The following is a 234,804-nucleotide window of genomic DNA, read 5'->3' as shown; positions in this document are numbered from 1 at the left end:
AGAGTGGAAGGGAATAGGGAACATAAAAAGACACCTTTTATGATTGTGGATGGACTTTCTAGTTTCACTAAGTTATGTCTGAACTTGTTCATTCATTCATCAATTATTTGAATGCCTAATATATATCAGCTACTAAGCTAGTTAAGAGTGTAAGAGTGTTACATTTTCAGGTGGAAATAAATTCCCAGGAAACAATCCTCTGCCATCTCAGTGTCTCACCAGTTATCTAAAATAGTAGTGTTTTTCCATAATCTCTAGGTTGTAAACCCTCAAATTGGCATTCATAAAGCAATTGTGAAGACCTATTTAGAATGTAATTAGTTAACATCTAAAAAAGAAAGGTTAAATTATAAGAAAGAAACTCATATTCAGAGAGTTCCAATCTCCTTTTGTCGTAGTCAATGTCTAAAGGAAACAAACATAACTTAGGGTTGTGGGTATCTACCTAGAAAAGCGTCTAACCTCTTAAACATACAAGTAACAACATGTCTCTTCCCTCTTCTCCTTTAATAACAAAGTTGGCTAAATATAATCCCAGGGTAAACAAAAGATTTTTTCATTTGAGATAGCCTATAAAAGCCAGATGAAAGTTTCAGTTCTTTAGATAGATGTTTTGAAATATGATGGCTCATTTAAGTCAGGTGAGAGTTAAAGTGTCAAGATTTCATGTTATGTGCTTACCAATGTCTGGGGAACCTTTTCCTGGTGGGGTTTCTGTAGTTTCAGTTATCCTTCCTAGCACATCTCAGTGGTATGTGATTCTTTGATAAATGATGTGCATACATTCATACTAATTTCTATCTCCCTCACTATAGACTTTACAAGGGCAGGCCCTTCCTTTTTTTTTTTTTTTTTGAGACAGAGTCTTGCCCTGTCACCCTGCTAGAGTGCAATGGCACTATCTTAGCTCACTGCAACCTCCACCTCCCAGGTTCAAGCGATTCTCCTGCCTCAGCCTCCCGAGTAGCTGGAATTACAGGCACATGCCACCATGCCCAGCTAATTTTTTGTATCTTTAGTAGAGACGGGGTTTAACCATGTTGGCCAGGCTGGTCTTGAACTCCTGACCTTGTGATGCGCCCGCCTCGGTCTCCCAAAGTGCTGAGATTACAAGCATGAGCCACCACACCCGGCCAGGCCCTTCCCTTTTTTAAAAAAAGTACCACTTTGCCCCAAGTCTAGCACTGAGTACCAGACTTTAGTTCTAGACTAAATTTACCAGAATATTTGCAGAAATTTTTCTCTTAGAGCAAGTGTCAAAACTTGGCATTTTCAGTGAGTTTTTTATATGATTTGTATTTGATCCTAGTATTTTTTTAGGTAGGCTAATATTAGTAATTTTTAAAATAAACTGTAGATACAAAGCTGAACAGATTGAATAGCAATAATTAAGTGATAAAATTAGAATCCAGTTTTTGGGGTTACAATTATGGCAGTAAGTTGATGCTTGGATTCCTCTACTACACACAGTTAAAAATAAAAAAGGAGACAAAAGATAGCTTGCTTGATTCAAAACCATGAGAGGAACATCTCAGCAGATCAAAGAGTCAGAAACACAAGGAAGTGTAGAGTTGAAATCAGATGCCTGGTGGGCTGCAGGTCCAGAAGCAGGAGAAAGAGAACATTTTATGGGGTGACAGGCATTATTCATGCTCTATATGAGACAAGGAAGACCAGACCAAACTGTTTAAAGCCTGTCCTCGCTCCAAAATGTTCAAATCATAACTCGCTATTGACCTACACAGCCTCGGATTTCCGCTTTAAAAGAAAGAAGGCAGAAGGGAGGGCAACAATTACACTTCCCACTATAGGTGACTGCAATGATGATATCCCCAAATCATTACAGAATAGGAGCCCAGAAGCACCACTAAGAGCCCTAGTTCTGGAAAAGGGGTCAGGAAAAGGCAATTATAAAACCCTTAGATAAGAGGTAGGCATAAACAAAGAGAGATGAACTAAAACAAAAATAAAAATACTTCCCCTCAAATATGCCTGAAAACCCATATTCCAACGAACATGAAGAAATACAACACTTAAATTCTTCCAGCCGAGTTAAAAGTTGGAATAGAAATTTATTCCAGAAAGAATTAATTTTATAGAACAGTTTTCAAATATTTGAAAAGGAAATGGCTGGGAGTTTTTCAGAATTGTAGACAAGGATCTTTAAAGTGTGCTCTGAATAACAAGCAGGATAAAAAAATAAACAACAGGCTGGGCGCGGTGGCTTATGCCTATAATCCCAGCATTTTGGGAGGCCGAGGCGGGCGGATCACCTGAGGTTGGGAGTTCGAGACCAGCCTGACCAACATAGAGAAACCCAGTCTCTACTAAAAATACAAAATTAGCCAGGTGTGGTGCTGCATGCCTGTAATCCCAGCTACTTGGGAGGCTGAGGCAGGAGAATTGCTTGAACCCAGGAGGTGGAGGTTGCAGTGAGCCGAGATCATGCCATTGCACTCCAGCCTGGGCAACAAGAGTGAAACTCTGTCTCAAAAAAATAAACAACAACAACAACAACAAACCAACAGTGATAAAACTATAGAACATTAAGGATAAAAGCCAAGACAGGTGGATCACTTGAGGCTAGGAGCTCGAGACCAGCCTCGTCAACATGGTGAAACTCTGTCTCTATTAAAAATACAAAAATTACAGGCATGCGCCACCACGCCCGGCTAATTTTGTATTTTTAGTAGAGATGGGGTTTCTCCATGTTGGTCAGGCTGGTCTTGAACTCCCAACCTCAGGTGATCCACCTGCCTCAGCCTCCCAAAGTGCTGGGATTACAGGCATGAGCCACCGCGCCTGGCCAGTTATCTTTTTATGACACAAGGGTACAGAAGACAATGGAGTAATACCTTAACATTATCAATGGAAAAATAACCTTTGATATAGAATTTCAAACCCAGCTATCCTTGAGAAGCAAGCATCAAGAATTCAGTTTATGACCTCCCAGACATCTACATAGGCTATTTAAAGCATCTTCAGCAATAATTTTTTCATTGACATAATTTGGATGCACAACATAGCACTACTTAGTAATTGGCAAGTTGTTTGTGTCACTTTTTACTTAAAGAGACAGGGTCTTGCTTTCTTGCCCTGGGTGGAATGCAGTGGCACAATCTTGGTTCATTGCAGCTTCACACTCCTAAGGTTAAGGGATCCCCCTGCCTCAGCCTCCTGAGTAGCTGGGACTACAAGCGTGAGTCACCATGCCCCGCCACTTTTGTGTGTGTGTGTGTGACTGAGTCTCACACTGTCACCCAGGCTGGAGTACAGTGGCGCGATCTCGGCTCACTGCAACCTCTGCTTCCCAGGTTCAAACGATTCTCCTGCCTCAGCCTCCCAAGTAGCTGGGATTACAGGTGCCCATCACCACGCCCAGATAATTTTTTGTATTTTTAGTAGAGATAGGGTTTCACTATGTCGGCCAGGCTGGTCTCAAAACTCCTGACCTTGTGATCCTCCCACCTCGGCCTCCCAAAGTGCTGGGATTACAGCACTTTTTTCTACTGGGATTACACTTTTTTTTTTTGAGATGGAGTCTCGCTCTGTTGCCCAGGCTGGAATACAGTGGCGCGATCTCAGCTCCCTGCAACCTCTGCCTCTCGAGTTCAAGCAAATCTCATGCCTCAGCTTCCCAAGTAGCTGGGATTACAGGCACCCGCCACCATGCCCAGCTAATTTTTGTATTTTTAGTAGAAACGGGGTTTCACCATATTGGCCAGGGTGGTCTCAAACTCCTGACCTCAGGTGATCTGCCCGCCTCGGCCTCCCAAAGTTTTGGGATTACAGGCATGAGCCACCACACCTGGCCTTTTTTTTTTTTTTTTTTTTTTTTTTTTTAGATGGAGTTTTGCTCTTGTTCCCCAAGCTGGAGTGCAATGGCACGATCTGGGATCACTGCAACCTTGGCCAGGGTTCAAGCGATTCTCCTGCCTCAGCCTCCCAAGTAGCTGGGATTACAGGCATGCGCCACCATGCCTGGCTAAGTTTTTGTACTTTTAGTAGAAATGGGGTTTCACCATATTGGCCAGGCTGGTCTCGAACTCCTGACCTCAGGTGATCCACCTGCCTTGGCCTCCCAAAGTGCTAGGATTACAGGCGTGAGCCACCACGCCCAGCCTGCCCAGCCTACTTTTAAAAACTATTTTGTAGAGACAAGTTTTCGCCATCTGGCCCAGACAGGTCTTCAACTCCAGGCCTCAAGTGATCCTTACACCTGGGCCTCCCAAACTGCTGGGATTACAGGTGTGGGCCACTGTACCAGGCTCATATCACTTTAAATAACTAGTCACTACATATAAGCTCTTTTCAATTAACTTTATTGAATAGCCAAGTTGATAAGTTAGCATAGATCAAACAATGGTTTGCATGGGTTACAAATGACTTTTTTTTTTTAACAGGAATAAAACAGTGAAAATTACAAACTGTAAAAAGGAAGACAAATCTTGTCTCCAACTTTTCAGAGAAGCAAGATTTAACACAGCACATTGAAGATCAATACATATTTGAATTTAAGAACAAGAATTTAATATTACAATATTATACACTACTTTACAAAATTAAAATTTCTATATAAGGATTACATTTGTAATAGTTAACAAAATTTTGAAATCACATTTGGTGGTCCCCTAGATAATAGCTGTTGTGCATCTTTGATTAGAAGAAATAAATCTTTATTCTAATTATTGCAAAACAGTCTATTAGACTCAATACATTAAATTAAAAACAGTGAAAATATATGCAACTAAAATAAATGGTACTGCTTGAGTGACTATTAGTATGTCAGACTTACAGAAATGTTATTTTAAAAATCCTAGAAATTAGAAAAATAGAGTACTTTTTATGGTAGAACTGCCATGCTCAGATTTAAATACCAAGATTGCCCTTGTCTGTTACATTAGTAGTTGTAGATCTGTAGAAAATTCAAGGATCTTTCATAATTTACAACTATGATTAAAAAAAATATGGCATAGTGTAAATATTAGTTGCTTTACATCAAAAAGTAATACAAGATGATATGGCAGGTAGTGCCCTATTGGGGGAAAAAAAAAGAATCAAACTAAAAAACACATTCAACATTGCAAAAAATAATTGCTTTATATCAGTATCTCCAAAGGCTCATTCATTCTCTCATTATGTGGAGAACAAATATTGTGAATCCTAACTAAAGTTATGTTTTTCATGACCTGTTATAAAATTATTCTGAATTGCACATGTTACACCATATCTAAAATAATATTTAAAAGTAAATTTGTGAAATATACTAATAAAGCATGTGGTAATAACAAGAGTCATACCCACTTAGGGATGTAGTGAGGCACAAGGAAGATTATCCCTAAAAGCACAAATGTTTCCCTCTAGAAGATTCTTTACTACTAAGAAAGGACCTACAAATAACTCCATTTAAAATCACATTAAGAGGAACATTTTAGTTATTTTAAGGAACATCAGCATATAACGACTGTTTCTTTAAAAGAGGGGATAATATAATTCGCTACAACTTGAAAATTGCTTCTTAATAGATGAAGCAGCTTTCAAGAAAACTTCCAGTTCAATGTGCCACTTACACACTGCAAACCAACCTTAACACTGCTTAAGGGAGATATTTTCATAAAACATGATTATTTTGATCCAGCTGGCAAGCAGTAGTTGTATACTGTAGAGGGACTGCTTCTTCCCTATCCCAAACAACTCAGTTAAAGTCAGCTCATATTGATATAAACCTGGAAGTTACTATTCCATTGGTGATCATATAAGACCAAGATTGTAAACATTTTCTAACCCATTAAAACAAAACAAAAAACCCAAAAATATTTTGATCAAGTATTATACATGAACATATTTAAGAAATTCTTAAGACAAAATGAATCTGTGAAAACTGAGCCAAACTCTTAAAGATACTATGTCACAGCACTTTAAATATACAAATGTATAATTTACCTATTTGTAAACAAAATTCACTCAATAGTTTTGACTATAATATTTCTCTAGCTGAATCAAGAAAGCAGTCTCTTAAGGATTTTCAGAAATCAAGTTTCTTTCATAACTTTAATATGTTGGATGTGTATAATCTTAATATCCACCAAATCAAACAGCAGCATTTATGCTTTAATAGATTTTCATATTCAAGCATAAATATTTCTTATGAATGACTTCCAATTTAACAATTAAACTCCTTAGAAAAATGTTACTGATGTATTTGGATAGCACTTTAGAAACCTTTCATTTCTTCACTCATTTCACCAAAAACCCCCACTTTTATTATATACCCAGAGCAGAAATGCACCAAATAAAATCCACTTAAAGGATCAAGATAATTAAAGTTTCTTATCTCCCTATTATCATTGCTAGTCCCAGTGTTTATGAAGACAGCTCAAATTCTTTTCACTATAGATTAAGACAGTATGTCCAACTCTTCATCAGGAAATCAGAAAACCACCTAATGATAGTTCTCACTTCAAATCAAAGTGACTTTGTTCTTCAAGTATAAAGAATACTGACAGATTTTAAAGCTTGAATGTGTTTCTTCATATTTTTCTCAAGCTATACTAGAATTAGTTTACTCTAGTTTTAGTCAACATGATCCTTTCCCTTCCTTAACAAAGAAAAAAAAAAAAAGACACGTGTGGGGAATGAATTCTAGTTTTCCTACATTATATTTACTTTCCATTGTTTTTATTTTAAAAACATCACTACCAATCAATTTGTAACTTCCCTGCAACACTTAGGTTTGTGAGGTTTTAAATGTAGCAGCCAAAGATTCAGAAAAATTAAAAATGAGAAATATACATGTAGAACACAGAAATCTTTATTTTACAAAATGTACTTTGCCTCTGCAATATTCTTATTTTAATCCATAACAACTCAAACATAATTGGCAAGAAAAAAGTATCCAATCATATGTAGCTATATTCTGATTTGAAAAATACAGTATTTCAGAGTTGCATGTTTGATTCTCTGCTGTGGTCTTTTATTTGCTATAGGTTGTTGAAATCACAGTGAGAACATCTCAATCATCACATTAGTCCACAAACATAATAGAAAAAGAAGGTATTACACATTTCCAGGTATTCTGCACTATCGTGACATTCCTTAGAAATAAGTCAAATTTCTTCATTCATTCATTTATTCACTTGTTGCTGTATATGCAACAGGAATTCATAATATGATAATGCAGATTCTGTTCTGTCTTCTATCATGTTTTGAAGGAAGTTTGCTTTCATTGGACTCTCATCCCTTAGGAATAAAAGGCAAAAAAATTTAGATAAAATGTAGCAGTAAAATAGACTTGTCAGAAGGCTTTTGATTTCCTCATAACCATAATAACATTTACTATATAAACAGTTACTTCTAGAGGCTTTCTCTGAGAATACTTGGTTGATTATGTAAATTTCAAGTTGTTTAAGGGAAAAGCTTATGGTGGAATTAAGAGAAATAGTTGATCCAGAAATTCCATTTCTGAATATATATCCAAAGGAATTGAAATCAGTATATCAAAGAGATGTCTGCACTTCCATGATCACTGCAGCATTAATCACAATAGCCACGATATGGAAATAACTGAATGGATTTTTCAAATGTGGTATATATATACAATGGAATTCTACTGAGCCTTTTTTTTTTTTTTGAGATGGAGTTTTACTCTTGTTGCCCAGGCTGGAGTGCAATGGCACGATCCTGGCTCACCACAACCTCCACCTCCTGGGTTCAAGCTATTCTCCTGCCTCAGCCTCCCGAGTAGCTGGGATTACAGGCATGTGCCACCATGCCAGGCTAATTTTGTATTTTTAGTAGAGACGGGGTTTCTCCATGTTGGTCAGGCTGGTCTCGAACTCCCAACCTCAGGTGATCTGCCCGCCTCGACCTCTCAAAGTGCTGGGATTACAGGCATGAGCCACCGCGCCCGGCGACTTCAGCCTTTAAAAAACAGGAAATTCTGTCATTTGTGACATTATGCTGAGTGAAATAAACCAGGCACAGAGAGACAAACACCACACGATCTTACTTATGTGTGGAACCTAAAAAAGTTGAACTCATATAAGTAGAAAGTAGAATTATGGTTATTAGAGGCTAGGAGGCAGGAAGTGGCTATGGAGAAGGAAAGAAGAAATGTTAGTCAAAGGGTACAAAATTTCAATTAGGATGAATAGATTCTGGTGATCTATTACACAGTATGATGACTAGGGTTAATAATGATGTATTGTATATTTTAAAATAGGCAAAATAATGGATTTTAAATGTTCTCACCACAAGGAAACAATAATTGGCTGAGAAGATGAATATGTTAATTAGCCGAATTTGATCATTCCACAATGTATACATGTATCAATAAATCAGTGTACCCCATAAATATATACACTTATTATTAGTCAATTAAAAATGAAAAAAGTTCTGTATTTCCAATAATTGGATATAAGGCATGATTTACTGCTATTTATTGAGAAGAACTCTTTTTCTTTCTTCTTTTTTTTTTGCTATACTCTTGTCAGGTCCTGGCAAGGCCAAACAAATTGTTTTACTACTAGCAAATGGAAAATTCAACTTACCTTATTACATAAAGTATTGGGAAAAATGGTCTCTGCTCTCTAAGCCAAGAGATGAAAGCTATTATTCTGGCAGATTCTGGTGTATCAAGTTCTGGAAGGTCTGTCTGTTAACCAAAACCAACAATATCCAATTACTTTAATTACATATCTAATGTATGGTCTATGGTACTTTTCAAATTTTTATTTTTTTAATTACATTTTTTTTCTTTTTTGAGACAAGGCCTCTGTTGACAGGCTGGAGTGCAGTGGCATAATCATGGCTCACTGCAGTCTCAACCTCCAGGCTCCGGTGATCCTCCCACCATAGCCTTCTGAATAGTTGGGACTACAGGTGCGTGCCACCATGCCTGGCTAATTTTTATATTTCTTGTAGAGATGGGTTTTGCCATGTTGCCCAGGCTGATTTCGAACTCCTAGGCTCAGGCGATACACCTGCCTCGGCCTCCCGAAGTGCTGGGATTACAGGAGTGAGCCACAGTGCCCGGTCTACTTCTCAAATTTAACTTATTTTTTGAGACAAGGTCTTGCTGTGTTGCCCAGGCTGAAGTGTACTGGTGTGATCATGGCTCACTGTAACCTCCACTGCCTCCTGAGGCTCAAGTGATTCTCTCACCTCAGCCCCACCAAGTAGCTGGAATAAGAGGCGTGTGCCACCTGCCAGGTAATTTTTGTATTTTTAGTAGAGACGAGTATCTCACCATGTTGCTCAGGCTGGTCTTGAACTCCTGGGCTTAAGCAATCTGCCCACCTCGGCCTCCCAAAGTGCTGGGATAACAGGTGTGAGCCACCGTGCCTGGTCTTGAATTTTAACATGTATATGAATCACCTGATCATCTTCTTGAACTACAGATAATGATTTAGGAGGTCTGGGGCAGGGTTGTGGTCCTGAGATTTTGCTTTCCTAAAGAATTCCTGCAGTGATGCCAGTGCAACTTGACTTGGGAACACAATTTTCTACGAATATTCTAGAACAGGAGTAGGCAAACTTCTTAAAGGCCCATATAGTAAATACTTTAGGCTTGCAGATCATTTGGTCTCTGCTGCAACTACTTAACTTTGCCATTGTTTTTTATTTTTTGAGACAGAGTTTCGCTCTTGTTGCCCAGGCTGGAGTGCAATGGCATGATATTGGCTCACTGCAACCTCTGCCTCCCAGATTCAAGCGATTCGCCTGCCAGAGATTCTCCTGCCTCAGCCTCCAGAGTAGCTGGGAGAGCAGTTGGGATTACAGGTGTGCGCCACCACACCCAGCTAATTTTGTATTTTTAGTAGAGATGGGGGTTTCTCCATGTTGGCCAGGCTGGTCTCGAACTCCTGACCTCAGGTCATTCGCCCACCTCGCCTTGAGACGGGGGTTTCTCCATGTTGGCCAGGCTGGTTTTGAACTCCCGACCTCAGGTGATTCGCCAGCCTCAGCCTCCCAAAGCACTGAGATTACAGGTGTGAGCCACCACGCCCGGGCAACCTTGCCATTGTTACACCAAAGTAGCCATAAACAATACATAAGTGAACAGGCATGGATGTTCCAATAAAACCTTATTTACAAAAACAAGTAGCAGGTACCCCTTGGGCATAGTTTCTAAGCCCTCATCTAAAAAAACCTCTTAGTTCTTCCCTTCATTTTAGCATGACGTCAAGAATTAATTGATTCGTTCAGTTATTATTAAAAATATAACAATTTCTTACTCATTACTTAAAACGCTTAGTCATCCAGCCCAGTAGTTCTGTTTAAGGCCTGAAAGCCAGTGCTTATCCTAGCTATAATCCTGACACAGCAGTCTTTTATTTATTTATTTTTTGAGACAGGTTCTTGCTCTGTTGCCCAGGCGGGAGTGCAGCAGCACAATCACTGCTCACTTCAGCCTTAACCTCCCAGGTCCTAGCACTCCTCCCATTTCAGCCTCGTAAGTAGCTAAGACCACAGTTGTGTGCCACCATGCCCAGCTATTTTAAAAATGTTCTGTAGTTATGGGGTCTCACTATGTTGCTTAGGGTGGTCTCAAACTCCAGGGCTCAAGTGATCCTCCCACCTCAGCCTCCCAAGGTGCTGGGACTACCAGTGTGAGCCACCATGCCTGGCATATCTATCTTTTTTTTTTTTTTTTTTGAGATGGAGTCTCACTCTGTTGCCAGGCTGGAGTGCAGTGGTACAATCTTGGCTCACTGCAATGTCCACCTCCTGGGTTCAAGCGATTCTCCTGCCTCAATCTCCTGAGTAGCTGGGACTACAGGTGTGCGCCACCACGCCCAACTAATTTTTGTATTTTTAGTAGAGAAGGGGTTTCACCATGTTGGCCAGGATGGTCTCGATCTCTTGACCTCGTGATCAGCCCGCCTTGGCCTCCCAAAGTGCTGGGATTACAGTGTGAGCCGCTGCGGCTGGCATATCTGCCTTTTAAATATATAAATTCCCTAATGATTCTATGAGTGGAGTCATAGAATCCATCAACATGAAAACCCATCAATAAAAATTTTTGGTATGATTTTGTTATTATTTTCTGATATCAAAATAGGGGATATTCATGTTTTTGCCAACTTTGAAATGCCCTTTATAATCACTATAATAAAAGAGTCTTACCATAGGCTGTGGAATTGATGCATAGTTTTGAACTCCTAGAACTTGGCTGAGAAAATTCTGTGTACAATTTTTTCCAACCCAAAGCATCAGTACCTAGGGACAGGAATAAAATTATTTTGAGATGCAGCATACATAAAGGTGAGTCTGTTGAGTGAGTACATTTTATTTTTATTTTATATATATATTTGTGAGATAGGGTCTCACTCTGTCACCCAGGCTGGAGTGCAGTGGTGTAATCTCGGCTCACTGCAACCTCCGCCTCCTGGGTTCAAGCGATTTCCCACCTCAGCCTCCAGAGTAGCTGGGACTACAGGCGTGTGCCACCATGCCCAGCTAATTTTTGTATTTTTAGTAGAGATGGGGTTTCACCATATTGGCCAGGCTAGTCTTGAACTCCTGACCTCAAGAGATCTGCCTGCCTCAGCCTCCCAAAGTGCTGGGATTACAGGTGTGAGCCACCACACCCAGCTTGAGTATATTTTAAAAGGTCAAAAAGGTAAGTATATTTAGTGAGATTGTACAGCCTTTAACTGAATTAATAATAATTAGTATTTACCTGATGAGACATTTTATGCTTGGCATGAAACAAGGAGGATATGGAGGGGAAAGGTGGCAGACAAATGTACTGCCATGAATCCACTGAACAATGTGGATACATGCTGAGAAACGTGTTGTTAAGTGATTTCTCTGTGTGAACATCATAGAGTGGATTTACACAAGCCTTAATGGTATAGCCTACTGTACCTAGGCTACAAACGTCTATAGCATGTTACTGTACTGAATACTGTAGGCAACTGTAACACAATGCTAAGTATTTGTGTATCTAAACATAGGAAAGGTATAGTAAAAATATGGCAGAAGGGATAAACAGTACACCTGTATAGGGCACTTAACCACAAATGGAGTGCACAAGACTGAAAGTTGCTCTGGGTGAGTCAGTGAGTGATGAGTGAATGTAAAGGCCTAGGACATTACTGGACACTGCTATAAACTTTACAAACACTGTACATTTAGGCTACACTAGATATATATAAAAAATTTCTTTCTTCAATAATTAATCTTAGTTTACTATAACTTTATAAACTTCTTTTAATTTTTTTTTTTTGAGACGTAGTTTTGCTCTTGTTGCCCAGGCTGGAGTGCAATGGCACGATCTTGGCTCACCACAACCTCCACCTCCCAGGTTCAAGTGATTCTCCTGCCTCAGCCTCCCAAGTAGCTGGGATTACAGGCATGTGCCACCACGCCTGGCTAATTTTGTATTTTTAGTAGAGACGTGGTTTCTCCACGTTGGTCAGGCTGGTCTTGAACTCCCGACCTAAGGTGATCCGCCCGCCTTGGCATCTCTAAGTGCTGGGATTACAGGTGTGGGCTACTGCGCCCAGTCTCTTAATTTTGTTTTTGAGACAGGGCCTTGTTCTGCTGCCCAGGCTGGAGTGCAGTGGTATGATCTCAGCTCACTGCAGCCTCAACCTCCTGGGTTCAGGTGATCTTCCCACATCAGCCTCCCAAGTAGCTGGTATTACAGGTGCACGTGACCACGCCTGGATTTGGTATTTTGAGTAGAGACAGGGTTTTGCTATATTGCCCAGGCTGTTCTCGAATTCCTGGGCTAAAGGAATCTGCCATCCTCGGCCTCCCAAAAGGTTGGGATTACAGATGTGAGTTACTGGGCCCAGCCAACTTCTTCTTCTTTTTTTTTTTTTTTTTGAGACTAGGTCTCAGTTTGTTGCCCAGGCTGGAGTGCAGTGGTGTGATCTCAGCTTACTGAAGCCTCAGCCTCCCCAGCTCAGATAATTCTCACACCTCAGCCTTCTGAGTTGCTGGGACTACAGCCTGGAGCCACTATGTCTGGCTAATATTTGCATTTTGAGTAGAGACAGGGTTTCACCATGTTGCCCCGGCTGGTCTCGAATTCCTGACCTCAAGCAATCCGCCTGCCTTGGCATCCTAAAGCGCTGCAATTACAGGCATAAGCCACCATGCCCGGCCAAATTATTTTAATTTTTTGACTCTTTTGTAATAACACTTAGCTTAAAACACACATTGTACAGTTGTACAAAAATATTCTTTATATCATTATTCTATAAGCATTTTTCTATTTAAAAATTTTTTTTTTTTTTTGAGACAGTCTTGCTCTGTTGCCCAGGCTAGAGTGCAGTGGTGCAATATTTTTTTTTTTTTTTTTTTTTTTTTTTTTTGAGACGGAGTCTTGCTCTGTCTCCCAGGTTGGAGTGCAGTGGCGCGATCTCGGCTCACTGCAAGCTCCGCCTCCCGGGTTCACGCCATTCTCCTGCCTCAGCCTCCCAAGTAGCTGGGACTACAGGCGCCCGCCAACACGCCCGGCTAATTTTTTGTATTTTTAGTAGAAACGGGGTTTCACCGTGTTAGCCAAGATGGTCTCGATCTCCTGACCTCGTGATCCGCCCGTCTCGGCCTCCCAAAGTGCTAGGATTACAGGCGTGAGCCACCGCGCCCGGCCAAGTGGTGCAATCTTGGCTCACTGCAACCTCTGCCTCCTGGGTTCAAGCGATTCTCCTGCCTCGGCTTCCCAAGTAGTTAGGATTACAGGCATGCCCCACCACGCTCGGTTAATTTCTTTGTATTTTTAGTAGAGATTTTCACCATGTTGGTCAGGCTGGTCTTGAACTCCTGACCTCAAATGATCTACCTGCCTCGGCCTCCCAAAGTGCTGGGATTATAGGCATGAGCCACCGTGCCCGGCCCTATTTTTAAAATTTTTTATCTTTTACTTTTTAAATTGTTTTGTTAAATACTGAAACACAAACACACATTAGCCCAGGCCTATACAGCGTCAAGATCATCAATCTCACTGTCTTCCACCTCCACATCTTGTCTCATTAGAAGGTCTCCAGGGGCAGTAACATGCATAGAGATGTCATCTCCTATGATAATAAGATCTTCTTTTAGAATACCTCCTCAAGGACCCGCCTAAGGTTAACTTTTTAAAAAATTAAGTAGGAGTACATTCCAAAGCAATAATAAAAAAAAATAGCATAGTAAATACTAAATGATACGAATTCTTCAGCTCCATTATAAATCTTATGGGATCACCATCATATAAGCCATGACTTACACATCATTAATCAGTGTACGACTGTATATAGGTTAAAATATGAAATCTGTTCAGGAAGAGAGATATTAAAGGGAATGAAACCAAATGCTAAATTAAAACAGTATAGTAGTTTGCAGTGAGGGTCAGGATAAGTCAAATTACTTACAGAGCCTGCATCCATGAGGAAAGCTCCATCTCTGCTCAGCTTCTCCACTGAAAGCTGAAGAATGGGGGGCTGAGGTATGGTTCTATCACTGATGTTGAGTGCTCCCTGAGGAATTAAGTAAAAGAGTAAAGGTTTTAAATATAGGAAATATGGAGTCACAGTTAAACAACAACAAAAAATTAAATGAATGTTACCTCTACAAGTCTGGGCCTTGCTTAGGTAAATCACAATTATTCTTATTTATTTATTTATTTATTTGAGACGGAGTTTCACTCTTGTTGCCCAAGCTGAAATGTAATGGCACAATCTCAGCTCACCACAACCTCTACCTCCTGGGTTCAAGCGATTCTCCTGCCTCAGCCTCCCGAGTAGCTGGGATTACAGGCATGCACCACAACACCCAGCTAATTTTGTATTTTTAGTAGAGATGGAGTTTCTCCATGTTGGTCAGGCTGGTCACGAACTCCCAACCTCAGTTGATCCACCCGCCTCGGCCTCCCAAAGTGCTGTTACAGGCGTGAGCTACCGCACCCGGCCAATTATTCATATTTACATATAAAGAAGATGACGAAATAGTTATCACTTATCTAACTAAGCTACTGTGACTCCCAATAAAGCCAAATTAACTTCTGATCTTGTTTCCTTTTTCTTTTTCTTTTTTTTTTTTGAGACAGAGTTTCACTCTTGTTGCCAAGGCTGGAGTGCAATGGCACCATCTTGGCTCACCGCAACCTCTGCCTCCCAGGTTCAAGTGATTCTCCTGCCTCAGCCTCCCGAGTAGCTGGGATTACAGGCATGTGCCACCATGCCCGGCTAATTTTTTGTATTTTTAGTAGAGAAGGGGTTTCACCATGTTGGCCAGGCTGGTCTCAAACTCCTGACTTCAGGTGATCCACCTCCCTCGGCCTCCCAAAGTGCTGGGATTACAGGTGTGATTTACCGTGCCTGGCCATTAACTTCTGATCTTAACCTTTGCTTCAAAAAAGAATGCAATAGGCCACCACAGTGGCTCACGCCTGTAATTCCAGCACTTTGGGAGGCTGAGGCGGGTGGATCACTTGAGGTTAGGAATTTGAAACCAGCCTTAAGAACATGGTGAAACACCGTCTTTACTAAAAATACAAAATTAGCAAGATGTGGTGGTGCATGCCTGTAATCCCAGCTACTCGGGAGGCTGAGGCAGGAGAATTCTTTGAACCTGGGAGGCGGAGGCTGCGGTGAGCCGAGATCACTCCATTGCACTCCAGCCTGGGCAAGAAGTGCAAAACTCTGTCTCAAAAAAAAAAAAAAAAAGTAAAAAAGTTACCTCAAATTTCATAGGCAATTTTCTTTTACATATGTAAAGTATCTTAAATTCTTTTTTTGTTTTTTGAGATGGAATCTTGCTCTATTGTCACTCAGGCTGGAGTGCAATGGCATGATCTCAGCTCACTGCGACCTTTGCCTCCTGGGTTCAAGTGATTCTCCTGCCTCAGCCTCCCGAGTACCCAGGATTACAGGCGTGCATCACCACGCCCAGCTAATTTTTGTATTTTTAGTAGAGATGGGGTTTCGCCATGTTGGCCAGGCTGGTCTCGAACTCCTGACCTCAGGTGATCCACTTGCCTTGGCCTCCACAGTGCTGGATTACAGGCATGAGCCACTGCGCCTGGCCCACATATTAAATTCTTTAAATTTTCAAAGGTTTTTTTTTTTTTTTTTTAGACAAAGTCTCGCTTTGTCACCCAGGCTGGAGTGTAGTGGCATAATCTTGGCTCACTGCAACCTCCGCCTCCCGGGTTCAAGCAATTCTCTGCCTCAGCCTCCCGAGTAGCTGGGATTACAGGCACCCGCCACCAGAGCTGGCTAATTTTTTTGTTTTTCGTATTTTTATTAGAGGCAGGGTATCACCATCTTGGCCAGGCTAGTCTTGAACTCTGGACCTCCTGATCCACCCGCCTCAGCCTCCCAAAGTGCTGGGATTACAGGTGTGAGCCACCATACCTGGCCTGAAAAGTTTTTAACCAAAACATCACTTCCAAAATATATATCTTAACTTGATCACAATTTTAGAAAGATTATGATTTGACATTTTCATTCTTGTGACTTTAATTCTGGTAAATTTCTACCAAAGGAAAACAATGTTACAACTTAGAGAAGTATTTTTTCTTTAATTCAAGGACACTGTTACATTGAACTGGTTGTTCAGATGTAATTTCACTCTCAGATCTAGACGTGCACTTGTTCCATTCTGGAATGATTTCTGTAACAAAAAACCCCCATTCCCCAGAAAAAATATATTTTAAAAATACACCCAGAACTTTTTTTTTTTTTTTAATACTTTAAGTTCTGGGACACATGTGCAGAACGTGCAGGTTTGATATATAGGCATACATGTGCCATGGTGTTTTGCTGCACCCATCAACCTGTCATCTGGGTTTTAAGCCCCACATGCATTAGGTATTTGTGCTAATGATCTCCGTCTCCTTGTCCCCACCCCCTGACAGGCCCCAGTGTGTGATATTTCCCTCCCTGTGCCCATGTGTTCTCATTGTTCAACTCCCACTTATGAGTGAGAACATGCAGTGTTCGGTTTTCTGTTCCTAAAAATGCTTCACGAATTTGTGTGTCATCCTTGTACAAGGGGCATGCTAATCTTCTCTGTATCATTCCAATTTTAGTATATTTGCTGCTGAAGTGAGCAAAAATGCACCCAGAACTTTTAAAATGTCAGTTGTTAAAAGATCGATTTGTTTGAATAAATTAGTAAGTTGCTCTGGTCAATTTGACAATCTTTCCATTTCTTAGATCTGCTCTACAGATGGTATTTTAGGAAACTTAAAGGCACTATTTTTAAGAGCTTCCCTATACTAAAATTTATTTACTCAGACTTAGCCAAAATAAATAAATAAATAAAATAAAAGCTAAAGCCTTAAATAATAAACAAACCCTTCCTCATTTCTGTACTGGACTATGATTAGGCTTACTAATCTTCAAGTAAAAGCCACAAAAAAGCAATCCATCTTACCTCATCTGAGAGATTGTCAACTCTATACAAACTGGGATGAGTTGTGAGCATAAGGTAAACCAAGGGCTGGTTTTTCACTTGACACATAGCAAAAATGCGTTCATCTAGACGTGCATTTGTCCCAGTCTGGAATGATTTCTGTAACAGAAAACCCCCATTCCCCACAAAAGAATATATTTTAAAAATACATCCAGAACTTTAAAAATGCCAGTTGTTAAAAGAATATTTTCAGAGAGAATTCACAAATTTACTGTTAATTTTTTTAAAGTATCTTTTTTAAGAAGTCACACACATCTATTAAACTGTAGCTATAGCCCCACCTAAAAGTCTTTTGAAATTAACTAACAGACCATGGCAAAGTTATCTGATCTCCATGGTGTCTGTTTCCCAGTTGATAAAATAGATCTAAACACTCTATCTACCATATAATGATAGTGATAATGATGTAACAATCCAAGCAACACCATAGGAAGGATGAAATTATATTGCAGATGACAAAGTAAAGGCATTCATGAAGGACCAAAAAGATATCCATTACGTCAGTGGTCCTTCTTCGTACCAGGGACTGGTTTCGCAGAAGATAATTTTTCCACAGACTGGTGGGGACACGGTGGAGGATGATTTTGGGATGAAACTGTTCCACCTCATATCATCAGACATTAGATTCTCATAAGGAGTATGCAACCTAGATCTCTCGCATGCGCAGTTCACAATATGGTTGGCGCTCCTATGAGAATCTGATGCTGCCACTTATCTGACAGGAGGCAGAGCTCAGGCAGTAATGCTCCCTCGCCCACTGGTCACCTCCTGCTATGTGGCTCAGTTCCTAACAGGCCACCCACTGGTACCGGTATGTGGCTGGGGGGTAGTGCACTTAGAATACTGCACTAAGTGGCCCATGAGTGCTGGGTGATGACTAATGGCAGCTGTCATTGATTCTCCCACCATACAAACAATGTAACAAAGAATACTAATAAACAAGAAAAAATAATACTACTACAAATGAGGAAAGCTTCTTAGTAAAATGAGTTAATAAGTAACTATGATATTTAACTGTTATTATTTTCTTTACACAGATAAAAATGGAGAAGAAAAAAGTTATGGGTAAGGTTTTTTGTTTTTTGTTTTTTTTTTTTTGTGATGGAGCCTCCCTCTGTCGCCAAGGCTGGAGTGTAGTGGTTCGATCTCTGCTCACTGCAACCTCTGCCTCCCAGGTTCAAGCGATTCTCCTGCCTCAGCCTCCTCAGTAGGTGGGATTACAGGTGCGCGCCACCACACCCGGCTAATTTTTTTTTTTTTTTTTTTTTGTATTTTTAGTAGAGACCGGGTTTCAGCATGTTGGTCAGGCTGGTCTTGAACTCCTGACCTCATGATCCGCCCGCCTCGGCCTCCCAAAGTGCTGGGATTACAGGCATGAGCCACCATGGCCGGCCAACACAAGCTTTTAAATAAAATTTTATAAGGGAAGTTTATCCTGAGGCAATAAGTTTGGACATTCAATTTTGGACACTGGATAAATAAGCCTACTCCACCAGACCAGAGTTTTCCTTCTTTTCTGGGAGGAAGGCAAAGAGCAGGCAGGGGAGACATATAAATAATAAGTAGCAAATGAAAAACCCTACAAACAAAACGAAACAAAGAAAAACCCTACAAACATTTAAACTCAAAGACAAGGATATGGAAGTCCAATCCAGATCATGGAAACAGGTATGCAAGTATACAGGTATAAGAAAGTGTATCTAAAGAAGATTAAGGACCAGGCATGGTGGCTCACGGCTATAATCCCTGCACTTTAGGAGGATGAGGTGGGAGGATCACCTGAGGTTGGGCGTTAGAAACCAGCCTAACCAATATGGTGAAACCCTGTCTCTACTAAAAATACAAAAATTAGCTGGGGTGTGGTGGTGCATGCCTATAATCGCAGCTACTCAGGAGGCTGAGGCGAGAGAATTGCCTGAACGCAGGAGGAGGAGGTTGAACCCAGGAGGCGGAGGTTGTGGTGAGCCGAGATCGTGCCACTGCGCTCCAGCCTGGGCAACAGAGGGAGACCCTGTCTCAGACAAAAAAAAAAAAAAAAGAAGAAGATTAAGAAGTGTAATGTGGTAGCTCATGCCTGTAATCCTAGCACTTTGGGAGGCCAAGGAGGGTGAATCACCCGAGATCAGGAGTTTGAGACGAGCCTGACCAACATGGTGAAACCTTGTCTCTACTAAAAATACAAAATTAGTCAGACATAGTGGCACACACTTGTAATCCCAGCTACTCAGGAGGCTGAGGCAGGAGAATCGCTTGAACCCGGTAGGCGGAGGTTGCAGTGAGCCAAGATCGTGCTACTGCACTCCAGCCTGGGTGACAGAGCAAGACTCTGTCTCAAAAAAGAAAAGAGAAGTGTAATGTTGCTGAAATTCTGTAGGGACAGGAAAGAGCCAATAAAATAAAATAAAATAACATGTATGGTCTCTTCTTTTTTAAAAAAAGTTAAATTTTTTGTTGGTGAAAAATTCTAATTATATATATTTATGAGGTATAAAGGGATGCTATGATATAGTATACAATGTGGAATGATTTAATGAAGCTAGGTAACATATCCATAACCTCAAATAGTTATCACTTATTCCTCCTAACTAAAACACTGTACCTTTTGTTCAATATCTCCCCATTCCTGCCCCACCACCCAGCCTCTAGTAACCACCATTCTGCTTTCTGCTTCCGTGTGTTTGATTTTTTAGCTTTCACATATAAGTGAGAACACACAGTGCATGTGTGCCTTCTTGCATCAGCAATATAATATACAATTCTTGTTCTGGAAAACTGATTATCAGTTGAATTTTTTATAATGTCACTGAATACTTTGCTTAGAGAAGCATCTTATGAACAAGGAACTTGCTCTGAATCAGTTTTCTGTAAGTTTCTTTGGTTATTAAACTTTTCAAAGTTCAAATAAGAGGTAAGGTCCCTGTTGTCAAAAATTTAACCAGCATAAAGTTACATATACAATGTTTAGGGATTCATAGGATAAAAATTTTGTCTTTTGATGTTTCCATCGTGTTCATTTCTTTCTTTTTGTTTATTTTGAGACAGAGTCTGGCTCTGTCACCCAAGCTGGAGTACAGTGGCACGATATGGGCTCACTACAACCTCCGCCTCCTGGACTCAACCATCCTCCCACCTCAGCATCCCAAGTAGCTGGGACTACAGGTGTGCACCACCACACCTGGCTAGTTTTTTTGTATTTTTTGCAGAGACCAGGTTTCACCATATTGCCCAGGCTGGTCTCAAATGCCTGGACTCAAGCAATCCACCCATGTCAGCCACACAAAGTGCTGGGATTGCAGGTGTAGGCCACAGTGCCTGGCCATCATTGTGTTAGTTTCTATATCTGTTTTTCTTACCTGTTTAAGGAGAGCCAACACAAAAAGTGGGAAAAGTCGCAAAGAAAAAGGAACCATGAGTCCAGGCTGCTGGTTACTTAAGACTGAAGAACGGTAAGCTGAAAGGGAGTCAATGACTGCATTCACTAGAGCATCCCGAGCGTCACTCAGACTGGCAGTCATAGATCTGTCAACAGCTAAGCAAGGTGAGGGTAAGGACAAAAAAGAAATATGATAGAAGTTTAGCTAGTCCACTGTTAAGGATAGAAGAGATAATTTTTAAAAACATATCAAGTATCTCTCCAATTTACTACATACACAAATGAGACAAAACACAGCAGCTAAAAGCATGGTCTGGAGAACTGAGCCAACCTCTGTTGAAATGCTGCTCTGCTATTTCCTAGCTGTATAATGATTTGGCAAGTAACTTAACCTTCCTGAGCCTCAGTTATGCTACTGATTGTAATCCAACACTTTATATACCATTGAGAAAGAAAAACATTGCAATTAAACACACAATGCTTTCCTGTGTTTCCTGAAATGCACAATGTTTCGAAACAGAGTTCTTTTGAAATTTTAATTTTAATTAATTAAAACAATTTTTTTGTACCAAGTCTCCCTATGTTGCCCAGGCTGATCTCAAACTCCTGGCCTCAAGCAGTCCTCCTGCCTCAGCCTCCCAAAGTGTTGGGATTATAGGCACAAACCACCATGCCCAGCCCAGAGTTTTTATTTTACATTTACAGAAAGAGCTCTTAGAGTTATTTATTAATTTATTTAGAGACAGAGTTTCGCTCTGTCACCCAGGCTGGAGTGCGGTGGTGTGGTCTTGGCTCACTGCATCCTCCGCCTCCCAGGTTCAAGCAATTATCCTGCCTCAGCCTCCTGAGTAGCTGGGACTATAGCTGGGACTACAGACATGTGCCACCACACCCGACTAATTTTTTTTTTTTTTGTATTTTTAGTAGAAATAGGGTTTCACCATGTTGGCCTCTTATTTAGACAGATTTTCATCATTTGCCATGACACTCTGTTTATACGCATTTCTGCATAAAAACATTTTTTCAATACTTAAAAAAAAGCATAATTGAAGACTTCTCAAATAACTAAACTCCGTCCATGTGGTACTAAAAATACATTCAATATGGTAGCAGAACCAATACTTACAAAGTTGTGACAGTTTATCAAAAATCCACAAAACCCATCTAATAGTTACTGCTGTCAATAATAATAATAATCATAGTTACAAAAAAAAGTAACTTAAACAAAAAAATAGGCCAGGCGCGGTGGCTCACGCCTGTAATCCCAGCACTTTGGCAGGCCGAGGCGGGTGGATCACGAGGTCAGGAGATCGAGACCACCCTGGCTAACATGGTGAAACCCCGTCTCTACTAAAAATACAAAAAATTAGCCGGGTGTGATGGCGGGCGCCTGTAGTCCCAGCTACTGGGGAGGCTGAGGCAGGCGAATGGCGTGAACCCTGGAGGTGGAGGTTGCAGTGAGCCGAGATCACGCCAATGCACTCCACCCTGGGCGACAGAGTGAGACTCCATCTCAAAATAAAAAATAAAAATAAAAAAAATAAAGGCAGTGATCTTCAAATTTCATAGGTCACAATCTTGAACATCTAACAACATAAAAGACTAAAGTGTGGGTAAATCCTTTACCAGGCTCCATGTAAAACATTTTTCCCAATAGGAAATTCAAGAAAGTGGGTAACTATTCCTGATACAGACAGAATTAAGTTTGAAGCAAATGGACCTACTGAGGCCAGGTGTGGTGACTCACAGCTGTAATCTCAACAGTTTGGTAGGCCAAAGCAGGAGGATTGCTTGAGCCCAGGATTCAAGATCAGCCTGGGCAACATGGTGAGACTCTGTCTCTAAAAAAATTTTTTTTAAAGTTAGCTGGTTGAGGGCCGGGCGTGGTGGCTCACGCCTGTAATCCCAGCACTTTGGGAGACCGAGGTGGGTGGATCACGAGGTCAAGAGATTGAGACCATCCTGGCCAACATGGTGAAACCCCGTCTCTACTAAAAATACAAAAATTAGCTGGGTGTGGTGTCGTGCGCCTGTAGTCCCAGCTACTTGGGAGGCTGAGGCAGGAGAATCGCTTGAACTTTGGGGTCAGAGGGTGCAGTGAGCTGAGACTGTGCCACTGCACTCCATCCTGGGAGGGTGAATGAGACTCCATCTCTAAATAACTAAATAAATGAATGAGTGAATGAATGAATGTTAGTTAGCTGGGTGTGGTGGTGTGGGCCTGTAATCCCAGCTATTCAGGAGGCTGAGGTGGGAGGATCCCTTGAGCCCAGGAGGTAAAGGCTGCAGTGAGCTAGAACCACACCATTGCACTCCACCCTGGGTGACAGAGCAAGACTCTGTTTTCAAAAACAAAAGAAAGGAAATGAACCGACTGAAGTCCTCCCTCAAGTAGAAAGACCACAAGAATCAAAATGATGTTATTAAGCTGTATGTATTTGAAAAGGGACCAAAAAAATCAAGAGGACAATTGTATCTGAGATGGAAATAAATACGTGAAGATATCAGTAAGTTTCCTATTGGCTCACATGATTTGGCTGCAAACAAATGTATGGTGGTAAACTGGTTTTCAATCCCAAATTCCATGCCTCTAAGTCTAATGATCTTTATGGTACACTGCTTCTCATAAAAAGAGTATTAAACAGCACTAATATTAACCATTACATAAGATATAGTTGGCCAGGCACGGTGGCTCACGCCTGTAATCCCAACACTTTGGGAGGCCAAAGCGGGTGGATTACATGAGGTCGGGAGTTCAAGACCAGCCCGACCAACATGAAGAAACCCTGTCTCTACTAAAAATACAAAAATTAGCTGGGCATGGTGGCGCATGCCTGTAATCCCAGCTACTCGGGACGCTGAGGCAGGAGAATCGCTTGAACCCAGGAGATAGAGGTTGTGGTAAGCCAAGATTGTGCCATTACACTCCAGCCTGGGCAATAAGAGCGAGACTCCATCTCAAAAAAAAAAAAAAAAAAAGATATAGCTAAGTTCAGTGTAGACAAATATATAAATATATAGAGACAGAAAGTAGTTTAGTGGTTACTTAAGGCCAGTAAGGGAGGGAGGAAGAAGTGGGCAGTAACTGCTAATGAGCATGAGGTTCCTCTTGAGACAATAGAAATGTTATAAAATTAGATTGTGGTGATAGCTGTACAACTCTGTAAAAACACTAAAAACAAATGAATTATCAATTAAACTGGGTGAAGTGGTATGGTATGTAATTATATCTCAATAAATTTGTTTAAATAAACAAAAAAGATAAGATTATCTGCAGCAGATCTTTTCATTCAAATAGTTACTTAGCAGGCACCCAGGGGATCTAAAACATTCAAACTATAAAGCTAACTATTTAAAGGAAAACAAAACTGTTTGGATGTGCCTAATGTTATTACTTGTAAGATACTTATAACAGATAACAACTCTTACCCATATTGGCCAATAACCCTGAAATTGCTTGAACATCAGCTCCAAGAAAGACATCATTCAGAGTCGAAACTACTGGCAAACACAAAGTATGAACACGAATTCTTCTTTCGCCTTTGGGGAAAATACACAAACAACAGTGAGGGGCAACTATATAAAACAAAAGATTATGTTAAAGTCACTTGGAAAAATCACTTCTTAGCTGGGTGCAGTGGTGCATCCCTGTAGTCTCAGCTACTCCAGAGGCAGAGACAGGAGGATCCCTTGAGCTCAGGAGTTTAAGTGCAGCCTGGGCAATACAGTGAGACTCCATCTCTTAAAAAAAAAAAAAAAAAAAAAATATATATATATATATATATATATATATATATATATGAATAACTTCTTTTCGATTTAGAACCAGGTAGTATAGTTACATAGTAAGCAGAGACAGTATCAAACGTTTTATACTGGCCAGACACAGTGGCTCACACCTGTAATCCCAGCACCCAGCACTTTGGGAGGCTAAGGTAGGAGGATTACCTAAGGCCAGGAGTTCAAGACAGGGCTGAACAACATAGTAAGACCCTATCTCTATTAAAAATAAATAAGTACATAAATATTAAAAATTTCATCCTTTTTTTTTTTTTTTTTTAGAAACAAGGTCTCATTCTGTTGCCCAGGCAGGACTGCAGTGGCACAATCATAACTCACTGCAGCCTCAAACTCCTGGGCTCAAACAATCCTCCCTACTCAGCCTCCCAAGTAGGTAGGACTACCAGTGTGTGCCACTATACCTGGCTAATTAAAAAAATTTTTTTTAGAGACAGTGTCTCACTATGTTGTCCAGGCTAGTCTTGAACTCCTGGCCTCAAGTGATCCTCCCCAGTCAGCCTTCCAAAGTGCTAGGTTTACAGACCACCACACCTGACCCTACTTCTTTTAATTTTTTTTAACTATAAAATTCTTTTCATTCAGGTTATTACTAAATGGACAGGGATCGCATTCAAATGACAATAGCTAAATTTTTAAAAATCTCTTTTTTGAACTTTTTAGTTGGTTTACTGCTTTTGGTAATGAAAATTTTGAGGGCTGGGCCCAGTGGCTCATGCCTGTAATCCCAGCACGTTGGGAGGCAGAGGCGGGCAGATCACGAGGTCAAGAGATTCACACCATCCTGGCCAGCATGGCAAAACTCCATCTCTACTAAAATTACAAAAATTAGCTGGATGTGGTGGCGCACACCTGTACTCCCAACTACTCGGGTGGCTGAGGCAGGAGAATCACTTGAACCCAGGAGGCAGAGGTTGCAGTGAGCAGAGACTGCGCCACTGCACTCCAGCCTGGTGACAGAGTGAGACTCTGTCTCTAAATAAAAAAATAAATAAATAAATAAATAAAAATAGCAATTTTAAGTTAGCACACATAAGATATGCTACATGTATTTTATAGCCCGTTTTGACTTTGAAATCCAGACAATATTTGAACATTTGAAATCCAAAAAAAAAAAAAAAACAATTTACCTTTGCTGGATGTATACAAGAGTGCTGACTGAAAAGAAACCAACTGAGTGTCAGTAAGACTCTCTTCCACTGACATCTGTACTGCATACCCAGCGTCTGGGTTGACGTTAGGCAAAGACAGTAAGTCGGTTGACCTAACAAAGAAGTTTCCATGGAAAGTATGAATGGAAAGACCTAGAAGAGAAAAAGGTAACAAAATTATTTTTATATACCTACATACTGATATTTACATTTTATCCTAGTTACTTATCAGATTGGAAAAAAGTAAAGAAATCTAGATAATACACAGTACTTAGTGAGGTTAAGGAATAACAGATGGCTTTTGAAATGAAGGTGGGGATACTAATTTTCAAAAAACATTTTTGGGTCAGGTGCGGTAGCTCACGCCTGTAATCCCAGCACTGTGGGAGGCCAAGGTGGGTGGATCACCTGAGGTCAGTTTGAGATCAGCCTGGCCAATAACATGGTGAAACCCTGTCTCTACCAAAAACACAAAAATTAGCCAAACATGGTGGCAGGCGCCTGCAATCCCAGCTACTCAGGAGGTTGAGGCAGGAGAATTGCTTGAACCCGGGAGGCAGAGGTTGCAGTGAGCTAAGATTGCGCCACTGCACTCCAGCCTGGGCGACAGAGCAAGACTCTGTCTCAAAAAGAAACACAAAAAACATTTTTGGACGATAATTTGGCAGTATCTATCAAAATTCTAGATACTTATTTTGACTTTAGCAATCCCATATCAAAGAATGTGTCCTACAGATATACTCATTTAAGTGCCAAATTCACACATGCAGAAAAATTTCAAGTAGACTGGTGTGTCACAGCAAAAAAATTTAGAAATACCTTCAATGGGTATCAGTAGAAAAACTAGGCCAGGCACAATGGCTCATGCCTGTAATCCCAACACTTTCGGAGGCTGGGGCAGGCAGATCACTTGAGGTCAGGAGTTCGAGACCAGCCTTGGCAACATGGTGAAATCCTGTCTCTACTAAAAATACAAAAATTAGCCGGGCATGGTGGCACACGCCTGTAGTCCCAGCTACTCGGGAGGTTGAGGCAGGAGAATCGCTTGAACCCGAGAGGCAGAGGTTGCAGTGAGCCAAGATCGCGCCACTGCACTCTAGCCTAGGTGACAGAGTGAGACTCTGTCTCAAAAAACAACAACAACAACAACAAACAAACAAAAAACTAAACTGTGATTTGTCCAGTCTGCTGAATACTAGGTAGAATAGGCAGAAGTTTAAATTAATGTGATGGATTTATATGATCTAAAATTAATGAATCTTCAAGGTTTATTGAATAAAAATACATACAATATGTCACTTATGTAAATCGACCATAAGATACATTTTCCATGGAGATGTACCTAAGTATGCAAATGTATAGGAAATTCGGTATATACCAAGTGATATATACCATTTTTAATAAGAAATTCTGATATATACCATTTTTAACTACATAAAAATGAAGTGAAAGTGTATGTGTCACATACACATGCAAGCTGATACAGGAAGACTTTAGCTTTATCAATAATGTTTTTATTTTTTACAAGAAAAACAGATGCACATGTTGCTTGTGAAATAGAAACCAACTTAAAAACAGTAATCAGGATGAAAAAGAATGCTGGGCATGGTGGCACGTGCCTGTAATCCCAGGTATTCAGGAGGCTGAAGCAGGAAGATTGCTTAAGCCCAAGAGTTGAAAGCAAGCCTGGGCAACATAGTGAGACCCTGTCTCTTAAAAAGAAATATACAACATTAATAAAGAAAGAAAGAAAAAGGAGAATGTGGGTCTGTACATATAAAAATAGAAAGGTTTTCAAGATATTGTGATAAAAATAAAAAAGCCAGGTATAATTCCTCACTGCTTTTATTTGAAGTTAAGGCCAAAATATATGTTTATAAATGCCATGGGAAAGTTTCTGAAGGGTATATGATTAACTGTAGAGTGGAACAGACGTTATGCTTGAGTTCTCATTTTATATCTTTTTGTACATTATCTTTTCTGTGTTAACTTTTCTAGAGTATGTATTTGATCTGTAGTGAATTTATCATAATAAAATAAAAAGAGAAACCTAAGCAAGCTAACCACAAAGCTTTATTAAATTAAGCACTCTAGAAAGAGGGTGGCGGGCTGCACTGGCTCACACCTGTAATCCCAGCACTTTGGGAGGACAAGGCAGGCAGATCACGAGGTCAGGAGTTCGAGACCAGCCTCACCGACATGGTGAAACTCCATCTCTACTAAAAATACAAAAATTAGCTGGGCATGGTAGCACGTGCCTGTAATCCCAGCTACTCGGAAGGCTGAGCCAGGAGAATCACTTGACTCCGGGAGGCGAAGGTTGCAGTGAGCCGAGACTGCGCCATTGCACTCCAGCCTGGACGACAGACCGAGACTCCGTCTCAAAAAAAAAAAGAGGGCAAAGGAGTTGCCTGGCATATCCCAAAGCTGTTTATGCAAAATAAGGTACATATAAAAATAGCCTCTGTCTTGACAAGTAGAAAAGGTCTTAAAAGCACATTAGGATGTACACTTCCCTTAATTTATAACAGGTATCTGCAGAAATAAACATTTTTGAGGTCTGTCAGTCTCCAATGAATGGGATCCAACAAATATACCCTTTAAAACATAAACACTAAAAAACTATTAGGTACTCACTTCGACAGCATGTATACTAAAATTAGAACCATACAGAGAAGATTAGCGTGGCCCCAGTGCAAGGATGACACGTAAATTCGTGAAGTGTTCCATATTTTAATTAAAAATTATAAAATAAAAACTAGGCCAGGCATGGTAGCTCATGCCTGTAATCCCAGCACTTTGGGAGGCCGAGGCGGGTGGATCACTTGACATCAGGAGTTCAAGACCAGCCTGGCCAACATGGCGAAACACCACCTCTACTAAAAATACAGTCCGGGCGCAGTGGCTCACGCCTGTAATCCCAGCACTTTGGGAGGCCGAGGCAGATGGATCACGAGGTCAGGAGATCAAGACCATCCTGGCTAACATGGTGAAACCCTGTCTCTACCAAAAATACAAAAAATTAGCTAGGCGTGGTAGCAGGCGCCTGTAGTCCCAGCTACTTGGGAGGGTGAGGCAGGAGAATGGCGTGAACCCAGGAGGCGGAGCTTGCAGTGAGCGGAGATCGCGCCACTGAACTCCAGCCTGGGCAAAAGAGCAAGATGTGGTCTCAGGAAAAAAAAAAAAAAAGTAAAATAAATAAATAAATAAAAACTATTAGAATTAATAAATTCTAATTATAGTGAAGGATAGATAAGAGAGACCTTCATCTTGCTCATGGTTTGACCAATAGATTTCAATGTGTAATGGAACAGGTTAGTGGATCTTTATCTTTTTTTTTGTTATAGATTTCATATAAATAATTTTTCCATTGAAAAGAATATTATTATACTGGGCGTGGTGATTCACACCTGTAATCCCAGCACTTTGGGAGGCTGAGGTGTAGGATTGCTTAAGTCCAGGAGTTTGAAACCAGCCTGTGTAACAGAGTAAGACCCTGTCTCTACAAAAAAATTAAAAATTAGCAAGGCATGGTGGCATGCGCCTGTGGTCCCAGTTATTCGGGAGGCTGAGCTAAGAGGATTGCTTGAGCCCAGGAGTTGAGGCTGCAGTGAGCTATGATCATGCCACTGCACTCCAGCCAGGGGGACAGAGCAACACTCTGTCTCCAAAAAAAGAAAAAAGAGAGAGAAGAAAGAAAATTACCGCTCTACACCCCATTACAGAGCAATATTTATTTAAATAAAAACTCAATCTGTGCTCCACACCCCCTTACAGAGCAATAATATTTATTTAAATAAAAACTCAATTTGTGCAGCAGCAATGGAAAAAAAAAAAAACCCACCTTAAAAAAAAAAACCCACCAGGTTGATAATGTGGAGAAATGAAAAACTAAAAATAAGAGTACAGGCCGGGTGCGGTGGCTCATACCTGTAATCCCAGCACTTAGGGAGGCCAAGGCAGGCGAATCACCTGAGGTCAGGAGTTTGAGACCAGCCTGGCCAACATGGCAAAACCCCGTTTCTACTAAAAATACAAAAATTAGTCAGGCGTAGTGTCAGGCACCTGTAATCCCAGTTACTCAGGAGGCTGAGGCAGGCAGAATTGCTTGAACCTGGGAGATGGAGGTTGCAGTGAGCCTAGATCACACCATTATACTCCAGCCTGGGCGAGAGAGTGAAACTCTGGCTCAAAAAAAAAAAAAAAAAAAAAGAAAGAGAGTACAAACTAAGAGATCCCCCACTTTTGGAAATAAAAAGTTGCACAGTGAAAACATACTTGATGCCACTGTACAATTAAAAAATGGATAAAATGGGCCAGGTGCGGTAGCTCATGCCTGTAATCCCAGCACTTTGGGAGGCCGAGGCGGACGGATCACCAGATCAGGAGATCGAGACCATCCTGGCTAACACGGTGAAACCCCGTCTCTACTAAAAAATACAAAAAATTAGCTGGGCATGGTGGCAGGCGCCTGTAGTCCCAGCTACTTGGGAGGCTGAGGCAGGAGAATGGCATGAACCCAGGAGGCGGAGCTTGCAGTGAGCTGAGATCGTGCCACTGCACTCCAGCCTGGACGACAGAGCGAGACAGTCCGTCCCAAAAAAAAAAAAAAAAAAAAAAAAAAAAAGGATAAAATGGTAAAGCTTATGTTATATATATTTTACAAGTAAAAAAAAAAAGTTTAAAAGCAAGATCTGTGGCTGGGTGTGGTGGCTCATGCCTGTAATCCTAACACTTTGGGAGGCTAAGGCAGGAAGATCACGTGAGCCCATGAGCTTGCAACCAGCCTGGGCAACATAGGGAGACCCAGTCTCTACAAAATAAAAAATAAAAAATTAGCCAGGTGTGGTGGCTCACACCTGCAGTCTCAGCTACTAGGAAAGCTGAGGTGGGAGGATCACTTGAGTCAGGGAGGTGGAGACTCCAGTGAGCTGTGATTGCACCACTGCACTCCAGCCTGGGCGACAGAATGAGACTCTCTCAAAAAAGGGTCTAGGCTGTGTGCGGTCACTCACACCTGTAATCCCAGTGCTTTGGGAGGCTGAGGTGGGCAGATCATCTGAGGTCAGGAGTTTGAGACCAGCCTGGCCAACATGGTGTAACCCTGTCTCTACTAAAAATACAAAAATTAGCCGGGCATGGTGGCACGCACCTATAATCCCAGCTACTCGGGAGGCTGAAGCAGGGAGAATCACTTGAACTCGAGAGGTGGAGGTTGCAGTTAGCCAAGATTGTGCCGCTGCACACCAGCCTGGGCAACAGAGCAATATACCATCTCAAAAAAAAAAAACAGGACTCTATCTTCTTCTTTTTTTTTTTTTGGAGACAGTGTTGCCCAGGCTGGAGTGCAGTGGTGTGATCTCTGCTCACTGCAACCTGACTCCCAGGCCAGGCCCCAACAATCCTCCCACCTCAGCCTCCTAAGAAGCTGGGACTACAGACGTGCACCACCACGCTCAGCTAAGTTTTTGTATTTTTCGTAGAGACATCATTTTGCAATGTTGTCCAGGCTCGTCTCTAATTCCTGGGCTCAAGCGATCCACCAGCCTTGGCCTCCCAAAGTGCTGGAATTACAGGCATGAGCCACTGTGCCCAGCCAGAGATAAGGTCTTTTTTAAAAAACTGAGATAATTCACACACCATAAAATTCTCTATTTAAAAATATATAAGTCAGTGCTTTTGAGTATATTCTCAATAGGCCCCCCTTTTTTTGGTTACAGTGTTTCTTCTCTCCTCTTAATTGCATATTCCAGAGTAGGCAAAGTATCTCAGAAGGGCAATCTTATAAGACCAGATAAAAACATGTATATTTACTGAAACCAAAAATATTATTTAGTCCTACGCAAAAAAAAAATATTCCTACCTTTGGTGCACCGAATCCTCATGACTGCCTCAAAGCCAATCTTCCGAGTAAGGTATCTCTGTAGTTCCTTCTGTAATTTCTGTACTTGGACTGGGTTGTGCTGATGATGGTAAGAGGGATAGTAATAGACACTACCTGCTGAATACCGAGAAATACAACCTGGAAGAGAACACACACTGTTTTAAACTGTGCCGTTAACTATTTCTACTACACCAAAGTAACTAAAGACATTGGAATCAATCTTTCTTTAACTTTCCAAGGTAAACTACTGTCAGAAAGGAGATTTTATTCCCTTTTTTTGAGACAGAGTCCCATTCTGTCACCCAGGCTGGAGTGCAGTAGTGATACCATGGGGCTCACTGCAGCCTTGACCTCTCCACCTCAAGCACTCTTCCCACCTCAGCCTTCCAGGCAGCTGGGACCGCAGGTGTGCGCCACCATGCCTGGCTAGTTTTTTATTTAAAAAATATACATATTATTTGCAAATACAGGGTCTTCCTATGTTGCCCAGGTTGGTCTCAAACTCCTGGGCTCAAGCAATCCTCCTGCACAGGCCTCACAAATTGTTAGGATTACAGGCATGAGCCATCATACCTGGCCTGCATTCCTTTAAATAGTAGAATAGAAATTTCTCTATTACTAAATGTTTAGAGTAGAAGACTATAAGGTTTTTAATAGACTAAACTGACTGATTAACTTTCCCAAGGGCATATATATGCTTTAACTTTGTTCTATATTTAGAACACTATCATATAAGGACCATTTTGATATTCATTTAACGGAAAAAAAAATCATTACGAAGAACTTACCCAGAGAAGCCAAATCAGAATACTGTCCACTGAGAAGGAATAAGTCAACAGCAACTTGCTGACCAGAACAGTCCAAGGCTAATTTCTTATAGAAGTCAGTGGATGGTGTCATGTGTATATCCTATTTATAATAAATTATAAAGAGACATTTTAAAAAATCATTACATTGTCATAAAATCTAAATACACATCTACATACATCATGATGTTAACAACAATTGCAATTATTTCTGGGCATTCTACAAAGTCCTTTTCCTTTGTGGTACTACTTGATTTTTCATTAAGAAGCAAGTACTGCTTAGGAATTTTCTGTAAGTTCCAGCCAGGTGTGGTGGCTCACACCTGTAATCCTAGCACTTTGGGAAGCCAAGGCGGGTGGACTGCTTGAGCCCAGGAGTTTGAGACCATCCTGGGCAACATGACTTTATTTATTTAAAAAAAAAAAAAAAAAATGGCCGGGCGCGGTGGCTCACGCCTGTAATCCCAGCACTTTGGGAGGCCAAGGTGGGTGGATCACGAGGGCTGGAGATCGAGACCATCCTGGCTAACATGCTGAAACCCCGTCTCTACTAAAAATACAAAAAATTAGCCAGGCATGGTTGCAGGTGCCTGTAGTCCCAGCTACTCGGGAGGCTGAGGCAGGAGAATGGCATGAACCCAGGAGGCGGAGCTTGCAGTGAGCTGAGATCGCACCACTGCACTCCAGCCTGGGCGACAGAGCGAGACTCCGTCTGAAAAAACATATATATGTTTTTTAAAAATTTTCTGTACGTTTTTTTCCCTTTATTTTTAAAAAGAAATACATCTACTATAATAATTTCATAGTTGGTAAAGATTTTTTTATTGTAACTAAAATATATTAAATGTTCAGTATGCTGGAAACTGTTCTAAACAATTCATATGTAATACTTACTTAGTCCTTTCAATTACCCTAAGAGGTAAGTGCTATCATTTTCTTTTTTTCTTTTTCTTTTTTTTTGAGATGGGAGTTTTGCTGTAGTTGCCCAGGCTGGTGTGCAATGGCACGATCTCAGCTCACCGCAACCTCTGCCTCCCGGGTTCTAGCGATTCTCCTGCCTCAGCCTCCCAAGTAGCTGGGATTACAGGCATGTGCCACCATGCCCAGCTAATGTTTTTTGTATTTTTAGTAGAGACGGGATTTCATCATGTTGTTCAGGCTGGTCTCGAATTCCCGAAGTTAGATGATCCGCCTGCCTCGGACTCCCAAAGTGCTGGGATTACAGGTGTGAGCCACCACACCTGGCCACTATCATTATTTTCTTTCTTTTTTTTTTTTTTGAGACAGAGTCTCACTCTGTCACCCAGGCTGGAGTGCAGTGGCGTGATCTCAGCTCACTGCCTCCCGGGTTCAAGCAATTCTCACGCCTCAGCCTCCCAAGTAGCTGGGACTACAGGTGCACACCGCCACCCCCAGCTAATTTTTGTTTTTTGTTGTTGTTGTTTTGAGACGGAGTCTCACTCTGTCGCTCAGGCTGGAGTGCAGTGGCACAATCTCAGCTCACTGCAACCTCCCAGGTTCAAGCAATTCTCCTGCCTCAGCCTCCTGAGTAGCTGGGATTACAGGTGTGTGCCACCAAGCCCGGTTAATTTTTGTATTTTTAGTAGAGACAGGGTTTCACCATGTTGGTCAGGCTAGTCTCGAACACCTGAACTCGTGATCCACCCACCTTGGCCTCCCAAAGTGCTGGAATTACAGGCCTGAGCCACCATGTCCGGCCAATTTTTGTATTTTTAATAGAGATGGGGTTTCGTCGTGTTGGCCAGGCTGATCTCGAACTCCTGACCTCAGGTTATCCGCCTGCCTCACCCTCCCAAAGCACTGGTCTTACAGGCATGAACCACCACACCCAGCCATCTTTTTTGTTGTTGTTGTTGTTTCCCAAATTGGAGTGTAGTGGCACGATCTCACTGCAGCCTCCTGGGCTCAAGTGATCCTCTCACCTCAGCCTCCAGAGTAGCTAGGACTATAGGCTCTCAGCATCACACCTGGCTAATTTTTTTGTATTTTTGTAGGGACAGGGTCTCACTGTGTTGCCCAGATTGGTCTCAAACTCCTGAGCTCAACCAATCCTTCCATCTCAGCCTCCCAAAGGGCTGGGACTATAGGCACAAGCCACCACACTTGACCCTTTATTTTCACCTTATATATAAAGAAACAAAGGGGCAAAGAAATTAATTTTTCAAGTTCTCAAGTGTAATAAACAGTGAGACTAGGCAGTCTGACTCCAGGAATGATACCATACCCAGTATAGTACACAGGTCTCTCTTTCATAATCTTTTGGGAAATACGGGTCTCAAAAACCTTAAAGTTTATGCACACAAGGTGCACACAAGCACCTTGGCCATCAATGTACCAAATACAACTATTCTTTTTCTTTTCTTTTTTTTTTTTTTTTTGAGACGGAGTTTTGCTCTTGTTGCACAGGCTGGAGTGCAATGGTGCGATCTTGGCTCACTGCAACCTCCGCCTCCCAGGTTCAAGCAATTCTCTTGCCTCAGCCTCCTGAGTAGCTGGGATTACAAGCATGTGCCACCACACCCAGCTAATTTTTTTTTTTTTTTTGAGACGGAGTCTCGCTCTGTCACCCAGGCTGGAGTGCTGGAGTGCAGTGCCGCAATCTCAGCTCACTGCAAGCTCCGCCTCCCGGGTTCACGCCATTCTCCTGCCTCAGCCTCTCCAAGTAGCTGGGATTACAGCGCCCGCCACCACGCCCGGCTAATTTTTTATATTTTTAGTAGAGATGGGGTTTCACCGTGGTCTCGATCTCCTGACCTCGTGATCCGCCCGCCTCAGCCTCCCAAAGTGCTGGGATTACAAGCGTGAGCCACCGCGCCCAGCCAATTTTGTATTTTTAGTAGAGATGGGGTTTCTCCATGTTGGTCAGGCTGGTCTCAAACTCCCAACCTCAGATGAACTGCCCAACTCGGCCTCCCAAGATGTTGGGATTACAGGCGTGAGCTACCACGCCCAGCCAAATAAGACTATTCTTAACTGGTCAATCAGGTTCTCTTTGTCCCTATCAAGCATATTCTGTTAGTCTCCCAGACTATCTCTCTGAAGGCAGGCTGAATTGCTAGTGGCCTGCTAAAGATACTAAAAATTAAGGAAGGGTGAATCAGGTAGAGAAAAATGTAACAAAATAAAAATGTCTACATAAAAGTTAACTTCCTTATAGTCCCTCCTCCCAACAATTGACAAATAAATTTAAAGAAAAAACAAGTTCTATGGTCACAGGGATGGAACACCAGCATAAACCTTATCAGACATTTCATGACTCTCTAACCTTAGCAGATGACCTGTGGTTTGGTTCCTCTCGTGGTTTCAGGGCTCCCACTCCAAGAGTTGGGAGTTGTGTTTGAAAGACAGACATTCGACCACCAGTTGGAGACATCAGCTTAAAGGCAGCCTGCAGTGCAGGACCCAAGGCACTCTGGGTCTCCAGAGTCTTGGTAAACATTTGTGGCAAAGTTTTCAGTAAATCTTGCACGAGCTTGTAAAACAAAGCAAGAAAACTCAAGAGTGTCATAATTAAAAATTTATTTCACATTAAGTCAGTATCTCATACAATAGACAAGACATTGAGTCATGATGATGGTCAGAGAATCTACAGACACTAAACAATGAAGTTGGTCAAATGACAAGAAAGCCATTTTAAGTCAACATTATAAATTGGCAAGCAAGACAAATCAAAGTTGGGCCTTACAGTTCTTGCACATGCAGTAGTCCAGCAAGACTATAAGTCCAAAATGTATCCAAAAGAACCATCACAGTTTAGAGATTTGATGTATTTTAATGCCATGAAATATGGCCTTCTCCATCACCTCTACATACTTTATTCTTGTAAGTTCCAAAGTGAGTTTAGCTCTTCCCTGTTGCAAATCTAAGATATCCAGTAACTTTGCCAACTAGTAATATCACTACAAAAGAAAAACAACTACCTTTACAGGTTAGGTTGTACAAATAGAGTTAATGGGGAAAAAAATACTTCGCACTATGGCACAGTCACCATTGCCAACAGCAGAGACCATAGACTTGCTAGTTAAAATGTTACCCCTACGGCATATATGCATGTACAGGGTAGACAACATCCCCCCTTCAGACACATTCTGTTCACCTCTCACTGTATTATCTCATGGCAATTTCCAGGCAGGTAATAAGAGTTTCTTCTGAACTGACCCCAATGACACTCTGTGAATCAGAAAAGCAAAGGGCACTGAAAGCAGCCTACCTAATGTGCTTCTATGTAGTGACCAGAAGCTTTATCTCAGCAACCCTCCCAACTTCCCAAATGGCTGGCAAGACAGATTTCCTTCAAGTGTTCCTCCTTTATGGAATATGCTTATTTTCTACCCTACTACAAATAACTTGCTTCATTAGACTTAAAAATGATCAGCTCAAGGTTGAACTCAAGAGCTGTTCATCTAATTATAAGAGCAAATATAAAATGCTACATATCTTAGAAATGTCACAGAAATAATCAAAATTTTACTTAAAGTTCATTTCAAAAACATATTCCTTCAATATTTCAATTAAACATGTCAGGTAGGAAAATGTGCCTTACCTCTTTACTTTCATTTAAGTTTACTAATAAGTTCTCTGGCATAGGTATAAAAACATCTGAAAGAAGAAATACATATTTATTTTAAACAAAATGTAATAATTAAAAGTGTGCCAAATATATAACACTAATGCAATTAACCACCCCCTTCCTTAAAAATAAGCCACCTCCTCCACTATTATAGCACTGTTTACATGTGTCCAAAGAGCCACCAAAAAACCACAATGATACAGGTATCTACTGCAAATTTTCTGCTTCTTGTCTGCTACCTTGTAAAAGGTACAGCCTCCCAATTAGAAAATATTTATCTGGGCCAGGTGCAGTAGTACACGCTTGTAATCCCAGCACTTTGAGAGGCCGAGGTAAGTGAATGACTTGAACTCAGGAGTTTGAGACCAGCCTGGGCAACACAGTAAAACCCTGTCTTTACAAAAAGTACAAAAATGAGCCAGGCATGGTGGTACATGCCTATAGTCCCAGCTATGTGGGAGGATTCCTTGAGCCCGGGAGGCTGAGGCTGCAGTGAGCCAAGACTGCACCACTGCACTCCCAGGCTAGTGGGGAGGTTGAGACCCTGTCTCCAAAAAAAAAAAAAAGGAAAGAAAAAAAATAAAATATTGATCTGTACTCACTGAATTTGTGTAAGTGCTATGCTTCTTAGGCTAAAGATAATAATTTACAATTCTGCTTTGACCTTTTTTTTTTTTTTAAATGGCTGGCCCTGGAAGCCAGCCAAAGATACACTCTTGGCATTAAGAAATTTTTTTGACTAACATGACACACAAGAATGCTGTCTTCATAAGGAAGCAATACAGCTCACCAATAGCTCTGTCATTCACAAAGCAGATGCTTTCTCATAAAGAAGGTCGGCCGGGCACGGTGGCTCGTGCCTGTAATCCCAGTACTTTGGGAGGCCGACGTGGGCGGATCACAAGGTCAGGAGCAATGTGGTGAAACCCTGTCTCTAGTAAAAATACAAAAAGTTAGCCAGGCGTGGTGGTGGGCACCTGTAGTCCCAGCTACTCGGGAGGCTGAGGCAGGAGAATCACTTGAACCCGGGAGGCGGAGGTTGCAGTGAGCTGAGATAGTGCCACTGCACTCCAGCCTGGGTGACAGATCAATCAAGACTCGTCTCAAAAAAAAAAAAAAAAGAAGGCCCACACCAGTGCCTTTAAAAAGGGACTATGGGCTGGGTGCGGTGGCTCGTGCCTGTAATCCCAGCACTTTGGGAGGCTGAGGCAGGTGGATCATGAGGTCAGGAGTTCAAGACCGGCCTGGCCAAGATGGTGAAACCCTGTCTCTACTAAAAATATAAAAAGTAGCCAGGCGTGGTGGGCACCTGTAAGCCCAACTACTCGGGAGGCTGAGGCAGAGAATTGCTTGAACCCAGGAGGCAGAGTTTGCAGTGAGCCACCAAGATCGCGCCACTGCACTCCAGCCTGGGTGACAGAGCAAGACTCCTTCTCAAAAAAAAAAAAAAAAAGAATGGGACTATGGAGGCCGGGCATGGTGGTTCATGCCTGCTGTAATCCCAGCACTTTGGGAGGCCGAGGTGGGCAGTTCACTTGAGGCCAGGAGTTTGAGACCAGACTGGCCAACATAGTGAAACCCCATTATTTACTAAAAACCACAAAAATTAGCTAGGCATAATGGCACACGCCTGTAATCCCAGCTACTCGGAAGGCTGAGGCATGAGAATCGCTTGAACCTGGGAGGCAGAGACTGCAGTGAGCCAGTGAGCCAGTGAGCTGAGATCATGCCACTGCATTGCAGCCTGGGCAACAAAGCAAGACTCTGTCTCCAAAAACACAAAACAAAACAAACAAACAAAATTAATGGGACTGCAAAATCAAGTGAATCAGAAGGTATGCTACCTGACCACTTCAGATGAGCCTCTCAGGATTCACATTTATTCTTGCTTAGGAATTCTTCCTTAGAAAGGGAGCAAACTGGGAAGAGAGTGGTGGAGGATTACAAGGATAATCACTTTCTAGATTTCTATATTTTGTTTCTGATTACAAAAAAATAAGGCCTGGCCAGGTGTGGTGGCCCATGCCTATACTCCCAACACTTTGGGAGGATGAGGCGAAAGGACTGCCTAAGGCCAGGAGTTTGAGACCAGCCTGTGCAACTTAGCAAGACCTTGCCTCTACAAGAAATTTTAAAAATTAGCTGGGCGTGGTAGCGTGTGCCTGTATTTCTAGCTACTTGAAAAGCCGAGGTGGAAGGATCGCTTGAGCCCAGGGCTTCAAGGCTGCAGCAAGCTATGATTGCACCACTGCACTGCAACATGGGCAACAAGAGTCTCTGTCTTTAAAAAAATAGTAATAGCCAGGCACAGTGACTCACACCTGTAATCCCAGCACTTTGGGAGGCAGAGGTGGGCAGATCACCTGAGGTCAGGAGTTCAAGACCAGCCTGGCTAACACGGTAAGACCTTGTTTCTACTAAAAATACAAAAAATTAGCTGGGCGTGGTGGCACGCACCTATAATCCCAGCTACTCAGGAGGCTGAGGTAGGAAAATCGCTTGAACCCGGGAGGTGGAGGTTGCAGCGAGCCGAGATGGCGCCATTGCACTCCAGCTTGGGCAACAAAAGTGAAACTCCATCTCAAAAAAAAAAAATGTAATAATTATGATAACTCCCTATTAATCGCCCTTCCCCCCCAGCCCCTGGTAACCTCTATCCCATTTTCTGTCTCTATGAATTTGCCTATTCTAGGTACTATATATAAGTGGAACCATACAATATTTGTCGGTTTGTGTCTTGCTTATTTCACTTAGCATGTTTTTCAGGTTCATCCACATTGTAGCACGTGTGAGAATTTCATTGTTTTTTTAAGGCTGAATAATAAATATTCCATTATACGTTTTTTTTTTTTCTTCAGATGGAGTCTCACTCTGTCGTCCAGGCTGGAGTGCGGTGGCACGATCTCGGCTTGCTGCAAGCTCCGCCTCCTCCCGAGTTCACGCCATTCTCCTGCCTCAGCCTCCCGAGTAGCTGGGACTACAGGTACGCACCACCACGCCCAACTAATGTTTGTATTTTTAGTAGAGACGGGGTTTCACCATGTTGGCCAGGATGGTCTCGATCTCTTGACCTTGTGATCCACCCGCCTCGGCCTCCTGAAGTGCTGGGATTACAGGCGTGAGCCACCGCACTCGGCCCCATTATACGTTTATACCACATTTTGTTTATCTATTCATCTGTTGATGGCTACTTGGGGTGTTTCCACCTTTTGGCTATTGTGAATGATTGCTATTGCTATAAACAATGATGTACAAGCATCCACTTGAGTCTCTGCTTTCGATTTTTTGGAGTATATATTGAACGGTGGAATTGCTACATAATGTGATAATTCACCATTAACTTTGAGCAATTGCCAAGGTATTTTCTACAGCAGTTATGCCATTTTACAATCTGACCAGCAGTGCACCAGGGTTCTAATGTTTCCACATCTAGTGGCATAAATATTTGCCCCTGTTTTATACTTATAGCTCTTAAGTTTAGGTCTTTAGTCCATTTCAAGTTAATTTTCTTTACATGGTATAAAGTAAAGGTCCAACCTCATTCTCTTACATAGGCAGTATTGCCACAACTATTTGTTGAAAAAACTGTCTCTTCTCCCACTGATTGTTCTAGGCACCTTTGTCAAAAATCACTTAACTGGCTGTGGGTGGTGGCTCATGCCTGTAATCCCAGTACTTTGTGGGGCCAAGAGAGGCAGACCACTTGAGGTCAGGAGTTTGAGACCAGCCTGGCCAACATGGTGAAACCTCATCTCTACTAAAAATACAAAAATTAGCTGGGCATGGTGTTGCATGCCTGTTGTACCAGCTACTCGGGAGGCTGAGGCAGGAGAATTGCTTGAAACCGGGAGGCGTAGGCTGCAGTAAGCCAAGATTGTGCCACTGCACTACAGCCTGGGTGACAGAGTAAGACTCCATCTCAAAAAATAAATAAATAAATAAATAAATAAATAAATAAATAAATAAATAAAATCAATTGACTATATATGCTAGGCTTTATTCTGAGCTCTCAATTCTATTTCCTTGCTCTATATGTCTATCCTCAAATACTTTTTGAATGAATAAATGGGAAGAAGGGGGAAAAAAAGCCTAAATTTGATCTGAGTTCTAACATTAACTTGTTTTTGTTAACTTGTTCAGTGGGTTGTCTCCATAACCCCCATTTCCTCCTCCATAAAATGAGAGATTGAACTGAAAGACTCTTACAACTCCAACAATCATGATTTTATACTCAAGATTTTCCTTGACATACTACAAACAACACACATCCAATTTGTCAAGTAATCAAGAAATATTTCTAAAACTGAAAAATTATGAAAGTAGTTCAATAAATCTATACCTTCAATATCTGAAACTATTAGCATCTGAGGTTGAGAGAGACTTTCCTGAAGACCGTAGAAATGGATTGTACTGTCAAATGTTATGAAGCCAATTTTTGTTCTAGTGTTGCCAGGAAGCCTAAAAACAAATTCAGAAGAGTATTTTATCAAGTTTTAACCACATACAGATACACATAAAATATGTCCTAAGAGTTACATGAAAATATCTAATTCAATATTATAGAAATTGGCCCAACACAAACAAATGTTTAAACCACCCAACGTTTACCATGAAAACATATCTGACTCAAAGGGAAAACACTACATGTAAGCCAAACAATAAACAAAAAACAGCAATAATACAACAATCCAAAACCAAGTATAGCTATGTAAAGCTACATATAATCACTTAGGAAACAGTATGTTAAAAATACTGAAAAGTATTAATGAAATTTTGCAGATGATTTTAAGTTATAAAGCATGCTTCAAAATATTATGATACAGAAACTCTAATATTTAAGAACAAAGAAAAGTGAAAGCATCTATTTTAAAGAACTACAAATATGTGGAACTACAATTATATAAGGGGAAGAACAAACTGTTTTTCACTCTTGTTCATGCATGGGTGAGTCAGTGACAATCTCATCAATTCACAATCCCCATTCACAATCTACAACATTAAAAATACAAATGCTGGCAGGAACAAGAATGAGCTTTTCACCAAAGTGAAGGAGTTACTCCACTCGTGATGAAATTTGGCCTTCTATATGCCTCCACACCACACACAAGCACTATACTTCATTACATAGAAAGGTCACATTAGCTTTGATGGGTTACACTAGGTCTCTAAGCACCACTGGAAATAGTTATTTTAAGAGACTTAAGACACTTGATAACCAAATGCAATGTGTCTATACTGTTTAAATTCTTACTCCAATAAACTGACAGTAAAAAGGCATTTTTGAGACAACTAGGAACAAAAAATAAACTAGGTATTAGATCATATGTGGAATTACTGCTAATTTTCCTTAATACTTTAGTATTATAGTTAGGTATAAAAGTTAGTCTTGAAGTACGTATAGGTAAAATAGTATGCTGGCTGAAATTTGCTTTCAAATACTCAAGGTGGGAAAAGGTATGTGCATGAAAGGGGAAGGATGAGATTAAGCAAAAAGAGCAAAATGCTGAAGATGATGAATCTGGGTGACAGGTGACTGGAAGTTCATTACATTATTCTTCCTACCAACTATAGATTTAAAAATAATGTTTCGAAGAGAAAGTGAGGCCTAAATTAACAACTGATTTGGGTGGAGTTTTAGAACATAATTATACAGCTTTTATTTTTTAATTTCAAAAACTACTTATTCATTTAGAAAATATTATTAGTTTCATATTTAAGCTGAATTGAGAAACTTACAAATCCAGATTGTCTAACAAACTCTGGCAAACTGAATTCAAGTATCCAGTTTCGACTGCATTGTGAGACACATCAAATACAAAGAGATACACTGGAGGCTGAGGTGGTCGTAACTGAAGAAAAAAAGATCTTGTTAAGTACATTTAACAGGATTAAGTTTAAACTTATTTGCTGGGTACACATACAGCAAAACAATTTAAAAAGCATTATTTACAGATTGAGTAGAGATTATAATAAACAGGCAAAGCTATACTATATTGTTTACAGATGTACACTTAAAGGAAAAATGAGTCTGTCATTGCCATAATTCAGAAGAGTGTTTTCTCTAGAACAGGAAGGGGAAGAGATGTAATCAGAAGGGCTTGTGGCTGGGCGTGGTGGCTCATGCCTGTAATCCCAGCACTTTGGGAGGCCAAGGCGGGCAGATCACCTGAGGTCAGGAGTTCGAGACCAGCCTGACCAACATGGCGAAACCCCGTCTCTACTAAAAATACAAAAATTAGTCAGATGTGGTGGCGGGCGCTTGTAGTCCCAGCTACTCGGGAGGCTGAGGCAGGAGGATCACTTGAACCTGAGAGATGGAGGTTGCAGTGAGCCGAGATTATGCCACTGCACTTTAGCCTGGGCGACAAAGTGAGACTCCATCTCAAAAAAAAAAAAGAAGGGATTCTGGGAGTATTAGCAAGGTTCAACTGCTTGGCTTGGGTTATACTAACAAAAGTGTTTAGTTTATAATGATTTGGTAATCTGAATATTTTATGTTTTATTGATTTTTCAATATGTTTGTTGGATTTCACAATTTAGGGATATTATAGCTCTGAAAGTTACAAGTTAGCTTCAGCTGGTTATTTAAACAACAAATTACAGCCAAATCTCATAAAAACATAAGACTGTATTTTTTTTTTTCTTTTGAGATGGAGTCTCGCTGTGTCCCCCATGCTGGAGAGCAGTGGTGTGATCTCAGCTCACTGCAACCTCTGCCTCCTGGGTTCAAGAGATTCTCCTGCCTCAGCCTCCTGAGTAGCTGGGATTACAGGCACGCGCCACCACGCCCGGCTAATTTTTGTATTTTTTTAGTAGAGACAGGGTTTCACCATTTTGGCCAGGCTGGTCTTGAACTCCTGACCTCATGTGATCCGCCCGCCTTTGCTGCCTCCCAAAGTGCTGGGATTACAGGTGTGAGCCACTGCACCTGGCCAAGACTGTATTTTAAACTTCCAAATCCAAAGATTTGTTCTCAATTCAGTAAAAAGCATCAAATAGCCACAGTCAGAACTGGGTATGCAGTATACAATCTTCCTTGGTATCTGCAAGAGATTAGTTCCATGATCTCCCACCTCGAATACCAAAATCTAAGGATGCTCAATTCCCTTACATACAATGGTGTATTATTTGCATATAACCTATGCACATCCTTCTGTATACTTTAAATCATCTCTAGATTTTTAAAATAATACCTAATACAACATAAATGCTATGTAAATAGTTGCTATACTGTATATTAAAATTTGTATTATAATTTTTTTTTTAGAGAGAAGGTGTTGCTCTGTCACTCAGGCTGGAGTGCAGTGATGCAATGCAATCACAGCTCACTGCAGCCTTGAACTCCTGGGCTCAAGCGATCCTTCCACCTCAGCCTCCCAAGTACCTGGGACTATAAGCACACACCACAATTCCTGAAATTTTTTGCAGAGACTTGGGTCTCGCTACATTGCCCAGGCTGGTCTCGAACTGTTGGCTTCAAGCAATCCTCCTGCATCGGCTTCCCAAAGTGCTGGGATTATAGGTGTGAGCCACCATGTCTGTCCTATAATATTTTTTACTGTGTTTTTCTGAACATTTTCGATCCATGGGTAGTTGAATCCACGGATGCAGAACTCATGGATACAGAGTCAACTGTACTTTTATATATTTTTGCATGTATCACTTGCCAAATCCACACAACCTGCCCCTCAAGAGATAGAAAGGAGCAAACACCTTCTGCTATAGGAAAGTTTCTAAATTTAAAGGAAGCAATTTTTTGCAAAGTGTGGGTGATAAAGGGAAACTAGGAAGGTAAATTTAAAAGAACAAGTGCTTCTGGTTTTTTTTGTTTTAATCCAATAAAGGAACATCTACTCTGTAGATGGCTATTACCAACCACTTAAGTGCAACAAAATGTTTTCTTTTTTTTTTTTTTTTTTGAGACGGAGTCTCGCACGGTTGCCCAGGCTGGAGTGCAGTGGCGCAATCTCGGCTCACTGCAACCTCTGCCTCCCTAGTTCAAGCAATTCTCCTGCCTCAGTCTCCCAAGTAGCTGGGATTACAGGCGTATGTCACCACGTCTGGCTAACTTTTGTATTTTTAATAGAGACGGGGTTTCACCATGTTGGTAAGGCTGGTGTCGAACTCCTGACCTCCAGTCATCCGCCCACCTCGACCTCCCAAATTGCTGGGATTACAGGTGTGAGCCACTGCACCTGGCCAACAAAATGTTTTCTATATAGAAGCTTTTCTGTGGTAAGGAGACTGGTTCCTCACAAGTTTACAGAAAAATGGACCCAACTGCCCAGATAAAGACACAAAAATATATTATTATTATTATTTTTTTTTTTGAGATGGAGTTTCGCTCTTTTGCCCAGGCTGGGGTGTGGTGGCGCAACCTTGGCTCACTGCAACCTCTGACTTTCGGTTTCAAGCATTTTTCCTGCCTAAGCCTCCCAAGTAGCTGGGATTACAGGCACTCACGACGAGGCCTGGCTAATTTTTGTATCTTTAGTAGAGACGGGGTTTTACCATGTTGGCCAGGTTGGTCTCGAACTCCTGACCTCATAATCCGTCTGGCTTGGCATCCCAAAGTGCTGGGATTACAGGCAGGAGGCACTGTGCCCAGCCAAAATACACTAAAATATTAAAAGGTAGTGTTGAGAGTTATCTTCATATTCCCTTTTCCCAAGAGATAATTATGGCATGGTGAAAGAGTAACCAAATCAAAAGGCCTAAATTATTATGCAAGTTCTACTACTAAGTGAAATTTGGCATGTCACTTAACCTAAGTCTGCTTTCATATCTGTAAAAGAGGATTAACAGCATTTTTCTAGCTTGCTTCAGAATACTGTTTGTGCTGATCAAAAGTGTACGTGCTTTATAAAATGTAAAGTGCTAATTAAACATTAGGCATTCACAACCAGCCTAAGCAACATAGTGAGACTCTGTCTCTAAAAAACTTTTAAAAAATTAGCAGGGCATGGTGGTGCATGTCTGTAGTCCCAGCTACTTGGGAGGCTGAGGCAGGAGAATTGCTTGAGCCCGTGAAGTTGAGGCCACAGTGAGCTATGATAGTGCCACTGCACTTTAGCTTCAGCAACAAAGACCCTCCTCTCTAAAAGAAATAAACGTTAAACAAAAAAATTAGGCATAGTAATTAGTTTTAAAATGCAAGACCTCAGATATTCTCACGGGTGTAGAAAAGAACAATATTTGCAAGAGGATGTTCATCATAGCTTTTCTATTATTTCTAATAGAAAAAAAATTTGTATGAAGGAAAAATGAAGCAATAGGGAAAAAAAAAATGACTGTAACTTATAAGTAAATATGAGCTGGCCGGGCGCGGTGGCTCATGCCTGTAATCCCAGCACTCTGGGAGGCCGAGGTGGGAGGATCACAAGGTCAGGAGTTTGAGACCAGCCTGACCAACATGGTGAAACCCCGTCTCTATTAAAAACTCAAAAATTAGCCAGGTTTTGGCTCACGCCTATAATCCCAGCTACTCAGGAGGCTGAGGCAGGAGAATTGCTTGAACCCAGGAAGCGGAGGTTGCAGTGAGCCAAGATCACAGCACTGCACTCCAGCCTGGGTGACAGAGTGAGACTCCGTCTCAAAAAAAAAAGTAAATACGAGCCCAATATTATATTGGAAATTTCTGAATGTTACATAAGACACTTAAATGGGACTTTACATAAACTTTTACCTTTCAAATATACCCTTCTATATTAATTACTTTAGTAATAAACAAGTATTACACTTTTACACATTTAAAAACATAAAATTTTGGCTGGGCACAGCGGCTCACACCTGTAATCCCAGCACTTTGGGAGGCCAAGGTGGGCAGATCACTCGAGCCCAGGAATTCGAGACTAGCCTGGGCAACATAGCAAAACTCTGTCTCTAATAAAAATAAGCCAGGTGTGGTGGTGCGTGCCTATAGCCCCAGCTACTCAGGAGGCTGAGGTGGGAGGATCACTTGGGCACAGGAGGTCGAGGCTGCAGTGAGCCTTGAACCTGCCACTGCACCACTGCACTCCAGCATGGGCAATGAGAGTGAAACTCTGTCTCAAAATAAAATAAAATAAAATTTTGTTACAGGATGCTGTATTGTTTTACTTAAAACCTGGTAATAAAAAATGGGTATACTGTATCAAAAAATAAAAGTTTACCATGTATTCTGAAGGAGCCATAAACTCAATAGTAGCATTTTGAACTTCTGGTCTTCTGTGAGGTTCTCCATAAACTCTGGTCAAAGGGTTGTACAAGAATTCTTCAGGAACTATATAAAGTTAACAATACACATATTGAAAAAACTGAAAAGAATTTAATGTATTTTGCATTTGGCCACTTTCTTCCTTGAAAAGATGACAAACATTCATTAAATGTCAATTATTTTCTTTTTTTTTTTTTGAGACAGAGTTTCACTCTGTTGCCCAGGCTGGAGTGCAGTGGTGCAATCTCAGCTCACCGCAACCTCCACCTCCTAGGTTCAAGCGATTCTCCTGCCTCAGCCTCCCGAGTAGCTAGGATTACAGGCATGCACCACCACGCCCGGCTAATTTTTTGTATTTTTAGTACAGACGGGGTTTCTCCATGTTGGTCAGGCTGGTCTCGAACTCCCGACCTCAGGTGATCCGCCCGCCTTGGCCTCCCAAAGTGCTGGGATTACAGATGTGAGCTACCACACCCGGCCTATTTTCTTAAATTTCCCAATTATACAAGGATATTAACATTTCACATATGAAATGTACAGACACTAGCTGGCACTAGAAGCTATGGTAAGACAATTTCAGAGGTCAAGGTCATAAGGTTTAGTAAGTTTCATTAATTAATGAGAACTTTATGGAACATCACTTAACCTAACATCATACCTACCACTTATAATACACTAGTGGTCAAAGAGTATTTTCTAAATTAATTATCATTGTATCTGTCTTCCTACTAATTGTTTAGAAATTCAAATCCCTATGCACTCTAAAGGGTAAGCTATAGTTCAGGAAATAGCCTGGTTTGCAGATGAAAGGGGCTTCAACTTTTATTACAATTTCATTTTGTATATTAAAGCACCTACACATAAAAATTTTAAAGGTAACTAAATACTTCATGTACATTTTCAGAATTGTTACAGTGCAAGAGAAAGTTCTTAGCCTATCCTTACTTTTCTATACTCAAAAAAAAACCACACACACACAAACAATAAAACTGTTTTTTTTGTTTTGTTTTATTTGTTTGTTTGAGATGGAGTTTTGCTCTTGTTGCCAAGGCTGGAGTGCAATGGTGCAATCTCGGTTCACTGCAACCTCTGCCTCCCGGGTTCAAGCGATTCTCCTGCCTCAGCCTCCCGAGTAGCTGGGATTACAGGCGCCTGCCACCACACCCAGCTAATTTTTTTATATTTTTAGTAAAGATGGGGTTTCACTACATTGGCCAGGCTGGTCTCAAACTCCTGACCTTAGGTGATCCACCCACCTCAGCCTCCCAAAGTGTTGGGATTACAGGCGTGAGCCACTGCACCTGGCTCTGTTTTGTTTGTTTTTGAGACAGAGTCTCGCTCTGTCACCCAGGCTGGAGTGCAATGGCTCGATTTCAGCTCACTGAAACCTCTGCTTCCTGGGTTCAAGCGATTCTCCTGCCTCAGCCTCCTGAGTAGCTGGGATTATAGGCGCCCGCCACCACACCCGGTTAATTATTGTATTTTTAGTAAAGATGGGGTTTCACTGTGTTGGCCACACTGATCTCGAACTCCTGACCTCAGGTGATCCACCGCCTCGGCCTCCCAAAGTGCTGAGATTAGAGGCGTAAGCCACCGTGCCCATCCAATAAAACTGGTTTTTAAAAACTCTTGGCCAAGGCTGGGTGTGTTCTCGGGAGGCTGAGGCAGGAGAATTGCTTGAACCTGGGAGGCAGAGAGGTTTCAGTGAGCTGAGATCATGCCACTACACTCCAGCCTGGTGACAGAGCCAGACTCCGTCTCAAAAACAAACAAACAAAAACAAACTCTTGGCCGGGTGCAGTGGCCCATGCCTGTTAATCCCAGCACTTTGGGAGCCTGAGGTGGGCAGATCACTTGAGGTCAGGAGTTCTAGACCAGCCTGGCCAAAACGGTGAAACTCCACCCCTACTAAAGATATAAAAATTAGCCGGCCGTGGTGGTGGATGCCTGTAATTCCAGCTACTCAGGAGGCTGAGGCAGGAGAATTGCTTGAACCTGGGAGGCGGAGGTTGCAGTGAGCCAAGATCACGCCACTGCACTCAAGCCTGGGCAACAGAGTGAGACTCCATCTCAAAAACAAAAACAAAAACAAAACTCTTATATTCCTCTATTTCTCAAATCTTTCAAATAGACACTGTGGATACTGGCATACCCACTTCCTTCTCTAATCCTAACAGAACCCTGTTGATTACATTATAGTCCTCAAATAAAAACTGTGACATAGTTATTGAGAGAAATCTCCTCCTCCTCAATTACTGAGAAAACTACATTCAACTAACCTTCTAGCACTGCCTACCTCCCTTCATTCAGCAGTGAATGAATTGGGCAGCTATTCTGTGGACTTATTTTCTTTCACCCTAGAGAAAAGGCATGGGATAATTTCTAAATAAAAATGTTTCTTAAATTCCTGGCTTAAGTAATACCACGAAATATACCACTTATTATATACCCAATACAATGTAAAAATGGGATATCCATGTAATACTATCATTATTTTTTGCTTAAAAAATAAATAATTAAATTTATTTATAAATATAAATGCACAGAAAAAAGTTACCTGTAGTTTTCTCTGAGTGGAAGGATTGACTACAGGTAAATAAAAGGGTTTTTTTTTTAACTGTGCATTTGTATCATCTGATTTCCCTACAATGCAAGTAGAAATGTTTAAATGTTTCAAAAAAGCATCCCATACCATCATTGACTCGATAACATAAGTTACACTTCCATCTCCTTTGATCAAGAAAGCTGACAAAAGGATTGATGTACGTCCTGCATGAACGGCATCTCACAATTGTACTGGAGGTAACCACAGGCAATTGCTGAAAAAAAAAAACAGAATTAAATTTTTAAAGGCAAAAATCATCATGTTGAAAACATAAGCATGAATCCATCCTGTCTAAATAACTGTTGGGATATTATCATTTTAGAGAAAACCTAGAGTACAAGATGTATCTAAACTGCCATACACAAAAACCATGTAGTTGAAATGTATTAAATTTAAACCCTAATATTTTGCTCCAAGACCATTCTCATTAAAAGTTGTCTTTAAAAAAAAAAAAATTATTGGCTGGGGACAGTGGCTCACATGTGTAACTCCAGCACTTTGGGAGCCAAGGCGGAAGGATTGCTTGAGGCCAGGAGTTTGAGACCGGCCTGGGCAACATAGTGAAACATGACCCTCTCAAAAGATTTAAAAAATTAGCCCAGTGTGGTGAGCTGGGTTGAAGTGGGAGCATCACTTGAGCCTGGGAGGTCAAGGCTGCAGTGAGCCATGACTGAGCCACTGCACTCCAACATGGGCAACAGAGCAAGACCCAGTCTCAAAAAATAAAATAAAATAAAAATGTAAAAAACATTTTTTTCCTCATTAAACACTCATATTGCAAAACCAAAATAGCAGGCCAGGCACAGTGGCTAACACCTATGTCTAAAATCCCAGCACTCTGGTGGGAGGCCGAGGCAGGAAGATTACTTGAGGCCAGGAGTTTGAGACCAACCTGGGCAAGAAAGTAAGACCCTGTCTCTATTTTAAAAATAAAAATAGGCTGGGCGTGGTGGCTCATGCCTGTAATCCCAGCACTTTGGGAGGCCAAGGCGGGTGGAACGCGAGGTCAGGAGTTCAAGACCAGCCTGGCCAACGTGGTGAAACCTCGTCTCTACTAAAAATACAAAAATTAGCTAGGCGTAGTGGCAGGTGCCTATAATCCCAGCTACTCGGGAGGCTGAGGCAGGAGAATTGCTTCAACCCTGGGAGGCGGAGGTTGCAGTGAGCCAAGATTACACCACTGTACTCCAGCCTGGGCAACAGAGCAAGAATCCATCTTGGAAATAAATTAAAAATATATATATATATATATATCCCAGTGCTTTGGAAGGCCAAAGCAGGAGGATCACTTGAGGCTGGGAGCTAGAGACCAACCTGAGCAACACAGCAACAGCCCATCTCTACCAAAAAAAAAGAGTTTTTAAATAAATAAATAATAAGTTAAAAAAATAAAACCAAGATGGTAAATTTACAATGTACTTTTGGCATAAATGGCAAAGAAAAAAAAATCAACATTCTAAAATATATGACCAATGAAACTATTACAAAGTTTGTTGATGTTACATTAAGAAGCTTACTTAGTTCTCAACTGTAGTAAAGTAAGGTGAGGTTAATTTAAATAACCAATTAAACTTTGGAATTACACTCCTAGTTAAAGTTTATCCTACATATTAAAAGTTCTAAAGTCTTAGCTGGGTATAGTGGCCAATGCCTACAGTACCACTTACTCTGTCTGGAGGCTGAGGCAGGAGGACTGCTTGAGCCCAAGAGTTCAAGGCTGCAGTGAGCTATGATCATGGAACTGCACTCTAACCTGGGTGACAACGAGAGACCCGGTCTCTAATAAATAAATAAATAAATAAATAAATAACAGTAAATACATGGGAAGGGTCTTTGTAAGACTATCAGATTTGGGGAGATTTGTTTTGATTTACTAGAAACCCTGAGACAGGTGAACACTGATCAACTTAACTGAGAGCCAGTGCCTTGGACAACAAAGTGACATAGCATCTCATCTTTAAAGAAAGGTTTTATTTATTTATCTTTTTTTTTTTTTTTTTTTGAGACAGTCTCACTCTATTGCCCAGACTGGAGTACAGTGTGGGATCTTGGCTCACTGCAACCTCCACCTCCCGGGTTCAAGCGATTCCCTTGCCTCAGCCTCCCCAGTAGCTGGGATTATAGGTGTGCATCACCATGCTTGGCTAAATTTTCTATTTCTGGTAGAGACGAGTTTCACCACATTGGCCAAGCTGGTCTTGAACTCCTGACCTCAGGTGATCAGCCCGCCTCAGCCTCCCAAAGTGCTAGGATTACAGGTGTGAGCAACTGCACCTGGCCTTTATCTTTTTTTTTTTTTTTAAGATAAGGATCTCATACCCAATCCTGGGCAACGCAGTTAAGACTCTGCTTCTTAAAAAAAAAAAAAAAATCAATACAGGCAATAAAATTATATCACCGCCAAAAAAATCCTATCACCAAAAGTAGTGTGTTTTGGGAAAGTCAGCAATCCTCAAGAGTATGTGGCCACAGAGCTTTAGGACAAAGGTAGATCAGTTTCTTTTTTCTTTTGAAATAACTTTTCTTTTTGGATACAGGGTCTCACTCTGTCACCCAGGCTGGAGTGCAGTAGTACAATCATGTCTCACTGCAGCCTCAACCTCCTGGGCTCAAGTGATCCTCCCACCTTAGCCTCCCGAGTAGCCAGGACTAGGCTGGTCTTGAACTCATAGACCCAAGCAATTCTCCCACCTTGGCCTCCAAAAGTGCTGGGATTACAGGCCATGAGCCACCATGTCTGGCTTAAAACAACTTTTAAAAATAACAAATTTTACTGCAAGGATGGCAGAACGGGGAGACTAGGGTAAAGTACTTTAATGGGTAAATAATTCACAACCTGTTAAAATAGTATGATGCATTTATTTAGTTTCTCTCAGTGCCTCTATTCTATTCAGTACTTTTTGAATTTTCCAGCAATATACTTACTTTACCTAGTATTTGAAAGTGTTTAGTAATAAAATTTTTGGTTGAATTGTAAGTAATCTGTCAATCATCGACTTCCTAAAGATAGATCAAACAAATTCTATATGTAATTCTTGCATCATTGCAGAAAATTTTCACCACCAAGATAATTTTGCACAAAAGACATTTACCTTCACTAAAGAGGCTGGGTGTAGTGGCTCAGGCCTATAAATCCCAGCACTTTGGGAGGTGGGCAGATCACTTGAGGTCAGTTCGAGACCAGTCTGGCCAACATGGTGAAACACCATCTCTACTAAAAATAAAAAAATTAGCTGGGTGTGGTGGCAGATGCCTATAATGCCAGCTACTTAGGAAGCTGAGGCAAGAGAATCGCCTGAACCTGGGAGGCAGAGATCGCGGTGAGCCGAGATCTCGCCACTACACTCCAGCCTGGGCGACAGTGAGACCCAGTCTCAGAAAAAAAAAAAAAAAAAAAAAAAGCCAGGCGCAGCGGCTCACGCCTGTAATCCCAGCACTTTGGGAGGCCAAGGCAGGTGGATCACGAGGTCAGGAGTTCAAGACCAGCCTGGCCAAGATGGTGAAACCCCCTCTCTACTAAAAATACAAAAATTAGCCAGGCGCGGTGGCAGGCACCTGTAATCCCAGCTACTAGGGAGGCTGAGGCAGGAAAATCGCTTGAACATGGAGGGCAGAGGTTGCAATAAGCTGAGATTGCGTCACTGCACTCCAGCCTGGGCGACAGAGGGAGACTCCGTCTCAAAAAAAAAAAAAAGAAAAGAAAAGAAACATACCACTAAGTCTTTGAAAGGATGAAGCAGCAGCCCCAAAGGAAGTTTGGCTTTATTCAATAAGGCCTGCGTCTGAGGAATGCTAGTCAGCGTGCATCGAAATAACCTATATCAAAGTAAAAAGTATGTATCAGTTGCTGCTATGATTATTTTTGAACAAAAGAACAACAAAGATTTAAAAGGTATACATTTTAATACTGGATCAGATTACAGATGAAATATTTCAATAGAGTCTCAAAATTTTATCCCATTTAAATATTTAAATCTAAGTCCTATGCAGAAATAGAGTGGATGGTTATCCTATAACTAAAATGTAGTCTCTTTTTGGCTTGTGTGTAAAACAGTCTAAACTATCAAATGACTTCTTTTTTGTTTTGTAAGTCTAGTTGACACTGGAATTAAATTAAACTTAGGTGATGGCCCAAATTGCAAAGTCTATTATTTAAAAGTTCAGTTTTGCTGAAGATTCTAAATACAATTTAAAGGTACCAAATTTAATTTATCAGAAATTATTGATGATATACATCTAAGCTTATGGTAAGTTTTTAGGAAGAAAAGGTATTATGTTTGTTATGAAATTAATTTTAAATGAGAGCAAATAAAGGATTATGTAGAATCAAATCCCTGTACTTTGGATTTTGAAGAAAGAAAGTAAACACCATAATGATAATGAATATCATAATCTCATTAGAGCTGATAAGAACAAAATCACTTCAGGAGTTACATCCCTATTTCTTGATGTAGGACTTTTCAAATCTCTATTAAGTAAACAAGTAAAAGAGTTCTATCATCTGTATCCAGAACTTTCATAAATTAATAATTTGTACAGCTTATTCATAACACCTGATGTGCCCCCTGCAAAAAGCTAGGAAACTTTTCGGACATGCATAATGTCACATCTGAAGCCTTACTCTGGGTTACAGTTGAGTTTCTGGATGTCTTCATGCAAATTTGGAACTGGAGGCTTCAAAGGTGTTGACGGAAGCATGTTTCTTTCTTGAAGAAGATTGACAACTCTTAGACCCTCTGGTTGTAGACTTAATCCACTCATGCTTGTGGTTAAATGATTAGCACCTAAGGGAGTCTACAGATACATAATTTTAAAGTAAGTAACTTTTATTAAGTGTGTAGGGAAGTGGTTAATTTCTCTGTAAATAACAAAAGTGTAATCTAGATCTCTTGGCCAATCTTTTGGTTCTGGAAAAATGTATAAAGACAAAGGCTTTATGAAATATCCATTATTATTCTAAATGGTTATAAAAATGTATAATATATCTTCCTAAAACTTTCTTCATGTGTATACAGTTTAAACCAAATGGAGAAATAGGTTAAAGAAAATCCCAAAAAGTTTACCTGAGTAAAGGCTTGTGGCCCACTTGGGTAATTCAAGGAAGAGGGTGGTACTCCAGTTGCACCAGGTGGTGTTGTGGTCTGATAACCAGGTGGTAAGGAGGGATATGAATATCCAACACTTCGGCTCATCTTGGGATTCTTGTTAGTAAGCTGTGGTGTTGCTAGAAACAAGGTAACTTTTAAGTTCTATTTTATACTCCAGAATACTTGATTTATTTATTTAAAAAAAACATTTTTTTTGGAGAAAGGGTCTCACTATTGCCCAGGCTGCAGTGCAGTGGTGCAATCACACCTCACTGCAGCCTTAACCTCCTAGGTTCAAGTGATCCTCCTGTGTCAGCCTCCCAAGTAGCTGGAATGACTGGTGTGTGCCATCATGCCTGGCTAATGTTTTTGTATGTTTTGTAGAGACGGGACTTCACCATGTTGTCCAGGCTGGGATTACAGGCGTAAGCCACCATGACTGGCCCAGAATGCTTTAAATCAACACATAAATCTAATAAGTTATAGGTATTATAACTCCAAAATTCTTTGGATAATTTAATACTTTCATTTATCAAATTTTTAAAATAAGACAAACACCAGTAACAAATAGCAATGATTAAAATCTATTTATTTTATTTTATTTATCATTTTATTTTTCGAGATGGAGTCTCACTCTGTCGCCCAGGCTGGAATGCAGTGACACAACCTTGGCTCACTGCAACCTCTACCTCCCGGGTTCAAGCGATTTTCCTGCTTCAGCCTCTCGAGTAGCTGGGACTACAGGTGTGTGCCACCACACCACCTAATTTTTGTATTTTTAGTAGAGATGGGGTTTTACTACGTTGGTCAGACTGGTCTCAAACTCCTGACCTCAGGTGATCTGCCTGCCTTGGCCTCCCGAAGGCAGGATTACAGGCATAAGCCACCGTGCCCGGCCAAAAATCTTGTTAATGGATTTACACTAGTTAATATTTTATACTATAGTAGTAGACACAAAAACTAGTTTGCACAGTTAATTTACTTTCATATCGGCTGGGTGTGGTGACTCATGCCTGTAATCCCAGCACTTTGGGAGGCTGAGGTGGGTGGATCACTTTGAGGTCAGGAGTTGGAGACCAGCCTGGCCAACACAGTGAAATCCCATCACTACTAAAAAGTACAAAAATTACCCAGGTGTGGTGGCATGCGCCTGTAGTTCCAGCTACTTGAGAGGTTGAGGTGGTAGAACTGCTTGAATCCAGGAGGTGGAGGTGAGCCGAGATTGTGCCCACTGCACTCCAGCCGGGACGACAGAGGGAAACTGTCTCAAAAACAAAAACAAAAACAAAAACAAAACTAACAAAACAAAAGAACAGTTAATTTACTTTCATATCATGTACTAAATTTTGTATTCAGACTAAAATTTTAATTCAAAACAACTTTAATTAAAACATCCTGGCAGGGCGAGGTGGCTCATACCTGTAATCCCAGCACTTTGGGAGGCCGAGGTAGGTGGATCACAAGGTCAGGAGATCGAGACTATCCTGCCCAACGTGGTTAAACCCCATCTCTACTAAAAATACAAAAATTAACTGGGCGTGGTGGCACATGCCTGTAATCCCAGCTACTCGGGAGGCTGAGGCAGGAGAATCGCTTGAACCAGGGAGTTGGAGGTTGCAGTGAGCCAAGATCACACAACTGCACTCCAATCTGGGCGACACAGCAAGAATCCATCTCAGAAAAAAAAAAAAAAAAAAAAAATCCTAAATGGGCCGTGTGAGGTGGTTCACACCTGTAATCCCAGCAAATCGGGGAACCAAGGCAGGAGGGATCTCTTCAAGCCAAGGGTTCGAGACCAGCCCAGGCAATATATTGAGACCCACCCCCCCATCTCTACAAAAATAAAAAAACTAGCCTGGCATGGTACCATATGCCTATAGTCCCTGCTACTCAGGGAGGGTGAGGTAGAAGATCACACGAGCCCAGGAGTTTGAGGCTACAGTGAGCTATAACAGTGCTACTGCACTTGAGCCTGGGTGACAGAGACCCTGTCTCAAAAAAAAAAAAAAAATCCTAAAAGTACTCTATAGTCAAAACATAATAATAATAAATCCATGATCCCAATTCTGACAGAAGAAAAACTTAACAAAAAATCTAATGCATAGAAATAAAAAATGTTAAATAATAGAGCCAGATGTTATGGCACATGCCTATTATCCCAGCACTTTGGGAGGCAAAATGGGCAGATCGCTTGAGCCCAGGAATTCAAGACCAGCCTGGGTAACATGGTGAAACCCTGCCTCTACAAAAAATACAAAAATTAGCCAGGGCCTGGGCATGGTGGCTCATGCCTATAATCCCAGCACTTTGGGAGGCTGAGGCGGGCAGATCACTTGAGGTCAGGAGTTAGAGGACAGCCTGGCCAACATGGTGAAACGCTGTCTCTACTAAAAATACAAAAATCAGCAGGGTGTGGTGGCGGGTGCCTCTAATACCAGCTAACTGGGAGGCTTAAGTGGGAGAATCACTTGAACCTGGGAGGCAGAGGCTGCAGTGAACCGAGATCCTGCCACTGCACTCCAGCCTAAGCAACAGAGTGAGACTCAGTCTCAAAAAACAAAAACAAAAACAAAAAGCTGGGCATGGTGACACGTGGCTATGGTCCCAGCTACTCAGGAGGCTGAGGTGGGAGGACTGCTTGAGCCCAGGAGACTGAGGCTGCAGTGAGCCATGATCGCACCACTGCACTCCAGCCTGAGCGACAGAGTGAGACCCTGTGTCCAAATAAATAAATAAATAAGTTAATAGTATGTATGGCTACATGATTATGAAGTTTCCCTCTTAGTTTCCTATATATTTGTACAATTACCACATATTATTTCTATAATCAGAAAAAAGAGATTAAAAAAAAAACTTTCATAGCATCTCACCCAATAAGCCACCTCCTTCAATCTCATCGTAACTACTGTGGACCACCATAGATCCGTTATTGGTATTTGATGTAATACCTAAGAAGGAAGTTCATCAACAAGATTTTAATTAGAATGATTATTACAATCTCTGTATGATTTTAACTAATATCCAAAATTTTAAATAATTTTCTAAACAACAAATAATTTAAAACCACAGCCTATTAAAAACATAAAAAATCCAAGTTTTTACATATATGATAGTTTCAAGTAATTTAGCTGCAACTTCAGGGAAAGGAAACATGAGTCTTTGGAAAGAGTCTTTTTTCACCTTACATTGTACCTAAGCCAAAGGCCCAAATAACAAGGCTTTTTCAAAACCTACTCCAGCAAAATAACTTCTAGCAAAAGATGGTTCTTTATGAAGTTTATAAAATTATATACCATCTGAAAGATTTCAGCAGTTGTGAGAGCTGCATTAAAAACCTCTAAGGAGCAGTACACAATGAAAAAAAATTATCAAAATCAAAACTACCTAAAGAAAAAGAGGCCAGGTGCGGTGGCTCACGCCTGTAATCCCAGCACTTTGGGAGGTCAAGGCGGGCGGATCACGAGGTCAGGAGTCAGAGATCAGCCTGGCCAACATGGGGAAACCCCGTCTCTACTAAAAATACAAAAAAAATTAGCTGGGTGTGGTGGCGCGTGCCTGTAATCAGCACGTGCCTGTAATCAGCTACTCAGGAGGCTGAGACAGGAAATTCCTTGAACCTGAGAGGCAGAGGTTGCTGTGAACCAAAATCGTGCCACTGCACTCCAGCCTGGGCGACAGAGCGAAACTCCATCTCAAAAAAACAAACCAAAAAAGAAAGTAAAATTATGAGGAGCAAAGACCTTACTTTCTTTTCTTTTCTTTTTTTTTGAGATGGAGTCTCACTCTGTTGCCCAGGCTGGAGTGAAGTGGTGCGATTTCAGCTCACAGCAACCTCCACCTCCTGGGTTCAAGGGATTCTCCTGCCTCAGCCTCCCATGTAGCTGGGACTACATGCGCCCGTCACCACGCCTGGCTAATGTTTTTGTATTTTAGTAGAGATGGGTTCACCATGTTGGCCAGGATGGTCTCAAACTCCTGGCCTCGTGATCCGCGTGCCTTGGCCTCCCAAAGTGCTGGGATTACAGGCATGAGCCACCGTGCCCAGCCCTTATTTTCAAAATATCTAACAATGAGAGTGGAATCCAAATTAATTTGAAGATGACATAAATGAATTAGAACAACTGCTTTAAGTCCAGAGGACAACCACTAAAATAGAATTAAAATCTTAACATCTCTTCTCCCAAAATTATACAGGATTAAAGACAAATGCCAGGGACATCTGTTTATGAGAACTAAATATTTATTTCTAGTTACCTCTACTAAGTATGAGCTCTAATTCAGGAATAGAAGACACTTAATTCAGTGAATAGCATTAACCTCTAGCACCTAAGTACAAAACTGCTAACTTCAATAGCTGTATTAACACGAAGTAGATACATTTAATGGTTTAAAGTCAGTAACTTCTTTCCAGTTCTCAAGACCAACATGATTTTAGCCAAGAATTTGTAACAGAAAACCACAGTAAAACTTTTAGGAGAAACAAAAACACTGGGCATATTGTGAATTATTTTTAGTTGTTAAAAAATGTAGGCAAGGCGTGGACGCTTACACCTGTAATCCCAGCACTTTGGGAGCCAGGGCAGGCAGATCACTTGAGCTCAGGAGTTCACACCAGCCTGGGCAACATGGGAAAACCCTGTATCTACTGAAAATACAAAAATTAGCTGGTTGTGGTGGCACATGCCTGTAATCTCAGCTACTCAGGAGACTGAGGCACAAGAATCGCTTGAACCTGGGAGGCGGAAGCTGCAGTGGGCCAAGATCCTTCCACTGCACTCCAGCCTGGAAAACAGAACTCCAGCCTCAGCAAGAGTGAGACTTACGTCTCAAAAATAAATAAAATAAAATATTAGCCAGGTGTGGTGGTACACACCTGTAGTTCCAGACTAGGAGGCTGCAGCTGTAGCCTCCTGCACCTCTGCATTCCAGCCTGTGTGACAGAGTAAACTCTATCTCTTAAAAGTTTTTTTTTCTGGGGCCGGGCGCAGTGGCTCATGCCTGTAATCCTAGCACTTTGGGAGGCTGAGGCAGGCGGATCACAAGGTCAGGAGATCTAGACCATCCTGGCTAACACAGTGAAACCCCGTCTCTACTAAAAATACAAAAAAAATTAGCCGGGCGTGGTGGCAGGCGCCTGTAGTCCCAGCTACTCGGGAGGCTGAGGCAGGAGAATGGCGTGAACCCGGGAGTGGAGGTTGCAGTGAGCCAAGATCGCGCCACTGCACTCCAGCCTGGGAGACAGAGTGAGACTCCATCTCAAAAAAATAAATAAATAAAAATTTTTTTCTGCCGGGCACAGTGGCTCACGCCTGTAATGCCAGCACTTTGGGAGGGTGAGGTGGGAGGATCACCTGAGGTCAGGAGTTTGAGACCAGCCTGATCAACATGGAGAAACCCCATCTCTACTAAAAATACAAAATTAGCTGGGTGGGGTGGCGCATGCCTGTAATCCCAGCTACTCGGGAAGCTGAGGCAGGAGAATCACTTGAACCCAGGAGGCGGAGGTTGCGGTGAGCCGAGATCGCACCACTGCACTCCAGCCTGGGCAACAAGAATGAAACTCCCTCTCAAAAAAAAAAAAATTTTTTTTTCTTATTTAAATATTTAATGTAACTTGATTTTCAAAGTAATACTGTGGCAACCAATGAGACAATGCCTCATCATTTTGATACTCTTTTTTTTTGAGACTGAGTCTTACTCTGTCACCCAGGCTGGAGTACTGTGGTGTGATCTCGGCTCACTGCAACCTCCACCTCTCGGGTTCAAGCGATTCTCCTGCCTCAGTCTCCCAAGTAGCTGGGATTACAGGCACATGCCACCACGCCCGGCTAATTTTTGTATTTTTATTTTTTATTATTTTTATTTTTTTTTGAGACAGAGTCTTGCTCTGTTGCCCAGGCTAGAGTGCAGTGGGCAACACTGGAGTGCCTTACGGGTTCAAGCAATTCTCCTGTCTCAGCCTCCTGAGTAGCTGGGATTACAGGCGCCCACCACCACTCCTGGCTAATTGGGTTTTTTTGTGTGTGTGTGATGGAGTTTTGCTCTTGTCACCCAGGCTGGAGTGCGATCATGCCATCTTGGCTCACTGCAACCTCTGCCTCCCAGGTTCAAGCAATTCTCCTGCCTCAGCCTCCTGAGTAGCTGGGATTACAGGTGCCCGCCACTATGCCCGGCTAATTTTTATATTTTTAGTAGAGACAGGGTTTTGCCATGCTGGCCAGGCTGGTCTGGAACTCCTGACCTCAGGTGATCCACCCACCTCGGCCTCCCAAATTGCTGGGATTATAGGCGTGAGCCACCGCACCTGGCCTTAATTTCTGTATTTTTAGTAGAGATGGGGTTTCACCACCTTGGTCAGACTGGTCTCAAACTCCTGACCTAAGGTGACCTGCCCACCTCGGCCTCCCAAAGTGTCAGGATTGAAGGCATGAGCCACCACGCCCGGCCTTGTTACTCGTTGCTAACATTATTCTTTTCCCGACTTATAATACTTAATGTAATGCTAGAAGAAAACACAAAAATGATAATATTGATTGTATTCAGTAGTAGAATATGGGCAATGGTTTTACCCCCTCATCTGTTTTCTACATCTTGCTGCAACGATTATATTACTGCTAAAATCAAAAGCTCTCCTGCCTCAGCCTCCCAAGTAGCTGGGATTACAGGCACATGCCAGCACACCAGGCTAATTTTTGTATTTTTAGTAGAGACAGGGTTTCACCATGTTGGCCAGGCTGGTCTCAAACTCCTGACCTCAAGTGATCCGCCTGCCTCAGCCTCCCAAAGTGCTGAGATTACAGGGGTAAGACACTGTGCCCAGCCTAAAATCAAATTTCTTACTTTATAAAATATCTTATTTAAATGAACACTCTTATTTCCATTACATCCCAAGATGATGCTTTAAAATATTTTACTTACATAAAACTGCATGTAGCTAACATTGATTCCAGGGAGGGGAAAATCAAATTTCAAAAGCTTGTATTTTTCCACTGCTTGTATAAATGACTTTTATTTAGTTTCATAAGTATGTGTTAACAATTACGATAATAGTGGCAATCAAAATATATCTTGTTTTTTTTTTTTTTTTTTTGAGACGGAGTCTGGTTCTGTCGCCCAGGCTGGAGTGCAGTGGCGCAATCTCGGCTCACTGCAAGCTCCGCCTCCCGGGTTCACGCCATTCTTCTGCCTCAGCCTCCAGAGTAGCTGTGACTACTACAGTCGCTTGCCACCACGCCTGGCTAATTTTTTTGTATTTTTAGTAGAGATGGGGTTTCACCATGTTAGCCAGGATGGTCTCGATCTCCTGACCTCGTGATCCGCCCGCCTCAGCCTCCCAAAGTGCTGGGATTACAGGCGTGAGCCACCGCGCCTGGCTCAAAATACATCTTGAATGAAAAGGGTCAATATTTTAAAAGGATATTCCTAACATCTAACATCATGTCAAGAAAAGTAGTAATTCTCCTCTTGCATGCACCCCCAAAAGCCACCTGACTTTATAGCCATGATTTTTTAAAAATCTGCATAGCAACAAAAAAAGTAACAAAACGCTAAGAGCTTTTTTCCCAATGGTAGTCACAGCCCAGCGGATGGCAATGGAATTCCTGAGGAACTTTAAACTGTAAATTCCTGTAGCCTATCCCTAACCAAAACTAGATTTTCTGGAAAAAATGTGATTTTAATGCACAGAATTCAGCTAATATTCATCTTTCTACCCTAAGTCAAAACTTGAGGATTTGACTTTGTTTCTTGGTTCACTTACCTTCTTGGTTGACAGCTGAATTAAATAAGGGCTGGGGTACATCTCTATATGATGATGTCAGGGGCGTGAGGGCCCTCACTGGGGGTGGGCCTCCAGCTGGAGGGGGCCCATGAGGAGCTCCTGGTTGAAAAGTTGTAGGCAGAGGTGGATTCACTAAGGGAGGTACAGAAGGACCTATGGAAACATTGGTTTTTCACACGTCACTTGAGAACTCAAGACTATGGCCAAAATCAGCCTTTTACCAAAGCTGAGTAACTTCCAAACTTACATTTAAATTATAATAACCAAAGAGTTACCAGAAACATGTTAACTTCCTAAATTTACAATTTTTCAATCTACATGCATATTTTACAAATTTCTCTCTCTTCCTTCTCTCCCTCCCTCCCTTCCTTCCTTTTTTCTTTCTTTCTTTCTTTCTTTTCTCCTGCCTGCCTTCCTGCTTTCCTGCTTTCTTTCTTGTCGCCCAGGCTGGAGTGCGATAGCGCTATCTCAGTTCACTGCAACCTCCACCTCCGGGGTTCAAGAGATTCCCCTGCCTCAGCCTCCTGAGTAGCAGGGACTATAGGCATGTGAAACCATGCCCGGTGAATTTTTTGTATTTTTAGTACAGCCAGGGTTTCACCATGTTGGCCAGGCTGGTCTCGAACTCCTGACCTCAGGTGATTCGCCTGCCTTGGCCTCCCAAAGTGCTGAGATTATAGGCGTGAGCCACTGTGCCCGGACCATATTTTACAAATTTCTAACTCTCCCCTACCAGGCCTCTTACCTGTCAATTATTAAAGCAGAGTAAATATAAAATTTGGATTAAATCACTTTTAGAGTAGATACATTGCCCTGTTTGTTTTTATTATCAATATTTTAAATCTTAATAAAATAGAGACGGGGTCTCATTTTGTTGCCCAGGCTGATCTTGAATTCTGGGGCTCCAGTGATCCACCTGTCTTGGCCTCCCAAAGTGCTGGGATTACAGGCGTGAGCCACTGTACCTGGCCAGCCCTGTTTATTAATTTTTCATTAACTGATCATTAGATTCAATAGGCCATGTGTCATATTCTAGTCCAAATTAACATGAATAAAATTTCAATGTTATTAATTTTGTAATATTTTGTTAATTTTGTTTACCAACATAGTCTGTTCCATTAACATCAACTAAGTTTAGAGTGAGCCTAAAAATAGAGGGCTGGGCCAGGCACAGTGGATCACCTGTGGTCAGGAGTTCAAGACAAGCCTGCCAACATGGTGAAACCCCATCTCTACTAAAAATACAAAAAATTAGCCAGGTGTGGTGGTGGGCACCTGTAATCCCAGCTACTTGGGAAGCTGAGGCAGGAGAATCACTTGAACCTGCGAGGCAGAGGTTGCAATGAGCTGAGATCTCGTCACTGCACTCCAGCCTGGGCAACAAGAGTGAGACTCTGTCTCAAAATAAATAAATAAATAAATAAATAAAAATAAAAATAGGGGGCCAGGAGCAGTGGTTCATGTCTATAATCCCAGGACTTTGGGAGACCGAGGCAGAAGGAACACTTTTTTTTTTTTTCTGAGACGAAGTCTCACTCTTGTCCCCCAGGCTGGAGTGCAATGGCGCAATCTCGGCTCACTGCAACCTCCGCCTCCTGGGTTCAAGCGATTCTCCTGCCTCAGCCTCCGGCAGCAGCTGGGTCCACAAGTGCGTGCCACCACGCCCGGCTAATTTTTGTATTTTTAGTAGAGATGGGGTTTCACCATATTGGCCAGGCTGGAGGCTGATCTCAAACTCCTGACCTCGTAATCCACCCGCCTCAGCCTCTCAAAGTGCTGGAATTACAGTCGTGAGCCACCACGCTCAGCCTGAAATTTTTCAAAATGTTTCACCAATACTGTTAAATACTCCAGTATCAAGTTGAAAAATTGCCTATTAGGCTGGGTGCAGTGGCTCACGCCTGTAATCCCAGCACTTTGGGAGGCTGAGACAGGTGGATCACAAGGTCAGGAGTTTGGGACCAGCCTGGCCTATATGGTGAAACCCCGTTTCTACTAAAAATACAAAAAATTAGCTGGGCGTGGTGGCGCATGCCTGTAATCCCAGCTACTAGGGAGGCTGAGGCAGAAGAATTGCTTGAACCTGGGAGGCGGAGGTTGCAGTGAGCCGAGATTGAGCCACTGCACTCTAGCCTGGGCGACAGAGTAAGGCTCCGTGTCAAAAAAAAAAAAAAAGAAAGAAAAATTGCCTATTACTGAATCTTACAACTGCTAACAAGACTATCAGTGCCTTCTTGACAAAAGTGAAGACAAAGATTATTGCCATGTAACTCCCTTATCAAAGAAGTGGTCACACATATCTATGGCAGTATAGACAAGTCAAAGGAACAAAGGGGCAAGGTACATTGCCAACTCAGCATGAACAAGAATGTAAAATACATCTGGCCACAAAGATGTAACAACCTACAACCTAATGTTTAACGAATAAAAGTAAACTTACAGAGATTTTCACAGCTTTTAGAAGACTATTTTTGAACAGATAATCATATATTTCATAAAATGAACATTTTTTCAAGTTGAAGAATTCTTATTTACGACACTGATAGCTAGAGTTTCAGAGTCTGCCCTCTCAGCCCCTAAATGAGTATAATGATGCTTAAAGGTGGCCTATTAAAAAAATTCAGGAAAATTTAATATATGAACTAAAAACTTAGTATAACTTAGATACTCACAGCTTTGATATCAGACTATCAGGTACTAACTCTCAGTTATGAGTTGGAAAAAAGAAAAAAAATGAGGAATTTGAAGGTTCTTTGAAGGTTCAAATGAGAAAAAAGAAGGTTACTTTTTAGGTTCATTTTATTAGTTTATATGTTTTTATTTCCCCTTCTTTCATAAGTTTCAGCACTTTTTTTTTTTTTGAGATGGAGTCTTGCTCTGTCGCCCAGACTGAAGGTAGTGGTGCAATCTCAGCTCACTGCAACCTCCGCCTCCCAGCTTCAAGCGCTTCTCCTGCCTCAGCCTCCTGAGTAGCTGGGATTACAGGCACGTGCCACCATACTTGGCTAATTTTTGTATTTTTAGTAGACACGAGGTTTTCACCATGTAGGCCAGGCTGGTCTCGAACTCCTGCCCTCAGGTGATCCGCCCGACTCAGCCTCCCAAAGTGCTGGGCTTACAGGCGTGAGCCACCATGCCCAGCCTCAGCACTTATTTATGTCTCTCTCACCAAATCTGTAGTGGAGACAAGGTACTCTGAGGGTTTCTATTATAGCTAAAGAAATTTCAGATTATTGATAATGTACCTTTTTAAGAGAAGCTACACCTACTCTTAGTATTTATTTATTTTTAAATAAAATTATTTTAAAAAATAGAGATGGGGTCTTGCTATTTTGCTCAGGCTAGTGAACTCCTGGCCTCCTGGCCTCAAGTGGATCCTCCTGCCTTGGACTCCCAAAGTGCTAAGGATTATAGGCGTGAGCCACCACGCCTGGCCCTTAAATAGTTTTTAAATAAATGTTTTCCCAAACTATTTTATTGTGGCTTTGGGCAAATTATTCAAGTCTTATACTTTAGATCTGTAAGAGATTGTTACGAAGATTAAACAAGATAATGCAGGCCTGGCTAGGTGGCTCACACCTGTAATCCCAGAACTTTAGGAAATCCAGGCAGCAGGATGGCTTGAGGTCAGCAGTTACAGCGAGCTATGTTGCAGTTAAGTGAGCTATGATCGTGTTACCCTACTCTACCCTGGGCGACAGGGTAAGACCCTGTCTATACAAAAAAATAAAGAACAAAAGATTAGCCAGGAACTGTGGTACGCCTACTCAGGGAGGTGAGGCGGGAGGATAGCTTGAGCCCAGGAGTTTGATGACACTAGGATTGCACCACTGCACTCCAGCTTGGGAAACAGAGAGACAGCCTATCTCTAAAAAATAAAAAGCAAAACAGAAAAACAGATAATGATATAAAAGTTTGATAGAGCCTGGAAAATAATATAGATAACATTTTTTTTAACACTTAAATTTTTTTTTTAGACCAAGTCTCACTCTGTCACCTAGGCCGGAGTGCAGTGGCACAATCAGAGCTCACTGCAGCCTCAACTGCTGGAGCTCAAGCAATTCTCCCACCTCAGCCCCCCGAGTAGCTGGGACCACACATTCATTCATTCAAGTGATTGATGTGTGCCACCATATTCATTCATTTCAAGTGATTGATGCTCACTCATGGTATCAAATGAATTAGAACAAAAGTAACATGAAGGATTTTAGCTTTACTAATTACAGGTCAGAAGATTTCCACAAAGAAACTTAAGTTTCTAGAAGAAGCTTTAATCTTTACAAGGCCAAAATGCATTCACCAGGGCCAATGTCTGATCAAAGGCTTGGAAAAATAAAGTTTCAGCCATTAACAATTTACAAGCCTGATGGAGTATATGCCATATAAACATACATGAGGTTAAAAAGGTAACTATTGATATTACTATTTCACTTGGAAGCCTACACTATTTCATAAACTTGAGGCTGTCTGCTGAGAAGTATCAACCTGCAGATCCCAATACAGAATTTTAAATGCTTTTCAAAGAAATACTGGCTCACACCTGTAATCACAGCACTTTTGGAGGTCAAGGCGGGCGGATCACGAGGTCAGGAGATCGAGACCATCCTGGCTAACACGGTGAAACCCCGTCTCTACTAAAAATACAAAAAATTAGCCGGGCATGGTGGCGGGCACCTGTAGTCCCAGCTACTCGGGAGGCTGAGGCAGGAGAATGGCGTGAACCCGGGAGGCAGAGCTTGCAGTGAGCCAAGATCACGCCACTGCACTCCAGCCTGGGCAACAGAGTGAGACTCCGTCTCAAAAAAATAAATAAATAAAATAAATAAATGTGGCCAGGTGTGGTGGCTCACGCCTGTAATCCTCGCACTTTGGGAGGCTGAGGTGGGCGGATTACCTGAGGTCGGGAGTTCAAGACCAGCCTGGCCAATATGGTGAAACCCCATCTCTACTAAAAATACAAAAAGTTAGCTGGGTGCAGTGGCACGTGCCTGTAATCCCATAATCCCAGCTACTCTGGAGGCTGAGGCAGGAAAATTGCTTGAACCCGGGAGGCAGAGGTTGCAGTGAGCTGAGATTGTGCCACTGCTTTCCAGCCTGGGTGACAGAGCAAGACCCCATCTCAAAAAAAAAAAAAGAGAAAAAAGAATGAAAAAAAAAACTACTAATGAGTGTTATAGCTTACTTAATTTGTCTAGCAGGCTTTCTGGTTTTTGCTGGAAAGCCAAAAAACAAAAAACAACAAAAAACTACTAATAATTTTAAAAGTCACATTTTCCATATGGTTTTCAGGTTTCAAGTATTATTTCAAACATCTAAATAAGCAAAAGTTTCACATTTCTACATTTTAAGCACTTCTATAAGAATACTACCTGACTTTATGAAGCTATTTTGAAGTGAAGGATATCCAGAAGAAACATATTGATGATTTGTGGTTAAACTTGTATTTCCAGATACAGTTGGTTGGGATGATGCACGAGGACAATGGTTTGTTTGTGAGGCTGTGGATGGATAGTTATATTGCCAATTCAAAGGTGGTGGCAGGTTGGCTTCAGGAAGAAAGCTACTAGAAGGCATTGGTGTAGTAGATGGGTTCTGAGAAGCAGGTAATGGCATTCGGGGAGCAGGACCACTATGAAGCAAAGGTGTCACTGGATTAGAGGCCACAGGTGGTCTATTAAGAGTCTGCCCAGATCCCTGAGAACCACCATAGTTAGACTGTCCAGAGACTGGATTCAAAGTCTTTGCTGGTATTGGATGAGGGTAGGATCCTGGAAGCTGGAAATTGTATCCTTGGCTCGCTGACTCTTGTGAAGACAGCAATGCATTTTGGACAGGACCTTCCAATAAAAGGAGGAAAAATTAGTCTTACCAACGAATATAGCAATACTTTAAGAAATAAAGTAAAACATATATTCTTACAGTCAGCAATAAAAACACATAACTCAATTAAAAAATAAGCAAAGGACTAAAATAGACATTCAAATATACTTCCAAAGAAGATAGCTAATAAGCACATGCCAAAACATTCAACATCATCAGTCATTAGAGAAATACAAACATCATTAGTCATAACAGAAATGTAAATCAAAACCACAATAAAGGCCAGCGCAGTGGCTCACATCTGTAATCCCAGCACTTTGGGAGGCCAAGGCAGGTGGATAGCTTGAGCCCAGGAGTTCAAGACCAGTCTGGGCAACATGGTGAAACCCCATGCCTATAAAAAAAACAAAAAGTAGCCAGCCTTGATGGTATGTGCCTGTAGTCTTAGCTACTTGGGGGGCTGAGGCAGGAGGATTACTTGAACCCAGGAGGTCAAGGCTGCAGTGAGCCAAGGTCACACCATTGCACTCCAGCCTGGGTGACAAAAAAAAAAAAAAAAGATGGACTAAACAGTAGCAAGTAACAGAGGGAATACAGAGATGTCTCAATAAATGAAAACATTTGTAAAAAAAAAAATATATAAGCATATGTTGGGTCACTTGGATAAAAATAGGCCATCTCACAGCCCAATGTTGCCACAAGATGTCCTGGCCTAGTTTCATATTTGTATTACAATTTTATTTACTTATTTATGGATTGATTGATTGATTGAGACAGCACTTTACTCTGTCATCCAAGCTGGAGTACAGTGGCACAATCATGGCTCACTGTAGCTCTGACCTCCTGAGCTCAAGTGATCCTCCCATCTAAGCCTCCTGAGAAGCTGGGACTACAGGCATGCGCCACCACGCCGGCCTAATTTTTTTTTTTTTTTTTTGTAGAGACAGAGACTCACTATGTTGCCCAGGCTGGTCTCAAATTCCTGAGCTCAAGTAATCCTCCTGCCTCAGCCTCTATAAGCGCTAGGATTACAGGCGTGAGCAAACAGGTTGTATTTACAATCTTATCACAAGCTAATACGCTAAAGAGGTGCCTTCAAGCCAGGTGCAGCCAAGTGAAAGCCAAATACCATCAAAATGTACAAAATAAGCAAAAATTTGACAGGTCAATAAAGATGAAAACATGCTGGGCATGGTGCCTCACACATATAATCCCAACACTTTGGGAGGGCAAGGTGGGCAGATAGCTTGAGCTCAGGAGTTCGAGACCAGCCTGGACATAATAGTAAGACCTCGTCTCTATAAAAAATATAAGAATTAGTTGGGCGTGGTGGCGCCTGCCTGTAAGTCCCAGCTACTTGGGGCTGAGGCAGGAGGATCACTGAGCACAGGAGGTTAAGGCTGCAGGGAGCTGCGTTCATGCCACTGCACTCCAGCCTCTGTGACAAAGTGAGACCCTGTATCCTGTCTCAAAAAAAAAAAAAAAAAAAAAAGAATATGAGGTCATAAGGCCAACTGGCAGGAAGACAGATACAAAAGAACTTGTTTTGTGGTAGTCACCATCATAGACCTATTGTGAGTAACTATTACATGAAAATTTTTTTTTCTGACGTCCCTCCCCACTATGTGAAAATCATATATGGATCAATTACAAGTAGTTCACAAAAAGTGTAGTAATAAATATATAATGACACCTTCACTAAATGGATAATTTTTTTTAAATTCTGAAGTCATTACTAAGTAGCCATCAAAATAATGGGTCAGTGAGGCCGGGCGCGGTGGCTCACGCCTGTAATCCCAGCACTTTGGGAGGCCAAGGCAGGCGGATCACGAGGTCAGGAGATCAAGACCATCCTGGCTAACATGGTGAAACCCCATCTCTACTAAAAATACAAAAAAATTAGTGGAGCGTGGTGGCGGGTGCCTGTAGTCCCAGCTACTCGGCAGGCTGAGGCAGGAGAATGGCGTGAACCCAGGAGGCAGAGCTTGCAGTGAGCCGACATCGCGCCACTGCACTCCAGCCTGGGTGACAGAGCAAGATTCCATCTCAATAAATAAATAAATAAATAAATAAATAAATAAATAAATAAATAAATAAAAATGGGTCAGTGATTGTGAAGGGGTCCAGAATACGCTACTACGGCATAAAAATTATTTTAAGCAGAAGGCATTTGAGTTCCTAAAATCTCTTATCTGCCTAAAACAGAGCCTTCCAAAAGAACTCAATTGTCATAATCTACTTCCCAGGGGCAACCAGGAAAGATGTCAATCTGACTCATGACCTGAGATGAGAAATTTCCACACCACACCTAAACAGATATCATCACAAAACTATCATATCTATTCTAAAAGCCCATTTATCCTTCCTATAAGTCGTCTGTTTTCCAGTAAATGTCCTCTCCCCCACCCCATTCTTCCCCTATTAAAATCGTGTAGAGGTTGGGCATGGTGGCTCATGCCTGTAATCCCATCACACTGGGAGGCCAAAGCAGAACGACTTGAGCTCAGGAGTAGGAGACCAGCCTGGGCAACATAGCGAGACTCCATTTCCACACAAAAAAATTAAAAATTAAAAAATTAGCCAGGAGTTGTGGCACATGCCTGTAGATCTAGCTTCTCAGGAGGCTGAGGCAAGAGGACTGCTTGAGCCCAGGAGTTTGACTTCAGTGAGCTATAATCAAGCATTCCACCCTGGGCTACAGAGTGAGAACGTGTCTCAAAAACAAAAAGGAAAAAGTGAGCATGATAGTCACCCAAGTAATGTTCCAACATATTCAAAATTAAAACAATCAAATCAACTGTGGTTTCAAACAAAATGTAGCATATTGTTTAATGTTTTAAAATTGAATTATATTGCTTTTGATTTTTTTTTGAGACAGAGTCTTGCTCTGTTGCCCAAGCTAAAGTGCAGTGGTGCGATCTCGGCTCACTGCAACCTCCGCCTCCTGGGTTCAGGCGATTCTCCTGCCTCATTCAGCCTCTCGAGTAGCTGGGATTACAGGTGTGCACCACCACGCCTGGCTAATTTTGTATTTTTAGTAGAGACGGGATTTCACCATGTTGGCCAGGCTGTTCTTGAACTTCTGACCTCAAGTGATCTGGCCACCTCAGCCTCCCAAAGTGCTGGGATTACAGGCGTGAGCCACCACGCCCAGCCATATGTTGATATTTTTAATGTTTGGTTTTACAATAGTACAACAGCTATAAGCCTATGAAGTTTACATCTAGTTTTGTGTTTGCATATACACATTTAATAAAATAATTTTTGCCAGGCATGTTGGCTTGATCTTGTAATCCGAGCACTTTGAAAAGCCAAGGTGGGAGCACGGCTTGACCTCAGGAGTTCAAGAACAACCTGGGTAATATAGTGAGACCTCGTCTCTACAAAAAAATAAATAATTAGCCAGTTGTGGTGGCACGTGCCTATATTCCCAGCTACTTGGGAGGCTGAGGCGGGAGGATCACTTGAACCCAAGAGACCAAGCCTGCAGTGGGCTGTGATCATGCCCCTGCACTCTAGCCTGGGCAACAGAGTGAGAACCTGTGTCAGAAGTAAAATAAATAAATAAATAATTTAACATTGGGATGGCAGAGAAATATTTAGTATCTATACATTACTCAAATTTTTAAAAACTGATTTGAGGAAACAGCATTCATGGGATTTTATGTGGAATTGAATATGGGTGATGAAGAGAGGAAAAAATCTAGGATGACTCCTAGGTTTCTGACCTGAGCAACCTGGTGGATGGCCGTGTTTATTCATTTGAACAGAAAGAGAAAAGAATAGAAATGTAGGCCAGGCACGGTGGCTCATGCCTGCAATCCCAGCACTTTAGAAAGTCAAGGTGGGAGGATCACTTGAGGCCAGGAGTTTGAGACCAGCCTGGGCAATAGCAAGTCCCTATCTCTACAAAATATAAGTTTTGGTTGTGTGTGTGTGTGTGTGTGTGTGTGTGTGTGTGTGTTTCAGAAATGAGGTCTCGCTCTGCCACCCAGGCTGAAGTGTCACAGCTCACTGCAGCCTCGACCTCCCAAGCTCAAGCGATCCTCCCACCTCCCCTCTTGAGTAGCTGGGCCTACAGGCGTGCACCATTATGCCTGGCTAATTTTTAAATTTTTTTGTAGAGATGGGGTCTCCCTAAGTTGTCCAGGCTGGTCTCGAACTCCTGGGCTCAAGGGATCTTCTTGACTCGGCCTCCCAAAGTACTAAGATTACAAGCATGAGCCACTCCACCCACTTGATCAAGGATCAAGGATTACTTGAGCCCAGGAGTTCAAGGCTGCAGTGAGCTATCATTGCATCATTGCATTCCGGCCAGGGCGACAGAATGAGAGCTGTCTTTAAAAAAAAAAAAAAAAAAAAGTCGGGTGCAGTGGCTCATGCCTGTAATCCCAACACTTTGGGAGGCCGAGGTGGGTGGATCACCTGAAGTCAGAAGTTCGAGACCAGCCTGACCAACACGGTGAAACCCCGTCTCTACTAAAAATACAAAAATTAGCCGGGCAAGGTGGCACACGCCTATAGTCCCAGCTACTCAGAGGCTGAGGCAGGAGAATTGCTTGAACCTGGGAGGTGGAGGTTGCAATGAGCGGATATTGTGCCACTGCACTCCAGCCTGGTTGACAGAGCAAGACTCTGTCTCAAAAAAACAAAGGTAGGGAATGGCAAAGGGAAGAGAGACCGAAGAGTTATTTTAAACACACTAATTTTCAGGTGCCACCAAGAAATCTAAGTGGAGATGTCCAGTATAAAGATATTTATCTGCGCTGGGCGCGGTGGCTCAGGCCTGTAATCCCAGCACTTTGGGAGGTCAAGGCGGGCAGATCATGAGGTCAGGAGAGCAACCCCATCTCTTCTAAAAATACAAAAAATTTGCCGGGTGTGGTGGCACGTGCCGGTGGTCCCAGCTACTCCGGAGGCTGAGAAAGGAGAATCGCTTGAACCCAGGAGGCAAAGGTTGCAGTGAGCCAAGATCGTGCCACCTCACTCCAGCCTGGGCAACAGAGCAAGACTCTGTCTTAAAAAAAAAAAAAAAGATATTTATCTGCAGCCAAAGTGACAGATTTCACCTTAAGATATAATTATGGGAGTCACTGATCTATGCATAAGATTTAAAACCATGGGAATTAAAGACACCCAGGGAGTATATAAGAGTAAGAAAAATAGGTCACCTTGAAGAACACCAATATTTAAGGAGGAGAGAGAAAAAAACAATCAGAAATGGAAGAAATATTGAGAATACTGCTGTTGAGAAATAGCAACCAAAAAAAAAGAAAGAAAACCATAACTACCCTTCTGGTGATATCCTAGAAACCAAAGAAAGCAATTGTTGTAAAAACAAAATAACAGCCAAAGGTATCAAATGCAGCTCGGAAAATGAGAACTGAAAAATATTTTTCTATTTAATAACCAGGAAGCCATTTGTGGCCTTATTTATTTATTTATTTATTTTGAGATGAATTCTTGCTCTGTCGCCCAGGCTGCAGTGCAATGTCATGATCTCGGCTCACTGCAACCTCCACCTCTCGGGTTCAAGTGATTCTCCTGCTGAGAATCACTCAGGAGGCTGAGGCCTCCTGAGTAGCTGGGATTACAGGCGCACACCGCCACACCCGGCTAATTTTTGTATTTTTAGTAGAGACAAGGTTTCACCATGTTGGCCAGGCTGGTCTTGAACTCCGGACCTTGTGATCCACCCACCTTGGCCTCCCAAAGTGCTGGGATTACAGGCATGAGCCACCACGCCCAGCCTTGTGGCCTTATTAAGGACAATTTTGGGATGTATGGGTAAAGAAGCTAAATTAGAAAGTTAGAGGCAAGAATGAATGCAGATGAGTGCTTCCCACCCAACCAGCAGCTTCAGAATCAGAGGAACCTGCTATAATAATGGTACAAATTGAGATCCCAGGTCCCACCTTTGTAAAATCCTATTTCATAGGATTCAAAAGGATCCCAGAATCTGCATTAGTAAAAAATCTCATGTGGCCGGGTGCGGTGGCTCACACCTGTAATCTCAGCACTTTGGCTCAGGCGGGCAGATCACCTGAGGTCAGGATTTTGAGACCAGCCTGGCCAAAAAGCTGTAAGTTTCTTTAGGAAAGCCTGGGCCAGGCGCAGTGGTTCACACCTGTAATCCCAGCACTTTGGGAGGCCAAGGTGGGAGGATCACGAGGTCAGGAGTTCAAGACCAGCCTGGCCAAATGGTGAAACCCATCTCTACTAAAGACACAAAAAAATTAGACAAGCATGGTGACGCACACCTGTAATCCCAGCTACTTCAGGGACTGAAGCAGGAGGATTGCTTGAACCATGGAGGTTAAGGCTGCAGTGAGCCAAGACTGCACCACTGTACTCTAGCCTGGGGAACAAAGTGAGACCATTTCTGAAAAAACAAAACAAAACAAAACAAAACTGCAGTTTCTAACTGGCTTTGCAAGTTGATTCAGTCAATAAAGGCACTAATTAATGGTGGGAGCCATTATTTGCCTTTAGCGTTAATACATGATAATCAGATTAAGATCCATTAGTTTAAGGTCTTGTAGTCTGCTATCAATTTTTGCAAAGGAAATATGTATACACAAAGACTTAGAAAAACCTCTCAGCTGGGCGCAGTGGCTCACGCCTGTAATCCCAGCACTTTGGGAGGCCAAGGCAGGCAGATCACGAGGTCAGGAAATTGAGACCACCCTGTCCAACATGGTGAAACCCCGTCTCTACTAAATATACAAAAATTAGCTGAGCATGGTGGTGCACGCCTGTAGTCCCAGCTACTCGGGAGGCTGAGGCAGGAGAATCACTTGAACCCGGGAGGCAGAGGCTGCAGTGAGCCAAGATCTGCACCGCTGCACTCCAGCCTGGGTGACAGAGTGAGACTCCGTCTCAAAAAATATATATATATATATATTTTTTGAAAAAGGCTACTGTTAGATCTTTTGTTTTTTATTAATGTATTTATTTTTGTGACAGGTTCTCACTCTGTTGCCCAGGCTAGAGGGTAGTGGCATGATCATGGCTCATTGCAGCCTTAACCTCCTGGACACAGGTGATCCTCCTACCTCAGCCTCCTGAGTAGCTGGGACCACAGGCTGGCACCACTATACTGGACTAATTTTTCTTACTTTTTTATAGATATAGGGTCTTCCTATGTTGCCTACCCTGGTCTGAACTCCTGGGCTCAAGCAGCCCTCCTGCCTTGGCCTCCCAAAGTGCTGGGATTACAGGTGTGAGCCACTGCACCCGGCCTATTTATTTATTTTTGAGACAAGATACTGCCGTGTCACCCAGGTTGCAGTGCAGTTGTGCAATTGTAGCTCACTGCAGTCTTGACCTCCTGGGGTCAAGTGATCTTCCTGTCTCAGCCTCCCCAGTAGCTGGGACTACTGGGCCCACACCATGCCTATTTTTTTTAAAATCTTTGTAGAGACAGAGTCTCACTATGTTGCCGAGGGTGGTCTTGAATTCTTGGGCTAAAACAATCCTAGCGCCTTGGCCTCCCAAAGTGCTGACATTACAGGTGTGAGCCACCACACCTGGTGAGGTCTTTTGACTATAATATAAAAAATATCTGTGCTAGATGTTGTGGCTCATGCCTGTAAGCCTAGCTCTTTGGGAGGCCAAGGCAGGAGGATTACTTGAGTCCAGGAGTTCAAGACCATCCTGGGCAACAGAGTGCAGCTCTGTTTTCTAAAAAAAACTGTTTAGTTAGCCAGGTTTCAGGGCATGTGCCTGTAGTCCTAGCTTCACAGGAGGCTGAGGTGGGAGGATCACTTCAGCCAGGAGGTTCGAGGCTGCAGTGAGCCATGATCAAGTGACTACACTTCAACCTGGGTGACAGAGCAAGACCCAGGCTCTTTAAAAAACAAACAAACAAACGAAACTGGAACGGGTATGGTGGCTCACACCTGTAATCCCAGCACTTTGGGAGGCTGAGGCAGGAGGATCATGAGGTCAGCAGATAGAGGCCATCCTGGCCAACATGGTGAAACCCTGTCTCCACTAAAAATACAAAAATTAGGCCGAGCGCGGTGGCTCATAACTGTAATCCCAGCACTTTGGGAGGCAGAGGCGGGTAGATCACAAGGTCAGGAGATCGAGATCATCCTAGCTAACATGGTGAAACGCTGTCTCTACTAACAAAAAAAAAATACAAAAAATTAGCCAGGTGTGGTGGCGGGCACCTATTGTCCCAGCTACTCGGGAGGCTGAGGCAAGAGAATGGCATGAACCCGGGAGGCGGAGCTTGCAGTGAGCCGAGATTGCACCACTGCACTCCAGCATGGGTGACAGAGTGAGACTCCGTCTCAAAAAAACAAAAACAAAAACAAAACAAACAAACAAAATACAAAATCAGCCAGGCATGGTGGCATGTGCTACAGGTGCCTGTAACCCCAGCTACTCGGGAAGCTGAGGCAGGAGAATCGCTTGAACCTGGGAGGTGGAGGTTGCAGTGAGTTGAGATCGCACCACTGCACTCCAGCCTGGCGACACAGCAAGACTCCGTCTCAAAAACAAAAAACACCAAACTGGCCAGGCACAGTGGCTCACGCCTGTAATCCCAGCACTTTAGTAGGCCGAGGTGGGTGGATCACCTGAGCTCGGGAGTTCGAGACCAGCCTGGGCAACGTGGCGAAACCCCGTCTCTACTAAATATACAAAAATTAGCTGGACATAGTGGCGCATGCCTGTAGTCCCAGTTGCTCAGGAGGCTGAGGCAGAATTGCTTGAACCCAGGAGACGGAGGTTGCAGTGAGCCAAGATCACGCCACTGCACTCCAGCCTGGGCAATAGAGCAAGACTATCTCAAAAACAAAAAACAAAAGCAAACTGAAGATCTAATTATACTGTAACATGTAATTTAAGCAAACTTCATTAAATACTTAAGACTTTTCAGCCGGGCGCGGTGGCTCACGCCTGTAATCCCAGCACTTTGGGAGGCCGAGGCAAGCGGATCACCTGAGGTCAGGAGTTTGAGACCAGCCTGACCAATGTGATGAAACCCTGTCTCTACTAAAAATACAAAAATTAGCCGGGTGTGGTGGCATGCACCTGTAATCCCAGTTGCTCAGGAGGCTGAGGCAGGAGAACTGCTTGAACCTGGGAGGCAGAGGTTGCAATGAGCCATTGCACTCTGCCTGGGCAACAAAAGTGAAACTCCATCAAAAAAAAAAAAAAAGAGTTTTCAACAGAATATGCAAGCATCAACTACTGCTTTGGAATAGTTAAGCAAAACTAGATCCCAGCATTGAAACGTTTTCTCACCTTCTTGAAAAATATCCTGTTCTCCAACTTGATACCATATCCCTACTCTCTGTATTATTAGCAGGAGGAACAATAAAACAACCCAGGCTAGGCTTGATAGCTCATGCCTCTAATCCCAGCACTTTGGAAGGCTGAGTCAGGAGGATCACTTGAGGCCAGGAATTTCAGACCAGCCTAGGCAACATAGAGAGACTCATCTCTACAAAATATATATAAAACATTATATATATAATATACATATATCTTTACATTAGGCCGGGCGTGGTGGCTCATGCCTGTAATCCCAGCACTTTGGGATGCCAGGGTGGGCGGATCATTATGAGGTTTGGAGTTCAAGACCAGCCTGGCCAACATGGTGAAACCCCATCTCTACTAAAAATACAAAAATTAGCCGGTTGTGGTGGCACATGCCTGTAATCCCAGCTACTCGGGAGGCTGAGGCACGAGAATCACTTGAACCTGAGACGTGGAGGTTGCAGTGAGCTGAGATCGAGCTATTGTACTCCAGCCTGGGCAACAGAGTGAAACTCTGACTCAAAAAATAATAATAAAATATATACATTATATATATATATTATATACTTATATAAAAAATGGGGCCTGGTGGTATGCACCTGTAGTTCTAGCTACTGGGGAGGCTGAGGCGTGAGGATTGCTTGAGCCCAGGAGTGACAGTGAGTTGTGATCCTGCCACTGCACTCCAGCTTGAGGAACAGTTTAAGTAAGATCCTGTCTCAAAAAAAAAAAAAAAAAGGCAAAATACAAAAAACCTGTAGAGGCCAGGCACAGTGGCTCATGCCTGTAATCCCAGCACTTTGGGAGACCAAGGTGGGTGGATCACTAGAGGTCAGGAGTTTGACATCAGCCTGACCAGCATGGTGAAACCCTGTCTCTACTAAAAATATAAAAATTAGCTGGGTGTGGTGACACGTGCCTGTAATCCCAGCTACTTCAGAGGCTGAGGCAGGAGAATTGCTTGAACCTGGGAGGAGGAGGTTGCAGTGAGCCAAGATAGCGCCATTGCACTCCAGCCTGGGAGACAAAAGCAAAACTCCGTCTCAAAAAACAAACAAACAAACAAACAAACAAAAAACCCTGTAGAAATGGAACTTATAAAAAGACTATGAAAATTATATTTTAAAAAAGAGGTCTGGGTACCGTGGCTCAGGCCTGTAATTACAGCACTTTGGAAGGTTAAGGAGGCAGGAGAATTGCTTGAACCCAGGAAACAGAGGTTGCAGTGAGCCAAGATCACCACCACTGCACTCCAGCCTGGGCAACAGAACAAGACTCCATCTCAAAAAAAAAAAAAAAAGATGTGGAACAAATGTCTGTTGGACTGTATCAAATCAACATAGTGACAGTATCTCTAATACAGCATACCACAGTGGTCAAATCCCTTTAACATTTCAATATTATGACAACTACACTCATATATAAATGTTGAAGCACATTTGAGGATTTGTCATTTAAAGTTAATGTAAAACTGCAATTTATAGATTATAAGAAAAATCCATAGCCATGTAACATTTTTTCTCATCCTCAGTGTAAATGTTACTAAATATTCTAGAATAAAATGTAGTGTACATAATCTGTTACCATAATTTTGAGAAAGAATGGTTAACTCAGTACCCTTTCAGTGGCTTTCCTCCACTTATTCTTTCTTCTGCCCACATAGTTGCCTACTCACAGACATTTTTAAAAGTCTTTTAGAGCCATCTTTGTAAAGAAAACAGCGGTCTTCTCTAAAAACAATGTAAATTAGAGATTTTAGTCACTGTCTGTATTCTCCAACTTCACAGAACTCTTAGACTCTAATGGGCAACTTAAGTTCTTTAGCATTATTCTACTAGTCTTATTTCTGTAAACTAAAGATTTGTAAGTAAATTGGTAAGTAGGCAATCTGTCGGCAGAAAGTCTTTGTCTATTGTAACAACTGAAATAATCTTAGCAAATCACAATGTAGGACGATTTAAGGAATCCTAGAAGAGGTATAAAATTATAAGACATTCTCACATCAAATGACAAACTATAATGTACATGTAGACTCTTGTCAGAGATTCAGAGAGTTGTGTCCACCCACTTTCCAAATGCTGTCCAGACATCTAGAAGTCAACCAGGAGATCCTCCCTTCTATTTGGTTTTTCCACAGCTGAAACATTGAACAGCTGTTGTAGGTACAATTCTGGGAAGGTTCTGGGAGAGATGAGTAGGCCCTAAAGGGGTGTCCCAAAAGCATGCATTCATCTCCAGAAACTCAGACTGAGTACGACCCCCACCCCACTTCAGGGCCTGCGGAACCCAGAAGAATCAGACCCCAAATCCTGCTCTCTAGGAAACTGGGGTGAGGTGGCAAGGAAGGCGAAGGCACACAAACACTATGATCCTTATATTCGAGTTTTGAGGCATTTTCTCACCCGTGTTTCACCCAGGGCGTTGCATACAGCAGGTGCTCATTTACTGTTTTGGTGACCGACTAAATAAATAAATGTGAAAGACTGAGACGAGCCTGGGGCTACAGGTGCACAACTGCCGTGGTCCCCTGGCCCAGCCGCCCACCACCATCTGCGCCAGAACCCGGTAAGGAGATCACTCTCTCTATCTATGTCGCCTCAAGCAGCAGTGGCACGCAAAGGTCAGTCAGCCCTGGCCAGGCTGCGCCCTCCCCCCGGACAGCACTCACCGTTGGTGTAGGGAGACCCCGAGGCCAAGGCGGCTCCGTTCTGGGCCTGGAGGCTGGCTGGGGCGCCGCCGGAGGCCGGTATTCCCGGCTGGGACATGATGACTGGGTTGGAAGGGGCTGGTCGGGGTCGACAACAGCGCACAAGAAGAGAGCTGAAAGACCACTGCTGAAAGCGGAGGGAGGAGGCTAACGACTTAAGACTGAAGACTGGGAGAAGAGGGGGGGCGCATTAAGCCCGAGGCATGGCGCCGCACTCTCCCCAGGCCACCGGCGGCCACAGCCTGGCCTGGGAGCTGAGGCCTGAGAGTCGGGCCGGCGGGGCCGCGAACGCCCGGCTAGAAGGCAGCAGCCAAACCTAGAGAGAAGGAGGGAGGCCCTGGCCGGAAGTGCCTGTCAGCCGCCGGCCGCGCAGCCGCAATCAGGACACGTGGCACTTCCGGCTCCGGGCTCGCAGCCGCCGCCGCGCCGGCGAACTCTTCTCTGCCAGCCGGGCTGCCCCGAGGCCACCTGACAGCTCCTGGTGCCCCGACCCCGACGACCGTGCCCGGCCTCGCCGCCACGTCACCGACTCTCACGGCCGGCCGGAAGTGCCGTGTGTCACCGCTACGGAAATTCCCGCCGTTGTGAACGTGACCTGGCTCGCAGAGCCAGGATCGTGGAGCAATCTGAGATTCAGTAGCCGCTTTCGTGGGGTGGGACTGACAGTTCCTCTCCTCGGGTTTTGTGAAGATTACCTGAGACCATAGAAGTCATCGTCCTCTGTTGAGACCGTACCACCACTGGGAGCTGGGGCGGTTAATGTTCATCGCAGTATTTCATTCACATTTCGTCTTCATGTTTCAGATGTAAATTATAAGGGGTTTTAAAAAGAGGTGGTTAAATATGTGTACATGTTAATAGTGTGATCAAGCCAAGAAGGAGGCCTTTGTCTTTGACTGGAGGACTCAGAGGAATTTTAATTTTGAAACTCGCTGATTCACAGCATAGTCACGCTCAAGTTCATTAGCACATTTAAATGGCAGTTTTGTTTCCTCTTCTAAGAGTTTACAGTAAGGTAAAGAACTCAAACTTCCTTTCAGAGCAAGTAGACTTTTTTTTTTTTTTTGCAAGTTGACTTTTTTGACTTTTGAAGCCAAAGGGAGGTCGAAACTGCGGTGATTAGACAACATAGTTAATTAATGATTGAGTCATCATCTTAGCTGCCTTCATTCTATTTAGGTTTTTCCTGCTCTGTGCTGACGATAAAGCCCTCCTTTACAGATTTGTACTGTGGATTAAAATGTCATGCCACGCGGTTTCGAAACCTCAGTGTGAAGTACATCTTACCTAATTCATTTAATACCAAATGCCCGCTATGAAGTGTTATATTACATACAAAAAAAAGCCAGATCTAAACCACTGTGTCGGGCTGGGCAAGGTGGCTCACTCCTGTAATCCAAGCACTTTGGGAGGCTGAGACAGAAGGATTACTTGAGGCCAGGAGTTTGAGACCAGTCTGGACAACAGGGAGAGTCCCCTTATCTCTATTTAAAATATATATATATATATTTTTTTTTTTTTGAGACGGAGTCTTGGTCTGTTGCCCAGGCTGGAGTGCAGTGGCGCCATCTCCGCTCACTGCAACCTCCGCCTCCTGGGTTCAAGCAATTCTCCTGCCTCAGTCTCCCGAGTAGCTGGGATTACAGGCTCCTGCCACCATGCCTGGCTAATTTTTGTATTTTTAGTAGAGACAGGGTTTCACCATGTTGGCCAGGCTGGTCTTGAACACCTGACCTCAGTTGATCCACCCGCCTCAGCCTCCCAAAGTGCTGGGATTACAGGTGTAAGCCACCATGCCCAGCCAATGTTTCTAATTAAATAAAATTTTAAAAAGTGGCCAGTGTGGTGGCATATCCCTGTAGTCCCAGCTACTCAGGAGGCTGATGTGGGAGGATCACCTGAGCCCAGGAGTTCGAGGCTACAGTGAGCTGTGATCTCACCACTGCACTCCAGCCTGCATGACAGAGTGAGATCTTGTCTCTAAGAAAAGAAAAAGAATAAACCACTGTATCAGGCCTAAAAAAGGTCAGTAAAAATTCAAATAACTAAATATTAAATTTTATACTAACCCTGTTTTCATCATTTGCCTCAGAACTTTACTAAAAATGTATTTGCTCGGGCGTGGTAGCTTACGACTGTAATCCCAGCACTTTGGGAGGCCAAGGCCGGCGGATTACCTGAGGTCAGGAGTTCAAAACCAGCCTGGCCAACATAGTGAAACTCTGTCTCTACTGAAAATACAAAAATTAGCCAGGTGTGGTGGCACATGCCTGTAATCCCAGCTACTCAGGAGGATGAGGCAGGAGAATTGCTTGAACCCAGGAGACGGAGGTTGCTGTGAGCCAAGATTGTGCCACTGCACTCCAGCCTGGCTGACACAGCAAGACTGTCTCAAAAAATAAAAAATAAAAATAAATAAATAAATAAATATTTGCTGTAAGTAGCATTTAACAATTCAATTCCTTTGTACAAGATCCAAGTACAATAACTTTTTTTTTTTTTTTTTTGAGACAGTCTGTTGCCCAGGCTGGAGTGCAGTGGTGCAGTCACAGCTCATTGCTGCCTCAACCTCCTGGGCTCAAGCAGTCCTCCAGCCTCAGCCTCCTGAGTAGCTGGAACTACAGGTGTGTGCCATTATGCCTGGCTAGGTTTTTATTTGTTTGTTTGTTTGTTTGTTTGTTTTTGTAAAGAGAAGGTCTTGCAAGAGATCCTCCTGCCTCATCCTTCCAAAATGAGATTACAGGTTTGAGCCACCACGCCCAGTTAAAATCTTAAGATGAAGATGATACTTTTGGTCAAATTGTTTACAGTTTGGAGCCACTATAACAAAATCCCAAGTTATAGATCCAAAAACACTTTAAAATTGCACAGACACAAGCCTCTCAATGTTTTGAAGAGGAAATAGAGCTCAGAGAGAAACAACCTTTCTGAGGTCAGACAAAATCAGGGTCACTCTTCAAAGAGGCAAATACCTGATCTCAAACCTGCATTAGTTTAATTATCTCTTTTTATTCAGCTCCTTTTGAATGATCTTGATTTGTTTTGACCTTGGCACAGTGGTTTGATTAGGTTAAATCAAGGTTTCTTTGAACTTTGTGCTATTTAAGCAGTATCTGCGTGTTCAGAGATTTTTTTTTTTTTTTTTTTTTTTTTTTGAGACGGAATCTCGCTCTGTCGTCAGGCTGGAGTGCAGTGGTGCGACCTTGGCTCACTGCAACCTCTGCCTCCCGGGTTCAAGCTATTTAAGCAATATCTGTGTGTTCAGAGATTTATTTATTTATTTATTTATTTTGAGACAGAATGTCGCTGTGTTGCCAGGCTGGAGTGCAGTGGTGCGATCTCAGCTCACTGCAACCTCTGCCTCCCGGGTTCAAGTGATTCTCCTGCCTCAGCCTCCCGAGTAGCTGGGACTACAGACGCATGTCACCATGCCCAGCTAATTTTTGTATTTTTACTAGGGACAGAGTTTCACCATGTTGACCAGGCTGGTCTTGAACTCATGACTTCAGGTGATCAACCTGCCTTGGCCTCCCAAAGTGCTGGGATTACAGGCCTGAGCCACCGTGCCTGGCCCCAGAGATTTTAAAAAGTAGTCTAGTTGGTTAAATCAGGTTAAATCAACATAAATAATTTTCTAATAAGTAAACAATGCTTTCTCTAAAATTTGTTCCACCCCTAAGTTGCTATGTTACTGTTCGTGTCCTCAAAGCAATGATTAAGTATTTCAAATGGTTTTTACACTCTCGGTGTAATCAGCACTACAGTATTGAGGAGAGCTGGGCATGGTGGCTCACGCCTATAATCCCAGGACTTTGGGAGGCCAAGGCAAGTGGATCTCCTAAGCCCAGGAGTTGGAGAACAGCCTGAGGAATATGGCAAAACTCCATCTCTACAAAAACATACAAAAAATTAGCTGTGCATGGTGACGTATGCCTGTAGTCCCAGCTGCTCAGAAGACTAAGATGGGAGGATCGCTTGAGCCTGGGAGGTTGAGGCTGCAGTAAGCCATGATTGTGCTACTGGACTCCAGCCTAGGCAACAGAGTAAGACCCTGTCTCAGAATACATATATACATAGAGAGAGAGAGAGAGAGACAGAAGAAAAACAGCATTTGTCATCTGCCTAACCTTTGGGATAGTAGGAAGGTAAGTTTAAGTAACTGAGATGGGACAACATATTTTAAAAGTTTTCATATTAAGTATTATCCACACAATATCAAATCATTTGATGACTCATTTAAGTGTGGCCACAGAAATATGAAAAAATTATTGGTGATAGCAATTATAACAATTGCTCTTGGCCAGGCGCTGTCGCTCACGCCTGTATTCCCAACACTTTGGTAGGCCAAGGTGGGTGGATCACTTGAGGTCAGGCATTCGAGAGCAGCCTGGCCAACATGATGAAACTCTGTCTCTACTAAAAATACAAAAATTAGCCAGGCATGGTGGCGGGCGCCTGTAATCCCAGTTATTTGGGAGGCTGAGGCAGGGAAAATCGCTGAACCTGGGAGGCAGAGGTTGCAGTGAGCTGAGATCTTGCCACTGCACTCCAGCCTGGGCGACAGAGGGAGACTCTGTCTCAAAAAAAAAAAAAAAAATGCTCTTACCAATTGTTATTGATATTTCTTTGTTCAATTACCTGTATGTACGCTACACTACTATACATTTTTCTAAACTGATGTCAGTAATATATTCTACTTTTTTATCTTTATTGTCCAGAAAAACAGAATCCTTCTGCCACATATACAACCTTCATAAGGCCATTATATGATTTTCTGCATATTTTCAGAGCCTTCAACCCTACTTAAGAAAATTGTAGGCCCAGGGCAGTGGCTCACGCCTGTAATCCCAGCGCTTTCGGAGGCCGTGGCGAGCAGATTACAAGGTCAGGAGTTTAAGACCAGCCAGTCCAACATGGTGAAACACCTGTCTCTACTAAAAATACAAAAAATTAGCTGGGCGTGATGGCAGGTGCCTGTAATCCCAGTTACTGGGGAAGCTGAGGCAGAAGAATCATTTGAACCCAGGAGGCAGAGGTTGCAGTGAACCGAGACCACACCAGTGCACTCCAGCCTGGGCAACAGAGTACAATCCCGTCTGAAAAAAAAAAAGAAAATTGTAAACAACAAAATAAGTGACAAGAAACTGTTTCAGTAAGGATATAAGCATTATACTAAGAATATTCCATTACATTTGATTATTTAGACTCAAAACTGGGAGACAGGCATTTCTAATAAAATTTGCTGATATGCAGAAGTGGACTTAGGCTTACACCAGAGCTCCTTTGCCTGCCTGCTCATGACTGTTGCATTTTCAGGTGATAAATAGGATCAATTTGCTTTACTTTTCAGGAAGGGGTAAATTATTTTGGGTTCTTTAATTATTAAAAATACTGTTCGGCCGGACACAATGGCTCACACCTGTAATCCCAGCACTTTAGGAGGCCAAGGTGGGTGGATCAAGAGATCAGGAGTTTGAGACCAGTCTGGCCAAGATGGTAAAACCCCATCTCTACTATAAATACAAATATTAGCTGGGCATGTTGGCAGTTCCCTGTAATCCCAGCTACTTGGGAGGCTGAGGCAGGAGAATTGCTTGAACCCGGGATGTGGAGGTTGCAGTGAGCTGGAATCGTGCCACTGCACTCCAGCCTGGGGGACAGAGCAAAACTCCGTTAAAAAAAAAAAAAGACCGTTCCATTTCTATTTCAAACAAAGAACAGTTTCAGTTACAAACAGGTTTATAAGAACAACAGTTTTGTTTACTGAAACTCTTTTGGTTCCATTTTAAGAACAGTTCCTTTGGCCTCATTTGCTTCTGACAGGACAGCTGTTTGTATCTGAAGTCAGCAGCCCTGAAGCTACATCACAAGTACATTCATCCCCACCAAGCCTGAAAATCCCATTGCTTTCTTTGAAAACTTCTCATTTTTATGTAGCTCTTACCATTCTTCCTGCCCATTCTAGTTACTTTTCATCATCTTGCACTTGAACTGTTGGGAATGAATCGCCTTCTGGATTGCCTCTAATCCATCCCACATGTTGAATTGAGTTCCTTAACCACTGATTCCATTTTTACTTTCCTATACTCCCAGATCTGTGATTACTCCCTCTGCTTGCTCCATCAAGTTAAAATTTTTCTGCATGACTTTTCTCATCTCAAGCTAAGTAAAATCCAGAGTGCTACCCCGGCCCCACGTGACCTGGCCTTGCTACCTCTTTGACTTCCACACTCCTTCCCACTCACTCCACTCCAGACACATTTGCTATTTCTCTAGCTATTCAAGCACAAGCCTGCCATTACACTTATTTCTGTTACTTGGGATACTCTTCCCCAAGACATCTAGGGAACTCAAACTCTCACTCCTTCAGGCCCTTGTTCAAATGTTACTTTAATTGAAGAGGGCTTCTCTAAATATCCTACCTGACACAGCTCACTCTGTGTTCCTCTTACTCGGCTTATGTTTCTTCATAACACTTATTATTGTTATATATTTGTGTCTTTTTTATTATCTTATTTGATAGAGATGAGGTCTCACCATGTTGCCCAGGCTGCTCCCAAACTCCTGGCCTCAAGTGATCCTCCCGCCTCAGCCTCCCAAAGTGCTGGGGTTATAGGCGTGAGCCACTGACCCTGGGCCTATTCGTGTCTATGTGTCTATGTTTATCTTTTATCTTTTTTTTTTTTTTTGAGATGGAGTCTCGCTCTGTCGCCCAGGCTGGAGTGCAGTGGCGCAATCTTGGCTCACTGCAAGCTCCACCTCCCAGGTTCACACCATTCTCCTGCCTCAGCCTCCCAAGTAGCTGGGACTACAGGCGCCTGCCACCACGCCTGGCTAATTTTTTGTGTTTTTAGTAGAGATGGGTTTCACCGTGTTAGCCAGGGTGGTCTTGATCTCCTGACCTTGTGATCCGCCTGCCTCGGCCTCCCAAAGTGCTGGGATTACAGGTGTGAGCCACCGTGCCCAGCCTGTTTATCTTTTTTCAATGGACCATAAGTCTATACATAGCCTGTGAATTCCAAGGTAACCATGTCTGTTTCCCTGTTAGACCGTCAGTGAGTAGAGACCAAGGACTGTGTCTTATTCACACAAGTGTGGGTATTCTCAACACTTGGCTTGGGGCCTCACACTTAACAGGTACGATATTCAGTAAACATTTTTGAAGGAATAAATTTAAAGTGTCTTTATCTTCCAGACTGCTGACAATTTTAATTTTTTTTTCTTTTTTTTTCCTTTTTAGAAACAGGGTCTCACTCTGTCACCCAGACTGGAGTGCAATGGCGTGATCATAGCTCACTGTAGCCTTAACTTCCGGGGCTCAATTATCCTCCCACCTCAGCCTCCTGAGTAGCTGGTACTACAGGTGCACACCACCACACCCACTAATTTGTGTATTTTTTGTAGAGACGGGGTTTCACCATGTTACCCAGGCTGGTCTCAAACTCCTGGACTCAAGCAATCAGCCTGCCTCGGCCTCCCAAAGTCCTGGGATTACAGGCATGAACCACCGCCCTAGGCCTATTCTGACTATTTTGACCCTCATTAATTCATTACTATAAGTTACTATTGCATTTATAGCCTAAACCACATCACTAGCACTTGTTTCTAAACTATGTTGGTCTAAGTTCTTTTTTTTTTTCACTTGAGTGCTTAGTAATGAGAAGTCTCAAGTTCTTTCAGGTTCTCGACTGTTATGTTATATCGTGATAAGGCCTAATACTGTAGTTGAAGTAGTGCCAGCCCCTGTTCAGGCCCAGCTCACCTGGGAAGGGCTAGAGGTACAGTATCAAATGCCAATTCTTTTTCCTTTTTTCTTTTTGAGACAGAATCTCACTCTGTTACCCAGACTGGAGTGCAATGGCGCGATCTCGGCTCAATGCAACCTCCGCCTTCCAGGTTCAAGCGATTCTCCTGCCTCAGCCTCCAGAGTAGCTGGGACTACAGGCGTGTGCCACTGTGCCCGGTTATTTTTTTTTTTTTTGAGACAGAGTCTCGCTCTGTCACCCATGCTGGAGTGCAGTGGCATAATCGTGGCTCACTGCAACTTCTGTCTCCTGGGTTCAAGCAATTCTCCTACCTCAGCCTCCCGAGTAGCTGGGATTACAGGTGCCCGCCAACACACCCAGCTAATTTTTGCTTTTTTTTTTTTTGACGGAGTCTCACTCTGTCGCCTGGGCTGGAGTGCAGTGGTGCTATCTCAGCTCACTGCAACCTCTGCCTCCTGGGTTCAAGCGATTCTTCTGCCTCAGCCTCCCAAGTAGCTGGGATTACAGGCGCCTGTCACTACTCCCACCTAATGTTTTGTATTTTTAGTAGAGACCGGGTTTCACCATGTTGGCCAGGCTGGTCTCAAACTCCTGACCTCGTGATTTACCCGCCTCAGCCTCCCAAAGTGCTGGGATTACAGGCATGAGTGGCTGCCCCCAGCTAATTTTTGTATTTTTAGAAGAGATGGGGTTTCACCATGTTGGCCAGGCTGATCTCAAACTCTTGACCTCAGGCCATCCACTCGCCTTGGCCTCCCAAAGTGTCTTTTTCCATTTCTAAACCCAACTATTTATCTACAGATACCCTGACACCACAGTATTAAAGATGTATACCTTCCCCTCTAAACCTACCTTTTCTCATGACACTTTCTCATGAATAACTTCACCAGCTCCTTTGTTCATTCATTTAAAAAAAAAATTTTTTTTGAAACAGAAGTCTCACTCTGTCGCCCAGACTGGAGTGCAATGGTGTGATCATAGCTCACTGCATCCTCAACCTCCCAAGTTCAAGCAATCCTGCTACCATAGCCTCCCGAGTGACCGGGACTACAGGCATGTGCCACCACACCTAGCTAATTTTTAAAATTTTGTGTACAGGCATAGTCTCACTATATTGCCCGAGCTGGAAAAAGTATTTATTTGTTTTTTGTTTTTTTTTTCTTTTTGAGATGGAGTTTCACTCTTGTTGCCCAGGCTGAAGTGCAATGGCACCGTCTCATCTCACTGCAATGTCTGCCTCCAGGGTTCAAGTGATTCTCCTGCCTCAGCCTCTCAAGTAGCTGGGATTACAGGCACCCGCTACTATGCCTGGCTAAGTTTTGTATTTTTAGTAGAGACGGGGTTTCACCTTGTTGGCCAAGCTAGTCTCGAATTCCTGACCTCAGGTGGTCCACCTGCCCTAGCCTCCCAAAGTGCTGGGATTACAGGCATGAGCCACCGTGCCTGGCCGGAAAAAATACTTACTAAATACGTTTCATGTGCCAGGCACCAAGTAAAAAGGAACAGGACAGAGAAGATCTCTTCCTTCTGTGGATCTGTGGAGTTTATAGTTGAAAGAAACAATAATGTAGATAAATATATATTTTAAACTTTTAAATTGGTAAGTGCTATTGAGGAATCAGTGCTGAGGCAGAAAATAGCAAGGAAGGACCCAGTTTGGATAGGATGGTTAGGACAGGAGATGACATTTGAGCTGTGATCCAAAGGATGAGGAAATTATGCGAAAAGAGGAGCTGGGTTGGGGAAAGGGCTCCAGGCAGGAAGAGCATCTAGAAAGGCCCAGTGCCAGGAATCAGCTTGCTGTGGTTGGCAAGGCAGAATGGTGTGAGATGAGATTGGAATAGTAGAGGGGGACAGAGCCATGAGAAACTTATAAGCCATTTTCAGGAGTTTAGAGGTTTGGAGAAGCAATTGAAGATTTATAAATAGAAGAATAACTTGGTCCAAGTTTAAGATGAATCCATTAACAAAAACTCAGGCCATGCAAGTTGGCTCATGCCTGTAATCCCAGCACTTTGGGAGGCCAAGGCAGGAGGATCACTTGAGCCCAGGACCTCGAGACCAGCCTGGGCAACATAGGGAGACTCCATCTCTACAAAAATTTTAACAAATTAGCTGGGCATGGTGGTGCATACCTGTGGTCCCAGCTGCTTGGGGGGCTACAGTGGGAGGATCACTTGAGAGGTTGAGGCTGCAGTGAACCATGATCGTACCACTGCACTCCAGTCTGGGCAACAGAGCAAGACCCCATCTCAAAAAAAAAAAAAATCTAGCCAACCACTGTGAGGATAAGTTATTGGAGGGGAAATAATGGAGTTGTTGCTGTAACTGGAGCCAGAGCTGATGGTGGCCTGCAGTAAGGTCTTTGCACTAGAGATAGAGAGAAGTAGACTTACTAATTCAAGTAAAACTTTGGACTTTGCTACCTCTTTGCTTTTGCTAGCCACATGCAATCAATCATGAATTGTTTCTTTTTGTTTGTTTGTTTTGAGATAGAGTCTTGCTCAGTCACCCTGGCTGGAGTGCGGTGGCACGATCTTGGCTCACTGTAAACTCTGCCTCCTAGATTCAAGCGATTCTCCTGCCTCAGCCTCCCTAGTAGCTGTCACTACAGGCGTGCACCACTATGCCCAGCTAATTTTTGTATTTTTGTAGAGACAGGGTTTCTCCATGTTCGCCAGGCTGGTCTTAAACTCTGCCCGCCTCACCCTCCCAAAGTGCTGGGATTACAGGTGTGAGCCACTGTGCCAGGTCAATTATGAAATCTTTTTTTTTTTCTTGAGATGGATTCTGGCTCTGTCACCCAGGCTGGAGTGCAGTGGCGCAATCTTGGCTCACTTCAACCTCTGCCTCCCAGGTTCAAGTGATTCTCCTGCCTCAGCCTCCCAAGTAGCTGAGATTACAGGTGCGTGCCACCATGCCCGGCTAATTTTTGTATTTTTAGTAGAGATGGGGTTTCACCATACTGGCCAGGCTGGTCTCCAACTCCTGACCTCGTGATCTGCCTGCCTGGGCCTCCCAAAGTGCTAGGATTACAGGTGTGAGCCACCGCGCCCAGCCATGAAATCTTACAGATTCCAACCTTTACAGTTTCTCATAGGATTCCCTCTTTCTCTGTTCCCACTGACTCAACCCGGGCCCTTGTTTCCTCTCACCTGTGTAATTGCAGCAGCCTCATTACTTATCTCAGCTTTCAGTCTTGACTTATTCCAATAAAATCTGCACACTGCTGCCAGAGGAAACATTTAAAAACACAATTCTGACCATGTTTCTGTTCTGCTCAAAACCCCCAAAAGGTTCTGCAGTTTGGGAGTCAAGGCCCCCAGTGAGCTAGGCCAAATCGATTCAGTTAAACTATAATACTTGCCTGGTGCTTTTCCTATATCTATTCCTTTTTGTATGTTATTTTCTCATGATATCATTCCTTCGGGATATTAGTCCCCATTTTACAGATGCAGGAACTGAAACTTTGAGTGGCTAATGTTGGAACCAGTCTTTAACCTGTAGTCTGTAGCTAGATTAAGTTTTTCATTTTAAGTGTTTTATAAAAGTGTATAGAATGTTAATCTTTTTTTTTTTTTTTTTAAGAGACAGGGAGGGTCTCGCTCTGTCACCCAGGCTGGAGTGCAGTGGCACAATCATATCTTACTGCATCTTTGAACTCCTGGGCTCGTGCAATCCTCCTGCCTTAGCCTCCCAAGTAGCTGGGACTTCACATGCACACTACCACACCTCGCTAATTAAAAAAATTTTTTTTCAGAGATAGGGTCTCACTTTGTTGTCCAGGCTGGTCTCCAACTCCTAGTCTCAAGCAATTCTCCCACATCAGCCTTCCAAAGTGCTGAGATGACAAATGTGAGTCAGGGAGCTAGCTCTACCTCAAATTTTTAAAAGGCTGACCAAAATGCCAGGGATATCAGGAAAGAAAGCCTATCTAGGACAATAGCTGTAATCTTGAGGAGTTGAGGAGCCTTGTGAATTGCCTCAGGCCACATTAGTGTTTATTAAACCAAACAATTCAAGACTAGGTGAGTAGAGAGACTGTAGAGGGAAACCCAGACTGGAACAACAGGCTCTTCCACCGCAGATTAATGAACTCTAAAGAAACCCTCTGGCCCGCTGCAGTGGCTCACGCCTCTAATCCCAGCACTTGGGGAAGCCGAGATGGGTGGATCACTAGAGGTCAGGCGTTCGAGACCAGCCTGACCAACATGGTGAAACCCTGTCTCTACTAAAAATACAAAAAAAATTAGCCAGGCGTGGTGGCAGGCACCTGTAGTCCCAGCTACTTAGGAGGCTGAGGCACGAGAATTGCTTGAACCAGACAGGCGGAGGTTGCAGTGAGGAGAGATCGTGCCACTGCACTCCAGCCTGGGCAACAGAGTGAGACTGTGCCTCAAAAAAAAAAAAAAAAAAAAGGAAACCCTTCAACGCCCAGAGGACAAAAATGTTCCTAGGACCCCTTCATGTTACAAATCATATTTATTAAGTACCTATTTTGTGCCAGGCCCTGAAAATAGGTTCAGGAGGGAAAAAAGTATATAGGGGCCATAACCTCAGGAAGCTTATGAAATGTCTGCTGGTGGTGTGATTATTTAAACAAATAATCACACATATACAATTATATAACTTCAGTGATTAAATTGTAAACCGGGCGCCGTGGCTTATGCCTGTAATCCCAGCACTTTGGGAGGCTAAGGCGGATGGATCACCTCAGGTCAGGAGTTCGAGACCAGCCTGGCCAACACTGTGAAACCCCCGTCTCTACTAAAACTACAAAATTAGCCAGGCATGGTGGGGCACAACTGTAATCCCAGCTACTCTGGAGGCTGAGGCAGGAGAATCGCTTGAACCCAGGAGGTGGCGGTTGTAGTGAGCCAAGATCGCCCCATTGCACTCCAGCCTGGGCAACAAGAGTAAAACTCGGTCTCAAAAAAAAAAAAAAAAAAAAGTAAATCGTAAAGTTGCTGAGGAAGCTTGTTACCCAACCAAACTGGAGTCTGCTTCCCAATGCAGTAAGGCCTGACATCTATATGGAGGCTTTACATGAGGGTGTTTATTTGCAGGGCACCAAACAAGGAGAATCTGTCAGCTCACACTTAAGACCTGACCTCCCCAATGGCTTACAAGCCAGAATGTTTTTTTTTTGTTTTTGTTTTTGTCAGTCTTACTCTCTAGCCCTGACTGGAGTGCAATGGTGCGACCTGGGCTCACTGCAACCTCCGCCTCCCAGGTTCAAGTGATTCTCTGCCTCAGCCTCCCAAGTAGCTGGGATTACAGGCGTGCACCACCACACTCAGCTAATTTTTGTGTTTTAAAGAGAGATGGGGTTTCACCATGTTGGCCAGTCTGGTCTTGAACTCCCGACCTCAGGTGATGCGCCCACTTCGGCCTCCCAAAGTGCTGGGATTACAGGTGTGAGCCACTGTGCCTGGCTCAAGCAAGAGTTTTTAAAGGGAGGGGTAAATTTCAGAAAAGCAGAAGTTACAGGCAAAATTGTATATCAGTAAATGAGGTTATACATTGGTTTGGCCTAAAAAGATGGAATATCTTTTTTTTTTTTGGTGGGGGAGATAAGGTCTCACTCTGTTGCTCAGGCTGGAGTGCAGTGGTGGGATCATAGCTCACTGCAGCCTGGATCTCCCAGGCTCAAATCAAGCAATCCTGCCACCTCAGCCTCCCAAGTTGCTGGGACTACAGGCATACAACCATGCCCAGCTAATTTTTTTTATTTTTTATGGAGATGAGGTCTCACTATATCGCCTAGGCTGGTCTTAAACTCCTGGGCTCAAGCAATCCTCCTGCCTCAGCCTCCCAAAGTGTTGGGATTACAGGCATGAGCCACCACACCCGGCTCCAGTGGATCCATTTGATGTGGGTCTGGGTTTCTGAAAAACAACTCAGGAACATATGTTAAGATGTTATCTTTAGTTTTTATAAAGAACCAAACATCTTATGACTCAAACTTCTTAGGCTGTTGTTTTGAGCTACTATTACTTTCTTGCTTATCAAGTTGCTCAGGGCTAGCTAGGTGTGGGGAATTTCCCTTAAAGGAACTCGAGATTTTCCCTTATTTCCATACTTGGTTGGGAGAGTCAGGCAGGCCCCTAAGAGGGGTCCCTGCTCCATCTCAAAATCTGTAACAGAGGACTTAACCAAATCTGGGAGGAAGGCCTTGATGAGAGGAAGACCTGAAGAGTTGAGACCTGAAAAGTGTGTAGGAGTTAGCCGGGTGAAATGCAGAGGTGGGTAGAAGCTTTTCTGGCGGAGGGAAACCCTAGTGTCAAGGGAGAGCGCGTGGAGTGAAGCACTTCCCGAGGCTGGAGCAGAAAGAGGAGATCCAGCAGAGCCAATGATAGGCTTTACTGAGAATCCCTAAACAGCTCTTGATGCATTTAAAGAAGGCAACGCCAATCCATTAGAAAAGAACATTGGTGTCAAAACAGTCTTGTTTAAAGCTGAATACCTGTGTGCTCTCTTTGGCAGCACATATACTAAAACTGAAATGATACAGAGAAGATTAGCATGGCCCCTGCACAAGGATGATAGGCAAATTCATGAACTGTTCCATAGTAAAACAAACATACAAAAAGGCTGACTATGGCCAGGTGCAGTGGCTCACACCTGTAATCCTAGCACTTTGGGAGGCCAAGGCAGGTGGATTGCCTGAGCTCAGGCATTCGAGACCAGGCTGGGCAACACGGTGAAACCCCACCTCTAATAAAATACAAAAAATTAGTCGGGCGTGACCAGCCTGGGCAACACCATGAAACCCTGTCTCTACTAAAACACAAAAAATTGGCCAGGCATGGTGGACTGCGCCTGTAATCCCAGCTACTTGGGAGGTTGAGGCAGGAGAATTGCTTGAACCTGAGAGGCGGGGGTGCAGTGAGCAGAGCTCAAGCTCGCACCATTGCACTCCAGCCTGGGCGACAGAGCGAGACTCCGCCTCCAAAAAAAAAAAAAAAAAGCTGACTATCTGACTACACTCCTGTAATCTCAGCACTTTGGGAGGCAGAGGCCAGAGGATCGCTTAAGCCCAGGAGTTCAAGATCAGCGTGGGCAACATAATGAGACCCCTATCTCTACAAAACAATTCAAATATTAGCTGGGCCTGGTGGCACACGCCTGTGGTCCCAGCTACATGGGAGGATTCCTTGAGCCCAAGAGATTGAGGCTGCAGTGAGCTATGATAGCACCACTGGACTCCAGCCTGGGAGAAAGAGCAAGACCATATATATATATATATATATATATATATATATTTTTTTTTTTTTTTTAAATTTATTTTTAATTTAATTTATTTATTTTTTGAGACGGAGACAGAGTCTCGCTCTGTCGCCCAGGCTAGAGTGCAATGGTGCAATCTCGGCTCACTGCAACCTCCACCTCCCAGGTTCAAGCAATTCTCCTGCCTCGGCCTCCCGAGTAGCTGGCATTACAGGCACCTGCCATCATGCCTGGCTAATTTTCGTATTTTTGTAGAGATGGGGTTTCACCATGTTGACCAGGCTGGTCTTGAACTCTAACCTCAGGTGATTCACCCACCTTGACCTCCCAAAGTGCTGAGATTACAGGTGTGAGCCACCGCGCCTGGCCAAGACCGTCTATAAAACAACTGAATAACCAGCTGAATAAAAGCTGAATAACCAGCATCCAACACATTATCTGGTACATAGCTACATTGTGTAAATCACTGGTGAATTCAATAAGCACAAATAACAAAAAAAGAAAAAAAATGAATTCAATAAACACGTGTACTTTGAAAATGTATTTTAGGCAGGGCGCGGTGGTGATCCCAGCACTTTGGGAGGCTGAGGCAAGTGGATCACTTACGCTAGGGAGTTTGAGACCAGCCTGGCCAACATGATGAAACCCGGTCTCTACTAAAAATACAAAAATTAGCCGGGCGCAGTGGCTCACGCCTGTAATCCTAGCACTTTGGGAGGCCGAGGCAGGCGGTTCACTTTAGGTCAGGAGTTCGAGACCAGCCTGGCCAACATGGTGAAACCCCGTCTCTACTAAAAATACAAAAATTAGCCGGGCATGGTGTTGCGCGCCTGTGCTCCCAGCTACTCAGGAGGCTGAGGTAGAAGAATCGCTTGAACCCGGGAGGCGGAGGTTACAGTGAGCTGAGATCGCGCCATTGCACTCCAGCCTGGGCGACAAAATCGAGGCTCCGTTTCAAAAAAAAAAAAAAAATTAGCCAGACAGTGGTGACGGGTGCCTGTAGTCCCCGCTACTGGGGAGGCTGAGGTAGGAGAATCTCTTGAATCCAGGGGGTGGAGGCTGCAGTGAGCCGAGATCGTGCCACTGCACCCCAGCCTGGGAGACAGAGCGAGACAACGTCTCAAAAAAAAAAATGCCAAAAGTAATTTCCCCTAGGGAGGCATGGGGTGTTCCTTTCTCGGCACGCAGGCCCCTAAAATCCCTTCGGGCGGGCGGGTGTGGGGAGACCAGGCGGCTGGGAGACCCAGGCGGTGTTAGGGGTTGCGAGCAGCCTCGCTCAACTGGGGAATTGGCGGCAAGACTGCCAGGAGGCGGAACCTAGGGCGCTCGGCGACGCGGTCCTGCGGACTGTCGCTAGTGAGGCACCCGCCGGCCCGGAAGGGGCTGATGCGAACTGGGGCCACGGCAGCCATCGCGCTTTGCAGTTCGGTCTCCTGGTGTACGGCCAACGCCAAGTAGGGGATTGCGTTCTCTCCAGTCGCAGGTGAGTGACAGCCCCTCCTTCTGGGAGGACCGGTGGGCAGCAGCTATGGATCCCCTAGAAGGCGCACTTTTAGGGCCAAGACCTACTCTGGGTTCCTGCCTGTGGCACTGCGTGAAGGGGCGCCTGTTTTTCACCCCGGGGTTAGGCGGCGCGAGGGAGGACAGGTCTCATCCATGCTCCGCGGGGCCGTCTGATAGCCCTCGAGACAGAACACTGCTGCTGTCAGACGCTTGGTCTTTTCAGGAAAGAACGAGGTGGCTGCTGGCAAGCCCCTTCCTTCCCCTGGGCCTCAGTTTCCTTACCTGGTAAGGTGAAGGTGGCGGGTCTCACTGACAGCTGAAGAGGCTGTGACACGGCCTGGTGTTTTCAGCGCTCCCAATTAGTGTAGAGGCAAATTGAGCTTCCTTACTAGTAGTGGTTAACGTTTTCCGTAGCCCAAAGTCCCAGTTAAGTGGAAAAAAGATACACTGTTGAGAAAACTGTACTGATTTTTGTTTTAATTTTTAAAATTTTTGTTGTTGTTTTGAGACAGAGTTTCCCTCTTGTCGCCCAGGCTGAAGTGCAGTGGCACGATCTCGGCTCACTGCAATCTCCGCCTCCTGGGTTCAAGCGATTCTCCTGTCTCAGCCTCCTGAGTAGCTGGGATTACAGGCGCGTGCCACCACGCCCGGCTAATTTTTGTGTGCGTGTTTTTTTTTTTTTTTTTTTTTTTTTTTTTTTTTTTTTGAGACGGAGTCTTCGCTCTGTCGCTCAGGCTGGAGTGAAGTGGCACGATCTCGGCTTACTGCAAGCTCCGCCTCCCGGGTTCACGCCATTCTCCTGCCTCAGCCTCCCGAGTAGCTGGGACTACAGGTGCCCGCCACCACGCACGGCTAATTTTTTTGTATTTTTTAGTAGAGATGGGGTTTCACCGTGTTAGCCAGGATGGTCTCTTATCTCCTGACCTCGTGATCCGCCTGCCTCGGCCTCCCAAAGTGCTGGGATTATAGGCGTGAGCCACCGCATCCGGTCTAACTTTTCTATTTTTAGTAGAGATGGGATTTCTCTATGTTGGCCAGTCTGGTCTCCACTCCTGACCTCAGGTGATCTGCTCGCCTCGGCCTCCCAAAGTGCTGGGATTAAAGGCATGAGCCACCTCAGTGGGCCACTGTACTGATTTTTAAGGTGTTGAAGCTTTTCCAAGAAGATTTGTTTTAAAACAGCTAAAACTTTGACATTGTTAACTGAAAGAACCAAATTCGTCAGCAATTTAAGGTGTTTGGTACAGTGGACAAAATGAGGTGAAGAAGTCCTTTTAACTTGAAAAATTAAACATAGTATTATTTATTTGTGTGTTCTTACATCAGCGTCTATATTACTAAGTGTCTTTGAAGACGTCCTATATTCCGTGTTAAAGTATCAGTGAAGAGTAGGTCACATTGAAACAATGAAAGAAGGAAAGAAAAGGAACATTTATTGACTACTATGAGTAAGGCACTAGCTGTCATTTTACAGATGACAAATAAATGGTGGTGCCAGTATAGCAAAGCAACATGAATATCTACTATTATACCTTTCAGTAGACTTGTGTCTGTCACCAAAATGTTTTGAACTTAAAAAATGTTAAGATAGTTCATTGGCATTTTCTGAGTTTGTAGAAAAGGAAGGTGTCTTCATTTTAGAAATATTAGAGATGCACTGTCAGTAATTACAAAGATTAGCAGTTTAAATAAGGTATATTTTAACCTTCCTTTGACTTGCATTATTGTACTGGAATAGAAATTCAAGCAAGAGTTAAGAAAAAAGATGAGTCTAACAGAAATGAAAATCAGCCTGGGCAACATAGCAAGACCCAGTCTCTACATTAAAAAAAAAAAAAAAATTTGCTGGGTGCAGGGCCCTGGCTAGCAGGCCAGTAGTCCCAGCTACTCGCTGCTGAGATGGGGGGTTTGCTTGAAGCCAGGTCAAGACTACAGTGACCTGTGATCATGCCACTGCACTCCAGCCTGGGTGAAAGAAAAAGACACTGTTGCTAAAAAAAAAAAAAAAAAAAAAAGAATGAAAAAAAAAGAAATAGAAAAAGAAATGAAAATCATTGCCACATCATTTGAAGCTTACAAGTTGGAATGCTATATTAGTATTTCTTTTCTTTTTTCTTTTTTTTTTTTTGAGACGGAGTCTCGCTCTATCGCCCAGGCTGGAGTGCAGTGGCTCCAGGCTGACTGCAACCTCCACCTCCAGGGTTCAAGTGATTCTCCTGCCTCAGCCTCTCAAGTAGCTAGGATTACAGGCATGCACCACCACATCCTGCTGATTTTTGTATTTTTAGTAGAGATGGGGTTTCACCATGTTGGCCAGGCTGGTCTTGAACTCCTGAACTCAAGTGATCTGTCCGGCTTGGCCTCCTAAAGTGCTTGGATTACAGGCGTGAGCCACTGTGTCCTGCTATAGGTGTATTTCTACACTTACTTTTTTTTTTTTTTTTTTTTGAGATAGAGTTTCGCTCTTGTTGCCCAGGCTGGAGTGCAATGGCGTGATCTCCAGCTCACTGCAACCTCTGCCTCCTGGGTTCAAGCGATTCTCCTGCCTCAGCCTCCCGAGTAGCTGGGATTACAGGCATACACCACCACACTCAGCTAATCTTGTATTTTTAGTAGAAACAAGATTTCTCCATGTTGGTCAGGCTGGTCTCGAACTCCCAACCTCAGGTGATCCGCCCCCCTCAGCCTCCCAAAGTGCTGGGATTACAGGTGTGAGCCACCTCCCCCAGCCTTCTACACTCATTTCGTTAAGTACTCACTTGGCTGAGCATAGTATTTCTACGCTCACTCACTTTAAATACACATCCCAACTCGGGGTTTCACTATGTTGGCCAGGCTGGTCTCGAACTCCTGACCTCAAGTGATCTGCCTGCCTTGGCCTCCTAAAGTGCTGGGATTACAGATATGAGCCACTGTGCCCAGCCCTCACCTTGGCCACTCTTAAAATTTTTCTACTATTTATATTTGTCATGGTTTTATCCTTCGTTTTCTTTTTCTTTTTTTTTTTTTTTGAGACAGAATGTTGCCCTGTTGCCTAGGCTGGAGTGCAGTGCCACAATCTTGGCTCACTGCAACCTCCGTCTCCCGGGTTCAAGCAATTCTCATACCTCAGCTTCCCGAGTAGATGGAACTACAGGTGCCTACCACCACACCCAGCTAATTGTTTTTTTTTGTTTGTTTGTTTTTGTTTTTTTTTTGAGATGGAGTCTTGCTCTGTCGCCCAGGCTGGAGTGCAGTGGCGCAATCTTGGCTCACTGCAACCTCTGCCTCCCGGGTTCAAGCGATTCTCCTGCCTCAGCCTCCTGAGTAGCTGGGATTACAGGTGCACGCCACCATGCCCAGCTAATTTTTGTATTTTTAGTAGAGAAGGTGTTTTACCATGTTAGTCAGGCTGGTCTTGAACTCCTGACCTCGTGATCTGCCCGCCTCGGCCTCCCAAAGTGCTGGGATTACAGGGGTGAGCCACTGTGCCTGGCCTATTTTTGTATTTTTTATTTTGTAGAGACGGGGTCTTCCCATGTTGCCCAGTCTGGTCTCAAACTCCTGGGTTCAAGTGATCCCCCCACCTCGGCCTCCCAAAGTGCTGGGATTACAGTCATGAGCCACTTGCACCTGGCCTATTTTTGTATTTTTTTTTGTAGAGATGGGGACTTCCCATGTTGCCCAGGTTGGTCTGAAACTCCTGGGTTCAAGTGATCCCCCCACCTTGGCCTCCCAAAGTGCTGGGATTACAGGTATGAGCCATCATGCCCAGTTCATCCTTCTTTTTTTTTTTTTTTTAAAGACAGGGTCTCACTTTGTTGCCCAGGTTGGAATGCAGTGGTGTGATCATAGCTCACTGCTTGAATTCTTGGGCTCAAGCAATCCTCCAGCCTCAGCCTCCTGAGTAGCTGGGACTACAGTTTCTTGCTACCATACCCAGGTAATTTAAAAAATTTTTTGTACCGGGCATGGTGGCTCACATCTGTAATCCCAGCACTTTGGGACACCGAGGCGAGTGGATCTCGAGGTCAGGAGTTCAAGACCAGCCTGGCTAAGATGGTGAAACCCTGTCCCTACTAGAAATACAAAAAAATTAGCTGGGCATGGTGGTGGGTGCCTGTAATCCCTGCTACTTGGGAGGCTGAGGCAGAGAATTGCTTGAACCCAGGAGGTGGAGGTTGCAGTGAGCCAAGATTGTGCCACTGCACTCCAGCCTGGGCGACAGAGTGAGACTTAGTCTCAAAAAAAAAAAAAAATTTTTTTTAGAGATGGGATCTTGTTATGTTGCTCAGGCTGGTCTTTAACTCCTGGTCTCAGGTGATCCTCCTGCCTTCGCCTCCCAAAGTGCAGGGATTACAGACATGAGCCACTGTGCTCAGCCTGGATATTTGTATTCTAGGACAGTTACTACACCCATTTCACCATAGCATTACCATGCTTTGCATCCCAAAGTTATTAGTGCATTGATTCTACAATCATACTCTGATGTCATATTTGCCTCTTTAGACTATTATGTCCCTTATTTTCTCCCAACAGTACTTTTTGGGTATTTGTATTTTGTCATCTTATGTGTATTTTTTTTTTTACAGGACCCCTGAGAACTAATGTGTATTTTTTATTTTAATTTTATTTTTTTGAGGCAGGGTCTCACTGTCACCAAGTGCATGCTATCACATCTGGCTAATTTTTGTATTTTTTATAGAAATGGGGTTTTTTCCACGTTGCCAAGGCTGGTCACAAACTAAATATGTATTTTTTTTTCTTTTTTTTTTGAGACGGAGTCTTGCTTTGTCACCCTGGCTGGAGTGCAGTGCAGTGGCACGATCTCAGCTCACTGCAACCTCTGCCTCCCAGGTTTGAGCGATTCTCCTGCCTCAGCTTCCTGAGTAGCTGGGATTATAGGCATGAACCACCACGCCCGGCTAATTTTGTATTTTTAGTAGAGATGGGGTTTCTCCATGTTGGTCAGGCTGGTCTCGAACTCCCGAACTCAGGTGATCTGCCCGCCTCGGCCTCCCAAAGTGCTGGGATTACAGGCGTGAGCCACTGCTCCCGGCCCTTAATGTGTGGTATTTATTTATTTATTTATTTATTTATTTATTTATTTTGGGGGGGGGGATGGAGTCTCGCTCTGTCGCCCAGGCTGGAGTGCAGTGGCGCAATCTTGGCTCACTGCAAGCTCTGCCTCCTGGTTTCACGCCATTCTCCTGCCTCAGCCTCCCGAGCAGCTGGGACTACAGGCGCCCACTACCACGCCCGGCTAATTTTTTTGTATTTTTGGTAGAGACGGGGTTTCACCGTGTTAGTCAGGATGGTCTCGATCTCCTGACCTCGTGATCCGCCCGCCTCGGCCTCCCAAAGTGCTGGGATTACAGGCGTGAGCCACCACGCCCGGCCGGTTTTAAAAAGTAAATGAGCCGGGCATAGTGGCCTATGCCTGTAGCCCCCAGGTACTCAGGAGGTTGAGGTGGGAGGATTGCTTGAGTCCCCGAGATTGAGGTTGCAGTGAGCAGAGACGGCGCTCCCTGGGTGAGAGGGAGACTCTGTGTCAAAAAAATAAAAAGTGGTGGGGCGCGGTGGCTCACGCCTGTAATCCCAACACTTTGGGAGGCCACGGAGGGCGGATTACGAGGTCAGGAGATCGAGACCATCCTGGCTAACATGGTGAAACCCCGTCGCTACTAAAAATATAAAAAATTAGCCAGGCGTGGTGGCAGGCTCCTGTAGTCCCAGCTACTCGGGAGGCTGAGGCAGGAGAATGGCGTGAACCTGGGAGGTGGAGCTTACAGTGAGAGGAGATCGCGCCAGTGCACTCCATCCTGGGCGACAGGCGAGACTCTGTCTCAAAAAAAGAAGTAAATGTTTTTGTGTAATTACTCATGTAAATCAGTTTTAAATATTAAATGCCATATAAGCTTTTTAAAATTTGCTTTTAAAATTTTTCTATAATAGCTTTTTTGAGATATAGTTGATATACCATAAAATCGACCTTTTAAAATTGTACATTAAGTGTTTTTAGTATAGTCACATTGTTGTGTAAACATCGCCACTATCTAATTCCAGAACATGTGATCATCCCAAGAAGAAACCCAGTACCCATTAGCAATCATTCCCCATTTTTCCTTCCTTCAGTCTGACAACCACTAATATACTTACTCTATGGATTTATCTATCCAGGATATTTCATTTAAATGAGCCATCCATGTAGTTTAATGGAACAAGGCTTTAAGAAGTTACTTGTAATCTGAGATTCTGTTCCATTACATCCTTTGCACTGGTTTTCATGTTACTTGAGTAGATCACTTTTCTAATCTGCAGAGAGACTTTTCCTGTTTGGTATTGGTGCAATAAATAAATCTGCTGACGTGTGTATGTTTCCTTGTTCTTGACCTTTGCTCTTCACATGTCTTAATAGTGTATTCATGGTGTTGTGTAACCTGTTTTCTGGGCTCAGGTATCTGTTTGCAGCTAAGTAACTTTTATTCTTAGTTGGGCATTTTTACTTCTACTTAAAATAACAATTAAAAAAACAGTTAATTCTGTTTCTAATTACTCCTAGTTTGTTTTAAGGTTCCTAGAAACCACAATTTTTTTTTTTTTTTTTTTTTTTTGAGGCAGAGTCTTGCTCTGTGGCCCAGGCTGTGGTGCAATGGCTCGATCTCGGCTCACTGCAACCTCTGCCTCCTGGGTTCAAGTGATTCCCCTGCCTCAGCCTCCTGGGTAGCTGGGATTACAGGTGTGCACCACCACACCCAGCTAATTTTTGTATTTTTAGTAGAGATGGGGTTTTGCCATGTTGGCCAGGCTGATCTTGAACTCCTGACCTCAGGTGATCCACCCGCCTCAGCCTCCCAAAGTCCTGGGATTACAGGTGTGAGCCATTGTGCCTGGCTGAAACCACAATTTAAAAGAAATATATATATTATTATCTTCCAAAGCAGAGTTTGTGTCTTCTTAGATTATCTCTCTTGGGACAAATTTTACAACAGCAAATTGGTACCATCCTTATGCAAAAAATCCTTTTTCTGTCAAGGCTTTTCACCATTCTTTAGCTCTCACCTACCAACAATCATCTTCAGTGAGGACTTTGCCACTTGATTCACAGTCTGTATCAGTGCCCTCCAGTCTTCCAGGTGATTACACTGCCTGTCAATGTGGACAGTGTACCCTCTAGCCTAGCTTCCAGTATCTGTCACCTCCATTTTTCTTTATCGTCCATGCCAGAGCCAGGCCTTGGAGTTTGCCACCACCCAACCCTGAACTTCTCTTGAATTCTTGAACCCCCTATATTCTCTTCCACTTTGCTGGCACAATTCTGGCACACCTTTCACCTCTCTCACCCTTTTCTGTTTTTGGCTTAGAGACTTTTTCTACCCTATTTTCCCAATTCTGTTCTGTGAGAAGCCTGCCTTTGATCACCGCTCCATCTCTGTATACTACCTTTCTTTACCTTTGTCCACTCAACTTGAACTTCTGATCAGATCCCTACAGCCCTCTCACTAGTACTCTCAAAATCCTGTTCCCCTTGTCCTTTTTCATTTCTATTCTGGATGTTCCTAATCTCTAGTCACTCCATGTTGAGCACTGCTGGTGGAGGGTGGAAGGTTGGAAATCAGCACAGATTGGCACTGCTGTGAATGTTTGAGTTTCAATTCCAGCTGAGTCCTTGGCTTTTTTTGGCAGTCTTTTAACTTGATTCATTCCCCATAGTAGCTATTGTAATGCTTGCTCTGCTCCTCAAAAATTCTCTATACCCCTTCACTTTTGGAGTCAGATTCCCACCACCTCCACAAATTTTCTGGCCATCTTTCCTCCTAATCTTAGACAAGAGAGATATGCTGTCAGTCCAAGCTCCTCTTGGGACTTTGTCCCTTTTGGTTAATTCCTTTCTTCCCTATTACTTCTTCCATCCCACTATCTCCTTCTCTTCAGTTTATCATCATACTCAAGCCTCACCCTTTTTGAGAAGGAAATTTCACTTCCAGGCCTGGGGTGGCTCACGCCTGTAATCCCAGCACTTTTGGAGGCTGAGGCAGGCAAATCACTTGAGGTCAGGAGTTGGAGACCAGCCTGGCCAATACGGTGAAGCCCAGTCTCTACTAAAAATATAAAAATTAGTCAGGCATGGCAGTGCCTGCCTGTAATCCCAGCTACTCGAGAGGCTGAGGCAGAAGGATCGCTTGAACCTGGGAGGAGAAGCTTTCAGTGAGCTGAGATCGAGCCATTGCACTCTAGCCTGGGTGACAGAGCAAGACTCTGTCTCAAAAAAAAAAAAAAAACAAAACTCACTTCCCTTATCCCATTTCCAACATTTTTTTAAACGATTTTAGTTTTTTACCATTTGAAATTTTTTGAAATAGGAATCTCTCCTCACTGCCTTACCTATTAACCTCTTATCCCATTTACTGTCACCCTGGCTGGAGTGCAGTGGTGCGATCTCGGCTCATTACAATCTCTACCTCCGAGGCTCAAGCAATCGTCCCACCTCAGCCTCCTGAGTAGCTGGTACTGCAGGTGTGCACCACCATGCCTGGCTAATTTTTTTTTTTTTTTTTTTGATATGGAGTCTCACTCTGTCACCCAGGCTGGAGTACAGTGGCACAATCTCCACTCACTGCAACCTCCACCTCTTGGGTTCAAGTAATTCTCCTGCCTCAGCCTCCTGAGTAGCTGGGATTACAGGGGCCCATGACCACACCCGGTTAATTTTTGTATTTTTAGTAGAGTTGGGGTTTCACCATGTTGGCCAGGCTGGTCTCAAACTTCTGACCTCAGATGATCCACCCGCCTCAGCTTCCCAAAGTGTGTAACTCTTTGTAGTAAAGTTGCTGTAGGATTATCTACTCAGAGTTGGTGTTTAACAGTATTGGAGTTTAATGTATATTGGTGTTTAATGTTGACTACTAAATTCAAACTCTTTTTTTTCAGACCCTATCAGATTTGGATATGTCCTTCATATTTGATTGGATTTACAGTGGTTTCAGCAGTGTGCTACAGTTTTTAGGTAATGTTGGTCCTTTGTTCTCTACAGTTATCCCCTTTGGTCTTATTTATTTAATAGTGCTTATCTGTGTCAAGTCTCTTTATAGATAAGCCAGTAGTTAAGAATAGTTAAGAATATGGGCTTTGAAATCATACATAGATGTTCAATTACTCATTGTATCCCTTTTAAATTAAGTAATCTTTGGCAAATTACTTTTTTCACCTTAGCCTGAGTTTTCTTATCTGTAAAATGGCAGTAATAATTCCTACCTCTTAAGGTGTTGGGAATATTACTAACAGAACTATCTACCATTTATTAGCTAGTTTACCTATGTGCTTTAATGCTTTATGTCATTTAATCCTTACAGGATTATTATTAAAATGCATGTTCCATAAAGTAGCTTGTACACCATAAATAGGAGTTTTTAATAAGCCAAATGAGACTTCTTTACCCAGCAGTTCTTTTTTTTTTTTTTTTTAATTTTATAGAGATGGAGTCTTGCTATGTTGCCCAGGCTGGTGTTTTGTTTGTTTGTTTGTTTCTGAGATGGAGTCTCGCTCTGTCGCCCAGGCTGGAGTGCAGTGGCGTGATCTCAGCTCACTGCAACCTCCACCTCCCAGGTTCAAGCGATTCTCCTGCCTCAACCTCCCGAGTAGCTGGTACTACAGGTGTGTGCCACCACACCAGCTAATTTTTGTATTTTTTGTAAAGATGGGGCTTTGCCATGTTGGCCAGGCTGGTCTTAAACTCCTGAGCTCAAGTGATCTGCCCACCTCAGCCTCCCAAAGTGCTAGGATTACAGGCATGAGCCACTGTGCCCAGCCTTGCTACAGTTTTTTTTTTTTCTTTTTTTTTTTTTGAGACAGAGTCTCACTCTGTTGCCCAGGTTGGAGCGCAGTGGCGCAATCTCAGCTCACTGCAACCTTCGCCTCCTGGTTCAAGCAATTCTCCTGCCTCAGCCTCCCGAGTATCTGGGATTACAGGCATATACTATCATGCCTGGCTAATTTTTTGTATTTTTAGTAGAGATGGGGTTTCACCGTGTTGGCCAATCTGGTCTCGAACTCCTGACCTCAAATGATCCACCCGCCTTGGACTCCCAAAGTGCTAGGATTACAGGCGTGAGCCACTGTGCCCGGCCTCCTTGCTACAGTTTCTAGGTAATATTGGTCCTTTGTTCTCTATAGTTATCTCCTTTAATTTTATTTATATAATAGTGCTTATTTGTGTTGAGCCTCTTTATATATGAAGCAATAGTTAAGAATAGTTAAGGCCGGGCGCGGTGGCTCACGCCTGTAATCCCAGCACTTTTGGAGACTGAGGCAGGCAGATCATGAGGTCAGGAGATCAAGAGCATCCTGGCTAACACGGTGAAACCCCGTCTCTACTAAAAATACAAAAAATTAGCCGGGCATGGTGGCACGCGCCTGTAGTCCCAGGTACTTGGGAGGCTGAGGCAGGAGAATCGCTTGAACCCAGGAGGCGGAGGTTGCAGTGAGCCGAGATCATGCCATTGCACTCCATCCTGGGTGACAGAGCGAGACTCCGTCTCAAAAAAAAAAAGAATATGGGCTTTGTAATTATACAAATATGTTCAATTACTCAATTGAACAAATATGTTCAATTACTTTTAAATTATGTAATCTTGGGCAAATTACTTTTTCGTGACACTCATAGTAGTGACAGTCATAGAAGTAGATTCCTTAATGATAAAATATATATATAGTTCTGCCCCCAAAACTAAAAGATTAGGACATCAAACAATTTACTTCTTAGACTTAAGCATGGACAAAGGAGTAAGTGTTATTTTAGTATGAATTTATTCGAAAACGGATGGCCTGAAACTATAATTGCCTAATGTCTTTAAAAGTTTGTTTATTTCAGTCAGGTGTGGTGGCTCACATGTAATTTTGTGGAGGTTAGACAATTAAACATGTAAAAAATAAAGTTTGGCTGGGCGTGTGGCTCACGCCGATAATCCCAGCACTTTGGGAGGGCAAGGTGGGCAGATCACTTGAGGCCAGCCTGGCCAACATGGTGAAACCCCATCTCTACCAAAAAATACAAAAATTAGTCAGGCGTGGTGGTGCACACCAGTAGTCTCAGCTACTCAGGAGGCTGAGGTGGGAGGATCACTTGAGCCCAGGAAGTTGAGGCTGCAGCAAGCTGTAGTCATGCCACTGCACTCCAGCCTGGGCAACAGAGTAAGACACTGTCTCTAAATAAATCAATTAATTAAGTTCAATATGAAATTTAGCAGTTCAATTCCAGTCTATTATAAATTGGTCAATGCTGCCTTTTTTCTATTTATCAATTTATCTATCAATCAATACCTGATTGATACTTCTAAAATTAATCAGCATTTTGGCATTGTAGATATGTTAAGGCAACACACATATTCTATTGACTGGGTTGAAGTTTGGTTTTATAATTATCTGAAGTCCCAAATCATGAATAGATTTATTTATTTATTTATTTATTTTTTGAGACAGAGTCTCACTTTGTCGCCCAGGCTGGAGTACAATGGCATGATCTCAGCCCACCGCAACTTCTGCTTCCTGGGTTCCAGTGATTCTCCTGCCTCAGCTTCCCAAGTAGCTGGGATTACAGGCATGCACCACCACACCTGGCTAATTTTTGTATTTTCAGTAGAGACGGGGTTTCACCGTGTTGGCCAGGCTGGTGTCAAACTCCTTACCTCAGGTGATCCGCCCACCCCGGCCTCCCAAAGTGCTGGGACTACAGGTGTGAGCCACTGTGCCCGGCCATGAATAGATTTAAAATAGCTTTTTTAAAACTGAAAATAGGTTTAGAACTTCAAGCTTAATTGGGCCAAATTTAAATTCATTTTGATAATTAGTATCAGATATCACTTTGACCAATCATAGCTCTTGCTTTGCAGGATTATATAAGAAAACTGGTAAACTGGTATTTCTTGGATTGGATAATGCAGGAAAAACAACATTGCTACACATGCTAAAAGATGACAGACTTGGACAACATGTCCCAACATTACATCCCAGTAAGTATATTCCTACATACAATGTGATACTTGATCAAATGATGCTGAGTCATATGCACTAACCAAAAGTGTTTTGTTTCAGACAGGGTCTTTCTCTGTTGCCCAGGCTGCAATGCAGTGGTATGATCACAGTTCACTGCAACCTCTGTCTCCTGGGCTTAAGCCATCCTCCCGTCTCCCAAGTAGCTGGGACCACAGGCATGTGCCACCATGCCCAGTTAATTTTTATATTTTTTCAGAGACCAGGTTTCGATATGTTTCCCAGGGTGGTCTCGAACTCCTGAGCTCAAGTAATCAGCCTCTCTCAGCCTCCGAAAGTATTGGGATTACAGGCGTGAGCCACTGCACCTGGCCAAGTTTTTTGTTTGGGGGGCATTTTCTGGTAAATAAATTATGATCAGGTGATTTGACCTGTTCCTAAAATAATAAATTATAGGTGACCTCGCTCCCAGGGAGAATATTTAGATCTTGAATTAGTACTCATACCTTTTTATCAGCTAGTACACCCTTCTCTAGCTTGAGGAATTAAAAAGTTTTTGTCTGAGGGATTGTGACATGATTGGTAAATAGTCCACCATTGCCTTGTTTACATAACCTGAATTTTTTCTTTCAGATTTTTTTTTTTTTGAGGCGGAGTCTCACTCTGTCGCCCAGGCTGGAGTGCAGTGGCACGACCTCCGCTCACTGTAAGCTCCACCTCCCGGGTTCACGCCATTCTCCTGCCTCAGCCTCCCGAGTAGCTGGGACTACAGGCACCCACTACCACGCCCGGCTAATTTTTTGTATATTCGGTAGAGACGGGGTTTCACCGTGTTAGCCAGGATGGTCTTGATCTCCTGACCTTGTGATCCGCCTTCCTCGGCCTCCCAAAGTGCTGGGATTACAGGTGTGAGCCACCGCGCCCAGCCTTCTTTCAGATTTTAAAGCCATATTACTTTATTTTATTTGTGTAGAGACAGGGTCTTGCTCTGTCATGTAGGTTGGAGTGCAGTGGTATGATCATAGCGCACCATTTAAACTCCCAGGTGCAAGTGATCCTCCTGCCTCTGCCTCCCAAAGTGTTGGGATTAAAGATAGGAGCCATTGCACCATGTACTATTTTAAGCACTAATTCAGTAGATACATTACAATTTTATACATGGCTGGTAACTCAATTTGTTAACCAGTTATTTTTCTAGTCTTAATAACCTCAACAATATCTAATGTACACCACAGAATTAATCTAAAGAAAACAAGGCATACATTGACACACAGGAAGTTTTAAAACAAGGGTGGGTGTGGTGGCTCATGTCTGTAATCCCAGCACTTTGGGAGGCTGAGGCAGGAGAATCACTTGAGCCCAGGAGTTTAAGACCAGCCTGGGCAACATACTGAGACTCCATCTCTACAAAAACAAAAACAAAAAATTAGTCTGGCATGGTGGCATACACCTGTAGTCCTAGGTACTTGGGAGGCTGAGGCAGGAGGATCACTTGAGCCTAGGTGTTCAAGGCTTCACTGAGCTATGATTGCACCACTGCACTCCTAACCTGGGCAACAGAGTGAGACCCTGTCTCTAAAGAAAAAAAAATACCAAAAAAATTGAAAGTTTTTTTTTTTGAGATGGAGTCTTGCTCTGTTGCCCACGCTGGAGTGCAATGGCACGATCTCGGCTCACTGCAACCTCTGCCTTCTGAGTTCAAGCAATTCTCCTGCCTCAGCCTCCCAAGTAGCTCGGATTACAGGCATGTGCTATCACACCCAGCTAATGTTTTGTATTTTTAGTAGAGACGGGGTTTCAACATGTTGGCCAGGCTGGTCTCAAACTCCCGACCTCAGATGATCCGCCCACCTCAGTCTCCCAAAGTGCTGGGATTACAGGCATGAGCCACCACACTTGGCCAAAAATAATGTTTTTTAATAATGACTCTGTAATTTTTTTTTTTTCCTTTTTTGAGACAGAGTCTCACTCTGTTGCCTAGGCTGAAGTGCAGTGGCACCATCTCGGCTCCCTGCAACCTCTGCCTCCTGGGCTCAAGCAATTCTCCTGCCTCAGCCACTGGAATAGCTGGGATTACAAGCATGTGCTACCAAGCCCAGCTAATTTTTGTATTTTTAGTAGAGACCAGGTTTCGCCATGTTGGCCAGGCTGGTCTCGAACTCCTGGCCACAAGTGATCCACCTGCCTTGGCCTCCCAAAGTGTTGGGATTACAGGCGTGAGCCACCACACTTGGCTGACTCTGTAAATTATTTAATAAATTTTATTTTGCATTTAAGGTTATGTAACGAATTTGAGAATAAAGTTAATGTTAAAGTGAGAAAATTATTAGAAACAGAAACCTAATTTAACCTGTGACCTTACTTTTACAGGTGAAAATTTTATGAATCAGATAGACACAGAGTTTAAAGACAAGTTAATCTATAGATTAATTATGAAATAGTAAGTGTAGCCTTAATAATGAATATAAAATTGAGAACTGGACCAAAAAGTAGATAATACTGTAATTATTTAGTCCAGTAAATGTTCAAAGAACAAAGAATGAGGATAGAACAAAACAAAGTATTTTATCTATAAAACAATTAGTGAGGTTGGAAAAGGAAATTGACAAATCTTTTTTTTTTTTTTTTTTTTTTTGAGATGGAGTCTCGCTCTGTCACCCAGGCTGGAGTGCAGTGGCACGATCTCGACTCACTGCAACCTTCGCCTCCCAAGTTCACACCATTCTCCTGCCTCAGCTTCCCGAGTAGCTGGAACTACAGGTGCCCGCCACCACGCCTGGCTAATTTTTTGTATTTTTAGTAGAGACAGGGTTTCACTGTGTTAGCCAGGATGGTCTCGATCTCCTGACCTCGTGATCTGCCCGCTTCGGCCTCCCAACGTGCTGGGATTACAGGCGTCAGCCACTGCGCCCGGCCAACAAATCTTTTTTTTATATTAGGAGAAAAAAGTGGGGCTTGGCAAGTAAGATTCTGATATAAGAACAATTCTGTTAAAGAAAAAATGATCATGGTGAAATTGAGTAGATAAAATTGTCTGCAAAAACAGCATAATTTCCAGCCTGGCCAACATCGTGAAACCCGTTCTGTACTAAAAATACAAAAATTAGCCAGACACGGTGGCACGTGCCTGTAATTCCACCTACTCGGGAGGCAGAGACAGGAGAATTGCTTGAACCCGGGAGGCGGAGGTTGCAGTGAGCCAAGATGGCGCCACTGCATTCCAGCCTGGGCGATAGAGGGAGACTCTGTCTCGAAAAAAACAAAAAACACAGAAAAAAAACCCAACAAAAACCAGCATAACTGGAAGAGACTACAGAGTGGTCTTAAATATTAGGTGTAAGTCATTTTTTAATTTTTTGACGTTGCTCTCTTTCATTTATTCAAATATTTATTGAGCACCTACTTTATGTCAGACATTGTTCTGGATACTAGGGGAAAACAGATGCTATCTCAACCTTTCCTGCAGCTCACATTCATTTCAACTCATATTTTTTAATTAATCAAAAGCATATGTGATCTATTCTGGTGTGGAAAAGAAAACATTTTTGAAAAGGAAAAAAAAGCATATGTGAAAACCTACATATATCCTATGATCTGGCAGTTCTACTCCTAGTTACTTCCCGAGAGAAATGAGAAAATACATTTACCAAAAACCTTGTACAAAAATGTTTATACTAGCTTTATTTGTTGGTGGTGAGTTATTATTATTTTTTTTTTTGAGTCAGTGTCTCACTCTGTGGCCCAGGCTGGAGTGCAATGGCACAATCGCGGCTCACTGCAGCCTCAACCTCCCAGGTTCAAGTGTTCCTCCCACCTCAGTCTCCCAAGTAGCTCGAACTACAGGCACATGCTACCACATCTGGCTAATTTTTAAATTTATTTGTAGAGATAGGGTTTCACCATGTTGCTTAGGCTGGTCTTGAACTCCTGGGCTCAGGCGATCCTCCCATCCAGCCTCCCAAAGTGCTGGGATTACAAGTGTGAGCCACCATACCCAGCCTATACTAATTTTATTTGTAATAGCCAAAAACTGGAAACACCTCAAATGTCCATCAAAAAAGAAATTGATAAATAATGGAATGCTACTTAGCAAGAAAGATGAATAAACCACTGATACATTCAGTCATATTATGCTACATGGCAGAAGCTGGTCATAAAAAGTTATCTACTGTATGATGCCATTTATATGAAATTCTGGAACAGACAAAACTAACCTGTGGTGATAGAATTCAGATCAGTGGTTGCTTCCGGAGATGAAAATGGGGATTGACTGGGAAGGGGCTAGAGGAGACTTTCTGGGATGTTAACAGTGTTCTGTATCTTAAATAGCCAAATTCAGACTTCTTTTATAAAGCAGAAAGTATACTGGGGATTATTACCATAGAGGTGGTTTGCTAACTAAGCATTATCTTTTCCTTATGAACAGTGACTTTGAATATAGATTGTATTAAATATTTTATTCATTTGGCAATCTACACATAGAATTTCTTTCTTTCTTTTTTTTTTTTTGAGACAAAGTCTCGCTCTTGTCTCCCAGGCTGGAGTGCAATGGCGTGATCTCAGCTCACTGCAACCTCCACCTCCCGGGTTCAAGCGATTCTCCTGCCTCAGCCTCCCGAGTAGCTGGGATTACAGGAGCCTACCACCACTCCCGGCTAATTTTTCTATTTTTAGTAGAGACGGGATTTCACCATGTTTGCCAGGATGGTCTCGAACTCCTCACCTCAGGTGATCCGCCCCCCTCGGCCTTCCAAAGTGCTGGGATTACAGGCATGAGCCACCGTGCCCTGCCCTTTTTTTTTTTGGAGATGGAGTCTCGCTTTGTTGCCCAGGCTGGAGTGCAGTGGCCAGTCTCGGCTCACTGCAACCTCCGCCTGCCACATTCTCCTGTCTCAGCTTCCCTAGTAGCTGGGATTACAGGCATCTGCCACCACGCCTGGCTAATTTTTGTATTTTTAGTAGAGACGGGGTTTCACCACATTGGCCAGGCTGGTCTCAGAACTCCTGATGTCTCAAGTGATCCACCCGCCTCGGCCTCCCGCAGTGCTGGGATTAGAGGCATGAGCCACTGCACCTGGCCTACATACAGAATTTATTTATTTATTATTGTTATTTTTTGAGACGGAGTCTTGCTCTGTCGCCCAGGCTGGAGTGCAGTGGTGCAATCTCGGCTCACTGCAAGCTCCGCCTCCCGGGTTCATGCCATTCTCCTGCCTCAGCCTCCTGAGTAGCTGGGACTACAGGCGCCTGCCACCACGCCCAGCTAATTTTTTGTATTTTTTTAGTAGAGACGGGGTTTCACCGTGTTAGCCAGGATGGTCTCGATCTCTTGACCTCGTGATCCACCCGCCTCAGCCTCCCAAAGTGCTGGGATTACAAGGCGTGAGCCACCGCCCCCGGCCCCCAGAATTTAAGAAGATAAAATACTCTGGGCTAAAGTAGCTACACTAAAACTTATGTTGTCATTATGGGGCACTTGTGCTTTTGGCCATAAGTGAGTACTGGTTCTGGAATTACCCTCCCACTGTACACAACTAGAAAACCGGACAAAAAAGATGCTACAACTGTTTTCAGACATTGGGCAACAGCTACCACAGGACTGTGATTCCTGAGAGAAAGGAAACAACTCTATTTTGGTTTTATGCCAAGAGGTAATTTTCAGACCATGGTGCAAAGAGAGGACACCCAAACATAGTCCAATAGTCTTGCTGAGTTGAGGAGATGTAGACCAGAATTTGGAAAGGCCAACAGGACTAGAATTTTTTTGCTAGGACAGAGAGGAGGGAGTACCGGAGAGGAGGGACCTCTGGAGAGAAAGGACTCTAGAAATTTACATAGCTGAATACCAATCTGTGCATGCAATGGGTAAAGCTCCAAAAGGCTAGTCAAAGAACAATTGTAAGAATGCTGTTAGCCAAATAATTACTAGAGCTCTCATGGGGCCAGGAATTGTTGTTTAATCCCATTTAGCCTTCTAACAAATCTTAAAAACTGATCTGTAAGCAAGTGAACTGTCAGAACAAAATTCAACCTTCTTCAAAAGACTACAACAAAATCCAGCACTCAATATGAAATTACTAGACATGCAAAGAAACAGGAAAGTGATTCAGTCAGTAGAAACAGACACAAGTGTGACAAAGATGATGGAATTAGCAGATGAAGACATAAGACAATCGTTATGAATGTGCTCAGGGATTTAAAGGAAAACACAAACATGAGGAAAGAAATGGAAGATATAAAACAGAATCAAATGAAACTTCTAGAAATGAAAAATACAGTATTTGAAATGAAAATTTCTTTTTTTCTTTCTTTCTTTTTTTTAATAGAGACAGGGTCTCCCTGTGTTGCCCAGGCTGGTCTCGAACTCCTGGGCTCAAGTGATTCTCCCACCTTGGCCTCCCAAAATCTGGGCTTACAGGTGTGAGCTACCATGCCCAGCCTGAAATGGAAATTTCACTGGATAGGATTAATAGTAAATTAGATAGTGCCAGTACTGCAGAAAGAAAGACCACTAAACTTAACTCAATGCAATAGAAACTATCCAAAATGAAGCACAGAGAGAAAAGTGACTGAAAGCAAAATAAACAGAGCCTCAATGACTGGTGAGACAACATCAGGCAGTCTAACAAACCTGCAACTGAAGTCCCAGAAGTGGAAGGGAGGAGAAAGAAAGATAGTTATGGAAATAATGGCCACAATTTTTTATGGTAATTGTTTTTGTAATTAAAGACTGTCTTATGTCAGCCATAAGAGAAAATTATTTCACCTGTATCATTTAAGATGAATTATATGAACAATTATTAGATTGGAGCAGTTATTTGAATTCATAGCAAATAATTGTCTGAAGAGATTAACATTTTCAGCAGGAAGAATAGAGAAGGAAAAATAAATGTTGGATTTGTGGTGAGTAGAATACTAGAACTGAATATTACAATTATTTGTTATATTGTCAGTATGAATTGGTGTATATCTAATTACAAAAAAGTATTATTGTACCAGTTTGTAAATGTTTGATTTGACCTTATTTGCAATAAAAGTAAATCAAACATTAAGTAGTAAATATAAGCTATTGTTAGAAATGCTTGTTCCCTGGTGCTGTAAAGGATAGCACTTGAACGTAAATTTAATTTCCTCAGCAAGGCCATTTTTACTTTCTGCAGAAAGGGTACACTTGCCAGCAGTTTTGCCACAAGAGTACACCGAACAAAGGAGACAGGGTCATTTATAATCTGATGCGTCCACCCTACTGCTGTGTCCGGTTTCCATTGGCTGGAATGGGACCTCACATTCTGTATTTGTCCTGATTGGCTAGCAACTTAGAACTTTTTAAAAGAGGCAAAGGCAAAGGAGAACAAAGGAAGGAGGAAGTAACTTGTGGAATGCTGAGAAAGGTAAAAACACCTTCAAATAAGGAAGAGGAACAGGCTATGACCTAATGCTTGCTTGGACCAGTGTAAGTATGCCAGGGCAAATATTTAGGCTAAATTGTAGAAGCTAAGAACATAAAGTACATTGATTTCTTTATTACGGCTGGCAGATATTTAAGAATGTTAGCACGGGTCTTTGAATCAATTTTGCTTCTAAGAGAAGTTACTATTTATTCTTAATTAGATGGGGAGGAAAGTCTTTGAAAAGGAACCTCTACTTTACTTTTTACACGATTAATGGGTTTCTGATTTTCATGTAAAAATATTTTAAAATCTTATTTAGCTTCAGAAGAACTGACCATTGCTGGCATGACGTTTACAACTTTTGATCTGGGTGGACATGTTCAAGGTAAGATTCTTCTTCTTCTTCTTTTTTTTTTTTTTTTTGAGACAGGCTCCCTCTGTCTCCCAGGCTGGAGTGCAGTGGTGCAATCTCAGCTCACTGCAACCTCTGCCTCCTGGGTTCAAGCAATCCTCATGCCTCAGCCTCCCCAATAGCTGGGATTACAGGCATGTGCCACCGCGCCCAGCTGATTTTTGTATTCTTAGTAGAGATGGGGTTTCGCCACGTTCAAGGTAAGATTCTCTTACTCTTACAGTCACTTTGTTTTATTTTAACTTAACAAAAATGTGGCCATTAGTTCTAGCGCATGAAATCTCATTCTAGTCATGCAAGGCCAGAGTAGATTTACAATTTAGGGATTATTACTCCCCGATAAATACTTTAAAAGCAAAGGGTGATTTTCATGATACTTCTGGCCAATTCAAATGAGAATTGCTTTTGGTGGTAAAGTGTATGAGTAAAATTAACTTCCATTCTCTCTACTTCAATCTACCTCTCACTGTCATAATCATGTTTTGAACATGTTACTGCTCTGTAAAACAAAAACAAAACAAAACAAAAAAACCTTCAGTGGCTAACTCATTACTTACAAAATAAAGGCCAAACTCATTAACCTGGCATTCAGGATCTCTATGATCTGGTCCCAGTTTACTTTTCTGGGCTTTTAAAAGTTATCTTATAGAGACAGGGTCTCACTCACTATGTTGCCCAGGCTTGTCTCCAACTCCTGGGCTCAAGCAATCCTCTCATCTCAGCCTCCCAAAAGTTGGGATTATAGGTGTGAGCCACCACATCTGGCCTACTTTTCTTTTATTTCCCTCTATTCCCCTTCCCGTTCTTTTTACTTCAACCAAATCAGACCTTCTTGGTGTTTTCCTCTGTGCTTTTGTTCATGCCATCCCCATCCGCACATGAGTAACCCCTTTAGGCCCCAGCGTATGCCCTGCTACCTCCCTTGGGAAGCCATTCTCAGTTGCAGTGTTCTCAGCTGTACTTCATAGCACTTAGTATATTTGTGTACATGTCTACAACAAGTTTGGAAAGACTGCCTTATCTCTTATATTAAACTTGCGGGGACTAAAATCCTGTTTTTTGTTTTGTTTTGTTTTAATTAAAAAAATTTTTTTTTGTAGAGATGGGGTCTCACAATCTTGCCCAGGCTGATTTTGAAGTCCTGGTCTCAAGCAATCCTCCTACCTCAATTTCCCAAAGTGCTGGGATTACAGGTGTGAGCCACCATACCTGGCCTGTTCATTTTTTATATCCCCAAAAGTACGTGGCAACATCTACCTCATAGTAAGTCATAACTAACCAATATTACCGAATTGGTGGGCATTCTAAAGACCTGATGCGACATATAGTTGAAAAGATTGTAAATGGTTCTGGCTAGTGAAAGCACATTTGAGACATGTAATTGTCTGGCATATACACAAAATAATTTCTGGAATACGATGATTAGAATTGGAATCTAATGGAATTTGTCTGAGACTTCATTTCTATGTTGTTTTCAAGATATGTCATAATGGCTGGGTGTGGGGTCTCAGGCCTATAATCCCAGTGCTTTGAGAGGCTGAGGTTGGGAGGATCACTTGAAGCCAGGAGTTCAAGACCAGCCTTGCAACATAGCAAGACCCTGTCTCTACACAGAATTTAACAATTAATGGGGCATAGTGATAGACACTGATAGTCCTACCTACTCAGGAGGCTGAGATGGGACTATGACTTGAGCTCAAGAGTCTGAGGTTGCAGTGAACTAGCCTGGATGACAGAGCAAGACCCTGTCTCTTTAAAAAAAAAAAAAAAGGTATGTCATAAAACTCAAGTCAGTGAAGAAAGTTATGTTATGGAAAAAATTACTCTTATGATTTCATAGACTTCAGTTAATTATTAACATTTGAGCTTCTTTTCTGAGTAAAACAGTTTTGTTTTGGGTTTTTTTAAATTATTTTTTTTGAAACAGAGTCTGGTTCTGTCTCCCAGGCTGGAGTGCAGTGGCATGATCTTGGCTTACTGCAGCCTCTGCCTCCTGGGCTCCATCCTCCCACCTCAGCCTCCCAAGTAGCTGGGCAGGCACACACCACCACACTTTCTAATTTTTTTTTTTTTTTTTTTTTTTTTGAGACGGAGTCTCTCTCTGTCACCCAGGCTGGAGTGCAGTGGCATGATCTCAGCTCACTGCCACCTCCACCTCCCGGGTTCAGGTGATTCTCCAAGCCTGGCTAATTTTTGTATTTTTAGTAGAGACACAGGGTTTCACCATGTTGGCCAGGTTGGTCTCCAACTCCTGACCTCAGGTGATCCACCTGCCTCAGCCTCCCAAAGTGCTGGGATTACAGGCATGAGCCACTGTGTCTGGCTTGGCTAATTTTTTGTGTTTTTTTGTAGAGATGAGGTTTCACTATGTTGTCCAGGCTGGTCTTGAACTCCTGAGCTCAAGCAATCCACCTGCCTTGGCCTTCCAAAGTGCTGGGATTACAAGTGTGAGCCACCACACCCGGCCTTATTATTTTAACAAGCTTGTACCTGATATTAATTTCCTTCTGTCACTCATTCCAAATTTATCACTGGCAAAAAAAATCTGATAACTAGAAATGTCAAAAAATGAACACTGCATATATATGTAATATAAATACACACATTTTATGTATATATAATCACATATATGTAGTTTTTTTACTGCTTATATTTTAGATCTAGTAGCAGTCCTCCAATGAACTTAACGTGTATTATTTTTTTATTTTTATTTTTATTTTAAATATTCTACTCCTTACATATGATAATTGGAAGAGACTAAAGTATTTGACTTGCCCACAGTCAAGGAGAGCCTGAAATTCCCTCTTAGTTATTCTCAGAAGAATTTGGCACCACTGGGTAAAAGATTAACTTGAATATATTGTGAAGTACCAGCAGCTAAGGGATTACCACACTTGATATCTGGTTGGACTCTTTGCTTAAACCATCTGCTGGGTTTGACCAACAAGTAAACTCTAACCCTTGATTGTTTTTGTTAGCTCGAAGAGTGTGGAAAAACTACCTTCCTGCTATCAATGGCATTGTATTTCTGGTGGATTGTGCAGACCACGAAAGGCTGTTAGAGTCAAAAGAAGAACTTGATGTAAGTTAAATAACTGAAACTAAATATAGTCAAATCACTCTGGTAAGCCTGCAGAAGTAGGTCAGAGATACAGGTATCAGAGTGCAGCTTTTCTGCAGTCTCTGATGAAACTCTTGGCAATTTGTTGAGCTCAGTGATTGCTTTAAGTAGTGATTACTTAGAATGCAGAGGGAGTAACTGAGTAATTGTAGCTATTGAGGAAGTACTAACACAGACATCTTTTATGAAGACTTAAGAAGCTCACCCTGTACAGAATGTACCCTTTTAGTATATTTCATGTCTGTTATATTCCTGGAGTGGGTTGATCTTGAGTCCCTGGTCATGCTAAGATGCTATATCTTAAGCCACAACCTGGAAATGATAGGACATGCCATCTTTGACACTACTCCCGGGAGTGAGCGGAGGCATATGTAGCTACCTCCCCTCCAGTATCCCAGGTCAGATACTTTGTAAAGGGGCCCAACAGCAGCAGGCAAGGTCAGCACCAGATCTGGGGCCACAGAGTAAGCAGGTCCATGATTTGATTGAAGGTTGATCATACCATGGCTCTGCCCAGAGCAGGCAAACAAATACTTGTACGTGTGGAAAAGTCCAGGTAGGTTCTATGGTTACAAAACAAGGACAGAGAATGCCTGAGTTCCTACTTTGTTCCAGATAGTGTGCGTATTACTTGATTTAATTCTCAATTTCATAGGGTGGATGCTACTGTTCCTAATTCTCTCTAGAGCTTCAGTCAGGCTAACTTGCCCAAAGTCACATCTCAAAAGCAGTAGAGCCAGAAGTGAAACCACATCTGTTCACTTCTAAGGTGCTGGCTCTATACATTCTATGTCACTGCTTTAAAGCATGAGCAGAGTAAACATTTACAGGAAGAGCCTTAGGAAGACAGAAGAATTTAGCTTATGGTTTCACTGAGGTCACTTTAAAATATGGGGAAAGTTTGACAAAGAACGTTGGTATGACATGATGTGGTAGAAAATGAGTCCTTTATTGTTTTATCATATCAAAATAAGCTCTTTGGATGGTTTCATATCAACTCTTGTTTTGTATTGTTTTGTTTTTTTCAGTCACTAATGACAGATGAAACCATTGCTAATGTGCCTATACTGATTCTTGGGAATAAGATCGACAGACCTGAAGCCATCAGTGAAGAGAGGTTGCGAGAGATGTTTGGTTTATATGGTCAGACAACAGGAAAGGTAAAAAAAAAAAAAAAATTATGATGGGTGTGTTTAATTCTACAGTACAAATGTCTTCTTAAATTACTATTGTCCAACTATACAAGCCCATTATCATTTTTCTTAAAGAAAACTGTCATTTATACATGTGGGTCTTTTTAATGTCCTCATTTCTTTCTACCATGGAATGAAACCTTTTCTTGGTGACAACAAAAATGTCGAGGATCAGTTATGCCTAAGGCTTGTGCTTATAGGAAACTAAATTAAAGCTTTCAAAGTTATTTATCATACATTTTCAGAATTAGCCACCAAACAATATATTTGAGTGTTTAAGTATACCAGTAGTGTGTTTAGGCCCTGAGTTTACCAGAGATAAATAAGACATAAACTTGGAATATTTTATGGTTTTCTGAACATATACTTTATAATAAGCTTTAAGACGGATTGTTTTGGTATTCACTTTTCCTAAGATTTATTTTGGGGGAAACATCAGCATTGAAAAAATCCAGATAAACAGTGGAAGAACCCGAGATTTACAAAATTTTTTTAGTTTACATATACTATTTCAGGGTGGAGAAATACTGCAGCATATAGCAGGAGGCTCTTTTTTTTTTTTTTTGAGATGGAGTTTTGCCCTTGTTGCCCAGGCTGGAGTACAATGGTGCAATCTCGGCTCATTGCAACCTCTGCCTCCCAGGTTCAAGCGATTCTCCTGCCTCAGCCTCCCTAGTAGCTGGGATTACAGGCGTGTGCCAGCACGCCCAGCTAATTTTGTATTTTTGGTAGAGACGGGGTTTCTCCATGTTGGTCAGTCTGGTCTCGAACTCCTGACCTCAGGTGATCCGCCCGCCTTGGCCTCCCAGAGTGCTGAGATTACAGGCATGAGCCACCACGCCCGGTCCGCAGGAGGCTCTTAAGTCAGACAAAGTAGACTTTGGTCTGTTTTCTGTCTTCTTTTTTATAAATTAGCTTGATATTAATTTTAGGAAATGCTTTGTTTTGGTCATAAACCTTCTCAGGGAATGTTTGTCTTTAATATTAGTGAAGCCAGTTTGGATTTTTTTCTAAGTCAGATTATTTTTATTCTTGGGTATCTTGCAAGCTAACCTCTTTCCCACTGAGTGGCCATCCTGTCCTAAGGTAGAGTGAGAGAAGGAGGCTTGTGTGTTCATGGGGCTTGGATGCCAAGCAGCCACGACTTTATCACAGTCATGGATTTATCACAGCCATTCTTTGTTCTAAAATAGAACCTATAATTCTGCTGGGATGTGGGGCTTTATTAATTTCATAAAATTCCAACAAAATGTCTCTCTTCTATTCTAGGGGAGTGTATCTCTGAAAGAACTGAATGCCCGACCCTTAGAAGTTTTCATGTGTAGTGTGCTCAAAAGACAAGGTTACGGAGAAGGCTTCCGCTGGATGGCACAGTACATTGATTAACACAAACTCACATTGGTTCCAGGTCTCAACGTTCAGGCTTACTCAGAGATTTGATTGCTCAACATGCATAACTTGAATTCAATAGACTTTTGCTGGTTATAAAACAGATGTTTTTTAGATTATTAATATTAAATCAACTTAATTTGAGTGAGAATTGAAAACTGATTCAAGTAAGTTTGAGTATCACAATGTTAGCTTTCTAATTCCATAAAAGTAATTGGTTTTTACAGTTTATAATCTGACATCACCCCAGCGCCATTTGTAAAGAGCAACTTTCCAGCAGTACATTTGAAGCACTTTTTAACAACATGAAACTATAAACCATATTTAAAAGCTCATCATGTTAAATTTTTTATGTACTTTTCTGGAACTAGTTTTTAAATTTTAGATTATATGTCCACCTATCTTAAGTGTACAGTTAATAATTAGCTTATTCAATGATTGCATGATGCCTTACGGTTTTCAGTAACATTTTTTCTTATGCAAATGTCATGCAATAAAACAAACTCTAATGTTTGGCATCCTTGTTGGGCAAGTGTTTCATTTAAATGTGTCTTATCTAGCTAGTATACTCTGAAAATTTGAGTATTTAATATTAGGCATATGAAGTGGTTGTTGGGAAAGGAGATTCCTTCAGAATATTTAGAATAGCGTTTAAGGCTCTCAAGGCTTAGGTATTTACCATGAGATGGTTGTGGTCAGTTGCACCTGATACCATGTATCCCTGAATCATGTGTATTTTTATTAGTAATGCTGCCACTACCATTGCTGATGGGGTCTGTGTCCTAGTCCCTGTGGGATTGGCCTTCTGAAGAAAAGCACATTTATGGTACACAAGGTTGATTCTCAGTTTGGTAGGCTCTATAGTTCCATCCCAGCTGTCTAATTCTGAAGTGCTCCAGTCTTATTGGTGCCCAGTGGGGTAATCTGTGCCTCTTCCCCAAAAGCAATGACAGGCACCAGTGTCTCCACATTTAGATATATTCCCAGTCTCTTTACATTTAACAGTACTCTCTGGGGCAAGCAATAAGTAGGACCTTGTGTGCAGTTTCATTGTAGAGACATGTATATCTGAGGAATAAAACAGCTTGTTCTGTGTCAGTCTGAGATATGTGGAGATTTTGTTCCTATCCTATAGCTCTTTTGTATTCTTTGGCATATTTTATATCCTGGTAGAAGAAAACAAGTGCTTGTTTCCAATTTTCTTTTTTCTTATTTGCTCTCAGGTAGTTCTTACTCCATACAACAAAGACGACTTTTTGTTTGTTGGGCTTTTTTTTTTTTGCTCTGTTTCATTTTGTTTTAGAGACGGAGTTTCACCATGTTGGCCAGGCTGGTCTCAAACTCCTGACCTCAAGTGATCTGCCTGCCTTGGCCTCCCAAAGTTCTGGGATTATAGGCGTGAGCTACCATGCCTGAACTGACTTTTGTTTTTAGATATTATGCTTGCCATGTGATAGGGCCTGCAAGCCTCATTGCTAGGCTTACTAAGAAAATTTTAGTTTTTCAAAAGCGTTATAATTTCCTAAGAAACTGAATTCTTTTTTTATATGTTTGAGATTCCCATCATTAGTAATATAAGATGAAAGGTAAGTGCCAAAAATGTATTTTTAAAGACCCTCAAGTTTAAGATTTATCCTGATTATAAGCCAAGTTTTATAGTATATTTAACCAATTCCATCAAGAATAATTTTAATATCAAAAATTAGTGTTTTCTGTAGCCATTGTCCATGTCAGAGTTACAGTCCTTTTTGTCATTGATAATATAACCTATGAAGCAGATAAGGATTGAGGAATATGACTGGAAGGAATTACTATTTAGCTAAGCTGACAAGGTCGCTTCTTAAAATGACATTTGGTTTCAGTAATCTGACTATTCTGTTTTCGCTTTCATCTTCTTTCTAAATGAAAACAAAAGTGCTCCCTCCCTTCCTGGAAACCTCAGTAACACTACGGGAAAAGTAGAACATGACATTGCAGCCTATTGATTTCTTCTTCCAGATAGGTTTAAAGTACTCCTTAAGTTCTGACTAAATAGAACTAAGCCTTATTAAAAATAACTGCCTCTTGTTCATGTTATCTGTCTTCAGTACCTTCAGGGACCTGCCTTTCTTCAAGTATTTCCTAGAGTATCTATTATGATACTGAAGAAGCTAATTATTTGTGTTGTAAATGGGTATAAAGGAAAAAAAACATACTGGTTTCTCTAGCCAGGAAAAATGCTTTCTGGTGTAATATATCTCGCTCCAGAACCCTCATTCTAATTGTAACACTAGGATCAAAGAAACAAAGTCACTTTGTGGACCACAGCTAAACTGTGGATATTTTCCCAAAGACATAAGATTTTTATGGCCCGAGCCTCTAGAAAGGAAGCCATGTTTAGGAGCAACCAGCTTTCCTCCCAGCTTTAGGGGGCAGAGTTCCTGAGCCAGAGGACTTACTGTCCAGCTTTGAGAACCTCTCCAGAGTATATGCACTGGGTACTGCTCTTTTTCAAGAGAACCAAATTAAGAGGATGGCAAGAAACAGTAGAAGCACAGAGGAAAGACAACTCTGCATGTGCCTGTGTGAATGTGTGCATCCATGGAGTATTTCCCAGGTAAATACTAGTACTGGGGACATAGGCTAATTGTGTGTCCCACACTGCAAGATGCTAGGGCGTAGTTAACACTGTGGTATACATACAAATCAGGCACTGTCCAAAAGATTTTTTAAAATCTAAAGTCTGAAATGTAAAAATATAAGGTCTCAACCCACTTTTACACTTTTAAAGAGATCCCATACCTGTTTCACCGACTGCCGTTAATTACACTTTTGGATCACAGCTGGTTAAATTGATAGATTTCAGTTTATCTCAGTGAATTTTTAGAATGGAGATTATAGCATTTTTTAATTGGAGAACAGACATTTCCTAAAGTATATGAAAAAAAATTATTCACTGTTGGTTTAAACCAGTATCTTTGTATGAGTGCCAAAGATATATGAACACAGATACTGCCTGTGCAGACCTAAATTTTAGTTTTGTGTACCTGGATCCATATACAAATTTTTTGTGGTTTATAGCATAAAAGCAGAACGTTGTTTCTTTCTTAGTTTTCAACCGGCTCATCTTTTGTTTTTGTTTTTTGTTTTTTTGTTTTTTGTTTTTTTTTTTGAGATGGAGTCTTGCTTTGTTGCCCAGGCTAGAGTGCAGTGGCACAATCTCTGCTTACTGCAACCTCCACCTCCGGGGTTCAAGTGATTCTCCTGCCTCAGCCTCCTGAGTAGCTGGGACTACAGGCGCACGCCACCATGCCCGGCTAATTTTTGTATTTTTAGTAGAGATGGGGTTTCACTATGTTGGCCAGGCTGGTCTCGAACTCCTGACCTCGTGATCTGCCCGCCTCAGCCTCCCAAAGTGCTGGGATTACAGGCGTGAGCCGCCGTGCCCGGCCAATTTTCAACTGGCCCATACTTTATAGTGATGGAAAGCACATAAACTACTTATAAATCATTAAAATAGGGTGATAACTGTGATAATAGTGTTTCTTGCATTCTAGAAAATTATTTTATTAACTACATTCAAAACCCAGCATTTCACAGGTTCCATCATTAGAAACAGTATAGTTCTAGTTAACATGATTGGAGAGTTTCAGGGGAAAGGTTTACATTTTCTGAAACTGTATTTGGTATGTGACTCAATGTGGTATTTCAGTCTTGTTAGTCACTTACATGACTGACGTTTGCAAGGATTTATTGCCAAGTAAAATTTGACCAGAGTGCACTGAGAATAGCTACATAAAGGGAAATCTCTCAAAATTCCTTCTGTTCATTTAATTTGGAGCATATTGTTTAAATCATTTTAAACATATGTAAAAAGTTGAAGCATTAAAAAATCTTCAAGAAACAATGAAAAAATAGAAATTAGCAAACATAAGTTTCTTAATGCAAAATTAATAGTGAATAAAAGATAGCCTACATTAAAAGCCAGAGGCTTTGCTATAAATATAAGAGTTTAGAAAAACAGTGTGCTTCAATTAAGGACTAAATTATCAAAACTGCATGTTTGTTTTTTCTTTTCTTTTTCTTTTTTTTTTTTTTTTTTTTTGAGATGAAGTCTCACTCTGTTGCCCAGGCTGGAGTGCAGTGGTGCAATCTTGGCTCACTGCAACCTCTGCTTCCCAGGTTCAAGCAATTCTCGTGCCTCACCATCCTGAGTAGCTGGGATTACAGGTGCACCACACCATGCCCAGTTAATTTTTGTATTTTTAGTAGAGACAGGGTTTCATCATTTGGCCAGGCTGGTCTCGAGCTCCTGATCTTAAGTGATCCACTCGCCTCGGCCTCGCAAAGTGCTGGGATTATACACATGAGCCACTGTGCCCAGCCTAAAACTACATGTTGATGCTTCTGGTCATTTCCATTATTATCCTTCTTTTGAAATTCAAGTTAGTGCTTTTTAACCAAATAAAAGAAGAACCAGCTCTTGGGATATGTGACTCTGCCTCTGTATAAAGTGACTGGAATTTTGTTAAAACCGTGTTTCCACTTCTGAACCCTGTTACCATTCCCCCTCACAAATCCCCACCCAACACCTGGATTTTAAAGATCCTCCAGTGTCAAGGGAAGCCACAGAGTCTATTAAAGATGCAGTTCTGAACCAATTAATTTTTGTCCTTATAATTTAGAGCATTAAATAGCTAATATATTTAATGGCACTAATTGTTGTTCATGGCTTTCATCATACTTTTAAACAGAATCCAAAGTATTCAAAGGAAAGTAAGCGAAGTTATCCAAAGCCAACTTTGTTTCAGGTGTGTCCCCTGCCCCAAATAGATTTTAGGGCAGAAATAGAAAACTGAGTTTACACAGAACTATTTTTGGAAAAGCTGCACTGGAGTAGATGGATTCTTCTTCAGCATACTTTTTTGTTTGTTTGTTTGAGATGGAGTCTTGCTTTGTCACCCAGGCTGGAGTGCAGTGGTGTGATCTCCACTCACTGCAACCTCCACCTCCCAGCTTCAAGTGATTCTCCTGCCTCAGCCTTCCAAGTAGCTGGGATTACAGGCGTGCGCCACCACAGCTGGCTAATATTTGTATTGTTAGTAGAGACAGGGTTTCACCATGTGTCCAGGCTTGTCGAACTTCTGACCTCACGTGATCCACCTGCCTCAGCCTCCCAAAGTGCTAGATTATAGGCGTGAACCACTGCGCCCGGCCAGCATGCATTTTAAATAGTGGCTTAGATTTAGTTTTAAATATTTTGGGGTGAAAGGCAGGAACAGTTCTGTTTTTGACATACAGGTTTTCTTTGGGATTGTTTTCATTTTCAAGTATAGATTCATGTCAGAATGGCCAACTTAATGTGGGTTTCTGTATTCCCTGGTGTTGCTCCTAACCTGAACTCATAATCAGTTGCCATACTGAGGCAAGAGCACTCAGGGTGAACATAGTCAAGTTACTTTAAAAGTGATAAAAGTGTTTTTCCATGGTGAAACCTTCAGTATTTGGCTGAATGTAAAGTATGTTGAAGTGGTATATTGATGGTAAGTTGTTAATCACTAACCTTGTTTGCACTTTTGTACACCACTGCTTGCACTAGGATCTTGGTGTGAATTTTCAATTGTTTTACAGTGTATACAGATTATTAAGGATAATTTATATAAAGATGTTTCTGTTTAACTTTGTGTGTTTTACAACAAAGAGCTATAATAGATGGTTAAACGTTTTTGAATTGTGTTTATATGTTAGTTTGATTATGTTCTATTATCTTTTCACCTGCCATGAATTTGAGTGTTAGGAAGGGAAAAATAAAATACTAATCTGGTCTTGAAGAACTCTAGTGTCAAGTTCCATTTTTATTATTCAACCATAATTTTCATTTTGTTCGTTAGAAATTTCTTGGACTTTGAAAATTGCAAAGATTGTAGAACTTTTTCTTAGTGCAAGGATTCTAAGGTACCTTTGCTCAAGTACCAAGGCCTAATTTGCATGGTAAAACTGAAAACAACTTACGGACAAACTGAAGTAGTACACAATGTCGACTCAGTTGAAATGTGAAAAATAAGACAACCATTTTATCTATATTAAGTTTCTCTAGTATGCACAGAATCTCCTGGAGAGCTTTAAAACACACACACACACACACACACACACGCTTAAAAAAATTCCTACCAGAGATTGTGATTCACTAGATCTGGGGGTGGAAGTGGGAGGCAGGAATCTGACTCTTTAACAAGCCTCTCAGTTTTTTTCTTTTCTTTTTTACATACTCTCTCTCTTTTTTTTTCTTTCTTCTCTCTCTCTCCCTCCCTCTTTCTCTCTTTTCTTTTGTTTTGAGATGAAGCTTCGCTCTTGTTGCCCAGGCTGGAGTGCAGTGGCACGATCTTGGCTCACTGCAACGTCCGCCTCCCAGGTTCAAGTGATTCTCCTGCCTCAGCTTCCCGAGTAGCTGGGACTACAGGCACGTGCCACCACGCCCAGCTAATTTTTATATTTTTAGTAGAGATGGGGTTTCACCATGTTGGCCAGGATGGTCTCGATCTCTTGACCTCGTGATCCACCCACCTCGGCCTCCCAAAGTCCAAAGTGCTAGGATTACAGGCGTGAGCCATCACATCCGGCTTTTTTTTTTTTTTTTTTTTTTTTTTGAGATGGAGTTTTGCTCTTGTTGCCCAGGCTGGAGTGTAGTGGCGCCATCTCTGCTCACTGCAACCTCTGCCTCCCAGCTTCAAGTGGTTCTCCTATCTCAGCCTCCTGAGTAGCTGGGATTATAAGCACATGCCACCATGCTCGGCTAATTTTTTGTATTTTTAGTAGAGACAGGGTTTCACCATGTTGGCCAGGCTGGTCTTGAACTCCTGACTTCAGGTGATCTGCCCTCCTCGGCCTCCCAAAGTGCTGAGATTACAGGCATGAGCCACTGCACCCAGCCTTCTTTTTCTTTTTTTTTTTTTTTTTCCTTTCCTTCCCTTTCCCCTTCTTTTCCCTTTCTTCCCTTTCTTTTTTTTTTTGTGGGGACAGTGTCTCCTTATGTTGCCCAGGCTGGTCTTGAACTCCTGGCTGAAGGTATCCTCCCACTTTAGCCTCCCAAAGTGCTGGGATTACAGGCATCAGCCACCACGCCTGACCTCTCAGCTTTTTCTGATGCTGAAGTCTAAATTTTTCATTTGGGAGAAATATTGATATAACAATACTGCTAATAATAAATGATCCTTAGCCAATCAGTGAAACAAAAAAGAAGTAATGATTTTGGTAAGGATTATTAAGTTAGAGATTTAAATCTAAATATAAAACCTTTCTATAGCCATCCCTTTAACCTTCCCACTAACAATGTACAGCAATGACAACAAGCTTTGTGCTAGCTCTTCAGTATAATCCATCACAACTCTATTACAGTTGGGCCTATCAGAATATTTACCTATGGAGCCGGGCACGGTGGCTCACGCCTTGTAATCCCAGCACTTTGGGAAGCTGAGGTGGGTGGATCAGCTGAGGTCGGGAGTTCGAGACCAGCCTGACCAACATGGAGAAACCCCGTCTCTACTACAAATTCAAAATTAGCCAGGCATGGTGGCACATGCCTGTAATCCCAGCTACTCAGGAGGCTGAGGCAGGAGAATTGCTTGAACCCGGGAGGTGGAGGTTGCAGTGAACCGAGATCGCGCCATTGCACTCCACCCTGGGCAACAAGAGTGAAACTCCATCTCCAAAAATATATATATATATATTTGAGTTGAAACTAACAAGTAGAGGCTGGGAGCAATGGCTCATACCTGCAATCCCAGCACTTTGGGAGGCCGAGGCAGGAGGACTGCTTGAGGCCAGGAGTTGGAGATCAGCCTTGGCAACATAGCAAGACCCTGCTTCTATAAAAAAAATTAGCTGGGCATAGTGACACATACCTGTAGTCCTATTCAGAAGCTGAGGTGGGAGGACTGCTTGAGCCCAGGAGTTCGAGGCTGCAGTAAGCCGTGATTGTGCCACTGCACTCCAGCCTGGGCAACACAGTGAGACCCTGTCTCAAAAAAAAAGAAAAAAGAAACTAACAAGTAGATAGAAATAGTGAATGCACTGAAGGGACCAATGCTTAAAAAAAATTTGTGGGTCCAGGCACAGCGGCTCACACCTGTAATCCCAGCACTTTGGGAGGCTAAGGCAGGTGGATCACCTGAAGTCAGGAGTTTGAGACCAGCCTGACCAACATGGTGAAACCCCATCTCTACTAAAAATACAAAAATTAGCCAGGTGTGGTGGCACGCGCCTGTAATCTCAGCTACTTGGGAGGCTGAGGCAGGAGAATCACTTGAACCCCGGGGGCAGAGGTTGCAGTGAGCCAAGATCACGCCACTGCACTCCAGCCTGGGTGACAGAGAGAAACTCTGTCTCAAAAAAGAAAAAAGAAAAAAGATCTCTGGGCATAGTGGCTCACACCTGTGATCCCAGCACTTTTGGGAAGCCAAGGCAGGTGGATCCTTGCTTGAGCCCAAGAGTTTGAGACCAGCCTGGGCAACATAGCAAGATCTCGTCTCTACAAAGAACACAAAAATTAGCTGGGCATGGTAACATGTACCTGTAGTCTTAGCTACTCCAGAGGCTGAGTTGGGAGGATCACTTGAACCCAGGGAGGTCAAGGCCACAATGAATGGTGATTGTGCCATTGCACTCCAGCCTGGGAGACAGAGTGAGACCCTCTCTCAAAAAAAAAAAAAAAAAAAAAAAAAGAATAAAGAAAATAAGGTCCAGTTAATTTAGCTCATTTTATTGAATTTAGATACACACATAATTTCAACTAGACTATCTGATGTTTGTATCAACTAGACTATCCAACATTTGTAACTAATAGTGTACAAGTAATGTAGGTGTCACAGCTCCCAGCAGAGTTGAAAGGCACTTTGTTGGGAATAGGGAAAATTCCTAGGAAACAATGGAAATGAAGCCCTCTGGGTGGTGACCACCATCCTCCTAATTGAAAGGTGGGGACAAAAGTTTAGTAGCCTGTTGATTAAAAACAAAGATTCTAAAACAAAACAAAGATCCTAAAATAGGCTCTATTTCTGCAGAGTCCCTTATACAGGGTTCAACTGGGGGTTTAGTTAATTGACAAAAGTCAAGACCTATGTTTATAAAGCCTCTTAATTTATTTAAAATTAGACATTAAGGCTCAACACTTTTCTTGCTACTACTTAGTAAACAAATTAAGCCTTGCCTTGGAATGTGGATTTTTATTCTGGGGGCAATATGGAGAACAATTTGAGATTTTTTTTTTTTTTTTCCAAGACAGACTCTGTCACCCAGGCTGGACTGCAGCTGCAATCATAGCTGCAATCATAGCTAACTGTGGCCTCAACCTCCTGGAGTAAAGGGATCAGCCCACCTCAACTTCCTAAATAGCTGGGACTGCAGGCACACACACCACATCTGGTTAATATTTTTATTTTTTTTTTGTTGAGACAGGGTCTCGCTATGTCGCCCAGGCTGGTTTCAAACTCCTAGCCCCAAGCAGTCCTCCTGCCTTGGCCTCCCAAAGTGCTAGAATTACAGCATGAGCCATGGCACCTGGCCTAAGATGTGTATTAAAGTCACTGTGACTTCAGTGATGGCAATATACTACTACAAACAAGCTGATAATGTTATAAAAAGAAACTGAATAGTTTTTTTGCTTGATTGTATTGAAGAGGTTTGGGATAATGGGTAACAGATTCCTTTAGTCAAAAAACTTTGCATGAAGCATGTCGTATGGATGTCATGGGGAAAGATCACTGGAGGTTAGGTAAGGATGAAAGAGAGAGAAGCACTTGCTGGGGGATTGGGGGAGGGGGCATAAAACGGAGATTTTTGTTCCCTGGTTTGTGTGTGTGTGTGTACGTTGTTTTTGTTTTTTTGATACAGAGTCTCACTCTGTCGCCCAGGCTGTGGTGTAGTGGTGGGATCTTGACTCCCCGCACCTCTGCTTCCCAGGCTCAAGTGATCTTCCTGCCTCAACCTCCTGAGTAGCTGAGACTATAGGTGTACACCACCATGCCTGGCTAATTTTTATATTTTTAGTAGAGACGGGGTTTTGCCCTGTTGGCCAGGCTGGTCTTGAACTCCTGACTTAAGTGATCTACCTGCCTTGGCCTCCCAGAGTGCTGGGATTACAGGTGTGAGCCACTGTGACCTACCTATTCCCTGGTTTCTTGAGCTAAAAGGAACTTATTTATTCATTTTTTGAGACAGTCTTGCTCTGTCACCTAGGCTGGAGTGCAGTGGTGCAACCTTGGCTTGCTGCATCCTGGGCCCAAGCAATTCTTGTGCCTCAGCCTCCCAAGTAGCTGGGACTACAGGTGTGCACCACCACAACCAGCTAATTTTTGAATTTTTTTTTTTTTTTTTTTAAGTAGAGTTGGGGTTTCACTATGTTGGCCAAGCTGGTCTCGAACTTCTGACCTCAAGCGATCCACCTGCCTCAGCCTCCCAGAGTGCTGGGATTACAGGCGTGAGCCACCATGCCCAGCCTGTTCCCTGGTTTTTTGAATTAAAAGGAATTTAGGCTGGGCGCGGTGGCTCACGCCTGTAATCCCAGCACTTTGGGAGGCCGAGGCGGGCGGATCACGAGGTCAGGAGATCAAGACCATCCTGGCTAACACGGTGAAACCCCGTCTCTACTAAAACTACAAAAAAATTAACCGGGCATAGTGGCAGGCGCCTGTAGTCCCAGCTACTCGGGAGGCTGAGACAGGAGAATGGCGTGAACCCGGGAGGCGGAGCTTGCAGTGAGCCGAGATCGCGCCACTGCACTCCAGCCTGGGTGACAGAGTGAGACTCTGTCTCAAAAAAAAAAAAAAAGGAATTTAATGCGAAAGTTGATGGTATTGTAGTCTTGTTTCATATGCGATTAGTAACATCTCAGAAGCTGGAGAGATGGTAAACATTACAAACTAACAGCACCATTCTTGGGGTTCTCTCCAAGCCCCTGGGTTTGAGTTGAAGTCACTAGGTCCACCTCCTGATTTACTAATCAGAAACCAAACCAGATTGATTGCAGTCTGGAGAGAAGCAAGTTGACTTTCTTCCATTCCAGGGACTTCAGTTTTGAGAACTGAGAGTCCAGGAGCCCCTCTTTGGGTGATGGACAGAACAGGTGAGTTCTAGCCCCGTTCTGGGTCCCAGAGAGGAAAAGTAGGTGGGAGCTTGTTTGTGACTGGGGGCTCCATTGTATGAGAACACAACTCTTACAGTTACTGAAGGAAACCATGTAATGATTTCTTTCCTGACTGCCTGGCAGCAGATGGCAAGGGCATGAAGCTATTTAGAGAACACGCTGAGTTTTTTTCCCACCCCAACTTCTATTTAGGGCCAGGCTCAGAATCATGAGTCCCTTGAATCCTCCGGCAGTCGGGTGGCAGTGGAGCCCCTCTTGGATTTACTCAATCTGCCTTCCTCCTTGGAAAAGTGATATCTTGACCCTTCTGATGACCTGGGACTGGGTGGCCTTTTTGCCCACTCCTTATGACAGTGCTGGGCTGGACAAAATAAGGGGCAAGGTCCCTACTCACAAGATTGTCTCTTTTCTCTCTTTCTCTCACACACAAAACCTTACATAAGGGAAATGATTGGTTATCACCAGGGACTTAACCAATTGTGCTGAAGTGTTAGATTCTGGCTTGGGTGCTTGGTCTCACTTTCTGTCTGCCTGCCTTTTAGTCAGCCACTCAGCAGGCACTTCCTGAACACCTGCCTGCTGGTGGCTGGCATGGCATAAAGAAAATGTGCAGAGATCTGCCCAAGACAGAATGGAAGGCAAAAGGAGAAGGCTTCCACACATTATGGAGGAGGTTTATAGAAAGGGGGCACCAGAGCTGAATCTCGGAGTACAAACTGGTTTAGTGGAGAAGGGGCAAGAAGGGATATTCCAAGCAGAGAGACCAGCAAAGACAAAGGTGTGGAGGCAGGAAAGAGCACACAATGACTTGGGAGCTGGTAGAGCTCAGTGCCTGAAGAGGTGTCATGTGGAGAGTGTCCTAGAAGGAGGCGAGAGTGGAGGGTAAGACCACAGAGCATGAGGCCTGAACTATCTAACACCAATTCCAACACCAACAATTTTATGACATATGGCCATGTTTTCCAAGCCAAGGTAGAAGCCAGTGATCCCCCAGGATAGTCTGCTTATGGGGCCATCAGATCAGGACAGACTATTTGAAGTTGAGACCATCTGGACAGACATGTGTCCTCAAAATGCCAAAATGACTGTTGAGCATGTGTACCAAAATGTGTGGTACTGATGATGGGGAAGATTAAACACAAGATGAAGCTGTTGAAACAGCAGGCACTGCTGCCTACGCACAAAAAGCCTGGCTGGGCCCTGGGGGTGGAGATGGGGACTCACTGTAGAGACAGCTAGGAGCGGGGAGCCGAGACAGCACCCCTCCCCTCTCTGACACTTCTCTGACACTCTGACCTCCGCCAGGTGCAGTGGTTCATGCCTGTATTCCCAGCACTTTGGGAGGCTGAGGCAGCAGGATCGCTCGAGTCCATGAGGTCAAGGCTGTGGTGAGTTATGATTGCACCACTGCACTCCAGCCTGGACAACAGAGTGAGATCAGTCTCAAAAAAAAAAAAAAAAAAAAAAAAGAAGGCGGCCAGGCACAGTGGCTCACGCCTGTAATCCCAGCACTCTGGGAGGCTGAGGTGGGTGGATCACTTGAGGTGAGGAGTTCAACACCAGCCTGGCCAACATGGTGAGACCCCGTCTCTATTAAAATACAAAAATTAGCTGGGCATGGTGTCACATGCCTGTAGTCCCAGCTACTTGGGAGGCTGAGGCAGGAGAATGGCTTGAACCTGGGAAGTGGAAGTTGCAGTGAGCTGAGATCATGCCATTGCTCTCCAGCCTGGGTGACAGAGCAAGACTCCGTCTTAAAAAAAAAAAAAAGAAAGAAAAAGAAGAAGGCTGGGTGCAGTGGCTCACACATGTAACCCCAGCACTTTGGGAGGCCAAATTTGGGGGAGCACTTGAAGCCAGAAGTTCAAGACCAGCCTGGGCAACATAGCAAGACTTCATCTCTACCAAAAAAAAAAAAAAAAAAAAAAAAAAAAAGCTGGGCATAGTGATGCATACCTGTGGTCCCAGCTACTGAGAAGGCTAAGGCAGGAGGATTACTTGAGCCTGAGAGGTAGAGGCTGCAGTGAGCCATGGTCATGCCAGTTTACTCCAGCCTGGGCAACAAAGCAAGACCCTGTCTCAAAAAAACATAAAGCAAAACAAAAAAACCTCTGACCTGGGACTGTCTTTGCCTGAAGAGTGGAGCAGTATGGTGGTTTCATCCATTAAGCAGAAGTGTAATGGATGGAGAAGGGAGAATACCCTGTGTTTTAATCCCCTAGGAAAGTACTGAACTTGAAAAATCAAGTGGGCAGAGTAGCTTAACTGTCATGATATAGTCCAAAGACTGCCCAGTGAAAGTGAATTGGACTTCATCTATGACTCCAGGACTCAAGAGGACCTGTGAATAGAAATGTCAGGTGTCAAAGAGACATTACAATTGAATTTAAGAGAGACCTTTTTAACACAGCTGTGGGTTGCCTTTCAAATGATGGGCTGTTGTTGGAATTCAAACAGTCTCTCCTAGAGAGGGGAACTCCATGGGATAGTGATTGGATGAAATGAGCTCTCACACTCTCCCCAAACTCAGAGGTCCTACAAACCACATGAGGCTTTTCAGATGAGGGCCATGAAGGAGTTAAAATTGACGGGGGAAGTTAGTGCCAATCCCATGCCCTTTCTTGACTGGATGGAAGTATTCCTGGAGGGGAGAGGAATCCCTAAGATTTACTCTCTTCTTGAGAGTCCCCTCTGATCCCCGATGCCTCTACGGGGGCATGTCTACTTCTCCTGTGACATTGGCTCACTTGAGACTCTTTTTTTTTTTGGGACAGGGTCTCACTCTGCCACCCAGGCTGGGGTACAGTGGTATGATCACAGCTCACTGCAGCCTTCTGGACTCAGGTTATCCTCCCACCTCAGCTTCCTGAGTAGCTGGGACTACAGATGCCCACCACCACACCCAGCTAATTTTGTATCTTTTTGTGGAGATGGGGTTTCGCCAGGTTGCCCAGGCTTCACTTGTGACTCTTACCTGGATGTGGCAGAGATAAGGCCCATCCATCAGACCTCCCTCCCAAGCCTCCTAGGATGCTACTTCAGTAAGGAATGGGCATGAATATTCCAGCTGGCATTTAGGGAGCAATGCTTTGATACCAAGCAACAGACACTAGAACCAGGCAGGCTCCCAGAGTCCCAAAATAGCAGTTCAGAGTATCCACAGGTGAAAGTTTATTTTGCTGAGTCACTTTTCCTCCTTGGCTTCTGCAAACCCTTGGCTGTTCTTCTGAGTTTCATATTAATCACAACATTCAATCCCTAGCAATGGAATGTTCCTTTTTTGCAAAAGGGGTGAGGTGAGGGCACAGGAGGGATGTCCTATTCAACTACCTCTAGCCTCTCGGGTTACAAGCTTTCAGGTGTGAAGGATGATCACAGAGCTGACAAGGGGCCTGAGTAACCCACAAGGCTGGGGAGCTGCGTGGTTTTTTGGCCCAGGCAGCTGACTGTCAGATATGTGACTGAAGCGGCTTCTCTGACCATCAGCTGTTTGCAACCAGCTCCCATCTAGGGGCTGCACCGGGCCAGTCCCTAGAGTGGAACTGACCCCAGACCAACGTTGGGCTTAGGGAGGCCCGTGAAAACTTGTAAACAAACAGGGTTTACCAGCTCAGAATCCGGGAAGTGAGAGTTGGTAAACAAATCCCTCTGGCCTCCTTGCCTCTGGTCAGTCAGCAAGTCTGTGAGTGCTCTCCTGTACCACTGTGTCCTGCCCTCCTCTAACACCTTTTGTGGCTCCTCATTTTGTCCACTTCATACCCATGTCCTCTTTGAGCCTCTCAGCCACCCTGCATGGTGGGCCCAGCAGGAGCTCTCATCCTTATTAACAAATGAGGAAACTAAGGGCCAGAACGCAGGTCAATAATTTTCCATTACCCCAAGGACAACAAAATTCCATTTCCAGCAGCTTCCTCTTTCGTGGTGGATTCATGGATAAATTCTCTAGACTTGAATGGCCACATGTTGCTTAATGTTCATTGAGAATGGAGGGAAGTGGCCGGGAGCGGTGGCTCATGCCTGTAATCCCAGCACTTTGGGAGGCTGAGGTGGGCGGATCACCTGAGGTCAGGAGTTCGAGAATGGAGGGAAGAATAAGGGGGACCACCCACTAAATACAAACCTCTAGACCCGAGGCAACACACTTGAGCATTATCCCAAAGACAGAGGCCTCCATCCCTATCAGGGAGGCCTAGGCCCCCTTCCAAGCCTGAGGAGGGATGCCTCCTCTTCTCTTCCAGTGCCTCTAGGCCCTGCTCCATGCTTTACCCTGTCACTATCCCAGCCCGACCTGGCATCTCACCCCATGACCACGCCCATGACTAATCCTGTGCTCCTAATGGCACACTCACCTGGTGACAGATGAGTCAGCCGCCACAATGGTGTTCTGATGGTGCAAAGGTGACAAGCTGAGTGGATAAAGCTTCTTCCTTCTCTCCTCTGCCCAAGTCGTGTATGGAGGCTCACCCAGCCCCATCTGCCAGCTAGCCCCACCTCACCCAGCTGGCCTCAAGTTAAAGGGCCCTGGTGAGATAGGAGAATAGGGAATTAGGGTCACCAAGGGTCAAGGCATAAGCAAAAGAACAGCAGGTGCAGCCACTTCTAGGCAAGATTAGGCAGCATACAGGCCTCATCCTCACTCCTGTGATAACAAGACAGAAATTTCCACTTCAGCCTCTGATTGACCACGGGCCAAGTATCCACTTCAGCCTCTGATTAATTGCTGGCCAATCTGTCATAGGGTGTAACCAACTGGAGGCCTCTAAAGGGTACCTAGGAGTGTTACCAAATTCTTTTTTTGTTTTTGAGACAGAATCTTGTCCTATCACCCAGGCTGGATTGCAGTGGCTTGATCTCCACTCACTGCAAACTCTGCCTCCTGGGTTCAAGCAATCCTCCCATCTCAGCCTCCAGAGTAGCTGGGACCACAGGCACACCACCATGCTCAACTAATTTTTTCTTTCTTTCTTTCTCTCTTTTTTTTTTTTTTAGTAGAGACTGGGTTTCACCATGTTGGCCAGGCTGGTCTCGAACTCCTGGCCTCAAGTGATCCACCCGCCTGGGCCTCCCAAAGTGCTGGGATTACAGGCGTGAGCTCTAATCCACCAGCCACCAAATTCTTTTAGCTTAATAAAAACCCTAAAGAACATTGCAATGGGGCTCTGGAGCTGCTTGCTCGAGCCTGCTCCCACTCTGTGGAGTGTACTTCCACTTCAGTAAATCACCTTCATTGCTTCTTTCGTTGCTTTGTTCTTTTGTTTCTTTGTGTGTTTTGTTCAATTCTTCGTTCAGTGCGTAAGAACTTGGACAACTCACAGTCAAGACCTTCCATCTCGTAACACTGGAAAGCTTTCCCTTGCCCTCTGACCACAGCCCCTCCCCACAGGAGATGGACTTCAGAGGTCACAGATATCCCCCAACCTCTTCTCCCATTGTACAGATGCAGAAGTATCTCCCAAGTAGCTGGGTCCATCAAGTCAGTGGCAGAGAGAAGACTTCTCACTCCTGGGTCAGCCGTAATTTCCTAGAGCAGTGTGCAAAATGCCTTTTAGGGAAGGGAGGTGATTATAATTTCAAAAGAGCTTTGAGTTTGAGTTTGAGTTGGGGGACTTAGGGGAGTCACGGATGGTGCTCTAGGAAAAGCAGAGGCCCAACATGAACTCTTTTTAAAAAAAACTGTTTTAAAATGGTTTCTTTTGATGGCTGGGCACGGTGGCTCATGCCTGTAATCCCAGCACTTTGGGAGGCTGAGGCAGGCAGATCACTTGAGGCCAGAGTTTGAGACTAGCCTGGCCAATGTGGCGAAACCCCGTCTCTACTAAAAATATAAAAATTAGCTCGTTGTGAGTGCCATAATGCCAGCTACTTGAGGGGCTGAGGCATAAGAATTGCTTGAACCCAGGAGGTGGAGGTTACAGTGAGCCAAGATCGTGCCACTGCACTCTAGCCTGGGTGACAGAGTGAAACTATCTTAAAAAAAAAATTCCCCAGAAGTAAAATAAAATGGTTTCTTTTGCTTTACATTATGTTTGTTGCAACAAAGAAGTTGGGTGGTATTACATGTAGCAGGTTTTTTTTTTTTCCTACAGTATCATTTTTTTCTTAAACTGCAGCAAAACAAACAAACAAAAACCCCCCAAAACACAAAATTCACTCTCCCAGGCTAGGTACGTGTAATCCAGCACTTTGAGATTCCTCGAGCTCAGAGGTTTGAGACCAGCTTGAGCAACATGGCGAGACCCTGGCTCTACTAGACAAAACAAAACAAAACAAAACACAACAAAAACAGCTGGTCATGATAGTGTGTGCCTGTGGTCCTAGCTATTCGGGAGGCTGAGGTGGGAGGAACACTTGAGCCTGGGGGCATGCAGAGGTTGCAGCAAACCAAGATCATGCCACTGTACTCCAGCCTGGGTGACAGAGTGAGACCCTGTCTCAAAAATAAAAAAATAAATTCACCCTCCCAACAATTTCCAAGTGTAAAGTACAATATTGTCAACCACATGCCATTGATGGGCAGCAGAGCCCTGGAACCACCCTCCCGTCCTGACTCTGTGCCTCCTAATCAATTCTCTTCCTCCTCCCCCCAGCCCCTGGCAACTACCTTTCTACTTTCTGCTCTATGATTTTGACTACTCTAAGTACCTCCTATAAGTGGAATCATACAGCATTTGACTTTTTTTGACTGGCTTATTTTGCTTAGCATAATTTCCTGCAGGTTCATCCATGCTGTAGCACAGGACAGGATTTCCTTCTTTTTTAAGGCTGAATAATATTCCATTGTATGTGTATACATTTTCTTTATCCATTCATCTGTCAATGGATATTTAGGTTGCTCCTACGTCTTGGCTATTGTGAACAGTGCTCCCACCAATCTGAACTCTTTAGATGTTGAGCTGAGACAGCAAATAAATGGGCTTGTGAGCTCTGGGGAGCAGAGGTCCTTCAAGGACACTATGGAGCTTCTGTTCAGCACTGGATTGGAATGTCAGGTATAAGGGAGGCTGTGGCTGAGTTAAGACAGGCCCAGCTGTGTCCTGGGTCACTGGCTGCAGCCCATTTTCCATTGCTCTCAAACTGTAGGTGTCACCATGTTGGGGTTGTTGGGATAGTTTAGGATTTGCCACAGTGTATAAAACATGGAAAACCATGCCCCTGCCTCAGCCCCCTGCCTGGAACACAGTGGAAATAGGGACCTGAGGCTTCCCACTAGGAATGCCAGGGAAAATACAGGACGCAATATTTGGAAAATGTACTGAGGAACTACTCTCTGAAATTTGAATGTAACTACATGCCCTATATTTTTATTTGCTAAATCTGACAGCCTCCCTCCTACCCACTGAAAATCTCTCCAGCCAGCAAATGGGGACCCTGTATCCCTACCCACGTTTCCTCAGAATGGGCTGGTGCGGATGCTTCTGAGCTCAGGCCTGGCTTGGAGTACTGGGGGCCAAGCAATACTCTGCTACAGTGAGCTTGCCCTTAAGCCACCTGCTTGACTGAAACCCCATCCTTTCTTCCCTCCCTTTGACTCTTGGCAGGGAGTCCATCTGAACTCAAAAGGCTGCCCTGAAGTCCATATTTTATTATCTCTTTAAAGAAATTTTCTTCAGACAGGTATGGTGGTTCATGCCTGTAATCCCAGAGCTTTGAGAGACTGAGGGCTGAGGTGGGAGGATCACTTGAGCCCAGGAGTTGAAGGCTACAGTGAGCTGTGATTGCACCACTGTGCTCTAGCCTAGGCAGCAGAGTGAGACCCTATCTCAAAGAGTGAGACCCTGTCTCTCTTTCTCTTTTTTTTTTTTTTTTTAGTAGAGATGAGGTCTCACTATGTTGCTCAGGCTGGGCCTGAACTCATGGGCTCAAGCGATCTTCCCGATTCAGCTTCCTAAAGCACTGGTATTACAGACCACCACTCCTGGCCAATCTCCTTTTTTTTTCAGATGGAGTCTTGCTCTATCACCCAGGCTGGAGTGTGATGGCACCATCTCGGCTCACTGCAACCTCTGCTTCCTGGGTTCAAGGGATTCTCCTGCCTCAGCCTCCTGAGTAGCTGGGATTACAGGTGCCCGCCACCATGCCTGGCTGATTTTTGTATTTTTAGTGGAGATGGGGTTTCACCATGTTGGCCAGGCTGGTCTCAAACTCTTGACCTTGTGATCCGCTTGCCTCGGCCTCCCAAAGTGCTGGGATTACAGGTGTGAGCCGCGCCCGGCCCTCCTCTTTTTTTATTCATTATTTTTATTTTAATTTTCTTTTCTTTTCTTTTCTTTTCTTTTTTTTTTGAGACAGGGTAGTTGCGAGGCCACTTGGAGCTACCTGCATTTCCAGCATGGGCCAGAGGTGCCTATGTGAGTCCTGAAGCTTTCATCGCCAAGAAAAGATGCCTTTGCTGCCTCCTCTGGCCGCTCTGAACACAGTCGGAGGCTGCAAGGAGGACTGAGGCCAGCTCTAGAAGGACCAAGTGCTCTCTCTCTCCACTCTGCTGTGAACTTCCTTCCTTTCTTTGGCAGGGTCTGGGTCTCCTTAGCCACCCATCCAACCCGGGACTGGGCACCCAGAGGACCTCAGCCAATGGTTTATTCTCCCAAGAGGCGCCTCGTCCCTTAACAACCACCCTGTCACTGAAGCCTGATAGAGAAGACTCTTCTCTGCCCTGGCTGGCAAGGGGGCATGCAGCAGGAGGTGCTGGGGTGCAGGAGCCTCAGCAGGGACAGAGGAGGGGGAGGCTGGAGCTCTGCAACCTGGAAATGAGGGGTTGGCCCTGGCCCTGTGGGCCTTGCCACCCGCGGTGGGAGTTGCCAGGGCTAGGGCCTAGCGGGCAGCAGGGGGCGCCCCAGACCCTATCTTGCAGGAGTTTGGAGCGACTAAGGGAATTCAGAGAGGGCAATGGAGACTTTCCTCACCCCACAGATTAATACTCTCTCACTAGCAGCACAGTCTCAGTGTGTCACTGCACACTGATTTGTGATTATCTACTTGAAGTCTGTCTCCCACTTTGGCCTGGTCTCTGGAAGGGGCGTGTTGTCCCCACAGTGTCCTCAGGGCCCTGCAGCAGATTCTCAGTGAGTGCTGAATCAATATCTCAATATCTGCATGAATGAAAGGTGGTCCCCTAGGCTGGGCACAGTGGTTCACACCTGTAATCCCAGCACTTCGGGAGGCCGAGTCAGACAGATCACAAGGTCAGGAGATCGAGACCAGCCTGGGCAGCCTGGTGAAACCCCGTTTCTACTAAAAATACAAAAAATGAGCCAGACGTGGTGGCGAGTGCCTGTAGTCCCAGCTACTTGGGAGGCTGAGGCAGGAGAATCGCTTGATCCCGAGAGGCAGAGGTTGTAGTGAGGAGGGATCGCGCCACTGCACTCCAGGCTGGCCAACAGAGTGAGACTCCGTCTCAAAAAAACAAAAACAAAAACAAAGGTAGTCCCCAAGACCACCCCCAGCCTCCCATCAGATCCCTATGCCATCAGCTGTGAGTCCTGGTGGCAAGAGGACTGGCCCACCATGAGGGAGCTGCGACCAGGTCAGTGCCATCCTCCTCCAGTCCCGTGCTCAGGGGCTCTCAGCGGGCAGGGACAGCCAACTCCAGGGGAGAAGCCTAGGAGTGCTAATCAAATGTGAGACTCCCACCCTCAAGCAGCCATGTAGGCTGGTGCAGAGAGGGTCCCAGAGGGACCAGGGCTGGGAATGCAGGGCCAGGCCTGGTGGTCCTCAACCTCCTGCCTTCCCTTGGGGAAGGGGGTCAGGGGTTCCTCATGGCTATCTGTCTCTCACTCCATAGGAGCCTGGATGACTCTTGGGCAACTCAAGGGAAGGCTGAGGGTCTCTAGGGCTCTGCTGCCCAATAGGGTAGCTACTAGCCACATGTGGCTTTGAGCACTTGAAATGTGGCTAGTCTGAATTGAGATGTGCTGTAAGTGTAAAATACACCCTGGATTGTGAAAAGAATGCAAAATCTCTCATTAATAGTTATTTTACATTGATTACATGTTTAAAGACATTTGGATGTAATGGGTTAAATAAAATATATTATTAAAATTCCCTATATCTGTTTTTGTTTGTTTGTTTTTTGAAACAGAGTCTCACTCTGTCGCCCAGGCTATAGTGTAGTGGTGCTATCATGGCTCACTGCAGCCTCGACCTCCCAAGCTCAAGCAATCCTCCCACCTCAGCCACCTGAGTACCTAGGACTAAAAGTGTGCGCCACCATGCCCAGCCAATTAAAAATTTTTTTTTTGTAGAGATGGGGTCTTGCCATGTTGTCCAGGCTGGTCTCGAACTCCTGGGTTCAAGCAATCCTCCTGCCTCGGCCTTCCAAAGTGCTGGGATTACAGGCATTAGCCACCATACCTGGCCCTGTTTTTCACTTTTTAAAAATGGGGCTACTAGAATTACAAATGTGACTTGCACTATATTTCTAAAGAACAGACCAACATGTACCCTGAATCCCCCTGCCCTACATTTATCAGCTGGGTTAGGTTCACAGGTGAGGTTTTATTTATTTGTTTGTTTTTATTTTTGTTCTTTTTTAAAGACAGACTCTTGCGCTGTCTCCCAGGCTGGAGGGCAGTGGCATGATCTTGGCTCACTGCAACCTCTGCCTCCTGGGTTCAAGTGATTCTCCTGCCTCAACCTCCCTTTAGTCCCTGTAGCTGGGATTACAGGTGTGCATCCCCACACCCGGCTAATTTTTTGAGTTTTTAATAGAGATGAGGTTTCACCAGGTTGGCCAGGATGGTCTCAAACTCCTGACCTCAAATGATCCACCTGCCTTGGCCTCCCAAAGTGCTGGGATTACAGGTATAAGCCACCTCGCCCAGCCGACACAGGTGTGGTTTTAGAGTGAGGGGCAAGCCTGAGTCATTCTTCTGGATCACTGTGGTCCTGCTTTGGGCTGGCTGCAGGAGGAGGGAGAAGCTGTGGTGCCAAGTCCACGGCAGCTGGGCCATGGGGCTGACAGTTTCTTACCATGGCCAGGTGGGCTGGCCACCCAGATACCCCCTCAGCCCCAGGGCTGATTTCCTGTCAGCATCCCATGCTGATTCCACAGTTGAGGACGCTGAGCCCTTCCCATTCACAGCTGAGCTGCTGGAGCTGGGGCTGAGAGAACATCCACAGCCTGTTTGTCCAGGTTCCCAGGTGCCCTAACAGGGAGACCTCCCTCCACGGGCATTTTGGGTACACACACACTCCACCCCAAATTTACTTCCAATACCTTGTGCATTGTGGACTCAGAACATTGGATCTGGAGGCACCCTTGGGAACCTACCGTCTACTGCTCTGGAGAGGAAATGGGTCAATTCTCTGTGGCAAACAACTAAGTCAGTGGCCCCAGAAGCTAAGATGCTTTGAGTCTTAATGTAACCTCTGTCCCTCACAGCCTTGTTCTGAGCCCTCAGAGGAGGTTCAAGACCCTCCCGATATAGCTTGATCCATCTTTGCATAGGCCAAACCCTCTATGAGGAATGCCCGTCATCCCTTTCTCCAATGCAGCTTCCTTTGGGCTAGCAACTATTTTTTCATTAGGTCTCCAATGTCTGGAGGTTCTAGGGGGACAGGGGCCTGGTGACATGCACAGTATACAACCCAGCACACTGGCAGTGAGGTGTCCGGTCAAGACTACTTGTTGAACGAATCAATGAATCAATGAATTAATGGTGTCACTTCCTCAGAGAAACCCTTCCTGAACCCCTTCACCCCTAGACCAGCCCAGGCCTCCATGAAAACTCCCAGTTCCCTCACTGCCTGTGTGAGCCAACCCAAGCAAGGACAGCAGCTATATTCCCCACACTCTTTTCAGAGCCTGGCTCAGGGTAGGTGCTCAGAAAATCATGAATGAAAAACAAACTCAAGCAAAAATCTTCACTGACCTAGGGACACTCCCTGGAGGCTCCTCCCAAACTTTCCTACGGTCCCAGACAGGTGGTTGTAGCGGGTGGGGAGCGCAGCAGTCCTGCCTTGGATGCAGAGCTTTACCTCTTAGCACATCTTCGACTTTAGGTGCATCCCTCATCCTCTCAGTTCCAGGGGAACATATTGAAGATCAAATGAAATACTGCCCTGAGGCTAGGGGCGGCTTACGCCTGTAGTCCCAGGACTTCAGGAGGCCGAGGAAGACGGATCACTTGGGCCCAGGAGTTTGAGACCAGCCTGGGCAACATGGGAAAACCCTGTCTCTACAAAAATTACCAAAATCAGCCGGGCATGGTGGCATGCACCTGTAGTCACAGCTACACGGGAGGCTGAGGTGGGAAGATAGCTTGAGCCCGGGATGTCAAGGCTGCAGTGAATCAAGATTGCAGCCTGGGTGACAGAGTGAAATCCTGTCTCAAATAATAATAATAATAATGAAAAATATAAATACTGCTCTGAAATTATAGCCCTTGGTGTGCACTGAACGTCTTTATTATGATTTCTTAGGAGGTGGCAGCAGATCCCTTGGAAAACTCAGCGACCCCGTGGTTTTGCTGAGCCCATTGTCGGGTGTGTGTGTGGGACTCCCAGGGTTCCCTACCCCATCCAATGCAATGGAGCCTCACACCAGCCAGCACAGAAAACATTGCTTTATTAACTGCGTTTGCCAACACACGAGGAGTGCAAAGGGCTCCCTATGACACAAGCCCTGGTGGGGCCGGGGTCTGGAAGCCCCCATGAGTGAGCAGGACAGGATGGGGCTGGGAACTATGCAGCAGCGGCAACACAGAATCATGCAGGGCACAGCGGGCACTGGCCACACCCAGGTGACCATACATTCTATTGCTCGTTAAGGGTTGCGCACATGGACAATGTACAAAAAGGAGAAATAGGTCTTTGCGTTAATGAAAAATACATTTTTTCTCTACAAAGGAATCTTTTCTAATACAAGAAAATAAATATTGCAACATAAGCCAAAAATAATTTAAAATTGCTCTTTTCAATATATTTTCAATATTTCTCTTGTATATTAACAAATGGCACATCACTTTCTTTGAAACAAAGACAGAAGGTGTCTCCTCCTGTGACATTCATATCATCCCCCCACCGTCCCCTCAAACTGACGTGGAACACAAAGTGTTTGTGACTCTGAGGGAGAAAGTGGCAGGAGGTGCCTTAAAGAACAACCAAAGGTCTCAGACTCCAGCCCTGGCTCATTGGCCAATGTGGCCAGCGAGGCCAAGGGCATGGGAGAGTGCCCTCCCCAAGGGCCTTGCTATAGAAATCCAGATCATTTTTCAGTGGTTTGCGTATGGACAGAGGTTGGCCACATCTGGCAGTTAGCAAGGAAATGCCAAGTTCAGCCGCTGCCAATGTTGGTTAGAATCGGGCAGTTGAATCTCTAGGAATTGTCCCAGCTAGTCCCACAGTGTGCCCATACACAGTACACACAGGCATGCCTGCATACGGACACACGAGACGTGGCCTGGCACACCCCCCACAAACAATTCAACATCTATGTCTGGAAACCTGGGGTGGCTTCTCCAAGGAAGCTGAGGCCCTTACATTGCAAATGCTCACACACTGTCACTAAGTCAGGCTCATTTAATAAAATAAACCCTTCTACCTTTCTTCTTCTCATTTGTTTCAAAATACATTTATGATACATAAAAATACTTTTCTTGCACATTATCCTTTGTCATGTGATGAGGGGGAAGGAGGTGGTGGGCGGTCAGGTCAGTGAGAAGGGGGACGACAGCCAGAATGAGTTACAGAGCAGCTTCTCCTTCCCTGCGGAGGAGCAGTGTGTGTAGGCAGATGTGGTTGAGAGAAAGATCTACCTCCACCTCTGGCCTGGAAAAGGAACCTGCCTCAGTCTCAGGGACAGCAAAGCCCTCTACACTGGGGACAGTAGACCGGAAAAAGACAGAAGCGGCTGTGACCAACAGGGGAAAGGCTGGGAACTGGGGGAGGATGGGTGGCTGGCATCCTTCTCCTTGCAGCCTGCTGGACATCCTGGAGGTGGAGACAGCTGCCTGAAGAAGATTGCTCCAGGGCTTGGCCTGGGAGTGAAAGGGCACCCCAAATGAAAGGCCACCCCCCTCCCCTCGCAGCAGCCAGCCAGCCTAACAGACATCTGAGTTCTGCAGGACACAGGCTCAGCAACAGTCCAGTCCAAAGCAATAGCCAATGAAGAAGGGCCAGAATCCAGAGGCCAACAATGTGAGCAGAGGCTCTTGGAAGAACACCAGCCAGCCCGAGGCAAGGGGCCAGACTCGTTGCACCCTCTCCCTAATTCTCCACCCACCCCTGCCACCAGGGAGGCCCAGCCCCTGCCCCAGGATGGTGTGAAGGGGCAAGGGGCCAAGTGCTGAGACTGCTGGACCCTGGGCTTTCTGGGACCCCTGGCAGAGTTTGGTTGTTCTTTAAGCTCACCTCTTTGCTTCCTGCAGGGTCAGACCGGGCAATCTGGCACAGACAGGGTTGCAGCCCGAGGTGACCCAAAGCATGGGGAAGGAAGAAGTTCTGTTCAAAGGCAGTAAACAGACTGGGGTTGGGACACTGATGCTGACACTGACTGGTCACTACTACCAAGGCGGGCAGGCAGACTAAACTCTACAGGGTAGCTCATGCCATCCCAACGCCCAGAATCCTTGAAGCCCACCCCACTCCCTCCAAGTCCACCCGGACTAGACACATTTGTCCGATCCTCTGAACTGAGTCATTATCTTTGTTTCCTGTTTTGCTAAAATTCACATGAAATTGAGTGTCGATGACAATGCCACTGTCGTACCTTGATAGTTTTGGAGTTAGGGGTGGATGAAGGTCAAGCTGTTCCCCATCCTGCTTATTTGCTTTATGTATTTGGGGAGGAGGGAACCACATGGTAAAGACGTTTTCCATGCTGGTTTCACTGTCAGTATCTTTCCCCTCTGTGAGTCTCAGAGTTTAGGAAAGCTCACAGTGGGCTCAGCCCAGGATCTGAAATCTAACACCCAGGTACACTTCAGCAGCAGCAAAGCATCCTCTTCCAAGCGCTTGAGCTCTTTTCCTTGGGTGTGTGCAATGAACATGTTTCTATACTTTGTTGCTAAAGAACTCCATTTAAAAAAAAAGTCCAAGTGACAAGTTGTCAGGTCCAGGCTGTGCTGTATTATGGTCAAAATATTCTTTGGCATCCACAGAATGATTCGACTGATTCACTGGACTTTTTGCAAGGTTCTTTTTGGAGAAGTTCTGGCTTTACCAGTGGTGGAAGTGACCCAGGAGTAATTCATCAAAGAAAAAAAAAATGTTTTCACGGAATTCCTTTTTTGTTGTTCCCTGAGCTATCACCCTGGGGCCACTCTACTGAAACTCTTCAGAGCAACTACCTGGGACCTAAGGGTGGGGTGGGGAAGGCAGGACGGGTGGGGGGGGGGAGGTGGGGATGGCTGGGCGAGGGGTTAAGGCTCAGGAACAGGGGAACATCCAGCAAGACTTACAACAGCCCCAGCGGCCAACACCGGCCCGCCCTGGGCCCCGGGATCCCACTGCTTGTTGGAAGGAGTTGTTTCCAAAAGGAAACCACGGAAGAAGCTCATCTTGTAGCAGGACTAGGAAACTTGAAAAGGCAAACGGTCTGGTCTGGTCAGCTCTGTCAGCATGACCAGACTTCGGCCGAGACTGGCCTCGAAGGAAGGAAGGAAGTTGGAGCCCCAGAGTGATTCTCTACAGTGGGCTGGTCTGAGCCCCATGACCCTGTCTGGGCACTGGCCCTCCCCTACAGCCCTCCACCTGCACTGGCAGCTGGCTGTTTGGGAGTCCCCTGAGTAAATGGCACAGCTCAGGAGGGATTCTGGGAACCCCTTCCCAGAGCCGCTGGGCTGGGCACTGGCAGGGGCAGAGCAGCAAGGGAGGGGAGGGTGGCAGGGTGGGCAGGCAGGCCTCAGATGATACGGGCTGATCAGGAACAGCTTTCAGTTCCCCTGGAACTAGCGGGCCGGGCCCTCTGCACCCCCTCAGTGCTTTCTCATATAAACTCGTTGTGCTTGTGACAGTGAGTAGACTCTGGCTGGGTATCGTTTATTATACTTCCTTGGGGATTGGTGGAGTGTAGCAGGACCCCCCAAATGGACCCCAGTGGGATCTGGGGGCAAGGCGGGGTAGGCCCTGGACTGGCCCATCTGCCATGAAATAATGCCCAAACGACAGTCTGTGTCACCCAGTGGCAGTGGGCTGGAGTCCTGAGCTCTTCTCCACCTTGCTTGCATCTAGCCAGGAGCCCAGCAATACCACGTGGGCAGGGCAGGGATGGTGCGCGGGACCTGGCAGGGTCCTAGCGGCCGGAGCCATGGAAGGAATCCTAATGTCCTAGGCCAGCACAGAGGAAAGACAACAGTGTAGAATTCAAAACTCTCTCTATATTAAAAATAAAACCACGACGGAGTGGCAGCCTCGAGGGTCTGGGACACTCAGCAGAGACTGGAAATGGCAGTTGTGACTGGGCTGAGGCCTTGTGGGGGGACCAGGGCAGGGCCTGGGACAGGGAAGGGGGTGAGTTAGGAGGCCAGTACGCCCATGCGGACCACCTCCTCTGCCCCTGCCTCCCGGGGACCCCGCTGCACCCCACCGTCCTCGGCCTCTACATCTGAGTCGCTCATCTCCCCATCAGAGAAGTAGCCATCAGTCTCAGTGTCAAAATGCAGGCTGACCTTGGGCCTCTCAGCCACAGCTGAAGGTGGTCCCATCCCAGCATCAGGCCTGGCACCCGGCAATCTCCGGGTTACCTTGCTCTCGCGGGGTGGCCGGAGCCGGCCCAAAGGCTTAGGGCTTGCTGCAGGGCCAGGCACTTGGACATCTGAGTCAGCAGCTACTGAGGCTGCCTCGTCCGGGGTCTCAGGGGCCAGTGGTGGGGGGCTTTCAGGGGCAGCTAGGATAGGACAGTCCCCGGCTGCAGGGCTGGACGGCAAGTGAGAAGATGTCCGACGTGGTGGCTTCCTGGTAGGTGGCCCTTGACCCCCCTTGCCACTGCCTGCATCCTGGCCCCAGGTCTTCTTGGGGGCTTTGTCTGGAGTCGTCCGTGAACCAGGCCCGTCCTGCGGTGGTGGTGGTGGTGGTTTCTTCTTGGCAGGCAGGCGGGTGCGGCCTCGGGCCTTCCTAGCAGGGTCACCAGGTCGCAGCGAGGGGTCCCGCATGAAGCTAAGCAGTGTCTCCTCGTCCTGCAGCAGTTCCTCTGACAGCAGCCCTGGAGCAGGGTCCTCGCGGTGCCCATTGTTCAGTGGCCACTCGCTCATGGCCATGTTCTCTGCTGTGATCTGCACCGACTGTGCCAGCCAGCTGTTGAAGAAGGTGCCATCGATGGGGAATGAGGTGGACAGGCCTGCTGAGGGGAGAGAGGAGGCAAGTGAGACGCCAGCAGACGTGTGTCCCACTCTTTCAGGAAGCCCGCTGACGCTCCCAGCACACCACCATGCATCGTCTTCTCTCTGTCCCCCTGTGCCAGACCCAGGTGAGCTATCTTGTTTTGTGCATCCCTCCTGCCAACACCACCAAAGAGTAGGGACTACTTATACCCTTCTCTCCAGAAGGACGTGCTGCCCTCAAGATGGGCTTCATAATTTGTGGGCTGGAGTGTAAAATGAAAATATAGGCTCCTTGTTCAAATATTATCAAGAATTTCAAGGTGGAGTGTTATAGCTCTTTTAGTTTGTCTAGCAGGTTTTTTGGATTTTACCAGAAAGCCTGCCATGGGAAAGAAAATTCAAGGTGGCAGCAGCAGAGCATTAACCAAGAACAAGGACCCCGTGGAACTGCACAGGTTGCTACCCACGAAGTTGGACCTGCCCACTACCCCCATTCTGGTGGGGTTGGGGAAGGAGGAATCTGGAGGAAAATGCCCTCAGGCCGCCAGAGGGCGCTCAGTCTTTATAAGCGTTGCCTCCCAGTGCTTGCAGCAAAGAGCATGGATAAAGGGATCAGGTACGAATAGGGGTAGCAAGCAGTATCCAGTCCCTCCTGGATGTCAGGGAGAGGGGAGGCAAGTGAGACGCCAGCAGATGTGAGGGCAGCAGAGCCTTCCTTCCTTACCGAGGTCTTGGGAGGGGGCAGCTGGCGAGACGTGAGACTGGGTTTCCCGTTAGACACCCAAGTTATCCCCTTCTTTTTGCGGGAGGGGTGTGAAATGAAGGAACAGGGTCTTGCTCTGTCACCCAGGCTGGAGTGCAGTGGCATGATCATGGTGCACTGCAGCCTCAACCTCCTGGGCTCAAGCGATCCTCCCAACTCAGCCTCCTGAGCAGCTAGGAATACAGGCATGCACCACCACGCCTGGGTTGTCCCCTTCTTGAGACAGAGGGACAGAAAGGATGACCTGGGGCTTCCATCCCTGAGGCAAGGTCTGGAAGGGGACTCCATGATGCTCCCTGAGATCTCTGGAGGAAGCACGTGAGGTCCATGAGTCACACTGCTCCCATTAGGCTGCTCTGCCTAACAGGAGGCCTGGGACAGTGGAGGTGGTGGGCAGGGCCAGAGCCTGCAGCCACTCCTCTGGGCAGCTCCAGGAAAGTCTGCTGCTGTTGTGGGAAGGGCCCACTTAGAGGATTCTGGGAGAGTAGGACAAGGATGGGGCTTTCTGGCAGATCCTCCCCTCCCAGCATGGGGCTGTCCCAGGGGCCTCTGGGAAAATCCAGCACCCAGGACCCCCCACCCAGGGGAATGACTGGACAGTTCCTGAGTGGGCGTGGCCCAGCCTCCATCCAGGTCTACAGAAGGGGCATTTCCCAGGATGTCACACGGGGCTCTGAGATCTGTCTCCTTTGTGGGTGGAAGGTGTGTGCACCTGGGCAAGCAAGGGCCTGGTTACCGCTCTTGAGCCTCAGTCTCCTACTCTGTGCAGCTGGCCTTCCGCAGGGCAGACAGAGCTGCAAGCGTGGTGATGGTCAAGCCTGCCGTGTCTGCAGGCCAGCATGGCCCTCACTCACCCAGCTGCCCCAGGACTGAGTCAGGCCCCGCCTTCACTTTCTCTTTCTTCTCAGTGCTGCCCTTGGAGCCCTCGCAGCCCTTCCTCTTCGAGTCACTCTTCTTGCCCTTTGCTCTCCTCCCAGACCGCTCTGTGTCAGGGAAAGTGAGAGGAGGAGGGAGATGGTTACCCTGAGTGGCCTCAGTCAGCACCAAGATCCCTGCATGGCAGCCCAGGAGTCCTCCATCAGCCAGTGCTCACCCTCCACAGCAAAAAGGTTGGAGTTAGGGGATGGCTGGCATGGTGGGGTGGGCCAACTGTCCACTGTGGCCTGTGGGGGACTTGGGGTGGCCACAGGGCCACGAGGAGAGGCCCTCGCAGGACCTGGACTCCAGTATGACCTGCACAACCTGTAGCCTTGGGAGAGAGTGTGGGTGGTGGGAAGAATGGCTGGAAGGGAGTCTGGACAGGGCAGGGCCTTGAATGCCAGGCTGAGGAGCTAGACATGTAGGTGGAAGGAACACTATCTGAGGGGTCAAGAGGCTTGGGTTCCATTCCTAACCCCAGGGTCAGCAACCCTGAACCAGTCTCCTGCCATGGTCTCTTGGCTGGCTTTCAAAGTCAGGCAGCAAACTAGATGGGAGATTCAGGGTGCACCCCTGGCCCTTGTATCCTTTCAGTTCAGGCCAGGCCTCAGTCTCATCTGTTTTGGTTTGTTTTGAGAGAGTCTTGCTCTGTTGCCCATGATGGAGCGCAGTAGTACAATCATAGTTTACTGCAGCCTTGACCTCCCAGGCTCAAGTGATCCTCCAGCCTCAGCCTCCTGAGTAGCTGGGACCACAGGTGCATGCCACCACACCCGGCTAATTTTCAAATTTTGTAGAGACAGGGTCTTGCTATTTTGCCCAGACTGGTCTTGAACTCTTGGGCTCCAGTAATCCACCTTGGCCTCCCAAAGTGCTGGGATTACAGGTGCAAGCCACTGTGCCTGGCCACATCTGTTTATTTATTTATTTTTTAGAGACAGAGCCTGGCTCTGTTACCCAGGCTGGAGTACAGTGGTGTAATCATAGCTCGCTTGCAGCCTCAAACTACTGGGCTCAAGCAATCCTACTTCTGCTCCCCAAGCAGCTAGGAATACAGGCATGTGTCACCATGCTCAGCTAATTTTTGTATTTTTTTTTTTTTGTAGAGACAGGCTGGTCTGGAAGTCCTGGCTTCAAGCGATCTTCCCACTGTGGTCTCCCAAAGTGCTGGGATTTTAGGCATGAGCCACTGTGCCTGGGCAATCTCATCTGTAACATGGCATGTAACTAATGCCTAGATACTCTAGAGGCAGGCTCCTGAGGCTTCCCACTGCTCTTAGGACCGTGTAAGCTCCTCCCCCAGGCTACAGGAAGATCTCGCACATGTGACCCAGGTTACCCGTCATCCCCACTTTAGGAGTCTTCCTTCTGCCTGGTGCAGCCATTCCAGCCTCCTTCCAGTTTCTCTGCCAAGACATGCTCTGGCCACTAAGTCTCCAAATATGCTGTTTTCTTGTCCTATCCTTCACCTGATTCAGTTCACAGGCCAAATATCATCTCCACTAGGAGGCTTTGTCCAGCCGCCAGGCCAGACAGCCTCGCCGATATGCACACAGCCCATGTCCCACCCCAGGCGTCAAGCCTCTCAACAGTGTGAGCAGCAGCTTTGGACAGGGCAAACCAGTCGTCTCCAAATACCCTGCCCTGCCCTGAACAAAGAGCTGCCTGTTGTTGACACTCAAGACAAGGAGTTGCAAATGTCCCCAGAACCAATGTGGGGATGTGGACCCTCCAGGCTCTTGCCCATGCTTCTGGAATCCTGTGCCTGAGGGCACTGCTCGTGGTTTGCCACCCTCTGCTTCCTCAACTGTGGGTGCCTTGCATGGGCTTCTCCTTCTGCAGCCGATATGTGGCCACAGCCAAGTGCCTGAGATGTTGTTGGAGCATCACTGCTTCTGGGAAGACATCCCTGATACTTCTATCCCTAAACTGGCAGCAACTGTAGCCTCTGCGATACCACATTCCTCTCTCTCTCCAGATGGTGCATTCCACAAGGGCAGCAACCCTATCCAGTCCATGCTCAGTTAATGCTGGCTGAGTGAATAAACAGAAGACAGGGGGCCTGGAAAGCTCCAGCAGCCAGGAAGCTGCCACAGTCTTTGGGTACACGGTGGGCTCTACATGGTCATGACTAGCACCTGAACTTGGCAAGGCTAGATGTTGGGGCCAGAGTGGGTGGTGATGCCAAAGCACAATCAGGTCAGCTCAGCTCTCGGGCAGAAGTAGGGGCAGCAGAGGTCCTCAGTCATTTGCTCCAATGGTGGCTCAGCAGCTTTCCTCTCCAGGCCCAGCTCAGCCCTGAGGCTGAAGTGGCATTGGCAGACCCTGGCTCAAAATCTCTCTCCATCCAGCTATTTCTGCTGCATGTAAACGCAACACTGGGGTACCGTTTTGGGGGCTAAGTGTTGCCCTTCTTAACATGTATACGCTCCAAGAAGGGCCCTGTGTCTGGCAATATCCACAATTAACAGATACGATCAATGTCAGCGCTTCCTTCAGCCTTTGATTTCCAGATCCATTAAACGCATGTGACGCCAAGAGAATAAGAATAATAAGAATAAAACAGTGAAAAACACCGCGGATGCAGGGCATAAATCCTGTTAGGGTCAGAGAGAAACAACAGCCAGGTCCTGTCACATCTCTGGGGCAGCTGCCTTCTTCGGAACTGACTCCCAGGCACACCAGGGTTCAGGGAAGCTCACCAGCTTCTGGCCCTTCCTGCCTCAGCACCAGCAGAGAGCCACTAGGACTTCTTCTCTGTACCTGTTCACATGCAATCAGCTCCTGAACTGCTGTGGCCTAGTCAACCAGAAAGCTCCCTGAGGGCAGGCCTGATGCCCACATTCAAACCTCTGGCTCTCTGCCTAGTGACGCACAACTCAGGACCCTTGCAGGCCCCCGTCTGGGCCTACTAATTGGATGGTGAAGGGTAGGAGTGGGGGCCAGTGGCCCTTGGCTCCACGCACATACCCCCACCAGGATCCAAAGACACACCCTCCTTGGGACCCAGCCCCGCAAGAGAGGGCACACGGAGGTGGCGGCGGCAGGTGGGGAAGGCGCCTACCTCGACACAGATCCTGTTCAATAAGTTTCATCTGCAGGTGGAATATCTGCTCCTGGAGTTTGCAGATGGCGTGTTTCGTTCTCTCGCGCCTTGTCACCATGTAGCACAGATTTCTAACCTGAGAAAACAAGAGAGATTTTCCACCTTACTCACAGGCAACCACCCCAGACCTCCCAGCTCTGGGGACCTTGCTATGGGTGGAGGCAGTGCCAGGGGCACAGGCTACCGCCACAGCCTATCCTGCCCAGAACATCTGCAAACCAATTCCCAGACCCTGAGCGCATCCTCAGCCCTGTGCTGCATGTCTCGGATCCAAGACCTAAGGCCAAACACAGCCTCAGCCCTGTGGTCCCCGGCTGAGCCAGAGCAGCCAGGGAAAAGCATCTGGTTAGATCAACCCGGCATGCCCACCTTCCTCCTCTGAGTCTTACCTTCCTGGTAAGGTCAGCCAGGCTGCCTCCCAAGGCCCTGCCAACATGGTTGCTGTCCTTTATAACCACAGTGCCCGCAGACTCATCAGGGTCTCACCAGGTCACCAACTTCATCCCTCTGCCTCCTGTCCAAGGCCTTTCTTTCCCAGCAAAGAAATTCTTCAGACATAAATGGCATGGCAAAAACTAACACTTGTCCTGAGCCACAAATGGCCCCGGTACTTGCAGCCAGAGAGAACGCCATCGGAAGAGCTTTGAGCAGAAAGTCCTAACCCACCTGTGCCCAGCCTGCAGCCAACCCATGTCTCTCCGCTGCACTGGGACCTGAGCCAGGCTCACGCCATGCTGGCCAAGGCTTCCACATCTACACAGCCACCTTCACTCTGCCACAGTGACAGAACTCCTCAGCAGAGAGGGCAGAGGCCTCTCTGACTGCCTCAAGGCCAGCCAGGAAGAGCCCCTTGGGGCCTTAGACACCAGCTTGCTAAGCTCATGGGACATGGACCCTTCTTATAGGTGGTCCCACAGGAAGCACCTGCAGGATGGACCATGCTACTGCCTGCCCACCTGGCACCTTACCCCAGTGGGCCATCCCTCCCTGGCTGCTCTCAGGGCAGGCCACACTTCTGAAGCCAAGACCAAGCCCCCTCCCTTGAGACACTTCCTTGGTCTTCAGCACAGGATGGAGACTCCATTATCAGGGACAGTTGGCCAAAGCTGCTCAGCTTGAATCCTGGGTCCCACCAGGGTCTTTCCAGCTGGGACCAGGCTGTTTCCCGTTGGGTTCCATCTTCAAGGCTGAGTTCAGCCTTCAGGTCCTTAAGCTGGGGTGACCTCTGGTTCCAGACCCCCTGCCTGTTGGCATAACCATTTCTCCCAGTCCGAGGGCAGCCAAGATCAGACCTCTCTTCTGGGTACGGGTATCCTCTGTTCTTTCCTGAGCCCAGCCGTGAAGGATGTACCACAAAGGTGGCTCCAGCCTCAGGCCTCCACACGATGCGCTCTGCATGGACTCTCCGTGGCCTTCCACGCTGGTGTGTGCACCCTCAGCTCAAAGACCGTGAGCACCAGGCCACCCACCTCTGAGCCTCAGCTCCACCTATCCCTATGGCCAGTACCACTCCGGGGGGCCACCCTGGGCTGCAACCAACTGGTCCCACCCTACTGGGATGAACCACCTTCCTGTCAAAACTTGGACCTCCTGAAAACCACCTTCCAACCAGCCTCCTTCCCCCACACCCTTAAGCACTGGCTACAGCTCTGTGGACTTGCACTGTGTGGGGCCCTGGACTCAAGTGAGCAACGCCACTGGGGCCCCTTTCTTCTCAGGGGAGGTAGGTGCTGACCAACTACTGACAGGACCAGGTGGCTCCGACCCACACTTGGGGGTGCTGAGCAAGGCGTCTTGGACACACAAGCAGCCAGTGGGAGTGGGAGTTGATCACACAGCAGGGCAGAGCCTGGGAACGAGGAATCCAAGCCAGGCCAGGCTGGGGGAGGCAGAGCAGAGCCTCGTGGCAGGAATCTGAAGGGAGCAGTGAGGAGTGTCGGGGCTGGCAAGGGAGGAGGCCAGGTGCTGAAGCTTGACTGAGCCAGGCCAAGGGAAGTCAGGACTGGATTTTCTTTTTTTTCTTTCGAGACGGGGTCTCGGTCTGTCGCCTAGGCTGGAGTGCAGTGGCACAGTCTTGGCTCACTGCAACCTCGGCCTCCCAGGTTGAAGCCATTCTCCTGCCTCAGCCTCCCATGTAGCTGGGATTACAGGTGCCTGCCACCACACCTGGCTAATTTTTGTATTTTTAGTAGAGATGGGGTTTCACCACGTTGGCCAGGCTAGTCTTGAACTCCTGACCTCCTGATCCGCCCACCTTGGCCTCCCAAAGTTCTGGGATTACAGGCGTGAGCCACCGCGCCCGGCCCAGGGCTGGATTTTCACAGAGTAGTGAGACACTTCCCTTCTCCCCTTAAAACCTCCAGTGGCTTCTGTATGGGATTGAATAGTGTTCCCCCAAATTCATTTTTACTGGGACCCTTGCAATGTGACCTTATTTGGAAATAGGGTCTCTGTAGATATAAATAGTTAAGATGAGGTCATACTACATTAGGGTAGGCCCTTGATCTACTATGAGTGGAGTCCTGACACAGGTGCCTACAGGGAGAAGGCCATGTGACCTGGCAGAGGCAGAGGCTAGACAGATGTCCGCAGGCCAAGAAACAGCAAAGATTCCTGGCAACCACCAGAAGCTGGGAGGCACGGAGAGACTCCCCCGCAGAGCCTCCGGCAGGAACTAATCCTGCGGACACCTCAACCTTGGGCTTCCAGCCTCCAAAACCGTGAGGATGAATCTCACCATCCAGCTGGTGGCACACGGGCAGGCCTAGGAAACTAACAGGGATGCTGGGCATGAGATGCTGGCGGCCTTTAAAAGGGACTTGGTGTGGAGCTCAAGAGGGAGGGGCAGCCAGCACCCCCACGTGGGGCAAAACTGTGGGCAGCCGTGAAAGACAGTGGAGCCTGAGGCCTCCAGCCCTGGGAGTGAGCAGTCAGGGGAGAGCAATGGATGACCATTGAGGCCAAGGAGCAGCCAGAGCAGGAGGGGGGTAAACCAGGACCTCAGGGGGGACCTGGTCAGAGCATCACAGGAAAAGGACTCCAAGACTAAGGGCAGGTCTGATTGTGGCAGCCGCTGCTGAGAGGATCGGGGGATGGAGAGGTGGGCAGGGAGGCTGCAGGCAGCCCAGGTGGCAGGCTCTGGGATGTGGCGGAAACCCGGCCAGAGTGGGCAGCAAGGATGCAAATACCATGAGGGATGACAGGAAAGGAGAGATGGGGGTGGGAGCGGAGGAACCCACGACTAGAGGGAAATAGGGAGGGAGGATTCGCTTTTGAAGATGAGAGAGGGTTGAACAGATTCAAATATTGGTGGAAAAGGACCCGCAGAGGGGATAAAGAAAAGACAGACTCGTCAGCTGCAGGTGTGGGCAGGAAAAGAGCCCCTGTGGGGGAAGGAAGACAGGAGGGAAGGGAAGAGAATGGACCGAGAGGCTCGGCTGGCAGGAAGTTAGAGGCCCTGGTATGAGGACAGAGGGGACGCTGTCCTGAGGGAGGCAGGGCTCAGCATGTGGGCAGCAGGTATGAGGTGGGGTGTGCGGCAGGGACTGCCCTGCTCAGCGCTGTGGGATTTCTCCTGGTGGAGGGAGTGGCTCTTACTGGGTGAGGCTCTGCCAGGGGTCTGGCCTCAGTGAGGGACAAGGGCTGGGGCATAGTAGGCCAGTGCCATACAGGGAGCGAGTGAAGAAAGCAGGACAAAGAAGGGTGGAGGGCCTGGGAGACAAGTGAGCAGGGAGAGTAGTAGACTGCAGGCAGGGAGCAGGATGTGGCAATTTCTGGGCTACTGACCTGGGAGCAGCTGGAGGTGGTGACTGGGCTTGGGTGAGGCAAGGGCACTAATGGGTTGGGGGAGCCCTAGAGATGGAAGGCACAGGGGCAGAAGAGCCAGAGGTCTGCAGGCTGGAGCTGCCCAGGACAAGGTTGGCTTTGGTGGGAGGCCAAAGGGACCACCATCCAGGCACTGAGGCCAGGACCCACTTCCTTCTGAGCCTTTCCCTCCTTGGGAAGTTGTCCCATATCATCCTCTGGGCAGGTGTGTGTCTCAGAGCCGCCTCCACCCTCTTGGCCTCCTCCTCAGGCCAGGTCAGGCTCCCAAATAAACTCCTGGTGACCAGAGCCAGAGCCACAAGCAGCAAGTCCCTGCACAGCCTGCTTGTCAGCACAGTTGCTAGGGGACACCAGCCGGCACTTGTCGGGCTGATCAACAGTGCTGCAATTTTTGTCAGCCGTAAATAACTCTGGGAGGCTGCAGTGGCCATGCCTTCCGAGCGTCCGCTGGGGCCGAGGCCCAAGGCTGAAATTTTAGGAAAGCACATCTGGTTGACCATAAAATGGGATTTCATGCCGGCAGCAGCCCCGGCTCCTGTTTCTCTCAGCAAAACCCCTGCCTGGCTGAGGAGGAACGAATCAATCTGGGAGGATGCTGGGTTCCCAGGCCCTAGCACTGGGCCTGCCCTTTTGGTCCTCTGTGGAGCCCACCCTCAGAGCACACGGGCTGGCCTCCCTTCTTCTAAGAGCCAAATGCTGAGGGGCCAAGACAGTAACAACAATCACGGCCAACAATGGAGGGCACTGTGCTAAGCTTTGTCCCCCACATGCACTGTGACCCCAAGGTCAGTCTGATCCTTATTCCCATTTTACAGACAAAGAAACTGAAACTCAGAGAAGTAGAAACTGAAACAAAGAAGGTACAGAGCTGGGAGTGCAGGAACTGGATGCAAAGTCAGGCTACCAAGGCCTCGACCTCAAGCCCTGCCCCATCTTCCGATGATTCCTGCCCAGGCTGGCTTAGTGCCCAGTTACAGGCTGGATACTCCCGGCTGCTGGCACTGGGCCACGGTCCGAGACTGGGCCCGCTGGCCAGGCCACCAACCACCATGGGCCTTTGCAGAAAGCCTGCCCCGTGGCAGGGTTCTTGTCGCTGTTCATTCACCCAAGTTGCAAATGTGTGACCTGGAAAGGCCTTGAGGCTGGGCCGCTGATGGGGGTCAGCTTGGCTCATGGTTGTCCCTCCTCGGCCCTGCCAGGGCTGTGCATGCCCCTGCCCTCATTGAAGCTGGTGCCCGCCAGCCCAGCTTGGTGGCTGCTCAGAAAGCAGCATTTGACAGGGCCCCCTGAGCCGTAAGAGGCTGCACATACTTCAAAATTGGCCCTGCTTCCTCTTCCCAGAGGAGGAGTGGGACGGTTCACACCTGACTCCGGAGTGTTCTGGCTCCCACTGCAGGGGTCTCTGCAGCAGCTCTCATTCCCCGGAACCCCAGAGCCCGCCAACCTCAGCCCCAGGCTCCACCTGAACCAGCCAACACTGGGGTGGGAAGATTAGGGGACTGAAAAAGGGATGCTTTTGCCCAGGAAATTTACAGAATAGAGAATAAGCCAACAACTCCTTTTCTGCCCCCGACTGAGGTCCAAATTCAAGCTCAAAACCCTTGGAATGGAGTTCCTCTAAGACTTCCTGTTATTCGTCTCTCCGAGCCCCAGTTTCCTCATCTGCTCAGCAGGGCTGGGAGGATCTTCCTCAAGTCTCTTTTTCCAGGATGATGACTACATAAGTGAGTCAAGCCCTTGACCTCCCTGGACAACCCAGCCAGGGACAGACACGTGGGCTGACCAGCACAGAACAGAGAGGTCAGTTCTGAGGGGTTGTTTGGGAAACAGTAGGAGTAAAAGCAGGTGTTTCCACTGGAGATCCAGCGGGTGGAGACATGGTGGCCTAAAGAAGACTCTGGAAGCAGCTTCGGTCCCAGAAGGTCTTACACCTGATGCCCCTGCCACATGTGACAGGAGGCTGGGCTGGCCAGGAGGTGGTGGCTGCAATGTAGGTAGCCTTGCCCTCTGTCCTGGCTGGAGCCAGGGACATCTGGTTCCTCCCACCTCCACCTCTTCCTTCTGGCCTGGTGGCAAGCTGGCTGCCAGGCAGTGAGGGCTCTCTGGGGGCAATAGGTCATTTCCCTCTTGAGCAGGCTCCAGCGCAGATGAGTGGGAAGGAGGGGATTGGGGAAGCTGGGTCCAGTGCCCCTTCCCTGACAGTACAACACCCTCGGAGATGTTCTACCCATTTTACAGCCTTGCCCACTGCGATGCAGATAAGAAAAGCAGGCGCCTTGGGTCACACAACGTTCCCTGCATGCTCCTGCCCAGGGCTATTTCCTGACAGGACCCAGGGAGAGGGTGAGCATGTATGTCTGAACCCAGGGGAGACACTGTGACACAGTCCCATATGCTCTGGAACCCTAGAAATGTCCCAGAGAGGAGAGACCAGAACAGCCTGTGGGGTTCAGAGGACTGGAAAAGGATCCAGAAATCCTGCTTCATTTCACTCAGCCCCCTGGACCAAGCCATCGTCACCTGTTTCCCAGCACACAGCTGGGTGTGGTTTTCAGCCAGCCCACCCATTCCAGACTCTGGGACTTCTCCTCCAGGGAGTGTTGGGTGCAAGTCCCAGCCACAGTATGTCAGTCCCTCCTTAGCACTTCTGCAGCTTCCAGACACACTGTGATCCACCAGCCCAGTCTCGTGCGATCCACCAGCCCCTTTCACCTCTTCCTTCCACTCCACCGTTCCTTGAGTCCACCCTGTCTCCTTCGTGCCTCTGTTCTGTTTGCCCAGCACCCCACGGAGCCGCGTTTACCCATCGACCCTGCCCTGGCCCGGCACGTGCCTGTTTGGCTGCTCCTGGCTCTTGATGCCCCTGGCTTTCAGCATGGGTTACGGGGACAGCTTGGGAAGCCCCAGTTCCTCCTCTGCCTCAGATTCTCAATGCAAGCTCATGTGTTAGGACCAGGCGGGGCCCACAGAGGCAAGCAAGTGCCAGAAGCCTAGGTCCTCGCCCTAGCTCTGGTGCTCTCAGCCTCATGACCTTGGCAGGGCCCCCACCATTCACCAGGCCTGTGACAGGGCTAGGACAAGAGGGACTCGGAGACTCAAGAACTGGACTCTTCTCTGTTCTGTAAAGTGTCAGTCACCCCCATACTCTTTGGGACCTGAAAGCCCTCAGCCCCTTGGCAGGCTCCTGCAGCAGGGCCGGTCCACCAGAGCTCACAGTTTGAGTCCTGGTGAGTCCTGGCTGCTCCAGGGCAGTGAGTGTGGCATGGAAAGGACTCCTGGACCCACCAGGCAGGGGGCGGGCAGGCGGCATGGGGACTCACCCTCTCTAGGTCCTGCCGCAGATGGGTGAAGAGCTTCAGGCGGCGGTAGAGGACGTCCTGCTCCTGCTGGGCCAGGTTGTCCACCTCGTCGGTCTTGGGGGTCAGCAGCGGCTGGTTGGCATTGGCTTTCCTCTTCAGCTTCCAGTACTGGTAGATGAAGTCGACCAGCGCCTCAGCCAGGTCCAGCCGCTCAGCCACCTCAGCCGGCTCCACCAGCTCGTAGAAGTCCTCCTCTAGCTGCTGCAGCCGCTGCTTGCGCAGGGTCACCTTTTCCAGGTCCTCGCCAGCCTGGCTGGGTTCCGTGGGCTCAGATGTGGGCTCATTACGTGGGCCCCCGTCACTGTGCTCCTGGCAGAATGACTTGAACTTGACCTCATCGTTGTCTGCTAATATAGTCCGCATTTCCAGGCCGTGGTCAAAGGCGCACGTGACATGGAACGCTGTGACGCAGGAAGGCATGGAACACTGAGGGGAAAGGAGGGGCAGGATCAGACATGGAGGGAGCCTGGTGGGAGGGGAGAAGACAGAGGGGCTTCCCCCAGGGCTCTACTGAGAATGCGCAATGCTGGAGAGAACCTAAACAGAATGGCATGGGCTCCCAACCTCCTGTGCAGGATGGGAGTTACGGCAGGGGAGGAGGAGGAGCTCTGGGGTGCCTGGAAAGGTAACCCATTCAACACCACATGCTTTGGGGAAGTCAATCAGAAGACGGTTGAGAAACACCTCTGGGGACAAGCTGCATTTTTTTTTTTTTTTGAGACAGAGTCTCACTCTGTTGCTCAGGCTGGAGTGCAGTGGTTCCATCTCACTGCAACCTCCGCTTCCCAGGTTCAAGCGATTCTCCTGCCTCAGCCTCCCAAGTAGCTAGGGCTACAGGCATGCACCACCTAGTTTTTGTATTTTTAGAGATGAGGTTTCGCCATGTTGGCCAGGCTGGTCTCGAACTCCTGACCTCAGGTGATCCACCTGCCTCGGCCTCCCAAAGTGCTGGGATTACAGGCGTGAGCCACCGTGCCCGGCCTCAAGCTGCATTTTTGTGTGGGCAAAATGACTTTGGCATCACAGAGCATCAAGAGAAAGGCTGATGATGGGTCACTGGCTCATCTAAGATGGGGACTGTGGTCCCCTTTTTGTCCTCTGGGAAGAGGGGCTGGACTTAGACCCCTTCCCTCTCCTTTCGTCCAGACAGCTTGAGGCCTGACCCTCTCTCTCAGCCTTGGATGATGATAACTGTGTCAGCAATCACGCACCCAACTATTATGACTGCTGATGCTGCACTCACAAATCCTTTTGAAGGTCCGTGGATGGGTGAAGGCACAACTAACGTTTACAATGACAACTCTGTTCCTAAAAGATGAGGGGGACAAAGGATGACTCCCACCTGCACTCCCAAACTATAGACCCGAGGCATCAACATCCCTTGGGAGCTTGTTAGAAATGCAAGTTCTCAGCTTCACTCCAGACCTACTGAGTCAGAGCCTCTCAGGAGTAGGCCCAGCAGTCTATGTTTACCAAGCCCTCCAGGTAATTCTGACGCATGCTAGACTTTGGGAATAGGCTTTGCTAAAGACAGACTGGTACAGCCCTTCCAGTGTCAGGACAGTCTATTAGCTTAGCTAGATGAGAAGTTTGATTCCTAACCCCTAACGTGTCAAATTCAATGTCAGAAGTGAGGCTAATGTATTCATCAAGCCCCAAGACACTTGCTTTCAGGGAAAGCCAGAGTTCTCAGCACTCCAATGGGGTGGTGAGCCTTGGTTCCCCGGGTCTGTTCCCACTCCCTAGAAGACCAGGGGATGGAGAAATGCTCCCCAACAGGTGTGATTCTGACTCTGGCCCCAGTCCCACACCCCTCTGGGGCCCATCAGTCTGCAGCCCCATGGAGGGGAGAAGGTGGTGGCAGCTGCTGTCTGAGGCCCCAAGCATGCCTCTCAGCCAGCTCCTGGCAGCAGGAGGTGAAGTAGGCCACATACCTGGATGCAGGTGCCTGTGCATTCCTTGCAGAGGCTGCAGGACAGAGCCCAGCGGCTGGCTGGGATATGCGAGATCTTGGTGATGGGCTCCATCTTCTCTGGGCAGCCGATGCTGACCTGGGCAGGACACACAGGGGGCTGCATCATTCCTCTCATCCCCAGCCTGCCTCCAGGGATCTCCAAAATGGGGGGTTGTCTGCTGAAACTAGGTGGTGGGCAGACAGGGCAGTGGCTGAGCCCCTGAATCCCAAGTCCCTCCTGACACCAAACAAGCATGGCTCAAAGGCCGGAATTCCTCCTCACTCTCCCAAACTCACCACTGGATGAGTGTGTTAGTGTGTGCTCATCTGAGACTAATCTTAAATTGTCTGTGAATGTGTGAGTGTGCCGTCAGTGTGTGTAGTTGACTGTGTGTATGTGCTTAAGACTGCGTGGGCCTTGACAGACAGGTGCTTTGGTGTGTGCATAGGTACATGCAAGATCCTCCTTCTTTCTGCACTCAGGCCTTTGTTAATAACATCTTCAGAGTTCTTGTTACAATTTGTATTTGTATTACTTATTTTTCTAGGCACCAAGAAAAGCCTCATTGTGGGATCTCCTCTTGAAGGTCTTTAGGGCTCTCCTGGGGATATGCCTTTGCTGAGCCCTTCCTATGGGGACAGCCCTACAACTATGCCCAAGTCTACTGGGCAGAGACCACCCCGCAGCCCAGAGGCAGGGCACATTTGTCTCCCCATTGCTAATGCCTGAGGATGGAAAAAGCAATTCTCTCCAAAGGTCCTGAGCCAAAGGGTCTTCATGATGGAGTCCCTGTTGGTTCTGTCTCTGCCATGCCCAGCCCAGGGTACACTCAGAGGTGGTCCCAGTCTTCAACATGCTGATCTGCAAGCAAGTGCCTACTGCTGACACAAACAACTGTTATCACAGAAGCCTGCATTGTGGGCTTCAGACTGTGAGCCCAGGAAGGAGAGTGCCACTTATGGACAGGGCCACCTGGCTTGCTTCTGGGCATAGGCAACACTGGAGTGGGGCCTCAATCTGAGTCAGTCCACACAGCAGGGCTTGGGCTGAAACTCTGGTGCATTTCAACATTTCACATTTCAAATAAAATGGCTGGCCTTCCAGGCACCCAGGACCTCTGCTAACTCACTGACTCTGGACCCAGCCTGTTGCCCGTGGCACTCCCACATGGACTCAGAAACACACCCACCCCACCATCCTAGCCGCAGCCATAGCAGCAGGCCCACTAGCCAACTTCCCATTAGGCTTACCACCTGATTCTCTCTCTTTTTTTTTTTTTTGAAACAGTCTCATTCTGTTACCCAGGCAGGAGTGCAGCGGCGCAATCTCGGCTCACTGCAATCTCTGTCTCTCGGGTTCAAGTGATTCTCGTGCCTCAGCCACCCAAATAACTGGGATTACAGGCATGTGCTAAGCCCAGCTAATTTTTTTTTTTGTATTTTTAGTAGAGACGGGGTTACCATGTTGGCCAGGCTGGTCTTGAACTCCTCACCTCAAGTGATTCACCCACCTCGGCCTCCCACCCGATTCTCTTTGAAGGTCAGCTGGCTTATCTTTGTTTTGAACATGTGGCTTGACTTTGGTTGGAACAACTGCTAAGGTTTAGATGGACCCCACAACCTGCTTTCCCCTCTAGTCAGCTGCCTGACTTCTGTCCAGACCTCATCCCTATCTCCTGAATCTCCTAGCGGTCCATAACCCCATTTTCTCATAGAAGTCACCACCTGAGCTCTGTCCAAGTCCACAAGCAAAGCTCCCTATAGCTGTGGCCTGGATTCTTTGCTGGCCCATCACCTGAGATCCCAGTGTGTGCTTTGTTTTGTTTTGTTTTGTTTTGTTTTGTTTTTGAGACGGAGTCTTGCTCTGTCACCCAGGCTGGAGTGCAGTGGTGCGATCTCGGTTCACTGCAACCTCCACCTCCCAGGTTCAAGTGATTCTCCTGCCTCTGCCTCCTGAGTAGCTGGGACTACAGGTGCCTGCCACCATGCACTCCTAATTTTTGTAGAGAGGGGGTTTTGCTATGTTGGCCAGGCTGGTCTTGAACGCCTGAACTCAGGTGATCCACCCGCCTTGGCCTCCCAAAATGCTGGGATTACAGGCGTGAGCCACCGCGCCCGGCCGATCTCAGTGTTTTAGTGCGAGTCCATCACCTTCTTTTCCCAGTGCTCTGCTACCTGAGTCCCATGCAGACCCACTTCCCCACGGGCTGTTCCTTGGGCTGCCTCACCTCCACGCTCACCCACCTCAGGAATCCATAGGGCACAGCTGACATGCACCCACTTGGTCCCACTTCTAGTGGGTTTCAAGGCTCCTCCTCGCTTGGGGCAGAGCAGGCACTTTGGCTGGACACCCAGGGCACAGGTCCGGCACAGCCAGCTGCCCGTGGGCACCTTGAGGATCCCGTAGCATGCCTAGGAGAGAGCAGGGTGGTCATGAGTCAGCGGAACTGGCCAATCTGTGTCTGGTCAGCAGTCAGCTGCATTTGGTCCAGTGCCAGCCCCATGCTACACTGCTACACAGCCTCCAGTCTCTGGCACGTACAACTTCTGAAGAGTTACAATGCAAGGAAGGAAGGAAGGGCTCCTGGAAAGCCCGCCTTGGCCTGCTTGTATGCCTGAAATGCCACCATTTCAGTCCTCTGTGAACGGGTTCAGGTCTGCCCTCTGCTGGGAGGAGAGTCAGTTTAGCCGGAGGTTCCTAACCAGCAATAGACTTAAGGAGAGTCCAAGAATCCCTTTAAGTTGAATACAAAATTGGGTGTGTACTTCCTGGAAACAAGTCCCAGAGCCCTCATATTTCTTACACAGGGACCCATGAAGAAGGTTGCACCCCTCTATGGCTTGGGTGAGACACATGAACCTAAGAGCTGCTGGGTATAAGGGATGTGTTTGTTTATATGAGACTTGCACTGCCCACCTACCTGCCAGCCTGGCAAAGTCCCTACCTCTGAGCTCCCCAGGGTCAATTCCAGCGATGGTGCATAAGGGCAGCCTCAAAATCAGGGCCAGAGTGGGTCCACTAGGTCCCAGTCAGGTCTGCAGTCAAGGCCCAGAGATACTCAAGACCTAGAGCCTTGGGCCCCAAACCAAGGGGAGCCTGGCCAGGCTGCACTGGCACATAAAGCCAGTAATGGTGACAAATACATATAGCCCTTACTAGACTGTTCTAAGCAAAGACCCACAGTAAACAATTTAATCCGTGCAACAATCCACTCTTATTTATGCATAACTGAGAAAACACAGGCCCAGAGAGGTTACAAAACTTGACTAAAGTTACATAGCTTGTGAAGGGCAGAGCCACGATTTGAAATCTGGCAGCTTTGCTCTCAGTCACAGCAGTGGGCTGCCTTTTAGTAAATTCAGGACATGAGGAGCAGAGGAGGAGGGGCAGGGACAGGGCACAAGGTGGAGAGGGTCTGAGGGAGGCTGATGGGACAGTGCAGAAAGCCAATGGGCTCTGGCTTGAGTCTGGCCAGCAGGTCTAAGCCAAGGGGCCCTGGGTGCACATGGTACCATGAAGCATCCTCACCATTCCCTTCCTCCTCCTTCTTAAGGGCTTCTGTCCACAATGCCCCTGGAGAGCCAAGTGGGGGTCTGCCAGGCAGCGTGTGTATACATGGCACAGGTGAGGGTGACTGGGGGGTCTGCCCACCTGATGCACACAGACGTTGCACTTGTCACAGAAGACCATCTCGTTGCCATCCTCGCCCTCAGGAGAGCGACACACGTCGCAGACAACATCCTCGTCATACTCGATGCCCAGTCCCTCCTGCGTCTCAATGGCCCTGGCCATATTCTGGTGGCACAGGGTCTCCAGCTCCTCCAGCACACGCTCTAATGTCAGCTCGTCCAGCTCCGGCCTCTCTGTGAGGAGGACAGCAGGGCATGGTGGTGTTAGGAGCCCAGCCTCCTTTGAGCTTTGAAGAGGACTTGGCTCCTGGAGTTGCAGGAATTCAGGGCAGATGTCTGGGAGGGTTTCTGCCCACCCACTGTTGGACCTGGGAGAAGCAGCTCCATCCTCTGAAAACTGAATGGTCTGGACCATCCCATCTCAAAGGCCCCTGACCTGTCCTGGAGTTCTGACTTTAGACAGCCTGCCTGTGACCACAGGGACACATGTGTACAATTAACATGGAAGTGTCTCTGGGATGCGGCCAGCTCCACGGAGAAGGCACTGCTTGTGCTGTGTGTATGAGGGGACCTCTGAGTGTGGCTGAATAGGGTCGAGTTAACCCTTCCTGGGACACATTACTGGGCTCCAGCCAGGTGGCCCACACCTACTGACTCCAGCCCCATTTGCCATCCTGACCCCAGCCCCATGTGCCATCCTAGCCTCCCCTGCATGCTCACTAACTCTTCATGTAACATTCATGCTTACCACTATAGTCCCAAGAGCCCTGTAACTGATGTGCTATTATTGCCCCCACCTGATAGCTGCAGAAACTTCAGGTGGCACAGAGACACTAACCAGTGAGGTCCCCATTCAGTAATGCAGTATGGACACTCCCTCCAGATCCATGCCATACCATAGCCCTGCCTGGGCCACTGTCCCTCTCGGGATGGGGAGAAAACCCTCCCTGCCCAGCCGTGATCCCATTCTTAATGCAGTGATCACCTACCCATCTCCTTAAGCTCCGAGTTGATGAGCTCCAGCCAGTAGGCATCAATCTCGTCCAAGTCATAGCGGCTGCCCCCTGGCCAATCAGGCTGGGAGCCCTCACCAAGCGTGGTGCTGCTCGGGGATGCCTGGGCAGGGGGGCCTTCCAGTGGTGGGAGGATCCTAGAAAATCAAGACAGGATGTCATGAAGGGAGGGGCCCTCAGCCTGCCGCCATAGGGGCTCCAGGGAGCTGACCAGTCCAGCTCAGGAGCTGATGGACAAGTGTGCTTTGACACCACACAGGGCCCACCTCCTTCCACCCCCTCCTTCACTTCCTCCTCTACCATCTGCCCACCCTGCAGAGACTCAGATGACTGTGGGTGAACAGGCAGTACACAGAAGACCCAAAGGGCAGTAGGGCACAGTGGGGGATGGGAGTCAGGGCTGATCCGCAGCCTTGCTCACCCTATAAACATCCACCTGCCCAGAGCTCATCCCACTTCCTGCCATCAGGGTAGCTGGGCCTTAGCTAAAGCCCGGCAGTTTGGATCTAACCCTGCTAGGGCCTGTAAGAGGTATCCTATGTGCCATCATGGGCAATGCCCTGTGCCAGCAACAAGTGAGGTAGTGCCAGCTGGATTCTAGGTCCTTCAGCATACCCCTCAAGGCTGCGGACAAGGCAGGGGTTGTCTACGTACTCTCAGAAGCCCAAGCCCCCTTCTTACCAAAGCCTGAAAACTCCATTGACTTGAGTAGAACTGAGGCCACGTCTCCTCTGATGTCAGGAGGAGCCCTACCTGGTTACACGGCTGCGGCCCAGGGTGACCCTTTCCAGACAAAAAGTCCACATGCCACCCTGCCCTTCTCCCAGATACAATGTCCTGTGAGCAGTGAGTGTCCTGCTACACAGTGTTACCTGGCCCCAGGACCAAGACAGAGGCCAAATCCCTTGGATACAAAGATGTGCCTGCTGCAGTCCCAGGATCCCTCCCCAGCTCAGCCTTCCTTTGTGGCCACAGCTCTGCCACTGAGGCAGCTTGGAGAGGCCTGGCCGCAGGGTGTGGACTCAAAGCCCAGCTTCACCACTTATTGTGTGACTCTGGGGAAGCCACTCAACTTCTCTGGGCCCCAGTGTTCCCATCCCCCAAAATGGGTTAATAATAATAGTACCAGGCTGGGCGTGGTGGCTCATGCCTGTAATCCCAGCATTTTGGGAGGCCAAGGTGGGTGAATCACCTGAGATCAGGAGTTCGAGACCAGCCTGACCAACATGAGGAAACCCCATCTCTACTAAAAATACAAAATTACCCAGGCGTGGTGGTGTATGCCTGTAATCCCAGCTACTTAGGAGGCTGAGGCAGAAGAATTGCTTGAACCCGGGAGGCGGAGGCTGTGGTGAGCAGAGATCGTGCCACTGCACTCCAGCCTGGGCAACAAGAGCGAAGCTCCGTCTCAATAATCATCATCATCATCATCATCATCATAATAACAACAATAATAATACCTACTTTATGTGGTTGGTGAGAGGATTAAATGGATTAATGTTTGCAAAACTCTTAGGAAAATGCCTGACACACAGTAATCACTGTGTGTGTGTGTTTGTGAGATGTGTGTGGTGTGTGTGTGTTTTATGTGATGTGTGTGTATGTGCTGTGTGATGTGTGTGTGCATGTGGTATGTGTGGGGTGTGTTTTGTGTGATGTGTGAGGTGTGTGTGGTGTGTGTGTATGTGTTGTGTGATGTGTGTGTGTGTGCATGTGGTATGTGTGGGGTGTGTTTTGTGTGATGTGTGAGGTGTGTGTGTGGTGTGTGTGTATGTGTTGTGTGATGTGTGTGTGTGTGTTGAGACCTTGGGATGTTACCCCTCTCCTGAAATGGAATATAGGGGGCACTTTGCCTCAGGAGGGCACGGTTTCCCCTTGGCTCAGCTGTGTGCTGCCCCTCCGTTCCTGATGCCAGTTCAAAAAGCCAGCTCTTCCCACCCCCCGCTGGTTGCCATGGTTATTGCTTCGGAGCCTGGCCTCCATCTGGCCAGCTCTGCCAGGGCGGGGAGGCCCCTTACTTGAGAGGCATCCTGGGGTCGGGGGCAAGGCTGCCAGAAGCTGTGACTCAGCGCTGACAGGGAGGGAGGGGCAGGGCTTTAGATGGCACAGAGACATGGCAGAGCTGTGGCGAGGGCTCCTGGGCTTCCCCATCACCACACCCAATGTCAGCAAAAAGAGCAGGAAGGGTGAAGGAGACGGGGAGGCAGGGGCCCAACCCGGCAGAGAGAATGGCCTCCGAGCCAGGAGGAAGGCCTATATAAGGTCGAGGGGGCACGGAGAAGGGGAAGGGGCTTGGCACCACCTTTTCCCACACAAGAGGCCCACATGAAGGAAGATCCTAGGTCATGATCAGGGTATGACCACACCCCACACTAACAGGTGATTCCATATGGAAGCAATACTAATACCCTCGGTCCAACACAATTCTGCCTTTCCCCATGAAACTGTTACTTAACAAACACATTCTTTTAAAAATGCAGCCTGTAATTTGGTTGTGAACCAGCTTTGATTGTGCCCTAGGCACATGCTGAGTGGGGGTGTCCGGATGCCCACCACTTCCTGGCATAACTACCCACATCTGCTTGCCTGGTCAGCGGCCACCTGGCCAAGCCTCTTGGGATCAAGATCACTGTGCTCCTTCTGAAGAGCCAAGGTGAAGGGACTCACAATCAGAAGGTATCTGCTGTCCTTCCTGGGTCTCTCCTCTTCATCTGTTTGCCCCCTTCTGGCTCTGGCTCTGAAGGAAGCTCTCCTACCAGGCATGGACTGACCTGACCCTAGGCCAAGGCCTCACCCTCAGCTGTAGCCAGGAGGACGGAGGTCAGCTGGGAGGAGGGCGTCAGCTGGCTGGGATCTATGGGAGGGGAGGGGGTCTTTACCCCAGAAGACCAGACACACACCAGAGGTGGGTTCTGCCCTGGCTGAGACTTCTGGCCCCAGTGAGGGGCAGGACAGGCCCTCACTCAATTCAGTCTGGAGAGGGGCGAGACAAGTGCTCATTGTTCAGACAGATTTCAGACCATGAGGTGGGCAGACCCACCCAAAGACCAGGGAGGGAGGGACAGAGGGGGCCTGGGGTGGCAGCTGGGGGAGGGCAGCCAGAACCAGCATGCTGGGATGACGGGGGCACAGGGCTCTGTCTCTGGGCCTCACAGGGGCAGCCCAGGGCTTGTTCCCGGGGCCTTTGATTTCCTGGCCCAGCCCACTAGGCCCCAGTGGCCATGCAGGGAATTCCCCAGAATTTTCCGACTTCCTCATCTATAAAATGGGGACAGTTACATGCAGTTTGTAAAGCTAATATGATTGTTAAATGAGAAGATGAACACAGGCTCAGCATAGCAAGTCCTCAAGAACAGGGTTTGTCTAACAATTCTGACCCGGGCAGCTACCAGGCAGCCTTCCAGATGAGGGCTGTGCAGTGGGAGATGCCAGGAGGATGCAGTGGCTGGGCCGGAGGGAGATAGCAGCAGAAGAGGCGTGGAGATGTCTCTAAGGGAGCACTTCCCCACCCCCAGTCCATCCTCTCCAAAGATCACGGACAGGCCAGGAGTGCCCGGCTCACGTCAGCTTAGCACAGCCATGCCTATGCTGGGAATGCACCTCGTAAAGTCAAAGCAGCCGGAACACGTGCCCTCCTCTTGATGTCAACAGATAAAGCACCCTACAGGCAGACTGAAGCCAAGCTACTGGTGTGGAAACATCTGCAATTAATTACCCAGGCCAGGAGATGTTTCCGGAACCAAATGACACTGACATCAAGTAGAGAGGACAGACTGCTGGGCCAAGCCTAATCAAGACTGATCTCGCTGTGCCCACCTGGTGGCCTGACCTTCCCCCCATCACCCTAGGCACTGGTACGTGTGGCAGTGACCTGGCATGCATATTCTCACTTCTGGAGAGGCCTGGGGCACCCCTGATTCTCCGAAGACCCCAGACAAGTGTTAATAAACACTCAGCCATCAGGAGTCACTGGAACAGGATTGCCTGCCCCCTCCCCTTCCAATCCCCACAGATCACCCTATTGGGGCTTCGAGTCTACTGTGCCTATGATCCAATCAGGTGCAGCTGCCAGGAAACGAGGGTGCCAACGTCAAGGGAGGTAACAGCTGTGATCTTTGCCCCAGGCCTGGTCTACATGGGATCGAGCAAGAGCCACAAGGTTGCCAAGGCCAGGAGTAGACAGCCAAAACCCCAAGCTGCCCAGACCAGGCAGACTGGTGGGTGGGGGAGGCCAGGACACAAGACCCCTCTGCCCTGAGACATGACTTGGAGGGTTTCCCAGGTTGCATAAAGAAGCACTTGGCTGAACTCCGTAGCTGGAGGCAAGACCCGGGGCCATGTGGCCTCCTCCTGACAAGAGCGGCCAGGGGTCTCTCTGCCTCATGAGACCAGAAGAGTATAAAGCCCAGAGGACTCATCTCTGAACCAGCCCTGGCAGGGGAACCTACTCAGAGGCCGGTAATAGCAATGGCTTCCTGAACATCTGCTGTATGCCAGGCACTTGACTCCCCCCTCTAAGAACTCCCGTAAAAGGTTCAAGATGTCAAAAGCATGGCTTAAGGCCGGGCGCAGTGGCTCACGCCTGCAATCCCAGCACTTTGGGAGGCCGAGGAGGGCGGATCATGAGGTCAGGAGATCAAGACCAGCCTGGCTAACATGGTGAAACCCCACCTCTACTAAAAATACAAAAATTAGCCAGGCGTGGTGGCACGCACCTGTCATCCCAGCTATTCGGGAGGCTGAGGCATTAGAATCACATGAACCCAGGAGGCGGAGGTTGCAGTGAGCCAAGATCGCACCACTCTACTCCAGCCTGGCGAAAGAGCGAGACTCCGTCTCAAAAAAAAAAAAGAAAAGAATAAAAGAAAAAAAAAAGCATGCCATATCTCTCTCTTAAAGACTCGTGAAAAGTCTGGAGATTTCCCTCATCAGAACTGCCTTGGGACTGGGCATGGTGGCTCATGCCTGTAATCCCAGCATTTTGGGAGGCTGAGGCAGGAGGGTTGCTTGAGCCCAGGAGTTAGAGACTAGCCTGAGCAACATAGCAAGACCTTGTCTCTACTAACAATCAAAAAAATTAGCCACGTGTGGTGGCATGTGCCCATGGTGAGAGGATCACTTGAGGCTGGGAGGTCGAGGCTGCAGTGAGCTGAGATTGCACCACTGCACTCCAGCCTGGGTAACAGAGTGAGACCTTGTCAGAAAAAAAAAAAAAAAAAAAAAGGCCAGGCCCAGAGGCTTACAGCTGGCTACCTGCAATCCCAGCACTTTCGGAGGCCAGCCAAGGCGGTGGACAGATTGCTTGAGCCCAGGAGTTCAAGATCAGCCCGGGCAACATGGCAAATCCCCATCTCTACACAAAACATGAAAATTAGCTAGGCATGGTGGCATGAGCCTGTAGTCCTAGCTACTTGGGAGGCCGAGGTGGGAGGACTGCTTGAACCTGGGAGGTCAAGGCTGCAGTGGGCCAAGATTGCACCACTGCACTCCAGCCTGGGGGACAGAGTAAGACCCTATTTCTAAAAAATAAAAAAAGAAAGAAAAAAGAACTGCTGTTGGGCCCAGTTTGGATCAACATTACAGAGTGCTTGCTGTCTGCCAGGCCTGGTGCCAAGTGCCTTCCATGCGTCATTTCATTCCATTATCTCAACATTACAACTGCATGAGTAGGTTAGTTATTGTTAGCATTCCAATTTCATAGATAAGGAAACTGAGGCCCAGAGAGATTACATTTCTGGTCTAAGGCCACACTGAATATGAGTGTCAACAGGAACGCAAGCATTCTGGCTGTATAGCCAAGCCCGAGCCCAACCCCCTAGCCTCTCAGTTAAACCACCAGTATTTCTGGAACATTTCAATGGTTTGTTGGAAAAGGGAATGGAATACAGAATAGAGATGGACTAGAAAGGAATTCCAGGACTGGCAGGTCACCTAACCAGGAAAGCAGCCTCCCCTTCCTCCCCTGTCCCAATGGCCCCCTAGCCTGGGCTGCCTGGCTCACCTCACCACGGGCTCTGGGATGGCCTCTGCCCCGGCAGGCACCTGCACACCTTTCTCCCATTCCTGTCGCCATGGGTCTGCCAGGATGTAGTAGTCATCCGGGCTGAGCTGGTATGAGTCCGGGATCTTCATGGCTGTGATCAAGTCTGTCCGGAAAACCTGTGAGGGGCAAGAGGGGAGAGAGTGACTTCAGACTGCCTCAGGGCAGTCTGCCCCACAGGCCAGAGGAAGAGGCAGATACATGCAACTCAAGTGGACATTCTGCCTGCGCACTTAGAAATAAGACGAAATAAAAGCAATCAGCACAATAAATAACATAGCTCTGAACTCTGCACATGTTTTGCACATAGTAGACGTTCCATAAATGTGATTAACTGAATTCACACTGCTCTGACCTATTAAAGGACAGAGTTTGAGGGACAGATGGGAGTGGACCTATGAGAGAAAGAAAGACTGGCAGAGAAAGGCAAAAATCAAAATAAAAAGAGGAAAACCTCAGAGGACAGAGAGGCTAATGTGAAAGCAATACTGACGGCCGGGCATGGTGGCTCATGCCTGTAATCCCAACACTTTGGGAGGCTGAGGTGGGAGGACTGCTTGAGGCCAGGAGTTCAAGACAGCCTGGGCAACACAGGAAGATCCAGCCTCTGCAAAAAATTAAAAAATTAAAAAAAAAAAAAAAAGGGCCAGGCAAGGTGGCTCACACCTGTAATCCCAGCACTGTGGGAGGCTGAGGAGGAAGGACTGCTTGAATCCAGGATTTTGAGACAAGTCTGGGCAACATGGTGAAACCTCATTTTTACAAAAAATAAAAAAAGTAGCTGGGTGTGGTGGCACATGCCTGAGGTCCCAGCTACTCCGGAGGTTGAGGTGGAAGGATTGCTTGAGCCCAGGAGGTTAACCCTGCAGTGAGCCATGACTGCACCACTGCACTCCAGCCTGAGTGACAGTGAGTCCCTGTCTCAAAAGATCAAAACAAAATAAATAAATAAAATAAAATAAAAAATACTGCCATTACGTGACTGTTCAAGACATTTCCACTGAGGTTCACAATCATGTTATCTATCTGCACCCACAGACACAAGTGGAGAAATAAAACAGCACAGGGCGCCAACCCCAGGAAAGGCCTTATGCAAACCTTATGCAAACAGCTGGGGGACGGCCGGGGCTTAGGGCAGCCTAGATAGTGGCTTCACATGAGCTGGGACTTCCAAGGTCCCTCAAGAACAAGGACACTCTCCTAACTCGACAGGCTTTGTGTGTGTTGGGGAAGGGGGGGGTAGGAAGGCAGGAAGGAGAGGGTTGTCTTTGTTCTTAATCAAGCACATCCAAACCCCTCAGAGCAAAGCCATGAGTGGTCACACCCTGAGCACTTGCTCACTTGGGGCAAATTGCTCTTGCCAGAGTTTTGTCTGCTGCTCCCACCTCCACCCCCAATTCCACCTCAGAACAAGCTCTAAACTCTGCCTGGGCTGGCACTGGCAACGCCTCCTGCCCCAGTCACCTGATCCCGCTGCGTGATCCCCCCACAAAGCGCTATTGTGGAATGTGGTGGCACCTCTAGACACCATGTGACTTGCTCAGGTACCAACTTTCCCAGTGATCACTGTCATTTGAGAATCACAAGTTAAAGAAGAACTCACATCACTGAGACAAGAGAAACCACTTCAAGGAGTACTCCAGGCCTGAGACCAAACTCCAACCCCACATTCCTCCCTGGAAAAGTCAGCATCCACCGCTGTGCCCGGTGCTAAGTCAGTTCACTCAGCCTTCTGAAGGCTCATGACAGACAGATTCAGCAGTAACCTCTGCCTGCTATGTGCACCTCATTTGAATCTAAGTCCAAAACCACAAGGAGAACACTGGAATGGATGGACTGAGGGGCCTGGAAGCAGCATCTTGCAGAATCTAATTAACGTCTGCATCTAGATGGAGACAGCCCTGGCTTGAAAAAGGTCAAGTTTCTTGAAGACTTTACTTGCCAATATAATTTAATTGTTAGGACTAACACCCTAACATTCAATTAGGGTGCCAGTGTGAAAAAATTAAAACCAGATTACAATTAAATGCTAATTAAACAGAAGATGGAATGTGGCTAAGATTTCACAGCCCAGATAATTTGCATATCTTATTAGCAAGTAGTAAGACAGTTAATGCAAAAGGACACACTCAGGCACTGCGTGCTTTTAGGGGGCCCTTCAGTAGGGGCCTGTGCCAGGAAAGGCCTCTGGAGACTCTCCTGAGCTCAGTAGGGCTGGGGCTGGGTTATTTCCCTGTGGGCCCCAGCACAGGACCTGGCAAGGAAGAACTGACCCCAGAGTGATTCATAACTACCTCAACGTTCTCCCCACCCAAGCAAGCCAAGTGCTGCATCATCCCAAACCCTGTTGCTCTGAAGCCATGGAGAACCACACACTTGGGACAGTACATCATTCTGCCCCAGAAATCAACCCTACAATAGCCCAGTGTCACTATGTGCCCTCTAAAGAGGCATAGGTGGGTTAGAAACCTTTTGCTGTTCTCTCATCCTGGGCTGTAACTTTTTTTTTTTTTTTTTTGAGACAGAGTCTTGCTCTGTTGCCCAGGCTGGAGTGCAGGTGCACAATCTCGGTTCACTGCAGCCTCTGCCTCCTGGGTTCAAACGATTCTTCTGCCTCAGCCTCCCAAGTAGCTGGAATTACAGGTGTCTGCCACCTTGCCTGGCTAATTTTTGTGTTTTTAATACGGGGTTTCACCATGTTGGCCAGGCTGGTCTCGAACTCCTGACCTCAAGTGATCCACCCACCTTGGCCTCCCAAAGTGCTGGGATTACAGGTATAAGCCACCCGCACCTGGCCTAGTTTTTATATTTTTAATAAAGATGGGGTTTCACCATGTTGGCCAGGTTGGTCTTGAACTCTTGACCTCAAGTGATCTGCATGCCTCAGCCTTCTAAAGTGTTGGGATTACAGGCGTGAGCCACCGCGCCCGGCCCTGGGCTGTAACTTAACTGTCGCCTCCTCAGGGATTCCTTCCTGATCACCAACTGAGGGAGTGCCGACTGCCTGACTGAGCCACTTTCCATCCCACCCCTGCCTCATTTTCTTTCCAGCACTTAACACTCCTGAAAAGTACCTGGTCGACTCACATTGCTGGTTTCTTGTCATCTCCCCTGCCATGCCTTGTCCTGCTGTCGGCTATATTCTCAGTGCCTAGCACTGCATACGAGGGCCTCTCTGGGGAATTTTCTGATGAATCTGAGGCCCCTAGCTGGCTCCTGGCAGTGCTTTCTGAACCCCCATAAGCAGGGTGAGATACCTCATGGATACACCCAGTGGCCAAAATCCCCAAACACATGAACCTGAACAAGCGCCTCTGAGCAACAGGCAGCCTTTGTTCTGCTGGGCTTTAAGCTCAAGGACCAGCATTCAGCCCAGGCTGGAGTGGGTGAGACCACAGTGTCCCACCACACCAGCTGGTAAGATGTGGTCCAGACCCAGAACCAGGCCTGGCACTGAGAACTCAGAGCAGGAAGGGCTCCCAGGGTCAACTTCAGAGTCCCTTCCCACTACAGTTAGGGAGATTGTGGGAAGACAAAAGAGTCTCGTTCCAAGAGAGTTCCACGTTTCATCCTGGGTCATGCAGGGAGCAGGTGGCAGACTGGACACTACGGGCTCTAGCAGGCAGGAATCATGGACACACAGGGAGGGCAGCACTGTCTTAATGGTGTCAGCCCATGCTTGCAGAGACTGTGTGCAGAGTGACAGTGTAAACGCTGTTCCTGAATTAATCTATTATTAGCCCCTCCACCCACTCTGTGAGGTAAGTACTACCATCATCCCTATTTTACAGTTGAGAAACCTGGGACTCGGGTTAATTAAATCACCCACCCAAGGTGTACGTGCTGGAAGTGGCAAATGAACCCAGGCCAACACAACTCCTGCCCCTTTTGGCCATGTGCTCACTGCCTAATGCCCTTGAGTTAACTTGATGCCCAATCAGGTGACTTCTCCAAGGGTTGAAATATGCAAATCCGACTGTGGTCTTTGCAAGTTCCGAGGCCTCCAGTCGCTCTCCACTGTCCTCCCACTGTGCCCACACTGAACTGCAGAGCCAATGAGGCCCTGTGACCACACGGATGCACTTGCAGTCTCCCAAGCACATTTAACCCTTTGCACACGGGAGAACGCTGCCTGGGACACTACTCCCTTGCCAGAGTAAAGCTGGCACACTTCATCCTTAAGGTCTCAGTCCAGCCCACATCTGCTCTAGGAAGCCTTCCCCAATCCTAGGCTGGGTTTTGGGCTTTGTCTGAAGTTCTACGGCCCCTGTGTTAGAATCTCCTGGTTTTTTGCCATGTCTTCCCCACTAGAAGGGGAACTCAATGAGGTCTGGCTGAGCCGCAGGGCTGGAGCCCAGCAGTGCAAGCAGGGTCTGGCACATGCTAGGTGCTGAGAAATCTTGAATGACTCAAGATCCTTCCATGGGCCAGCCACCTCCTTCTTTGGTTGCTGTCCAAGACTACAGCTGGGTACTCCATGCCTTCCAAAAGAGCCTCTGTGCATTTATATAAAAACTGCCCACAAATATGGCAGCCAATTGTAACCTAAACATCATTTTGTGTTGAATTTCCAGGAGGCAGGCGTGGAAAAGGTTTAAATGTTCTCCTAAAACTCCTTTGAATGATTTATGAAAACTAAATAAAGAATAAAATGGACACTGATGAACGAGAAGCCTTGCTGTGGCAAGAAAGTTGGAAGCTGGAAAACAAGCAATTTTCTTAGAATGTGAATGTTTACTATTTTTCTCTCTTTTGGCAGAAATTGACAAATTGTCTTTAAAGGTCTGCTGCCTAGCAACCAAGTTCTGCTGAGCTGCTTAGGAGATGTTAATTGTAGCTTCTTCAAACAGTATGAAGAAATGTTTAAAGACTTCAAACTCTAATTGAATCACCAGTCTCAGTGCTAGGGGTGCCAATGTAGCCCTGGAGGGGGCTAAAGAGTCTGCTCTGCCCAGATGTAGGGACGCTTCTCCAGAAACACATCACATGGCCTTGCCTTCACGTCTTTTTCTGAGACTGCAGATCACAACCATTCAAAAGTCTAGCTTTCTGTACCTATTTCCCTAGGAAGAACTCTGCAAGAAAGCAGAACGTGAGTGACCTCCAAGAGCAAATAAAGATAATGACAAAAGGCAACTTTCACTGTGCACTAACCACATGGCCAGTAGACACCAGGCTACAAGGTTTAATATACAATCTCAAGATTTGTAGCTAAGATTTGAACATTTCATCCTGGGACTTTGGTTCTCTGCTTCCTTTTCTCAAGGGGTGAACTACTGTATCACAGAGTATTTCAAACTAAGAGGCACCAAGAGGAAATTTAGTTACTTAAGAGAAAAGCTCCAGCAGTTACCACACTACAAAATATAATTACTTGTGTAATTATATATATACATTTTTTTTTTTTTGAGACGGTGTCTCGTTCTGTCACCCAGGCTGGAGTGCAGTGGTGTGATCTCGGCTCACTGCAACCTCCGCCTCCCAGGTTCAAGCGATTCTCCTGCCTCAGCCTCCTGAGTAGCTGGGATTACAGGCACCGGCCACCGCGCCCAGCTAATTTTTATGTTTTTAGTAGAGACAGGGTTTCACCGTCTTGGCCAGGCTGGTATCGAACTCCTGACCTCAAGTGATCCACCCATCTCAGCCTCCCAAAGTGCTGGGATTACAGGTGTGAGCCACCACGCCCGGCCTATTTGTGTAATTATATTTTTAATGTCCATCTCTTCTAATAGTCAAGCTGCAAGAAGACAGGGACTGCATATGTCCTGTTTATCACTGTGCCTGCTTTTGGCACAGTGTTTGATACACAGCAGGTACTCAAGAAATGCTTGTGGAACAAAAATTAGCCAGTTATGGTGGCTTGCCTGTAGTCCCAACTACCTGGGGGGCTCAAGCAGGAGGACTGCCTGAGCCCAGGAGGTAGAGGTTGCAGTGAGCTGAGATCATGCCACTGCACTCCAGCCTGGGTGACAGAGGGAGACCCTGTCTGAAAACAAACAAACAAACAAAAAAAACCAAAAAACGAAATGCTTGTGTAAAGAGTCAGTGAATGAATGAATGAATGAATCCCAGGATTTGTATGAAGTATGACTAAACTTTCCTGCCCTGTCTTAGCAGGGAGAGAAGAGGCAGGAGGCTGGCAGGATTCTTCCAGGTGAAACTGAGAAACTGGTCTTGGTCACTGTCCCAAAGCCAATTAAAATGGCTTTGGCCAGGACAACCTCTCCTGGACATCTGTCTACACCAAAAGTCCCAACGTAGAGCTAGAAGTGGTCCCTTCTTCCTCACCCCTCAAGGAAAGTTTGAAGGTCTGTACTTAAAGAGCCAACCTCATCACAATTGTTTTCTGAGCACCTCATCTCATTAGAAACGACAGCTAACAGAGAAAGGTAATTGCCCTGTTAAGGCATGTCAGGTATTATGTTAAAGTTTTACATATATCGTGGCTCCTAATTCATATTACCCCCATTTTACAGATGTGGAGACTGAGATTCAGAAAGGTGAAACCACTTGTGTGAGGTCCCCACTGTCCTTTAACCACAGCAATACTGCTTGCAAGACACAGAGGGCTCTTCTTTTAAAAAATCTTTTCTGGGCCGGAACCTGATAAAGAGTGTCCCAGCCAAGAGCAAACTTATGCAGTTAAAATTCAGTATAAAACACGAAAGAAGGGCTATGAGAATAGCTACCCCCTGCCCAGTTGTGTTTCAAGCTACCACTAGGCTAAGTTCGTAAGACACTTAAAAAAAAAAAAAAAAAAACCCCACTCAACGTCTCTTTCTTTTATTTTCATGAGGATAACAGCACTTCCTGCTCTTAAAGAGAATTTATTACACACATTTCTTTTGCAAGACAAGTCCCAGAGGCCAGGAGGCCCTTCCAGCTGGCGGAGCAGCAACGTTTCCAACTATAGAAGTGGATCCTGCCCCCCACCCCAGAGAAAGGCAGTGTGAGTCTCAGAAGGCAGGCGCTTAGCCTAGCGGAAGGGCTCGCCCCAACCCGCCTGCCTCACAGGGTAGCAAAGGAACTGCTGGTGGGTTGGAAACTTGGCTCAAAACCACAAGGGCAAGCACAAAACCTTTTTTTGGATTCTCCTGTTTTATCTATCAAATTATGGGCATTTTGCATTTTACTGTACCATACGCCTTCATTGTTTTACTATAAAATGGCATTTCAAACATCTGGATAACACCTCTGCTCCTCAGAAGGCATCTTATTTATCCTGTGGTTTGGAGCCCCAACACAATCTGGCCACCCCTGTCTTTACCCTTCACCCAGGGTAGAAGGAGGATTCCATTTTTAAAAGCATGGGTTGAGCTAAGAAGCTGCATCTCCACTCGCTGTGTGTTTTTGGGGAGTGGGGGGGTGGCACTCCATATAGAGGGACTTTCAAGGACACTGGGTCTGGGGGACACCCTCTTGCTGGCAGCAGAGGCTTCTCTCAGGCCCCTTCCCCAGGGACTAAGTGCTACACATTGGTGAAGGGCCTCAGTGGTACATGCAACTAGGGATGTACTAATTTGTCACCACAGCCTATAGAGGAGCTGACAGCTGAATCCCCACTCCCACCATCCAGGCTTCCAGCTCAGGGTGGCCTGCTTTACCCGACACTCCCCACCTCCTGCCCCACTCACCTCTGGGGTTCCCTTCACCCCCCAGGGCTCCATGAGTCTTGGGAAGGAGTCACATCTACAGATCATCAACTCCCTGGGAGGACCCAGGGCAGAACTCTATGATAAGGGCTCTGAGACTCACTCGCCTGGGGTCACAGATGTCCTCGGGCAAAGCCTGGGTGTTTTGGCAAAGCCAGGCTGCACCTCCCATAACAGACACCTTCCTGTGTAGCACCTGCATCCTGCTGACAAAGGACAAGCTCCCCAGGGACAGGGCCTGTGCTTTCTGTCCCCAGCACTGAGCTAGGCCCACTAGGTACTCTTAAGCACTTGCTGATTTTGATCAGCATCAGCAGCTCCCGGTCCAGAGACCCAGGCCTCTGCCCACTGGCTGACTTCTGGGGACTCTGACTTCCTGAAAATGCAGCTTTCTACCTCAAGACAGCCTGCTTGGGGAAACCCCCACCGCTTGGCCTGCCCTTCCGCCTGTGTCTCTGCCCAGGCCAGAGGAGGACACTACCTCAAACAGGAGCCCTCCAAAACATGCGGCTGGCCTCCAGGTCTCTCCCAGAACTGTCCTTCACACCTCCGGCAAGTCCGGGGTGGGGCAAAAATTTGTTAATCCCCCAGCCCCTGTGGGAAGGACATGGAGTGGTGGACTGCCCCCACCCACACTCCCTGACGTTGCTTAGATCTTTGAACCAGGCTGGAGAGCCTCCCTCCCTCTCTTTCAACCTAGCCACAGCTTCCACTCCCCACCCCCTCAAAAATACTCAAAGAAGCTTCCAGGGAACAACCAAGCCAGGAACTCCTGTTTTAGGCAAAGGGAAGGGAAAAGTCTATGGCAGTTGTCTTTTTGTTTTTTTTTGTTTTTGAGACAGAGTCTTGCTTTGTAGCTCAGGCTGGAGTGCAGTGGTGCAATCTCGGCTCACTGCAACCTCCGCCTCCTGGGCTCAAGTGATCCTCCTGCCTCAACCTCCTGAGTAGCTGGGATTACAGGTGTGCATCACCATGACCAGCTAATTTTTTAAATTTTTTTTAGTAGAGACAGGGTTTCACCATGTTGGCCAGGTTGGTCTTGAACTCCTGACCTAGGGTGATTTGCCTGCCTTGGCCTCCCGAAGTGCTGGGATTACAGGCATGAGCCACCGCGCCGGGCCTATGGCAGTTGTTCTTAACCCTGGATCCCAATAGCAGGTCTTGTTAAAAAAGTACAGGTACTAGGGGGCACAGTGGCTCACGCCTGTAATCCCAGCACTTTGGGAGGCCGAGGTGGGCGGTTCACGAGGGCAGGTCAAGACAAGCCTGACCAACATGGTGAAACCCTGTCTCTACTAAAAATACAAAAATTAGCCAGGCATGGTGGCGTGCACCTGTAATCCTAGCTACTTGGGAGGCTGAGGCAGGGGAATTGCCTGAACCCAGGAGATGGAGGTTGCAGTGAGCCGAGATCACACCACTCCACTCCAACCTGGGCGACAGAGTGAGACTCCGTCTCAAAAAAAAAAGAGTACAGGTACTGGCCAGGTGCGGTGGCTCATGCCTGTAATCCCAGCACTTCCTGAGGCAGGCAGATCACTTGAGGTCAGGAGTTTGAGACCAGCCTGGCCAACATGGCTAAACCCCGTCTCTACTAAAAATACAAAAATTAGCCCGGCGTGGTGGCAAGTGCCAGTAGTCCCAGCTACTTGGGAGGCTGAGGCAAGAGAATCTCTTCAACCCAGGAGGTGGAGGTTGCAATGAGCTGAGATCACACCACTGCACTCCAGCCTGGGGAACCAAGTGAGACTCCATCTCAAAAAAAAAGGCCAGGCATGGTGGCTCACGCTTGTAATCCCACACTCTGGGGGGCCGAGGCAGGCGGATCACCTGAGGTTGGGAGTTCGAGACCACCCTGACCAACGTGGAGAAACCCTGTCTCTACTAAAAATACAAAAATTAGCTGGACGTGGTGGCACATGCCTGTAATCCCAGCTACTCTAGAGGCTGAGGCAGGAGAATCACTTGAACCCAGGAGGCAGAGGTTGCAGTGAGCTGAGATCGTACCATTGCACTACAGCCTGGGCAACAAAAGCAAAACTCCATCTCAAAAAAAAAAAAAAAAAAAAGTATAGGTACCTAGGGTGCTACTCCAGGCCATGTAAGTCAGAATACCTGGGGTGGGGTGGTATTAAAACAATAATCTCTGCTCTGTGAATTCCATTAGATTCTCAGAGATGTGTTCCACAAAGGGTTAAGCACTAACAATGGCTACACCATTTAGTGAGCCAGGCAAGGCCAGAAACTCATTGTGTAAATTATTATACTAGCTCCCTAGGCCAGGGTCAGGACTTCAGGGCCAAAAGATAGATAGCTCTGTTGGGATGCCATAGGCAGCAGAAGGCAGCAGGCTGAGTTCTCAGGGGCAGCTCCACCTTTTCCTTCTACTGCCTTAAGGAGCTCCCAGGGCAGACTTCAGGCTTTGCGCACTTCCACCAAAAATCCTAGCCCAGCCTCCCAAGAATCCCAGGGCCCATGCCTTCAGCTCTCAGCTCGGAGGCCCGCACTCACTCCCCTTTCACTCTGGCTGAGGGAGGGGCCAGCCACTGGGCAAGGGCCAGATGGGAAGCTGGGCCTCCAGGCCTTAGCCCTGTCCAGGGTCCTGACTCCTGGTCAAGTGCTTTCTTCAGCCCTGAGGCACCTCACTTGCTGTAGAGTGCCCCTTGGCTTGCACCCTTAGGGTGCACTGGGAAAGGGCAGCCCCTGAGAGGTCATCAAAGGGCATCCCTGCCTATCCCACCCAAATCCAACCCCAGCCCTTTCACAGCTGTTGGATTCACTGTGTCCCCCACCCCATCACTGCCCACATTTAGAGATGAGGAGACAAGTGAACCACGGGTTCCATGGCTCTGCAGCCACCAAGGAGGGGGTTTCCACAGCACACACATCACTCCGTAAGTGTTCCCACTGGGGACTCCTGCCACACTAAGCAAACCACATGACTAGCCTGACAGCCACCCCATAGGCTTCATACTCCAGGGGATTGAGTAGATGGGGTTCCCAGAACCCCTTTCACCAGGGTATCCAAGGCCCAGGCTCAGCAGACCATAAAGGCCCCGCCCAAGCCATTCACAGAAAGAGAAGAGAGCAGTCCGTGAGATTTAGTGCAAACATTCTCTGCCGCCAAATCCTCGCTTTCATCTCTGCCCTCTCATGAGCCAAATGACTTGGAAGCGTTCATTGATGGTTTCCTCTCTGCCCCAAGATAAGTTGGAATTTATGCCGGCCACGGCTCAACCTTGTCACTTAGAGGACTAGGAAAACCTCTCAGGCTGCTCTCCAGCCTACTGTGGGAGGAAAAGCTTGTGCTGGGCAACAGTTCAAGGGTTCTGGGCGGGGAGGACTTCATTGGCCCTTCTAGAGCCCAGGACTTGAGGTGGGGAGGTGTCTCCCAGGCAGACCTCAGAGCCTGCAGAGGCTCCTGGGCTTGGACCCAGGGCCACGTGGAGCTAGTCCCCAGCAGGGTTGGGCATCGATACTTGTACAATGGGTTTGACTATTTTTAGGTGTGGAAAGGTACAAAGGCTCTGGGCTGGAAAACCCAAGAGGCAGGGGAGTTTTCTGCCCCATGCAAATTGCTCTTTCTTCTCAGCCTCCGCTGACACCTGTTTCCTCCCAGGCAGGCCTGATCCTTGGTGCAGATGGCAGCCTTGCGCCTGGGAGGTGGCCCATCCTCCCACTGGAGATTGGAGGAAGCAGAGCAAGGGCAGGAGACTGGCTTAAGTTCCCCCTGGAGTCAAGGAGATAAGCCAACCCTAGGAACTCCCCAAAACTCCCCATCCCACTTCAACTTGAACAGCTACAATAACAGGAGATAGGTGGGATTCTCGAAAGACAGGTTCTTCATGTCTGACATGGGCACGACAATTCTTGCCTTCGAGGACCAGGAAGGCACATAAAGGTAGCTACTGTTTTACTACTTCAACCACAGCAACTGGGGAGTCCCTGTAGTTCTCAAGACTGGGGTGAGCCTAGGCGCAGTAGCTCATGCCTGTAATCCTGACACTTTGGGAGGCCAAGGTGGGAGGATCGCCTGAGCTCAGGAGTTTGAGACAAGCCTGAGCAACACAGTGAGACCTTGTCTCTGCTGAAAAAAAAAAAGACAAAAAAAAAAATTAGCCAGGCATAGTGGTGTGCACCTGTAGTTCTAGCTACTCGGGAAGCTGAGACGGGAGGATCACTTGAGCCTGAAAGTTTGAGGCTGCAGTGAGCCATGATTGCACCACTGCACTCTATCCTGAGTGACAGAGGGAGACCTTGTCTCAAAAGTAAAAAGGAAACAAAAAAGACCGAGGGTGGGGAAGGTCCCAAACAACCAAGAGCCAGCAGGGCTCCCCAAGGCCCCACCTGCCTTTTGCTTCCTTGGCTGCGCTTAAGCACATCCCATCCCCCTACCAAGCAGGGCTACCCCAGGAGGGCAGTGAGAGCTTCAACACTGTCCCACCCCCACCTCCACCTCACCTCCAGCACTGCATTCCCCTCTCTTAACAGCATTCCCAGAGAAAACACTGTCTATACCCTACCCACCATGGGGCCATGGAAGTCAGGCTTGGGGGATGGGGCATCAGGTCTCAAAGAATCCCGGCCCCACCTCCCCAGGGGAGAGTCCTAGGGGAGGGCAGCTCCTGGAGGAGGCAAGGCGGAGTCCTTTTTCAGATGCAAGCCTCTGCAGAAGCCCCCCTCCAAGGGCTGGCTAAAGACAGTGGAGCCAGGACTGCATCTGTGGTGAGGTAGCATAGAGGAGGGGCCAGCATGGAGCAAAGACATCCTCTCCAACCCATGACGAGGGCCCTGCCACCAAACTCTGGGCCTTTCTGCCCTTGGCATTGTGAGCCCCAAGGACTTAAGGTCTTGGCTAAATGACCTTGCGATCCTCACTTTCCTTATTTTCAACAGGACTGAGAAATTCTGGGCTAGTTTTAATGATTAAAAAGGAGTGTCCAGCCCCAGTGCCTGGCTACTTCTTGGCTGTAGTAGAGTGTCCTACTTAAGAGCCAGGATTGGCCGGGCGCGGTGGCTCACGCCTGTAATTCCAACACTTTGGGAGGCCGAGGCAGGTGGATCACCTGAGGTCAGGAGTTCAAGACCAGCCTGGCCAACATGGTGAAACCCCATCTCTACTAAAAATACAAAAATTAGGCCGGGCGCGGTGGCTCATGCCTGTAATCCCAGCACTTTGGGAGGCCAAGGCGGGCGGATCACAAGGTCAGGAGATCGAGACCATCCTGGCTAACACGGTGAAACCCCATCTCTACTAAAAAAATACAAAAAATTAGCCGGGTGCGGTGGCGGGCGCCTGTAGGCCCAGCCACTCGGGAGGCTGAGGCAGGAGAATGGCGTGAACCCAAGAGGCGGAGCTTGCAGTGAGCCGAGATCACGCCACTGCACTCCAGCCTGGGCAACAAAGCAAGACTCCATCTCAAAATAAATAAATAAATAAATAAATAAAATAAAAATAAAAATACAAAAATTAGCCGGGTGTGGTGTGTGCACCTGTAATCCCAGCTACTCGGGAAGCTGAGGCAGGAGAGGCATTTGAACCCAGGAGGCAGAGGTTGCAGTGAGCCGAGATCATGCCACTGCACTCCAGCCTGGGGAACAGAGAGAGCCTCAGTCTCCAAAAAAAAAAAAAAGAGCCAGGATTAAGACCCTCCATCTCTCCATCTCTCCAAGCTTCTGCAGCCCCATCTGTGCCAAAGGCTTCTTCTGTGGTCAGTGAAATGAATACCTTGTGGCATTAGCACTGAAGACCTAAAAGAAGGAGCAATAAGGCCCTAGGGTGGGAGTTTTCAGGGACCCCAGAAGGAGGGTCCAGGTGTCCAGGAGTCTACCCACCCCCAGTGCGCTTCTCAGTTCCAGAGGCCATAAACCTCTACCTGCTGTAAGAAACATCCCAGGTCAAAGTAAGGAAGGCTTCAAATGCAGATGCCTGTGAAATGGGTATAAGGAACCTATGACTAATTGGATGGCTCTGAGGACCCCACCCCTTATCCCTGCACCAGCAAATCCTTATCACTCTTGGCTCGGCCTCCAAAATGTCACAAACCCTGCTGCTTCTCATTCCACTGCTACCACCCAGCTCTAAGCCACCACTATTTCCCTGCTGGACGACTGCAACTCTCCCTTCTCTCACAGCGGCCAGGGGGAACTTTCACTAAAACATCAGGCTGTGTCATTACCCTGTCTGAGATCCTTGAAAGGCTTCTCCCCTTGCTCAGTTCAATAGGAACATCTTCACAACAACCTGCAAGGCTGAGGGAAACTGGCCCCTACTCCCCTTCATTCCACTCGGCCACGCTGGCCTCCCGCTGCACTGCCCGTGCCCTCTGCCAGGAATGCTCTGCCCCAGTCTCCGCAGGGCAGCTCACTCTCACTCCCCACAGATCTCTGGGAAGCTCATCACTACCCACCTCGGAGGGCTTCTTTTCGTTCTGTCGGGGCCAGCCCGACTTGGTGCTGCTGGGCAGTTTGGAGCATCTTGATGCGGATGTAGATGTCGCATGACCTGCAGAGAGAGAACAGTCCATTAGGGGTCCTGGAGGGCCAGGAGCACCACCCACTCATGCCCAAGAATAGGAAGCTTCTAAGCAAAGCCCCGGCTAGAATGTTCAGGAGGGAGAAACCTCTGTGAGACCTAGTATCCCTGCTCTGGGCCTCAGTCTCCCCACTGATGAATGGGGACATGAAGCCTCCTCTACTTGCCAACCAGAAGGCTGGAGAAATCAAAGGCTGTTACTGGGGCTCAGTATTAGTTTAATGTGTGACCCCAGACAAGTCCTTGGCCCTCTTTGGGACTCTGCTCAAAGACAGCTGGAATAAGCCTTTCATGCCCACACTCCACCCTGCCCCAGGTTAGGTACTGTCCCAATACTCTGGGATGATGCCAGTGGGTATTCAGAGGCAGAGCAGGGCAATGGGAAGAGAGACGCTCTGAAGCAGATCCAGGCCATCAGCAGAGCCCTGACCCAGCCACTTACTAGCTTGTCACCCCAGGCAAATGACTCAATCTCGCTGAGCCTTAGTTTGTTCTTCTGTAAAATGGGGGCAAAAGAATAACTATCTTCAAAGGGCTGTGGTGAGGAATAAGTGATATCATGCCTGTAAAGTCTCAGCACAGTCCCTGGCACACAGTGATTCCTCAATAAACATTAGCTATAATTATTAGGGTCTAAGGCCCTTGCTGGATGACAGTGCTGTGGCCTCCACCCTTATGAATCAAAGGAGCAGCAAGAAATAGGGCGACACTATGGTTTTGGCTGAATAGGAGTAGCAGCCATGGGTGGGCACAGTGGAGGGGGCTGGTGGGGAGCCTTGCAGGTACCTGGCCCTCTCAAAGGGCTCCTCTGCCTGCAATAAAGTTAGAAATGGAGGATGTGGTTTTTGGTTCTACTGAGCCAGGCCACAGGCAGCATGTTGTAGCCACAAAAGGCCAGATGCTGTGATCTCCTGCTGTAGGGAAGAAGGGCTGGCCAGGTGGGACGCCAGAGCCAAACTGAGCAAACAGAGCCCAAAGGACAACAAATGAGACCTGGAGGTAGGGACGGGGCTGAGACCTCCTTGGCCATCCTAGTGGATCTACCCTTAGGCTTCTGGGGGGGCTGTGGAACTCTGGGAGCTAGGAGGGGCCTTGGCAAGCCCCCTAATCTTACTTGCTCATAAGTGTGAAGAAACAGGTCTAGAGTTGCACAGCTCCAAGCCCGGCCTCCTTGGCAGGGCAGCCTCTTCCTTAGCCTGGGCCTCCAGCAGGGCAATCATTGCTAAGTGAGATCTTCCTGGCAGCACAACTCTCCTACCCACAGCAGATGGAACTCCTTACTCCAACAAGCACAGGCAGGCCTGGCTTTCTGGGCACCCGAGAAGAGCTGCCTTCTAGTACCAGAGCCCTCACTTTGCATAAACCTCCCTTCTCTTCTCCAAATTTCAGGGGGGCTCCCTAAACTTCTTCTGCTGCTTGATAGTGCAATCCACGCACCCCTCCCTGCAACCATCACATCCAATTGACATGCCAATCCATACACAAGTCTACCTCTGGGATTCTATTGCCAAGATTCTATGAAGGTTGGGTATCTTCATTGATTTGTTCAGCAGACATTCACTGAGCATCTACTATGTGCCAGATCGTAGCTGGGGATATAGTGGTAAGCAAGACAAGAGACCTCTTATCAAGGAGCTTACCACTGATTGGGAAATGGTACTTATCCGGTAATTATGGTAAAAGGTGACTGGTTTTGTATCTGTTGTATACAGACTTTCTATATGGGCCTTCACTTAATATATGCAGAAGCCCAGAGTGGAGCCGATCTGTTCCAACCAGAGCAAAACAAATGGAGCTGGGACCTAGAGGGTAAGGGGGAGTACAGCTGGGAGAACAAGGCCCTGGAGGTCATGGAAGGTGCAGGGACTTCTTTAGAAGTGGAAGGGCAGGAGTGGAGAAACCTGACTTGATTTATGCTCTCATCAACATGCCTCTTAGTGAAATTAAGACCACAGGGCAGCCTCCTCCCATCTGGGCCTGTGGGCCTGATCACTATTCAAATGCTTTCCCTGTAGGAGCCCAAACTGGAAGGCCTTACTGTCAGTGGTGTCAGAGTTGTCACTGCTGATGGAGTATTTTCGCCTCTTCTCTTCCATCTGCAACAAAAGGCAAGCCCATTATACTCACGGATGGCTTGGGAAATCCTCAGCCTCTCAGAAAATCACCCCATAACCTACCTCCCCACACTTATGCCACTGCAGAAAGATAAGAATAAAGCCCTGCCCTAGCCTTCTTCTCTGCCAGCACCATCCTCTCCCACCCACCCACAGAGGCCCTGGGATTCTAAAAGGCTGCATCTCCCACCTCCTGAGCCCAGAGCCCTTGGTTGAGCAAGGGTCTAACCAAAGCTGTTGTAGAGGGAGAGGACATGGGGGCATCAGCAAGCCCAAACTGAATAGTGACCATGACCTGCCCAGTCCCAGCTGCCACCCAAGGACACTCAGGCCCGCCACTGCAAAGGCCTCCTGAGCCACAAGTCCTCTAGGGAGGTAGGTGGGTAGAGGACAGCAAACAAGACTGATTCTTCCAGGAGGACCATGCTGTCGGAAGTTAGGGACAAGCCAGCACAGACAACACTGAGGGCCTAGTCCTGCGAGTGGTGGTCAGCAGTGTACAGAAGCGGGGAAGAGGCGGGGGACACTCCAGGCTGGGTCCCTGAGACACATCAGGCCCAGGGTGACTGGTCCTGGGCTGGGCTACCCTGCCCTCCTACTCCCCACCATCCTTCCCAGATAAACGTACAAATAAACTCTACCTCAACTGCAACATCTAACTTAACGGTATTAAGGACAACTCTCACATAGGGGCCTCATACTGAGCTCACGCGGAGTCTTCCTTTATCCACATCATCTCCTGTTCCTAACCAGGTGAGCTGTGAGCTCCATTTACAAGTGAGGCCAGCACCTTGTCCTGCTAGTAAGTGGCTGAGATGGGACTGAATCCATGAGGTCTGATCCCCAGGCGCATGCTGAGCTGCCTTTTTACCCTCCATCAGCTCCTGGCTGCTGAAAGTGTTTTCCCATCACTGTTTCCTATAATCCTCATGAGTCCCAGGTGGCAGAGCCTGCTCTCATCCCCTTGGAGAGGAGCACAGCAGGTGATGCGTTAACCTGCTCTGGGTCTTACAGCTCGCCTGTGGCTGAGTCCTAATGTGGGAACACACTGGGGGCTCAGGGTTCAGAGCACGCTCCCCTATGTTCCCTGACCGACTCCCCACAGCAAAGGATAGGGAGGGAGTCTGTGTCAGTAGAGAGAAAGCCCCACTGCCCAGCCCATCTGCATCTAACTCCAGCTGCCTCCAACCCCAGTCCATTCCTGCTGAGCCCTGGGATGCCACCATCTTACTGCAGCCCTGCAGAGACTAGGGAGCATCTGCTCTCTAAGGTGGGTGTGAACACCCAGATCTCTCAGCTGACCAGGATGGCCCCCCTGCCTTGGACTTGATCTTAGCCAGGAGCTTCTCTCTACCCCAGTGCCCACCACCAGCAGGACCAGGGTGGCAGGAAGGCTCATTGAGGCTGCCTGCCGCCCAGCTTCAAAGGTGCCGGTAAAGTGCCCTCCAGAGGCTGAGGTTCCAAGGGACACTGGTGGTACAAGCAGCACAAACGCAGGAACAAGGATGGCTAAGACTGCTAAGCACTCACAGTAGTGGGAGGGGGGTCCACAGGGTCCACAGGGACCTCAACGAGTCCTTAGAGCAGCCCTTTGTTATAGGCCTATATCATGGCTGCTTCCCTTTTGCAGAGGAGGAAACTGAAGCTCAGAGGTTAAGTGACCTGCCCAAGATGTCAGTGACTGTATTTGATTCAGGAGACCGTGCTCTTGACCTTCTGACTTCTCCGTCTCTGCGCAGCAGAGTACAAACAGCTCAGCAACCCACAGCTGCCACCCTCACTGCCTTCCAGAGTCTGCGTGTCAAGGGCACGACACCTGTAATCCCAGCACTTTGGGAGGCCGGGGCTGGAGGATTTCTTGAGCCCAAGAGATCGAGACCAGCCTGGGGAACGTAGGGGGACCCATCTCTACAAAAAATTTAAAAATTAGCCAGTTGTAGTGGCACATGCCTGAGGTCCTAGCTATGCAGGAGGCTGAGGTGAGAGGATAGCTTGAGTCAGGGAGGTCAAGGCTGCAGTGAGCCATGATCGTGCCGCTGCACTCCAGCCTTGGCGACAGAGTAAGACCCTATCTCAAAAAAAAAAAAAAAAAGAGAGTGTGACAAAGGCTGACTGACAGAATCCTGACTCCTGATTCTAGCCTACGTCTTCCTCAGCTCAGCTCAGCCCAGCGCAACCCAGCTTTGTCCTGACACCGGTGGGTGGAGTGGGGGGGAGGTGCTAAAAGTGCACCCACCCATTTTCTTTTGCAATCCTGTATGCGAATTCCATTTCTCTTCATTTCCTGCAAAGAAGGTACTTCCGAGCCAGCATCTCCCACAGCATTAAAAGCAGAAGTTGTTGATGGGTTCAAATCCTAGCTCCTCTCCTCATAGACCAGGGACCTTGGGAAAGACATACCTCCCAGAGGAGATAAACTGGAACTGGCTTTTTACATAAATGTCCTTAATTTAAAATGTTGGCAACTGAGTCAGAATTTTTACAACACTCCGAAAGGGCCAAACTAAACACATCTGTGGGCCAGAATCAGCTGGTGAGAATAAATAAGAACAGTGTAAAGTCCTCAGCACAGTGGCTAGAGATCCATATGGGTGCCAGGTAGTAATACCATGGCAGCCTTGGACCAGGTCGGAAAGTCCTGGAGAAGGGGCTCCTAAAAAAGAGGCAGTGACCCAATACAGTAAGGAAGGTGCCCTCGAAAGGACTCCTTGACTGCCCAGAGACCAACAGGTGACAGCATGCAGACCTACACCCCGCACCAAGCCAATTCCCCATCCAACCCTGTCCTCCACAAAACACCCCAGAGTGCCTAGGGATTATTCTGGGTCAGGGCTGTCCCATGGGAGGCTATTATTAAGGGAGCAGATTTTGTGGTGGCTTAATTGTTATAACAACTAGGCTTGAGAAGGAAGCCACTGTTTTGTGAGTGCAGCTTCTTTCCTTTAAAACAAGTCTTCCAAAGGCCTCCTTGCTCCAGCGAGCTCCCACTGTCACAGTGGCTAATGAGGCCTGGGACCGCACTATGTCAGCTTTTTGCCCCATGGATCACCCTCCTCGCAACCTCAGCAAGAGGGACAGGGAGGACTCCTTTCCCGAAGCTGAAATCCAGGACTGCAAACACACTTGGGGGGTGGAGGTGCTTAGATGTGATCTTGGCCTCTGGTTTTTCCTCTCCACTGGCTTCCCCCATCTCCCCCAAAGCAAGGTCTGCTGTGGGAGAAGATTTCAGTGTCACAAGGCACTTGCTTTCGAGGACAGAAAGTGCTCCCGAAATCCTACCTATAAAGGAAACTTTAGGAAAAAAAGGATCTCCTTTTCCTGCCATTTGCACTAGTCTATTGGCACCTCTCATGCAACCCCCAGCATGGAGACACAGGTAGGAAGCTCTCCTTCAAAGTGTGGGTGTCGTAGAGTCCCCTCAATGATGCAAAAGCCCACAGCCTCTCTGTATCCTCGGCCCCACCAAGTCCACTAGGCTTTGCCTCCAGAACACACCCACTTTCTTCCTACTATCACCACACTGGTCCAAGCCAATCTCATCTCTTGCCTGAACCACTTGTTCATCTCCCAGCTTCCAGTATCAATTCACCCATGTCCAGGCTCCACACAGCTGCCAGAGTGATGTTTAAAAAGCATAAATGAGTCGGGGTGCGGTGACTCACACCTGTAATCCCAGCACTTACGGAGGCTGAAGCAGGTGGATCACTTGAGCTTAGGAGTTCAAGATCAGTCTGGGCAACATGGCAAATCCCCGACTCTGTGAAAAATACAAAAGTTAGCTGGGCATGGTGGCGTGTGCCTGTGGTCCCAGCTGCTGAAGGGGCTGAAGTGGGAGGCCAGGAGGTTGAGGTTGCAGTGAGCTGTGATTATGATACTGCACTCCAGCCTGGGTGACAGAGTGACACCCTGTCACAAAAAAAAAAAAAAAAAGCCAGGCACGGTGGCTCATCCTTATATTCCCAGCACTTTGGGAGACCAAAGCGGGTGGATCACTTGAGAGGTCAGGAATTCGAGACCAGCCTGGCTAATGTGGTGAAACCCCGTCTCTACTAAAAATACAAAAATTAGCCAGGCTTAGTGGCGGAAGCCTGTAATCTCAGCTACTCTGGAGGCTGAGGCAAGAGAATTGCTTGAACCTGGGAGACAGAGGTTGCAGGGAGCCGAGATTGTGCCATTGCCCTCCAGCCTGGACAACAGAGTGGGACTCTGTCTCAAAAAAAAAAAAGGTATAAATCAGAAGCTGGACATGGTGATATGCACCTGTAGTTCCAGCTACTTGGGAGGTAGAGGCAGGAGGATCACTTGGGCCCAGGAGTTCAAGGCAAGCCCGGGCAACACAGCAAGACCCCATCTCTAAAAAAAATTAGAACAAAATAAAAATTTTAAAAGGCATAAATCAGATCATATCATGCCCCTAAGAAAATCTTTCAAAGGCTTCATAGATCAAAGGACAAAGCCTAAGCTCCTGACCACAAGACCCTACACAATCTGGCCCCTGCCACCTGGACAACTTCATACTGACCACTATCCCCTTCCTCACCACCTTCTAGCCATGCTGGGCTCCTTTCATTCCTTTGAACAAGCCAAATATTCCATACTTCGAGCCCTGTGCACATGCTGTACTCCACTCTGTTTGGAATATTCTTCTATGTGGTCTATGCATGTCTGACTTTTCAACCTTCAGGTTTAAGCTTCAGTGTGGCCCATGTCAGTCTATGCTCATCACACTATCTGAAGAAATTCACCACCCAGTGTCCACGGAATACCCATCCCAGCTGTGCTTGTTGAGCTACTTGTTGCATGTCGTTCTCCTTGGGAATGTATATTCCATGAAGAGTAAGGAGCATTCCATTTAGACTCCAGCCAGAACCCCAGTGACATACTAGGGAGTGCTGAGTGTGCTCTCGCTCCCTCCCCCAAGAAGTGTCGGGACCACACAGTCCAGCTGGCCTGCCTGTGGCTTGCAGTAACAAACACCCTAGCCCAAGATTTCGCCCTTGTTTTCACAGCCTGCCTTCCCCGTCTTAACCTCACACATTTTCCAGGAGGCTTTATTTGGTTGGGCTCCTGGCTAATGATCAATGTCAACTCAGTAATAGGGCAGCAATTTGGTGGCAGATGTTTTCTTGGCAGCACTAGTGGTTGGCCTTAGTGGGGGCCTCAGGTCTGGACTTAAAACACCAATGCCCAATGCCAGCCCCCTTTAAAGACCTCTCTGCAAATAAACTCAAATAAACACCCTGGGCCTCCATTAACGCCCTTCCAGCTGACCCTGGGAACAGTGGGCCTTTCAGGCCTGCCACTGCAGCCACTCCCTGGGCAGTTAAAACACCCCAACCTGGCCTCCAGCCTCTCCTCTCCAGGGGCCACTAGGCCTGGCCTGCCCGCCACCACACAGCAGGATTTCGTCCTCCTCTTTAAAAAAAGGGGAAAAAAGGGCTTTCAAGCAGGCAATTTACCATTCCAGACACAATCTTTCAAAGAGAAACAAAAACTCTCCCTGTCTGAGGCAGACCGCTAAGGCGTGTGTGTAATAAGATGCTAATACAATTTAATGATATTTCGGCTGGAAAACCTGTCCTCAGAGCCTCCTTGTGTTGGGAAGGCCAGACATTCAGAAAACAAGAGCTGCACACTCTTAAACCGCTTTAAACAGGGGTCACAGCCCCACTCTTTCCTATCTCTCATTAACTTTAATGCCTTCTCAGGGACAGTAATTGCAGTTACAAAAATGATTTTGTATACAGGGTAGAGGGCTGCTGCCTGGGATCCTCCAGTCGGCTTCCTGGACCTGCTTCTCCAAGTCTAGAGGAGCCTGAACCCTCCTGCAACACCAGCCACTGCCTGTCTGCAACTTCAAGTGTCCCAGAGGGGGCTCAGCTCCCCTTGAAGATGCTGCCACACCCACCCTCCAGACCAGTTCTGGGGACGTACCAAGGGGATGGTGGGAGAATGAAAAGGCTCTGTCTACTTTGTTCTTCAGAACCTTCTCACCCTACTCTTTGCCCCAGAGAGGGCAGAGCTCCGTCTACTCGCTCCCATATCGGCTGCCCATTGGCACCTGCAGGATCCTTCTGATCCCTTCTGCAGAGAAGCGAGCTGGCTCTCTGGCCTAGCCTAAAGGTGAGAGATCAAAGGTCAAAGCTGCATCGGGGACCCTCCCCAGGTATAATAAGGATGACTAATACTAATCACATGTTTATCGCATGCCTGCTTTGGGCTTAGTCTTTTTTAGGTAATCACTTATTCTATACATCCACCATGAGATAGGTACTGTTATTAATCCCATTTGCAGAAAGTGCTCCTTGTAACAGAAGGAACTGAGGTATAGAGCCATTATGACAGTTGGTAACTGCACAGCCAGGATTCAAACCTAGGCTGTCTGACTCCAGAAGGTGTACCCCATCTCCAGTGGGCTAAAGTGTACAGGCCTACAAGTTCCAGGGTATGGGTATTCCAGATTCCTATGGGCTGTCTGAAAGGAGCTTTGAGCAGACCTACAATTGTAAGCTTTTGAGCCACATGGTAAGGGTCCTATCTGGAGGACAGGGCAAGCCAGGGGTATCCTGCTCCCCAACTCTGACCTGTTCTCCCCATCAGAGAACCTAAAGGGAGAACTGTGAGGTCCCAAAAAGCCTGCTGCATGTGCCATGAAGAATTTGGACTAGAAGCCTCTTACCTGTGTCATGAGCATAAGACAACTGCCTTCCTGTTAAGAGGAACACTAGGTTAGGGCCAGAATACCCTGCCTCCCAACCTCAAGGATGTGGGGGTCAGTGTCCAGGGCCTATACAGTGTCAACACTCTGTGGTGCATCTAGGACCTGGGGACTGGCAGTCCCACCTCACCAGTCAATGAAAGCTAAGTGGAGATTTCTGACAACCTCTTGGACCACTGTTACTGGCTCTTTAGCCAGGCAATTTAGGGAAAGGAAAAGCATTTTGGACGGGAAAACATTCTGGAAACATTTGCTGCATCCTGAGCCCAAACAACTCTATCCTTAAACACTTCATCTCCAAAAGTGATGGGGGGACCCTTGGCCAAACAGTTTCAAAACCAATATTCACTGCAAGTCCTGCTGCCTGGGGCGAGGACTTCCCTCTGTGAGGCATTTGCTGCAGAACCAAATGCTTTTCCACTCAAAACAACAGCCAACAGCACTTGGGGCAACCTAGAGGGCTCCAGATCAAACAAACATCCCTTTTTTCCTCTACCATGCAAACTTGCTCAATAAATTATTCGCCCACTTCGGATCAAAGCCTGTTTTTGCAGCCTGTGACCCAAAAAGCAAATAGCATCTCTTAAACATGAAAGCCCTCCTCCCTGCCTGGGTCAGCTTTATTACTCATTCCTTCCCCCTTATAGTTATTCTGTTGTTATTTTCCTCCTCTGCTTGTTAAGATGGCTCTGCGAGTCCCAACCCGTCTAAGGAAGATGGGACAAGACGGATGGTGCGTTCATCTGGGGCCCTAAGGTGAGAAAGAAAGTCAGGGTAGGGGAGAAGCCCTGGGAACCCAGGAAACAAAGCCAGGCCCGGTTGGCAGCTCCATGCCGAGCCCTTTTGCCAAATGTCCTACTGGGAATTTTACCAGTGAAGGGAGGGAGTTAATGCCACTCCGAGAGGAGGGGCCAGGCGGCCCTACCACCTCCCAGGTCCAGGAATCAGTTTGCAAACATAAATGCTAAGGGGGCGTCCTGACAGCCTGTCTGGGATCAGAGCTCAGGGGTCCTCCTTCCAACAAAGGCAAGGCAGCAGGTCCCACTCAGCCCCTTCCTAGACGCTTTGGAACCGCTCTGAATGGAAACATGACACCTCTCGATGACGCCCTACAAACTCTGACCCGGGATAAAACTTTGTGCCTCGGGATCCTGCAGAAGATGAGCCAGGGGTGCTAGACGCAGCGGCGAGGTTTGGAAATCTGCAGAGACCAGAAGCGCCGGCCGCAGTGTGCCTTCGGCATACGGCAAAGACACCCAGTGACCCTTCACCTCCCCCAGCCTCCAGCAAGAGGCCAGCAGCCAAGCTGGTAAAAAAGTGCCCAGGCCAGCGGCAGTGGCTGAGGGGATTGGGAGGGGAGTTGCGCGCGCCTCCAGCCCGCCCCTGGAGGCAGTCCGCGGGACCGCAGGCTGGAGGCGCGCCGGCGTGATTCCGACCGCCGGAGCCGGGAGGAGGAGCCGGAGGAGGCTGCGGGGGGCTCCGGCCCAGGCGAAGGAAGGGCAAGAGGCTGTTCGACCGGGGGCGGCGCCGGGAGGTGGGTGGGCTTAACACCCAGGTCGGGGGAGGGGTTTAAGAGACACCGGGAAGGGCAGCCGAGCCCCAGGGGCGGGTGGGGTGGTAGCTGTGTGTAGTAGGGGACAGGGCTGGGCCTCTGGAAGCTAGAGTGAAGCCTTCCTGGCTGTCTCGCAGGCAACCCCATCCTCTGGCAGAACAGCTGCGAATCGCCAAGTTGACCCCTCTCGTCCCTTGGCCGAGAGGAGAGGATGTCTCAGGACCCAGGGATGGGCGGGAAGAAACCATGGGGAGCCACAAGTCTGCACCCAGGCGGGGAGGAGGCGGGCGGGCGCCGCTCCGCAGGCGCAGGCGAGTGGGTGGGAAGAAGGGAGGGAGAGGGAGGAAGGAGGTGAGGCCGGGAAGATGCCACTGCCGGGGGCGGGGCGGGGCCGGGGATCCGGCAAAGGGACTGCAGCAGCGCTAGGTGGGGGCGGGGGCTGCAATGTCACTCATTTGAGTCAGGTGTGTGCGTCCCAAACGGGGTCCGCCACAAGCCGGCATCTTCCTGGTACCACCCATGGTGCAGGGCCCTAGGCAGAGGGCTGGGGACTGCGGATCCGTCCCTGAAGCGGGACGCGAACCGGCAGAGTTGGGAGAAGGTAAACAAGGGCCACGCCCCCTGCCGTCGCCCCGCGGGCGCGCACCCGCCGCTCCGGCCGCCGCCGGTACATTTCCACTCTCCCAGCGCCTCTCCCCAGCTGGACTCCCGCGCGGCCCCGGAGGTGGAGGCTGCCCCCGACCCCAGTCCTCACCCCTGGCGCCGAGGCTCCGCACCCTCCACACTCACCTGGAAAGGGTGTCCCCCGCCCCTCCAAAAAAACTGTCTAATTTGTGCAGAGCCTCCAACCCCAGGAGCCGAGCATGCTGCCCCCGCGTGCAGCGCCCGCGTGCACCGGGCCGGGAGAGGGGGCGACAGGGCGGAGGCGGTGGCCCCCGGAAGGTGTCTGGGACCGGACCGGCTGCACGTGAGCCCAGCGCGAGGTCATGTGCACCGGCTCAGCCCGGTTCGGCGCCCGGACGTGCTGCGTATCAACAAAATGAAACTCGGGGAGACAGGAGGGCAGATAGCTCCAGGTTCTCAGAGCCCCCGCCCGGGCCGCTCGACCTCCCCACCGTACCCATCTCCCGCTGCAGCCCCTACGCCCGGCCGGAGCCCGCGGGGCAAGTTGCAGCCCTGGCGCGCCCCCGCCCGCCCGCGCCCCCTCGCCGGCCCGGGGGCGCTTTGCCGCAGTCATTAATAAAGAAGGTCGCCAAGCTCACCCTTCCAAAAGTTGTTGTTGCATGCGCCCCTCTCAGCCTCCCCGCACTGTACTCTTTAAAACACGACTGACCAACATGCGCAATCTCTCTCCCCTGTGCTGTGCATCCCCCCCCTCTCCGCGCTGGCTTCCTAGAACAGGCAGCCAGCAGGAGAGAGAGGGAGCGAGCGAGCAAGAGAGAGCGAGGGAGCGAAGAGCGCTGGCAGATCTGTTGCAAAAACACCAAATAACGTCGTGGAGATGCGCAGGGCCCATCCGCCGGGGGCTGGATCTTACCTTGCTCCGCGGTGCCCCCCTGACGGGCGCTGCCCTCGGCTACGCGCCGCTGCAGGGACCGGCGCGGGAAGGATGCTCCCGAAGCCGGGAGCTCCTGGGGCCGGCGCGGGAGGGCGGGGGGCGCGCATCCATCCGGGGTCGCGGCGAGGGAGGCGGCCGGGCCCGCGGCGTCCCAGGCCCCACGCCCCCCGCCGGGGACCGTCGGCCCGCAGGACCTAAGCCGGTGCCGCTAGGAGTGGGCGCAAAGTAACTCCATGGACGCTACTCACCCCCCCAAAAAATAGCCTCCAACTGCGATGGCCGCGGTCGGCACCATTCACCAACCCCCTGTGTATGTTTCTGTTTCTTTTTAAACCAAGACTTCCTTGTGATCTCTTTAGAAAAAAAAAAAAATGTGTTGGGGTGGGGGTGGGGTGGGGGCGGGCAGGAGGAGCGAGGGAGGGGGAGTAGCCACTTTTTTCTTATTCACTCGGATCTCCGCTCCCGACACCCCCGTCGCCGCCCCCCCAACCCCCCGCCCAGTTGTTTGGCTCCGGCGGGGAGTCCAGGTAGCGTTGCGGGCCCCGTGGGGGAAGGGTGCCCTCCCTCGCCGCCCCACCACCACGCCTGCTGGCACCCTGGGCCCGGACTCCCCATGGACTCTGGGGCGCCCCTAGCCCGCCCTGTCCCCAGGGCCGGGCCCGAGCGGCGGCTGCGCCCGTGCAAGTCCCATCAGGTCTGCTCACACTTCACACACTCACACACATACCCCGCCCCTCCACTCTTTCACTCACACTTTCTGCTCACACCCCGCCCCCTACGCGCCCCAGACCCGGGCGGCGCCCCCCGCAACCTTAAAAAAAAAAAAAGCAAGCTTATACTTAAAAAAATCTTTTGGCGCCATATTAATGACGTACTTAAAATTTGCCATTTCTCCCTGCGTCAAAAAGACGTTTCTTTGCAAATAACAGCCTGGAGGCGACACTCGCGGAGGGAACGAGGTTTGCACTGAGCACCCCGCCCCCCGGGGCTCCAGCGCTGGAAGACCCTCGCCCTAGGCCCTGCTTCTGAATCGCTGGTTTTAAAATGCGAATCGAATAAATTGCGTGGCGTTTTGCAGCACCAGAAGTGAGCAGAAAGTGCTGGCAGGAGGGGAGTGGAGGGGCGAACGCGAGTCTTGGGGAGGGGGCGCGGCCCTCCTCCCCGCACCCACTCCAAATGGAAAACTAACATTCCGGGCGGGGGAACTTGAAATTGTAGGCGACCTCAAGAAAAGAGGGGCGGTCCGTAGAGAGGGTCCCCATTGGGCTTGTCGCCCCCTCCCCCCTCCCGGGTGCCTCCTGGCGCCTAGCGCTGCCCCGCATTTCCGGGGGGTGGAGAAGGCAGTGATGAGCGGGTGGGTGGGTGGTTGCACATCCTGGCCCCAGCAGGATTTTGCCCCGGGGCGACCCCTTCCTCCTTGCTCTTCCTTCCCATTACCCCGAAAGGGTTAAAAACCGAGGGGTAACTTCCAAAGGCTGGCACATGGCGAGGAAGCGGGGCGCCCCTCTCCCCACCCTTCGCCTCCTCGCCCCTCCTCCTCCGGCTCCACTTCCCGACTTGACCTTGTGGTGCACAAACAGTGCGCTCGGATCCTCGCAGTTTCTGGAAGAAGAGCCTGCGCTCGCCAGGCGGGCGGGCTGTCGGGCTGCTAGCCGGCGGTGGCGGGGCCTTGGGTCTGTTCCCGGAGCCGCGGGCCACACCCACCCAACCCGCTGCGCCCGCCGAGCTCACCTTCTCTCGAGGAAGGAGAAGGACTGGCCTCCTGGTTGGGGAGGAATCGGGGGTCAAGCTCCAACCTCCTCGGAATGCCTCTAGCTGGGGAGGGGGTGGGTCTGGCCTCGGGAGGAGGTTGTGGGGAGCCTGGCCCAACATCCCCAAAGCATCGTGGCCAACTTTTTCTTCCCCCTCATGGTCGGCTGCCCCTCAGATTATCCAATAATTTTTCAGCTCACCTTTGGCTTTGAAGGCACGTGGGTGAGTTGTGAATGGACACCGGAGTCGCCTTCCCTCTCCAAGACTGAAGATTGTTTATTCTTCCTTTCCCCTCCACCCCCTTCCATGGGAAGATAAATATTCAATTTACATAAGATGACATTTATGTGACAATTAAGAAGATTCCCCGATGGAATGTTGTGAACACATTTGCTTATAGGAGAAATAAATCTAATAATAAACAAACTCATAATAACAGCACAAATCCTCCGACAGGGCGGATTGTCTACCCAACAAAGAGGGAGATGATGGATGCTGAAATAAGCAGTTTTTGCAACAAGAAAGAAATATGAGCTCAAAGGGAGTCACTGCAACATTTCTTCTTCCTTGGCCTTCATTCACAAAGTCTGAGGAGAATTGTCTGGCAAGAGGATGGTCTGGGTATTACCTCCCAGTTAGACCTGGCTGTGGCTCTCAGTGGTCAATTGGTGGTATTTTTCCCTAGCCAAGCTCAGAGTCTGGAAACAGGTGCTGCAGACTTGGAGTGTGTAACAAAATAGTTAAATACTTAGGTTCTAATCCTGGCTTTGCATTTCAGAAGCTGTGTGATGTGGGCAAGTGAATTCATCTCCCTGGATCGCTTTTTCCTTTTGGGTAGAATGGGGTGGTTGGAGGGTTCTTGAGGCCATGTGTGCACATACACATATATGTATGTACGTACATATACAGGTGGTATGTGTAAAGCAGCAACTGGCACAGGGTGCATAGTGCTCATTAGCACTTTGCCTGGTACCTAAGTGGGTTTTTTTTATTTTGGAAGGGTGAAATTGTTCTCTGAAGCTTGATGGTCAAGGTCCAGATGTCCATTCCGGGGTGGGAGTGAGGGTACCAGTTTACAGTGGCACAGTCTAAAGAGATGACCTCCAGAGATGGATGAGGGAGGTGTGACCATTTAAAGTGCACCTGCAGTGTACTGGTCACTTTGTGAGCCATTCCATCTCATCCTCCCCCAAACCCCTTCCTCCCTTTTCAGAAAGATTTAGTAACTTACCACAGCCACACAGCTAGTAAGTGCTGGCAGAATTGGCTCCTAGGTCTAGCTGACCTTGAGACCTATGTAGTTTCTATTTTGCCACACTGCCAGAAATAAAAAGTATTACTATTATTGGTTTGATTGGGGATGGGGGGATCTGATTGCTGTCTTGGCAAGAAAGAATTTTATGAGCAGCACTTTGCTTCTGAGGTGGTTCCCTGACTTGGGGTGAGACCCAGGCCTTCTAATGAGCCCTTGAAAATACCTCTTGCTTAGGACTGGAAGCCCTATCAAAATCCTTGGATTCCCACAGTTCTCTGCTGCTGTTTAAGGTTAACCTTGGAAGCTTTAACAGAATGATAACGATAAAGCTAATTGTAACTCCTTAATCTTTATTAAAAGTCTCACAAATCATTCATTAACTTTTTTTCCCCCTTTTTCCACAATCTCTGCTTTGGACGTAATCATTCATTAACTTTTTACAGGAAAGAAATGAGAAGAAAGAGAGTTCTTGGAGATGTAATCCTTCATTTTTTTTCAACAAGCCTCCCGTATGCCAGAGACCATTCTTGGTGTTGGGGACACAGCACACACACACACACACACAAAAATAAGTAAATAAATAAAATAAATGAGGAGCAGGGCAGGGAGAGCATCAGGAAAAATAGCTAATGCATGCTGGGCTTAATACCTACGTGATGGGATGATCTGTGCAACAAACCGCCATGGCACATGTTTACCTGTGTAACAAAACTGCACATCCTGCACATGTATCCCAGAACTTAAAAAAAAAAAAAAAAAGGTAAAAATGTTAGCTGCTAGAGTGAGCAGGTTATTAAAATTGGACATGATTTTATTCTAAACTCTAAAATATAAAAATAACTATATGTTTGAAAGTGATTAAGTGCTGTGGAGAAACTCTTAAGAAGGAAAGGGCGATACACAGTGTGGGAGTGCAATTTTAAATAAAATAGTCAGGGAAGTTCTCACCGAGAAGACAGTCTTTGAGAAGAGGAGGTATAAGGAGTGAACTGTATGTGGGAGTATGTGTGTATGTACATGGGGGAAGAGAAGCCAGCCGTTCTTAACCTGGAGACCATAGACTCTCCTCTCCATGGGTCTGTGGATAGAATTCAGAGGATCTTGACCTTAGATGAGAAAAAAATTACAACTTTATTTTCACTAATTAAAATGTAGCGTGTCCTTCAATTATGAATACAGATAACAAATCAGTGATATTAGCAGCACCTGTGACATTATTGCTGGTGGAAATCACAGATATTTTCATATCACTTTAGAGTTGTTGCAAATATCTTAAAATATCATTACACTTTATGAGTAATTTATTGAAAAAGTATCATTTTACTCATCACTACTTCAAAATCATGCTGCTAACTCTTATAATTTAATGAATTAATAGAGAAGCACATATATATGTTTAAATATTTTGAGAGTTGTATTTCAGTACAATTTGTTTTCTTAATGATTTGTGGAACTTATTTTACGGATTTAAAGATACTATACTCAGAAGGAGTCCACAGGTGTCACAGACTGCCAAAACAGTCCATGGCACATGCACAAAAAAGGTTAAGAACCAAGGTCTCAAGAGACCAGCAAGTGCAATGCCTCCGAGGCAGGAATATGCTTAATATGTAAATGAAATAGATTATATAGGGCCTTTTAGGTCATTGTTAGGAATTTGGCATTTGCTAGAGTGATATGGAGAGTTTTGAGCAGAGGACTGAGATGATCTGACCCTGGGTTTAACAGGTCTCTTGGCTGTTACATGGAGAACAGATTTAAGAGGCAAAGCTGAAGCAGGAAGGCCAGTTGGGAGACCACCTGAATAAACCAGGTGAGAGATGATTGGACCAGAGCGGTAGCAATGGAAGTGGTGGAAAGCAGTCATCTACATTTTGAAGGTAGCTCTGACAGAATTTGCTGATGGAGTGAGAGAAAAAGAAAGAAGTCAAGGACAACGATAAGTGTTTTACCTTGAACCAATGGAAAGATGGAGTTGTCCTTAACTGAGATGGAGGAAACTGGAAGGAGTAGGTTTTAGGGGATTAGGAGCTCAGTGTTGGACATATGAAGCTTGAGATGCCTATTTGACATGCAAGTGCAGCCATTGACAGGCAGCTAGACATGATAGCCTCAGCTCAGGGGCAAGGTCTGGGCTGAAGATATCATTTGAGAGTGGTCAGTGAGCAGATGGATGGTATTTAAATTTGAGATCATCAACTAAGTCAACATAGAAAGAGAAGGGGCTCAAGGATGGTACCCTTCAGCACTGCAAGGTAAAGATGTCCGAAAGACGAAGAGGAATCAGCAAAAGTGTTATTAATGTTGTTTAAAGAAAAAAAAAGCATTCAAAGAGATAGGAGGAATATCCTGGAAGCCAAAGGAAGTGAGAGAGAGTTGCAGGAGGGAAGAAAGCCCTATGTCCAAAGCTGTGGAGGGGTCAGACAAGCTGGAGGCTGAGAATTGATCATTGGAATCATCAACATGGAGGTTACTGGTGACCTTGACAAGAGCCATGTCAATGGAATAATGCTAGCAAAAGCTTGATTGAAATAGTTCAAGATAGAGAGGGAAGGTTTCTAGTTGTCACAACTTGTTCTCAGATGCTACCTGAAAATGAGATGTCCTCTGTATATATTTATCTGTGAATGTGTATAGAGATGGTTAACTACGTATCTGTAGAAATTTAATTCAAACAGCTTCTGTTGAGGATCTTCTGTGTACTAGGCATGGTAATGGATGCTACAAATACTGAGAGAAATAAAACACATTAATTGCCTTCCAAGGGTCACAGTCTAGCAAACTTTGTTGGCACACGAAATATACACAAATCAATATACATGACTAAATACACACAGTCACTCTGGACATCAGTTTTTCTAGTGTAATAGACAATATGATTAAAACTGTGGATTCCAGAATCAGGCAATCCTTTGTTTGAGTCCTGTCTCCACCATTCTCCAGCTCTGTTACTTTGCACAAGTCAATCAACTTCTCTGTGCCTCAGTCTCCTCCTCTGTAAACTGGGGATGCAATCATTTCCAAACTTTAGTGTGGATGGGGTGCATGGGATGCATGTTAAAAATGCAGATTTTTTTTTTTTTTTTTTTTGAGACAGACTCTTGCTCTGTCGCCCAGGCTGGAACGCAGTGGCACGATCTGGGCTCACTGCAACCTCCGCCTCCCAGGTTCAAGCGATTCTCCTGCCTCAGCCTCCCAAGTTGCTGGTATTACAGGTACACATCACCATGCCCAGCTAATTTTTGTATTTTTAGTAGAGACAGGGTTTCTCCATGTTGGCCAGGCTGGTCTCGAACTCCCGACCTCAGATGATCCACCCGTCTCGGCCTCCCAAAGTGCTGGGATTACAGGCGTAAGCCACTGCACCTGGCCCCAGCCTTTTTTTTTGAGATGGAGTCTCACTCTTGTCGCCCACGCTGGAGTGCAGTGGCACCATCTCGGCTCACTGCAACCTCTGCCTCCGGGGTTCAAGTGATTCTCCCGCCTCAGCCTCCTAAATAGCTGGGATTATAGGTGCCACCATCATACCCAAGTACTTTTTGTATTTTTAGTAGAGATGGGGTTTCACAGTGTTGGCCAGGTCTCGAACTCCTGACCTCAAATTATCCGCCCGTCTTGGCTTCCCAAAGTGCTGGGATTACAGGCGTGAACCACCGTGCCCGGCCAAAAATTGCAGATATCTGAGCCTTATCTCCAGAGGTTCTCAGTAGTCAGGTCTGGGGCAGGGCCTGCAACTTTTTTTTTTTTTTCAATTAAAAAAAATATCTGCAGTGTTTTACTTTTTTGGGATTACAGGAGGCTGCCACCATGGCTGGCTAATTTTTGTATTTTTAGTAGAGATGGGGTTTCACCATGTTGGCCAGGCTGGTCTTGAACTCTTGACCTAAGGTGATCCACCCACCTCGGCCTCCCAAAGTGCTGGGATTACAGGCATGAGCCACTGCGCCCAGCCAAAACCTGCAGCTTTTAACAAGTACTTGGTCATTCATAATGTACATGGCATTGAACCACACTTTGTGAAACACTGAGAGCATGTCCACATGGTTCCATGCACTGGCCTGGCGCTCAGTCATTGCTCATTAGACGATAGCTATTTTTCCAGGGGTCCTGATTCGGAACAAAAATTCTTTTTTTAGTTTTTGTAGAGACAGGGTCTTGCTATGTTGTCCAGGCTGGTCTTGATCTCTTGGGCTCAAGCAACCCTCCCGCCTTGGCCTCCCAGAATGTTGGAATTATAGGAGTGAGCCACTCCACCTGGCTAAAAAAAAAAAAAAAAAAAAAAAATATATATATATATATATATATATATATATATATTTTTTTTTTTAAGACACAGTTTCACTCTGTTGCCTAGGCTGGAGTGCAGTGGCGCCATCTCGGCTCACTGCAACCTCCACCTCCTGGGTTCAAGTGATTCCCTTGCCTCAGCCTCCTGACTAGCTGGGATTACAGCTGTGCACCACCACACCCAGCTAATTTTTTTTTTCTTTTTGAGATGGAGCTTCGCCCTTGTTGCCCAGGCTGGAGTGCAGTGGCACGATCTTGGCTTGCTGCAACCTACGCCTCTTGGGTTCAAGTGATTCTCCTGCCTCAGCCGCCCGAGTAGCTGGGATTACAGGCACCCGCAACCACGCCAGGCTAATTTTTTGTATTTTTAGTAGAGACGGGGTTTCACCATGTTGGCCAGGCTGGTCGTGAACGCCTGACCTCAAGTGATCCGCCCGCCTCGGCCTCCCAAAGTGCTGGGATTACAGGCGTGAGCCACTGTGCCCTGCCTAACTTGTATTATTTTAGAGATAGGGTTTCACTATGTTGGTCAGGCTGGTCTTGAACTCCTGACCTCTAGTGATCCACATGCTTTGGCCTCCCAAAGTGCTGGGATTACAGGCGTGTGCCACTGCGCCCGGACTAAAAATCCTTTCAAATAACTTTCAGTACATGTCCAGATGCAGAAGTCCAGCATACCCTAAAAACCCTAAACTGAGAGAATAGTATAAGATTGGTTCAACATTCATTCCCAGAATATTTATTGCCTGCTATGTTCCGACCTGGGTCAGTTCACCCCTCCTTAGGCAACTTCGTGGTCCCCTGCTCCCAGGAGGTCACCATATTGATGCCAAACTTAGTGCGGACACCCAATCCACATAATGAACTACCACACAGAACTCCTGGGCTCAAGCAGTCCTCCTGCCTCAGCCTCCAGAGACTACAGGCACGTGCCAACACACCCGGCACTTGCTATGTTCAAGGCGGTATACAAGGGTTGGAAAGAGACAGAAAATACCTGACTCAACAATTTGTCTGAGTCATCAAGGTAGGCAGAAGCTGCAGATGTAGTTAGCCACACTCCCCAGCAGCCCACTTCTGTGCCAGGTGAGAAGTCCTCATTTGGGTTCTAGACCTGTATTCACATACTCACTGCTTAGGGCAATGCTTGTCCAACTACACTATGCACACAAATTACCTGGGATCTTGTTCAGATGCAAATTCTGATTCATTAAGTCTGGGAGAGCTAAAAGTCTGCATTCTTTTAAATTTATTTTTTATTTATTTTATTTTATTTCAAGCGATTCTCCTGTCTCAGCCTCCCGAGTAGCTGGGATTACATATGCATGCCACCATGCCCGGCTAATTTTTTGTATTTGAGTAGAGACGGGGTTTCACTGTGTTGTCCAGGCTGGTCTCGAACTCCTGAGCTCAGGCAGTCCACCTGCCTCGGCCTCCCAAAGTGCTAGGATTACAGGCGTGAGCCACTGTGCCCGGCCTTTTTTATTTTTATTTATTTATTTATTTTTTGAGACAGGGTCTCACTCTGCTGCCCAGGCTGGAGTGCAATGGCGCAATCACAGCTCACTGCAACCTCGACCCACCTCCTAGGCTCAAAAGATCCTCATGCCTCAGCCTCCCGTGTAGCTAGGACAGCAGGCGTATGCCACCATGCCTGGCTAATTTTTAGAAGTTTTTGTAGAGACAGAGATCTTGCTGTGTTGCCCAGGCTGGTCTTGAACTCCTGGCCTCAAGTGATCCTCCCATTTGGGCCTCCCAAAGTGCTGAGTTTATAGGCGTGAGCCACTGCGCCCAGCCAAGAGTCTGCATTTTAATTATTATTGTTATTATTATTATTATTATTTTTTGAGACTGAGACTCTCTCTGTCGTCCAGGCTGGAGTGCAGTGGCACGATCTCAGCTCACTACAACCTCCACCTCCCAGATTCAAGCGATTCCCCTGCCTCAGCCTCCCGAGTAGCTGGGATTACAGGCACCCGCCACCACGCCTGGCTATTTTTTTATTTTTATTTTTTAGTAGAGGCGGGGTTTTGCCATGTTGGCCAGGCTTATCTTGAACTCCTGACCTCAGGTGATCTGCTCGCCTTGGACTCCCAAAGTGCTGGGATTACAGGCGTGAGCCACTGTGCCCTGCCAAGTCTGCATATTTAACAAGCTTCAAGATGATGCTCATGCTGCTGGTCCACAGATCACACTTGAAATAGCACAGGTTTAGAGATTAGAAAAATTGGGTCACAATACCTGCCCTGTAACCTTAGGGTTCCTGGAGAATTCCTGGGAATCCTAAAGGGAAAGAATGGAGTGGGAAGACTTGCTGATTGCACAGATCCAAGTAAGGTTTGCTGACACTTCCTTCTGTTTCTTCTGTTTCTGTCATCCCATCTTTACCCTGCCACATATATCCAGTGCGATGAGGTGGCCTCCTCTAAAGGAGGATGAGCATTCATTCAGTAAATATTTCCTATGTGCCTACTATGTGCCAAACTCTGTAGAAAACATATTATTTGGCATTCAGGAGAGGACAAAACTAGCAGCTTCTGCCTTCTGGGCTCCAGGCAGAAATTGCAGCTTGGGTTTGGAACAGAGGGAAAATCTGCTCAGGTCTGTGTTCATGGCTGAAGACACTGCCCTGGAAAGATCCAGACTTGGCTCTTCCTGGGGTGTACTACAAACGCATGCCTGGGAGAGGCACCCCTCTGGAGCCTTAGCCAGCCAGTTCGGAGACGGTACTGCCCAGTCCCAGGAGATGTCTGGATAATGTGCCAGCCAGGCCACCTGTCCCTCTTAGACTCTCAGATCCAGCCTGGTGGCTACAGATGGCAAAAGGAAATGAAGATCCCTGGGGCCTCCAAACGCTTCCCCGGAAACTGGCAGCAGCCAATAACTCCAGCCTAGTCAAGGGCCAGCCCAACCAGAGTCAAAGTGTGAGACGCCCCATTCTGAGCTGAAAGGCCTGGCCCAATCCAAGGACCACCAAGAACTGAAGGTGTTGGCTCTAAGTCAAGTTGAGCAGTATAAGCAAAACCCTTACTTTCACCTTTCCCAGGGTTTCTGATCAATCAAAGCATATCTCCCCACATCTGATAGTCTTACAAAGACCCTTTCCTTGTATTTACTGATTTATTTTTATTTGTTATTTATTTATTTTTTAGACACGGGGTCTCACTCTGTCACCTAAGCTGGAATGCAGTGGTGCAATCGATCATAGCTCACTGTGGTCTCAAGCTCATCTTGTGCTCAAGTGATCCTCCTGCCTCAGCCTCCTGAGTAGCTGGGACGGCAGGCATGAGCCACCATGTCCAGCTAATTTTTTATTTTTTATAGAGACAGGGTCTCACTATGTTGTTCAGTCTGGTCTTGACCTCCTGGTCTCAAGTGATACTCCTATCTCAGCCTCCCAAGGTGCTGAGATTACAGGTGTGAGCCACCATACCTGGCCCCATGTATTTACTGATTCACAGTCACCCTGGAGGTAACTTGGCTTATATTAGAAATAGCATTACATTGGGGCAGGGTATGGTGGCTCATGCCTGTAATTCCAACAGGTTGGGAGGCTGAGGCAGGAGGATTGCATGAGCCTAGGAATTCGAGGCTACAGTGAGCTAGAATTGCTCTACTGCACTACAACCTGGGTTACAGAGCAATACCATGTCTCTAATAATAATAATAATAATAAAAAGTATGGGGCTGGGTGCGGTGACTCATGCCTGTAATCTCAGCACTTTGGGAGGCCGAGGTGGGCGGATCACGAGGTCAGGAGATCGAGACCATCCTGGCTAACATGGTGAAACCCTGTCTCTACTAAAAATACAAAAAAATTAGCCAGGCGTGGTGGCGGGTGCCTGTAGTCCCAGTTACTTGGGAGGCTGAGGCAGGAGAATGGCATGAACCTGGAAGGCAGAGTTTGCAGTGAGTCGAGATCGCACTGGGTGACAGAGCAAGACTCCCTCTCCAAAAAAAAAAAAAAAAAAAAAAAAAAAAGTAGCATACATTTACAAACACACCATGAAGGCTCTACGCTAAGGCAGTGAGTCTCAGATCCAGATCTCCCTTCATTGGATTTAAGCCCATTTAGGAAGACAGGTCCTTAAGCATATGCAGGATGGTCAAGGTACAACAAGCCATCTGAGGATCCTGAAGGTTGAAATGGGCAAGAGAGTTTCTTGAGAAAGGCCTGGAGGTGGACCTGCATAGTGACGGTGATTCATATGAGATGGGGTTGGGGGTGGGGGAGAAGTGGAGGTGGGAAGATATAGGGGAAGTCAAAGTCAGACAGATGGATGGTGTCTGCCTGGTTTATAGCATGCAGTGGGGTATGGAGCATGATGCTAACCCCTGGGGGCTCCTTCTGAGGAGGGAACTGCCCTTTGTTCCAGAAACTACATTTGTGAGCTGCTTGAAGTGAAGGTGAGACCCTGCAGTTGCCTCACATTGGAAGGAGATGAGAGCGTGCAGCTCTAAATCCAGGAACCCTCCCCCACCCCCCGCTGTGAGACCCTCTGATGTGGGCACAAGGATGGCAGTTTAAGAATAGCCATTACAGCATTGTTTGTAACAGTGAAAATGTGGAAACAGACTGAATGTCCATTCACTGAAGGACTAACTAAATAATGCACAGTGCAAATAGAACAAAGCAGCCAGCTGGGCGTGGTGGCTCACGCCTGTAATCCCAGCATTTAGGAGGCTGAGGTGGATGGATCGCCTGCACCCAGGAGTTTGAGACCAGCCTGGGCAACGTAATGAAACCCTGGCTTTATAAAAAAATACAAAAAAATTAGGCCGGGGGCGGTGGCTCATGCCTGTAATCCCAGCACTTTGGGAGGCCGAGGCGGGTGGATCACCTGAGGTCAGGAGTTCAAGACCAGCCTGACCAACATGGTGAAACCGCGTCTCTACTAAAAATACAAAATTAGCTGGGCATGGTGGCACATGCCTGTAATCCCAGCTACTTGGGAGGCTGAGGCAGGAGAATTGCTTGAACCCGGGAGGCGGAGGTTGCAGTGAGCCAAGATTGCGCCATTGCACTCCAGCCTGGGCAAGAAGAGCGAAACCCCATCTCAAAAAAAAAACAAAAAAAATTATCTGGGCATGGTGGTGTGCACCTGCAGTCTTAGCTACTTGGGAGGCTGAAGTGGGAGGATTACTTGAGCCCAAGACTGCAGTGAGCCGTGATTGCACCACTACACTCTGGCTTGAGCAATAGAGTGAGACCCTGTCTCAAAAAAAAAAAAAAAAAAAAAAAAAAAAAAAGAAAGAAAGAAAGAGAGAGAGAAAGAAAGAAAAGAAAAACGAATAAGATAGCCAAAGAAGTGGCATTGTGCAGTTTTGTATGCCTGGTGTAAAAAGAACCTTAAGAAAAGTGTTGGCTGGGAGCGGTGGCTCACACCTGTAATTCCAGCACTTTGGGAGGCATAGGCAGGCAGATCACGAGGTCAGGAGATCGAGACCATCCTGGCTAACATGGTGAAACCCCGTTTCTACTAAAAACACGAAAAATTAGCCGGGCGTTGTGGCGGGCGCCTGTGGTCCCAGCTACTCGGGAGGCTGAGGCAGAAGAATGGTGTGAACCCAGGAGGCGAAGACTGCAGTGAGCTGAGATCGGGCCACTGCATTCCAGCCTGGGCAACAGAGCCAGACTCTGTCTCAAAAAAAAAAAAAAAAAAAAAAGAGAAGTGTTAAGTGACAGACAACTTTCAGGGTAATATGTGCAGTATGATCCCACTCACAGTAAAAAAAAAAAAAAAAAAAAAAAAAAAGCAAACAAAACAAACAAAAAAACCCCCTACAAAATGAAAGTTTACATTTTTATCTGAACACACAGAGACACAAACGTATGCATTTTTGTACGGGAAAAAAAGGTCTGGAAATGTATGTACCGAATTCATGAATTTGCTTGTACTGGAGTATGTAGGGAGCAAGACTGGGAAGGGGGGAAGGGCAGGGGCAGGAGCTATGGAGATGGAGGAGAGGAGTCGACCTTGGGGTTATTGGGGGAACCCAAGAAGCCCTCTGCATTTGGGCAGTGCTGGTTGCCCCGCAGGTGCTTGGAATCCACCCAGGGACAGAAACATCATTGGTGTGGCGAGGACACGCTTCTCCTGGTAGGAAGGGGCAAGAAACCTGCCCTCTAGGCTAGCCTCAGGGCTGCCCTCTGTGTGGCCTGGGGCCTGTTTGGCTCTCTCTGGGCCCCAGGATTAGGGTCTCTCTGGGCTGTTTCAGCTGGACCAGTCTCAGATCCTAAATGCATTCCAGAGCCTTCTCATGGACGTTGGGCTCCAGCAGGGGCACAGAAAAGCCTCACTAGGCCTTTGGCCTGCTGAGACTTGGGTGGGCAGCCTGGGGCTGGAAGCTGTGTGGGAAGAAAGTTTCTGAGCGGCGTGGCCTCCAGGAGGTGCTCCCTCCTCCAGCAGGTGGAGTGCCCTTTCTTCCCAACAAATTCAATCTGAGAATACCTGGCCCAGCCTGGCTCCTGAGACAGCAGAGTGGGGACAATTCATTACCTGGTGGAGTCTAAACAGGTCATGAGAACTCACTGAGTTGGGGCTCTGGGCTGGCCTCAAGGGAAGCAGAGATTGCCTGAGGCCAGGGCTTGGGCTCTAGGCCTGCAGGGAAGCTGGTACGAGCTGTGCTCAGGGACAGATCTGTGCTGCAGACGCAGTAGCTCTGGGCCAAGAACTGGGCCTGCTTCAGGCTACAGAGATGTGTTACATCAGGATGGGGGAGGGGCAGACACCGGATTCTAACAGGGTCAAGTATGTGGACAGATCAAGGCTTAGAGTGGGGCGAGAAGCAGCAAGGCCAGCTGGCTCTGAGATGCCTCACCCCAGTCAAAGCTTCATTAATGGTGTCCTGGCCTTGATCTGCCTCCCACTGCTGGGAATGTCTCCAGAGTACAAGGTGGCTGCCTTGGGAGCCTCCTTCAGGCACTAGTGAGCAAGCTGTTCTTCCCTCAGGGCCTTGGGCACAGTGACTTGTGAGGCTGGGGTGGCCCTGGGTACTGTGATTGCTGGATATTCTAGGACCTGTGGCTCTGGCACACAGCGAGCTGTCTCCAAATATGCTGGACCTCCATCCCGCGCGCTGGGGAAGAGACTTGGACACAAATTGGCACTGGATGCCCATGTGAAGGAGACGCTTGGAAACAAGGAATTCTTGTTGAGTTGATCCCCAGCTAGGCCAGCTCTAGGCAGATTATCTACCTAACGCAGCTCCTCTAGGAGAGTGCTACAGAAAAAAGAAACCTACGTTATCTGGCATCCGGGTTGGGCAGGAGAGGCAGATTCCTGGGGGGGCAAAGAGGCTGCCCTAGAGAGCGTCTACCACTGGACATCTAGCTCCCTTACCTCCCTGATCCTCAACTGCCCTCGGAGCTCAAGGAAAGGCAAGCAGCTCCTAGGTGTCCAGTCCTCTGGCTGATCAGACTAGGAGGGCACACCTAAGGAGAAGCAGACACCATCTTTGCCCCAGAAGACCTCACAGCCCAGGTGGGGAGGTGAGATTCCTAGGCTGGAAACAAGATGAGGTAGGACATGACTCAGTGCTGAAGTATTTGCTTTGGCCCTTTGTGTGAGTGAGGGGCGGAGGAAGCCAGGAAGGAGCTGCTAGTGTGGGGGCAGAAGGAAGAGAGAAGGTGCATTTGTGTGTACCCACATGCGTGTGTGTGTGTGTGTGTGTATGTGTGGTGTGTCGTGTGTCCGCATGTGTCACATCTGAGGTCATATCTCTGGATTCCCCCACCTTCTGTGCTATTTGCCCAGACAACCTAAAAATAATTTCCATTTAACTTTAGGATTCGTTATTTGATGCACTAGATGCTTGCCCAGCAGATATACTTTTCCACCCACACTTTATGTAAGATCAACATCAAGTTAAAATGAGTCTGCATTATTTATGCATATACAAGGAGGCTAGTAGGCAAAAGGCAGACTAGAGCAGCCTGGATTTCACTGGAAAGTTTAGATAAAAATGGTCCCTGGCCAGGGCCAGCGGCTCATGCCTATAATCCTAACACTTCGGGAGGCTAAGGGAGGAGGATTGCTTGAGTCTAGGTGTTTGAGACCAGCGTGGGCAACATAGTGAGACCTTGTCTCTTAAAAAATACAAAAATTAGCTGGGCATGGTGGCACTTGCTTGTAGTCCTAGATACTCTGGAGGCTGAGGTGGGAGGATCGCTTAAGCCTGGGAGATTGAGGCTGCAGTGAGCTGTGATCACACCACTGCCCTCCAGCCTGTGTGACAGAGCAAGAGCCCTATCTCCAAGGTGGATGACAAAATTGGACAGTGTGCATGGATTGGTGATCATAGCATTGATGGGGATAATGATAAAATGAAAAAGGACCCTCTATGGCTACTGGGAGTGTTAGCCCCTTATTTCACCCACACATGACATAGCAGTGGGCATGTGGCCAGCACTCAGTGGATATTTACTGAACTTATATCTATCGATCTTTTCAATAGACATTGAGAAAAAATGTCCACATCTGTACAACATCTGCAAAGATGGAGGTAGATGATTGATAATTCATCATGGACAGAGGACAACTAAATGATAGATTGAGTTTAACGTTTAGTTTGTTAGACAGATGGCTGAGGGGTGATGCTGTTATCAGAGTAAAAGATCAAAGCCACTGAGGAATGATAGATTGATAAATAACTTATTGAAGCTTGATAAAGGGGTAGGAAGAGAAATAAATTGTGGTTAATAGATCCATGGTCAGGTTCGAATAAATAGGTAGATAGGTAAACAGAAATGTAGCGATAGAGCAAGAGAGACAGACAAGAGGGTGAGAGAGATACTGCGATAGACACAATAATGCCCATCCCTAAAGATGTCTGCGCTGCACTCCCCAGGGCCTGTGAATACGTTCCCCGACATGGCAGAAGGCACTTTGCAGATATGATTAAATTAAGGGCCTTGAGAGGGAGGGATTATCCTGGATTGTCCAGTGGGCCCCATCTAATCGCATGTCCTATCACTGACCTCTCTTTCACTGTGCTGCAGCCTCCCCTGTGCTCTTTTCAGTTCTTGATCATGCCAAGCTCATTCCTGCCTCAGGGCCTTTGTACTCGCTGTTGTCTCTGTCCGCTCCTTTTCGTCACTCAAATCTCACTCAGTTCGCCTCCTTGCTTCTAGATTTTTGTCCTGAAACCTTGAGTACACTCTGTTCCTGGGGACTGGGTTGGGGTAATGGGATGTCCAAGCTCCTTGCCTGTGCTGGCTGGCACTGTCCCCAGCCCCAAGTCCTGCCCAAGGTTGTGGAATGGAGCAGTGTGCATGAGTCATCAAGCCACAGACACAGTCCCCTTGTTGGAGGGACCTGAGCAATTACGTTGTGGCTAACTCCAAGGGCTAATGGCTCAATTGAAAGGGAAGTTTAGGAATTTCCCCAAGTTCCTCAGACTCATATGGCACCAAGAGGGAACTGGAGAGTGGCGGAGCTGGGAATGGTCTATGTGGAAGATGCTGTGACCTCTCTGAGCACTGTCATGTCCCTAGCCTGAGCTGAGCCAGGCTGTGAAGGAGTAGATGGCACATCCCAGTCTCATAGGGCCCCATCACCCTTCGAGCATTCCTTTATTCACCCCACATCTAAGGAGCCCCTATTCTGTACCAGGCATCATGCCGCCCTAGCACAGGTTAGGCCTGCCCTGAAGGAGCCTTCAGTCTAGCCAGGGAGATAGGCTGGCCAGCAAAACTTACAGGTCTGCTGAATAAGTGTCCAGAACTGGGGGCACACAGGGGGGGAGCCCGAGCAGGTGATGGGGCTCGAAGGCAGTGAGAGACCAGCTGGAGGGATGAGAGAAGGGCACACTGGGCAGCAGGAGCAGCCTGGCTGGGTCAGGTTCCTGGGCTGCTGTAACAAAGTGCCACAGGCAGGGTGGCTTACAGCAGCAGACACTTATTCCCGCTGTTCCGGAGAATAGACATCCCAAATTGAGGTGCTGCTAAAGCCATGCTCCCTCCAAGGCCTCTAGTGGGGGATCCTGCCTTGCCTCTTCCAGCTTCTGGCAGCCCCAGCATTCCTTGCCTTTTGGACGCATAACTCTGGTCTCTGCCTTCATTTTCACCTGGCTGTCTTCCCTATAGTGTCTTGCTCTGTGGTCCAGGCTCAACTCCGCTGGCATGACCATGGCTTACTGCAGCTTCGACCTTCTGGGCTCAAGTTGATCCTCCTGCCTCAGTCTCCCAAAGAGCTGGGACTACAGGCACAGGCCACCATGCCCAGCTAATTTTTAAAAATTTTTTTGTGGAGACCGGGTCTCGCTATATTGCCCAGGCTGGTGATGAACTCCTGGGCTCAAGCAATCCTCGTGCCTCAGCCTCCCAAAGTGCTGGGATTATAGGTGTATATACTTTTATAAAAAAGTAAAAATAAAAATAAAAATGTTTTATTGCTGCATAATAGTTGTACCTATTTTGGGGGTACGGGTTATATCTGGACACATGTATACAATGTATAAAACCAAATCAAGATAGTTGGGATACCCATCACCTCAACAACTTTCCCTCTTCTAAGGACACCAGCCATACCAGAGTGGGGCCCACTCTAATGACCTTATTTTAACACTATTAAATCTGCAAAGACCCTGTTTCCAAATACAGTCACCTTTACAGGTACAGGAGGTTAGGATTTCAATGTATATTTTTGTTTTGTTTTGTTTTTGGTTTTTTTTTTGTTTTTTTTTTGAGATGGAGTTTTGTTCTTGTTGCCCAGGCTGGAGCACAATGGCACGATCTCGGCTCATCGCAACCTCTGCCTCCTGGGTTCAAGCGATTCTCCTGCCTCAGCCACCTGATGAGCTGGGATTACAGGCATGCGCCAGCACGCCCAGCTAATTTTGTATTTTTAGTAGAGACGGGGTTTCTCCATGTTGGTCAGGCTGGTTTCGAACTCCCAACCTCAGGTGATCCACCTGCCTTGGCCTCCCAAAGTGCTGGGATTATAGGCGTGAGCCACTGTGCCCAGCCCAATGTATATCTTTGTTGTGCATGGCATGGAGACACAATTCAACCATAAGCATGGGCAAAGGCTTGGAAGGGTATGGAGCTCAGGGCAGAGCTCTCCACCGTTTGCCACCTCATTACCCACAGCCTTTTTACACATTTCCCCTGGTGACTCACCAGTCCTTACACCTGCCCGGCATGCTCGCACCTCCAGACTCTTGCTCCCATAGCCCCCATGTCTGTCTCAACTGCTTTCTTTCTCAATTACCAGGCCCACCTCTTCAGGGAGCTCTCTCTGACTTGGAAGTGCCAGTCCCTTCCTCTGTTTTTTTTTTCTTTTTTCTTTTTTGAGACAGGGTCTCTTTCTGTTACTCAGGCTGGAGTGCACTGGAGTGATCATGGCTCATTCCAGCCTCAACCTCCTGGGCGCAAGCAATCCTCCCGCCTCAGCCTCCCAAAGTGTTAAGATTACAGGTGCAAGCCACCACACCAGGCCTCTTTCTCTGATTTCTGAGACTTTCACAGTCTGAGGGTTCATTTAGTCTACAGTGCCCAGGTAGGCATCTTTTTACCTGCCCCCTTCAGCTTCCTCCCTTCTCCATGCCAAGCCCAGGATCAGGGAACAAGAGGCCTTGAGTCCAGCCGGATGCCATGGCTCACGACTGTAATCCCAGCACCTTGGGAAGCTGAAGTGGGTGGATTGCTTGAGCTCAGTTCAAGCCCAAGAGACCTTGAGTCCAGCCTCTCAGCCATTTCCAAATTTCCTCTGCACCCTCCCTGCCCAAGTTTCTCACCTGTGCTTGGATGTCCCCATGACCAGGGCATCTGGGCCACACTGTGTCTCCCAGGAGCTCCCTCCCACTGCTTGGAGCCCCATGGAGTCCACTTGGCTTCCCAGTAACCATGGCTGCAGTGGAGCATGACCCACACCTGAGGCCATCTGAGGGACTTGCAAATGGCTCCCTGGCCCAGGGGTCTCTTTTACCCACCTGCCACATGCCAGAAATTCCACCATTAGCAAGTCTGACAGCATCCACCCCTGATAAGGACAGACGCCCCAAGGAGAGACTCTGCCGCGAGTCGCTGGGCCAGTACTTGCTGCCAAGAGCCTGACAGCCTGTCGCTTGGTGACATCTTACTCAAGTCCTTCAGGAAACTTGCACCCCAAAGGCAGGAGGGGGCTGAAGGAGATGGGGCTCCTCTGCAGAGCTTTGTCCAGAGGCAGCAGGCTGAGAGGTGGGGGAATCTAAGGCAGCCCAATGACCCCACCCTGCCCAGGGGAGAGGCTCTCAGGCCCCACAAGCTCAGCCTCTTCCTGTCTCCCCACACCCCCTTTATTCCTGCACCTCCCTGGCTGGAGAACCGCCCCCTGCACACACTCCCAGCAGCTGGGCAGTTAGTGACCTTTGGACTGGGAAAGCACTGGAGCCTCCTGGGCTCCACACCCTGGCTGGCATTCACTGGGAGCAGGGAGAGTCCCAGAACTGTCACTCTCAGGCAGGCCCAGTCCCTGGTGTCCTCAAGTAGCCAGTCCTGTTCTCCCCTTTCTTCCATGGGGAGGAGCTGGGCACAGGGAAGAGGGCTGGGCCAGTCCTGGCCGGAGGCACTGTGCTGCCACTTGCCCTCAGCCCCACAGGTGCCCCTGGAGTCTGTGCAGAGGCCTGGGGCAGAAGCGCTGGGGGTGCTCCTACTTTCCTGCCAGAGGGACTGGAGGATAGGATGAGGAAGTGTGCTCAGTGCAAGACCCCGAGAGTCCCAACAAGACTCATTTAGGAGAGTGAGCTAGCCCTGTCTAATAAGGAACTATTTCAGGTTTGCAGTAATCAAGTCTAGCTCGGGGCTGTCCCAAATAGTCAGATAATGGAAGCCAAATGTCTGCAACCATGATTTGGCTCCTGGGCCTAGCTGTTCAGTGCAGACCCAGTGAGGGGCCTCAGCCCTGCACCCAGCTTCCAGGCCCCCATCTCTACCTCAAGATATCAGTGCAGGCCCAGTCCTAGTAAGTCCTCTGGCTAATGAAGCCTCCTGGAGCCCATAGCCCTACCAATTCCAGTTAGAGCCCACATAAGCAGACAGAACAAGATGCTTTTTTTTTTTTTTTTAATGGAGTTTCCCTCTGTTTCCCAGGCTGGAGTGCCATGGTGCGATCTCGGCTCACTGCAACCTCCGCCTCCTGGGTTCAGGTGATTCTCCTGCCTCAGCTTCCCAAGTAGCTGGGATTACAGGTGCCTGCCACCACACCTGGCTAATTTTTTTTTTTTTTTTTTTTTTAGTAGAGACGAGGTTTCACTGTGTTGCCCAGGGTGGTTTCGAACTCCTGACCTCAAGTGATCCACCTGCCTCAGCCTCCCAAAGTGCTGGGATTACAGGCGTGAGCCACCATGCCCAGCACAAGATGCTTTTCTTTTCTTTTCTTTTTCTTTTTTTCTTTTTTTAAGACTATGTCTCGCACTGTCACCCAGGCTGGAATGCAGTGGCACGATCTCGGCTCACTGCAAGCTCTGCCTCCCAAGTTCAAGCGATTCTCCTGCCTCAGCCCCCAAAGTAGCTGGGATTACAAGCACATGCCACCACACCCGGCTAGTTTTTTGTATTTTTAGTAGAAAAGGGGTTTCACTCTGTTGGCCAGGCTTGTCTCACTCCTGACCTCGTGATCCGCCCGCCTCGGCTTCCCAAAGTGCTACTGGGATTTCAGGCGTGAGCCACCATGCCCAGCCTACAAGATGCTTTTTAAATTAAGGGCTTCATGAAGAATTTCGTGGTTCCCCAGAAAGTGTAAGGAATGTTTAGGGTTTGGCTAAGCCTGGCTTTGAACCTGATGCTAATAGGGGAGAAGGCATCTTTAGACCTGACCTGAATCCAAGTCAGGGGTCCAGTCAGTTGCCTGGCACAGCTGGGTTGGTCTCTTTTCTCAGAGACATCTATCGGCTGTGTTACTGAGGACAGCAAGTTGAGGGTTGCCCCCACCCCAGGAGCACAGCCCATCAGTGGCCCTATTGGCCCTTCATAGGCGTGGTCCTCTGCTAAGGATGGTCAAACTCTGCCAAGCTCCCATCGTCCCCCTCTCAAAGGGGAAGAGGGACATTATGCATGGTGCAGCATGGGGCTTGTGGTCCTCTGTCTGAACCTTGAGCATGGCACCCACGCTGGGTTGGGGAGGTACATACAGAGACACCCAGGGGCATCCTTGGAGAAGGGCTGTCTTTGCTCGGAAAGTAAATGCTCATTTCTGCTCTGTAGCAAAATCCTGCTATGTATCCAGTTTCCTCCTCAAGCCCTCGACAGATTTTCCAAATGGTCTCGAGGGGTTCAGGGTTCAGACTGTAGGTAGTCTGGGGTTTGCTGGTCTTAGGGACTGTGTCCTCATGATCCCTGGTCTGGGAACATGGTCTCCAAGCCTAGCAAACCCCAGACTTCTTAGTATTCTCTGGATGTCCCTATGCAGCACCAGGAAGAAAGAACACTTTCTCCCCCAACCCTACTCTAGACTTCTCTGCCAGTCTCATCCCTCCCTTGCTACCTGTGGGCTTCCTGAGCCCTCAACCCTCAAAGCCACAGTCTAACACAGTTAGAGTTAATGCCAACTGCACCTCATGGTAGCTGTGTGACCTTGGGCAAGGTACTTATCCTCTCTGGGCTTCATTTGCCTTCCCCATAAAATGAAAATGATGATAATCCTTAACTGAAAGAGTCATTGTGAGGATCAAATGAGATCATTCAAAGGCTGGCACATCGTCAGTGCTTAATAAACAACAGGTGGTATGGTTATCATTGTTATCTGTGGATAACTGTCTTTAACCTGGACCTCCTTTTCTGCCCCTCTCCTCCATCTCCCTAAATCCAGACTTGTCACCTTTCTAAAGCCCCTGTGGCCAGAACTGGGGTGGCTGGTCAGGTCCTTCTCCCAGGCAGGCAGGAGGCAGGGAAGTGTGTCTGAGCAGCCTGCATCCCTGGTAGAAAAGATAAAATGAGTCTTCGGAAGCCGGGGTGCTCCCACTTTGGTCATCATTCATACTCCTAATTTAAGAGGATTTCAAGAATCAGCATTTCTGTGGTAGAAGCCAAAGCCAAAATACAGAGAGCGCGAGAGAGTCATTGAAGGCCACAAAGCAAGTCCAGGCCAGAGCAGGGTGAGAGTCTTGGTCAACCTAACATCCAGCGCTCCTCCCCATCTGACTCAACAGCTCTCATTTCTCTAGAAGCCTCATTTTGAAGCTTTCCTGTTCAGAGAAAGCAGCAAACAAAGCGCAGAGCCAGCCCCCTGGGCCTGGAGCCCTGAGCTCCCTGGGCAGACCCACAGGCTGACAGAGACGTTACCGGAGTTGATGATTCAACTTCCTGCCTTTTGAGAGCTCCCAGACCACAGAGGTTTTCTTGCATGGAGGAGGGGGCATCTCCTTGCAGAGGGCCAGCCCCAATGGGACAAGGCCCTACCACAAACCACAAGGACAAGGCAATGCCTGGAGGGGGCCCTGGGGGCCACACCTGAACCCTGGCCAGCTGGCTCCTGAAGCCTGGCCCTCTCTGGGTTAATGATTACTACCTAGGGTGACCAACTGTTCTGTCCTGGTTTGCCTGGGACTGTACTGGTTTTAGCACCAAAAAATCTAAAGCCTAGGAAACCCCCATTCCTGAGCAAACCAAACAGTTCGCCATTCATACCACCCGTATGGTAGGACAGGACTTACAGCCTCAGTGATTATGGGGAATCTGAGCCCCAGGATGGCACATTCTACAACAGAGAATTGGCCAACTGTGGCCTGAAGGCCAACTCTGGCCCACTACCCATTTTTGTATAGCCCATGAGCTAAGAATAGTTCTTACTTTTTTTTTTTGAGATGGAGTCTCACTCTATTGCCCAGGTTGGAATGCAGTGGCACAATCTCGGCTCACTGCAGCCTCCGCCTCCCGGGTTCAAGCGATTCTCCTGCCTCAGCCTCCCGAGTAGCTGGGATTACAGGCACGGACCAAAATGCCTGGCTAATTTTTGTATTTTTAGTAGAGACAGGATTTCACCATGTTGGCCAGGCTGGTCTCAAACTCCTGACCTCAAGTGATCCGCCTGCCTCGGCCTCCCAAAATGTTGAGATTACAGGTGTGAGCCACCGCGCTCAGCCAGATATGTAAAAATTATGTGAAATTCAAATTTCAGCGTCCATAAATAAAGGAATACAGCCACGCCTGTTCATTTACATGTTTCCTCTGGCAGCTTTCACATTATAAGGCAGAGTTGAGGAGCTGCAGCAGAGAATCTATGGGCCTATGGACTTCAAAGCCAAAAAGATCTACCATCTGACCCTTTACAGAAACAGTTTGCTGACCCCTATTCTAGAGGCACGCAAAGGGTGGGTGGGTGTGAGTAGGCAGTGATGCTTTTGTGAAGAAACTCAGGACTGGGGAAGGAGAGGGAGATTAGAGGAGTGGGCGTGATAGCACAGCACTAATCCAAGATTTAGCAGATTAGCTGTGAGGCAGGGACTAGGCACCTATGCCTTCTAAGACTCAGTTTGCCATCTGTACGTGGGGAGAAGGCAGGGCAATAGGAAGGTGTGTGCTTCTCTCTGACTTCATGGACTAGTTTTTCAAGCTGCCACTGTCCTCTCCAAGAACTCAGCCACCACCAGGGACTTCTGTGTGGCCTAGGGCAGGTCCTGCCTTCTCTGGGCCTAACCTTGAGGCCTCTCCACCCTACAGAGTAGGTTCTTATCTGGCTTTAAGGCAGACCCAGGACCGGACACTTCATTCCATCTAGACTTTCAACAAGGGTGTGGAAGTACCTACTGTGTACAAGGCACTCTTAGGGCCCTCTGGCATTGAATGGTCCAGTGAATACCTCTTTGCCTTTCATCCAGACATTTGGGTGAGGAGCTCTCCTCCCTGAGACATGGTGCAGGTGGGGCCATTAACTCCTGCCTTCCCACCCCCACTCAGGTGAACATCACTGGAAACTTCTCAAGTGTCAAGCCATGCCCTGAGGGTTGCTGAGCTTGGCCAGCAGGAAGCTGACAATCTGGGAGAGCTCAAACAATGTAGAAAGACACTGGTGAAACTGGGATCCAATGCCCAGCCTAAAGTGGGCCCAATTCAGCTCCTCCACCCACCCCTGCCTACAGCCTACAATAAGATGCTCTCTCCTTTTTATTCTAGAGGGCTAAGGAAGGGGTTTATCTGAGCAGATCAAGGTTCTCGGAAGGCTTGTGGGGAGCCAACCTCAGCTCAACATAGACAGTGGTCTCTTTGGTCTGCTCAGGCAGGGCTAGAGCCATCCCTTTGCAGAGCTTCTGTGTGCCCAGTGACACTCTCAGCCCCTCCTGGGGACACTCATCCTACTAAGCCACCTCTCTCTTTTCCTCTGTCCCCACAGCTCTGGTTGCTGACATCAGGTTTTAGGACTTTGGAAAACCTAGTAACTAAGGATCAGCAGAAGATACCACCGAAAGAGATGCTCAGTTTCCAAGCTCTCCCTGGAATTCTCTCATGCAGTAGCGTCAGCAGGGTTGGCTATTTACTTATTTATTTATTTATTTATTAGACCGAGTCTCGCTCTGTCACCCAGGCTGGAGTGCAATGGTGCGATCTCGGCTCACTGCAGCCTCCGCTTCCCAGGTTCAAGCAATTCTCCCGCCTCAGGCTCCTGAGTAGCTGGGATTACAGGCAACCGCCATGATGCCCGACTAATTTTTTTCTATTTTTAGTAGAGACGGAGTTACACCATGTTGGCCAGGCTGGTCTCAAACTCCTGACCTCAGGTGATCCGCCCACTTGGCCTCTCAAAGTGCTGTGATTACAGACGTAAGCCACCAAGCCTGGCCGCTATTTATTTTCTTAAGTAAACTTTTGTGTTGAAGTATAATATACAGTCATGTGCTGCACAATGATGTTGCAGTCAACAACAGACCAGATTATAATGGAATTGAAAAATTTATATTGTCTAGTGACATCATAGCTGTGGTAATGTCATAGTGCAACACATTACTCACATAGTTGTAGTCATGCTGGTCTAAACAAACCTACTACACTGCAGTCGTGTAAAAGTATAGCACATACAATCATGTACAGTACATAATACTTGATAATAAGCGACTACGTGACTGGTTTATGTATTTGCTATACCATACTTTTTATCATTATTTTAGAGTATACTCCTACTTACTAAAAAAGTTAATTGTCCAGGCGCGGAGGCTCACGCCTGTAATCCCAGCACTTTGGGAGGCCGAGGCGGGCGGATCACGAGGTCAGGAGCTCGAGACCAGCTGGACCAACATGGTGAAACCTTGTCTCTACTAAAAATACAAAAATTAGCCAGGCGTGGTCACACATGCCTGTAATCCCAGCTACTCAGGAGGCTGAGGCAGGAGAATTGCTTGAACCCAGGAGGCGGAGGTTGCAGTGGGCCAAGATCGCACTGTTGCACTCCAGCCTGGGTGACAGGGTGAGACTCCGCCTCAAAAAAAAAAAAAAAGAAAAGGGAAAGGAAAATATTTTTGCACGGCTGTACAATGTGTGTTTTAAGATAAGTGTTTTTACAAAAGTCAAAAAATTAAAGTGCTTACTTCAGCAGCACATATACTAAAATTGGAGCAATACAGAGAAAATTAGCATGGACGCTGTGCAAGGTTGACACGCAAATTCATGAAGCATTCCATATTTTTCTAAATGCCCATCAGTGATAGACTGGATAAAGAAAATGTGGTACATATACACCATGGAATACTATGCAGCCATAAAAAGGAACAAGATCATGTCCTTTGCAGGGGCATGGATGGAATTGGAAGCCATTATCCTCAGCAAACTAACGCAGGAACAGAAAACCAAACACTGCATGTTCTCACTTAAAAGTGGGAGCTGAATGATGAGAACACATGGACATATGGAGCGGGGAACAACACACACTGGGGCCTGTCGGGGGGCGGTGGAGGGAGGGAGAGCATTAGGAAGAATAGCTAGTGGATGCTGGGCTTAATACCTAGGTGATGGGAAGATCTGTACAGCAAACCACCATGGCACACATTTACCTATGTAGCAAACCTGCATGCCCTGCTACGCCCGAACTTACAATTAAGTTGAAGAAGAAAAAAAAAGTTGAAACAGAATTTAAAAGGTTACAGTAAGCTAAAATTAATTTATTATTGAAGAAAGAAAAATATGTTTTTTGAGACAGGGTCTCGCTCTGCTGTCTAGGCTGGCACAGTCATTGCTCACTGCAGCCTCAAACTCCTGGGCTCAAGCAATCATCCCACCTCACACTCCCACCTCAGCCTCCCAAGTAGCTGAGCATACTGAGCTATTATTTTTTATTTTTTGTAGTGACAGGGTCTCGCTATGTTTCCCAGGCTGGTCTTGAACTCCTGGCCTCAAATGATCCTCCCATCTGGATCTCCCAAAGTGCTGGGATTTACAGATGTGAGTCACTGTGCCCAGCCTGAAAGAAAAATTTATTTTATTTTTATTTTTTATTCAGTATGTGGATTTTGTTTGTTTGTTTTTGATACAGGGTCTCACTTTGTTGCCCAGGCTGGGGTGCAGTGGTGTGATCACAGCTCGCTGCAGCCTCAACCTCCCAGACTCAATCCTCCCACCTCCCAGCAGTCCTCCCACCTCAGCCTCCTGAGTAGCTGGGACTACAGGCACGCACCACCAGGCCTGACTAATTTTGGTATTTTTTGTAGAGACAGAGTTTTGCTATGTTGCCCACACTGATCTCAAACTCCCAGGGTCAAGCAGTCCTCCTGCCTCAGCCTCCTAAAGTGCTAGGATTACATCGTAAGCCACCACACTTAGCCTAAGAAAAAAATTTTAAATAAATTTAGTGTAGCCTAAGTGTACAGTGTTTATAAAGTCTATGGTAGTGTACAGCAATGTCCTAGGCCTTCACACTCACTCACTGTTCACTCACCCAGAGCAACCTGCAGTCCTGCAAGCTGCATTCGTGGTGAGTGCCCTAAATCTTTTACACTTTTTTTTTGGAGACAGAATCTCACTCTGTCACCCAGGCTGGAGTGCAATGGCATGATCTTGGCTCACTGCAACCTCCGCCTCCCGGGTTCAAGCAATTCTCCTGCCTCAGCCTCCCAAGTAACTGGGATTACAGGCACCCGCCGTCATGCCCAGCTAATTTTTGTATTTTTGTAGAGACAGAGTTTCACCATATTGGCCAGGCTGGTCTTGAACTCCTGACCTTAGGTTATCCACCCACCTTGGCCTCACCCTCCCAAAGTGCTGGGATTACAGGTGTGAGCCACCATGCCCTGCCTACACTGTATTTTTACAGTACATTTTCTGTGTTTAGATACACAAATACTTACCATTGTGTTACAATTGCCTACAGTATTCAGTATAGTAACATGCTACAAGTTTGTAGTCTAGGAGCAACAGACCATACCTTACAGCCTAGGTGCATAGTAGGCTGTACCATTGAGGGTTGTGTGAGTATACTCTATGATGTTGCCACAATGATAAAATCACCTAACAATACATTTCTCGGAATGTATCCCCATCATTGAGCAATGCAAGGACTGTACCTACAGAAAAGTGGATCAATCATTAGCTAATCACAGCTCCTGTGATCACACCTGAGTAACCATCACCTGTGTAACCAGAAACAGAACATCAAAACCCCCTCTGCCTCTCCAAGTCACTGCCGCCCCCGAGATAACCAGTATCATGGCCTCTCACAGCATAGATTAATTTTGCCTATTTGTGAAGTTTATGTCAATGGAATCAGATAGTATATACTATTTTTATGTCTGGCTTCTCTTGCTCAATGAGATTTATCTATGTTGTTGAGCATAAAATACTCTTCTCAGTCTCAGAGCTATATTTTGTGACTATATCACAATTTATTCATTCCACTGTTGATAGAAATTTGGGTTGTTTCCAGCTTTGACTATTACAAATTGTGCATGTCTTTGGGACACATATGTATGCCTTTCTGCTGAGAATATGTATTTAAGAATGGAGTTGTTAGGCCATACGATATGCCTATGTTTAACTTTGGAGGCTACTGCTGAACAGTTTTCAGGTTATTTTACCGGGGGTTAATTTTTTTTAACAGCACAGGCTGAAACTTCAGGTGATGTTTTTAGAACTACTTATATTGGTGGTGAAAGGCAACATCTCAACCTATTTCTCAGGCTGCAAATACTTGCCATGTCGACTCTAAAAGAGGTCCAGAAATGCTGCCCATGGAGCCTCTTCTGAACCCTATTCTTTTTTTTTTTTTTTTTTTTGAGACGGAGTCTCACTCTGTTGCCCAGGCTGGAGTGCAGTGGCACAATCTTGGCTCACTGCAACCTCCACCTCCCAGGTTCAAAGTGATTCTCCTGCCCCAGCCTCCCAAGTAGCTGGGATTACAGGCGTGCGCCACCACACCCGGCTAATTTTTGTATTTTCAGTAGAGATGGGGTTTCACCATGTTGGCGAGGCTGGTATGGAACTCCTGACTTCAGGTGATCGGATTACAGGCGTGAGCCACCACGCCCATCCTTTCTGAGCCCTATTCTTAATCTGCACATCAACTCTGCTGAGCTCTGGCTTATTGAGAGTGTGTGGGGCCTGCAGAGCACATGCAATACCAGGTCCTTTGCCCGAAAGGCAACACTGTCCTCAGTGGGGCCCGCAATTTCACAACCCAAATCAGAACATGGAGTCTGACAGCTAAGCAGGATATTTGAAGCTGGGACTATCCTAGGAAGACAGTTTTTTTCTTTTTTTGTTTGTTTTTGTTTGTTGAGACAGGGTCTCACTCTATAGCCCAGGCTGGGGTGCAGTGGCGAAATCTCGGCTCACTGCAGCCTCTGTCTTCTGGGCTCAACTGATCTTCTTGCCTCAGCCTCCCAAATAGTTAGGACTGGTCAAGTTGCTCTTGAACTCCGGGACTCAAGCCAGCCTTAGCCTCCTAAGGTACTGGGATTACAGGCATGAACCACCTCACCTGGCCAGAAAGCCTATTTTTCTTTTTTTTCTTTTTCTTTTTCTTTTTTTTTTGAGATGAAGTCTCACTTTGTCACCCAGGCTGGAGTGCAACGGCATGATCTTGGCTCACTGCAACCTCCGCCTCCTGGGTTCAAGCAATTCTGCTGTCTCAGCCTCCCGAGTAGCTGGGATTACAGGTGTGTGCCACCACACCTGGCTAATTTTTTTGTAGAGACGGGGTTTTGCCATATTTCCCAGGCTGGTCTTGAACTCCTGGATTCAAGCGATCTGCCCGCCTAGGCCTCCCAAAGTGCTGGGATTCCAGGCATGAGCCACCTCGCCTGGTCGGGAAGCCTATTTTTCTAATAATGGATGAGAACAGTGAGGCTCCAATATGATGCTAACGTTATCACATGGTACTGTAAATATAACCAGTGCTTGGGTAAGCATAGGCACAGAGAAAACAACAACAACATAACCCAGCCCGCCCTGCGCCTGAACAGACCTCTCTACTTGTGCCAAATTCCTTCCACCTATGTAACTGACTTAGCTCAGAACTGCTGGGGGATTGGCAGGCTGTTTTCAGAGAGAGGCAGGGAAAATCCCCATCTGGTCCCTTTCTGAGATGCTTCTAATTCATGGGACCTCATGTCAGTCTCCCTGGCCTAGGTCTTCAGCCCCTAGAAGGGATGGAGCTGATTGCATCTCTAGTAGAAACTCGCCTCTGTATTTTCCTTGGGAAAGAGAGTGGCTCCCTTAAGGTTTGGGTAATTATTTCCATCAGTTTGAAGGGCTGGACATTAAGGGCAAGAATCATGGGGCCGGGCGCGGTGGCTCACGCCTGTAATCCCAGGACTTTGGGAGGCCGAGGCGGGTGGATCACAAGGTCAGGAGATCAAGACCATCCTGGCTAACACGGTGAAACCCCATCTCTACTAAAAATACAAAAAATTAGCCAGGCGTGGTGGCAGGTGCCTGTAGTCCCAGCTACTCGGGAGGCTGAGGCAGGAGAATGGTGTGAACCCGGGAGACGGAGCTTGCAGTGAGCCGAGATCGTACCACGGCACTCCAGTCTGGGCGACAGAGCGAGACTCTGTCTCAAGAAAAAAAAAAAAATCATGGTTAGTTTGCTATTCACCGGTGCGAGCAATGAAGTTCAACCAGTACCCATGGCCCCCTTGGGTTCTGGATCATTGTTGTGAGGGACTGGTCTCCCTGGAGACTGTCTTTGAGGAGTCCTGGGCCAAGAATGGGTGGGGGCTCTCAGCTTGAGTATTACCATGATGCCAGGAAATAGTTATTTATTTCTTTTTTTCTGGGCCTGTGCTTACCCAGGAAATATTTCATAATAGACCCAGGTTAGTTTCTTCAGCTCCACGTAGCCAACAAGTGTACTTGGCTAGATATCCCCATCAACCATTGCCCCAGCCATATGATCAGGTTGTTTCCAGGCTGAACCTCCCCAGACTGGCTTCCATGGGCTTATTCCTGAGCTTTGGTGAGGTTGGGGAATGGTACCAGAGTTCCTTCATCCAGACACCTGGTCTCTAGATTGCTGCTGAATAGCCCTGGCCATTAGTCAGTTGACCCTCCGTCTTCTCTTTTGTATAGTGGGAAGATAGCGGGGGACTTGCCTTACCCTGGGGCTCTGAAGAACTACTGGACCAGAGAGAAGACCCTCTGGTGATTTCATTATGGACATTCCCAAGGAGTTGGCTCTAGGCTGGTGCTTTGACAGGGTGTGTGGGTGAGAGCTAATTAGAACATTTTTAGCTGCAAGTGATATAAAACTCATCCAAATTGGTTTAAGCAAGAGACCTATTTATTTGTTGGTTGGTTTTGTTTACATAATGGAAATATTCTGGGGCTTCAGGCACAGTTTGATCCAGGGGCTCAAAAATATCATTGGACCAGGCCATTTTTCACTTCTGCTTTCTTTAGAGTTGGCCTTGTTCTCAGACTCTGGTGGCAAGACAGCTGCCAGCAGCTGCTGATGCTCTCACATCTCCAAGTCCAAGAGAAAGAAGAGCATCTTTTTCTGTCCACTTGAATATCTGATATTTGCTCTGATTGGACCTCATGGCTTGGCTTGGGTCCCATGCCCATCCCTAAACCAACCACTGTGCAGCTCTGCATAGTGCATAATGCACTATACAGCTCTGATTAGCCAGGCTTGATTCACCTGTGACTCTTACGCCACGGAATTAATTCCACCTGAAGTACATGAGCTGAAAATGACAAGAGTAGTTCCCCAGGTAAAATTGGGGTGCTATTACCAGAAGAGGGGGAGTGGGTACTAAGCAGAGAAATGACAACAGCTATCAATAGGAAACAGTCATGTATGGGCAGGATTCTTCTGGTCTGGGTCTATATAGGACATCGGTGTACTGATGCACAGGATACAGAGAGCGTATGACATACCACCCAACTCCAAGAAAATGTTGGGCTGTCCCAGAAGCCTCCAGATACTGCCCACCCCTCTGAGACCTAGTGTTTCATAGTTAATCACCATGTAATCTGGACATTCAGAATCCACAAGAGTCATCACCCTCTGCCTGGAACGGGGGTCATCTGACCCATGCCTTCTTACTCCCTGAATGTACTGTGTTTTCTTTGAGGGTAAGGACCATAACTTTGCCCTTTTAATATCTGCAGAAATACTTATGAATGAATAAGAATAATCTTTGGCAGGTGTGTAGAGCTTGATATTCTCTCTCTTTCTCTTTCTTCTTGTTTTTTTTGAGACAAAGTCTTGCTCTGTTGCCCAGGCTGGAGCGCAGTGGCATGATCATAGCTCACTGCAACCTCCAATTCCTGGCCTCAAGTGATCCTCCTGCCTTAGCCTCCCAAAGTGCTGGGATTCCAGGTGTGAGCCATGGCGTCCAGCCCCCAAGCTTAATATATTCTAAAACCTCTTTAACATCTATATCTTATTTGATTCTTTGTTCTTTCTTTTGGCTACCCAGGATCTGAGCCCTCTTCCTGTGTTGGGAAATTACCTTCACTCTGAGACAGAGCCCATTTCCCTCTTTAGAGGCTGCAAGTACCATGTGCACTCTTTTGCCAGCCTCCCAGTGGCTGGGTAAGGGCACAAGACCTAGGCTCTCACAATCAACCACACAAGCTCCAGACTAACCCAAGAGCTAATGACCCCAGGAAGCAGAGAACACAGAGAACTCTCCTTAATGGTTACTATGGGTGTAGCAGGCTGGCGTCCTCAGGGTGGTAGAGGTGGTGGCACCTGAGGGCACGGACATGGTCCCTGCAGCCTAGCCTGCAGAGTCTAGAGCATGGTGTCGGTGATGACCATGATGGCAGCAAGGCCCTGACTAAACCAGTTCTTCAGTGTGATCTGGGGCCTTGCTCATTGCTATGTAGTCCCTGGGTCTGCTTTTTCTGCTCTGTCCAGAGATTCTCTGAGCTGCTCAATATCTTTATTATTTTTCTCCTTAAGTCAGCTAGTCAATCTGCCTAAGTTAAGAGCCATTTTCTGTTACTTGCAGTTAGAAATCCTTGAGGTAGGACAACTTTTTTCAGATGAATAAGCTGAGGCTTAGAGACTGGCCCAAGCTCAGGCAATGTAATGATTTCTGAGTTAAGACCAGAACCCTGGACTAGGTGGGACGGACCTACAACAGGCAAGTGGGAACCCAGGCAAGGAAGAACTTTCTCACAAGGGGAGCTGCCTCACCAAGTAGGAAGCCCCCTGTTACTGCAGGTGTGCCAGCAGGATCTGGGGAGATTTAAGGGAGAGGCCGCACAGGGTAACTCCAGTTCTCTTCCTCCTCATGGATTACACATGTCACCATTTGCCCAACCCGGATGACTCTTGGTGAACACAGGACTGTAAAGATGACAACACAACCCCTGGTGCTGCAACTTCAAGCTCCCACAATCTCTTTGCCAGCGCTCCTATCCTGGCCCATGACATAACTGCTGCAAGTCCTGTGTCCCAGAGCAAGTCATGGCGTTTATGGGCCTCCGTCACTTTAATGAAAAAGCCCCTACACCAAACAAATACAAGCACAGACATTTGCAACTAATTATGGTATTGCTGATCAGTCAAATTTCATTGCAAAT

The 234,804-nt window shown here is 46.6% G+C and overlaps 4 protein-coding genes, 5 non-coding genes and 1 pseudogene across 26 annotated transcripts; 7 read left to right on the top strand and 3 right to left on the bottom strand.

Moving 5' to 3' along the window:
* Positions 1 to 4,306: 4,306 nt before the first annotated feature.
* On the bottom strand, positions 4,307 to 82,158 carry SEC24A (SEC24 homolog A, COPII coat complex component). Of its 2 annotated transcripts, XM_003829270.7 has the most exons (23): positions 80,447 to 82,150; positions 68,055 to 68,522; positions 62,665 to 62,838; positions 57,776 to 57,853; positions 54,882 to 55,042; positions 54,440 to 54,612; positions 53,532 to 53,634; positions 49,906 to 50,032; positions 47,170 to 47,279; positions 42,755 to 42,867; positions 41,358 to 41,476; positions 36,992 to 37,047; positions 35,714 to 35,920; positions 32,410 to 32,530; positions 31,601 to 31,759; positions 25,717 to 25,890; positions 24,218 to 24,328; positions 20,769 to 20,944; positions 17,377 to 17,514; positions 14,370 to 14,474; positions 11,128 to 11,220; positions 8,550 to 8,653; positions 4,307 to 7,239 (listed from the first exon to the last, which is right to left on the bottom strand). In XM_003829270.7, exons 1-23 carry the CDS (start codon positions 80,541 to 80,543, stop codon positions 7,125 to 7,127), a joined length of 3,282 nt encoding a protein of 1,093 aa, XP_003829318.3. In that variant the 5' UTR covers positions 80,544 to 82,150; the 3' UTR covers positions 4,307 to 7,124. The 2 variants fall into 2 exon arrangements, with proteins under 2 accessions (XP_003829318.3, XP_008952893.3); XM_008954645.6 differs by lacking the exons at positions 4,307 to 7,239; positions 8,550 to 8,653; positions 11,128 to 11,220; ... (6 more) ...; positions 32,410 to 32,530; positions 35,714 to 35,920 and adding an exon at positions 35,951 to 36,618 and having other exon boundaries at positions 80,447 to 82,158.
* LOC112439882 (U6 spliceosomal RNA) lies at positions 16,954 to 17,053 on the bottom strand (annotated as a pseudogene).
* LOC112439884 (U6 spliceosomal RNA) lies at positions 28,367 to 28,473 on the top strand. Its single transcript, XR_003028114.1, has one exon. It is a non-coding gene; the product is annotated as a U6 spliceosomal RNA (small nuclear RNA).
* Positions 67,852 to 67,911, top strand: LOC112439941 (U7 small nuclear RNA). Its single transcript, XR_003028161.1, has one exon. It is a non-coding gene; the product is annotated as a U7 small nuclear RNA (small nuclear RNA).
* A 12,563-nt stretch (positions 82,159 to 94,721) lies between the features above and the next one.
* Positions 94,722 to 94,828, top strand: LOC112439876 (U6 spliceosomal RNA). Its single transcript, XR_003028109.1, has one exon. It is a non-coding gene; the product is annotated as a U6 spliceosomal RNA (small nuclear RNA).
* Positions 94,829 to 96,619: 1,791 nt separating this feature from the next.
* Positions 96,620 to 122,975, top strand: SAR1B (secretion associated Ras related GTPase 1B). The gene is made up of 7 exons (XM_003829271.5): positions 96,620 to 96,964; positions 105,895 to 105,970; positions 108,852 to 108,971; positions 116,662 to 116,727; positions 119,733 to 119,836; positions 120,904 to 121,035; positions 122,338 to 122,975. The coding sequence occupies exons 2-7, from the start codon at positions 105,913 to 105,915 to the stop codon at positions 122,452 to 122,454; spliced, it is 597 nt and encodes a 198-aa protein (XP_003829319.1). The 5' UTR covers positions 96,620 to 96,964; positions 105,895 to 105,912; the 3' UTR covers positions 122,455 to 122,975.
* Positions 122,976 to 146,123: 23,148 nt separating this feature from the next.
* Positions 146,124 to 203,489, bottom strand: JADE2 (jade family PHD finger 2). Of its 17 annotated transcripts, none has more exons than XM_034960515.3 (12): positions 203,303 to 203,489; positions 191,668 to 191,725; positions 189,505 to 189,599; positions 175,404 to 175,561; positions 169,379 to 169,539; positions 168,412 to 168,623; positions 167,004 to 167,171; positions 164,740 to 164,856; positions 162,767 to 163,231; positions 155,580 to 155,697; positions 152,452 to 152,580; positions 146,124 to 150,851 (listed from the first exon to the last, which is right to left on the bottom strand). In XM_034960515.3, the coding sequence occupies exons 1-12, from the start codon at positions 203,441 to 203,443 to the stop codon at positions 150,031 to 150,033; spliced, it is 2,643 nt and encodes an 880-aa protein (XP_034816406.2). In that variant the 5' UTR covers positions 203,444 to 203,489; the 3' UTR covers positions 146,124 to 150,030. The 17 variants fall into 17 exon arrangements, with proteins under 17 accessions (XP_034816406.2, XP_034816405.1, XP_003829321.4 ...); XM_034960514.3 differs by having other exon boundaries at positions 146,124 to 150,854; positions 203,303 to 203,376; XM_003829273.8 differs by lacking the exon at positions 203,303 to 203,489 and adding an exon at positions 203,134 to 203,249 and having other exon boundaries at positions 146,124 to 150,854.
* LOC112439939 (U7 small nuclear RNA) lies at positions 151,158 to 151,217 on the top strand. The gene has a single exon (XR_003028159.1). It is a non-coding gene; the product is annotated as a U7 small nuclear RNA (small nuclear RNA).
* On the top strand, positions 200,418 to 201,266 carry LOC117980381 (Wilms tumor protein 1-interacting protein-like). Its single transcript, XM_034960525.3, has 2 exons — positions 200,418 to 200,614; positions 200,853 to 201,266. The coding sequence occupies exons 1-2, from the start codon at positions 200,533 to 200,535 to the stop codon at positions 201,251 to 201,253; spliced, it is 483 nt and encodes a 160-aa protein (XP_034816416.1). The 5' UTR covers positions 200,418 to 200,532; the 3' UTR covers positions 201,254 to 201,266.
* A 23,866-nt stretch (positions 203,490 to 227,355) lies between the features above and the next one.
* On the top strand, positions 227,356 to 227,462 carry LOC112439879 (U6 spliceosomal RNA). The gene has a single exon (XR_003028111.1). It is a non-coding gene; the product is annotated as a U6 spliceosomal RNA (small nuclear RNA).
* The last annotated feature ends 7,342 nt before the right edge of the window (positions 227,463 to 234,804 follow it).

The sequence above is a fragment of the Pan paniscus genome, chromosome 4 (assembly GCF_029289425.2).
Source record: "Pan paniscus chromosome 4, NHGRI_mPanPan1-v2.0_pri, whole genome shotgun sequence".
Classification (NCBI taxonomy): domain Eukaryota; kingdom Metazoa; phylum Chordata; class Mammalia; order Primates; family Hominidae; genus Pan; species Pan paniscus.
This window is presented reverse-complemented; position numbering and strand designations above follow the sequence as displayed.

Bases quoted from the DNA above. Each gene is read 5' to 3' on its own strand.
- LOC117980381 (XM_034960525.3), top strand. From the start codon at position 200,533: ATGGTGCAGGGCCCTAGGCAGAGGGCTGGGGACTGCGGATCCGTCCCT. The intron at 200,615-200,852 runs GTAAACAAGGGC...TAATTTGTGCAG, and splicing joins ACCGGCAGAGTTGGGAGAAG to AGCCTCCAACCCCAGGAGCC.
- SEC24A (XM_003829270.7), bottom strand. From the start codon at position 80,543: ATGTCCCAGCCGGGAATACCGGCCTCCGGCGGCGCCCCAGCCAGCCTC. The intron at 55,043-57,775 runs GTGAGATGCTAT...CCTTGTTTCTAG, and splicing joins TGAAGGAGGTGGCTTATTGG to CAACACCACAGCTTACTAAC. The intron at 31,760-32,409 runs GTAAGTTCTTCG...GTTCTCTTCCAG, and splicing joins TTCTGATTTGGCTTCTCTGG to GTTGTATTTCTCGGTATTCA.
- SAR1B (XM_003829271.5), top strand. From the start codon at position 105,913: ATGTCCTTCATATTTGATTGGATTTACAGTGGTTTCAGCAGTGTGCTA. The intron at 105,971-108,851 runs GTAATGTTGGTC...CTTGCTTTGCAG, and splicing joins CAGTGTGCTACAGTTTTTAG to GATTATATAAGAAAACTGGT. The intron at 108,972-116,661 runs GTAAGTATATTC...AATCTTATTTAG, and splicing joins TGTCCCAACATTACATCCCA to CTTCAGAAGAACTGACCATT.
- JADE2 (XM_034960515.3), bottom strand. From the start codon at position 203,443: ATGTTGGGCCAGGCTCCCCACAACCTCCTCCCGAGGCCAGACCCACCC. The intron at 164,857-167,003 runs GTGGGTGAGCGT...TGTCCTGCCCAG, and splicing joins GTGCCCTATGGATTCCTGAG to GTCAGCATCGGCTGCCCAGA. The intron at 152,581-155,579 runs GTAGGCGCCTTC...TCCCTGACACAG, and splicing joins TGAACAGGATCTGTGTCGAG to AGCGGTCTGGGAGGAGAGCA.